At 44.8% G+C, this 248,588-nt stretch overlaps 2 protein-coding genes and 2 long non-coding RNA genes across 18 annotated transcripts; 2 read left to right on the top strand and 2 right to left on the bottom strand.

Moving 5' to 3' along the window:
* Positions 1-7,612: 7,612 nt before the first annotated feature.
* LOC121075663 lies at positions 7,613-33,028 on the top strand. The gene is made up of 3 exons (XR_005823089.1): positions 7,613-8,432; positions 25,886-25,970; positions 30,964-33,028. It is a non-coding gene; the product is annotated as an uncharacterized LOC121075663 (long non-coding RNA).
* Positions 33,029-35,238: 2,210 nt separating this feature from the next.
* Positions 35,239-155,979, top strand: SLC41A3 (solute carrier family 41 member 3). 14 transcript variants are annotated; one of them, XM_040569156.1, is made up of 13 exons: positions 35,239-35,302; positions 35,484-35,618; positions 65,043-65,155; positions 131,493-131,811; positions 142,388-142,495; positions 143,323-143,394; positions 144,200-144,344; positions 146,440-146,586; positions 149,180-149,324; positions 150,007-150,086; positions 151,845-151,979; positions 152,792-152,940; positions 155,054-155,979. In XM_040569156.1, exons 4-13 carry the CDS (start codon positions 131,521-131,523, stop codon positions 155,237-155,239), a joined length of 1,458 nt encoding a protein of 485 aa, XP_040425090.1. In that variant the 5' UTR covers positions 35,239-35,302; positions 35,484-35,618; positions 65,043-65,155; positions 131,493-131,520; the 3' UTR covers positions 155,240-155,979. The 14 variants fall into 14 exon arrangements, with proteins under 14 accessions (XP_040425090.1, XP_040425093.1, XP_040425089.1 ...); XM_040569154.1 differs by lacking the exons at positions 35,239-35,302; positions 35,484-35,618; positions 65,043-65,155 and adding exons at positions 130,426-130,501; positions 130,876-131,046; positions 131,215-131,329; XM_040569157.1 differs by lacking the exons at positions 35,239-35,302; positions 35,484-35,618; positions 65,043-65,155 and adding exons at positions 130,345-130,501; positions 130,876-131,329.
* Positions 155,980-161,304: 5,325 nt separating this feature from the next.
* Positions 161,305-200,506, bottom strand: CHST13 (carbohydrate sulfotransferase 13). 2 transcript variants are annotated; one of them, XM_040569167.1, is made up of 4 exons: positions 197,933-200,506; positions 196,228-196,316; positions 165,033-165,115; positions 161,305-162,580 (listed from the first exon to the last, which is right to left on the bottom strand). In XM_040569167.1, exons 1-4 carry the CDS (start codon positions 198,181-198,183, stop codon positions 161,735-161,737), a joined length of 1,269 nt encoding a protein of 422 aa, XP_040425101.1. In that variant the 5' UTR covers positions 198,184-200,506; the 3' UTR covers positions 161,305-161,734. The 2 variants fall into 2 exon arrangements, with proteins under 2 accessions (XP_040425101.1, XP_040425102.1); XM_040569168.1 differs by lacking the exons at positions 196,228-196,316; positions 197,933-200,506 and adding an exon at positions 185,654-185,876.
* Positions 200,507-200,633: 127 nt separating this feature from the next.
* On the bottom strand, positions 200,634-240,452 carry LOC121075662. The gene is made up of 13 exons (XR_005823088.1): positions 240,317-240,452; positions 239,951-240,097; positions 230,671-230,795; positions 229,901-230,204; positions 229,446-229,527; positions 220,220-220,341; positions 214,005-214,075; positions 211,882-211,965; positions 210,442-210,538; positions 208,062-208,084; positions 204,328-204,398; positions 203,555-203,704; positions 200,634-202,362 (listed from the first exon to the last, which is right to left on the bottom strand). It is a non-coding gene; the product is annotated as an uncharacterized LOC121075662 (long non-coding RNA).
* Positions 240,453-248,588: the final 8,136 nt, after the last annotated feature.

The following is a 248,588-nucleotide window of genomic DNA, read 5'->3' as shown; positions in this document are numbered from 1 at the left end:
AACTGACTATTAACCACAGGCAGGCTGTGGTTAATAAATTAGAGCAAGCAGGTTTTGAGGAAATTCAAGCTCTAGGGGCTAGCGTGAAGGAGGAGGGCTTCAGAGCCTGAGACTGTGATGGTGACTCGCTGTGTGACCCAGGGCAAAGGGCTCACTGCCATGTGCCTCAGTTCCTTGTCTTGTCAAACGGAGATAACAGTTCATCGTGGTGACACTGTGGGACTTGACTGCTGTGTGTGCGATCCTTGGATGGAAGGAGCCCACAGTAAGACCAGTCATGGGATTAGATTGTGAAAGAATGGCTCAGCACGGTGGAGGTCTTGGTGCCAAGGCGCTTCAGTTGGCTCTGCTGCGAATCCCACATCTGAAGGAGAGATGTGTGGGACCTGCGGTACAAAGCGTGCCTCAGGCCTGAGGAGAAGACACCGTGTCCTGCAACAACCATTGCTTCCCATGTGCAACAACACAGGCATGAACATGATAGTCTTGTGGTTTGCAAGCTGGGACATCTCTTGCAATATGATTTCGGGTGCTCGGCCTCCACTGGAAGAAGAAACCAGCAATGTTATTGGTGTCCGCTTCTGAGTCTCCATGGGAGCAATGGTGCAGCAGGTCCAGATCTGCTCCCAGCAAGAAACACACTGAGACTAATGGGCACTTGGGGATTAAAGCATCTCCCTGAAGTACAGCCACCAAAACAGGCCAGCTGATGAGCCATGGATCTCTAGACCTTTATTTTTCCCAGAGCACTCCTAGGAGCCTGGCAAGAGGACTGAGGGACTTAGCAGAGCAAGCTCTGGTCACTCTGTGGTGGTGTTACCTCCTGAGATGCAGCATGAAGACCAGAGTCCTAAGGACAGCTGCTTTAAGAGTTCTAATTGTATAGAAGCTTTAATTAGCAAACCTGCACCAAGAGGATCTCCGATTCCCTTCTGTTCTCACCCTATCGACATTATGCATTAAACAAGTTGCTTTATTTTAACCAGCATCTCAGTCTCCTCCCCATCTCCTTTGGAGTTCTGATATTGCTGTAACGTTGGGTAATTCACCCTGCAAGGTACTTGGAGCAGAAGTTATTTTTTTCTGCTAGAGGCAGTAGTTACAGCTGAAGTGGAGTAATGCAAAATACCCACTCTTGGAGCACAGCAGTACAGAAATCTTAAGATCTAAGCTATGTTTTAGCCTGGAATATTGTCCATGAAACACTTATTCTCTCTTTTTTTTTTTTTTTTCTCTTTTTCCTCTTCTAAGTACAGTTTCTGTGTGGTTTGTGTGTGTAGTTTTTTTCTTCTTTCTCTTTATTTTTTTTTTCCTGGTTTTAGATGCTTACCTGTAGGGAAATATAAGTTTATCTAAAGTTGCAACATCTTGCTCAGAAGAGCAGGGTCATATTTGCTGTGAAAGGAGAGTTAGTTCTGCATGAAAATTAATGGTATTTTCAGAGGTTTGTCACACACAAAAAAGTAGAAATTTCAAAAAAAAAAAAAAAACACGTTTTGGGTGTTTGTTTTACATGGAATTACTGGCCAGCCTAGGCTGGGCTGTAGGTCTTGCTAATTTATGAGAAAAAGGTGGCTTTGCCTTAAGCCTGGTTACTCTAGCCACCTGAAGATAAACATATATTTAAGTTCTTTGATGCTACATCTGTAGATAGGTTTATTATGTCTTTGCTTTGGCAACTCTGCACGGTAAAGCACAGCATGGCATCGTTATGCATATACCTAAGTCTCATTGACTTAAGACATCTCTAATTGGCTTTCTGAGGCATGAATGGACACATGTGCAACGTTACAGCCTTTGTATAATGACTGTGAGCCAGTCCCTAACGCTTGTGAGTGCTCTGTGTAATTCTGAATGGTTTTACTGCTGATATCTGGCTGTTTATAAACTCTTCATCAGAGCTATTGGTGGAGGAACAGTCATCTGGGAAGGTCATTCTCAAGGTAAGGACTAAGTGTAAGGAATGAGAGTGAAGTGACATTTCTGTAAGGTGACCTGACTTCTGTGACCTGCGGCTAATCAGAGGGCGGTGGAGTGATGTGTCCGAGACCACAGAGCAAAGCAGAGGGAAAGTGGGAACAGAACCAAGAAGTCCCAAATCTCCTTTGCCCCAGACAGTGGCACAGACTGCGTATCAATAGCAAACAGAAGGTTATAGAAGGCAAAGAGTGATAGGACGTGTAAGTGAGACATCAGATAAGCAAAGAAAGGTAAAGACGGGGCATGAGATAAAGTCGAGCTGCACTGATAGTGTCTGCTTTTGGAAAGGATGCCAAGGAGAGAGAAATGAGAGCTCGCTTGCTGGTACATTGTGCTTGGGACTCGCCCAGGCAAAGCTCCCTAAAAAGGGTCCTGCTCCCCGACCACATTACATGTTTGCAACAGTTCCCTGCTCCCTGCCCTCCCTGGGGGTTGTTTCCACTTAAATCCTTGTGCCAGGAGCCTTCTCCTTGTCTAAATGGCCACTATACATTTAATCCAAACAGCCAGGTGACTCCAGCACAAAGCCAGTGGCAGTAAGCCAGTGTTAATTATTACCCTGGGCCCCTTGGGTTATGTAAGCCTGGATGTGCTGTACCATGGGCACTTGGCTTGGACCTGCCCTCCCTGTCTGGGAGAAATACCAAGGACCTGCCAATGCACATAGAAAGCTGTTTGGAACCAGCTGGGATTTTCCTTCTCCCCTTCTGACAGCACCTATGAAACCCGTTATTCACTCGGCTCAGTGATTGCCATGCTGTGTTTTCTTGTTATTCAGAGACATTGCTCTTAAAGAATGAGTTGTGCAAAGTTCCCACTGACTTCAGTGCAAGCCAAGGACAGTGACTGCCATGGTTTACCCAGGGAAAAAAAATCCCAGCTAAGGCAGGAACCGCAGATCCCGGCAGGTCCTTGGCTTCCCTCAGTTGCTTCTTCTGGGACATCTGTGCTTTTGTGGCTATCAGTTTCTTATCCCACAGGTTTTAGTTTTATTCTAGCTTGCTGGGGGGAAGGGGGGTTGAGGGTGTGTGGTGTGTGAAAAATAGATATTGTAAAGAATCTTCTGGCCTTAACACCTAGCGTGTGTTTGCATGCAGCTGCAGAGATAGGACTTAGTGACTCTTCTAGTCCAATGTTCCTATATTGTAAGGTTTGTAGCTACTCAGTGCTCAGCATTTCCCAGGGCTAAGCTTTGATCTGCTCTGCCCGCTCCGCAGGTCTTCCTCCAGCTGGAGCTGGAGCACATCCTCCAGCTCTTGCTGCATTCCCTGCCCAAGTACCACTTTTCTAATGGTTTTGTGGTCAGGCTGACTCAAAGCCCATGTTAGTACTCGGTCTCCTACATTGCTACAGCTGGATGAACCTCTTGGCCCTTGGAGACATTGCTGTGGAGAGCTTTCATCAGCTCACCTGTCCTGCCCTATGGAGAGTGTATGCCTTGGCCAGCATCTTGCTGAGCCCCAGCTCTCTGTTGAAGCATCCTGCAGTGCAGAGCAACATCCAGCAGCGCTCTGGCCAGCAGGAGCAGAGGGCAGTGTTTGCATCTCTGCAGAGCCAAGTCGTTAGGTAAAATGGGAGTGAAATGCAGGGGTGACAAGTAACTGTTGGAGAAACCTGCTCTCGTCTTGCTTGCACTAGTTGACAGTAACTTCCTCTGCTCATGTTGGAATTGTAACTGTCCTGAAAGGCAGAGAAAATCAAGGTGAATGTGGCCTATAATTTCCTGGAAGGGAGCAGAGAGGGGAATGAAAACAGAAAGTGAAGCATGTTATGGTGTAACAGACCCCATTTGGTCTTTTTCCAGCATGAATAGGTGACAGGCTCATTGCACGCAGGAAGGGCTTTGCGTCTTGTGTAGGAGGAGGGTGGTCTCGGCCAGCAGCCAGCGGCAGTCAGAGTGCAGAGCCCTGGGGCAACTGCAGCTCCGTGGCAGGGATGGCACAGAGGGGAGTCCCTGGGCTGCGCCTTGGGCAGCTGGCAGGCATGGAGAGACAGGGTTGGGATCACTCGCTGTTGGTCCCCTGGGTCCTTCCTGCTATAAGGACACTCCCTTTGCTCTTCTGGACACTGTAGCTGATTCTTGGGGGGGCCTTGAGTGAGTCTTAGCACTTCCATAAGCAGAAATGTTATTTATCCATATGACGTGGATACCGGGAAACGCAATAATTACAAAACTCTCTGAGATCTTTAGTGGAAACATCTATCCAGGAATTGTTTTGCATGTGACTGAGGGTGGAGTCCTGCAGCCCACAGAAAGAAAGGTACAAAGAATCACTGTTCTGCATCTAAAAAAGCCTCTGGCACCTGCATCTCCTATTGACTCCAGCGGGCACCAGCTTGAGGCCTGCTAGTTATTACAATGTTATGGTTGCAAATGCAGAGATGGGGCTGTTGGGCTGAAAGGAGTCCAGGCATTCAGTACGCTCGCCTTCCATAAGTGAAAGAGTGACGTGAATGTTCAGGTTTGGCTGTTGACTGCTGGCTTTTTCTGAGACGACTATAAGTGGCAGCCAGGTAGTCTCTCACTTTTTGTTTCTCTGGTGTGTGTTGTTTTTCCATGGACAGCATGTCCTGGACCTTAGAGAGCTGGCTGGGGCTTGATTCATTCAGCCTGGCTGTCCCTGGTGGCAGATAATGCATCAGGGAGGGCAAAGAGCTTGGAAATTTTATTATGTCAGAGAGGCTGGAAAAACACCCGGATTGTGCTGAGGGCAGCAGCGCTTCTGCACGCGGGCTGATGGACAGGAGCTGGGGTTTGACCATATGGTGCTGCAGTTCTACGGGGCTGAGGTGGGATGTGAACGTCCTGGGGCAGGGCTGATGCGGGGAGCCCCTTGCTGTCAGTGAGATCTCTCTGCTTTAGCTGATGGGGGAACAGCCTCTGATGATGGAAAGGCAGATAGATGTCCGTCTCTTCTGGAAGTGGCAAGGGCTGCTGGGGAGGACCAGCTTTGGCTGGAAGGGACGAGGAGTGATCTGTCCTCTCCAGAAAAGCCAGTTAGTGATTTACAGCTGGCAAGTTGGCTGGTGAGCTCTTCCTCTCGCTCCCTAGGAATTAATGGCACAACTGGAGGGTGTTCATTTACCTGCCACTTGGGACCTTTAGTCTCCTCACAGCGTATTCCAACAACTGATAAATAAACACACATTAGTAACACATTTCTCTTCAAGGGAGAGTGGGTTTTCTTTGGCCACCAAAGCTCACAACAGCCCTTCTCAAGCACTGCCCAGCTGCCTGAGTGCGTGCCCCTTGCTCAGTATTGCTGGCAGTGCCTTGCGGATAGTCCAAGCTTCTGCATGAGATCAGAGGCACCCATGAAAGTTTAATGCGAATCAATCTGTGTCATGCCTCAGGAAATGATTAGCAAATTAGAATCAGTCCTGATGACTTCATGAGAGTTACCTGATACCCTGCCATGGATCCCTGGTGGCTGGAGGACCATGAATCCAGGGAGAGCTGGAGCTACCTCCCTCGTTTTGCTCCAGCAGTTGCATGCTAATCTCCATGGAACAAATTAGCTGTGCTAAATTAATAACAATATTTGGCACTTCACTAGCATCTCTCAGCTGAAGAGCAGAACGTGCTTCCCACTGGGGATTTAAGCCTTTCAAGCCCCCTGAAGAGTAGTTGTCACCTTCATTGCACAAAGGCAGAAAATGGATTTAAATGATTTGACTAGTATTTCTTGGGCAGCTTGTAGCAGAGCTGTACAGCAAACCCAAACACAACACTTCCTTCTCACAGGCCCAGATCTTCATCACATGATGTGATTTTGAGACATGTACACTGATATGTAGATGCAATTAACTGAAGCACACTGGGGGAGGAGTGGGGATGCATTTTAGCCCTCTGGATAGGCCTAAGATCTGTACTGTAGAAAGCCATGATGTCAAGCACAAGGGGTGACAAATGCGTTCATTTTGCTTATGTGGCATGAGTGACATTGGAGCAGGTATACTGTGGTCTCTGCGGCTGCTGCAGAACCCTGGGGAACAGGAGGGGACAGCTTGGCTGTATCTGCTCGTGGATTTTTGAGTCTTTGCAATGGCCCTAGGTGGCCTCTGTAGATGGGTTCATATTCGTCTTCTGTGGGGGCCCTCTTGGCTCCCACAGTAAGTGGCAAGAAGTTCAGCTTGATTTCCTTTTATTGCTGACTTTGTCACTCCATAAAGCACTTCTACACTGTTTAAAACTTCACCCTTATGGTGTGAAGCTGATTAGCACCCTCAGAGGATTCCTTGTGCTAAAATCCAATGTGCACCTTGCTGGATCTTCCTATTCATCTGCCTGCAACCTTTCCTTCCTTGACTTTGAAACTTTCTGCTTATCAGGAATCTCCTCAAACTCATTTGTTTTAAAGAAAATGACCAGTTGCTGATGCACTGTATGTGAGCTATCTATCTAGCTGTTATCTATTAACACAAACATTTTGGATTGTGTAAGAGTGCTCATTTTGAAAGTTGGTACAGAAGATCTAGTCCAATTTAATCTCTGCCGTTTATTCTGTTCTTTTATTCAACTTCTGCAACTAGATAATTTGTGTTGGAATTAATAAACTCTACTCTTTGTTGTGATAAGTGCTAATTATTGTTTTCAAGGCAGTTAATTGGATCAACAAATAACTAGTCACTAGCTAGAGAGATGTGCTGCTGAGAAACAGGTTTTTGCCTGCCTTGTTCATAGTGACTACTTAGGTACGTGTAATCCACCCAGAAACCTCATAAGTAGGGTCTCTGTGACATAGACGCAGTATATTTGTAGAGGCAGGCAGTTTAATCAGATGGTCAGGACAAAGAAAGCACAGTTAGGGCTGCTCAGAAAAAACAAACAAACAAACAAACAAACAAAAAACATAATTCAATTTCACTAGGAAATGCCAAAATTGTTCACCAGAAGATATGAGGGAGCATGAGAGAGAGCCGGACTGCTAATGTGGTGGCAGGCAGTTACTGGGGATGTTGGCTGTCCTGGTTCAGGTCCCAGAGCTACTGGGTTGGTCCCTCAAATTGGCTATATTGAAATGGTGCTCCTTTCTTGTTTTCTTGCCACTGAGGCTTCCCTTGTGAACTGAACATGTCTTGATTTTACCAGAAAAGCTCTATTGATAAGCTAATGTAAAAGACAAAAGTATGCAAAACTTCATAGCCTGCTGAGCGTTTTACTTAAGTGAGGTGTTGTTTGGGGACTTACTGAGGTCATGTAGCTATGCAGCGAGAGCAAGGAGTGCAATCCAGTGAAAGCACTTCTCTCAACTTTTGTCCTTGAGGAGCCCTTATGAGTCACATCTGTGTCCACACTAATGGAGGAGCCCTGGGACCATGGGTCACGAAGGTTAGTACAGGCAGTGGACGACTCTCCATAACCCCTTTGTCTCTACTCTCTGAGCTTCCTCTCTCCTGCCTGGTCAAGGTCTTCCACCAGTCAAAACTTCCCTGTCAAATAAGCTTCAGATTTTGTCTTTTTTTTTTTTTTTTTCTTTTTTCAGATATATATTTTGTCAAATGGGAATTTTCAGGAGAACTGTCTGGTTTTGTTCAAACCCCAGCAGCTATCTTTGAATTTGACTTTTCCCTCACTTTTCAGCAACCCCAGAAATATGATTTTTCATGACAAGGCCCTTTTCATATTCCAGGGCAAATGCAACACTGAAGAGATGTGAAGACTCAGCTAAAGTTTTTAGGGCCTTTAATTGGAGGCAGCCACAACACAGTGATAATTCTGACTAGTGTTGCAATGTGACAGCTAGCATCATGAGGGAAAAGAGAAAATATTGCAGAGAAAAGATGTTCAGATCCTCTAGGTCATATTCTCAGTCGTTTCTAAACTGTACCCTCCACCTTGCTTTGCTTTCTCTGGTCAGAGATATTGTTTAGGCAATGCAGTGGCTTTAACTCCCCTACGTTGTTAGACAGACACAGGGACACTGGTGGCCGCCTTGACAGAGGTGGAAACGTGATTTGCAGACCCGATGTCCTGCCTCGTGTTTGATCTGCGTGCCTGTGGCTGCCAGGTTGATAAGCAGAACACAGATTTGGAGCCTGTCCCATTCAGGCTCTGAGTGCAGAGACCAAGACAAAAAAAGGGTCTCACTCAAGGGAAGTCTCAGCTCTGTCAGCAAAGGCTAAAGTCTTACTGAATTTATCAGAGCCTTAGCTTCACCCTGTTTGTACTTGAGCACCTCCCTGCTCAGGGTTGATGACTTCAGGCTGGTCCCAGGTGGGATGTGTGATTCCCCCCAGGGCCTGGGGCTAATTAGAGACCTCAGCAGAGGGCACCTCCAGGCCCCTGTAAGGGGAGGAGCTCAGGGGCTGGGTGGGATGGTAATGGGGTGCTTATGGCTGGCCAGGGGTAATTATTTGGGTGCAGGCCCCTCCAAGACTACTCAAGGAAAGACTGCAGGGAGGAGCAGCTGGCCTGTGCAGAGACGTTTTGAGGAACGAGCTTTCAGCAGGTAATGTGCTGGGGAGGCCGTCACTGACACAGTTGAATCCCTTGAGGTTGTTTTTGAGGAAAAGAGGGTCCTTGCAGGGGTGAAAATGGCTTGAGGGTAAACACTGTTTTCTTGTGTTTGACCCCACACAGTGATGAACCGTGCTTGGCTGGGAGGAAGCTGAGGTGCTCTGACCAAGGTATCTGAACTCAGGGCCTGGGTTGAGCCTGGCCTAGCCCAGGGGGACGTAAGGTCGACCCCTGGCTCTATTCAGGTGGCCAGAACTAGGCTGCACCCTGAAGTGTGACTTAGCAGATCGTGTTCCTGTCTGGACGTGTGCTTGTTTCTCTTCTCCTGGCACAGAATTGAGGACTTCCTCCTGTTCCACTGTCATACTGTGAAAACAAACCTCTTCTCAACTCTTTATTTTCCTCCTCTCGGGATAGAGGAGGCTGTACGCTGAGCTTTAAAGGCAAGCATGTAGGCTGTTTTTGGGGAAGTGGGGAGGAGCAAATGCAATTTAGCCTCTGAGCTAGAGAGTTTCCTAGTGCAGGGCACAGTCCAGATTTTTCCACGTGTGGGCCTGAGCCCAGACATCACCCTGACAACATGCGGGAACATAAATACAAACAAAAATAACTTCCAGATGAGGGATGTATGCAATGTCTTGTTTTACTGGCATTTATGCTTGCTTATTTGGCTGAAGTCAACAATCAACTCTGCTTATTGCAGCAGGCTAGCAGGAGGATGCTAGGAACAGCAAAAATGCCAGTTCAGCTGAGCCCACATCCCTGGGGGACACGAAGCCCATGACAGTCATCTCAGGGAGGCTCCACGCAGTGGGCAGAGGGAGGCAGGGCCCAGGAACAGCCTTATCAGAGTGAAATCTTTTGGGAGACCCTCACCTGTAATAGCTGAGGAACTCTTTGGGCCCCATCTCGTGAGCCTCCTCTCATCTGACCACGTTCCTTCAGGTCCCCTCTTTTCAGGTTCATGTAGGACTGCACCCTCAGGAAGTGAGAGCAGTCCCCTGAGGACAGGAGGCTTTGCACTTTTTTTTTTTTTTTCTTTTTTTTTTTTCACTTTGCAAGTGATATTAGTGGGTTTTAAGGTGTATCTCAAACTCCTTTTTAAAGTCAGAAAATAAAAATTTGATGTCTTATGCTCACGCATATGTGTACGTACATAACTCTTTTTCTATATGTATCATTGCTTAGAGCAGTATATTTTTGTACTACCAGGACACTTAGACGTGATTCTGTACTGCAGCCCTTAGAAGAGATTCTGGTCTATCTAACCACTGAATTTCCTGTTGTATTATCCCCAGCAGTTCAGGGCAACATCATGGAAAACACCAGTTTAAAGCTGGTGAGAGGAAAAAAAAGGCTACCTGGTGCTGGGTGCCCTTGTGTGTACTTATCTTTTATTCTCTGGAAAAATTAGTCTGTGGCTGTAGCCTGGTTTTATTACAATAGCCAGTCCCTGATGTTGCTGCTTTGAGTCTAAGAGGTCTAAAAATAACTGAATAAATCACTCAAATGAGGCAGTAAGCAAATAGATTTGCCGACCTGTTTATTAATAAACACTTGCACCCGAATCTATATTTCTATATTAGAACATGGCTCTGCATCTCCTGTGGGTATAAAAAGAAAAACACCTGGCAAAGAGCGAGGGCAGTAAGGCAAGTACAAAGTTTCCACAGTAAACATATTTGTGTTTGCTGAGCAAGTGTTGCCTTAGGAAGGCAGGAGAGGCAAGCAGTGAGCGCTTGCTTGCAGAGCCTCGGATTACCAAGCACGGGGAGAGCTGACTCCGACAGCTGCAGGTCTGCAGATTGCAGCTAGATTGAAACATGGGCAGTGTTTTTGGGAGAAGGGACTCACAGGCATCCTTCCCAGCCTCTTTCAACGCCGACTGTGTGCATGCAAAGTCCAAGAGCACTTCCTCCTTGGAGTTTGGTTTCAGAAAACAGCCAGGGGATAGTGCAGTAGTGAAGCTGAGCTTTGGTGGGTTTGTTTGTTTATGATCTGGGGTTTACCACTTGGAGGGTTCCTCCTCAGGATGGCTCAGCATGTGTTCTAATCCTCACCCTTGTGGAAATATCTCTGCTGCCTTGCAGAGCAGTCCTTTCTCAGCATCAGCGTAGAGGTGACCCACAGTGAACCTTTTCTGGTGGGACCTGTGTTCGTTTACTGGCAGAACTGTAATGTGGGGGGAAAGGACAAAGGAGGCAGGGAGGAAGCTGAAAATGACTGTGCCTGGTGCAGGGTCTGGGGGGGGGCGGCTGCCCTGATGGTGAGTGTGGTATGCTTGCTGTAGGATGGGGTAGCTGGAGAAAAAAAAAAAAAAAAAAAAAAAACACAACTGGATGTGACCATCCTGATGGCTCCTCTTGCTTTCTCTTCACTGCTAGAAGCTGTGGTGTATGGCTGTCCCATTTGTGTTTCTGCCCCCTCACAAGGTCAGCTGGAACATGCTGAATGAGGGACAGAAGGATAGCAAAAAGCAAGCAAGGTAATATCTGACTGGGATGTGTTGAGATGTGTAGCAAATTTCAGGACTGTGTCTGGGTGTCTCAAGTCTTTATATGCAGTTTCCTAGCTCTGCAAGTGAGACCCAACAGCTCAAGCAAGGATGATACCTCCTTATAATTAAACAAATTGTTTTGCATTAGACTAAGACAAAATTTCCCATCAACTACCTCCAGCTGTAATGGTGCAAAGGTGATGACAAGCTTTCATCAAAGCATGATCTGAGCACATGACAGACAGCTGCACCTGGACCTGGCTCCTGTAATGTATTTATAGAGCTTTGGGTTCCCCTCTTTCACCAGCAGTGGCAATAAAGATTGTTTTTGTGAAACTGTTGGTCAATATTATTGTATTTCACAGCTTTATTTTACATGGTGATTTTCCTGACTGCAATGTGTTGTGTTAGCGGCTACTATCTGCAGTTGAGATCTGTCTGCAGTTCCCTCTTGGGAGAGGAGTATCTCCAGGTCAGACAGAACTTTTTTTTTTTTTTGAGCTAAGTTAGGGAGTAGGATGTAGAGAAGCATTTTTCCTTTTAATTTTCATTAAGAGCCGTGTCCAATAGGGATAGGTATAGTCAGAGACATATGGGACCTGGTCTGGGCAGATCAGAACTGCAGAAAATTGCTGAAAGCAGTGGTCTACAGAAGTCCTCCTTCAGTCTATGACTGCCAAAGATGTGTCGCTTTGATCCTGAAATAGGAGCTGACCAAGTGAGGTATCTCTGCAGCCTTCCTTGGAGTGTCCTTCCTCAGCTGGAGGGCAAGCATAAAGTAGCCTCAGCTAAGGGGTCCCTCCTGGCTGTTCACAGGTTTTCACTGATGAAAAGTTTCAGTTAATGTTGAAAGCTGGGAAAGGAGTAACCTGCCAGACATTTGAAAAAGCACTAAGGGAGGCTAGACATGTTGAAGCAATAGGAGGGGATGGGTTGCTTAATTTTGCCGCAGCAATCTCTTTCCATTTGGTTCTACTTGCTGGGCCCAAGGCAAAGCGTAACTCATCCCAGAACAGTTGTCCAAAGGACAGACTCTAATGAGGTTAAAAATGACTCACGCTCATTCTCATTAGCTCTTAAAATAATGTGTAATGCCACTAGTTTGTGGAAATCTTTAAGAAGAACATCCTTAGACGTGTTTCAAGTGACTGTCAGACCTAAAAGATCAGAGGAAGCAGCTCCCTGCCTGAGTATGGTGTTACATGATTTCTGGTAGGAAGCAGCTGTCGGAGCCTGTGCCATTGAGGATTTGGACGTTATTTGGGATACGTATGAAAATGTCAATGGTCTCATGGCTGCACAGCTATTTCTAAAGTAGCTCCACAAGGCAACCGCTAATACAAAGTGAGCTGCATGTTTTTAAACAAATAAGAGGATTTAGGTTAAACATTAACTTTTGGTCATTTCAGCTCTGATAGCTTTGGCCTTCAGGTTGATCATTTAATAAGCTCCTTCCTGTTGCTACAGCAACTGCAACCCTGGAACACCTTGATGTTCAAGTCAGCAAAAAAATAAAATAAAGCTTGTTCTGAAATTTGTTTAGGCTTCTATTGAAAAGTGTCTGTGCTCAGAGTCAATTGTTCAGACAAACAAGGCTTGGAAATGTACCGTGGGGTTTAATGCAATCCTTGCACAACCCCATCCCAATTCATCGGCTCTTGCGCACAGTTGAGAAAAAAAAAACTTGTATTTTTTTTGCCCTTCTGACATGCATTAAGCCATTCAGTGATGCTGTTTCAAGAAAGCAAACAGACTCGTTTGTTCTTCTTGCTGAGTTATCGTTGTACGCAATGTAATTCTGGCACAAGAAGAGGGCATGCACGTTCAATCTGCTGTGCACCAGTGAGTGAAGTGCGATGCAAACTGACTTTTAGAAGGACAGCTTTCATCTGCATCTCCTCCCAGCATGTGCTTGAATGCAGCACCATGCCAAATCTCAGCTGCCTTGCCTTCTGTCCCTTTCAAATACAACTTCTAGCAAGAAGGTCCTTTCTTCTTTGAGCCCTCCCAGATTTAAAGCATTTGAAACTTACCCTAAATGCTGATCTTATTTTACAAACAAGTTCTGGGATAGCTTCTCAGCTGGTGTAAATCAATACTGCCTTGTTAAATACACTGCAGCTGTGCCATTTAATGCCAGATGAGGTTTTGGCTAGTTGGTTTTGCAGCAGTAGAAACTTTTCAGTTCTCTTGCCTTCTATTAATTTTATTCTTAACACTGTGTTTGAGTTCCTCTCTCTAATTTTCAAGGACAACTATTGTTTCGTATTGCTATGTCTGGGCAATTGCATCTCCATCTCTGACATGTGCAGAGGTCCAGAGTTTAGAGGGGGAGCAGTATGCACTTTTCTTTCTAGGAAGAGTGCTCTCCCTGAGAGGTAGCAATATTTTAATGAGATGTGGGGTTAGCTGAGTGCTCATCAAAGCTGATGGTAAAGCTGTCTTTAGAGCACAGCCCTGAGGGCATCTTGTTTGAGTTGTATTTCACAATTGTTTTTAAATGTAAAGCTTTATGGCTTGATTTACAGTACAGCTGGCAGGAAATTTTTTTTCTTCCCTATCCTAAAGAACACTTGAAGCCTTCTAAAATAGTCCTGCTCCATGGTGAGATGAACTGACAGCTCCCAAACTGGAGGGCAGAAGCAGCCCACTGGAACTAGCTAAAGGTCCGGTCATTTGGATTCTTCTGGGGAAGCTTAGGCATACTTTAATCGGCAGTCTGAATCCAGGCAGCCTGAATCAGTCTCCCGTGTTGGGGTGGATGGCCTGGCCAACAGTGCTTTGCTGCTTCATGCTTTTACTTCCTGATCTGGTTCTGAAAAGTACACCCTGGACCTGAGATAACATTTTTCCTGAGCTGTCATTGTGAAAGCTATTCCCAGGAACTGTTTCAATTTCTGTGAGTCTGCATTTTCTGTCAAAATAACATTTTGTCAAAAACCTCCAGACTGTTTCTCATCCAAAGCCTGTTGAAGTCAATGAAAAACATTCCTCTTCAAGGGAATTTTAATTACTATTAAGTACATCAGAATAAAAGCATAATCACATTAGGAATTTGCTCTCTTGACAGAGGTCCATATTGATCTTTGTTTTTTTCTGCACTAATGAGAAGTAGGAATGGGGCTATCAGATAGGGGTCTGGACTTCCACTTGGTCTGAAGAAATGGGGTATGAGACGGGTTCATGCCTGCCAGAAAGCTTGTGTTCCCTTCCCTGCTGGAATAGTCAAGCAAGGATAGCCTGCTGCAAAGAACAGCCTTGGTCACACAGTAATATTGTGGTCAGATGTGTGTTAATATAAATCCATGCTGAATTTAAAAAAAAAAAAAAAAAGGGGCAAAACAAAAACAGTTCGTAAACCAGAAACATGGCCTTTTCTTCCTCCCTCGAAATTTTTGGCTGATAGAGCGTCATGGATCTTAAACATGTCTGGAAGATGTTCAAGAGACAACAGTTGCAACATCTTCGCTTAAGGAAGAAAAGTACATAATTAAAAACAAACGACAAAAGAGAAATGAAATCACCTCTCCACCTAACTTCTTCCACAGGCATGCATGTGTGTACACACACACACACACATTCACTCTCTCTTTCTCTCTCTCAAAATCTTGGTGAGCTATTAGCCTGGATGTTACTCAAGTCTTGGAGTGATCCAGTTCTCTTGGGAAGAAGAAGAAAGAAAAGCTGCCAACTTCATGCATCAAGTGGAACAATAATCCTGAGCTAAGAGAAAAGCTTCCAAGTCTTCAGATGGTGAATTATTTATCTGCTGACATAGAACAATACACACTTTGTAGTTGATGTACGAGATTTCCTATGTGCGTCGCATTAGAAAGCATGGGGGTGTGGAGTTGTATAACTTTACTCTTTTTTTTGATAGGGGAAACACCCGCTCCCTCCACGGCTTTAAAATCTATAATTAGCCACAAGGGAACCCGAATGTCTCCAGCAGCCCTTTCTGAGGTGTTTGGTTATGTTACTAGGACCAAAGGATGCTGTTGGCAAAAGTTGTTGGAGTCAAAGCCCCGGGATTATCTGCCAGCCCCCAGGGCTGGAGCATCCCAAAGGGCCCCAATCAGTGCACTGCAGTTGCTTTTTAATTTCTTCCTTTTTTTTCCTCCTCCTGCATTATTTTTTTTTCTCTGACTTTGAATCTGTCATAAGGATTTTGTCTTCAAGACTGCCTGTAAAATACCTCTCACCAGTGTGCTCTTGGGAGGGTAATGGAAACGTGGTTTGTGATTCAGCAGGGAATGCCACCTTAGAAAGTGAGCCTTCATCCCAGGATGGCCAAGCCTTGGCCCTGAAGGTGAGACCTGGCTGAAGGCAACTGCTGTTGGGATTTCATTGCCTGAAGCCCTGAGTGGCAAGAACGTGGCTCAGTTTACCTAGAAAACACCTGAACTATTGTGACTTAGTCAAAAACAACAACAACAAAAAAACACCTTATATAAATAGCACCAGTTATCACAGGGAAAAAGACTTTGTATCCTGTCACAAAGCTTTTGAGTCAGCTTTTAATTGCTTTAATCTTTATTGAAGGTAACATTCTTCTGTGGACCAGCTGCAGTACAGCCTGTGATCAGCAAACTGGTGCTGTGGTCCCCAGCATCCCTGAAGTAGGCAAGATGCTGCTGCTGCAAGAACTGCTGGAAATAAACCCCGGTACTGCCCTCGTGCAAAAAAGCACCCGCCCTGCATATTTACTGTGGATAATGTAAGGCCAGGTTATGGGCCATAAAAATACTTTGGAGTTATTCAGCAGCGTTAAACACAACCATCTCTTGGTGGAATAAGTGCACATAACTGCTAGATAGATGTCCTCTGGCTGGCCGGTGACGCTGCCTGCCCTCTGTGCTGGCTTTCTCAATGGAGAGGCCCAGGGCTGAAGAGAGCAGCTGGTTGTGGGGGTCAGGGTTGGGGCACGTTGTGTTGCCATTGCCCGTTTGGGAGATCAATATAGGACTTCAGCCTCCGCCACTTCAGCACCTTTCACTGGGACTATCCTCACTTGCGTTTAATGCGAAACAGGTCAGGTGTGTCCCAAGATCACAGTCTGGGGAGTATGAGTGTTTTGTCCAGGTTGCTCACGTGCGTTGATTCCTATTTGGATGCATTGTCTCTGCTCCTGGAAACTGTCTTTTGATGTGTAGCCCTCAAAGTAGGAGAGAATGGGGAAAAAAACAGGCATGGAGGAATGGAAAGAAGATGAGGATGCAATAGCTTCGTCTCAGGTCCTGCTGTAAAATAACTTCATGCATTGGTTTTCAGAGAGCTCAGTGACAAGCGCAAGGCATCTTTTAATTGAAATACTGCGGACGGGATGCCAAAAATAAACCATTTTTGTCTGTCCAAAGAAGCTACTGTCAACTTGTGAGGTGTCTTTCAGAACAGGACAAAGCTGCATTGAAGAGCAAGAAAACATGGTGTGGGGTTGTTTCCCCTCCCTGACCTAATGTGAAGACTGGTTCTCCTGGTGGTGAGGTGTCCAGGCTTTAAACAAGATAGGAGACCACTTCCAGTTATACTAATCAGGCCAAATGTCAACGAAGCTGATTTAAATCCATTCCCTCAAGCTCAGCTCCCTACCCGGGCTGTTGTTTTGCAAAGGAGTGTTGATTACGATTAGTGCTGATAATCACTTTTCTGATAGAGGTGTTATAAACCGCGGTTTTATCTTGTGGTATCAGCACCAGCAAAGGGAGAAACCACAGCCATGAAACTTTACACCACTTGCTGCATTCAGTCAACCAGCTTGGTGCAATAAAAGAGCTCACACAAATCTCCTTTCAGAGCCTTCCTTGTCTCAGGATCGCAAACACCTGCAAAACTCTCTGCAAATATCTAATCGCCACCTGTAATGTGACCAAACGGTGGCACCATTCCCAGCCTTCATCACCTTCACTGTCCTGGGCAGGGATTGCCAAAGTTGCTCTTTGCCTTCACTTTCTTTGAGCTTACGCAACTCTGCTGTTCAGCCTGTTGCAGAACAGCCTGGTGACTGATGAAATAGCTTGCAGAGATGACAGGACGGAGTGTAGGTCTTCTCACAGCACTCTTGGAGCAGAGCCACGTGTTGCTATGGGTTGGGGTCTGTCAGAAAGCTTCAGGCTTTTTGACCCACATGTTCGTGCTAAGCACAAGGTGATGATTGGATATTTGGAACAAGGAAAAACTCCGTGGACCTTGCAATGAATTTGGGTTTGTATCCAGAACTGATGTTCCTTCAAACCCTAGCATTTTCTGTCTTAAGACCTTCCTATTCTACAGGCTTGGGATCCCACCAGCACAAAGACATTTCGTGGTATATGTTCAGAGTAGCAATCAATGTGCCAAGTGTACATCAGGACTGGAGGTAACAAGGTCATTTGGCCTGCTGGCACCACTAAAACCCTCTTGACCCATAAAGCTGTGTATGCCCAGGTGCCCTTTATTCAAAGTGGGGGGCATTTGACACATGCCCTTGCCTGTGTTGTGTTGGTGGGGCCAGCTCTGCAGTGGGATGTCAGCAGGAGCTCAGCTGAAACCTGCCTCACCTGGGACCTTCTGTAAGCTCTAAGATAGGGAAATCAGCTCTTTATCTCCTTGGAGAGATGTGTCCTGGGTCTAAGAAGATAACTGCGTCAGAAATAGGGGTTTGTAAGAAGGGCTGAGATGCTTTTCTGGCTGTGCTTCAACCTCATTCAGTTAGTGACATTGCCACACAAGGAAAGTGGGCACAGACGTAGCTGAACCTGACATTACCTGTTGAGTTGGTCTTACCATTGCTCTGGGTCACTGTTTTATAAATACTTCATCAGCAGGTGCTTGCTGCAGGCTGCAGCATGTTGGAAGATGATCAGGCAGGAGCTTTGCCTTCAATAAAAGTATGAGAGAGAGAGGGGCTGCCTAGTTTGGTCCGCGTGCTGTTTTTAAACCTTTTTGGAGAGAGGCTCTTTTGCATTCATTTAAAATACGGTTAAACTGTTTGCAATGAAACAGTTGAGAGCTTGCAGCAAGATATCTGTACATCTGCCAAAAAGCAGGGATGCAGAGGGAGCGATGCAGCCTGGTGGCACGTCAGTGCTGACCCCCCTGTGCAGGAAGGGGCCACCATGGGGTGCTGCTCCCGGCAGACCTCACACCTTGCCCTGGAGCCGTGTGGGTTGTGGTGCTGAGTGGATCTGTTGAGGATGCCGTGGCAATGCCAGATGCCAGACAACTTCACTTCTCTGAGTCTGGAGGAGACTGTGTGCCTTCCTAGGTTGAGGTCTGGTGGGAATCCCGTTCCCAACCAGCATAAGAGCAAACAGATTTTGTGCCTCTGAGAGGCTGAGCTTTGGAAATTTCAGCCTTTAATTCTCACTGGTGTGTGTGCTGACGGCAAGTCCGTTCCTCCTGAGCAAGGCACTGCCCGGGGACAGCTGACAGGGTTCACTGAACTGGAAACTTGAACCTCTGTAACTCTTTTTGGACCCTGTATCTGCTTAGCAAGTCTTTCATTTTAACCAGTGCGCTCATGTGGCACAGTTTTAATCCTTCACTGCTTTTGAAGAACAGTCACTTAAAGTGAAATCTCGGCCTCAGAGGAGTCAGTGGAAATTTTGTCGCTGACTTTGGGCACTCCTCTGCCTTTTGCGTCCCCCCCTCAGGGTGCCGAGCGAGCAGAGGGGAGAGTGCTCGAGTATCTCAGGTCCCAAATGAAGCCAGGGGGCTGGGAGGAGGAAGTCAGGGCGCCCAGCTGTGCATTGAGCTGCCACTGCCGAGGGCCTCCTGCCAAGTCCTGGCTGAAGTGGGTAATATGTACTTTACATGCCCCATAGACACGGTCTCTCCTTGCTCAGTGTCGAGGCCATGACGTACCAAGCGCTTCTGTGAGAAAGAAAAATACGCCGGTAAATAGTGGCAGCCCTTAGCTCCAAACATGTCTCGGTTGGTTGCTCCTGTTTTCTTGTCCAAGGAGTGGTTCAGCTAAGGGAAAGGTGATTTGAAGCATTACCAGGGCATGGAAAACACCTATTAAAAGTGGAATGCTTTGAAATACTGGAAATGGCTCCCTTGTGCAAGAGTGGCTGTTTGCCTTGGCCACTGACCTGTCCTTAGCAATATTCTCTCCTCACAAAACTGTCCGAGAGCTCCAGAGTGATCCTTGACCTGGAGGGAGTTGGAGCTGGGTAAATGTCCTCCTCCCCACCAACCAAGGGGCTAGCTGGGAGAAACGGTGAACAACAAGAGCACCTTTGAACCCTCTGAAAATATCTAGAGAGATGGTGAACACTGAAGGAAGGGAGGGAAGGGAATAGGGCGCTTACTTTAAGTAATTCAAGTTTGAGTGTCAGGAGTAAAAGGCTTAAACTGAGCAATGGAAACCGTAGATTTAAATGTCAGGGTATATTTCCTAACAGGGATTTCTGTCAAGCTGTTGGATAATCCCAAAGGAAAATGGTGGAAATATCACACGTAGCTATTTCTCAAATTAGGTTTGGATAAAGGCAGCAGAGAATAGATTCTAGCAAAAAGCAGTTGAACTAGCTAATCTAGGAGTATTTTCCCATCTCTAAAGTGTGATTTATGCTATAAACACTGCCAGACCCTGCAAACTAATCTGTTGTGTTAAAAGTGACTCAAACATGATTGCTTATATTTTTATACCCCTCATGATCTTAAGCTTTTGGTTTGCCAGGAAGAGTTGGAGTATCCAGGACACACTTTACTGTGAATGGGTTTCATGGCCTATAATTACGAGGCAATAAATCCATACAAGTGGGAAACCTCTCAGCTCTTGTGCTGGATAATAGGAATGGACAGGAACTGACTTTTCTGGGGGGTTACGTTTTTGTGTGAACTTGGAAGGAATTGAAACACAAATGCTACTTTTGAAGGGCCAGTTAGGGCAGAGGCCACAAAGTTGTTCTTTACATTAACAGTAAAAAATGTATTTGCGCAGCTATTTCTTGGATGGAGGCTAGTGCAGCGACAGCTGGTTTTAATTATGCAAACAGATGCAATAGCTGAGCAATTACAACTTGATCACGGGCCCATGAGAAGCGAGGGGATCTTTAGCAGTCCGTGCTTAAACTACTCGTGTTGGGCAGGATCAGACCCCCAGGTGAGAAATCTTGCAGTCAGCCCAGTGGTTTGGGAAGTGGCTGGGAGTAAGACTTCTCCCATGGCAGGCTCCGTTCGTGCTCTGGCACATCGCGGTCTGACTTGGGGGTGGGTATGGGTCCTGGGGAACGCCCAGCTTGACTGTGGTTCATTGGCTCTGTTGGACTTTCTTCCTGCTTCCAGTGGCGTAAATGACAGGAAAATATGACTAGGAGCATCCCTGGGCAGTTCCCTGCCACCATTTGGGGGAGTTGGCAGCTGTATCTTGCCAGGGGAGTTTGCTACTGATCATCCCTGTAATTACTATCAGGGTAGTGGATTTATGAGAGACCTCAAAATAGGTTTCATATTACTACAGACACACTGCAAAGAGAGTCTCTTGCCCAAAAGAGTTTAAAATTTAAACTCAAATATGGAGCTATTGATCTGTGAGTGTTTTAGGCACAGAACACCAAGTACCCGAGGACAGCCAGGCTTACCACCCCACTGAAGGCAATGGGACTTCGATTGTCAGTGATGATATGAGTAGGGTTAAGCCTCTACGACTGGTATTTCTTTATTCAATGTCTTTAATTATTATTTTCCTCTCCCTGCACCTTAAAGGGGATGTACAGGCTATCAACAGGTAGGCCACAGCTTCATCTGCATATGAATGTATGTCTATATATGTATAGATATATACGTATGTATGTATAGATACATGTTATATATACTATACAGAATTTAAAAAGAGGTAAGTACAAGCTCCCAGCTGCCCAAGTGCAGCATTCTTAATATCATCAGTCACAGGGCTACACTGGAGCAAAGACCTAGCACTGCTGAGAAGGACAAATATGAACTTATCAGAGAAAAGACGTGCAATTCCTTGTGCATTCAAGGAATTGTGCGAAAACCCAGCCTTCAATGGTTTATTATAAAAAGCCATGGTTTCTGCAGGTGGTTCCCATCACTCCTTCTCCTCCTCTGCCCCAGGACAGAGCCTGTTCACTGTGTCCAGCTGAATTGAGAGGAAAGTCGTCTTCTGAGACAGTCCAGCCGTCAGGCTCTGGGTCTGACCCTGAAAATAGGAGTTCTGACCCAGATGAGGTTGGGCCTTGTTGCCTTCTCAATCTGTTTAATATCACTGACAACTCTGTAGGAGGATTGTTCCTGGCATGTGCGAGAGTACAGACAAAGCATTGCTCTGCTGATTAAAACATGTGCAAAGCAAGCTGTGTCAGGTGCTGCCCACCTGCCTCAGGGAAGTCTGCCCAGCCCGGATGGCCATCTGAGACCCTCTTCAACCCTTTATTAGAGATAAAGGAGGGTGGGAGACTTCAGAAAGTAGGCCTGTCCTGTTGCTTTTAAACACCACTTTGCAAAAGGCTGCCTCAAACTGTTCTTCCATGGACTGTAGTGTGGTGGTGATGCCCACCCAAAGCTCTCTGACATGGCAATGTCTGGCTTGGTTTCTCCATGACAGAAAATCATGCTGAAGTGGAGATCCTCAGGTTGGGTTGAGAAATGGTGACCTACCTGTTGGAGAAAAACATTCAATGCCCAGCCTGAGGGTAGGAGCCCGTGCCTTCTGCCATCTGGTTGGTAAAATTACAGCTGGGACCCAAATCAGCTAGGTTCCTTCCTTCCCACAGCTGGACCTGCCCCTGGGGAACATCCTGCCTGCATCTGGCTTGCAAGTGTCTCCCTTTCCTCCTCCTGTCCCCTCTGGTGCAGATCCTCAAATCCCTCCCTATGTGGCAGAGAAGGAGATGGGGGGATCTTACAGGGCTCCCCTTTAGAGCCGGCTGACATTGCATTGTCAGCCCTGTTCCTTCCGGTCCTGTTTTCTTTTCCACCTGCACCTCCACACTTCTATTAGTCTGCTCCCTCTACTTTTCCCATGAGCAAAACACAGCAGGAATTCAGTCTTGTTTTCCTTGTTGTGCTCCTGTTTAAGATCATTCCCTTATCACAAGTTCTTCCCCTACAGGTGTCCTCACAAATGATGTCTGAACTACTGCCCTAAGCTAGGAGGAAGTGTCCTTGTCTGTTTGGTAATGACTTCTGGCCATCCCAGAGCACGTGCAGGAGCTCTCTCAAAGAACCTGAAGATGTGCAGAAGTGAATAAATAGGAGGTGCTGAGCACCGTGTGGAATCAGACGTGGCAGGAAAGGGTATCATGAGAAAAGTCTAGGCTCCACATTTGGTTACTCCTCTGCCATATGGCCTTGGGCAGACCATTAACCTTCAGTCCTACCTGTCTGATGGGAATAACATGCAGCCAACTTCAAATTAGAGCGGAGACCTCTTAATCCTTCCAGAATTACACCCTTCCTATGCAAAGTCTGAGTTTTATTAAAGATATTAGACCAACCTTTACCTCATAGTGTTTGATCACATATATTTTTCCTTGGCTAGATGTCTTTTCGTTGCAATTCCTGCTGTGACTTTCCCAACACTGCCCTTTCTGTCAGTCTGTATATTTTTTTGGTTGGAACTGTAGATCTCTGGACAAGCAGTATCAAGTATTGTTTTGAATATTGAGCAATTAGACGATAGAAAGCTCTTCCACAGAAGCCAGTAAAATAGTCTCTGGTGCACACAGAGTTATCACAGCGCTTTGGTGCTCTGTTCCCTTTTGCTTTATTAACCCTGGCCCTGTGGGCATTGAGCAATGAGCCAAATGATATCTGTGCTGCACGTACAGTCCTTTCTGCTGGTCATTTCTACACAGAAAGACTGCAGGTCAGATTTCTGAAGCTGCGTACTTATACTTGCAAATATGTTTGCAACATTAACATAAAATAACTTGCAGATATCCCTGGTGTATGCACGACTATTTAGCCAAGAAACAGGCATGTGCTCGCACTGATGTGAATAGGAGCAATTTTCCTCTGTACAGTGGCTGTAGCTGCAGCAGGGATATTCTACCCCCTCTCTAACACCTTGTATCTGTAGTTATTTTTTTTGGATGGTTCATAAAGTGACTCTGAGGGAGATGATATGCCTCCTTTGTGTGAGATCTAGGGGATTTGTGCCTTTTTCATGCAAGCAAGCAGGATGTTTTCCAAAGAGGGACTCAGAGAATGATATGGAAAAGAACTGTCTGACAGGGTAGGGCACACATTCTCTGCTAGAAAAGCTTATTTCAGTATCACACAATGGGCTTTATTTTTACTTCTGCTGGCTTCTTTGGGGCTTTGTTGGCTACATGACAGCAACATGCGAACAATATGTTACTCATCGAAAGCTACCTGGCATGACTACCCAAAAAAAGAATAGAACAGTGAATAAATATGGCTCAGAGGGAAGTGACGACAGCACCCACATTTTCGAATAGGTTAATCTTTGTTTAAGTGGTGTTTTGATGAAGAAGGATTAAACGATGTGCTGGAAATGGCACAGTGTGACTAACGAGAGGATTCACAGTTATGTGATAGGAGAGGAAATATCAGACGGGATATAAGCCATCAGGCATCCACACACTGGTGGACTGTCAGGAAAACATTTTGTTGATTGGTACACGATACCACTGTTGGCTGTTTTTCTAATTTTCCTCTGAGATGTTTCAGCCCATTAGAACTATCTCCGGAGGATCCAGAGATGAAAATACGGACTCAGAAGTATCTTGTAGCAGCTCCAGGCTATGGCTGCATGAACAAGTTGGCCTGAGATGAGTTTGGGCTGATTTCTGGCCTGTCCGTTCCTCCCCAGTCACAGCCCAGCCGGCCACCTTGACACCACAGAGGACTGAAAGCATCTTCCTGGGTTTTCATGGGCAAAGAAGCACACTGACATTTACTGAAGGGTAGGAGCTGCACACAGGTAGATCTCTCTGGGATGGCAAACTCTTGATTTGTTGTTTGTGCTTGGACAGGAGGGGACAGAAGCAATGTCATAGCCCCACTGATTTGGTAGGGGAGCTGAATTTTCAGTTATATAATGAACAATGATGATGTGTTGCAATTCTATGCATATTTCCTCAAGAATTTTCCAGTCCTTTATTAGACCTTTTAGTCTGAGTACCACTAGTATTAGTGACATATAATAATAATTAGTTCTACTTTACAGAAAGTAGCACTGAAATAGAACAGTGACTTAGCAGGTGCCTAGCTCAGGGCTGGAATAAAACGAGCCCCCAGCAGCCCTCTAACCAAGAAGATATAGCACCATAGTCCATGAGATGAGTGAGTTTTCTTCTTTCCAATAGTTTCAGTACTTGAGCCGCTCCACTACTTGGTCTTGGTGTTTTCTGGGTTATAACAAAGGAGAGGACCCAGGAATGGTTCTGTGAATGGCTCTGGACAGAGGCTCCACATACAAGTAGAAAATATTGTTACAAGAAATTGTTTAGCTAAATACCATCAGACTGTTGTCTGCATCAACTGGTAAGGTAGGGTAAGTTTGCAGGTAGGCGATTTCCTTACTCTGTGGGACTGTGCTACACCCACGTCACTGTGCTGTGTTGTTAAAGTCACAGCTGTGTTGGTATTGCAAGACTTTGGGGACACCACAGAGTTTTACAGTCAAAGTCAGTAGAAAGACTGAGATAGCACCTGGCAGCCCAAACCAAGCCGTAGCACTAGTGCTCACACACAAAACAAACCACCTTTTCTTCCTGACAGAGATTTTGATCGTTGATTCCTATGGCACTGGATACAAAAAGAAAAATGCCTGTATCAGGAAAAATCCTTTGAGAGAGAGAAGAGGTCTCTATGCTCTGTTCACTTCAGTTGCAGTATTTCAAGACTTATCCAAAACCTAATGGATCAATGGGAATCCTTCCAGTGACTTCAGTGAGGTTTTTATAAGGCTGTAATTCATGGCCTGGTTGCTGCGATTGTGCATGTTCCTCTCGCAGTACCATTGAGGGCTGTGCCTCTGAAAAAGAATTAAGCAAACAGGGCTCCTCATCGACAGTTTGCATATGGCAACAAGTTTCCTCACTTGAGAAGGATTTAATAGCGAGGTTTGTCTCCAACTGTCTAAAAGTTTTCTGCAATAAGTGAAGGGAGCAAAAGCCATTTGTACCCCACTTACAGATGGGTTCCAGCTGTATTAGGTTTTAGGCTAATTTTCTGAGAAGAGGTAAATGTTTAACATTAAGGCTAAAAATGCCTTAGGATTAAGGAGCTGTTTGGAGTTAATGTGAATGTTTAGTAAGGGACTGCAAACTGTCTGATTCAGAGGAGAAAGAGCATGCCCTGGTGTAAAGGTTCAGGTTCCCCTGTGGTTATTTTCTTCCCTTTGGACAAGGGTCTCAGCAGCACGGCATACCAATCCACTTGCTACACCTGGTTCTCTGTTTCTTTTTTTCTCCCTGTGCTTTTTGAAGAATCTGTCCCGTCTGTTTTTTAACCATGCTGCTCATTTGCCCCCCAAATCCTCCCTTTGCTCTCCAGCATCCCCCCTAAGCCTCATTTCCCCACCAGCCACAAAGCCAGCTGTGTTCCTTAAAAGCCAGACAGGGTTTTAATAGCCAGTCAGCCAAGAGAGGCTGGTATTGCGTGGCAGCTCATGTACCTGCTTGCACCCACAAACAAGGCCCTGCAATCCCTGCCTCGTGCTAGAAAATAACTGGGTTTCAAACCACAGAGCTGCAGACACAAAGACAGGGCTGTGGTCAGGACAGGGCTGACTCTCTCTAGGCAGCATTTAGTGATGCAGGATATGAAAAAAAATAAAGATCACAGTACGTACTCTGTAAGAGTGTGTATATGTGTGTGTGTGTGTAAACCCAGAGCCACGCACATTCATAAACAAACCACAGAACACATTGCAATGCTTGAACATACTCCAGTGTGCCTATGGACATCTTGTTCTCTCCCTCTTTCTGTCCTTGAGGTATCAGGTTTCCTTGTTTACTCTCTGCCTCATTCAGGATCTGGAATTCCTAAAGAGAAGCAAAACACAATCATGTGACTGAAGACTCATTTCCAGGAAAAGCGGAAGAGGTTCTAGGAAAGGTCAGTGCTCACATTCTCACTTGCTCCCATCAAAAAGACAGGATGGAGGAGATAAAACTGGTGTGAAGTCCCTGATTCTTTGTCTCCGTGTTAAGCTCAGGGTCAGCTCTAAAGGAAAATTTAATGCTTAATCCAGAGTTTCTTAGTCCTTATGTGTTGTTTTTTTTTTCCCTTCTTTAATGGTTTATTCACACAGAACATGTCACACAGAAGCAGGATTGCTGCCTCCTGGGCTGTCAATTGTTCCAGTGGCTTTCCTATCTTCTGTAGGGTTATTTTTGCATGTGCTGCCACAAGTGGTCATGGCTCTGGCTGTGATATCACTAAAAAGACCACGTGGGACATCCAGGCGACATTGCTTATAGGGGACTCCACATTAATGTACTAATAGAAAAAAAAAAAAAAAAAAAAAAACAAACAAAAACAGCAGCCCCAGGTCCCATATACCAAGAGCATCAATGAGAACATTGTTAAAGCTCTTCTCATTTTGCAAGTGCAGAAGTGGTGAACCTTGATTGGGGTTACCTGGATGGGTAGGATCTGGGTGACTGGCCATGTGCTTCCAAAGGCTCTGTACTGTAGCAAGTCTGCAGCACTACATGTCCCAGGACCCTGGCATCTCTCTCCTTGTGATGGGGCCACTTTGGCTTCCTCAAGGAAGCCCTCTGCTTTTTTAGAGGCTGTAGTCATGGTTCCTGGCACACTCACAGTGTTGCTGGTTGTTGATAGGAAGGCATGTGATGGACACGTGCTGCTGAAACTTAACGCTGACATGCCTTGATCAGCAAAGATGATGATGGATATGGTGGAAGCAAGTGGTAGAAAATGCAATGGAAACTTCTAGTTACCTAGCCAATGGAAGACTGGAGGACAGGGCTCACAGGGTTGGATATTGGTAAAAGAAAGGTAAACAGATCCCTACAGTAGCTGTCAGGTGGCTGGCCCTGCCCCACAGGGCCATTTTGGCTATTGCTGCCATGGAGGAGGTGAGGATACTAGCTGTTCTTGGGAGCTACTGTTGAATCTCTCCTAGAGGCTGCAGCTTCCATCCCTCTGATCCTGATGGCAGCAGCAGGAGAAATTAGTTGAGCTTCCTTAGGTTCTCCATTTCTGCTTTGTGTGTTGGTCGTCCTACAAAATTTCCAAAAGAGCCTATGCCATTCCTTCTTAGGGTGTGTGGTTCTACTTTTGGCCATGCTGTTGTAAAGTGCCCAGCTGGGCTAAGAGCATGTTTTCCTTCATCCACCATTTTCTCCAAGTCCTATATGGCCTAGAAATCACTTTGTAATGTCAGAGACTGGTCTCTCCTCAACTGATGCCATGGCAGACTACCCTCAACTGGGTTTTGGGGCTGATAAATGAACCCCAGGGTGATGAAAGATAACTCATCTTGTTCTGATAACATTGTGGTTAACAGCAGAAATTCCAATTGTCTAGATTTTTGTGCTGTAACTTTGTGTCTTGGTGCTTTGTGGTGCTAATTTTTTTATTTTTTCTGGTCTAGCTCCAACAAAAGCATGTACAAGCATGCTTAAGTTTTAGCAAGAATCTTGCAAAGATTCTCATGTGCTTAAGTCCTGTCTTAGATCTAGGCTCAAACTCTCAGCCCCAGGCAGGCAGGACCAAGCCTGTAACAGTTCTCTATTACTGCACAAAGCTGCTGGAAAATCCATCTGTCTGGAGAGCTGCAGCAGGTCAAGGGTTTAAAACACTCCCCAGACATCCTTCACTTGTGTAACCAGCTCACATCTATACAGGCAGCCCGCACAAAGTCCCGTCGCGCTGTGTCAGTATTGCAAGGGTCAGTGGTGAAGTTGCAGGGGAGAGAAGTACTAACAAATCTGCAGTTAACACACTGCCGCTCCTTTGCTGTGAAGTGAGAGTGGTAGGTACTCTACACTCCAGTGACCGTTCCAACACAAATCGGTGTTAGATTATGGAGCAAATCCAAGACTTGGAGAAGCAATAAGGAAAATCAGTACCGTCTGCAGTCTTTGTTCATGAGGCACGCTAACTAGGTGTTATTCACGCAGGTGCCTGTAAAATCTGGAATGTGCTGCTATGTTCTGAAAAGAAAAATAATAGCCGTAGCATGGTAAATACCTACAGCACCTGATGTGGAAGCTCAGGAATTTCAGTAAATCCTGATTCACTGGCTGAAGTTCTAGACTGCAACTTAAAATTCACCATACGGCCTGAGATCAGGGCCTTAGCTCCTCTTGCTGATAGTGGTCAGTGGTGATTATTTGCAGGCAGAGAAGAAATGGGTATGGCTAAAGCCTGTACTTCCAGCTACAGCCAGCAGCAAATTGGGGACCTTCTAAGCCGCAAGTTACTTCAGGTTAATGCCAGAGATTGCCCATGGGCTGATCCTCTGTTTGAACACACTCATGCCTTTGGCCTACATAATGTCCTGCAGCAATCAGTTTTGTGGCTCCATGAGGCTCAGTGTGAGAGATATTTGTGTTTATTTTAAATGTATGTCATAGTATGCTGTTGTATGTAGCACTTTTGAATGTATTCCTTTGCCCATGCAACAACAGCAGTTAATTGTTCCCTGAGTTCAAGTCCCTTTTATCAATCAAGTTGTCTCACCACTGGGCTCTTGGTTACTCACAGAGGTGAGACCGTGAAGAGAAAGTCCTGGACCAGAGAAGCCCTATCCCAGAAGATACCTGACTGACTGCTATGTCAGAGTTTGCATTGAGTGGAGTGTTGGGTGCAGTCTGTTTGCTGACCAGCGGGCTGCCAGGCTGCAATTCCAGCTGGTTTGAATCAACAAGCCTGACTCTCATTTTCCTGAGATCTCATCAGAGCTGCTATCAGCTTGGATCCAACCTGGTGGATCAATGAAAGTTATGACGCTATATGGATTTGTTTTTCAGTGGCATTGATAAAAGAGTGTTGCAAGATCCTCATCTCAGACTCAGTCTGGCTAACTGAAGGTTGTGAAATTTCCAAAGACGACAAGGGGAAAAAAAGAGCAAAAAAGAAAAAAAAAAAAAAAAAAAACACCACTCTCCCCTGTGTTGCAACTCTGAGTGCAATCAATTGCAAACAATAATTCTCTCACTGGACACTCAGCTTCATTTTAGTTGGGTCCATGGAAAGTAATTTCTATATATATCAGCTAGATGTCTGACCTGAGGGTTGAAAAAAAAGAAATCTGGTTACAGAAATGTTGCAAATGCAAAATTCTGGCACTGCAGTCCAAGTTCTGCACTTGACTAATGTAGTTTGTCTCAAAATTGTGACCACGTTGAGCAATTGTACAGGGGAAGGGAAGAACTGAACCATTCTGAACAACATCTGTAAGCTAAAAACCAATAAGTGAGTTCCACTAGGAATGGAAATATTTGATTAATGAGCAACACTGAAGCGAAGATATTTGCTGTGAAACAGCTCCCAGATCTACACTGCTGCTTCAAAGCATTCCTCCTCATCTTGGACAACCATGGCTTTACCTGCTCTGTGGTGGATGAGAGGATCCAGTTCCCCTTGCTCAGCATTTCAGCTGCTCTCTGAAATGCTCACTTCTTCTGCTAGCCCACTAGCTGTGGGCTGGTGACTGCAACATGAAAGTGCTGTGTTTAATTGGATCTGATTCCCACAGCAAACTAATGAAGCATCTCTGGTATTAATGGTGACACTCCAACAGCTGACCATGACGTAAAGTCAGGAAGAGTCTGCTGAGTTTTCAGTAATGTTGGTTGGATTATGGCAGAGCAGAGAAGCCTAAGGTCTTTGTGAAGGTAATGTATAGGCAGTTCCTACCACAATGAGCCTGATCAGAGTTTAGCAGGACTTTCCCAAAACATTCCTTTAAGCCAATTCAGAGGAATGAGAGAAAGGGGAAGAATCAACACAATTTTCACGTGGGAGTTGAAGAAAACAACATAAAAGCTCTAGGAAATTTTACTCCAGCTTTTGCATTTGGCAGAATGGCTTCATGGTGGGATTTCAAGTGCTCAGAAATGCCCTGGGATACGGTCCAGAACAAAAAATAATCTAATCGAATCCAATCTCATCTAATCTAATTTCATTTCTCACTATTGTGAAATCAACACAAAAGCATCTGAGACATTTTTACTTCTTTTTAAATGCTGACCTTCTGCAGGATCAAGTCACACGTATTACTGCTATATAGACACTGTTCCTTGGCAGAATTATCATTTAACTGAACTGCACTATGTTGCAAGAGGAAATCCTTGTCAATGACAGCTATGGCCAGGAGAAGCCTTGTGAGTGTTTTTACTAGGATCGCCATAAAAACGATAGGAATATGCCACGCTATGACAGTTGTTATGTTTTGCCCACCGTGGAATTGCCAATGTGGGTGACCTTTCAGCAAGAGCAAAATATTGCAGTTTACTGATACCTCCATGGGTCTGATTTCAGTGACCTTCCACATGCATGCAAGGAAGAGTTAAGACAATCCTGCAACTGAATCTGAAAGAGCAGGTGTAAGGGTAGGTCAAAGCTCTTCATATCTTTTAATGCAGTAAATAATGTTGTATATGCAGTGTAACAACCACTTGAGGCAGTGCTTAACACTTTACTTTTCTATTTTTCCGTGACAAGTATCTTGATCGCTGGATTTCTATATTTGTAATTGATGTTACTTTTCATATCCAGAGTCCAATGTAATGACAAGAGAAAGTGGCGGTAATTTCTGACTCAACATTTTCATCAATAAAAAACTTTCCTAAAATGACTGATACTGCATTGGCCAGGGCAAAAGTCTGATCCCTTTGTACTTACTATATTGCTATATGTGACCCCGTACAATTTTATGATTTAATGCAAGGTGTATGAATAAAGGCATCAGCGTCTGACTTGTTTTTAGTGAACCACCTTGAAGTCCTCTGAAGGGAGGTGCAATCAGAGGGTGAAGTGTTAGTAATTCCTCTGGCTTTTTATGACTCCTGTTTTTGCAAAGCGTGATCATGTGCTGTTGTTTTGAACTTCACCCTGTGTTTGTTCTGTTTCGTAGATCTGCCTTTGTGATGAGCGCTCCCACAGTAATCAACCCTGAGGAAATTCATGTCTGGACTGATGAAGCTCAGTTTTATTCTCGGTTCCCCACTGAGAATATTGAAGGCTTTATTCCACCTGCATTTTTTTTTTTTCTAAACCCTTCCTAATTTAAAGGTCAGTGGATTAGTTCTGGCTGCTTTGCTGTCAACTGTTCCATGCCCTCTGCACATGATCTAGTACTTTTAGGATCTGAAAACCAAAACCACATGTGAAATTTGCCAGGTGGACTTTCTGTTGCTTGGTGTTTTGTGAACAGGGGCACACAGGGTGTGTGTTTAAATTCTGAGCTGGGTGTACTAAGCCTGGATTTCAGTGAACCAAGATGTTGTGCTGACACCATAGATATGGACTGATCCTTGATACTGGGTTTTGTTTTTCAAGCTGGATACAATACCAGGCCTGTGTTGAGCTATATCCATGCAGCGTGAGTACCTCTGTATTTTACCTTCTCATGTTTCCTGTTTTGTGTCCAAAAATGTCTTGGGATTGTCATCTTGCTGAAGGATACCCAAGGGCTTCTACTGAATTCAGCCTGTTTTCTCTTTTCCTTAATGAATTGTCACAGAATCGTATTTTATTCCCAGAAGGAGAATCCTTTAAACTCCCCATGTCAACTGTAGACTGTGCCCTGCATAGAGCAAAAACTGTCAGGCAGACAGGAGGAGGACTTAGGGTTGTGAAAATGGGCACTCAACACCAAGGATCTCAAGAAAACTCGGTGTTCCTACAGAAACAGAGCTAACCTGCTTCCACGCCAAAGCACTGAAGGCTGGCAGGGGCAGAAGCAGCCCATGTTTGGATGCATGAAGACTCCACATTATGAAAACCTCCCAAAAACAATACAAAAAGAAAAATAAAGTGTTTCAAAATTTGAGCCCAAAGGAAAAGCAAATTGACGTCTAACAAAAGACCGATTTTCTTCTCCCGTAGAGAGGTGTCTGCCACTTACTCGAGCTGGCAAGGCAGTGTCTCAAAGGGCAATTTAACCACGTTGCATAAGGCCTTGGCTGGGTGGCTGTAGAAATATAGGGCCTCTTATCTGAATGCTGGCCACAGCTGTTAGAGATCTTGAAGGAATTATCTCTGTGCCTGTCAAACATCTGCTTTGTAAGCAAACAAAGAAGCTGAAACACTAGCAGTGCGCACGACCCACTGCAGCTCATGGGGCAGAGCCAGGAGGCAGCAAACGGGAAACTTTTTCCCTGGCATCAGAAACCTGATGTTCCATGAGTGACTCCGATGGATGGATAGGCCTTCATTCCTCTGTGTTTTATAGACCTGTGCCTTGTCATTGAAAAATAGCCACTGTGGTCCAAGCACTGATCTCAGTGTCTTTGGTAAGCTATAAATCATCTACAGCTCTATGAATACTCTGGCATATAGCCTACAGAACTACATTTATTTTCTCTCTTACCACCCAGGAATTGTTTCATATAAATGTGGGTAGACCCAAAAGGTCTGATGCTAAAAATCGGGATATGCATTGGACGCCTTGACATTAAATATCTTCTTCCCTTCCTGTCTTCCCTCCCTTAGCCATCACTGCATTTTTCCTCCAAAATACATTCACAGTGTTTTGTCTTTGAACCAAGCTAGCTGCTTTCCCGTAGCTGTGATAGTTTCTCCATTACCAACACCCCCCCCCCCCCCCCCCCCCCAACACATAGTAAATACCCTTTGAGAGCCTGGCCACAGAGAGTGTGGGATTCTTGTATGCTATGTAACCAGAATACTCTGTATTCTTTTGTGTGTTTTTTATATTAACACCAGTCCCATAAAAACCTTCAATAACTGCATTGTTGTGTCTCCTTGCACGCATGCATGTGGGTCCAGATCTGGTCCAAGTGCAATGTGAACATTCAGTCTCCTGAAATATAGATGTTGTGGGAGAATCTAGCCCAGCTATGAGGACCAGCAACTGTGTGAGGATACTGATTTTGTATTTTGTCCATTCAAGACTTTCCTCCTTTGTTCTCTGTCAAAAAAGCACTTGCACTGTAGAGGAGGATGGTGACAGTATGAATGGATGAACAACCAGATGAATGAGCATGAAGGGTTGTCCTTTGTTATCTCTCATCTTTTCTCCTGGTAGAGACCTCTAGGTGTTCCTACAGCGTGTTCCTGAGATGTTTATTCACGTCTTTTTGAAAATATCTTAGTTCAAAGTGACGCAGCTTCACATTTTCTTTATATGTCTAATCAAATGCAAACAATTAAGATTGCCTAACTGAACTCTGTGCCAACAGGTAACTACAGTTCAAAGGGCTTTTTACTCAGTTAACAGGTTGGACAGCATTTTCTCCACACCCTTCAAACAAAGTTATGGTGTAACATCTTACAGGGCTTTCCTGTCAAAATCTCCAGTTCTAGCGTGAGCTCTCAGGCCAACTGCCTGAGGTGCTAGGTCATGAGGGACACCTCTGGGCTAAGGAGAAAATCAATGCATGTCATTTAATGTTCATACAGAAAATTGGGAGTGCAACCATTTCGTGCTTGATGCAAGACCACAAGGCTATTGCCGGTTCTGCATGTGTCAGCTGGACACTAGCAAAGCAGTATCACCTTGCAATGAAAACAATCCTATCAAGAACTACTGACAAATTTCCATTCCAGTTAAGTTGGTGCAATTTTTATCTCATTAGTCTCAATGACACTGGGCAGAGGAGGTGTTAATATAAAGGAAAATTGTTTTTATAGTTACAGCTTAACACCATAAAGCAGAGAGTGTTTTTTGTTCCAAGCTTTACCATAGATTTGGGTTGCTTAACAAACCTGTGCCGCAGGGCTTTTAATCTACAGTGCGAGCAGTTACATTTACCTGTGAAACTAAAATCATTGCTGCCTTCAAAGCGCTTTTCATGGACAGTGCTGGGGTATAAATACCATTGCAGCGTAGGTGGCTTGGACTTGTCATAGAGAGATCATCTCCAACTGTCTGCTCAGATGCTGTATTTTGAAGATTCACATAGTTAAGTTTGTGCTCATCGTTCATGTGGATAGTTGGATTTACTTTAGTGCAGGCTGGAGGTGGTATTTGGCTAGAACAGTGAGTGTCTCATTGTCTGAATGAAATCTGAATCTTCAAAGAAAGGAAAGCAGCAGGGAATGGACTTGGCCGAGGACTGACTGTGAGATATGAGGCTCTGCAACTCCCAGGTTCAAATCTAGTAAAGTTAATAGAGATCGCATGGCTTTCCTGCCATCTGGCAGCCAGTTGTGAGTTGCGTGCATTGTATTGGTGAGTTCTACTATCAAGTTACAGGACAAGTGACTTCATTAGCTTTAAGGACAAGCTGGGAACTGAGAAGGAAGCTGAATAAACCGTATCATCCTATGACATCCTAGGTTTGGTACTTAAGAATGATGAGTGAGAGGAATGAATAAAGTCTTAGTCTTACAGCTTCCTTTTTTTTGACAAAGGAGGAGAGACCTTAGAACAGATGAGCACCAAGTGTTCTTACTGGGAAATCAAGTAGGCTGAAATCTTCTATCGGCTATGTGGTCCTTTTCAAGACACTGGATGACTGTTGTGGTGTATCAGGAAAACTCACAGACCTAAACATACAACAACTTTTGTTTGGCTCAGAAGACAGGCTAACATTGTGTTTATCCAGCTTCCTTGCCTTTTTTTAAAAGGGTGATTTTTTTTTTTTTTGGCCTTCAAAGTCCAGGAATGCAAGGGAGTTGTAGAGGGGTGATTTGCCAGCATGGCCAGCGCACCTGCAGGAGCTAAAAATGTCCAATACCCCATGGGTGTGCAGTGGTGTTATAAAGCCTGTATCAATCTTGCAAATTTCAGGGTTTTTACCCCTGAGGAACCTGAACTAAGAGCCCTGACACAGCTCAGCTCTAGGTTCGTACCCTGTCATGGCTTTCACACCACCTCAGCTGCCATCACGCCTCAGCTGGTGGCCATTTTACAGCAGTTTAGGGCTTTTGTATGCTGTGAAACTACAAGCCCTGTGATTTCTGAAGCACGCTGCTAATTTAAAAACAGCTCTCAAGGCATGTTGTGGTCTACTAGGAGATTAAAGGGTTTTCCAAATTTCTGCCTACCCCACCTCATTTCTCAGGAGAGCTCTCATTTCTCCACAGGCTCTAGAGTCTGCTTGCAAACAAAACAAATGAGGGATCACTGTGCTTCTTTCAAGGGGGTGTTAATTCGTAGGTGAAACACTGGAAGGAATGTATTTTCCAGCAATTTCTTAGTTTTCCCTTTTCCTCAGCACAGCTGAAGAAGGAATTCACTGAAGGCCACCTGGAAGCGGTGAGGCTGGAGAGCTCAGCTGACACAGGTCAGGATCTCTGATGGGCTGAAAGTGCCCTGTGTAACTCAGGGAAGCCATTTTAGTTCATGGGCCTGCTTTTTGGCTGGAGGTGTTTGGGTTTGCGTGTGTGAAGTGCAGTTGTGTTAAAAGTTTTTTTTTTTTTTTTTTTTTTTTTTTTTTTTTTTTTTTTTTTTTGCTGTTGTTGCAGGAGTGAGAAGGCTGGCAGTTCTGGAGGTGGAAGAAGTGAAGCGCTTGTGTGTTCCCCATCCTCTGAGGGCACGTGAGGGGAGCCCTGCCCCAGCACAGCCTGCAGCACCACTTGGGGAAGCCTCCAGGGTAGCAGGTAAGCCTCTGCGTGCCCTGTGTCATTGCTTATTTGCACAGCGTAAATGCTGTAAAAACTCATGGTGTGTGTGGGGAGGAAGTGCTTCGCTATCTAGAGACTTGGGTGGACTGTAGGTGCATGGAGCTCCTGGCATGTATTTCTCTGATGTTTGGTTGCTTTCTTTTGCCTACATTTGCGTTATCCATCTTCATTTCTTATTTGTCACTGTCACCTGGAAGCTCGTAGCATCTCTGTCATTGCAACATCTCTTTTTAGGTAAGGGGATGTGTTTGTGTTGTTGGCTGTCTGGAACTGATGTATCAAAATGTTGGCTAATATAACTGAAGTCACGGGAGAGGCCTAACTGCAATGTGTGTGCATGTCTCTTGCTGCCTGAGCTCAGACCTGGAGCTGCTTTTGTTACTGCATATGGGGTTTATGCCTCTCTTCACGCTTTGTTTTGAGTTTGTAGTCACAGAAATGATTTGGCAGGTGGTGCTGATGTGGTTCTTGGTTATGAAGTTTCAGTGGAGGGCGGAGTGAGTGTTTCTGGGCATTTTCAGGTGGAACAGGGTGTCCCAGGCCAAGGCTGGAGTTTCTGATGTTGTGGAAAAAAGTCAGTGTTCTTGCATGAAACCAAGCAGTAAATCATGGGCAGTGTGTCAGGTTGAAACAAGAAAACAAGTAACAAACCCCCTTGTCACTCCTATTTCCTTAGTGCTAGCAAATAGGAACTAAATTGTGATTGTGCAACTGGGGAAACTGAGGCAGGGAGTGACTGAGACCACACGTGAAGCCATTGAAAGGCTTGGAGTGTCATCCAAGCATTCTGGGTGTGACTTGTTGTTTGAAATGATGATTCTTGGTGTCTCAGTTTGAGATCTGTAATAAAGTCTGGTGAATGTGTATGTTTTCCACTCCCACAGCCTCCTCTATCTGTATGTTGACTCCTGTCTATGAGGTGTACAGTGCACAACTTTGAACACTGCAGAAGTAAATTGTCCAGAATAACATTTGGTTTTGAGAAATCCTTACCTTGCATGCAAGTTCTTCCTCAAGTAAGAAAGATTAGCTATGGGAGATGGTTCCATCTACATATAAACTGAAGCTACAGTGTAACGGAGGGGAACATACTCATCTCTTGTCTGCTGTAGTGCATAGGTGAGAATGGGCTTCCACTGTGCATGATTTACCACTGTGCCTGGTTTATACAAAGGGTTTGTACAAGGAACAGCAGGTGTGGCTGCAAACCTGCTAGAATGTATTTTTCTCAGTGTGACTTGCACATGTTGAAATCAGGGTCTCATCAAGGAAGTCGCAGATAGGTCTTCGAGAGGGACAAAGAGAAGTTAAACCTTAGTGTGTTTGGCATGTGGGGGCTGGGAGCTCTAAAGGGAATATCCCAGAGGCATGTGGTGAGCAGTTTTGGTTTGGCACAGATAATGGGAGGCTGCATTCATAAAGGACTAAGTGTACAAGTTTATTAAAACACTAGTAGGCTGTTGTCTTCCTCCAGGATAAATCTCTTGTCTTCTTTCGTAACACTTCATAGAGCATGTTGAGACACAATTGAGAACACTGCAGTTCTGGTTTAGAAGCAAGGAGTGTTCCTGTGAATGGAAAGGCTGCATTTGAATTAATCGTGGGTGATTAGGCATTGAATGGCCTCTTCAGCTTTATAGATCTGAGGTCCCCAGCAATAGCTGATGTGAAAATGGTGTGTTGTGCATGACAGTAAAAGCTAGCATGTGTGGGCATGTGTGTAGCCTTGTTTATAGGCATGTATTTGACTTCTACTTTCCCAGCCTTGCAATTTCATACTTTGACCAGGTTATGTCTCACTGCTCTCTGCATGATCTCTTTCTCTTGTCCTCAGAAATATTTTTTGGGGGGAATTGCAAGGAACTACTGAGTTGTCAGGAATGTGTGTGCATGTAGAAGCAGTACTGGTAAAATCATAACCCAAAAGGGAAGGTTGAAATGCAGACTACTTGCGCTTGGTTTTCTGAGGGGAAAAAAAAAAAGGCATTAAAATAAAACTGCTACACCAACAACAAAGCAATGCACAGAAAAACACATTATTTCATTTTTCTTAACTCTTGTCTGGTTAACTTTTTTTTTTTTGGTTGATGAATAAAAGCAGAAAACACACTGAGCCGTTCCTTTTTGGCAGTGTCCCAACACGTTTCAGATGTAGGCCTGCCATTGATCTATTCAACCCTTTCTCTGGGGAGTTTCATGGTGAGCCTTAATTCCTAAAGGCTGTCTCTCTTTACACCTCTCCATGTGTTTGCTCATAGCAAGGGAGAAAAATCTTGTCAGATGTCTAAAAACTGACTTCAGAGTGGAGTAAAAGATGAGGTATCTTTTTGTTCTGCATTTGTATAGCCCGTGCTCAGCATGGGCTTATGACTGAGACTCTTGATTCATATATCAAAATGGGAAAACTAGTAAAATAAGCTGGTATCTGGTGCAGGCCAAATTCCTAAATGTGGTCAATGGGGAAAAAGCAGGGCTCTCCAAATGCCAAATAGACCATTTGTTGACATGTTATGCTAGGTATCTAGACTGGCAGTACAACTCAAATTGTGAAATTGTCTAAAATGTTGCATAGATAATAGTCTGGGATATGAAACTTCTAAGTTGTGATGAATCTGCAAAAAATCCTGCAGTGTAAGTTGCACTGTCTGGGAAGGCAGCGGTCGAACAAAATAACGATTCAACTGACTCCCCAAACCAGCCTACCAGTGAAGCTTGACATATTGCAGGGCCAGGCACTGCATTTGGTGAGAGTGATGCATTTGAAAAGATTGTCTTAGACTAGGACATTGTAGTCAACTGTCTTATTCATGTTCTTGAAAGGTACCTCTTGGCAAAATACCTTACTGAGATTGTCTTTAACATAGTGAGTTTTTATTATAATGATTCATATGAAAGAAGATGGATCCTTGACCCCTGCTGAATACTGGTTTGTATACTGATGACTCTTTAGAATGAATAGAATGTGGGGGTAATCAAAATTTAGCCCAGTTTGAGGTAGGTTGAAAGGAGGAGGTGTTCCTAAATGGATGCCATGCTGTTAATTGCTGAGCAGGTGCCTCCCAGACTGTGAGAAGTCTTTACAAAGCTGCCTCTGGGAGGCAAGATGCTGCTGAGCTGATTCTAGTCTGACAAATGGCTACAACACTTGCTTAAAGAGGCTGCTACAGTAATTCAGCTGAGATTAGCTATACTCTAGGTTTGTTTTTACCATCTGAATGCTTGTCCTTCCTAGTTCCAATTTGTGTGAGGGGCTTAATCCTTTTGCTGTGTTGTTGTAATATGTGCTATTTTGTACAAATACTATTTTTTTTAAGTGCCCCACGTGGGTGCAGATAGAACTGCAGCACTCTTAAGATGGTTGCTTTTTTCTCCTAAGGTGGAGAATCAAATTAAACTGGTCTTGCAGATCCATCTGCTGTGGTAGCTGCACTTTAACCAACAGACATTTCCCTGCAGGTTCTACTCCAATAGTGACCTTATTCTGCTGACTTCCCTATTGCGGAGTGAGATACTTCCCAGCTGATGGTGCAGTGAGAAGCCATGGTTGTGGGCCCATTCTACAGATGGGAGTGTCCTTACCCTAGTTTCCATAAATTGTGCGACAGAAACTGGGAGGTTTCTGTACTAAAATTAGGCACAGGCATGCTCAGAATTGGAGAGAACAGAAGCAGGATGTATCAGTGTGTGATTTCATTTGTAACTGTGTGTGTTCTTTGAATTTGTATTAGAAATGCATTCATTTTTCTGTATCTGCTTGGTAGACCTTTTTCAAGAAAGAAAAGGAAGAACAGAAGTGTTTTACTCCAGGATTGTGATGGTTGCTTTTGACAAGAGGTGGGATCAGTTTCTGATTTGACAGGGTCACTCCCTGTTATGTCTTACAGCATCTTGTTCAAGCATCTGTCAGTGTGTTGGGGATTTATGGGCACAGATCTTTAATGGCAACAAAATAAAGCTTGTAGTATCAGCAAAATACTGGTCTCTTGGAGACACCTTGGATGGCTAATTGAGGGGCCTCCCAAGGCCTGCCTGAAGGAAATGTTTAAAGGCAAGGAGGCAGTGTCGTTCTGCAGTGTGAGAGGCTTTGAAAAATAAGCATATGCTTGTCTTATGTAGGTGACAAACAGATTTCATGGGTGTAGAGAGACTGTATGCTCAGGGTCTATGCCCCAAAATGTTTTCTGGAGCTGCAAAAAGTACTGAAGGAAGTCTTGGGGAATCTGGGATAAAGCTGTGAGGAAGATGGGCTTTTAGTAGGGCTCTGTAGATTGGGAATTACGTAGATTTCTCCTGGTAGCACCATGGGACCTTTGTATTTGGGAGCTATTTTATTATATGGAGTCTTAAATTCTGGTGACTCATACCTCAAAAATAGCAGGAAAAGTTTTCCTTTTTTATATGCATTCTAATTCTTTTTATTTTTTCTTTCAATTTACTAGTGGCTGAAGTCTGCAATACCATAGTTGCAAGTATGACGGTCATCACCTGCTAGCTGTGGGCAGCGTGAGCTACACATTAGGTCTTCGTTGAGTCACTGGTGAGGGCTAATTGTGTATGCACAGGCTGATCCAGCCTGTGCTAAGGTTCAGATTTAAGAACTTTGAAATAATATTTGGATATGCCTGGCTATCTGTGCAGGCAATGAGGAACAGTTATAACTGCTCCTAAATTAGGAGCATGTGGTAGAGATCAGACCATGGCCTGTGAAGATGCATCTTCTCATCCATGCTTGTTGCCAGTGGACACCTATTTCAGCAGGAGTATCTCAGTGTAGCTCTGAGACTTTTTCAAAAATGCTGGTTTCCAGCAATTCCTGTTCCTGCTCTGAACTTCAACCTCATTCTGTGCTGAGACTGATAACTGTACTCTCAGTGGTGACTAATGAGTTGAGAGGTGATTATAGGCTTAGGCAGTATCCCCAAGCTGTGGGAAATCCTTTCTAATACAGTGGCACACTGAAGTGTGACACTTACTTGATAGGATGTGGTATAGCTCTTTGCTGTATGACTGGATTTGTTTGCTCATTTCCAGTCATACTGGACAAATTGTGTCCAGTATGTGGCAGTAATTGTGACACGGAGATGTACTGAAGGCTCCCTCCCTCCTTGGTTACTTGTGTGTTAATATGTGGCTGTTTCCATGGTTTTCTTGTGTGGCATTTATGGGAGGAATGTGGCACCTAGAGCTAGGAGACTTGTCATGTGTCACCATTCAGCAGGGCTTCAGCAGGGTCACTTGGCTGTGCAAGAAAATGTGCTGACTCTGCTCCCCATCTTCTGGAGCTGTGCGTGTGCATCTGCGTGTACTTGTGCCGCAGAAGCAGCCAAAGGCCCTTCCTACTCAGAGCGTCTGTCGTCATGTGTTTTAAATAATCTGAAACTAAAACAGGAGCATTCACTTTCCCTTCCTCTCCAGGAGCCCAGAATAGGCAGCAGAGTCTGCCTTAAAGACTTGCAAGATGATTGTGCAAGATGTTGGCAGTGAGAGCACGTGGCACGTGTCTCCGGAGCTGGGAAGCTGTTGTAGGAAGGAGGTAGGGGACCCTGTGCAGGACTGCAAAAGATGCCATCATAAAAGCCCAGCCTGTATTGCCAAATTGCAACTCCTGTGGTGATGGAGGTGAGTTCTTTTAGGAACCATGACCTTTGGATCCGCTTTCCTTATAGTGTGTTATGTCCAACCACGAGTCTACAAACTATGTACAGGAGTCATTTTCCCAAACAGAACACTTCTGTCTTCTAGTAACACATAAATATGAGGTAAACTAAGTAAGAAACAAACCATGATTAATGTAATGGCGACAACAGTAGGACAGATGGATGGTGGTGGGCCACTTCTCTGCAGGCCTGGGAATGCCAGCTTCTGGGTGGAAATGCACCCTGAGAAGGTGTGCAACTCACATCACTGGAGGCCGGTGAGCTGCCTGTGCTCATGCTTGCTCGTGAACTGCTGTGGAACCTCAGCTGCACTTTTGTGAATGTGTTGTCTCCATGATGCCTGTAGAGGAGTGATTGTTATTCATATAAACATCTTCCCTCTCAGGCAAACAAAGCCATTTGTGCCCAGACAAGTATTTGCAGCCCTCCGTTCTGGTAAATCATTTTTTAAAAAACATTGCCACTCAGCTGTGGAGAGGAAATAATGCCATCTGTGAACAAATAAAGGGCAGCAAACAGTCTGTGGTCTCCTCAGGCTAGAAACTGTTTGTTCAAAAGATTTAGCACTTACTATCAAGTAACAAAGATCCTCACGAAAGCATGGACTAGAAGATGATTGGTGTAGGGTGCTTGTTTTGTCTTGTCTTTTTTTATTGTTGTTGTTCCTAGCCTGCCTTTCCTGTACCCATTTGCTGCGTGCATGCTGTACCTGGCCCTTTACGTGCTGATCTCTAAAGACTGTTGCTCACAGAGTATGATTAAGTGGCTTGGACAAGCAAGAGCAGAGATCTCTTAAGGAAAGGCGAAAGCAGTTAAGAATTGCCCTTGATCTGTTGACTTTGTACCACCAGAGATGAGATTTTCTGATTCCTCCTTGTTATGGCACTGTCAGTAAAACATCAGATACCCATATTAGTTTACTTGGGCTGTGTATAACGCAAGACAACAACATCTTGACGAGATAGTCCAAGAAAGCTGCTCTTTCAGATCAGGAGATCAGGAAGGGGATAGCACAAACTGTTGCAGTCTGGACCATTGGAGCTGGCACATTTGTCACCTGAGTTTCTGTGTACAGATCTGCAGGTGGAGGAGTACCTCCGAGCGTGGTCTGTCTTCCAGTGCACTTGGTCTTCTATACGTATATACAAATACCTTATTTATAATCAAATATCTTCTGTCTTTTTCCCCAAATAAAATGGGGAAGTATCCTGCTATTGTGGCAAAGTCCAGCAAGACCTTCCCCCAAGCTGGCTCTCTCTTTCTCTCCTTGGCTGTTATCTATGCTATTTCTAGTGTGTCTGCGGAGATTTGTTAACAGAATTGGATTGTAATCCATTAGGTGCAACCCTTTGTATCACTAAGTGCTACTGAATTCTTTGCTAGGATGTACAGGCCTGTTTCAAATAATGGAAGACTGAGCTGAGATCAATATGGGAACAAATTTTTTATGGAGTTGGGTAGGTTGTACTTGAGATTTACTTGAGGAATAAAATGACAACACGTAACTTGGAGGTTGTTTAACCTGGGATTGGAAGAATTGTGTTGTCTTGAGTGGGAGCCAGGCTTTCTCAGAGGAGCTTGCTAGACTGTAACAGCAAGTTACAGTTCACCCCAGCAGCTCTGAAAGAATGCTTTGTTGTTGTTGTTTTTTTGATCAGCAAAACTAAGCCAAGGAATACCTGCTCTTCTACAGCTCGCTCTTGCTGGGTTGTGCCGAAGTGACAGTCTGTAGGGCCTGAGTGTAAATCTGATTACTACTGAATGAATTAGGCTAAAAAAGCCCTTTGGGGGTGGGTGGGAGGGAGACATCAGGCACAAAGGGCAGGACTGTCCTCAGCAACAAAGGCAGTTTAAGACAGTGTTTGTGTAACTCAGTGGCACATGAAGTGGTAATTCTGACACTTCACCTCATCTTGAAAATGTATGGTGTTTTATTCCAGGCAAAGAGTTGTTGTTATTTTTTTTTTTTTAAAGGCAAGTTCTTGTGGTGGAGTCTATGAAATTAATGAAAGCACCTGATGTCAAATGATAGAGGGATGTTTTTCTAGTGGCCATCTGAGTGCCGAACGCCAGAAGCTTCTCTGGCAACTTCAAAATTGGCGCTATTTGGGATCATGGGCTGGTAACTTACTTGGTAGCATCTGTCATTGATTATTCTTCACATTCTACGGGCTGTGAAGAACACGTTGCATAAAGGACATGGTCATTTATTGCCTGCATCAGGAGCTACATAGTAAGCTGCTGCTGGAATTAGAGTTGAGTACTTATGTACGGTGGTGTAGCGTGCTCTATGTATGGCAGATTACCTAACAGTCCTGCTTAGCAATACATGGTAGAGTAGTAAGATGCAAAGCAGTACATGATGAGACCATTCTACATAGTTTTAAAACCTCTTAAGCTGTGAGACAAAATGGTTACCTTACGTTTAGAGTGACCTGAGTCATCCTGAATAATGTTGACTACACACACAACCAGAACTGCAGTCTTAACTATAGAGGTTACTGCATCAGGACTTGCCCGTGGATACACTTGTCTGTGTGAGTAATTGCAGTGAAGTCTGTAACGCTTATTAAGAAGGTACAACTTCTGGGAACTGGGTCAGATCAGGCCTTGGTATCTTACTGTACGGTGCACTGTACAAGAACACTTTGTTCCATTACACGTGTACTTGTACTGATAGCTTTTAGTGCTGTAATAGCTGTGATTAGTGGCCGCTCTTCTCCCATACAAACATCTTTCCCATGTAGATTTTCTGGTAATTCTCCCGTTGATCTCCTGTTGGATGTTGGTTTTCCCAGAGCCTGAGAGGTTCTGCCGCTTCTGAGATGGGCAGATATGGGAAAACATGCTGCAAGAACGGCTTTGTGTCAGCGCAGTAGGAAAGTACCTCTGTCTATGACACAAAGGTCAAAACTTTTAATCTTTAGAATTAAACTGAGGTATTAATAAGCAACCAGAAGGTGGTAAAAGCTAATAGGAGAAAGTATGGTACAGATGAGGTTAGAAGCAATTAAAGCACTTGTTCATCTGCATAAAGGTCTGCTCTCAAGTTTTTAACGTTACAATCACCAGCAGCAGAATGAAATTGCATAACTAGTCCTGCCCCTGCTCAGGTATGCAGCCACCCTGATGTCCTTGTGACTGTGGGGTGTCCTGGCTCAGAAACCTCCTTCCCTCATTCTACTTGATGAAAACTCAGCCCTGCAGAAAGAGATGGCCACAGTGCTCCTTCAGTGCATTGTGGTTTCGTGTTCATCTCAAGCTCTGAAGGAATGTTTGTGCTAGGAGGTGAACCAGGAAGGTTCTTGTTATGTTGTGCTGTGTGTTATTTAACTTGTGACAACACTTACAGAGTTGTAACCCTGCTGAATTTTGGCTGAGGTGTGTGGCTGCATGCTCCAGCTTCCAGTGATTAGCATAGGCTCCAGCAGTGCTCCTTGCCTTTGATCCTAGCGTTCAGTCAGCGGCAGGTATATTTTTAAGTCTGAGGCCAGATTCTGCTTCTATGTGAAGCCCTGCAGCTTAGAATATCTCAGCTGATTATGTGAGTGCCTGAGACCAAAGCTGGTGTGTGTAGTGTGGTGAGCAATGCGGCTGGAGGAGCAACCAGCCCCTCCGAGAGGGCCAGATGTCGCTGTGACCTTGCTCGATTGCTATTGTATATAAAGTGGCTTTTGTCAGGCAAATTAATTCAAATGCTGACATGTAACCAACAGCTGAGAAATCACACCCAGTGTTTGCTTAACCTGTTGCTTTGGGGGTCTGTCTGTGTTATGTCACTCTTCTGAAGCAAATACTGTTAAGGTCAAATTGTTTAGCTCCTGGTTTCTGCTTGGTTATTTTGATCTATTTGCGGTTGTCATGAGGCTTGCTTCAGTGCTCCGTTCAATTTCTTTACTTCTAGCCAAAGTGAGATGTATGTGTCAGATGAGGAAAGTAAAGATGATAAAAGTGATATGAGAGCACATTAAGGGAGGAAGCAGATGACTTTCTGTTCTTCCTGTTGCGTGTGCAACTTCCCTGGGGTTACCCTGCCTAGTGCAGTTCAGGGGGGAGAGAAATGCTTAACTGTGCCAAAAGGCAGCTCCATGTGTGAGTCTGCATCGTGGCTGGCTGCTGTTCAGACTGCTGCAGCGTGCAGAGCCTTTGTAGCCACAGATAAGTAGGGCTTGCTCTACTGAACTGGTGTGCAAAGCACTTCAAAATGCAAAGTCTCTCTAATTGCTTGTAGTAATAGGTTGTGTATTGTGCCCTTTGCCCCTCTTTATTCTTTCTTTGATTCTTGGCTAATTCTAAAATTTAGCAAGTTACCTTTCTAGCTTCTTCTAATTTAGGAAACTAGTGAAGCAAAATGGCAAAATAGCTCACAAGTAGAAGTGCTACCTTACACAAATCCGGTCTTTCTGCCACGTTCTTTATTCTCTATTCCCATGTCTTGACTATGTATGTACTTCTAATTCCCCAGAGAGCCTCGATGCCTACTACCTTGCTTGTCTTCTTAGCAGGTAATGAAACAGACAAAGCTAGGATCCTGCCCTGATCTGATCAGGGAGATTGTGAAATGTTTAATAGCTGTTTATAGACTCTCTGAAAGGTGTTAGCATCCAGATAGAGGAAAAGGATTGATCAAGGAGCAGCCAAGATCAAGGCTATAACCTGGAGGAATCAGTTAAATTAAGCAATGGAAAATGAAGCATGGATATCAAGAAGTTGTTCCTGGCAGTTAACTCCTTGAGGTTGTCAGAATTTCCCAAGAGGTGAGATGGACTTGATTAAACTAGATGCATACCTAGGACCAGGTTACGAAGCCGGGATCTAAAAATAAGCTTTTCCAGAGTCTGGAAGTGCGTAAGTATAGGAGACTGGCTTAGATCTTTCTTCCAAACTAGACTCTTTCCCCCTCCAAGCAGCGTCTTTCCAGGGCTGTGTTGTTGGATGCAGTGGGCTGAGTGGCAGAGGGAAGAGGCTGTCCCGTTGAATGTCTATTTTGTCTTACTTCCCAAACCTGGTGTAATCCTAAAATGAGAGATCTTAAAAGTATCGGATGGTACTGAATGTTAAAACAGTGTTTCTGTGGACTCGAGGCTATTGTTATGCCATCTTTCTTGAGTAGCAAAGGCACACGAGCTCTTCCAAGATGAAGATGTGCAATGTGAACTTCCCAGCCAAACTAACTTCACGATAAACCAATATAGGCCCTTGCTGTATTTTTATATTTGCAATCAGTAACATAACAGCATGGCAGTTATGCAGAGATTTTAAACAAATCCAACTGCTTCCGTAACCAATACAGGAATCCATAGGCAGAAGTTGCCTGATTTCTGTGGGAAGCTGCTGCATTACACAATATTTGGTGGTGTCTTGGAGTACCAGGGGGTGGGAAAGAACTTGAACCCAAGATAGGACTGTACTCTCCTTCAAATGGCCATGTCCAGCCTGACTGCCATAGCAAAATCATCAGCTTGCTATTGAGATGTATCCGTGTACAATTCCCCTGTAGCCAGTGTTATCTCAGATGCCCAGCTCAGAGGCTCTATTTTTCTACGTGATACGATTTCACAGTAGGCTGCCTTGGAATAACAACCAGGCAAGTGGAAGTAGACTCAGAGCATCTTTTTCTAGCAAAGGGAGATGCTGACTGTTCCCTTTAGGATGTGACCTTAGAAAAGGAGACACTGAAGCCAGGTAAGAGGAACAAAGCATTGGATTCCTCAGTCCTCAAACCAGACTTGAAGCTGGCACAGTCCTCCGTGCTGTGTGGCCTTTACAAATGCATGTTTTGAGACATGGTCTCAGGCTGTCCCTGTGGGCTGGCAGGGCCCGCTGGAGGCTGCTGTGGTAGGGACTAGATGTCCCCCAGCTCCTAAACCTCTGCTCAGCTTCCCCCAGTAACACCTTATCTGTGTGTGAAGGCATGTTTTGATGGGTTTCAGGGTTTGCTTGTAAATGACAGGCCCACCACTGTCTGTGGCTATTGTTCTGTTTACTGCTGTTAACTCCTGTGTCTCCTTAGGCCAGGCCAGCTGTTTCTCAGCATCTGTGTGGTTTTGGGAACCAGAACAGAGTATGAGGGGAAAAAGCTGAAGTCACAGCAAGCCCAGAAACTTTGGGTACCCCGTGACTAGCCAGTTGCTCCAAGTGGACCCAAGCAGTTGACTTCTCTTCCTGCTCTTTCAATTGAGACTGGAACCGCTGTGTGTTTGCTCAAAGGCATGAGCAGTAATCACCTCCTAGGTTTCTTGATGGGGTGCCTATTCCAGGTATCACTGTCATTTGGGGTTGTTAGCTCCTTGTTGCTTAGCCAGTGGTATGGGTATGCCCCTGGAGCATAAGGGTTCCCCTTACCTGCTAGGGGAATGAAAAAGCAGAAGGATTTGCAGCAAATGCAGACAGCTTCCCAGAAGGGAAGGTGTTGAGAGCTATCAATTGTTTTCTTTAAATATTTTTAACAGTATCCGTTCCTGTTGTTCCCAAATCATGTGTCAAGCTATGATTCACCTTAAAGTGTGATCACTCTAAGCATAGTAACCCTGTGTTTCCTTTTGTTTCCTTTGGACGGCCTCAGGCTGACAGTTTTAAGAGATTGAATGCAAGTGTGAACTGTGTGGTATGTCTGATGTGACATGGGTCATGAACATGCTGGGGCTAAGCCCTGACCCTTGTGTTTTGTGAAAATACTGTGTCCTCTTCTTGCTTCCTGCTTTCACCCTTTGTAAACTCACCTCCTGGAAGATGCATCAAGAGTGGAAGGTAAGGAAGAAATGAGGCCATGAACCTCTTCTGCTAGTCTTGGAAGTGGGCGTTATATGTAGGGCAGAAGAGGTTATGTATGACATTGAATGTAGGTTCAGTGATAGCTGGTTGGATGCTGTATTGAATATGTGAATTAGAGTAATAATGGCTAATAAGAAAAATGTTGAAAGAGCTAAATAGTGAAGATTACACTGGTCTCAAGCGGCACACCACCTTGAGCAGTTCTGGTACTCTCCAGGGGACCAGGTAGTCATGATTGACCTCTTGCACATACCACAGAGCTACCGTTTTGGTGGTAAAGATGATTTTTAGATGTATTTTCTACTCTCCTGCTTCCCTACCACCCCAGTACTGCAAAGGTAGCTGTTACAGACCTAGAGCATCCCTTCTGTCTCTGTTCAGTTTTTATACCGTGGCAGATATTTATCCTTAGGCAGGAAGTGATGGGGTTAGCCCCTGCTGAGCTGTCAGATTAACAGAACGTATTCAGGAGAAATCTGCTTTATGCAGGAGTAGCTGTGAGAGGGAATGGGGGCAGAGAAAGGAAGGATGATTCAGGCCAGGCTCAGCTGCAGATACGGGGCTAAACAAAAAGGAGAAAGACAGGAAAGCACAGGACGGTAAGAAATATTCATGCCCCTTTAAACTTAAGAAGTTAAACTCTTTGTTTCTCTCTTGATCTGCCAATAGTCAGACTATGAGGAAATTAATGCTAAGTAAAAGGTTTAGAAAGATAGGCCTTGCTTGCTTTAGTATTGACAGGGTCCATAACCTCTGTAGCAGTTAAATTGCAGTCTAAGCACAACTTTCTCTTCCTCTTTTTTTTTAAAAAAAAAAAAAAAAGTTGTGAGCAGAGCCCCATGATTGGGAATAGTTTTAGTAACAGCAACCACCCAGAGAACATGTTTTAAAGGGTGAAGTAGAGCGGCTGCAGCATCGTCTGTTGTTGCCGCGTGCATGCTCATGCTGGCAGATGGTTCCTTTGGCTCTAGCTCAGAGGGAGGACTTGAAATCTCTGGGCACAGAGTTTGGTAAAGGGGAGTAAAAAATATTGGAGTAGCAGAAACAAAGTGAGGGCCAAAGTGAGGACAGTAGTTTTCTGATATGTGAAGCTGGCCTGAGGATGCAGTTTCAAATGTTGCCCTTGCATAGAAAGAAGTTGTGAAGAGGAGCAGAAAAAAGCCTCCTGTTGATAGTGGTACAACAGCCAGGGGCTGGGTGTTCCTGTGCTGTGCTCGCCTGTTCCTGGGGGCTTCGGGATGCAGGTCCTGCTTGTACCTGACCTGGGTAAACAATGGGACCCACAAAATTGGGGACAGATGGTGTTTTTTTTTTTTCTTTTTAAACATACATTAGGTATGTAGTGCACAAGCCCTTGCCAGTTGATAAATTCATATTCTTCAAAATAGTCCTCAAAATATCTCCCTTATTTAGGGCGTGGGGTCCTACTGAGTTGTTTTCTTGTGGATGCTGAGTGCCTGCTATGGCTGTCCTGTTCAGGCTGGCTTGTGTAGCTGAGCAGCTTGGGAAATGGGAGCACTTCATGCTGATGCTGACCTATCTAATGCTTGTGGATTCCCCTCATCTAGTTCATCTGGATGGACCATGGACATGGCAGCAGAACTGGGAAAGTGGAGGGGCCAGCTGTGGTGGAGGGAGGGTGCAGTGGCAATGTCTGTGGAACCATGGCTTGAATCTGAGCTCTCGTTTTTTAAGGTTCTGTTGACCTGAACAAAAAACTGAACCAAATCCAAAGCCTGTTACATGCTTTGAATAAGTTTGACAAGAAAACTGATGTTCTCTGGGAAGGACTGCTGGCCCTTGGGAGGGGTGTGTGTTTTATTTTCCAGTAATCTGGCTGGAAGTCACAGAACCCATAAGCAGATGGTTTTTTAATCTTTCTTATTCATAAAAAATTTCTTCACCAGAACTAAGCTGGACAATTCTACCTGAAGGTGAATTGGAACAGTGCTGAAAAGGCAACCATTCGGCTTCTTGTTATGAATTTACTCTGTAATTAATATAAAAGCACTTCCCCAGGCCTCAAGTGACAGCCAGGTTTGATGCAGGAAAGTGTTGGGTCTTGTCATGGCTGCTAGGTTCAACCTCTCAGATTTCTAAGGTGGGTATTATCAGGCTGTCACCATCTTCCCAGGATATTCAACTTGCTTGTCCCCTCTTTCCAGGAACAAGAAGGCCAGTGCTTTTGGCAGACTAGAGCTTTGGAGATGGCTTGTGTGAAATGAGAATCTCGTTTCCCCTATTAATTCCACTAGAGATGGTTGAAACCTTCTCCTTCGAGATGCACATCTAGCAATGTGGAACTTGGAGGAAGGCTTGCAGATGGCACAAGAAAGATCCTGATGGTGATTTGGGAATGTTTAACGTAGCCTGTAGGGCTAGAGTGCTCTCTGCTGTTGCATCGCATCTCAGAATAGTTGCAAAGAAGGAGTTGGCTGAGGTTTCAGTCCAGCTCTGGACAGTATGTTACTCTGCATGCTACTCTGGACAGTAGTCTAGCACAAAAAGAGGTATAGGAACTTAAAAGGCAAATTTTGTGGTGCAAAACCAAACAAGACTGTTTAGATGTCAGACAGCTGCATTCCTTTCATACTAGGCCCTGAGCAAGAGAAAAGAAGAAAATGACCATATCATTGTTTGGAGTATGGAAGCTGTTCACCTCCTCACCTTTCACCACAGCTGTATCTCTTTAAAGACAGCTTGGGGCTACTTTTAAGGTGATAATGATACTTTTCTGAACCCTCCTTTACTTTTGTCCTCTTCCTTCATGTCTAAGGGGCCTGCTTGCCACTCATAGGTCATTGTGAAAGCAGACTTTAACTTAGAGCTTCCTTCATCCTGAAATGAGTGTACTTGCTCTTGAGGAGGTGGAGTGAGTTATTCTGGCCACCTCAATTTTCATTCAGTTGACTTCCCACTTACTATAGGATGTGGAAAGAAAGATGGTTCTGTCCTGAGAAGTCAGGGAAAACATTTTGAGGATGTTGAAAGCTGCTGGATGCGGTATTGGAGAGTCCAATATTGACATTTCCTTTCTGGTTGTAAAAGTGGAATTTCCAGTAGTCTCTACAGGAACTGTTTATGTAAAGGCTGTATTAAGAGTTTTGAAACAAGCATGCATTTTGGCTATGACCTCATTATTGCCTTTTTTTTTTTTTTTAAGGCAATATCTTGAGCCTATCTTGGGAGGAATTGCAATGATGAGATCAGCAGATAAGGAGTTGAATGAAGGCTTGGAGCTCTCTCCATCTAGTCCCAGAGCCCTGGCCTGATTGTTGTTTGTATAATACCATTTTTAATTCCCCTCTATGTTTTCAGTTGATTTGAGTATTTTTTGCTTTTTCTTGTAAAAGCTGCCATAGAGGATTTTTGTTCTGTGTTAATGATCTGCTCTGTATTGCTTTAAAGGTAGAAGAATAATCCCTGCATGGGGAAGGCTTGCAAAAGCACTTTAGAAAGAATGTCGTGACATAGATGTACACAGACTATTATTATAAGCATAAAGAGTTTTAACTGATCTGTGCAGTATAAAGCTGACAGTTTTGTACAACATTTGACTGAGTCATGCACTGAGCAAGCTTAGAGACCGGACTCCTCACTGCGAGTGTCTAATATCTAATTTCCCTCGTGTATGTACTTTCATCAGGCCTGGAATTCTAGTCTTATCTGGACCTGTTCAGAACTTCAATCCCCCTCCTGCCCCGAGTCTAGTATGATACAGTTTTAAAAAATTTTTTTTAAATCATTATTACTAGGGTTTTATAACAGTCTCCATGTACAACTTTGATTACTAAACTGAATCCTAAATAACTTTTTTTTGAAGTGAAGGAAGAATTCTCTCTCTGCCATCTAAGCCTTAAACAGTGGCAGTTTGGAATGTAAGATAACTCTAAGGCTCTGGTCCCTTTTGCTGAAGTCCTGTAGAGAGAATGGTATTAAGGTAAATATATCTCAAGTAAGGGTTCCAAATTATTTTTTTTAATTATATTTGGGAGAAAATTGGATCTTCAAAACCGTGGCTGTAAATGAGAAGAGAATTTCCAATTCTATTTGCTCTCAAAGCAGAGGAAGCCCAAAGCATTATGCCATTCAAGGCTGCTCCTGCTATTGCTAGTCAGTAAAGTGCACAGTGATGCACTTGCTTGAGTAAGAATAAGTCCATTCTGATAGCTCTAAGTATAGTTTATAGTGAAGATTTAAGTTTGAAGCATCAGAAAAGGGAAGGAAATGCCACGTGACACATCAGTGTGTCCTATTAATCTGTGGATCTTTTTAAATAAAGGAATGTGTATTCTAAAAGTTACAGTTTCTTGGTACTATGATACCTTAACATTTTGAAGGAAATCTAAACTTAACTTTTTAATTTTTTCCCATAAAACAGGAAAGATGATGTTTCAGTTCCAAAGTACAGTGAAAAGTTTTTTTTTTTTTTCCCACAAAGTGTTAAATGTTGCATCCTGTGGCTTAGTTTTTGAACCATATGGGATTTAAAGGTATCGCAGGATTATGTTGTTCTCTATGAAAACAGCAAAACTAGACTCTCATTCTAAAGTGGAAGCTGGAACTTTTTGGTAATCACAAGACTGAGAACTGATCACAAGCTCCCCAAATGAAATCACAAGATTTGTAGTGCAGCAAGGGGACGCTTTTCCCTCCTTTCACAGCAGGATTCAAATATTTTATCTGCGTTCATATGAGATAAAGGACTTCCCAGAATGTAGCATAGCCTTCTATGATTCATAGTCCGTGGTGTAAAGATCCCAATTTGTCATAATCTCTGGAGGGGAAGAAACAAATAACTGAGTGAATCTTCCTTATGGTGATGGTCCCCTAAAATCAAAGGCAATGCCCAAAACAATGGGGTTGTGCCAACCATGAGCTCCACATCCCAGTCTTCTCCTTTCATGTTTGTCTGCAATGTTTAATCTTGACATAGTGCCAAGGATGATGTGAAAAGTCTTATATTAATAAACTGATGTGTAATAAATGCTTTGTATGGCTTATAAACTATGAAGCTGAGGGTCAGGCTTAATAATAATACAACAACCCAAGGACACGTTTAAATATTACTGGTAATAGTGTTCCTGTGAGAAATCCAGATGAGTGTATGACACTGATATTTTGATGGATGCAGTTTAGAAGTGAAAGGTGCTATGACTCCTGATGTATTGAGGTGCAAGTCCCTACAGTCTCTTGATGCCATTCTGCTTCCCCAGTAACGATGCTGCCTGACTAATCAGCAGATGTGGGAAGAAATTGGGCTTAAAGAAGCTCTGAACAGGGACAATTGTATTACTCATCAGGCAGGTCATGTTTAAGCCACTCTTGTTTTCTGTATTGAAAATGTTAAATGTATGTCACATAGTGGGAAGCTAATCTTGTTTCCTTAAACAGTATTTCTCAACAGAAAATAGCACTATATAAAAGAAACTTGCCTTTTGTGTTTTAAATGGAAGCGAGTGGGAAGTTGTGTTGTGGAATTTCATTGTTTTCTTTCTAAATATAATTTCTCATTTTGTTCTAAACATCCCCTCCCCTGAGAAAAGTATTTCTAGAGAAATAGGATCTCTATCTCCATTCAGCATTATGATATTATTGCTGCAATGAGTTTTGAAATTTTCCTTTGGAGTGGGGGAAGATTCTTTTGTTTAAAAAAAAAAAATAAATGCTTTTTTTTGCTCTGGATCCAGAAGCTGGTTTTGATCATTTGTAATGGACAACTCTTTCACACAAATCAATTTAAAAACCCTGTTTCTCATTGGAAAACATCTGGGAGAAGAGGAAGAGGGAGCTTGCTTTAATTATGGGATGAGCAAGGTTTTCATGAAATATAAAATTTCTTTATTAAAAATGAAATGAACCAGAAAAATACTAATGGAAGCAATTGATTAAAATAGTTTAGAAATGGAATTTTAACATCTAGAAAACTTTTCACAATTATTAGAGATGCAAAAACGTACACATTCTTCCCAGTACACAGTTTTGGACAGATGCCATGTGGTATTAAGAGCAAGCAGATACAGAAATCCATTCCTAGGGGACATCTGAGCCTGTTCAACAGGCACTAGTGCCTGTGTTTATATATGGCTTTCTAAATATTGTGTAAGCCATAATAAAATAAATGGCTGGGAAGAGAACAATTGTGTGTTTGACTGTAGCTATTGAAAGTAAGGGTATTCTGCGGGGTTTGCCCTCTTAAATATTTTTTTCCTCATTGCCCATGATCAAGTCACTTTCTTGTATATCCATGTTCAGGAATTCTGTGTATCGTACTGTGACCTGCTAGGTATACGGAGACTATCCACTTTGTTATAAAGTTTAACACTTCAGACTTCTCTCAGTTTGTATATTAGCATGTGATTCTTACTGAAATTCCTCCCCAAATAAGTAGATGGTTATTAAACAGTGTCAATGGAGTCTGACTTCCTGAACTTTTTTTTCCACTAGTTTCAGTGGTATTAAATGAAAGATTTAAGGCATGTTGAGATGGATGCCTATAAAAAAAAAAATACAGAAAGTGGGGGAGAAGGTACAGTCCATCATGAATACCTGTATATACCAGTTCAATTCCACAAGTTCTGTCTCTCTGGTGAGAAAGCACCATTCAGCATGCCAGCCTACAAGTAGCTGGACATCTTGGCTTGTGGTGTGGCTGTTTTCTAGTTAGAAGGAAACAAATGTGAATTCATTACAAAGCAAGAACCATTAGGAATTTATTTGAATAATAGGAGAAATCAGTCCAGCTGACAAAGTGCTAAAAAGCTTTTGGACAACTTGAAAACTGGAAGCCATAGCAATTGATGAGTCAACTACTGTGGTCACAGTTGATCAAAGAAATGAGGAGCCTTAACAATAACGAGACAGGTTGTTCTTGATACAAGTGGGCATAGTTTCCTCAACTGTGACTTCTGCCTGTTTAGCCTAGTCATTAGTGTGACACAACGGCTCAGTTATTCAGTTCTTGCTTGGTTTTACGGTTTCCAGTTGTTCTCTGCTACTGAGAGTTCCTTGGGTCCTGTTCACGTGGGTGCATGTGTGTATAAATTTGACCTACAAAGGCAAATCACTTGCCAATAAATCTACACCTGGATTCAGTCTGGAAGATGCTGACGTACAAGAACTCTCTGGTTCAGACTTTAATGAAGCTGGTGTAGTAGCAAGGATCAAAATGATGACTGTGCTTGTTGTACTTCTGAGATCATAGCATTAGGCTGGCTGCTAACAATCCTGTTAAGTCATTTGCTCCTTGAAGACTGAAGAGAAGGAGTCACTGCCCTTCATACACATCCGAATTGAAGACTCTGGTCACATTACAGGAAAAAGAAAGCTGGACCCCTTCCAATTTTTGGAAAAAAAAAAAAAAGGCTTATGAATCAAATGTTTATGTTCAGTCTTGTTTTCAATGGGCAACAGTTTGAACCAGTTCTTTGTTTACTGGAAAATATTTGTGTGCTTTCAGAGGCCATACGGAGCAACTGAAACTACAAGCAAATATTTTCCTCTTTCTTGCAGCTAAGTGCCTAATAAATCCCCATAAACATGAGCTGTGCTAAATGAGACAGCATAAATAGGCTTTATTAAGCCCATACTTAATTTATTCCAAAGCCACTTTGGCAACATCTGGCAGTGAGGAACAGCCTTAAAGTGAAAAAGTTGCTAGTGCTGATGTTGCAGCCACAGCTGTGTAAATGCACTTCAGTGTGAATGTGAGCTGTGCTAATGGTCTCAGGTAGGGCAACGGGGCTTGCTTCAGGGGTAGGAGATCCAGGAACTGCACTGAGCAGCAGATCACGTCTTTGAGCCAGAGGAGAAGTTAGAGGTTGCTGCTGCAGGTTGTCCGTCTCCTTCTGCAGCTGCTGGGACTAAGGAGTGGTAGAGGGCTTGGTGCTTCTGCCACTCGTTTCCTCCACACATCAAAACTGGCAGTCTGCCAGTGCTCCCTGCTGCTCTGGCATAGTTGGGGTTCCCTTCTTGGTCAGATCTGGATGCCTTCTGTTTCCATTTGAGCAGCTTAGCAAGTCCAGACTGGGAGCTGATGATGGGAAAGGAGGAACGTGAAGATGCATAGGAGGGGGGGAGTAGCTGGCAGCTTCTGCAGGGACATTGGTATGGAGAGGAGAGATGAATTTCCTGCAGCACAGGTCCCATATGCATAAGAAGCTTGAAACCTTGAGGTAATGGGGAAAAACTGAAGGAATAAAGCAAGAGAGAGACTGACTATAAATCTGATTCTTACGAAGGTTTCCCAGAATGCTTCCTCAGCTGACATTCCTTTAGGCTCCAGTCACCCCCTCCAGAATTCGTTACACCACGTGAGAAAATGAAATAGATGACCTCTCTCGTTCTTGGAGAGGCAAACTGAATGATGCTGTTGCTGCTGAGAAACTGTATGTTGGCTCTGAGAACTGGACTCTGATTTTAGACATTCCTGATTCAGACAGCAGCAGCTATCTCAGATCTGCCTTAGCACTTGACAGGACGGTCAGAATCCGATCATGACACTGTACCAGGATGGGTGATGCTAAGGAATGGGGATTATCATCTTTCCTCCTTCCACCATTGCTTTTTGCACTCTGTCTGGTACACTCATAGAGCGTGGCCCCTTTCCCTTGCTTCATTGGGATCCAAAGCTGTGCCCAGGTTTTTTTTATAGCCCATGTTTGTGAATCCAGACAAAGACTGATTAGTGGAGCGTGAGGGGAGGGAACTTGGCAAGTCTTTCACTTTTGCTCTTGAAAGAAGATCAGAGTAAGACAGATAACTACTTCATTTCATTCAGGGCTTTGACACTCAGTAGTCTGGGACCTAGCACAATATTTACTGGATAACGATAAAAGATGTCAGGAAGTTCTCATATATTGTGACCAAAACCTTCTCATCTTTCTGTATGCTTTCCATTTGTCCATCTTGACTAAATTGTCTTCACCCAGACACTGAAGCACGTGTCCAAGTTGATAAAAACAATCGTCATTGCTGAGGTCTTTGCTGAAGCTTTCTGCGTGGAAGAAAAGTTCCCTCTTCTTTCTCAGAAAGGTGTTTCCTACAGCTCAGAGTCAAGGCACACTGAAAATGCATGCATTTCTGCACACATTTCCAAGCAAAATATTATTAAATCTGTGGAACTTCTTTACGTCAGTTGGCATTTTTGTCACAATTACAGAATGTACTTTTAGACTGGCTGAAATGTGCACACAAGAATAAATAAAAAAACAACAAAACCAAAAACGTGCTCTTTAGTATGCAGACATGTAGGGAAAGAGTGTGGTAATGAATTTGGCTCTGTTTGTTGAGCCGGGGCCAAATTCTGATCTCAGTTACGCTGGCCTCAGCTGAGTTGCTCCAGATTTTCACCAGTCTGACTGAAGCCAAATTCTGTTATTTTGTCCTTCAGCATCTGACTGTTGGTATTAATAGTTTGGGGATGGAGGAGAGAAGTGCAAAAGTTTGCTCGAGTCCTGTCCTAAACACATGCTCTGAGGGTACTTTAGAAGTGAACCGTGCATGTTTTCAGTCACTGGTTACCTGGTGTAGCAGGCGAGGCGTTCCAAGGTTTTTTACATACTCTGTATCTGCATAGATACCACCTTTTGTGCAGAGAAGCACAAAAAGCTGGCTCCAACATCAGTGTATCCGTATCAGCTGAGTCCCATGCAAGCAGTTAAAGCTCGTCCCGAGCAGTCGGTTAGCTGCCTTATTATAGAGCACAGACGAGCACATCGCTGGGCAGTGTATGCTTGGGTACATTTAATAGCTTTGGTATATTTAATAGCTTTAATCTCCCTAGACGTGTGCAGCTCTTAGTTCTTTAGAACTGTTGTCTTCCAAGTGCAATATTTATCTGAAAAAATATCAAATGCAGTGAATGAGTCTAGCTCTTATTATGACTTTTTAAGGTACAGAATCTTTATCATATCCTATATGTAGGTTTATATATATACATTATATACTGTTTATGAGAGCAGTGGCTGAGCTGTTAGTCCAGAGTGGGTATTACCTCTGTTATTTTGCATGGGTACTGTACTTACACAAGGTAGCAGGAGAAAAATCACTGAAATCCTTAGGTGTACCTCTAGGTAAAGCATGATAGAATTTTTCTCAAGAGATGGGAACTCAATCATCTGTACAGTTATATTATAGGTATTGTCCCTGGCATGCTGTTGGCCATCTAACGCTCTTCCAAATGATTCTTTGGTCTGTTAGCACTCCTTGGCATCAGTCTGCAGAGGTGTGACCGGTCTGTTGCAACGAGTGAGTTAACGGTATGGCTGGGGGAGGTTCCTGTGCCAGTAATTCTCATTGCTAAAGAGCAGGCCCCTATGTGGGAAGAAAATGAGACCTTGTACTTTTAATATCCTCCATCTCTGCTTATGCTAGTAAATTAATCAAGAACACCTCTGATCAAGTCAGCGATATTTAAGTGTAAAACCAGTGTAGTATTAATAATCATAATTCCTGTGAGATGTGTTGTGTCCTTAAATTCCTTATTCAAAATTAAAGTTACTCAGCAAAAAGGGACTGGGAGGGAGGAAGCATTGCGCATACTGTACACATATTCTAAAACCATTTACATTTTCTATACACCTTAATTTTCGAGAGGAGGAAGAGATGAGAATTGGACAAGGTTGAAGACTGAAGTATGGACTAGAGGTTGGGGATGTTAATTAGAGGATTCGGCTGAGGGGAAGGGGAGGGGATGCAAATAAAATAGGTTGAAGAGGGCATTAATGCAACAGAAGAGTTGTCCATTTATATAGAAATAGGAGGAAAGAGGCTTAAATACTTGAGCTTGTCAAGTCTAGCACTTCATGATGGGCAAAGGGCAAGATTGAACTTCCAAAACCGTGGAAGAAAAAGGATGTTACATGCAGCGGTGTACATGTAGGAAGGATGACTCCAACTCTGAAATTGGGCTGAGTTCCAAATGCCAAGGATGGTGGCAATGTGGTCAGCTTTGGCAGAACTGGACAGTGGATTGGGCTCAAGGAAATGGCTAGGAGTTCAGTCTACTCCTCTGATTCCGCCTTGTGTGGAAAAAGTTGACAGTGGAACTGGGAAGGGAAACAAATGCAGGGCACAGTGGAGAAGAGTGACTTTTTGAATAATTTTTTGGTTTGAAACAAAGTGGGTGGCCGTGTTTCTAGGAGTTCTCTTCACTCTAGGTTTATGTGAAGATTGCCAGAAGATGAAGACATAAATCAGCGTCATGGATTGTCATGGGTACTCTTGCTACTTTCAGCGTGTTTTTTAAATTATGGGCAACACAAAGATGTGCTGACCAGCCCTTTTGTCAAACATCCATCTGTAGAATGTGTGTATCCTGACATTAGGAAGGTTATCTTCAGTACTTCCATTCGGTGTTATGTATACGTTACTGTAGCTGTTCTTGTGAAATGGAGCATATGCTTTACTGGAAATATTTGAGAGCATTACAAAGCAAAGAAATGTATCGTGAGAGTAATCGTGCTGTGGGCATGTGGTACAACTCTGTGCACCCCAGCAGGTTTGTCTAAATCCATAGCAACTTGGGTAACCTGGGCCATAGTTTGCCCTTGAGTGTGTGAAGAATTTGAACATAATGTCTGAGAAATTGTTTAAGGGATTGGTTATTCATAATACATCTAAAGAAAGAAGTACAGCAAAGTATGTCACTGAAACCTTTCTCTCCTTCGCTTTCACACCACAAATGTAAAACTAGGTTCAGTCTTATAGTATTTGTCCTCGTAAAAAGTTTTTAAACATAGGAATTAAAGGGATAATGTCAACAGGCAATAGTGTGCAAAAAGCAAACTACAAAGAGGCATAATGTTACTTGTTAAATGAATTTATTTACTTAAAAAGCTCATCATTACATAAGAAATGCCTAATGATAAATCTGATATATACAGAACTGAACCTTTGCTCAAAGGGAGCAGTACTAACTGAAGTCTGTTGGTGTGAGAGAAATATCCCCAGTCTCTTTCCACTTATATTGCGCTACTACTAACTTGTGTCCCCCCTTCCCTGAGTCTTCATTTTCCTTATTGTAGTCTATTCACTTCCATATGGTGGTTTTTTCTACTTGGCAAGCACTGCTGTTGGCTTTGATAGAGTCATCAGCTGTAAGAAAAGTTAGAGATGATACATCTGCAGGGCTTTTCATCTTCCCAAGCAGTCTGAGGACTGAACGGAGGGGGCTTCAGGGCTGAAAGTCGGAGTTCCCGTCGCCTGAGCAAAATCGCTGTCGTGGCACTGAGACGTGGGCACCAGGCAGCGTGCTCACGCTGCCCTATCAGCGGGTCATACAGGCTAAAGTAATGCTATCCAAAAGAATACCACTACAATCCTGGTGGCTTGCTCAGCTTAAGACTTCTGTTCAGTGGTTCAGGGCAGGTGACTGAGGCACAGACCTGGCTCCCTGTTTTGAGAGAAGCTGGGAGATGTGATTCAATGTGAGGGATTTTGATTTCTGATGGGGAGCTGCATCACCTCTGGACCCAGTTTGGCAAACTTGCATCTCATCCAGGCCCCTTCCTTATGCCTGTGGTGGTCAGCCACATCATCAGGGCCTTTGGCACAGTGGGGAGACACATAGGGGCTGTCGGGTGTAGCAGACCCAGTGTTATGGGACCCCACGTTCAGCGCTGTCCCTGATACTTGGCCAGAACTGGCACGTTTGCTTCCCTCCCTGCAGGGCTGTGGGTTGCTGAGTCCTGACCTGGTCTTCTAGAGGCAGGTGAGACTTGGCTGCAGTGAGGGTGCCCACTACAGATCCTAGTAGGGATGACAGCAAAATTGCAAGCATTTGATAGGCATCAGCGTAGATACCTGTGTACCTAGGGCTGTATTTGTAGAATGGGCTCAATTCCAGCATATTCTCATTGATTTTAGGGTATCAGGGTAAAGATACAGTTTGTGTTCCTTTCACGTTAGCTGCCCCTTTGTCACTCTTGTGTTGCTTCAGGTGTGCTCAGGCTCCATCTGTGGTGTCAGAAGACAGCTACATTGCTTGTCTGGTTTCTGTAGACCCATTATTTACTTTGGTTATTTGCATAATCTACAGGACTGGTAACAAGTTCTGATTGCAGTTGCCCTGGAATAGACCTGGCATGGTTCTGGTGGAGCAGTTGTTGTCCTGCCTCAGCCGTTCAGGTCAAGAAAGGTCCCTTCATCTGTAAGCAAGTATCAAACCAAAGGCAGAAGAACATGGGGAACTGTTTTTTTTAGAGTGAGGTCAGCCAGTGGAGTGGAAAATTCACGTGCAAAGATGGGATTTCTTATAACAAAGCTAGGGTATGGTGTTTAATTTATAAAGATCTCCAGATTAAGCTCAGACTAGAGCAGCATCTCCTTGTCTACACTGATAAAACTTGCACAGTTTTCCAAAGGAATCTTGTAATCCACATCCTGAACACAAGCTTGCATTGCTTTAGATGCAAACGTCAACTGCTGCATTATTTCACTGGTGTAAATGAAACCAGAATTAAACCAGGTGCTTGGGAACGCTGCCTGCAAAAAAAGAGTTTGAGCATCTTTCAGCCCTTCCTTTCCTTTCACCTACATTAAACAGCTGTGATTGTGTTTACATTCCAGGTTCTTAGATCAAGAGACTCTTTACTTTGGGATCGTGAATACACATGAAAGTGCATGAAAATCATGTTGATCTTCCCTATCCAAAATAAACAGTGGTGTATTTTTCCTTGATGATCACCCTGCCTTGTTCCTGAATGTATATACTTCCATAGCAGGTCATCAAGCTCCAGATAGGGAGCTGGCAAGTCCCCAAAGTGCAAAGACAGAGTGTCCTCTGTCCTTTAATGCTGCCTTCATGAGCATAGCAGAGCAGAGTTGTAGTAATTTCATTCTTGTTTTGAGAACACTGTTTATGCCATTTGTCTTGGAAATAAAGTACTAGCTTAAGAAGGGGAGGGTTTTGTCCCCATCTTATCTATAGCTGGTATCATGTAGCCTAGCAGGATTTCTGTTGTATCATGCTGGGCTGTAGCACCTGAAACAGGGCTTGAAGTTCTGGTTCTGTTACCCCACGTGCTGAGCTCTGTCTGCTCCATGACTTTTGAACTTTATCTCTGACTGCTGCTCCTTCTTCTCTTCTCCCTTTTACTGGTCTTGCTTATTTAAATTAAAAACACCTTAGGGCATGGATGGCCTCTTGCTCTGGAAGAAATTCTGTTACATAAATAATAAAACTGTATTTCATTTGATGCTGGAGCCTGGATTTTACCCTGCATGTCTATACAGTGCTTAACGAAATGAGACCTTGATCTCTGCTGGAGCCTGAAGGTGCTACTGAAATCATAACAACAAAGGAGATGAAATAAAAGCACGGGAAAGCAATTTCCTTTTGTATTTATTTTGTGCTGGGTGCCCATCTGTTTCTGCTGTGTTCTAGATCTCTTACCCTTCTGCACGGTATTTCCTCTTGAGCTCTTTCCAAGGCGCTGATTTTAGCTTTTACCGTGCCAACCTAAATGTGGAGATGAGTGAACTCATTACTGGGTTACACCTCACTACCTGAGTCTGCTTCTGCAAGCCATTATCCGCAGAGTACCAGCTCAGGCTGATGGCAGTAAGAGCGTTAGCCTGTGACATCCAGTGCCTGGAGGAACTGAAACTGATACTGCCACATAACGTGATAGTTCCCATCAAATACTAGGTGCTATACCAAGGGCATGCTATCGAGGCCTTCATTTGGTTGGGAAGATGAATAGTGAAGCTTTTTCTTTCTGCTGCTCTTCTTTTTATGCGTTTCCAAAACCGTTCTGTTTTTATGAGAGAGGTTCCTTACATTAAGGGTTTAATTTTCAAGAGTACCTCATTGCATCCTCGGTCTGAGCTGAGTCTTGGGGTTTAAGTATAGTTCCTATAAAAAACAGGCTTTGAGTTCGTTTAATATAACTCTAATGCTAAGAAAGAATTGGCAGTCTTGGGCAGTTCCACATAACTGACGGATCACGATGACATCAGTGGTGATGTATTTTGCAGTCTCTGCAGTTGAATCAGAAGTTTCCTTTCTTAGGTTCTTTCTGGAAGCAGTGCATTAGGTGGTTTTGCAGCAATGTACGTACTGGAAGAGGCAGGTTCTCTAGGTGCTGGCATTGGGGGACATCTCTAACTGGGTAGCCTTATAAATAAATGGTGCTTTCTTTGGCGTCCCTTGCAATGGAAAGTGTGGTGCCCAGGATGTTGCTGCTCTGCCTGAGCCACGTTCCTCCAAACGTCCTCTCGCTGCAGTAGCCGATGCAAGGCACTTCTGCCAAGTGTGCCTGTTCTCCAGAGCATCTCACATACTCATTTTCTTTGGCTTTAGCTGGAAGTTGCTCTTGAACTACCATCGTGCTGACTCGTACAGACAAACAGTCATGGCGCTAGTATCCAAAAGGAAATAGAAAAAAGCACTCTAGGAGAGCACGAAAGGGCAGAACCAGCCTAGCTGTTGGGATTCCGGCTGTTCCACTCCTCTTGTTTGTTAATTGATGCCCAGATTAGTAACAGGAGCTTTGGGGCTGTGACTTCAATCTCTGACATGGCTTTTTTAATGTTCTTCTGACTGCTCCAGCAGGCTTTCCTAGTGATTCCCTTTCATTCATTGGGGCTTTCACTAGAAATACCTGTTTGCAGCATTTGGGTGTCTTCAAATGTTGCTTTCAGCATATGCCTTTTTTACAAGTAAATGTTTCTAGTTAAAGGTGAAACGTATCCCTGTTAAGACTATCTAAATTTTTCATGTCTGCACCAAGTTAGTCAATTGACACTTTGAAGATTTAATTCAGTTGCTGGTTGGCTGGGATGCTAATTTAACATCAAACAGGTTTTTATGAAACCATTCCAACCGTTCCCAGTGTTAAAACGATCGTGTTTGATAGAATACTGACAACAGGTGTCCTGTTTTTGCCAGCAGTGATGTTAGACTGGCTGCCAACACGTAGTGTTTGCCAGCATACCACAAGTCTTATGCTGGGCTATTTTAAAACTGTATTCTGTAGAAGAGCTGGGACGCTTTAACGTACCTACTAAAGTGTAATGGAAACGACACATGACTAGAATATGCAAAGCTGTAAAGCATGGTTGGTATAGCCTGTGCTGTATGTAACATGCTACTGATTTGTAGGGAGAAAGCCTAATATGCCCACCCTTTTAGAACAAGTTGGTCAAGGTAGTTACTCCACCCAGAGCTATGCTTTACCAGATGCTTCAGAGCAAGGTGTAAAATCCTGTTAAATAATTACAGGTATCATTACCTAGAGAATTTTTCCTCTGAATTCCTGGTGGTTAAAGTTTGGCTTGTGTCCTGCAGCCTGAGGGTGGTTCTCTCATACCCTACTTAGTGTCACTGCGGATACTTTCTCATCTGTGGAACTGTTGAATCCTTCTCTCAGTCCTCTGATGTGCTTCCTTATATCTCGTACTACTTGTTTTACTTTTGTCTTGTACTTTGTATTGGGAGTGCAGGAAGGTGGCATCTCGCTGGTTGGAGGGAAGGGGATATATTTTGTCAAGGCAAAAGAGGTGTCTGCCATTTCTTCTTACTCATGTTCTTGGTTCGTCTTGTCCTTCTGTAATGACAGAAGGAAAGTAAGAGTGACCACGTGGAAATTTGCCCTAGTATAAGAATTAGCCAAAAGCTGCCACCATGAGCGTTTGCATTGTAGAGCTGATTTTAAAAGCCGTATTTAGATACTTAATGGGTTTCAGAGGATCACCTTTTCAAAGGAGAAGGGATTAATTGTATGGATGCCTGCAGGAAAAGCACTGAAAAAGCTGGGGAGTAGACACATCATTGTGCCATGCGTTCTGTTTTCTGTAACCTTTTTAGCAATGACTTACTTCCATAGAAAAGAAGAAACTTGAAAACACTGCAGATTTCCTTGTTGACCTAGAGGGTAGGCCAGAATGAGGGTATAAAAGGAATTATCAACCAGAACAGGTGTATTTCACAACTTTAGTGTATAATTGCTTTAATGTGTTTCTACAGCAGGTCTTATCAGCTGTGACTGGAGATTTTCACATGCTGTATAGATCAACGCTTATCAAACTGTCACCTTGCCTGTTCTCGCCAACTCCCTGTGTCCTACAGCCCATACCACAGTGAGTACAAATAAAGCGATGCCTCCTTGTTGGTGGAAGAGGCAAAGAGCTATGAAGACTGGAATCTAGTTTGTTCTATAGTTCAGTGAGACAAAATGTAACTTATTAATGAGCCTTCTTTGTCAGAATTGCAGATTTTTCTTGAAGGTTTGAAGTCTTGTACTTCTGGTTCGGAACTTGCATCAGTAGAGCAAAGGAGAATCTCAGTGTTTTAGCCAGAGAACTTGAAAAATGCAGTGTTTGTGTTCTTAAGCAGTTTTTATAGGTCAGATTTTCATTAATGCCATTAAGATGTCTAATCTCGTTTCAGCTGAGCATTCCTGTTGCAAAGTGTAATAATGCCAGAGGATTAGCCAAGCTGGGGTTAGCATTGCAACCTACAGGCATTAACTTTTTCAGTGCCAACGGCATCAACAGCAATAGGAGCTGTATCAGTGTGTGCCTTTGCTGGTGTGAGCTCATCTAATGCCACAGTGTGTGTAGAGCTCTCCGCTGGTTCGTAAACACCGCTGTGCTGCTTCACAGAGAACATGAATGCTAAACCTGGGAAGATACATCTTTCTATTTATTTCTGACCCCTAGCTAGGTGACTTATGGTGTAGATAGCTTTAGGCTATTCCTAGAACGACTTCTCAGCATGTGAGTTTTGTGTGTGTTTATAGCAAATAGATGTTGTGCTGTAAATTAGCTTCAGAAATGACAAAGTAAATTGTTCATTCATCCCTACGCAGCCACACTGCTTGTCCACGTAGGAGTCTTTAAAAGAAACTGGGTGCATGCTTTAAATTTTCAAGTAGCTCAAATAGTAATTGCGCTGTGGGTTACTGTTAGAATTACAATGACAGAGGCTAATTAAAAAGAATGCTATTGCCTTTTAGGAAGAAAAACAAGTTTAATTGGTAACATCCCAGACATGTTCTGCCAGAGTCTTCCTCTCATCTTTTCCTAACTGGTTTTGATTAATGTAATTTTAACAATAATTTCTCTGTGTAACTTGGCTTCTAAGATTCTTTCTGCCAAATTGCATTATTGTTCCCCACTTGATGGAACTGTTTACGAGTGTGTCATCTTCAGAATACTGTTGCGGGAAAGCACTTTACTGTTGCTACTACTTAATGTTCTTTCTTACTAGTTAGCTGATAATAAAAATTAAGAAAAACAAGGTAAGGAGCAAGAGCCATCTCTTCTGTGCATCTAGAAGTGTTTATCCAATACTGGAAGCAATTAGTTACACAGTACATACCCAGAATAACTGTATGCACTCTGTGATTTCTTCAGTATAAACCATTAGTTTAAAGCAAAACCTTGCAACCAAGTAGCAAGCTGTATACAGGCATGTGTTGGTATTACACGAGGAGTTTACTCCCATTTTTCCACTCCCATTCATTAGCTGCTTTGTTCTGATCCTGTAGCCCACCCTGATCTGTTCCAGGAGCTAAGTTCCTCTGGTTCATCCTTCCCTTGGTCCCTTATTTCCTGGAACTATCTTGAGATATGGATACGTAGCACCTAGAAAACAGTTGATCTGTTTTATTTGTTTGTTTTCTAAAAGGTTTATTTGCAGTGCAGATTATCAGCTACCATCATATTTTCATTTCTATACTGTTTATAGGGAGATAAGAAAATGGAGTGGTGGTGTTTGGGGGTACTGTGTTTTGACTTGTAGAGTGAGAAGGGTCTCACCCATGCCCTAGAACCTGCAGATCTTACCCTATATCTTATAGGCTCTGTTTTGTTCCCACTCAGCTTCAGGAGCGTGTCATGAATGGACTATGGCTAAACCACACTTTTTTTTTTTTTTTGGTCTTAATTCACCAGAACATCATCTTCAGCTGAGTTTAACTTGCTGTTGGGAAATGAATGAATGACCTTGGTTCAGTGAAGTCATGTGATATAGATGTTGTCTCTATATGTAAGGTGGGAAAACCCCAAATGTTGTGTAAACCTTCAGCAGCTTGTCATAGATGTCTGTGCTCATTGTATGCAACATGATGGGGTTTTGAGGGGAGGGGAAACAGCTGTCTCTTTCTTCTGGCTTCCAAAACTCCCACCAAAGTTTAGGTGGGATGCAGGCCCCTGTTAAGCTGGACATCAGGTGTTGTAGTGCTTGGGGCCAGCCCACCAAACGCATTGGCCAGCACCCATGCACAGAGGCTATGACTTCTTGGCACCTCAGCTGGACACAACTCAAGTGTGCAAGGCCCCGTCCGTGTCTCTTGGCCCTGGTGGTGGCCTTTACCCATGTAGCTCCTGCTGTGTGACGTCCTGAAAACAATGGGATGTAAAAGCCTCTGGTTGGCCTGTGCCCTGCAGTAGTCATTGCAAGAGAAACTGAGAAAGGTGACAGTGGTGTTCTGCTTACTGACTGAAAGCATGGAAATCTTTGCTGGTTAAACACAGTGCTTTGCAGGAGGTGTCTGTCAGACATCACAGGGCCCAGGTGAGCTTGTGTACTGTGTGCTGAGGGAGCTCAAAGAGGTCTTCAGGCAGTGGGGTGCTTCCTGGAGCTGCCATAAAAGCCAGAGGATCTCAGCTGCTGTGTTGTCCTTCAGTGAGACTGCGCTGTGCTTTTCCTTCACAGCTGGCCCCTCTTTGAGAAGGGCCCAGGTAGGGCCAAAGATTACTGTTATGCCTGGCTTTTTAGTTATGGGGTCAAATCAGAAGTCGTTCTTGGGGCTTTCTCACCCTTGAGTGTCCAGCAGGAGCTGGGCTTCAAGCCTCTGAATATTGGTTCTGAAACCTCTTGGATGAAGCGTGTGTATCTCTGTGCATCTCGAGGGAGCCAACTTCTTGTTCTGAAGCCCGCCTCGGCAGAGGGAAGGTCTGCGTTTCCAGTAATGAACCAGCGTAGCTCCAAATGAGTCCCTTGTGTAACTGACAGATAGGTGCAGAGCAGAGCTTGATTCAGCCTCTGAAAAGAAATAACAAAACTTTAAAAAAAAAATGCTTGAAGGCCCAACCATTTCAAACCCCAAATAAAATACTGATTAACAGTAAGCCTGCTCATATATATAACTCCGTATGACAGCTGGAGCAGAACTTCTTTTCCTAGTAGAGTCATTTTTTGCCTCAGCCTAATTCCCTTACTATTGGAGATTAACCTTCTGAGGACAGTGCGTGCATTTCAGTATTACCTCTGTTGGCAGCCTTTGAGATAACGTTAGCACTTTCCTAATCCGAGTTCAGAACTGAACCAAGCCCATAGATCCAAACTCTTCTGAACCTGGGGAGGGAGGGGAGGGCAGGAAGGAATCACAAGCAAATACAGAGTTTTCTGGCTCTTGGTTAGCACTAAAGATTACTGGGAACAAAATTATGCCTTCACTTACGGAAATATTATTTATATTCAGTTTTGGGCCTGCTTTGATATTGCATAACTCCCCAGGTTTCAGTGGGGCTCCACCAGCTGGGAATTTGGCATGTTTTACCTTATAGTGTGTTGTTTTTAATTTTCTTCCTTACGGTTCAGAGCAGTTTGAGCAGGGCATGAGAAGATTTGGGGCACGTGGGCTCTGTTCCTGGCAGCGTGGTGAGAGCATGCACATCTGGACACTACTCAGAGCTTGCATCTTCCCTGTCCGTACAATTTCCCTGTATAGCTCGTGTCAGGATGTGGAGGGAGTGAGGTGGTTGTAGTGGTAAGAGTTATTACCGTGATACTACCATGAGGTAGTTGCCTCGCTCTCTTGAGATCATTGTGTGGGTGCACAAGTAGAAAGGGATGTGTATGTGCATGGGAATGGTGGAGTCCATTGCCTGGTAAAGGTTTCTGCGGAGAAAGTAATGATTTTTTTGCAAATGGTTTTGTGCCCATGTCTCCAGCTTTTTAATCATTCTTGTTCTCCTACCATCCAGTATCACGTAGGGCCTTCTCTGAGAGACCTTCTTCCATGTATTTCAGCACTTCTCAGGACAATAGAGGTCAGGCTCTGAGAAAGACCTACAATGCAAACTTTCTCAGCTCACTGGGGATGTTTTTAGCTTCTCCTCCCCATGTCTCTAAAAACAGCCAAAAACAACACTGAGTCACTCCAAGCTTGCTCTTCCCCAAAGCATAAGCATGTTCCCCACCCACACCCAGAGATGTATTGCTGCAAGGAGCTGTAAGAAGGGGTGCGGGCTGGATGCTGAGCCCATTCCTGGTGGCCCTTGTGTATGGTTTTTGTAGCTCATGTTGCGTGGTTCTCTCCAGCTGAGGCGCAACATCTGCACAGGTGCTCCCTTATGCACTGCGGAGGCCATGGATGGAAAAGGAAAGAGTTGTAAAGACTTGGTTTTTAAGATGATTTGGCTCATTTTTGCCTGGACTGAGGAGTGCTCATGAGCAGCCCTGCTGGCTGGGTGTTGTGAGCAGCTGTGGTACATTGAGGGCCACATTAGAGCCTGGGAAGGATGTTTTTGGAGTGCTCTGCTGGGCAGAACTGGGCTGTTTGTGAATTAGTTGCCTTCACGCAAGTATAGGTTTAGAAGAAAACTGAAAGAAACCTTCATGTCACTGAAAGCACAAGGCTGTTAGTCACAGACTTCTGAATGTTTACAGGCTCCATTCCGCTCACTCATGGTATTTATGAAGTGACTTATAGGGACACAGTGGAAAAGTCTCATTCCCAGTTCATGTACATGGCATGGGATGACAAATGGGCTTGAAATGGTCCAGGGAGAAGGAGCAAGGTGGGATGTGCCCCAGCTGCCCTGCAGACAGCTTGGCTGAGGCCCCCTGCCAGGGGATGCCTGCTGCTGAGGACACCTGTGTTTGCACCTATTCCTGCATGTCAGGGCATACCCCAGCTGCCCCCAGCCCCCTTAAAGTCCTGTAATTCCTACCAAGTGGAGTCTCTGGGTGTCTCAGTTTGATTCAGTATTCAGTGGCACGTGATTTATGAGCTGTGCTCTCTGATTTATGATCTGTATGGCTGGCAAAGAAAGCAGGATCAGGCACTTGGCTGTTGTACAAACAGAGATGACACATAATATCCAAAGTAGAAGAACACAGGAAAGATAAAATTACACAGATTGTTGAAATACTGTCCTCAGCTGTGTTGCTCATGTTGGATGAGTAAAGCAAGAATAAGGGTTGTTGGGTTTTGTGAGAGTTGTTTTAACTCAGGTTTTTTTTCCTGTTTGTGCTTTGTTCAGTCCAGCCAGCAATGCTGGACTCTGTAGTGTAATTTGCAATTCTGGATTTGGGTATTAACATAGAACTGTTCTTTGGGTTTCTACCAACCGATGGAATTGCTTTATATTTTCCTTTCCCAAGCTCCAAATAAAACTTGCTTTTCTGACACACCAAAAAGCTTGTGCTTCTGACTTACTGGATGTTTTATTAGTTTCTTAACATTTTCCTGAATGTGTATTTGAAGAATTGCCTTTTTCATTCAGTACTTGTTAAACCTCAGCAACAGAGATTCAGCCATGGACTACGTGAGAGGAGCTACACCGGGGAGGAAAACTACAGAGTCAGGGTGTGTGCAGCCCTGTCCTGTGACAGCAGTACAAATTCAAAGTGATTTCACTGAAGCTTGTGTTGTAATTGAGAGTAGAACTCAACCTCTTTAATTTCAAAGTGAATAGCAAGCGGTTATAATCAATATCCTCCTGGACAGAGTTCAATCACATTTGATCAGCTGCTGAACAGTGTGGCAATCACTGTTCTTTGTTTAATCTTTTCATTGAATAACAAGTTCCTCTTCGGTATTTCAAAATTTGAGATTTCTGCTGAAGCAAACCACTTCTTTTTCCACTGCAATTAAACTCTGCTTTTAACGTGAAGTGCTTTCCTTTAAATGCCAGTGCGCACATCTGTGCGTGACAGAATTAACTTCGTCTGTTTTCTGCGATAACAGGATGAGGGATGCAGAGAGCTGATAGTGACCCAGCTCTAGTGCGTTAACGCCAGACCGAACTGTGATCACCAGGAGCTCTAAACCAACAGACTTTCTTCTGTGGAAGATGGACTTGCATGTTTTAGCCTGGCAGAAGGAGAGTCAGCTTTTGAGCATCTTGTAATGCTGAAGGTAGGGAGATACAAGCACATAACACCAGTATAGAAAGACTTTCACAATAGTAGGTTGAGGAACTCATGAGTTAAAGAAGCCTGTGGGACTACCACTAGCTTAACTTTATGCTGGGGAATGCGGTCCCCATCCCCAGTGTGATTCCTCAGAAAAGATGAGAAATCATATGTGTTTAATAGGGCAGAAGGCAAAGTGAAAGCCAGACTCTGGCAAGGTTCAGAAGTCGCAGGAGCTGGTGGCTGCCACCTTGCAGAGAGGTGTTGGCTGATGGTAATGTATTGTCTCCGAGAAAGGCTGAAATTCTCAGCTCTCAGATGCTGTCTGCCAGCATGCCTGTGTTGTCTATCAGCATCCCCACCCTCTAATTTTGGGAGGAAGACTGAAGTTTTTTGTGGCGCCCACAAAAGGTCACTGACCTGAGGTTTTGGTCTCTGCTGTGTCATCAGCTGGCATTTTGGCTGGTAACATTCATTCTCGGCTAGTTTAGTGTAAGTGGATCAAATACTTTAACACATCAGTGTAAAATTTTCCATTTCACTGCCTTTTCAGGAGATGAGTAGATATTGAACCAGATGAAATGAAGAGTGGGAAAATCTCCACTTCTCTTAAGACTGCTTTTTTTCCTTGCTGACAAAACACTGACTCCCCTCTACCCTGCTCACTGTTTCGCATTTGGTAGATGAGACCTGAACTTTCCCCCCAGGTTTAAAAGGAGGGAAAAAACCATGAAAACAAGCAGCAAAAAGCAAATGATAGAAAAAAACACAAACCCACACAGGAGAGAGAGGGAAAAAAACACCAAAACCAAAATCTTGGAGCAACTGTTTTAAACCATGTGATTTCTGGAATATGAAAGAATTAGTTCTTCAGGAACTAGCACTTCTGTCCCACAGACTTCCACTCCCCACCCCCCCCCCCCCCCCCCCCCCCCCCGGCTGTATTGACAGCAGCATATAATGTAGCTAAGGTCTGTGGCGACAATATTTTAGTCTTGTGCAATTATCTTGCCAGAGGCAAAGGATATTCTGGGAAATCAGCCAGGAGAAACTTACAATAAGCAGTGCAAGTGGTATAAATGTAAGAATAGGGTGGGATGCTTGGATGTGGAAACAGTCGGCCTGGGATTATGTTCAAATGCGTGGCAGCCTCGGAAAAGGAAGCTTGAGTTGAAGGTATTTATAAATGCCAGGTCTTGTGCAGACCCATCCTATTAATATTAAGAAGCTTGAGGGGAGGTAAAAGATAAACATTTTACTCTTGGGCCATGAAGACAGTTGGATCAACACTTGGGTACATACATCATCAATTTCCAAGTAAAAAGGATCTGGCTTTCTTCGATACTGTTCACATGACAGAGTAGCAAGCCAAGGCACTATAAAGCAAATGAGCAGGGAACACACGTACCAAAGCAGCCAGGATGTTCAATTTACTTATTAGTGTTCCTTTATTTCTGCTTTCTGTGCTGGAATGGAATGGAAGGCACAGAACCTTTGGCTCTGGCCAAGTCTTATCTTCATTGAACTTTGTTTTTTTTAAGCACATGCAGAGAAGATCCATTTCCAATGTGGTTGAGCTGATCTCTGCAAGCATGTAAGTGCATCGAGCCGGAAGTGAATGCAGCAACAATTTAGGAGATAAATAGGCTTAATTGTTTTAAATGTGTGTAAGTCTGGGTGTTGGAGGGAGCATGCATCTCTGCTAAGCAGGATGCCAGAGGATATATTTACTCACATCGAAAACAAGGCACTCAAAGTTGTTCTGCAAGTCCTCTGATGGAAAAAGCAGCTGAGGGAGAATGTCCAAGGAACAGAAGAAGAAAACAAACTCATGGAATCTGTACATTCCAGTCATAACATCCCCAAAAGGAAGGAAAAAGCTTGCTATTAAAAAAAATAAAAATAAAAAAATGGTGAAATAAGGCCATATGTTTCTCCATAACCACCAAATGCCTCAACTTAGTTCCTTCTTATGCCAAGTATGTTGAAGTAACCACACTGTGCTGTTTAAAAGCAAGCTTTCTCATTTAAGAGCTGTATGATGCTGAGGCCTCGTGTCTGCCTGGTGTGGCTGTTTAATTCAGTGCTCACTGGATGAGTAGAGGAGAAGCTGCGTGGAGCTGAAGATGGGGCTGGGACCGTTCTGCACCAGAGAGAGTAATCCTCAGATGAGGCAAGGCATTCGTCTACAGGTTGAGTTTGTATACTTAGCACTCCACCCAGTGTGGCCCCTTGGCTCTGCATCCAACGAAATTCCTCTCAAGCGTCAATGTCAAGCTCACCTTCCCACACGGTGCAAAACCTGTACCCACCCTCATGGCTTCCCCTTCCATCGCAGCATGCCCTGAGCAAGCACCCATCTGCTGGTCACAGCTCTACTGTCCCCAAAGCCAAAAGCCCCAAAGGGATGTTGGTGCTCACTGCTGTGTAAGCCAGTATCTGGGGTGTTGCTGGGAATATGCTGGATCCGGCCTTGCCTTTGTCTTCCTAACTGCAGGGTAATCTCTGTCTGTTGTCTCTGCTGTTGTTCATGTTCTTTTTTTAATTCCTGCTACTGGTTCCAGATCCTAAATGGACAGCATGTGCTGGATGGTCAGGAATTGCAGCCCACCCCGCAATTTGTGTGTCGAGCTGCAGTACTAGTGAAAGGAATTTGTTTCTTGAGGTGTACGAGGCTAGCGAAGTGAGCACCCAGACTTGGCAGGGATTTAGGAGCTGAAGTAAGCCCAATGTTGCTTTCTTTCTCCTTTTTGGTTACTTTGCAAGAATGGTAGGTTGTATAAGAAGTGCAACTCTGTTCCACAGGGTATAATGGTAGAAATGGATGAAGTTGTTTGGGAATTCATTGCTCCTGGGGAGTTCTTGAAGGTAGCATGTCTGCCTAACCCACTGACTACTCTAAGGCATTTCTGAGTGACAGTTGGAGTCTTTTAGCATGGGTAAAAAAAAGCCAGCAGGAAAGTGCATAAATAGCCTTGAACTCCACTATGCAAGTGCAACAGGTGCAGTGGAAGAATAAACCTGGTATCTTTCCAGCACCTAGTTAACGGTAAGCTGGCTCATGCTTCATCTAGATAAAGCTGACGCAGTCTGTTGGACTTGGAAGAGGCAAGTAGAAGATCAGGGGACGATGATATCTGTGCTCCAGACGAAGGGAGCATGCTGATCATTTAGGTCTGGATTTCAATTGCTTTCAGGAGGCCTCAACAGCTGGATATCAGCAGCAGCTGGATATCAGCAACAGCTGGATATCAGCATCTGGCCCATATTTTTGTGTCTGCTGGGGTTCTCCTCTTGCTCTGTTGTTGTCTTCATTAATGCTTTGAATGGTAAATGATGCAAAGCACATGAGCAGCAGAACCTCAGAAGCTGTTCTGACTTCAGAGCTTTCCAGTATTTCCAGTCTTAACTTAAAAACACTTCAGGATCTTTTCTCTCATTTCTGCACGTTTAATATAAGCAGAAGTATCCATGCTGAGAAACCTTGTATACAACCTCTTATATAGTGTTTTTCACCTAGGTTTCTGAAGCAATATGGTCTAAGCACTTGTCTTTGTGTGTCAGGCTTCCTCTTTCTGCCAGAACCTTTTGGTTGATTTCAGCTACGGTCAGCAGAGAGGTGGTAGTTTGTTGGCTTCTTACTTGCTTCAGAAAAGCAGGGAAGGAGGAAAGTCTGTAGCACCTCTGAAAAGGTGTCAGAGGTTGCATAAGAAGATATAAGAGATACTAGAGAAGTGTCATAAATGATTGAAGTGACACCGAGTGGTTGACCATCAGGATTCAGTGCTATAGAAAGCTGTGCATGACTTGTTCCAGAGGTTATGGAAGCATTTTTGCCAGACTCTTGAAAACATTGGTTTTCTTGGGTAGTCCATGCTTAGGTTTGGTTGCCTTCTGTAAAGTTTACCTTTTTTCACAGACACTCTTGTAAGGGTGAGTTTTGGGGAATATAGAGGGAACACGACTTAAGCTGATTAGTTAAAGAGATTTTGTGCCCCATGAGAGCTGTTTTACTGTGATTTGGAGGGATTTCTTTATAACATGAATCTCAAGGTATTTTTGTTTTGCCTTTTTTAACCTCCAATTGCTAGTTCAAAGATCCTTGGAGAGGTACCTAACAATCTGGAAAATACACCAGAACGAAACAAACTGAAAAGTGGAAAGGTTGCATGTTTCCTTAATATATGATGGAATAATGTTTCAGTTGCAATACAGATGATTTATTTACCACAGAGTAATTCTGTACCGATAATAAAAGCACGTTTCCACTTGGAACAACCCGTAGCTGTTTGCAGATCAAAACTGTTCATTCATGGAGTTCTGCATACAGTCCCTTGTCACTGTGTCTCATGGGTGAGCATCACCAGGCGCCAAATGCAATCAACACAAATTCTGCTCTTGATCACACTGGTATCAGCCTCATCCAGAGGAGAACTTGGCTTTTAAACCTTATGTCATGTTTTAAGAAAAATAATATTGACTCACACTATTTCAAAATTATTGTTTATAGCCAGCAAAATTTAAATCAAAACAGTCAGACACGTTTTCCTTTATGCTCATTGCTAAATAAGCCATGGAAAAGGTTTCTGTTTGCGGAACTGCTTTTTTTTCCCCCAAGATTGCTACATTTCACGCGTTCTAGTTCATCCCAAGATCATGGCATTGTTCTCTTCAAAGTGTCCTAGGCCATTAATCTCTCCCTATTGTTTCCATGTGCCCTCAAGATAGGTCAGCTGGAAATTGCATTGCTGGAGAATATTCTACTCTTGACAACACAAAAAAAAAAAAAAAAAAGGAGAAGGGGAGCCTCCAAATAATGTCGGTTCTTCATTCAGAGCATACAACTAAGTAAACCTACAAAGGTTGTGTTACTAAATCCTTTATCTTCGCAAGGCCAGGAGAGCATACTAGGCATCAGGCACCATGTTCAACAACAGCTCCTATTCTGCTGTTCAAGAAGTGAGTCTTTTCACATCACATTTCTATTCTGCTTTGTTTTTCTTCTTTGTCTTTAACTATCCACTAGGACCTGCTGTATTGGATATGACAGTTCACAATGTGTGTTTAAGGCTCGGTGACACACGGCGTGCTCTGTGTCCACAAAGGAGCTGTTATGGCAATCGAAGCATGTGAGCCGCTGCAGTGTTGCAGATCCATCAGTCTTTCCATTGTAACTCCTTCCCGCTCCTGGAGGATTTATAGGCGCGTTTTTGAGAGGGCTCCAGTAACTAAAAGAAAGATGTGTTTGTCTCTGCAGAAGTGCCGTATATGTGGCTATTTGTGTGTGTTTGTGGAAATGAAGCCCCATCAAACTTGTATGATGTAGTGGGTCTACTGGTAGATTTCCAAAATCTAGTCTTGAAGCACACGAATATATATATATATATATATATATATGTATTTTACATCTCTATTTACTGTTTCTGACTAATATAGTGGAGAAATTCAAGGAAGGACAATTTTCCTAAGTCACAATTCCTCATCTACAGCATGTATGCCCTATAGGACAGTAAGGCTTCATTTGGCTACTTTATGAATAAGTATGCAATAATGTCTTTCATGGTTCAGTTCTCTCTCTTTGTGTGAGATCTCTGCTTCATTCAAGGCACACGTTGGTTATACTCTGGGGCAGAGGGGCAGGAGTATGTTTTGAGCTGCAACAAGGCCCAGGGGTGCAGATGATACAAGAAGACGCCCTTAGAAGGCAGCCAAAGACGACCCAGCTGCACTGGGGTCTATGCCAGCCTTTGCCCCAAAAGGTCTCACTAGATTTCTTGAGGATGGTCATTAATGGTGTGTTCTTTACTTCGTGGGTTGATCAGTTCAAGTTGGTGGTGTTAGACTGGTGGTTACAGCCCCAAACTAAGTCCAGAGGAGCTGTAATTTTTATGCAGACAGCAATTTGGACGCTCCATCCGACAGATCTTTGGCTGGAAGCAGAGTGAGCTGTGCCCACATCCTGAACTGGCTTGGTGACATGTTGCTGTGTGACAGCAGGACTGAGCCAGTGCTAATAAACCCCGTCCTCTCTGCTGGGGCTGTGGCTTCTTAGAGTCAGGGGGCGAAGGGGCTCAGTGCAAAGGGTGTCAGCTGAGGACAAGTGCTCAAAGTCTACTGTTACCTGGTATAGGAAGAAAGGACACAGGCTCACTTCTGGGTTGCACGAGTGGCTTCCTGTGGAAGGAAGCTCTTGGTGGGGGAAAGTCCTGGAATGTGGAGTTCCCAAAAGGTGCTGGGTTCCAGCCGTTCTCTGCACACTGGGCTCCTGAGGAAGGGGTGTGTAGGACCGTGTGATAGCAAACCAGCTTCTTTTGTACGTGCACAAAGTGACCAAATCAGATTCACACAAACAACTTTGCCACCTCAGCATAAAGTTGCTTTGTTAATGCTGTCTAGGTGAGTGGGTTCTGTGTGCTTTTTATTACCAAATATAGCAGAAAGCTTGCGTTTTCTGTAGTCAGTGCAGCAGGTGTGTAACTGAAGGCGCTGCCTGCAGGGACTGGTCAAATGCCTACTCCCAGCACTGTTCAGTGGCAGCTGGAAAGGAAAAAGGAAGTCTTCTGAGGTGTGGCAGACAAATGTGACATTTCAAATTAGGAAGCCCAAAAAGCTGAGCCTGGGAGTGCTGGAGATGAGGGAGATTTCCCTTTCATTCTGTGTCAGAGGCCTGTCATTTGGGAGACTGAAGCCAGAGGTTAGGATGTGGAGCTGAGTTTGTGTAATTAAACTTTGTTTTAAAAAAAATAAATATATATATATAGAGAGAGAGATTTGGGGCCTTCATAGGTACTGATCTCCAGGAAACACCATAGTTACCTGCTGACTGGGAGCTGGCACAATCCGAAGAACTCCAAATTTCACTCAAACCGGAAAACTGTTGTACTATGAGGGGCATAGCAGAACACTGAGGCAGTCATGCCATATCTGCTTTACTCTTCTACGAACACTTTGCATTACAAAGTTTGATTTATGTTCTATGCAGAAATCCTCATTTGAATCCTAATCTAGCATCTATCCATGCAGCACTTGCTTGTTTGTAGATCTTTCTAGGAAGGATCAGTCTCATTTGGCCTCCAACAATCTGTCTTTGTTTGCAAAGTACTCCAGTCATCTGGATTTCAGCTGTTGCTCTTTTTTTTTTCTTCGAATTATTGGAGACATAGCTATCTCCAGAAAAGCAGAACTCATTGGCTGTACAGAGAGCCCATTGTGCTGTCCAATCAAAGAGAAACTGCCACCATGTAAAATAAAACGTGGCCTGGGGCAAGCCTGAATCTGGCGTATGCTGGTGCTTGCAAACTTGCTCTTGAACTTGAGGCGATGCAGCCCGTCCATCAGTTAATGGTGACCTAGGGTCAGCTTCATAACACGTTTTGAAGTAAGATAATAGGTACTTGAAGGATGGGGTGATAACATTTGTGACAAGGTACAGGCATTCCTTTATTGACTTTATTTTTGGGTGGGGGAAGTCCCTCTGTGTGCTGATAGAGTTCTAAAGAAATTAGTTAAAAAGGTAAAGCAATACATCTGATAAGGAACATCATTGCTTGTCTGCAGTAACTCGGTTATATAACTGGGAGAAAGAAGCTTCTGAGCTTTAGTCCTGGTAAAACTGGTTTGCCTAAATTGAAAAGTGAGAAATGAAGGGCAGCACTAAGCTGTTCTCTAACAGCGGAGCTGACAGACTGATACATCTGCTGACAAAACCACCAGCAAAACCGTGCGCACACACAGCCCTCATAGTGGAGGTGGTGTTCATGCACGCAAAGGCAAAATTGTAAGAGATGAAAGAATACAACCTGTTATTTATTTTTTTAATGTTCGGTATTTCACTCGTTGAGTGAAACGTTCTGTACCATTAGAAGAAAGGATGAATGCCTCTTACGAAGGAAAAGTCAGGTTTTGAGACAACTTATTCTTCCAGAGTGTCAAAGGGTCAAAGACCTTATGGTTAGCACATCTGTGGGCCCATAGGCAGATGTTTTCAAGAATAGTCGACCCAGCAGCCCCAAGGGCTCTTTCTGGTAGTGAGATGCAGAAAGTTTGGTATGTTGGTCACTTGGAGGTGGGGGGGGGAGAGTTAAAATAGGTCTGAGGCCCTGTTTGATTTTCCTTCAAAATGACTTCTGAAAAACAAGTGTTGTAACTGAAGGAAAATTAAAAAAAAAAAAAAAAAAAGAGAGCAAGACTTGAGTTTAGTCTTGGTTCATGGAAAAAAAATCTCTTCTCCTGTGCAGTGGTAAAATTTGGCGGATATGGAAGGTGCAAAATGGAGCTGTATAGGATCTCATAGTAGTTTCATCATGGAGCTCTGGGTTGCATATCTTCTGGTGTGCTGCTCTTTTCATGTGGAATAGGCTCATTTTTTGGGGGCCCCCTCAATTAGTGGCATTCAGAACTATGTCTGCAAAAATGCTACAGCCAACAGAATATATCTGTTCAGGCTCTTTTCCTGGAATGTCCCTAAACAAAAGCTAATTCCCTGGAGGGAAATGCTTTAGTGTCCTTTTGCTCGGAAGTCATCAGATTTCAGTCCGTTCTGAAACCCCATAATTGTAATAAAATGATTCTTTCCAGAAGATACTTGGGTTGTTTTCCACTCCGCTCAATGAGATCCATATTCCATGGAACTAACTGGAAGTGAACAGTTTGAAGATAAATGAATGTCATGTCATGAATGTGTTTTTACTTTGTCACGGGGAGACACTGGCCAATTAAATTCTGAAACAAGAGATTTTTTTTGCCACGCACAAAAAAATAATATGTTTTTTCTATGAAAAATAGCATTTTTTACCCCTGCTTTGGTTATTCCTACAGCAGCCTGAGGAATGAAAGGAAGTTATGGGTAGAACTTCAGTGTTATTTCCAGCAGAGACTTTTGAGAGTCCAAATTTCCCTCAGTTTTTCACAATTTAGCAACAGTTTGGATTCATTTAATAAGATGCTGGAGAAGCAGCTGGGCTTTAATGGCGTGCAAAGAAGTGAGAATAGTTCTTCAAATGAGATGGCAGTGTGGGTGTGTACGTGTGTGAACGCCTGGCTTCTAATCTGTGCGTCTCTGGAACTGGGATGGGGATTCAGGGCTGTTAGTTATAATACTCCTTGATAGTGTACTTAGGGGTCACTTCACAAGATGCTGTCCCTGTCATCTGAAAGAGAAAATGGAGAGCAGAGGTAGTACCTCTCTGGAGCCAGACAAATACCACTGTAAAATCTGGTTTGAGTCATAGGCTTCCTGTGGGCACTGAGAGGCAGCGAGCCTGGATGGAGAGTGTTGAAAGAGAGGGCTTTGTGTGAGAGTGCTGATACGTGGGAAACATTAGATTAAAGGGGAACGAGAAAACAAAACTGAGAAATCTGCCGACTGAACAAGGAAGAGAGAGTCCCCAAGGCAAGCTGTGGGCTTGCTCTGTGTTTGTCTTGAGCTGCGATGGGCGTCCGTGTAACTTGCTGAGACAAGTTGCCAGACTGGGGGGGAAATACAACTGCACTGGGAGCTGGACAGAGACTGGAAAACTGCATCTGATGACAAAGAGAGATGTGCTAATCGGTGGGAAGGGGCTCGGGGATGAGCTGTGGCTCCTAAGGCTCCTCTTGCTCATACCTGGCTTGACAGTTTAGTTTTTGCTCCAAGTGCTGCTCATGGCATTGAGAAGAAGAATGGAGAGGATGAGGAGACCTTGACCTGCCTTTCTGAACTCCAGGCGATGTTCAAGGACTTTCTGGATTCAAGGTCTGGAACCAATATTTAAGTTTAGCTCCAAGTGACCTACCCACCATACCTTTTTCCTGCACCCACAGTGGATTGCTGAGATGTGATTAATGCAAACACCTGTGTGGTAGCCAGAGTTTCTGAGGCCTCAATACGGAGGTGCAAGGATATAAACTGAAGTAAATTTAAAACAGTAAGATTAAATTCCCTGTTCTTCTTTCCTTATATACTAGAACTTTTGTATATTTGGCTTTCCTATTCCCCTTTGTCCTCACAGATCCAGACTTTGTAAGGCACCCTCAGGATGAGGACAACTCCCTATCCTGGGTTCAGTTCAGCCCACAATAAAAGTCCCAAAAGAGGTGGCTTTTTGTTCTGTTTCTTCTAACCTGACTCAGTCACGAATACTCAGAGTGACCACTTAATCAGAGGCTCCTTTGCGGTTTCAAAGGCTTCTCTTCCAGATTTAGCCTGTTTCCAAATAGTTTCCTACTCTTCTGTTCCTGGTACCGGATCATCTGCCAGCTTTGTCAGCCAGGATGAAATGTGGACAGTGGACTGAAGGTATTTTCATCCAAAACTTTCAAATAATTACAAAGTAATAAGTAGACAATTTTCTTCACCCTTGGAGAGTTAAGTTTTTACAGTTGTTGGCCAGGCTTTTTCATGCAACAAATTCAGAAAAGAAAAACAAGTTTTCTCATAATGAGGAAGGAGAGTATCTCTCTAGTTTTTGATGGATAACCGGTCTTGAATAAGAACTGTCTGACAGGCGTTCAGTTACAGCAGTTGTGTACAAGCAACACAATGTTCACTTTGTAACTCTACAAATCAGGACCCCGAAGAAACTCCTAACAGCTGCCCAGATTTCATTCGGCAGCAAAATTAGAAGATGAGGAAGTAATTTAATGGTAAATCCCTTTCTTAGCAGCTTGAGGGCTCCCTTTTGAATTGGATCCTGGAAATAGTTATTCTGGCCCTGGTAATGCTTAAAGATAGACTAAAATATAAGGAAATAAAAAGACAGGATTGAATTGAACTTAAATCTTAGATCCAAGCTCCCTGAATTTCAGGATTGCTTGGATTTGGACCTAAACTGTCTCGAATCCATTGCTGATGAGGAAACAAAAAAAATGGTCTTAACAACCAGCCAGTTACTCATGATAGAGAACAGCCCCTGTTTGTTAAACATCTGAGTTCCCAGTGCACTGAGAAGCCATTGTTACTTTACCTGAATTTATCCAATTTATTCAAATATAGTTTACATTACTGTGCACTGACTATTACCAGTGACTATTACCAGTGGTTCCCTATATACCTTAATAATTGCTTTTTTTTAAATATATAACTTTTATTGACTCATGGTCTGAAAGTGTTAAACCCATGAAGGATGTGGAGAAGGCTCTGCTGGGGTCCACCAGAGAGGTGTTTGCTGCTCTGGCTGGCAAAGCTATATCTGCATGCTTCACGGGTAAAAGTTACTGATTTCAGAAATGTCTGTTCACTTTCTCATCCTTAGTTTTCTTGCCTTGCCCTGAAGATCTACTCCAGTAAAATGGAACATCTTAGGGCTTACAAGTGTGAGGAGGTCAGAAAGGCATGTGTAAGACACTGCAGAGAAATAGGCTGGGAAGGAGAGGTAAGAATTTCCTTGCCATTCTGTGGGGAGTTGGACTTCAGAAGGAGGTGGTTAGAGGAGGTTTGGGCCCAGAAGTGCACTCAAAGTTAGAATCATTGTGTGAGTGATGTCCTGGAAACACAGAATTTTGAAGCTTGGGACCTCAAGGCTGTAATACTTCAAAAACTGTGTACCACTGGGCCAGTCATCTGCTTGCATCTGGAACTCAATTGACAGGGGTGGTGTTTGCTTTCCAGGTATGAGGCTCAGGGTATAGATCAGTGTTGGGCCAAAGAGGAGGACGAGGATATACACCCAAAATATAGCAGCTGCATCTCTTCTATTCTTAAATATATCCTAATTTTAAGAAGAAAAATGGCTGTGCTGAGGATGTGTTGATGGGGCTTACACCAGTGGGACATGCAGTTTATGTGAAAAGTGAGTCTGTTAGATGTAATGGATGATCTAGGGAGTGCAACGAATTGAAGGGGATGAATTCTGGCAACACAAAAAGTTTGCATCGGAGTTTTTTGCTTTCCTTGTGTTTTCAAACTTGTTCTCCATTTCTATTCACAAGACTGTTTAAATATGACATAAGAAAATTTCCACTTGTCACAGCTAATACCCATGTGTGGAATGGGCGCTGAGGACTGGGCCCAGACCTACTGGTAGATAATTAGGCACTTATAAGAAAGTGACTTTTTACCAACATTGGCAACTTCATTTTTATAATTGCCAGTTCGAGCTGCTGACACAGCAGAGCCTGGGAAACAATAAAACCATGTCTCCTCTTAGCAGGAAGGAGTGGTCCTGTTTTTATAGTGTATCTTAAATGGCCACTTTCAATTTCCTATGTGACTTAGGGGTGAGACCATAGTATGAATAATTGAGAGTTTGGGGGAAAAAAAAAAAAACAAGCTAGGAGGAGGAGGTGTCAGAGGTAGACAGGTGATGCATGAAAAGACTTAAATCCTGAAATTAAGCACAGGTACATTTAAATGAGAAATTTGGAAAAGCATATTGATTCTGTGATCAATTAAAAAATAGAGTTGTTTGCTAAGGAGATCACTGGGGGTTCGTCAGAGAAGTGTTCAAGTAGAAAAGATGAAACATTAAAATTTGCTTGAGGTAGCAAGATAACGAAGGGCATTAGGAGGAAGACCATTTCTCTGTTCACCTGCGTCCTCCTGGTCTGCCCTATAGGTGAAGAGAGATGTATTGCAAGTGCAGCATATATGAAATACATAAAAGGGAATACAATGCAAAGCATCTACAAGCTACCTGGAGAATTACCTGCCACCTCAGCCCATTTAGGGCTCATTCAAAGAAAGGACTAGAATTCATTTGTAGCTGTTGTCAATGCTTATGGAAGAGGATGCATGTACTACTCAGTGGGAGTGTGTGCTATTAGTGTCGGTATCCATGTCCATACAGAAGTTGACATGTTCTTGATGTTCATGATCTAATCTTGAGGAGGCATCTACCATCTCCAAGGACTCAAAGGCTTGCCCTTCTTTAAATGTGCTAACTAAACAAATAAGCCCATTTAGGTCTATCCTGGACTTACTTCAAATTTTGGGCCAGATTCTCTGCTAATGTAAATTGGCAGTATTCAACAACATCAGGATAACAGCAGCTGCAGATTTGACAGATCTCCCCAGTGACTGCTTGGGGTTGAATTCTGAGGCTGACAGATTGAGTGGTGACTCTTGTGCTCTTGGGCCGTTCTGTGAAGAGGTATTTTAAATTCTCCAATTCGTCATCTTCCCTAGATGAAAAAGTAAAGGCTGACTTTCAGCCAGGAGGTTGAATCTATGGCGCTTGTAAGCCAAAGGAAGAAAAAGAAAATGGGGGTGGAGAGAACAATCAAAACAGAGACCTGGTTAACGCAGAGAAAGCACACAAATTTTCAGTCTTCACTGTTATAAAATGTGTTTGCACAATGAACTTTTTTCACCAGTGTGCTCAAGAACACACAGCTGTTCACATCAACAAGATGTTAAAATCTGAAGGGCTGCTCCTGACAGGTACCGTATGCAGATGTAGGTGTATAGTGGAAAGCAGAGAAGAATCAGTCCTTTTCAGTTAAAATATTTTTTGCCCCAGATCATAGGAGTTGCCAGCGGGAGACTTGGTGCCAAATTCAGTAAGCCTCGCTAAGAATGTGATGACTGTACTCTTCAACCACTTACACTCCTGTAAATCAGCAACATCTGATTAAAGGACAATGAAGTTACTTCAGTATTAGCTCAGCTGAAATAAAAGGGTTAGAATATTATTTCAGTTTTCATGGGTATCATTTCTGCAAAGAAAATTCTGAAATAGATGATGCAAAAGAGGAAGACACTGTTATGGGCAAGGAAAGATGGTTGCAGTTTCTTTATTAATAACATCTTTTCTATTGTGAATGTGTTTTTAATTAATTAGCCTCAGTTAATCTTCAAGTACATTTTTATTATTAGAATGCATTTCAAAATTGTCCTGAATGCAATTTTGTTTGTATGTTTGGTTTGAGTCAGCAGTTTACAGTTTGTACAGAAGTAACATTTGCAATACCAAGTCCTAGAGGAATTTTTCAAGACAACAAGGTTATTTCATATGAGCAGTTAAAAAAATCAAAAAAATTACAAACATCTGTATTTTCTCAAGGGAGACATAGATTATTGCTTACAATGGTATGGGCTGGAATGTGCCTCTTTCAGCTGGATGAATCCATGTGCCCTTGCCAAGAAAGTTTTACATTTCCCTTTTTCCTCGGCTGCTGTATCCAGCCTTGGCACTCTATGTACTTATTATATTATTTCTTGGAGTTGCTGGTTCCAGCTTTGGCATTTACTGCATTTCTGTATTTGTCTCCCTATCCCTGTCTGACATCATTCAAGTGAGATCAGGGTGGGAAAAGAAACCACAATTTGGAGCATGTAGTCAGGTATAATAATAGGAATAAGAGCTTATATAGTGAGAAAAATGATAGACAGTTGGCCAGTTCTGAGCCAGATTGTTCTCCGGGAGTTTTGCCGTTGTTTTCAATGAGATCAGAGTTGGGCATTTGGCTGCGGTGAGAACTGGACCTGGGCCATGTGTTTTTTCACCCAGACCATCCCAAAACTCAGGAGTGTTTAAATCTGGCTTCCCCTTGGTGAGACCATGCAGTGCTTGGATGTACATGTGTGTGAGTTGATTATGAATGTGCCATGTAGGCAGAGCCCTGGGGTTATGTTCCCAAGCAGAACTTGCAAGAGGGATTGAGATTGTCTTTGTGCCATCTCCTTGCATCCTCTTTTTTTTCTTTTTTTTTTTTTTTAAAGACATGCCTGTCCCATGTAATGGCCAGAGTCAGTCTGGCTCACTGTGGTGTCTTTGCAAAGCTGTAAATGCCCAACTGTTATGTTTAAAAAAAAAAAAAAAAGAAAAAAAAAAGTTGGTACTTTATATATTTTCAGGAAGACAATTCTCTATTTGTGCTGATTTCTTGAAGCCTTCTGATGCATAGCTTGAGTTCAAAGAAAAGAGTCGAGACACAAGGCTATCCTGTTAGTCACTGCGGATTCAGAACAGTGTTCCTTAATGCAATAGTTATGCTTGGTCTTGGCCCTCTATAATCTCAATTTGATTTATTTAAACCACTGTGAAAAAATCTGGGAGGTTGGCAAGCTGAATTTCTTAATTCCCTGATTCATTTTCTTTATTTCTTTAATAAAGAAAATGAAAAGAAAACAAGCCTGAGAATTGATGTATGGCGTATACCACAGCCTCTTTGGATGGGTAACACGAATCTGTCACACGTGCCTCAGTTATAAATCACTCTACGCCATAGGGACATTAAGACTCTTAGTACAAATGTACGTGTTGGGAAATTGTTCTGCAAATGCTACATGTACGTGTTCAGTAGCTAATTTGCAATTCTGAAAAACTTGGCTTGTTTACATCTTCTCTAAAGTAACCCAGGGTGCCTGGTCCATGTTAGGAAATGGGCTGCTTTGCCAAATGAAGTTTGGGGGCGGTGGAAGAAAAAGAAAAAATGGAAAAAAGTAGTTAGGTAGTATTGTAGCACAAAATGTCCCAATCTGGTAACCTTTTTTTAATTTAATTTAATTTTGAATTTATTTTTAGCACTAATCATTTCAGAGAGATGTTTTTGTCTTTGAGGGTGGAGTGGGGAGTTCTCTACATGGATGGAGAGGCCATGTCCTGGCACTGCTTCGGTCCTTGGTTCAGGCCATGGGGAGAACATCATCTATTGGGCGTACAGCGTAGCTTCCTCTGCTCAGTCTCTAGAGGCAGACTGTTACAGGCCCAGCTCAAAGAAACTGGACTTCCAAATTGATTTATAGTGGCTAGTGATTTAAGCTCTAAAGATCTTGTTTTGATCCCTGCTATGTTTGTCAAAGTGAGTGTTTTACCAGTCTTTCCACCTAGGATTTATGTAGCAATGTCTGTCTCTGCACAGTTTGAATCTGCCTCCGGTCTGAAGCCCTGAATACTAAGCTTCATTTTTCTGTGATTTTTTTTTCCCACAAAATTAGAATTAAGTCAGATTTTCTTTGGGGGGGGAAGGGGGGGAGAAAATTTGTGAAGGTTTCCTTGCCCTGAGGGGCAAGAAACTAGTAGCCTTACCATCCCTGTGGACTAGCCAAAAGCCTGATTTCTTATTTTTGAAGGAACTGACAGAGCCAAAGGCCATCTCTCAGGGCAGACTTTCTGAGATATGAATTAATATTTGATTATCTGTTTTTAGTGTGGACATGGTTGAACATGCCATCTGGAAAGAAGAAGAGCATATATAATTATAAGGCAATATGTCTAGAAAAGGAATCCAAATTTGAGGATGCAATGAATGAATTAGTGGTTAATTCAAGTGCTTCTGAAGTATTTGGATGATACGATAGACTATTTTAAAAATGCTTTTGTCAAGTCATTGCTCTCTAGTTCTTTACCTGGAAACACAATACCAGCCAATAATAACAGTATGTTGCTTATACGGTACCTTTATGCTCAGCTAATGTGTCTGTAGGTTGATGGGTTCAACAAAACCCAAATCACAGTGAATTCAGAGGGCGTAAATAAATCTGTTGAGTTTAACCTCATGTGTGATTGCAGATGGGAAGGAAGCCAAGTTGCCATGTGAGTCCCGAAGACGTTTCATGGTTTTTAAATGCAACTCAAGCCATCTTTTCTGGTTTGTGGCTAAGCGAGGACTTCGTTGGTGGACCAGAGGTTTTAGATGTTGATGAGTTCAGCCAGCAAACAGTGCTTTACATGAGAAGGGCCCTGTTGTGTGGTCACAGATTTTCAAAAGTGGATCAGAGTTTTACTTGGCATAGCTTGAAGTTCGGGCCTGGCACGTCGGTAGGCTACACCAGTATGTAGTGGTTGCACTCCATAGCTGCACAGTGCGCAACAGGTTCTTGGAGGACAGGGTGCCGAGGCTGTTCTCCCCACCATACTGCTTGCTTTGGCCCAGGGACTCTGGACATTATGTACAGTATGATAAATTGCCTGTCTATTTGTGAAAGCTGCAGTTTCTTACAGAATTGAATAGCTTTCGAAGGAGGTGATAGGAAGACTTCTTATATTAAGCCTGGATGTTGTTGCCAGTCACAACACAGTAGGAGGAAGAAAAACTCTGAGGAAGAATTTTCCACAGGGAAAATGGGAGATATTAAGGGAAAAAAAATCTTTGGAAACACATTAGATTTCAGTGAGGCTTAAGCACTTCATCCAGTGATTTTTAAGCAATTTAGACACCAAAGACTTTGGAATAATCTTTAGCATGCTTTAACCTTGTGTGGTACACGTAGGTTGTAGAGTCTCCATAAGAAAATATTGTGTAGAATTGAATTAATTCCCTTTTTAGATGTGTAGTCATGAAGATTTAGTCTGATAATGGAAGCTTAATAGTATCCAAGCATGAATAATATGCAATTATACTTCTGCTGGATTATTTGTATCAAGGGACGATTTTAAGATTACAGTTCAGTGCCTATCATTATAAACAGTGAGCATGAGCTGTTGTTGTAATAATAAAATGATGATAGAGATTGTGGTTTCAGCAGAAAAGTGCTGAATTGTGGCAGGCAGTGTGGTTTCTGAAAGACAGACATGTCATAGGAGACCGGTGTCCCTTGTGTGAGCAAGCACACTTTCTCTCAATCTACTCAAATGCCTACATGTTAAAGAAAAAGAAAAGGCAGTTTGATTCCTGCCTGTGACCGTAAGGAACCAAATACAGATGACATTGAAATTAGTTTTTTTTCAGAATACCTATGATGCCCCCATGGGGGCCTATGCAAGGAGTCTGCCTTTAAACCAATGTAAAATGTTGAAGATGAGGGAGAATGGTGCTGATTTTGAGCAAAGCAGGAAGGGAACTAGCACGGGGGTCGTTGGATCAAGCTTTCTGCATGTCCTTGCCCACAGAGGCTGACCCCAGCTCTCTCCATATAGTCCCTGTTTGTGCCTATCCTAGCACCCGTAGTGACTTCAAATTGCTGATCATGCTGTTCACACCCAGTAAAACCCAGCTAAGCTCCGCTCCACGCCCCCTAGCGCTGCAGGATCTGGCCTCTCATCCTTCGTGCTCCCCACACCACCTCGCCCTGCTTACGCAAGCAGGCCAGCGAGCCAAGAGAAACCTCTGAACTCGCTGGCTGTGACAGCAGGCGGTGGCAGCCAGGTTTCTGCTGTCATCTCTCGGAGGCATCGGGCAGGCGGCAGAAGGCGCCAGGGTTCGGGCTCCCAGGGCCTGCCCTCTCCCCAAAGCCTCCTGTCGGGGGAGGCCGTGTTGGCACTGTAGGATTTGCCGCTTGGGGACCATGGTGGTGGGGATCAGGGTATATGCGTGTGTAATGCCCGTTCACAAGCTCGGGACTGGTCTGTCTCTCTTCTGAGCTGGTTATATCCCCAGGTTTTCTGTCATGCTGCAAGTCGCAATTAACAAATGCTTGTTTATACAGTGCTTGCTCTAGGCCCTTATTTGCCTAGCAAAGCGTAATGTGCAACATCTAAACAAAGAGAGCAATGTGGGCTAATTAATTCCTGATTTGGGGAATCAAAAGATAAATTCCTAAGTAAACTAAGTTTTCCTAAAACTGCATAACTCTTCCCACCTACTTTCTCTCCTCGTGCACTCCTCCCTGTGTACAATAAATAAAGCAGCCACCCGTGAAACACGCAGCTCAATTGAAAACATAATGTGCTCAATTGGGGTTTGGAGGAGCACCAAGGAATGATCTTCAGACCATACTGAGAAGCTTTCTGGACTCTATGGGAGCACTGCAGTGCCGCAGGCCACCGTGACCAGCATCCGCTGGGAGATGGTGCCTTGCTTGTCCTGTTGGCCAAGTGGGGGCCATTTGGGGTAGGGTTGCCTTCAGAGGTGAACTGGAGCCCTAAGACTCAGGTGTGCTGATCTCTGGTCTTCTGAGTGGAGAGGCTCCTTCAGCGGACAGTGCCAAGTATATAAATTGCTGTCTTCTGACTTTCCTTTCAGAGGGGTGAATGGATAGCTGTTGCCCTTAGCTGCCTTGGTGAGTACCTTCCCTCCATCACGGTCAGTTAAATAAAGCGTGCTACGCTGTAGTAGGAACCCAGGACAGGGGGTATGGTTGTTTCTGGCATGCACTATGTGTAGCATGTCTATAGCTGTCTGTGTCCATGCTCTGTAAGGAGATACCTGTAACACTAACCTCTGCTTGCAGCAACAGCCGACTCTGAGGCTTTTTGGGGAAGGATTTTGTCTGCCTGATGTTAGCCAGGGAATAGAGAGGTGGCTGGTAGCACCATGCGAGATATCTTTGGTGTGGAGTTGGGTGCACACCCTATCCCTCTGATGTACCCCCCAGTTCCCCTTAACTCTGTGCTTGAATATGGATTTGCATCCCCAAAGTATTTCTCCAGCTCTGAGAGGCTTACTGGGTGATCGTTGCTGGTGACTATGAGCTGACTGGGGACAGCTGTGCCTCCTGAGCCCTTTCCATTTGGTTTCTGTTGGGGTAAATCCTGAGGGCCTTTCTTCCAGTTTCAGTCAGACCCGTAATTGGAATTTCTCTTTCCAAGATGTGCTAATATCAATGTCACTGGAGGGTGTTCATTAGCTGAACACAAGATATTTACTGGGGCTGGTCCAGGGGTGGCTGGGAGGTTTTATGTGGGGGCTTAGAGAAGATAGTTGGGTTTTTAAAACTTGGGTTCAGTGGGAATATCACCTGTCAGCATCTGGCACGGTAAATTGCTGGGTCAGTTTGTTGACAAATGTTAATGAAAACTAGGAGTGGGACCAGAAGTGCCCCTGATCTACACCACTCAAAGCTGTATTTTTGTTTTCTTTTAGCATCAAGGGATAAACAGGCACAGCTAAAAAGCCATTCTGGAAAAAAATTTTGAAGTTTAAACACTTTCTTCCTACTCATGGGAGCTGAAAATTCAAGCTTACTGTAAACAACCTTGGAAAACATTTTACATTTCCAGAGTTTTGAGTCCAAACATTTCCATGAAGCAGTGACACAGTTCGAGGGTAACAACACACTTTGTTTCTTTTCTTTAGCATAATTTTTTTCTGAGAGTTGTACAAGTGTGTTTTTTTTTTTTTTTTTTAAATACTACTCTTGCTTTCTGGGACAAACATCTCCCTTCTCAGAGTAGATTTTGGTCAGAGGTGCGGAAAGGGAAATGTGTACTTCCTTAAATAAATATCTATATGCGTTTTTAGTATTTCGGGTATTTTATTTTTCAAGCAGAAAGTTGATTTTTTTTTTTTTTTATAACCATTGGTTAGTACTATGGAAAATGCACAGAGCTGTTTTGGCTGGATGGAGCAAAGCAGTGGGTTAAATTTTAGCACATTTAGCAGCACAGAGATCTCTCTTCTGTGAAAGACAGGATTGTATTATGTAACAGCCCGGCTGCCAAATACTTCTGCTGGCAGCAGTCAGCCTTCTATGCACCATTGACATCAAAACCTAATGAGGTTTGATCCAGAGGAGGGATTTGAAAGGACGTCTTGTTTTTCTTCAATCTTCACAAACTGAACTTGTTTAAAAAGGGGGAGAAAAAAAAAAAAGATACAGAGTCTTGTTTGATAAATGAGGAAAAACGGTGGTTTTTTCTCCGAAGTTTTCGCCGTTTATTGGTTTAACAGCTATTGCTCAGAACAAGTCATTTCTATTTACGGTGTTTATCATATCAGCAACCTTGTGTGATGGATCGAGGGGGCTGGAGGTCAGGTCCTCCCATGTTTTCCCTCCACGGGCGGCTTTCTGACAGCTTACCTTAGTATCTCCTGTGCCTAATATTTATACAGCATGCACATTCAGTAAACACAGGACCAAGCAAGCATCCCACTTTGTATACCATGCACAGTAAGTAAAATGCTTCAGAGAGGTAAGCGGCGACAAGAAACACAGGGCTGTAACGAGGTGGTGTACAGGGACACCCAGCTCCATGAAGGCTGCCACAGTGCTAGAAGCAACATAACACAATACTGTGCTATATTATTGTATAATAAAGCAGATCTTGCTAATGCACCCAAAACTGTAAGGAATATTCTGCTGGATAATAGCAAAGATTTATCTAGCCTGGCGTCCTGGTTGACAGCAACTGGCAAGGAAGGCTGAAAGAAAGAGATCAGGAGCAGGGCATGTGTTGAGTGGTCCTGTCCCTGGAGCAATGCTGACCTGCAGGTTAACCATCTCCTGAGATGGAGATTTCATAGATTGTGACTCGTCTGAATATGTTTAATACCCATTTAAGCTCTTATCATGTGGTCGTAAGCCTTCAGTTTGTTGCGTGGAAACCTTTCCTCTGGCTTGTTTCAAACCCATGTGGAAAACCTTTTCCTCTGGTTTGTTTCAAATATGCTCTCTGCTTACTTGGACCTAGGTTACTTTCTCCACATCATCTTATATAGTGACAGAGGAACATGCCAGCTCATGTGAATGCGGTGCAACCCTGGATCAGACGTCTCCCTGTCACATGTGTAGTGCAGGCTAGCTGGTATTGCATAATACAGCAAGATTTTAGCTTGCCTGGTCATCGTTATGTTTTAGGGGGGTTATCATGACAGAGCTGTGGTTAAGAATTTGAAGCAAGAATGAGGTGAGTTTACAGACATTTGTTAGGAGCAGCTTCCCATGATGTGTAGTGTACTTTGTTGCATGTGTAAAAAGGGAATGCGAAGCTTCTCATATGAAATAAATAGCAGAGTTGCCAACACTAGCAAAAATGAAGGCAGATATGAATGTATGCTTAGCATATTGAATGTTTTACACAAATACAGTGCTTGCCTCAGAAATGTATGAAAGATCATATCAACTTTGCCTTGCCCAGGAATTCACTATCCTTTGGTTCACTTACCAGCAGGGAAAGTATTGTAACCAGCAGTTTAATATCCCAAAAAATCCCTGAGCAAGTCAGTGGCAGAGCTGGGAGTACAGTTCAGGAACAATGTCTTTCACTTACATATTTAGTCTCCTGTCCGCATTTCTCTGGAGAAGTATTTCTGGTCACGGTGGTAGAGGTGTTAATGAAGTTGGCAGTTACTCTTGTATTTCTGCTTTCATCTTGAAAGTTTCAGGACTCTTGCCTGTTCAACAAGTCTTGTCAAAGCTGTTCAAGAAAAAAACTGCAGAGCCCAGGATTATCAGTACTTTTTTGTATTCGAGCTTCAGCTGCTGCCAAAGGTCTCTGGTGATGGTAGCATGTGTGTAAGGAACAGAAATGCACTGATTAAGTCCAATAAACTTGAGCGTCTGTGCGTGTTACCAAGTGTATGGGAGGGGAATGTGGATGATGAACAGCATTGCTGCGTGATGGGACTGCACTTTGCATGCAGGTCTCAGCATCCGCTTCTCTCCCCTAGAACAGCTCCCAGTGTGCCAGGGTCCTGAGCAGCTACAGAAAGCTGACTGCTTGTGAGGTAACATGTTAAAGGAATGAGATTTGTTTTTCCTCTCTTCTTTTCTCCCCCTACATTTTCCTTCCAAAGTCCCGGTGTGTTTCATGTCAGTATTGTGCCAACTAAAACATTACTGCTTTTAAAAATGGTATATGGTAAAAGTAGTCTGGTGTCACAAGATTGGAGATCTTTTCCCTAGGAAGGAGTCACTAAACCAAAAGCTTTTTGGTCTAGTGCTATAATGTACATAGACACTGGGCCATGCACTCAGAAAGATCCAAATAAGACCCTCAAGCCCTGACCCGAGTTAGATTTCTTGAAGTGCACAGATCTGAGTGCCTTTCAGAGAGCTGCAAGAAGAATAGGTAAAGTAGTGAAACAGTCTTCAGAAAGCAGCTCAGAAAAGGGGCTGCCCATAGAGCAGTTGAGTGATGGGGCCAAGAAACTGCTGAGTCCCTTGGAAAAGGCAGTGTGTGCAATCACGTCCATTTTGTTATCATATCAGTATCTATTTTGTTACCTTGATTAAGTTAGGGATAAGCGAGGGTTAGCAGATTATGCTTGTATATCCTGGAAATTGTGGGTGTAATGAATATATCCTGACTTTAACAGCCACGGCATTTGTAGGAATGGGTTGCTTTAACAACAGATATTGGAAAACCAAGCGCACAAGATCAAGTCTTTGTTTTCTTTGTCCCTTGAGCAAGCTGGCTGGGGACACATTTTTTATAACCCTCCTCATTTACAGATTGCATTCACGACAGAAAATCTTGGGCTAGGAAAGCATTTGTGCCCGGTTCGAAGTTTGCTTGGTTTTATGTGTGGGTTTGTACAGTCTCAAGGAATCCACACTTGAATTTTGAGTTCCACAAATAAACATCATACTGCTTCCCTAAGTACAACATCAGTAGGGCAGCAGAACAGCACACAGTCCTTTATGCCAATAATCTTACAAGCTTCCTGAGCAGAAGACAGCTAACCTGAGTTAATTGCCAGTACACCAAGGTATTGGAGCAGGAGAAATGCTCTGGCAGAGGCGTTGCAGTGATTCTCTCACTTGCATTAGTGGAGGGTCTACAACAAGCATGTGAATTTTAACTCCTGCAGCAGCGAATTCTGTCAAAAAGTAAAGAAAATCAGGTAGCTCTTCAAGCTTTTAAAGAGTACTTGTTTACTGACAGAATCAGTGCAAGACCATATGCTCACTGACAACAAAGAATAGAACTTTATCCCACAGCACATCAAGGCCAAAACTCACCTGTGTGAGAGAGAAGATTTTAGTGTGCTGGGAGCTGTAGTCCTCCAAAGGTGCTCAGTCTACAGAAAAAAGCACATATGAGGTATCCAGATACTAATTCTCGTCAGTGTCAAAACTAAGAACTCTCTAGAAAGGAAAGAGTTAACTTGGTTTTCGATGGAAAACTGCTTGTCTTGTCCAGTTGTTGGCACTTGTCAGTGGACGCAATCCATCAGGGGGACACGGTGCTGGCGTGGGGCTGGCATTTGTGATGGGACAGTGCACGTGGCCCTAGTTTTCTATAACACTTTTTTTGGAATGAATGGAATAATTTTGTAATTCAGCACGGACTTCTCAGTGAAAGTAGAAGTTGCTTAGAGGATGGACTAAGTAAAAACAGTGTTGTCTAAGAGCCTGTTTTAGTACCCCAATTTGGTGTGACTCCCATTGTTTGTGGAGGAGTTGCATTCATGTCAAAATATAGCGATGAGAGGATGAATCATGTTCTGGAATCTTTAATGCAGAAAAGAAAAACATGTAATTAAGTTGGAGTGATTTATAGTATGAACCCATTCCATCAGGGGCACATCTGAAGAAGTATGAAGGGTGTCCTCATATTTACAGTACATGAGCCAAAACCAGAGAGCGTGGTGTCCAAGTTGTTTTTCACAAACCAGGCATGACACCCTCTTCTTGACATCGCCTGACAACTAGACATTGTTAGTGGGTTATGTTATATATATTAAGGCAGGAAAATTGTTGGCATTTGCTTGATAATTCAGAAATGATGACATTTGTAAAGCCTTAACAATGCAGTTTTTAAGAGGTTATTTCAATACATGTATTGCAGCAGAGCACAAGAGGGGATATTCGCATAATGCCTTGGATGTGCTCAGACTTTTCTCAAATCTCTGTATTGATATGGCTACCACAGGCTTGGGAAAATGACAGAAAAGTGCCAGACTTGGCAAAGCCCAGAATACAGGTTTGGCTCCCAGTATGTGCAAGCTAGCTCTAGACAGTGCCTGATTTTGAAGCCAGGTGGTGTGCCCCAGTATTTCATCCTGTCCTTGTTCTGGGACCATGGTGAGTCCCAGAAGCCAAGGCAAACACAAAGCTAGCTTTTGCTGGGTTATGTTTGGCTGACATTTCCTGAAGGAAAGAGCTCAGGAAAATAAAAATTTAATATTTATTGGGCATCATAATAAAAATAGGAGTAATAGCAGCTCATTAAACAGAGCAGTTGCATTTCCCTCTTTTACTTCTGAGAGGCCAGTGGGAGAAACAAGCAAAGCAGTCTGTAGTGGGGAGAAGGTATTAATTCTCCCTGTATCTAGCAGAAAGCAACATTTTCTGCAAAACTACTTTGGGAAGAAACTATTTATTTTGTATTTAAAAGGCTGACTAGGTAGCCCAGATCACGTATAGCCAACCACTATCCTGCAGGAAACAAACAAACTTTCCATTAGTTCTGCTCTTTGGTGGTTTAAAATGGCCATGGATACAGCGTTGGAAATAGCTGGGAACATCTGGAAGGGACTGCATGTTCCACTAGCAAGACCATCTACCTAGACCTGGGGTACAGTGTACCAACCTGTCAGCTGGAATTTTCTGCCCGTTCTCTCAGTTGTGCCCTGTTTGCTTTTTTTGTGAGTTCGATGCTGTCAGTGTTTAGACTTACCTCTCTGAGCATTTTGGGTGGAAAAAAAAAAAAAAGATGGGGTTTGGATAATTAACCACTATTTTGCGGTATTTATTGCAATGTTGTCTCCTGTAGTGTTTGGCACAAAAAAAGGATTGGGAGCTAAATCCAGTAAAAGATGCGAATACCTATGTGTTGTGTAATTTTCCTTGTAGCTATTTAAATTCAGCATTAACAGCCCCAAAGGGGCAAAAACTAAGTAATTATCATTTCCTATGAGCTAACGTAAGGAATTCTGAACCGAGCATGGTGGTTTTCATGAATCTCACTCTTGTATGCGCACTCATCTAATGCAATATATAAGGACCTGTAAAGTCCCTAAAGGTGGGTAGTACACTGCTGGCCTTTGGGGCTGTGGGCAAAGAGTAGCAGGCAAATGAAGGCAGATACTACATCTGCAGGCTCCTCAGGCCCACCTTGCCTGTTGGATGACCCTGAAGATGGTAAAATGGGAAAGGGGACTTCTTCCACATCAGCAAAGGAGAAAAGAGGTGTGTGGGAATGTGTTGGATACCTGTAATGGTCACCTTGCTTTTTCTGTCTTCATCTCTAGGTTGGAAAACTTGGGGGTGATAAAATGTGGACGCAACCCCATTTTTCCTAAATAATTTGCAGAAGTTTGAGGAGGCCAAGAGGTTTTTTTACCAGAACTGGATTATTGTAGCCACAGCTTTTGGTACTAAGGCCATGAGGAGCCAGAGCTGCAGAACAGATCAGTGGATAGATAGCCTGTCCCTAAAGCCTTGGGACTTCATCCAAACAATGCAACCTCAATAGCATTGTCCTTCACTATCAACAAAACACTCTGCACCTGGTTCATGTGTTACTGATACCACAGGGCTTCCTACCTTACAGTACTTTGTGCCTGACACATATGGAGAAAGGAGCAGATGTGTACCATTTTCATAGACTCATAGAGTAACTATGGGTGGAGGAGACCTCTGGAGGTTTCTGGTCCAACTTCCTTCTCAAAGTAGTGTTAACTTCCAAGTCCACATAAACAGGTCTATCCAGGGAAGCATGAGAATTTAGTCCATCATATTTGATGGTATATTTGGGTACTTACTATAAATAATGTGTTCTAGCTTATTGTCTATACCTAGCATTTTATCCCAAAGTGATCTTCCATTTTGAGGTTCTGCTCAAAAAACAAAAGGTAATATCTTAATATTTAGCAAATGTAAGAATAGGCAGGATAGTAGAACTGCTTTCTGGCACTGTGTATTCCAAGAAGAATCACAAATTGATTAGGGAAGCTTTTTTAAAAAAATGATTCTGGGGATCTGCCTTTAGCCATGTTATGCATTTATTCTTGGAAAGGTTGCCGTGTTATGATGTTTTAGGTTAGACACACCAAAGTTAGAAGTTATACTTCCCTCAGCTTTATCTTCTGATCTTGAAATGAAATCTCAATGTATTTGTAGACTGGGGAAAAAGAAAGACCCAAACCCAGCAGCAACAAATTGTTCCCTTCATGATACAAGGATATACTTTTATTGGTTTATGGATTTGTTTCCCCCTTGTCACTTGGCTGCATTGCAGAGTCATAATCATTACCTTTTAACACCAGAATGAAGCAGATTTGCTCCGTATGTCTCATACTGTATGTTGCTCCATTATCTGCTCTAGCTGTGCCCATAGCCCTGTGACTCCCATGTCAATGCTGCAAGAGCCAGTAAATCGCAAGCTCTTGGCAATAAAAGCAACTATTCCCCCTGCAAATATTGCATTATATTCCCTGGCAAAAGAGAACATCTAATGGAGTACAGATGATGTGAATTAATCTCTGAATAAGTATTTAATTTGTTGGCCAAGATGTGATTGCCCTTTTTTTGTAGCATTCTCATAATGAACATAAAAAGATTACAAGATTTGTGAATGTAGTCAGTCCTGTGGAAGCTCTGGCAGCTGTCTCTGCTTTGACTTCATTTTTTTCCCCTTAGTAATTAAAAACACTTCTACATGTTCAGAACCCAACCATCATTATGGGCACTTCCAGAACAAGATGTGGGATTCAGAGCTCTGTAACCTCACTTAGCCCCTTCCAGCCAGAAAAGCTGAAGAAAGGTGAGATGAGACTTTGTTTGAAAAATTTATTTCTTGCACAGGTTATTAGAACTGAATATGTTGGTTTGTCTACAAGCACATGAGTTAAAACTATTGCTGTTGCTGAGATGCAGGACACTGAGATAGATCCCTCCTCTTGGGTAAACCCTGCTTTCATTAGGCTCAGCAAAGAGCACGCTGCAGTGGCCTACAATAAATCTTGACCCCAACCATTTCACTGTATAACATGGAGGAGAATAGATTTTGGTAATTACATAAAACTTTGGTTAAAACTACATAGAATACATTTGAATATTCACAAACTCGTTAGCAGAAGATGAGAGGAAGACCTTGTGACTTTCTGGACAACAGAAGGGTCTTGCACCAGGAGTGCATTTACATTATGACAGAGGAACTGGAAACGGGGAGGGATGAGAGAGATGAGTAGAAAATCCAGAAGGTTCTTTTGAACTGATCCTGGAAACAGTGGGGTATAGATAAGATATTGCAGGCAAGCTTGTCTTGGATCAGAGAAATCAGGGGGCTGGGGGACCTGGATCCTGCCAGCACTGCACTAGATTCTATCCTACAGCTTGTGGGGTCTCCGGTTCCTGATGCAGCTGAAGCTACGTGCCTGCTCTGACCAAGATGGGGCTAGCCCTCATCTCCACCTTCTGCATGGGGCAAGAAGCTGGGGAATTGCACTGGAGAGGTCGGTGCCATGGGCAGCTGGGGAGGATCCATGAATAGGGGACTTCCCCATCCTCTATGGCAAGAAGCAGTCGTGGCCTGAAGGAATGGAGATGCGGTCAAGGACTTAGTGTTTAAAAAAGGAGGTGGTGACAGGAAGATTTGCAAGCAACAGATGTGGAGAAGAAGGAGTTCAGGGTCAAGGAGGATGGTGCTGCTGGTTCAGGGGCAAAAAGGAAGCAGCTGGAGACGGGGTGGTGGGTGCTGGGCCACGTTCGAAAGTGGGCTTCTCAAATGGCTGTCACTCTTTTTGGCAGTTAGTGCATGTGGCAGGTTGGCACAGCTCAGAGCCATGTTTCCAGCCCCTGGGGCTCTTGGTTGCAGGGGAAGATTTTCTTCTCCAGCATATTTCTGCAGGGCTGGTGTTAGGAGGTGGGAAAATGTCATCTTGGGCTAAAGCCAAGGAGTGGAGGAAAGATAGCTGGGGTTTTATTTCTGGTCCCAACACAGGTGTAAGGTTTGCAGGAGTCATTTAACCTCCCATTTTCCTTAATATAGAAGAGAATAATAACCTCTTTTTATCTTGTAAGGATATTTTAAGGCTTAATTCCTTAGTGAAGCACATCTGAAGTAAAAATTGCTGGTGAGAGGTAGAAAACTGACAGCAATGCTCACACATCTGGGACTTTGTTAAAAGTATTTGACTGTTAACCCTTACCCCATAGGACATCCACATTTTGGCATCCATTCTCCTGTTTTACAATGTTTGTGCAAGTGTTGTTTGCTGTTTTCCCGGTTAAACTCATGTGACGAGGTCAGATGGCTTCTTGTCTGATACAGAGATGTCAGATCGACTTTGACAGCAAACTGCAGTGGGGCCCAACCACAAACATCAGATGCCCTGTTGTAATTTTCCCTAGTTTGTAGCAGAGTGCTCAGGGGTGATACAGCCAGGTCTAGATTCAGTGCAGTTCAGCTGATGGGTAACTGGGAACACTAGGAAAAAGAAGAGCAATTTCTTTATTGCAATTTGGGTAAAAATGTACCCATTCCTCCTGTGGCTCTCATATGTCACAAAAATTCCCAGAGCATATGCCGCATGATTTTCAAGGATGATGAACACTCACATTTCCTGGTGTCCAATGGAATCATGACATTAATTTATTTACTGACTGGCTGACTTCTAGCAAGAAAAGGGGAAGTGCAATGTGACTGTGAGTTTCGCAAATTGACATGATGCAGGAAAATCTTAAACATCTTGAAAATCTTTTTGTTAAAATTGCATTTTTCACGTTCATTAAGGTTCTCTTTGTTCTGCAGTGTGGGAGGGAGGAAAAAAACAAGGTCTTTCTTTTTTAATGTGCACTTTGCTTTGTGTACCTTAGGACGTTCACCATGTGGAGGAGCCATATAGATTGGCTAATCTGTCCCACGTGTGATAAAAGCGTCAAGTACCAGGTAGGATGGGGATACTTTTGTACTGATGGGCCGCTCTGCTCAGGAATAGTCAGTGTTCTCCTGGGCAGATAACCTCTATAGACAAGAGAGGAGAACCAAACTGAGCCAGAAGGAAGCATTTTTTTTTTTGTTATTTTATTCCTGTTATATGACTGGGAGAGAAAGGTGCGAAAATGATGCAATTTTATTGGGTTTGTTGGGTGTATGTGACAGAGCTGCACTGTAACCTAGTCTGCTGGCACCTGGCATTTAACTCAGCCATTGAACTGTACTCGTTCTCCCCTGAGCCTCAGAGGTGACTGATCATTTTAAATTATTCCTCAAACTGATTGATTGAATCCCATCTATATGGATCTATTTTGCTGTTAGGAGAGCTGCTGCGTGTTTCACTGGGATTCCCCCCATCTTCCCACCCCTGCCCCTGGGGTTTGCTGTGTGCAGTTTTGTATCCCGTAAGTTTTCCTTGAAAATTCAGATTCATTCACTTCCATGAATGCACGATTCACAGTGGAGCTGACACATTTCATTAAGCTCAGCACAGTGCGCAGAGGCTTGGCAAAGGGTCCCCCGGCTTTATTCAACCCAGACACACCGTGACCACAGCTGTCACAGGCTGTGTTGTAAAATTAGAAGAAAACCATAAAACAGAGTTGAGGGAAAGGAAAAAATTGTTCCTCTCTGGGGACAGCACTTTGAGTTGTGACAAAAGATTCTCAGAGCCCATCAGACGCACACAAAAGCTTTGTGCAGAACTCAGCTGGTTTCATTTTGCATGCTTGAACGTTATACCGTGGGTAGGTGCCACTGTATAAAGGATCCACCTTGTTCCTGCTGCAGCACAAAGTTGTGCTTTTAACCGGCTGTCCAGGGCACATAGCTGCTCGTGGAACAGTGTATCCTTTTAACCAGGCTGCAGGATTAAAAACAACCTGTAAAAACATTGCGTCTGCTCTGTTACATTAGGGAAGAGTGTTAAGAGTGGAGAGTTGTGCAGCTCTTTTTGTAAAGGGGCTAAAATCTATATTCACTAGATCTTGCTGAATCTGGGGTAGGTGGCCACACATACTGATTGTCCTCATTTTGCGGAGCTCTTTTTCCCCATGCTGTGAGGTAGCAGCACGTCGTGGCATTCTTCACCATACAGATGCATCTGAGCATGGGTTTTGGGGGGCTGTTATGGGGCCCCAACCCCAAGCACTGCAAAGCTATGGCCTCTCCTGTTGACTCTGCATAGACAATGTAGCAGGGTGGTTATCAGAGTGCTTTTCATGCATAGGATGATGGATCAGGAGAGGGGGATCTGGAATGCATGTGTTTGAGGCCTCCTTTTGGGGAAACATCCAGCAGGAATCAGCTGGTGTGTGAGGTTTGTGGTATCTGATTAAATATTTAGACTTGTTACGTGTTTGAATGTTAGGACTCTGTTGCATTTAAGGGATCCTTTGGAGGTACTGAAGGCTTTTCTGTGTTTTCTTTTGATGTCAGATGTCTGAAACAGGACTCCCCCAGGTAGTGGATATGAGGAAACTATGTCCTGAGTGAATTGTCCACAGTCAAAGAGCAAGTGAGTAAGAGAGCCGGGACAGAACTCCCATTTCTTGACTTTCAGTGTTGCAGCCTAACTACCAGGTGTCGTTTTTATTGTCACTATTTTAGATAATTGGATGATGTATAAATAGGTCATAGCTTTGGTAGAGAAATAATTGCAGACCTCAAGGCACTGATAGATGACTACTGTAGATGCTAACAAAATTAGTTAATCAACGGTGGTAAAATTATATCATCATCCAGTAAGTGAAGCATGAAACACCGCGACTGGAATCTGTTCCGCACCTGCTGTTTACCTTGACTCATGCCAATTTATAAAATGGGTTAAGCTATTTCCATTCTAGCATCATGTTCTCCATGTGGGAGAAAGCTTGCCTAATGAAATGCTTCCAAGTGAAAAATTGTGTTCCAAAGCTCATTAATCTCTTTCCTCTATGATAAGGAGATTATATGTCCGTGCTGAATCCTGACCCCTCTGGTGCAGAGGTGGTAGCAGAACTGTGTGCAATGTGGAAATGAAATACATGTTAGGTTCACATTTGTTTATATTTAAGGGCCGCACATAACCCTGGATAGAAGAACAGCTTCTTGAAGGCGTGAACTGGCAACTGCAGTGACTGTTCCGTGTGATGCTATCAGTTCCATTCATCCCTTGTAATTGGGTCAGTTTGTTGAAAAGCAGACAATGAAGCTGCTGAGGTGTGTCAGTACAGTAAAGGAAGGTTTCGGTCCAGGCCTGTTCTCAGTTGGACTTGGTGGTGTCAGGTCCCTGTTCTGTATGCTGACACAGCTCGAGTACTGGAGAAAGCCCCTGTGTGCTTCATGATCGCTCCGGCTGTGCTCTGGGGTGGATTTGGGCCTGGAAAAGACCAGGCAACCTGGTTTCAGTAGGTATACTGAAGTAGTAGGTATACTCTTTTTAAGCATAGTACAGATCCTTTGAGTCTGAGTTACAGCAGAAAATATCAGGCTAATCCAGCATGATACACTGCAGAGGAACAGATATGGCTTTTTACAATACACAGACAGAGATCCTACTAGCAGCATTGTTCTCTTCATAAATGGGTTGAAAAGGAACTCAGATATAGGGAAGCAGTAGGATGGTACCCAGATCCACAGACAGCGTTGTGAATGGGTGTGTGGGGTGACAACACGAGGAAAACTGAATTATGATCTTAGGGTTCTCAGTGCCTTATCCATAAGGAGGTGGTAGCATTCAGCATCTCAAAAGATTTAACCCAGGAAGGGATATCTGGCATTTTCCCTTATTTTTGTTGTGCTCCTATATATTTTTTATGACAATAAACAGGTACGGCCTTTCTATAAGCCATATAGCATGCTCGCACACAGAAATGCTTTTCCCTGAGGAGCTATGGGATTTCACCAGCACTTTTTTTTTCCCTTTTTCCAGCTGGGGATCTGAGGAACAAGGCTGTTTGTCAGGCAGCGTTTTGTCTGAAGTGGGATGTGACTGGCCTTCCCAATGAAGGGCTTTCAAATGGGCTGCCTGGGGGATCGTACAGCAAACTTGCCCTCTCTGCAGTAGTAAAAGAGCGGCTCTGATGTAGCTGGCCTAGCAAAGCAGATTTACAGAAGCAAAGGCCTCTCGAGGGAGCAAAGCCAGCTGGAGTGTCCTCTTGACTGAGCAAATCGTAAAGGGGGTCCTTATTCTGCTGGGAAGAAGTTGTGGGATTGGCTTTACTCTCAGCCTTTGGCAAGAGGGACGTGTCCGCAGCAGGGAGAGGGTTTTGTCCTGAAAGTCTGCATGGTATGGCTACACTCCTTCCTCAGCACAGGGCTTTCTTGGCTCTGGTTGGAGGGGCTAGGGAAGGCACAATTGAATTGAGAGCGATCCTACAATCACTTCACTAGCAACAGGAGCTCGAACAGGCCCCAGATCTGCGGAGGAAGGATGTACATTCATGCTACTTTTATTCTTTTGTCTGCCAGCGTCAGCTGAAAAGTACTTAGGCTTTGCATCTTACTGTCTGTTTGATGCTCTTTGTTTTTCCAGACAGGGGTTTGTATTGATTGAGAAATAATCAAGTGGTTCTTGTCATCCTCAGTCCTGCTATTAGGCATTTTAAGTGTGTGTATGCGGACAGAACTGCCTGCCTGATGTGTGCAGTGACTGTCACGTGTAGGTTCAGGCGTTTTGTTTGCAACTTCCAAAGCCTCTTCCCAAAATAGTTAGTAGATACATTTTTACCTTTTGATAGATCATTTTTTCCCTTTTTTGTAAGGTATTATTTGTAAAAAGAAGGAAAATGACTGATGCTGTTCCCTTGGGGTTTTTATATCCAGAATGACCCCTCACCAAATGATACTAATATACCAGACTGGGCAGCAAGGTTTGATCCTCAGAAATGTGATGGCTTAGGCCTTTTTAATTCAAATTCATGTCTCTGGAAATTCATTTAGCAAGAAAAGCTCGTATGGAAGCAACATCTTTAAGTATATGCAGTTCTTAAAACCTGGTTTTGAGGTTTTGAAGGGTAGTTTAGCTTTGGGAATTGACCGTCGGTGTAACAATAACCGTGTTTTCCATGGTAATGGCTGTTACTTTTCTTCAGTCCACAAAAAAAAAAACAAACAACCCACCACCAAAAATTGTAATTCTGTTGAGCAGGGATACTACAGAGTCAGTCTGGTACATGTGAACCAATTGATTTCTAAGAGACTTCAGAAATGGACTGCTTTCTGAAATAAGAATTATCACTAGCGTTAAAATTAGTGAAGATGAATTTCTGCTCTCAGTAAATCCAAGGTTTAAACATAGAGAATGACAGATAGCATTTCATTTACCAACTGACATCTTGGTAATAATCCCCCTGAATAAAAATCATGGACATAAAAGCATTTGCACAGATGTGTTGTACAAATAACGTACCTCTAGATGTGGAAATACCCCTGGTGCCCTCTAAGGCAAGAACCCAAATCAAGGTAGGACAAACGCGTGGAAAGCTGTGAGCTACATCTGTGGTTTAGCTGTGGGGTAACTTACCATCTCTGTACCTCAGTCTTCCCATCTGCAGTCTGTGAACAGTAACACCACGCTTCTCAAAACTGTTGGGAAAATTCACAGATGAGAGTTTATAAAATAATTTGAGGTCCTCTGGTAGCGGAGTGACATTTAAATTAGAGTCAGAACTGTACCAGATACTGTGTTCATGCATGGACCATGGCTTGATTCAGATGCTGTAGGTAAATCTAAATCCGTGCCATGGTCACTACGTCTGCAGAGAATGGCTGTTTTCCTTTTAATCTGCTGTTCTTCAATGGGTCTCCAGCCTTTTCTAGCCTGTCTTCGTGAAATGAATTTTCTCCATTCAAAAGCAGCAGTGTTTTATTTTTGTTTTAGCTGTGCTTGGGAATGCAGAGCAATTCAATCAAGAGGAAAATACACCATGAAAAGCTCTGAAAGCCCTGAGGTCAAGGATCTGAAGTTACCCACAATATTAATGACAAACCAGTGGCTGCGCCATGGCAACGGACAGAAGAATATGTGGCGTGGAAACCATAAGTAGTGTGGGGCTTTGAAAGAGCACAACCGGGAGAAAAATGGAAATTACATGATGTTCTCTCTGTTCTGTGCTAGGACAGCCATGTACAGTCTAATCCCTAATGTTGGCAAGTCCAAGATTTTCAAAAGGGCCCTGTAAGAGACGGAGAAAGGAGTTGGTTTTGCAATTAGGCTGCTGAAAAGTTTTATTTAAAAGGAGAAAGGTTTGGGCAGGAGAAAGTTAAATAAAAATGCTTTATAAAAAAAGAAAAAAAAAAAAAGGAAGGATGTTGGTGTTATGGGATCTCCATGCTTGGATTCTCCTCTGGGATCCCCTGCTTGGTCCAAGTGAGTCACTATGAAAAATCAAGTTGGTGTTTGACTTGATCAGAAACATGAACCTCAGCTCCTTTGTCAGAGCTGGGAATAGCAGCAGTAAGTTGGGCTGATTCAGAGGATGTTTGGGTTTCTTGTGAGGTGAAAGAATTGTTTGCAAAACCACCTGTAGATAGAGTAGCCTGCTACTATTTACTTTTACTAGAAGGCTGTGCTTCTGTGACCATCTCTGCTGGCTTGTGGTACAGGGGACAGTAAATGGAAGATGGGGAGGGCTGACCACTGCTCTTGCACAGCACTGCTAGGGGAGAGGTATCGAGGCAGGGAGAGTGGCAGCTTTCTGCTGCAGGGCCCAGAGAAAACTGCGGTTCTTATGGTCAGAAGTGTGACAACTGTATCAGAAAAAGCTGAATAACCTCCATAAGAGTGGTCCTGCTGTAGTCATGGCCCTACTGTCACCTTCATTCTGCTAGCAGGTGAGGCACTGATGAGATAACTCTCTTAAACATGGGACACTTTTACCTTGCAGAAACCTCCTCCTGCTGGCTGAGCAGTGTGGCACCTATGGTTAGTCTGCACCAATTTGTACTGCTCTGGTTCAGGCTTCCACAAACGTTTTTCTTTTGGCACCAGTGACCGCAAGTAGCTGACAGTGATGGAACTGGGCCGTACAAGCCACTGGTGATCCACATACCGTGACTTGGCTACCCCAATCTAGAGCAATTGTATTTTTGTTGTCATATTGCAAGGTGTGCCTGATCTCAGGTGGCACACAGCAGCATTATGGCTTGAAGTCAGTGCCAGCAGTTGCAACTTTGCATGTTATTCTTCACAAATGCCCTGTTTGCTCTTCTCTTTAGCTGCGTGAGCACTGCAGCCATATAGCCTTGCATAGAGCTTTGTATATGTGCGGGCTTTTTTTCCTTTTTTAAGCCATCCCCTACTTTTCAGAGCTCTGGTGTTATAGTTAGTGACTCAAAACCGGGTCATGCTAAACTGGATTGCTGAGCAGCCCATGGTTCTGTGCTGCTGTAAGAGCTGTTGCTGTAGTATTTGTTCTGTACCCTGGCTATCAGATGACCTAATTCTCTTGGTGAGAACAGGCAGTGCACTTGAGCAGGGAGAGATCTGAGGACAGCCCCGTGCAGGAATCTGCCCATTGAATCTGGTGGGTTAAAGGGACTGGCTTGCAACAAGTGAACGAGAACACAGAAAAGAAGCATATAAGGCCTGGGGGGAGGAGGAGAATGGTAGGAAAGTAGCTTGACCTGGAAATGGGAAAAAGCAACAGAGTAGGGTGGCATGATTTCGCAGAAGTTCATTAAACATCAGTAGCAGAGTGGGCAGGGGAAGGAAAACCACTGAAATCAGAGAAGAACATTAAAAAAAGAAAAAAAAGTTCCCTAGATAAAGGATAAAGGCAAGAACTGGAAGCAGTGAACTTTGCCGTTGCTGTAAATAAATGCTGCAGAGGATTGCTTAGCACCTAAAATATGCCCATAAGACCCTTTTGATGATAGGAAAGGCAGTAGCTCAGGAGGTATTGAATTCAGAACAGGAGCACTGTGCAGCTTCTGGGCACTCTGGTGGGCAGTCTCCTTTGAAGCACCCTTTGATTACTTGGGAAAAGCTGGGATTAAATGACAGAAGGGAACAGAAAGTTCAGCTGGGACACGTGGCTGAGAGATGTGACTGTGTTTTCCTCTGCCAGTTGGCATTTGTTGGGTACCTTTTAACTTCTTGTTTTAGTGTATTGTTCAGTGGCTACTCAGCTGACTTTGCTATTTACTTCGAACATGGAAGAGTTGCATCTTTGCATCTCTACTGCTTGTGGCTTTGCAGCTCCAGCGATTACAACAAACAGAAACAAGATGAAGCTGGCTCATCATTAGCACTATTATTTCCTGACGACATGCTGCTTTCCAAAATAATCTTATCTGTAGCAACTCAGTTAACTTTTAACCACCTCCTTCACGTGGATCCTCTTCTCCTTGTAACTAGTATAAATGTCTAACGTGGTTATGAATAGATAGAAATGGTGATGAAGAGTGAGTGCGAGAGCGATGGAGAAATGCACATGCTTGGATTAAGTGATCCCGAGTTCAGTTTCTGTGGCACTATTTGGTTGACTGGTGTCAGCAGGGCAGGGGTGTGCTCCAAGTTCCTTCCCATTTTCTACACCTGGCCAGGACTGGCAGCCCCAGACAGTGCCATGGTGGTTCTGCAGGAATCTGCCTTAGAATGAAGGAGCAGGACAAGACCAATGACCACGTTTGGGGCAGAAGAGAAGTGTTGTCTCTGCTGTATACTGATGGAGGAACCTGTGTTAGTTTTAGTTGTTGTTGCTCCCCAAAATTGGGAGAATTTGCTTCCAGGAGAATTTGCTACCATGCAGGGAGGCTGGGGACAGAGAGAGATGGAGAGGAGGAGCAGGGTCAGTCCATGCATGACTGTGATTGCCACGTTATTGAATGTGTCTAGCGTGATGGATGTCCTATCTGTTGGACATTCTGCTAATTCTCTCTCCAAGGGTTATAATTTTGCTGGTCAGACTAGGTATTGAAAACTCTGAGCAACTCTTCCCTACACAAACGGCCCAGATGTTTTGCACTTGGTCTATGGAGCTACAGAGCTGCCTTTCTGGCTGCTTTCTTCACTGTCCTCACTAATCCCTTGCTATCTCATAAGGTAGTTGTGTGGCTCTGGACCACAGCTGCCTCTTGAGTATAACTTCTCATGCACTTGCTGTGCCCCATAACCAGCAGTGGGGCCTGTGGGGCTCTGGGGACTTCAGATCTATCTGGAAGTAAACCAGGAGGGGGCTGAATTTGCTGTCGCTGCATGCACAGCCCAGTGCCAACACGTGTTAGAGCAGCGAGACCCCAGTGGAGCTGCTATCCTTGCCTGTGTGGTGTATTCCCAGGCTTGCAGAATTCATGGTGTGTCTTGTGAGCTTTGGCTGCCCAAGACTTTCAGTATGCAAAAGAAGGTTGGCCACTGCTCCTCCAGCTGTTCGTGAAGTGATACGTGTCAGTGGTAACCCTGCGTGTAATATCAGAAACAGCAGCCGCAGATGGAAAATCACCAAAGTGCAAGTCGTACTGACATGTTCAACGCCTGACATCAGATTCCTCGGAAAAGATCCTGAGGAATCTGGGAACCATGGCACATGATGGATTATTTCTGGTTTGGCCCTGTCTCCCCTGTGCAGCTTTATTTCTGTCAGTCTGTGCTTCTGACAGCTGGAGGGTTGTGGAAATGCAGCTCATCTCTTGCTGCCTTTACTATTCCTGCACTGCTAATAGGCTGGCGTAAGTCTGAGTGTGACACATGTGAATGTTTATCATATGTCCTAAGGTGACAAAGTCCTGGAGTACAGTCTGCTCTGTTCTTTCCAGCAAGGATGCAAAAAATAATCATGCATGGTGCTGAGAGCAGAAGATATGCTAGTACTCCCAGCCATTACATTCCGTCAGAGTTTGTGGGCAATTATGCACCCAGAAAAACAGCTTACCATGACTCGGAGAGAAGAGGCAGATTTAAAGCCCTTGCTGTCTTCTGATCCCTGGCAATAAAACATGCGAAGACTACATCCAACTCTTGCTAGCTTATCGGGGGGCATGCTCCTAGCTGTTCTGTCACGGTTTTTCCACTGACCCTCTTGTTGCAGAATCAGCTGTTGATGGTCTGCCCGGGCAGCGCTGGCAGGACTGCGAATTGCAGGGCACGGGGTCCCCTGGATGCCAAGCCCTCTGCATGGCTCTCAGCACTGTGCAGGTGTGGGGTGGGATGCAGGGAGCAATGCTGGTCCGTGTAATCACGAGCTTTGGGCCCAGCCTGTCAAACTCTGAGTGCTCCCAGGTCCATGGTGCTGCCGTGGCACTCAGGACGTTCAGTACCCGCTGCGCAGATCTGGCAAGATGCTTTTAGCCAGGCTGAGGTGGTCCTGCTTTGGTTGTGGGAGGGATGACCTAGGCGGCTTCTTTTCTTTCAGCCTGTTTCCAAAGGGCTTGAAGAACCCTACAGACTGCACAATGCTACAGCTTCCACCAAGTTCTTTATAGACGAGTTTCTCCCCCTAAGGATATCTACCAGTAGGAAAGAAAGAACCTGTCCCAAACCTCAACCTGAAGCACAGATACAAACAAAGCTAAGCCCGAGCAAAGCTGCTGGATAATTCCACATCCCATTCCACTGTCATGGGTCAAAAAACCAAGGCTGACACCAGGCTGGTAATGGCATTTCAACTCCAGGTGCAGGTTTTCTTCTGTAGTCTTGCGTTTATATGACCGCAGTGTGCTGGTGGGTGGACTCAGGCAGGCTGTGCAGCACTGTGTCACTGAGTAGTTAGTGCTGGTGTTGATATTAACTGCTCCATCCTCTTTAATAACATTATTAGGCAGACTAAAATGAGAGTAATTTACTTTAGGGCCTAGGCTCAGCCAAGGACTGAACCCCAGCTTTGAGCTCCTGCTGTGCAGCGTGGTGCTTTTCTAGCACAGATCCTGGGGAAATAGCGGTGCTGGTGGGAAGTGTGACTTTTCCTTGTGGATTGTTTGAATCCCATCACACAGGTAGCAGGAGCAGCGACAGCTTTGGTGGCCTCCTGCCTTGGAAAAGCAGGGGAGCTCACTGTTGGGACTGTTGTTTCCTGGGCACTGGGGCCAAATTTGTTCTGTTAGTGAATCTGCTCTCATAACACGAGTCCTTCTAGGTATGCAAAGGGGACAAAACGACCCATTAGCTCTTGCAACCGTTCCAAAAAAAGAGCAAAAGTCCTGTACTGCTTGTTCACAGCCTTCCTGGCGTTTGCACAGGGGAAGTCTAATGCCATTCCCCTGCCATATTGTTTCCCATGAGTATCTGCCAAAGAATGCCTGATGCAAAAATAAACCGTGGCAAGTGCTGTCTGTTTCCATTACTGTATGGGAATCAGTGGCTTATGTAACGTGCAGCGTGAAACCATTGCAGAGATCAAATATAAATATTGCTCTATTGTGGAATGTACTGGGAGCATAGTTGACATTTTTGTGGCTGATGAAAAATCAAAGCTCATTATCACTCCTGAGGTTTACCCTCTCTGTGCATTTGTGTGTGTGTCTTTCTATTTCTGTATATTAAAGGCTCTGGGTCAAACCCTGATATTCTGAGTCTATTTTTACTCAGTTGCTACTCAGGCAAAACTTCCATTGACACTAACTGGAAAGCTGCCTAAGTAAAGGGCTCTGAGGGAATTCAGAAGCTGGCTGTAACTCAGCTTCATTTTTTTTTACTTCTGAAATTCCCTTTCTTGAGGCTGTCTTAGTATCTTTAAGCTTGCATTAGCAAATCCTCGGCTGGTGCAAGTTGGCTTTGCAGTACTATAGCCAAACATTGATTTTTTTTTTATGTCACTTGGATCTTTTCTGCTTGCCATTTGGGATAAGTGTCCTGGGGGTCTGTCCTTCGTAGGACTTTCCCCATGGAATGGGATGGGGATATGTGGGTGAAGCCAGCAGATGGCAGCAGAGCTGTGCTGACTTGCAATGGCTATGGATCTGGCATGCAGAATATTTATCTTTTTTTTTTTTCTTTCTTTTTCTCCCTCATCATTGGAAACATTTGGAGTGTGCTGGCAGGAATTCAAACAAGTTGCCTCCAATCTCAAAGCCCTCCCTGCTGCTTTCCTCCTATCCTGCAGCTTCCGAGCTTGTTCTTCCTGAACCGGTGCCACTCCGTAGCACAAAGGCAGCAGGTTGGGATCTGGCATGGAAGGCCCCGTGTGAAAGACACCTGAGGAGTAACTGGCTCGGGGAGTGAAATATATCCAGTGGATGAAAGGAAAGGGTCCTCTGGTAGCACATTGAAAGTGGATGTCAGGTGGAACCTCTGAATGGGGGCAGACAGAAAGGAAGAATCACTTCTTTTTATCCTTAACTTGATTTTTAGTTTTTAGCCCTGCTAAAATCCTGCACTTGCTTCCTGGGAATGACTTGATGAGGAAGAACACAGGCGAGGCCGTCCTAGACAGATGGTGCTGCAAAAAAAGGGTGGCAGTGAGGAGTCGTGGAAAGAAATGGAGGAGTGGGTGTGAAAAGAGGACAGGGAGAGAGGGAGGATGTGTGACGCAGGCACGAGCAGGTCTGGGAGGAATGATGTAAAGCGGCCCCTGAAGTGAGCAGGGGAGCTTGTGGTACGGGAAAGTCGTGTCCACAAGAAGCAGCTTGTATAAGCTCCCAGGCGCTTCCTGGGTTCTGCAGTCGCACTGATGAGAGGTGCCAAGCTCCTTACCTGACACAGTGAAAGGCTTTGTTCTCTGCTTTCTGTCCACATCCTGAGCTCTGCTTTGCTGGTGCTACCAGTCAAACCAGGTTGGGAACTTGGGACCAACACCCACAATTGCTTTCTTACCATCCTCTGACCCACCTTGGGTTTTTACTGTTAGCTGTACCATCTGCTAGCTGTTCCTGGAGATAGTGGGTGAAGCTGTGCTCTGGGCCACAATGCTGGTCCTGGAAAATAAGCTGTGTTTTGATGAAAGCTATGTTTTGTTATTAGAAAAGTGGTGGTGGAAGAGTTACCAAGGGCTTATTTGCTGCCTCTGCAAAGGAGGGATTCCCAAATTGCACTGTGGCACTTGGTGGAAGCCACAGTCTTATTTGCTGGTAAATGTCAAACCTCTGAATCTCTCAAGAAAAGGGATATATCCCTGTTATGCTCCCAGACCCATTAATTGTGGCAGCAGAGAAATGATATCTTGCCAGTATGACCTTTAGGAGAAGGTGGTGAATAGGTTAGGAGGAAAACGGGTCGGCTGCTCTCAGTGACTGCATGTGGATAGCAGAAGGAGGACCGCTACACCCACTTAATGTTCTGCGGACTTAACACACTTCCAGTTTTACATGGTGCTCATTATCTGGCCAGACAGTTCATCCTAACAATTTTGTTTGTGTTGACCACTGTTTATTTAAATGCTAATGAAGTATAATTGAGCTTAAAAATACACCCTCTTTAAACCTCAACTTACCTTGACAATGCGAGTGGAACACGAAATTTCTCTTTTGTCAGTCAACCTTAGGGAGAGACTTCAGGTTTTTTACCCTCTGATACAACAGAATATCCTAACGGTTGGCCCAGGCAGCTGGTTCAGTTGCAAAAGATAAATTTGGCTTCAAATGCACTCCTGAACTTCTGGGGAGAACATGTTGCCTTTCTTGGGATATCTGCATACGCAGTAAAATGTAGAAATCCCTTGTCCTACAAGCCTTTTCTCAAGGTTGCTGATCAAGTGTTTAGCAAGCCAAGAGGGCTGAGTAATTTGGATAATTTAAATAAGGAGCCCCTCATGCTTCTCAGCTTCATTCATTACTATACTTAATATGTAATTACAGTTAGGTGAAATACCATTAGCCATTAATTCCCTGTTACTGATGAAAAATGGAATTGAGTTACCACTTGTAAGAGGCTTATTTCATGCTTTTTAGTGCCTCAGCCTACAGCAGAGCATCTCTGAAATAACTGTGGAGTAAGCAAAGCATGACTTTCCTAGAGCTGGGCTGGAGCTGTGAGCCAACCTGAACAATCAAGATTTAGGACTTTTGTTCAGGATTTTTGACATTACCTGCAGCTGAGCAGCTTTAGGGGCTTTTGCTGGTGGATGTTTCTTTCTGCTCCGTGGCTCAGGGAGGGAGAGGTGGGCACTCCATGCAGCGGAGAGCTGAGGTGTTTCATGTGGGATGATGTGCACATCGCAAAGTCTCTGTTGTAATCCTTGGCTTCCTCCCTTATCTTTCCAGGGTGTATCTGTGCAGATGGGAACAGGCAGAACCAAGTCCAGCTTCCCTGTTTCTGAGCTGGCCAGGCACAAGCTGGTTCTGGTCCAGGTGCCGTGGAAGTGCATTAGCAGAGTGCGGAGCCAGATCTAATACTCCCTGCCCTGTGGCACAGGTGGGTGAGGAGCGAGAGCAGCTCTCTGCTCATAGACACAGACACACCTAACCCCTTTGTGAGGCACAGAAGAGCCAGAGAAGGGATGTCCAGGAGCGTGGGCAGCCCAGGAGCCTGCCCAGAACCACCTCCGCTCTGTGTTTTTACTGCAGGGTTGCAGGTTTGGTGTGTGAAAGCACCAGCAAAAAGTTGTTGTCCAAAGTGAGAACTTTTGTTTCCCTTTAAGCTGTGGATAATTATGACCTACCTTAAGGTAGTGTTGTAAAGCTTCATTTCTTAATATTTGCTGTTTGGGATCTCAAAAGGCAGGTGTTAGACAGGAATGAGGTATGACTTGAGCTTCAAATCCTAACTTTCTTGCCCCTGAGGATCTCTAAGGGAAGACATGCTTTGTACTGTGGGGCAATGACCAGTTTCATTACCCACAAGGAGTGGCTTTGCCTTCTTAAGTTACCCTCTTAAAAGGGTAAAAAGTCATGTTGGACTGCATGGGAGAATCTTATTACTTGGTGCTAGAGCAAGAGACTCAATGTGTATGTATACACACAAGATGTACTTTACATTCAGGGTGAGGAGCCCCATAGAGCTCTTCCTTCAGTTTCCAGCAATTTTGTGTGTGCCTGGGAACTCTTGTTCCGTGTAATTTCTCAACAGAAATCATGACTCTGTCCACAGAGTTAATTATGATATATTTGACGTCTTATTAAAAAGCACAGCTGCAGGCCTAAATGTATACAGCAGGCTTCCTCCGAGTCTATCACTTTGCTCAACCCAACATTGCTGCAAGGTCACAGCTCTTCAGAAAGCCACATTAACTACAAACTGGCACTTATGCTGAATAAATTCACTTCATTCAATACTGTAAAAAAAAAAAAAAAAGTCATCAGTTATCTTCTCCTGATGAGGTGTACCTGATAACAGGCTTGTGACTGCCTCTTTGTTACTTCATGATCATCTTGCCTTTATTTTCTCTCCTTTCCATTCTGCAAGAGCATATGGGCCTCTTTGTTTTGAAAAGAGAGACTAGATCATGGGACTAAATAAAATGAATCATAGATTATTAAGTGTTAAAGCCAGAAGGGACCATTATGACCAAATCCTCTGACCTGCATAACACAGGCCAGAGAATCACATCCAAAAATTCCTGGAGCAAGTCCTCCATTTGTATGGGAGCTATGAGGATATTTGTTATAAGAATCTTAATTTAAATACCACAAATGATGGAGAAGTCTTTCTGATAATAGTAATTGCCTTGAAGCCATGACAACTCTCTGTCCCCAGCCAAAGTATGCAGGGCTCAACTATAATATGATCGTTTTACACTACAAACAGTTTTGGGAGGAGGAGGTCAAAGCAGAAAATAAACAGAGTTTCAAAGAGATGGCTATGAACTGACTGTAGCTCAAGAAATCAGTGAAAACTGCCCATTGAAAGGAGGGAAAGAAGATGGATTAAGCCAGAGTTTACTGAGGATATTTTAAGTCTTCTAAACCAGGCTCTGATATAGGTGGAATAGCTTCCTCTTGATCTTGAGGATTCTGTATTCTTGATCTTGATTCTGCATTTCTCTTTCCACCTAGTTTGATGCTCTGGACAAGAAGCTTCAGACTTGAAACAACCAGAGTGTAAGGTCCCGCAGTGCCTCTGCTCATAGCCTGCTTGCTTTGCAAAGTGCTCATTCCTCCCACAGACTGCTTGGAAGCCTGTTTTTTTCTGATAGCTCATTTACTGGGAGTGTAACCTGACCTTTAAAGGGTTCATGTTCAATTACTCCTGTGCCACTTTCTGGTCACAAAGCAAAGATCTCCAACAGCTGAGGAGGCAGTGCAGCTGATGAGGATGTTTACAGCCAAACCCCTTAGCAGAAGGGAAAAGAAACACTGGAGTTTCTCAGAAAGCCACAGGCAAATGAGTGAGCTCTTAAGGAGTATCCATTTGTCCCTCTCCGCCAACTTGCCTCTAGGTCATAACATCCTTTATAAGAAGTTTTATATTGTTTCCACTATTGGGATCTACCAATAATGGAGTCTTTAGGGCAAAATAAATATGATTATACCTGTCAACCCCACTGACTATCTTCGTATGCAGCTTGCAAGGTTATCACATAAATAACTGACACCATGGTTCATATCGTGCCATTGATTAGCTAGCTGCTGACTGAAACATCCACCCAGTGCTTTGAAGATGAAGTGCTGAATATTTATTGTCATCATCATACTTCTGGCTTTCAGTTCCATGGAGAAGGGCCAGCACTGAAGCTCCAGCTCCAACCACCCTAAACATGGGTGTTGTTTGGAAGCTGATCTACAATCGGGTTCCAAGTTTAGCAAATTTTTATCATGGAGTGAATAAAACCCCAGGTGTGACCATCCTGGGGGCAAATCCCTGGCCTCACTGGAATCAGTTGGACTATTGCCAGAGGCTGGAGTTAGAGCCAGGAGTGCATACTTGAGGTTCGAGATAGGATCGTATTTACAACTTGATCCTAACTCCTTACTTAAAGTTGGGCAGGAGGTGAGAGTGTTGTGAAGTTTGTACCCTTTCCTAAGGATTTTTGAGTAGAAGCAGCTAAATAAAAATGTTTTCTTCAGACTCTCTTAGCCTGGGGTTTGTTCCCAGGCAACGGCGAAAACTTGATGATCTGCCCCATCTCCTCCTCCTGTGGCATATATGTCCCCTGTATGGGATGTTGCCAGTGCAAGTGGTTTAGCATGTTAGCCCAGCATATCTAGAAACTTGGGATGAATTTTATTCTCTGAAAGATGTTTATCTCTGTAGACAGAAATGCACCTCTGAGAGCAGCCTTTCTGTGTTTTGGGAAAGTGTGAGATCAGATGAGGGTGGGACCCTTTAGCAGGGCTGCGTGAAGACCTCAGACAGAGCCAGTCTCAGTTCTCTCTGGCTGCAGCCAGCCTTATCCGGCAGAATTGTCCTCCTTGAGGACAAGTTAGGCTTTCTGTCTGAGGAGTCTTGAACTAAGGCAATATGTTTCTTCATGTTGATACGCAGAGGTTGCAGGCAGAAAGAAAAGGGCTGCTTCTTGCCTCCGCCACTGTTTCGCTTGCACCTGCGCTGCGGCCAAACATAGTGTGTCCCCTGTCAGCCACACAGACCTGCCAAAAACACACGCAGCTGCTGCCTGCTTGGGAAGGCTGAGAGCCGGAGCTGGGAGCCAGCCCTGCACCAGCTGCAGAGCAGCTGCTGCCCAGAGGCACTTCGTGCTCGAGCTGCCGTGCACTGCATCCCGTTGCGGTGCCACGATGCTCGCTGGGACTGCAGCTCTGGCTTTTGACATCCAGCTTGCCTTCTGCTGCGCTGAAACTCATTAATCCCTTTCCAACTCTGTACGCTGTTCCCAGTGTTTGTAGCTTCTGATGAATTCAGAGCTTGAGGATTAGTTTCTGTGGCCATTAGAGAAGAAGGAATGCACTGAAAAAGGAGTGTTTTAAGAAAGTGGCTGTAGTTCTGGAGAGGCTGGGCTGCCAGTAGTTACAGGTAGACGGAGAGCTTGCTCCTTCCTGGGCTGGGGCAGGGTGTTGGGCAGATTCTGGCAACCAAAACAGCTAGGGGACAAGGAAGAGTAAGTGATCTACGTTTTACTATGGCAAACTCTTCTACGCAGTGTCAGTATATCTCATTGCGTGATTTACTTTCCCTTGCTCTGAAGGGGGCTTTGGATTTAACATTGTGAGTGTGGGGAAACAAATGCTTACCCCTCGGATTTCAGTGTCTCCATGCACAATATCCATCGGCGTACGCAGTAGACCCAGTGAGCCAGAGGCACTTACTGTGCAAAGTTTAAGGATTAAGGTTTTAACTTGGCCTGAACAGATTTCCCCTGAGCAGCTCGTTGCTGTGGGGGTGACAGCACTGGAACAGGCTGCCCAGAGAGGCTGTAGAGTCTCCTACTCCAGATACATTAAAACCCGCCTGGATGCCATCCTGTGCATCGTGCTGTAGGTGACCCTGCTTGGCAAGGGGTAGGACCAGATGATCTCCAGAGGTCCCTTCCCACCTCAGCCGTTCTGTGATTCTGCCAGCCCTCCCAGTGTTGCTCTGAAATGGAAACCTCCCTGCACAGCTGCAGTGCGGAGATGAGTGGTTGTGCCAAAATAGTTGTTAACCAGATGGGAAGAAACCCAGATCCATCCACAGGCACAGGCTTTGCTGAACCCCAAAGGCATACGGCTGTTGTGGTCGCTGCACTCTGTGGTAAAAACCTAAAAAAATTGTATGAGCAGAGACGTCTGCAGTCAGAAAGGGCAGTGATGTTAGGCTTTGTTTACTGCTGAAGATTTTTTGCTAAGAGACACTTAGAGTAGGATTTGTATTGTCTGTTTACTGTCCTTTAAAATCCAGTTGAAGGTAGCAGTAGTCAGTGGAGAAAGATAAGCTCTTCAGCTGGGTACCATCTGAAGAGACATGTTTAAGATGCATGGAACAAATTGTCCCCTGAAGGTGCCTGACTCTTACCTGCCTAATGTTTAATGGGTTGGATCCAGCCTGTTTCCGTTGTGACATATTCAGACAGGCTTTAGACACTAGTCAAGTTATGCTGGTTTAATAGTGCTCACCACTCACGTTTTCCCTCTTATCTGTGAAAGGCAAAGATTTACGTAGCTGAGCTGATGCTCAGAAAACCAGAGGAGCTCAGTTGAGTGCCTGAGAATGAGAACTGCAGCTAACTGCAATTTATAAAGCACCTGAGGATGTATCTACAAGCATTGGTAGTTTGTTACTTTCAGAAGGTAACTAGTCAGTATTTCTCACAGTTAGTAAATTGTTGAGGGGGTGGGAACTCTGAAAGCTATTTCATCCATCCTCTGTTGTAGCTACATGCATGTAGGTGTTTGTGCTTTTACAGATCTCCACTATTGGAGACATGCTGCGTAAAGCTTCGTTGTTCTGTAGTTTGAAAGCTCTTCTTAAGGTGAAGCCCAGTTTCCCATGTCTTTTTGGGTGCTTGTTAGTGTTTCAATGTAGACAATTAGTGTATTAAAAAGCAACAAAATAAACCAAAAATTTCCCAAAAACATTGCAGGGGGTGAGAGAGGAGAAGGGAGGCCTGTAGTACATTTGAGCACATAGCTAAATTTTGGCAGCAGCAAGTTAATGGCTGTCTCTGATATTAAATTGTCTCTGATATAAATTGGAGGCTGCTCTGTCTGGGGAATTAAGGTTGAAGCATTTAGGTTTTTTAGGCTGGTCTGCTCGAACAAACTGCAAAAGACTTTTTAAGGGCTCACCCGGTTCAAGTTAACGAAATGTATTCAATCAGAATGATTTGATTGGAGAAAATAAGGGAGAATAGGGAGAACTTCAGCAAGATCTTTTTTACACCTGTAAAAGACATTTTTGTTTAGCTTTGTGACCTGGTATTTGTTCAGTTAGTGATAGTCCCCTGGTATTATAGAAAGGAAGTTGTTTTAATCCTCATTCGTGGCCAGAATTTTCTGTGAGGGTGCAAATTCCTCAAAAGCTCATTAAATTATTACCTTCATCCTCGACTGCATGCTGCAAAAACATTTCTCCCAGTCTTAATGTCACCGTCTGTTCAGGCTTATTATTACAGAGTAGATCACAAGACGTAATGCACTGCTAGCGCTGCTGCTGCGGGCTCCAAGCAGACCATCACAAATATGGAAAGTGCAGGGCCCATGTACCTATTATGGTTCTCATTACTCCGAACCACTTCACTGCCAGCTCCGAGTTTCCAGGCGGGGCAGGGCAGGGCAGGGCAGTGTCTGTTCCTGAGGTCCCTCTCTTGTGAATGCATTAAATGCCCGGGTGCTCAGCGGGTTGGCTCTCATTATTAGCCCAGACCTCTAAACAGAGAAGCCTGTTTGCCCGTCATTTCAAGGACTCTGTTTTGTGCTTAGCACACAGATACATAAATAGATCTTGCCTTAAGATATCAGAGCTGTTTTGGGTCCTATTTGTGGCAGAAGCGAGCTACTAATGGAATAAAAATCTATAAGTGCAATGTCTCATGTGTCTGCAGCTTTTTTCACCCAAGTGTTTCAGAAAGCTTTACCCCAGACCATGCTCAGTTGTTAATTGTAATTATCTCCATAGTATAAATGAGACGGAGACACAAGAGACTAAATTGCTGCTCAAACTAGCAGTGCATGGCATAAAGCTGGATGTAAGCTTTGGCTTGCCTTCTCCAAGCTTTCTTTCTCAAAGGCAAGACCGTGCTGCCTCTGAAGTGTGCAGACCTGCCAATATCCTTCTGGGTCATATCAAAGGTTTTGGTAAATAGATGAAATATCTATTTAGCATGCGTCATGTGCTACGACTTCTTATTCTTTCTGAATCCACGGGGCTTTGAATCTAATATAAACCACTCACTGCTAATAGAGGGAAGCAATAGCTCTGCTTATGGCCAGAGGCACAGAGAGGGTTGGATAAGACCGAGTGTACGGATTCCTGAAAAGCCAAGGCGTGTAATGGCTACTCTCAGCATGCTGGTATGAGACTCACAGGCAGCAGGTGGGCTGTATACCCATGGGCAGGCTCTGGACCAGCTCTTGCAAAACCAACACATGCACTTCTTGCATTCAGGAACTGAGTGTTTCCATGCACAAAATGAGAGGTGGCATGCAAGCAAGAACGGGCTGTCTTTTCCCCTTCTCCAGCCTGCCAGTGAAAAATCAGGATTTCCTAGTATGATACTTGTCTCTGTAGTAATGTTTTATATATATTTATGTATGTATATGTAATGTATATGTAATGTATGTGTATATGTATGCATGTATACATATACACACACTTGCATGCAGTCAGATTTTTAAACTACTTTGCTGTGGTTGCTATGTCAGGACAAGATCTCCTTGCATGGTGGTGAATACAAATGCTTGAAGTTAGAGTTTGAGCCTGGAAAGATGGTCCTCATTAAGAGGGAGAAAGGTCTGGACAAGAAGAGATCAGGGCGTAATGGAAGGTGATACAATCTAGTGGTTACAGCATTAAGGACAGCTGGTTTTCTGCTTGGAGTCTTCTGCTGGTATCTCTGTAGCTTTGCGTAAGCTAGCTAAAGTGTCTCGTGTCTCAGTTTCCTTCAACGTACCACAAGGGAAATGCAACCCGAGTTGTAAAGGGAGAGCTGTCTTTTTTTTTTTTTTTTTTTTTTTTTTAAGCCAAGGATCCCCGAAGTCTTTCACAAATAGAAAGTCAGGTTCAAAACAAGCTCAGCTGGTCTGGGTTGAAGGAAATGCACAGAAATAGTGCCCCCTGCTCCGGGAATGTACCCGTGTCTGGGACTGAATGTTACCACAGTGCTTTCTCACAGCCTGGCACAGCAGTTCAGAACAGGGTAGGGAGATCAGGCACTGCATACCTTTGAAGGAGGAGTCAAAATGCAGATTTGAAGAATGTAATTTACCCAGGCTGGAGCTAGGGGATAACAGCGTACTGCTCTTTATTCCTTCAGTCTGCACCCATGTTTGACAGCCTTCCTATTGTCGTGTTTTGTCCTTTCTGGTGGCAGAAGACTGATTCCAGAGATGGTGCCTTGTGCTTGTAGGGCTGCTCTACAAGCAGCTGTAGGTGAAGTGTATGCTGCATCCAGCTGTCCTTGCACGAGGGCACCACAGCTACTGGGTCGCCTGTCTGGATGTGTCTAGTGGCTTTCCAGCCATGGGAAGCACTCAGGCAAATGTGCTTTGAAGAGTGCATCCCCCAGCACAGCTGATGCAGCATTTCTAACCTTGCTGTTTGGATGGGAACATGCCCTTTAGTTTGGCTTCAAAAGGCAGAAGTGATCTTTCTAAAGTATCACAGGATAGGGGTTCCTGTGGTATCTAAGGCTAAGTACCCTGTGGTATCTAAGACACAGTTTCAAGGTTATATCCAAAACCAACTTTTATTTTTCAAAATTCAAATAGACTCAAAAAACCCTTGCAAGTTCTTGCCTTTCTTTCCAGAACTATATGGTTCTTAGCCTGGTTCTTTCAAAAGGTTGAAAATAAATCAGCTCCCCTCTAAAGAGTAAATAATCCTGCTATCTGACACTAGCTCTGTGTTGGATTAGACCTAGAAGGAAGGTAAGTGTAGTAGCACATACTCAAAAAGAACCCACCAAGTCCCAAAGCCCAACACTGCCAGGGTTAATCTGCCGGGAGCACTTTCTATTAAATATAGAAACCAGTTTTCCATCTCACAAGTTGGATATAAATAAATAATATATATATTTGAGGAGAGCCTGGCATGGCCCCAAATGAACCTGATCAGCCTGTATTGCAGAGCTGTCACAGAGAGCTGTAAGCCTCCTTACCACATTGTGAAAAAGCTGACAAGCTGTGGCTCAGTCACGGAGCAGGGACGCAGGTTTTTCCCCTTGCTTCTCTCTTCCTGTGGGTGATGTGCCAAGCTCTGAGCAGGGCTGCAGGGGCTAAGGATGAGCTCTGCTGGGACTGTTGTGTTTGTCCTCTTCTGCCTGTGGAGGAAAATAGCACTGATGGGGGAAAAAAAACAAAACAGCAGGAAGTTGGTGCTTGGTGTGTGGGAGAAAAGTCAGGACTGAAATAGAACTGAAAGTGCTGGAAAAAGTTGTTACTTGCAGTTTTCGCTGTGAGGAGAGTTTGTCAGATTGGGGCTTGCACAAATAAATGGTACTGCGAGCAAGAGTTTAGAGGTGATTAGGCCTTTGCCTGGGTAAGCCAGGGAAGGAGCACTTGGTAATTAATGTGGACAAACAAAAACTCAGGTTTTGAAGCATCCCATAATTTGAATGAGATTGAGTTTGGATCCAAACCTGCTTTTTTGGGTCTAATACCAGCAGAATTGGGACATTTATATAACTTTTTTTTTTCTTTTTTTTTTTTTTCTTTCTCCAGAATTCTACTTAACAAATAATCTGCTTGAGGAAGCCCATAAACTAGATGGAAGACATTACAGTATTGATCTATTATTTATATTCTACTAATACGTCTTCCCTGCTACCCAGCCCACAAATGGTTTCTGCCCGTAAGTAGTAAGTTACAACAATTCTGCACTCAGCAATAGCAACACATTGCTCCCCAGGTGACCAGGGGCTCACTGAGCAAAGAACGTAGTATTTGGGGGTGTTAGCAGAGGGGTACTGGTGTGTGGCTTTGGTTGTGTTGGAGTGGAGAGGAGAAAGGCCACATACGTGAGGGTAGAAACTGAACAGCGGCTTTTGGCTCCAGTAATAGGGACATAGGCAAATGGCAAAATCCTCCTCGTTCTGTTTCCCTCATCGCTGCCTTCTTACAGGGCACTAGCAAGGACACATCTCCTTGCACAGGGGGTATGCTGGGGACAAGTGGCTCTCTCACTAGCTGCACCAGGGGTCCTGTGGTTAGGGAAGCTGTAGCCACATTCCTCTCCAAGAAGGCTTCTGCTTGAGTTTGTGCTCTGATCCATCCCTGCCTGAGAAGTACAAGCATGCTATTAAGTCAATCTCAAAATCCATGGGATTGAGTTGAGCTTGGTGCCTCCCATGGCTTGCAAAAGGCCTAAATGCTGTTTTATGGGAGTTTTGTATTGGGGTGTCTGGGGGTTAAAATGCATTTGTGCAATAACTGTGTAGTTTGCACACACATTTGGTAAGTCTTGAGACAGGGTACACAAAACTGCATCTGCTTTGTTAGACAATGACGTTGAAAAGGTGCCCCTGAAAGCTTATGGCTATAACCGTCCTTTTAAAATGCTGCTTTTTGGTAACAAATGTGTCTGTGCTCAGTCTTCGTAATCCCATTCAAGCCCTGTGTTTTCTGTTAAGTCTTGGGCCAAGCCTGAGGCCATTTCTCATGGTGATCTCTGGAACACCTGTCAGGCAGGAGCTGGACTGAGACCAGCAATTCATTCCAGATGCAGCCAAGCAATCCTTAGCTTCTAATGACTCCTAGCCATTAATGCTCTGATAATTGGTAACTTTGCAGCGGAGGGGTTTCTTCGTTCCTTGACTAATTTCCTCTGCCATTCAGACCTGCCAAATCACTTTGTTTGCATACCCTGTTTTGCCAAACAATATTGTTTGGAGTCCCCAGACCCTTTCTCCACCAAGATGCAGCTTTTCAGACAGGAATGTTAGCTGCTGTTTGCAGCAGCAAACAGCTAAGAAGTCAAATGCAAAGATTCAGAACACAGATCAACAAAATCCAAGAATGAAATGGCTGCTTAAGGAAATATTCTAGCAAACCAGAAAGATGTTTCAGAATGATCATTTCTGAGTCACTTAATAAAATCACTTCAGCACAGCTGTGCCCTAAGGAATAACCATCTAGATTTAATTCCTCTTAAGTAAGAGCCATTTATCTGTGGGGAAAGGATGCTGGATGAGAGCTTTGTTCCTTTTCCTTGGGAGCAATGACTTGTCTCCAAATACATTTAGCAGTGCCAAACATTCTCTGCAGGACTGAGTGTTTTTGAAAGGTGGTTTATTTTAACAGTAACAAAAAATAAAATAAAAATACAGTAAAAGGATCACTACCTTACTTTAAGAAATCACTCCCAGGCAGAACTGAACGGTAGAGATGATGCTCCCTTTACCTACTTTTGGAGCTGCTCTATCCCAACAGAAAGATTTCTTACTGTCATCTCCCTCATACTCAAAGCACCTAAGAAATCAGAGATGAGATTTACCACTCACAGGGCTGTGTCCTGCATCAAGACAGTTTGGGTGTCACACATTCTTGAATGGTTCTGCAAATTATCTTGAAGTGGTCACTACAAACCAAGAACCACAGAAAGACTGAGTAGTGCCAGCTTTTGCCTAGTGTTCTGATGTGCACTACAGGGAATTGATATGAGTGCTCCGCGTAAATACAGCCATCTTGTTTCTTGGCGTAGATGCAGTTATGTTAAACTAAGCATGCTGAGATGGCTACGAGTACTCATTCATCATGATATCCTACTAATTTTCAGGGGTCAGGAACAATGTTCCTTTTTAATAGTTAAAATTGCATTAAGTGAACAGAGCATAGTTGGTTAGCACCATTAATGTTTGGGAGGTGATGTAGCCTGAGTAGCTGCCCCTTGGTAGATAGGAAAACTCTGTTTTTTCTTTTTCTTTCTTGTCTTACTCAGTAGCCTTAACTGTCAGTGGTGGTAAGAAATGGACCCTGCGGGAGCAGCAAATAACTGGGAAGTTCCAGGAGAATGGGAAGAAAGCTGCACTGTATGCCAGCATTTAAGAGAGCTGATGAAGTATCATTAGTCAAAATAATGGAAGAGCTTACAGGTGACTCATGAATGAAAATAATAGGGCAACCAGTAGCAGTGAAGGTTTATTTAAGAACCACAAATCCCTTTAAATTAGCCTAGTATCCAGTAGGGTTGACAGCTTACAGGCAGCAATCTATTGACTGGCTGACAGTGGCACTGTGATACACTGGTCTCCTGTCAAACATGCAACCACAGCACATTTCAGTTATGAAACCTCACAGAACAATGTGCTGGTCTCTAGAGGTCCAGAAGCGCTACAGTGGTCACTGGATTGATGGAGTCTTCTGCTGGCACAGAAAGGTTCGGTTTTATCCACATTCAGTGCTATTGCCCAATATTGAGCCCCATTCAGTAGTACGCTGTTTGGAAACTTTTGGGAGCTTATCTGCCTGCCTAAAGGTGGGGGACTTGAGGAGAACCGTAAGAAGAGAAAGGGTAATTTGGAAAAGAACTTAGTAATAAAGATGTGAGCGCATCCAGGGGCTAAAAGCTGAAGCCAGACAACTTCAGCCTCATAAAGCAATGTACACTGGATGAGTTCTTAACCCTTGTGGCTGATTCTCCACCATCACTGGCTGTTTTTATGTAGGTCAGGTACTTTTGTAACAGAAATGCTGCAGTTCTAAAGTTGTACCATGTCCGCTGAGTCACACAGGATAAGGCCAGTCCCTTCTGGCGTTCCCAGGAATCAGCCAAAGATGGACTGAAACCAGTGGGTTCTAGCCTGGGATCTGAGCCTTATGCTCAGGCTGCTGAGATTTGGGTTAAAAGTACTATACAACACATGCGTTACAGTGTACTTTTTCTTTTGATTTTCCCTCAGGAAGCTATCTGTGGAAAAACCACAAAAGATTTTGCTTCTTCCCAGGCATATGCAGTTGCCCACGTCTTAAGAGAGGAGATGATACATGAAACATTTCCTCTTGTCAAGCATTCCCTCCTGAGGCACAAGGTATGTCTTTCCTGAAGCGTCATGCAGAGCTATACCAGCTAATTCAGCCACGCGAAACAGTCTAGCAGCACAGGGCTTGGGAAAGGACAGATTCCATGATGCATGCGTCTGTTTCCCATGCTGTATTGCTCATGTTGACTGAGAAAGCCTAGCAATGTAAACATGCCTGGAGGTAGAAAACATACCCTTGGTCTCCTCTGACATTCTGCACTGGGAGCGTTCCCATTTTATGTTATCAGCTTCCATGGAAAGGGGCTGTTTGTGAGAATAACAGCCACGTGTGCTGAGGAACCTGGGTGTGCGTTCTTGGAATGAGGCAGCTGGATCCCATCCCTGACTCTCACTGGCATTTTCTGTTGTGTGGAGGCATTGGCACCACGAAATGTCAGGTCTCAAAATGGAAATGGCCTGACATTGTTTAGGACCTATTCCAGGAAATGCCTCTTGGATAGAAGCACTCTCTTGCTGCCCCTTCTCCGTGACGGCGTGAGGAGAAGTATCTAAAATAGGTCATTGTTATGCACGGAGAGGGCCCTGTTCCCTAAGCTCCCTTGGTTTCCAAGTAAACGAGCTTTGGAGGTAAGTTAGCAAAAGAGGCTGATTCATTAGCAGCAAGGGAAATCTGCGCATTGGAGGGGTGCCCAGCTGCCCAAAGGGATTTACGTAGTGACATGCTTCTCAAATCTTAACAGAACGAGCTGAGTGATACACATGCAGGCTTGAACTATATCACAATCACATGCTCGCTAGGCTCATTTTTTATCTCATGGATTTCTCTGGAGAGTATCAGTTGCTCCAGTCCCTCACAGGGTTTTAAAATTGTAAGGGAAGGAGTCACAGTGAGGTATCTTCTAATGTGAGAAAATTCTCTAGGTTTTCTTTTCCAGATTAGGTCACCTTGTAAGGCAATTCTGGATGGAGTTTGTCCCTGCAGTTACAGAGGCTGTAAATAACATGTGTTACAACATGTTTGATGGGATTTCATTGCGCCATCATTAGTCTATCTGAATATCATATCCTAAATTAATAACAAATTAATTTTATCTGCTGAAAGACCCCAACTGTCACACTCCTGTCCGGAATGAGATCATTTTGGGCAGTTATTTACTCGCAGAGGGAACAGAGCCAATGCATTCTTCTGGCTTTGTTACTGAGGGTAGGCTTGTGCTCCGAGATGCACAAGATCCCTTTGTCGAATTGTCTAGAGCACGGGAGGAGAATTCGGTCTTTTTGGAGCATCTTCCACCTCTTTGTTATGCATCAAGTGGAGGTGCCAGTTAGTACCAGTGATGAGACAGACACTCATCCACAAGATTAGAAACAGAAACCTGCAAACCGCTCTCGCAGAGGAGGCTGAGCAGCTGTCGGATTGTGAAGATCTCTGGCCCCTCCTGACCTGGGCCAGATTTGAACCATTGACCTAGAAGTGAAAAGCTTGAAATCCCTGCACAAGCTGTGCGATAAGTAGGACTTGCAGAGCTGCACGCTCTCATTCCACATTCAGTTGCTGCCATCTAATGGCAGACTGGGAGTAGAAGGGCATCATGCATTATAAATATCTTGTCCTTGGTAATCTAGTATGTGGGAGAACACGTGCAAATAGCTCTCCTCAGCTCCTGAGAGTGCCAGGCAAGCATGGTGGCTTAGGCTGGCTTTATTCTTCTGCAGAGTAGTTCAACAGGGGCCTGTAGCACTGCAGGTCAAGGTAAGAGGTGTCCCAGGGCACAAAAAGCAGGTCTTTGTGCTACATTCACTCTCCTACACTGGGTGATTTCTGTATATGAAACCTGAATGAAGGTCTGTAGGGTTGTTCTGAAGGGTTGTAAACTGGCTTAACGACTGTCCCAAGAACAGCAGTAGCTGCACGGTGGGTGCTTATGGCAAGGGAAGGTGAGGAGAGAAAGCAGGTAGGAGATGGCTCTCTTAATTTCTCGGAGTATTACTGCTGCTCAAAACATCTGTGCTTTAAACAGTTTAAAAAAAAAAAAAAGAGAGAAGGAGATGGAGACTGAAACTAAATTAACTGAGCTACCTGTAAATTACTGTGTGTGAAGGCTAGCATACCATAAAACTGACATCAAAACATACATAAAGGAAAAAAAAGCAAAGGAGGAGAGATGTCTCCTTCTCCCACCCACCCAACTCCAGGAAGTTCCTGCTGTGTTTTACATCTCTCAAACCCCAGATTTATAAGGCACTAAGCATATGTCATGTATTGGTTTTGTACTGCCTGTTTCTATCTGCACACCAACCTCCAAATGATACTTTTAACCCATAATAGCTAACAGTGTTTCACAGTGCAGAAAGGTTAGACTGAGCATTTCTTCATGCATCTCAGCTGTTGGGTGTCCAGAAGCATGTCCTATGGTGGGACGGCAGCCCAGTGTGCCATGGAGCAGTCACCAGCAGCCTTACTGCAGTGGTGACAAGGGACATTGCACAGCCTGGCAGTCACACTAAGTCTGTTGCTGGGGCTAACTGCATTGAAGTCATAAATCAAGCTTTATGGTTGAGAAATATCTTCAGTAGTCCCTAGTCATCAAAGAAATGCCATTTTATAACAGGAAACTGGGTAAAAAAACAAATGTCGTGTCTGGACAAAAGAGTGGAAAGAGCTGTAAAATTCTCCTCTGCTTGGCTGAAGGAATAGTTGTCGGAAATAAAGTCCAGGAGCAAAGCAACATGGAAGACAGGAGGGAAACTTATCTTCTTATTGCAGAAAAGTCTTTGTAAGCGCTATGGAGAAATAAGAACAAGTGCAATGAGTCCCCTAATGCCTTTGACACTGCTGATATCACTTGTACCTCTGTGAGAGCAGAGAGAAGTAGCACACGTGAATTGCAGCAGAGTGAGGAAGAAAATCATTTTAGCGTGAAGCTGCTCAGCTTCATGCCACTGAGCACTTCCCAGGCTGCAGTGAGCAGCTGAACTGTTCCTATCTGGGAGCTCACGGGCTCCTAGGTCACAGGAGCTCTGTTTGCAGTCAAGGTCCAGCAGCCGTTCCCTTGCGTCAAAGCCAGGGTGTATCTAAACACTGCTGCTGCGCTTCCAAGAAATGCAGTTCTGTGCTGCTGCTGAAAGACAGCCTTCTCAAGTACGTACCCAGTGGTGATGCACTGGAGATTTGAGGTTGGTACACGAGGACACGGTGCATGTGCCAAACAGTTACATCCGTTTTTGTACATAGGATGAGGTGTGGCAGGGTGCCGGGAACCCCTGTGCTAGCTGATGGTTGGATCCAGGTGGGAGATCCCTCAGCTGGAGCCGTTACCAAAATGCCCTTGTCAATCAGTTTCCCCAGGGAGATTTCTGCTTGCTCTGTAGATATTTTTCTTTGAAGCTCAGGGGTAAAGTGATAGCAGAATACATTTTTAACAGGTCTAAAAATGTCTTGGCAAGGTTGCAGGTTTTTGATAGATGTCCCTTCCCTTCTTATTTCCCATAGGAAAACGCTGTCTTCTGGCCATTCTCAGGGAAGCACTGGTTGCAAAGGGAAGACATAAAATTACACCAAGTGAGCTGAAATTTAAGCCTCGCTGTTACAGCAGTGACATTCAACAGTTAATGCGCACCCTCAACACGCAGCAGCTGCAGCATTTCGTTACTGTCACTTACAAAAACCTTCAGCTCCCTTCAGTGTACCCTGCTTTGAGCCCAGAGCTTGCAGGCCCAGAGGCACCATTTTGTCAGTAGGAGCCCTTTAGCATAGCGTCACACCTGAGAGACTTCAGCAGGATATAACATTGCTCTGGTACTGAGGTATGATTTAATATCCTTGATTGTTCTGGAAATTTGAGCTGCATGATTCAGGAGCCGTGCACGAGTACAGTTACTTCAGTGCGTAATGGGATTTATGTGCTCAAATGTGATGGATGCTGCAATTACATTTCTAACGTTGGTTCAGTAGGGGAGGGGGATGAAATCAAGTTTCTAGGAGTCTCGCTGTTGATTGCGGTGGAGGCGTTTGCACAGGAAGCTTGAAGTGAGAGATGTTGTAATGCCAAACTGGGGGGGGGGGGGGGGGGGGCAGGAAAAAACTGAAAATAGAGGAAAAGTCTTTCCTCAACTCCTAATTGCAGCCTCAGGTTTCTTCCTCCTGTGTTCAGGAGTTTTCACCCTTGCTGATAAGATCAGCCGGGGGTTCAAGCAGCCTGCTGGCTCGGGGAGCAGCAGCTCCTCCTGGGGAGCGCTTCCCTGCGGGGCTCACGTCCCGAGGGCGCTCCGGGAGCCCTCCGACCCCCTTCCCCCCAAGCCCTGTCCCCTTCTGCCTTCCGTGAGCCAGGCAGGGCCGTAGGACAGCCACCAACAACACGACCCGGGGGTTGCAGCAGCGCGGCCCCCCCCCCGCCTCACGCACGGCGCCGGGGCAGGCCCGGCGGCTGCCACTCAGGGCGCCGCGCCGCCTCCGAGCCGCCGGGGGCCGGACTCGAACCCGCGGCCGCCGCGCAGGGCGGTCTCGGCCCAGCCGTGGCGGGCGCCTCCCGCGGCCCTCTGAGGGCAGAGCCCCGGGCAGGGCGAGGAGCCGGTAAGCGACGGGAAGGAGACGGGGACACACACACAGGGGTTTCCTCCTCCTGTAGAGCGTGGTTTTAGGGTTGCCCAGCCTTCCTTCTTCCCTCCTCCGCCGCCCAGCTGCGGTTGGGGCCTCCCAGCGGTTTCCTTCCGCTGCCCAGATGTTGGGCGAGGAAGGGGATGGGTCGGGGCTGGGGTTTGGGCAGCAGGGTTTGGTCCTGCAAATGGTCAACAGCAGGCAGGCAGCGTTAACCTCGGTGGGTGCTGGCGGGAGGCGATGGGGAACGATCCAGGCAGGCAGGATGAGGAATGGTGATGTGAAGAAGTGAGACAAGAGGAGAGGAAAAGGGCGACTGGTAACAATTTTGCATGTTTATTTTTTCTCAGAGGATGCTGCTGGGGTCATGGCAGGTTCTCTGTAGGTAGGTGAGTCACATACTGCGTGCATGTGTGGCAAAGGAGGTGCCAGAGGAAGTGAAAGTGTTCAGATCGGATGGAAGATTAAAGAATTACCCTCTTATTGGGGAGCGATTGGCAGCTGGCTCTGTTACGCTAGGTGTGAGTTACACCTTTTGCTGGACTGCAGGATGCCAGGGTGTGAACTGCTCCTAGTCAGATCCTAAAAAGGGTTGGATTTTGTTGGGCTCCTCAGTTCTCATGACCCCCTTATGAGAACTGGTGGGTCCAGCATGCCGACTGCCTGCAGCACCCTCCGCATCCTTTCAGGCATCCCCAGAGTAGGAGTCAGGATGCACGACGAGCACTCCAGTGTGAACGCAGGCCTGGGAAGAGAGATGCAGTAATGGAAGGAGAGATTGGTTTGACACAATGCAAACTGAAGGTAAACTAAGCACCAGCATCTGAGTCTAGCAGAGCATCTAGGGTTTTGGGGGTAGGTGGTGGTTTGCCTTCAGGTTAATGGAGTGGAGTTGCCAGGGTCACCAGTCCCTGACCCACCCAGCACCTCCTTTCGTCATCTCACTGATTCTGACTTTGTTTTTCAGAAAAACTCCTTGATTCAAGAAAGCCACCATGAAAGGTGAGGAGGCTCGGCAGAGGAGAAAAGAGGGCAGAACTAGAAATGGAGAGCGATCCAGGCACAAAGCAAAGAGCAAGGGTAAACACAGAGAGAGCAGACTTGGCAGCCAGGAGGCAGAGGATGTCTCTCTGCCCACACAGCAGAAGCTGTTGGCTGAGGAGAAGGCATCCATGGCAAAGTCACGGGAAGAGTCAGCCATCGCGATTTGCCTGCAGGTGCTCCTGCCGTACCTCCTAGCTGGGTTTGGCATGGTCTTGGCAGGCATGGTTTTGGATTATGTTCAGGTAAGGGAAAGGAACTGATCTGATGTACCTGGTATGGGATAGGTGGGAAACTTCAGAAGCAGGGGATTTGCTCTGGGGTTAGCAAGTAAAGGAAAACGTGCAGCAGTTTTGCATACTAACATGTCCTTCCAAGGCAGGTATTGTATAGCTGCTTTTGTGAAGCTCTCAGTAGACAGCATATGGTGTTTCTGGCCCTTTTTCTGTTTTGGATGTAATAGACACCATGGTGCTGAAGAATTTGCAAAGGAGCTGAGCCATCTAAGTAGGAAGGTGCAGTCCTGTGCAGTGGTCTTAACGTGGTCCCAAGAGGAGGATGGCTGAGTTGCAGCCCCAAGGCCTGTGGTGGCATAGTGCTTTTCTGCAGTAGGTACAGCTGTATTGCTCCTGGCTCTGGATGTGGCTCTAAATAGCCCTGCATCCCCTGCAAAGAGCCGACCCAGCACTGCTAACACTTCATATATCCAGCCCAGCTCAGGCTGCGCCCCACATCCTTCTCTAAGGCCTTGTAGTAAATAACATAAGTCCTTGAGTCGTCAGTCTTCCAGTCTGACCTCTGTTTTTGTGACAGTCAGGACCAGACCTTGCCTCCCATGGCATAGCAATACAGAGCTTTAAAGCAGCAATGAACGCCTACTTTCAGATAGTTTAAAGCTGTAGTTAATTTACAGATTATAAATTGCTATGTCTTTGTACTCTAAGTGACTCTTATTGCCGTGTGCCTTTTAGTTAACCTGTGTTATTTAACTAGCTAGCTGTTGGGTCAGACTGCCCTGAGTTATCAGATACAGTGACACTGAAACTGCTGTGCTTGTATTGATATAACTTTCACAAATCTGGAGGTGTGTACTTTTGCTATTAGCCCCAGGCTGATCTCCCTAAGATAGAAGAGCTATAGAGGCTTCAGTGTAGGAACAGAGTATCCTTAATTGACCTTAGCATGTGCTCAATAGCCAGCAGAATGTCTGCTCCAGAAAATACCACTTCAAATCCAGAACCCCTTGTCAGACTACTTTTGTCTCATTAGACATTGTTCTGAGAGTCTTAAGCAGACACTTGACTTGCACAAGTTTGTGGTTTTCATTTTTATTTTTCAGAGTGTTCAGACCTGCTCGTTCCTATGGGTCTCTGAAATTAAATGCATGTTACTTCCCATAGTGAGGTATTAAAGTGAGAAATATATTGCAGATAGACTTACGATCTTGGAAGACTGTTTTTCTTTCAGTGTTTTTCCTTTAGAGTGTTGGTTTTTTTTTTTCTTTCTTTTTTTTTTTTCTAGGAAGTATTGGGCCACTAATTTAAACAGAATGTGAAACAAACCTCTTACTCTTCTGAAACCGCAAGTCTGGTTTCTGCTTTATGCAAATAAAGAGCTCACAAAGAACATTCACGTTAGTGCTTAGAGCCTGGGAAATGAAGCCATGCAACATCACATAAGAAAAATAGGCCTTTGGCAATTAGCAAAATGACTTTTCATGGGTAAGTGTGGACCACCTGAATGTGTCTAATTATGAAATCACTGCTGCTGGGAACTGCCCTTCCCTTAACCAGGCAGTCCTGCCCTCAGACCTGCTGCTGTTTCCATGGGGCAACAGGAGATTCTGCAAGACTTTGGGCCCCAGGCACTTGCAACTTGCTTTCAGCTCACCACTTACTCTCAGTCCCCCTCCCTTTCCTTTCCTAAAGTGGGGAACAGAGGAGCAAGGTAGGAAACAGCAATAATACACAGCTTGATCTGATGGAGAGCTAGCAGAGTCAGGAGTGACGGTGCTTCAACAACCAGGACGTAGGGTCCCCAAAAGGCATTGCCCTTTGAGGGCTCTGAGATGTTAGACTAGCACTGTCTGCTGCTACTGGTGCTGTGTTGTAAGAGTGCTCATTGTATCCTCGTCCCTTCTTTGCAGGGATGATAAGGTACGTTTGAAACTGCATTCCTTGGCACTTGCTGTCTTTCTGTCCATTTTTTGAACTGCAGCAGTAGATGGAAGCCCTAGATCAGGATGAGGGCTCCAACAAAGAGGCTGTTTCTGCTTTGGCTGCTCCAGGGCAATGCTACCTGTTGGCTAATTTATGAGAGTAGGGGTATTGGTGTATTTATGTGCAGAGAAGGGCAGCAGAGCACTCACCAGGTTTTGCCACGAAGAATGCTACAGCCATGAGGTGCATTTTTTTCCCCAACTAGTTATAATCTGTTTCCGGCTGCTTGGCAACGCTCTTCTTCTTCTCAGATGTGGTATGTCTCTTTGCCAACGAATACGATATATCTCTTTGCTAGGAAAATGTGACACATCTCTTTGCTGGCAATAATGGCATGAGACTTTATCAGAGACTCCTTAAATGCATAACAAAATGACCCAGTGTACACGCACAGGTGCCCTGAACCAATTACCTTTCTGTACACTGATTCATCGGTCGAAGGCTTTTTATGGTGCTTGCTTAGAAACAGAGAGAGCTGAAGCATGATAAACTTGTAACCCCTGCCAGGTTGAAGCTTTAGAACAGGATGTGTTGTTGCTGTGTTTTTAATGTCATTTGAGTCATTCAAGCTTATTGATATTTCCTTTACATTAATGTTGCTGCCTGTCAGCAGTCCTGTTGATGGATGTGGTGATATAAGGTATGCATGTTATCAGACCTTAAAAAGCGTGTAGCTGCTGCCCAGAGCTTGTCCTTTATTCTTTTTTGCTTGAAGCCTCTGAGTTTCTAACCAGAACTGCGCCTTCATGCCATCGCTGCCCAGTTCCTGGCTGGTATAAAGAGGTCAGATGATGTGTGGTTATTACAGGATTTTTATTAACCTCCCTCTTCCAGCTATTGTGGACTTTTTTCCAGTTAGATTAGCTGAAATATACTCCCTTTTTAGCTTTCAGCTAACCGGACTATTGTTAGGTGAAAGAGGTGGACATGTACACACCAAGCTATCTGGGAGTGGAGGAGGCTCTAGGGGCTGTCCCAAAATACTAACCTAGAAAGGACGGAGTTTCCCATTTTGTAGCTAGGGCTCTTGTTTTCCACCCTGCTGTGCTTGCAGAGAGATGCGTTGTGCCGCCTCAGCCCACTAGGCTTGGTACTTTGCTGTGTGTGATACCAGACCAAAAGAAATGCACCATCCAAATGGCTGAGAATGTCCTTAGTTCTCCGTTTATCTACAAGGCAGAAGTATGCCTTGTTCTGTCCAGCCTTGCTAATGCACGTAGCTGCAGGCTGGGAACCAAGTCACGGGGGCAGAGTCCACAAGCCATTAATCTTTACATCTCTTTGCAGAGAGCGTCAGGGAGGTTGATTAGTACAACAGGTATTAGTAAGTCAGTGCAGTTCAAACATTGAATTTGAACTGGATTGGGAAACTTGGATCTTTCATGCCTACCACTGAACGCTTTCTTTCACTCATTTCTTTCAGTAGGGCATAGCTGGGTTTGAACGTACGGTTGAATAGTGAAAAAGCCCGGCTGCCAACCTGCTAAGCCAATCCTATACACTTTCATCCTAAATTGAGTTTTTAAAGCCTTTTCACCCTCTGTTCTAGTTAGTTTTGCCCAAATTAATTATTGGAAAGGAGCCCCAGCAGAATACCCAGACTTCCCTCCCCTCGTGCTTGACTTTGAGCTGAGTAGTTCACTGCAGTCTTTATTGAGCAGGATAGAAATTCTTTGTATGTGGCTGTGATGCAGCTCTGGTTCTTGGGCTTGTGTCAGCTGTTTGACCAGGGAGACTTCGGGGTGAGACCCCCTCTCTAAGTGACGGTATCTTCCTGGGAGTATGCAGAAGCAGGGTGTTTTGCTCTAGGACAGGAAGGGAGACCAGCTCACGGCATGCCCTGGAAATATTCGTCCTTTCTCTCCTTTGCCTGTGGAGTAGCGAGATTACGGAGCTACCTTAAATAAGCTCTGGCTATGACTCTTATCTCGGCCTTTGCAAACTAGCAGAAAGTTGAAGTGATGACAGCAGATAAGGGTGTTCGCTTTTGAAGCTTATTGGCTGGTTCTCTAGTTTTTTTTTCCCCCTTGAAAGCCAGTCATTCAGAGGTATAGCTGGCACAGAGCGATCGTTACATCCTGTTGAGACCATGGAGGGGACGAGAGGGGCCAGGGTCTAGAAGGGCAGATCTTCTCTCACCAGCTGGCTTAACTGTCACTTGCCCGGGGATGGAAGCTGCATAATATAGTCAGCCGGCAGAAACGTCGACTCATGTTTTCCTTGACCTTTCTTCACCTTGGAGGAGAGCAAAACGGATCCTGGCTGTTAACTCCCCACCTCCTCGGCCTTGGGACAGCGAGAAAAGTTCAACGTTGCTTATGGTGGGAGTGAGGGAAGTGGGGCCGGCTCGCAGCAGGCTTATATATTAAACCATCGTATCAAAGGCAAGCCGCAGTCTGACAAGAAATGTAACCTGAGGAGAAAGGACACTAGTGCGTTTGAGCACGCTGAAGGATTCTTGCATGACCTGTCACTCTTTCAGTGCTGTAGCCTGAGCAGGTCTTACTGGTTTTTACCGAGCTGGTGGGAGCTGAATGGGGTGTGGGCTCGTTTCTATTCGTCCACGGACATCTCTACAATCTTCTTTTATCTTTTATAATTCCCCCCTGGATGTAACTCGGAGAAATAGTGTCCGTCGGGTTTGCTGCCACCTGGGCTCAACCCAGCTGAACCAATTTTGGAGGATACCCTTGCTGCAACCCTCTGGACGCGCTCCTAGGAGGAGGAGAAGATAAAACGATTTGGCATCGTTGTTGTAGTTTAAGGAAAAGCTTATTTCTTTTGACTTCAGAGTGAGCTACCAGGAGGATCTGTGTGATGACCTGATCTCCCTCCACTTGTGCTGCTGAGCATGGGGTAACGGTGTTCGACCATGGTGGTCACCCAGTTAGAACTGGAGCTGTGCTTTCATGGCCAGAAGCTGCGTGGTTTCACCTGCAAGTTGACTAGGTCAGCCAGTGGATTTCTCCCAGAGACCTCGTTCTCCATTGCTTCCCAGATTTTCGTGCCCTTCCTTCTGGCTGGCTTGGGCATGGTAGCTGCTGGCCTCTTGATGGATGTTGTTCAAGTAGGTACATGTGGTTAGGCAGCTTCAGTAGTGAGGGGGTGGGCTGCTTCACTGACCTTGAGTATTTGTGGTTTGCTGTGTTTAATGCGTGTGGTCCTGGTAGCCGGTCAGCCAAATGGCTGTGGGCTTTTCCTGTGCTAGAGAGATGCTGTCTGTCTTCTTAAGATCAGTGCATGGGCTCCTTGCGAAGTGGGACAGCAGCTTTCAGAGGGGCTGCCTGACGCCACTCTTGATGCTTTAGACTGGGTGCTCACTGTACTGCATCCAGCTAAACACTTTGGTGATGACTGCTATGAAGCAGCTGGGATCAGGCTGCAGTGTATTCCCCTGTTGCATGATATTCTTTCTTCAAAAACGTCTGATAAAGAGATCTAGGTCAGGGTTGTTACTAACTACCCGTTTCACTTGGAGGCAAGTTTATATGTTTTCAGTTCTTTGCAAACAACCTAATGTAATCTTTGGTCTAGAAGGTATTTAGATACTGTGATGAGACGCGTGCCAGCATGAAAAGATAAGCATTGCCTACAAACTTAGTGCTTCTTGGCCAGATTCTGAGGTGGGTGTAAATTTGGAGTAACTTCCATCGACTTCCAAGCAGTTGTGCTGGATTTACACCTTTGTGCCCACAGCCAGAATCTATCCCGTCTGTCTTTCCTTTGTACCAGTGGCACAAATAGAAATGCAAAATTTGATCTAGTTTGGGCATCTAATGCCAGTGGATTTACAAATCAAAAGGCTGGCAGAGTTTCCCAGGGATATATCCTGCAGTCTGAGCTCACTGGAGTACATTAGATTCTCTGGCATTCGTACCACAGCAGGATCTAAATATGGACACTTGAGTGTTTGGAAGGACAATACCTTGCTGTTTTTTTCTTGCAGTGGAAAAAACAAAGAAGGCAGCGAAGTTGAATAAAGGGGAATATGAGGAATATCAAAGAAGGGTTAACTGGAGTGCACAGCTGTTGCTATGCTGTGTTTGTTGTCTCCACCTTGTTGTGCAGCGCTCAGGCACAGACCTGTCTTGCAGCATTACAGAAGTTCTCAAACTACCCAAGATGTTATGTTAATATTTAGCAGTTATCTTTGGCCAGATACCTCCGAGAAGTATAAAGATATCATACGTACCCGTTCCGTACCCTTGGCAGGTGAATAGGGCTTTGTTTAAAACAAATCCAATGCACTTGCTGAGAAGCGGACTCTGTTAAAGAATGTGACTGTAGCAAAACTGATGGAAAACACAGTCCTTGTGTACCTACATTGCACGTGTCTTTTAAAATACCAGAGCACGGTCTACTTTGCTCACTTTGCAGTATTTGCTCACTAGACTCTTAGAAATGGGGTCATGCATGAAGCATAATAATAGGAAGTATATTTTTTGGTGAAGGTGTTTCCAACTATACTAAAATAGAAGCCATCAGCTCCCAGAGGAGGGAGCTAGTGCATTGAGAATCCCAGCCAGCATCGGGGAGATGTTATTGAGGTAAGCTGACATGATGTCAACAACCCTCTTTTTAAAAACAAAATCGGTAGTTGGAAAAATCCAGGGATTTTAGCCTTTAAGGATTCGGATTGTTTTTCTGTGCCTTTTTGTCTGTGAGCTGCTTATTTTCAGCTTTTTTTCCTGCAGCATGAGAACTAGAAACTCGGTGTCCTGTCCAACTAAAATCTGAGACTTGGTTTGCTTGCATGAGGCCATGTATTGTGAGACTCATGGTGGCAATCATGAGGGCTCACACTGCAGAGACTACATTTTTTTCTAGTCCAGGAGTCTGTGATTTGCCCTTTTTTCAGGGGATGATCTGACTGAGGAATGCTTTGGACGATGTGTAGTTGCTACAAAACATTCTTAGAAAACTCCAGGTCTACCTTTGACAGGGAGATGTGTGGACAAGCTCCAAGATGGTATCTAAAGCATACGTGTGAGTTTAATGGTGCTGCTTTGTTTTGTTACTTAGAAATACAGTGGCTCTGCTGGGAGTCTGACTGTTTCTATAATTTGCAGAGCTGATATTGTTATAAACTGTAGAGCCAAGTGGACAGTGCTTATTTGTGTCCATCAAACTTTACAGGACTTCAGCAATTTCTGATCCATCAAATCAAGAGAGATCTGTCCAGCCCAGTTGACATCAAACTCAAACTTGGGTCTCTCATACTGTAAAAGGATGCCCAAAGCAATAGCCATTTGCCTTTTTCTCTTCTTAGGAGCACAGATGATGGATGCAGCCTCTGTGAAGGACCAAGATCACTGCAAGGGTCTTTTCTTGCTGAACGATCCCGCTTCAGCCTCCACTCCAGTGAGCCCTGGCCGGCTGGTCGGTCTGGATTCCAGGCTGGCTGGCATTGCTGGGGAGGCACAAACCTTGTGGGACCCCGCCAGTGTCTGGCCCACTGTTTTACAGTAAGGTGAAGAATCAGGTTGAAGCTGGACGATCAGATTTCAAACCAGAGAGTTCAGAAGGAGAGCTTCCCTTTCATTCTCCCCTTCCACACCACTGCAACGTGACACAGTCCAAACAGAAGTCACAGACATAAGATATTTCTATCCTTTGTTGATAGAAGCCCATGGGATGATTAACATTGAAAGGGATTTTGAATTGGCTTGGGTTTTACAATCCAGGATCTTTTGATCTTTCTGTTGACTTGTTCAGGGCAATGGAAAACCTGTGAGGTTTCTTAGCTGCTGCTGTGGGAGGATGGAGGGGTAACAGAGGACGTGGCTGGGATTATGAGGACAGCACAGTGTGGGATGGTGCGGTTAGGCTGGAGCGGGAGACTCAGTCTCAGTACATCACAGCCTCTTTTCCCCTCTGGGACCCCATGAGCAGATCCAACTGCCATGGGGATCATAGGATCAGGTGGGCCAGCTGCAGTGGATCATAGGGTGTCCAAATTCTTCAGTGCCGTGCTTTGCGAGTTATGGCTCTAACTCCATTATGGGTGTGTGAAGTGGGGAAAAAAGTTACTTTCTCCCTCGGTTTCCTTGTGTGGATTTGATCTAGGCCAGTTTTCACCTCAGAGGACAGAGATGCCTGCTTGACTCCATCCAGCTGTCCTTGTTCTGGCAGCTCCTTGCCTGAACAGCCCTAACCCACCACATCCACCTGCTCCTTCTCCTGGCAGTCCTGCGTAGCAGTGGCACGGGGACCATCCATTTATTCTGCATTTCTGCAGTCTCTAACACAATGGAATCCTGACTGCTGTGGTATGAATTAGTGTGAATCTGTCCTCAGGCTCTTGGTGAGTCACTAATGAGACTCAAATGGAAGCAATTAAATCAGCTTTGTTTTTATTGGTACAGTTGTGTGATTTTTTTATTAGTTGTTCAAAGCTTTTCAGTGGAATTATATATAAGCCAGTGTCCCGAAAAAATCATACCTCACATGCTAAACCTTCCTTTATGATGGCTTGAGACCTGTAAAATCCATCATTAACGCAAGGATTGGAGCATACATTGATACAACAAAGTCCTATCTCCCAAAGGTGACCTACGTGTAAAATATAAACAGTTGAGTTTGTCTCTTTCTTCATAGTTATGTCTTTTTATGTGCAAAATGTGCAAGGTCTTACATACGAATGCCTGCACATTTGTGTATTTTAAATGGTTGGGCTTTTTTACATTGCGGCTAAGAGCTATTTTTTCTCCTCTTTCTTTTGAAGGTGTCAAAGATGGGTTTGGATCTTTTTTTATTCTTAATTAAAGAGATAGGAGAGAGGGCAATTTGAGTCTTTAAGAGATGTCCGCCCCTTTTCTCAGGTATTTAAGTTCCATGTTAACAAATCCAAACAAAATTGCAGTGTACCAAATAAGGTGACTCTTCTCGTGTTGTCTGTTACTTACTCACAGTAGGTAACTTTTAACATTTTGAAATGTGCCAGGTTCCAGATCAGCGGTGCCAGGAAATAAGCCTCCTCATATTGATAATAACGTTTTGCCTATTATCTGCACCCCTGAGGGGTGTCTTGCACCACGTGCTCGGGGCTGGCTCAACCCCTCTATCATTCATATTGACTCAGAAGGAAGCTGTTAAGTCTTCCCAGCAGACAGCCACACCACCGGCTTCCCACAGCTTCTCAGGGCACAGCCAGAGCAAAACACCGAGCCGTTACACCCTGTGTATGTTTCCCAACAGGCTGAATGGTGAATGTGTTGACATCTATTGAGCCTGTCTCACCTCCCGGATATTCAGGTTTACAAAATCCCAAGGGATGTGGAGAAGGTAGGCAGAGGTCTGTTCATATTTGTCCTCTAGCACAAGAATTCAGGACCACCATATGAAACTCACCAGTGACAAGTTCAGAATTAATGAAAGTTCACGTGATGTGTAGCTAAGCTGTGGAAATTTTTGCCCCAGGATGGCACATGGGCTGGAGGGGGTAGATTGCACGAGTACATGAAAGAGAAATCCTTCCAGCAGCGCTAAGTGCGCAGAAGCCCCTCCAGCTCGGGACCCTGTGGCAGATAATTGTAGGCTGGAAAATATACTGGAGAATTATCCTGTATGCTTGTCGTGTTTATGGGTGCTTATTTTATACATCTGAATTTGACCAGTGATAGAGGTAAGAATAAATTAGAAGGATCTTCAGTCACTGCAGCTGCTATTTTTTCTTGTATTCTGCTCTTAGATGTTAGGTTGGCTGATTTTACTTCACAGTGAGCTGCTCTGTTCTGCAGTTTCATTCTGATGTGAGCCTCTCTGGCTACAGCGTGACTTTGCAACATCCTTGTACGCACAGGGGGTAAATGAATTATATTGAAAGGCACCGCGTGGTAGATACACTAGAGAAGATGTGTGTTAATCAACAGAGTTTAAGGTTTCAGATCATCTCCAGCGTTGCAGCTGATTCAAGAACTTTGTATAGTTCAGCTTCAGAGGAGCAATGATAATGAAGATTCTGGCCCAGCAGTTCAGGCTTATGGGATATCTTAATTCAAAATCCTTTTTCCAGCTGTGCTGGGAGTGTGCTTGGTAACAGGAAGATTTAGGAACTGCCTGCGGAGAAGAGATACAAAAAAGTCTTTCAGTCCCACCACCAGTCTTAGATGCTTAGTTTGAGATTTGGTAAAGAAAGACAGGCATGACTTTTTGTTGTTAGATCATTTCCAGACCTTTGTGTTTGTTCTCATGAGTCTGGATAGCAACAGGAGTTCCTGTGTCTAGTGTCAGTATAGAGGATGGAGGGCGTGCTGCATTTCATTTGGCTTGTGAACCTTAATAATTTCTGATGGTGTTGGCTAATGCTAAAAGGTACATTTTAAGTTGTGACTTTCCAAAACCTGCTGCTGCCTTTAGGAAGGTTTCTACACTGTTAGGATAGTGCTTTGTTGTACATGAGATCAGAAAGTATCCTGCAAGCTAAAAATTGCTTATTTCACTCCCGAAGTGCAACCAGCCTCGGGCAGAATCTGCCCACGTGTGCCTAGAAGATACCTGTAGAGCAGGGGCCGAGTTGGGAACCTGCTCTGCTCTGAAGCAACAGCATTGCAGTGGTCAGCATCACAAACTGAGTTTTTTTCTTTTGTTTTCTCCCTTCTAGCACTGGGCTGTGTTTCAGACGATTACAGAAGTTTTTATCCTGGTTCCTGCCTTGGTTGGCCTGAAGGGTAATCTTGAGATGACGCTGGCATCCAGGCTGTCTACTGCTGTGAGTGTTAACAAGGCGGTGGTAGTGGGAGGGAAGGAGTTAGCAGGAGGCATCAAGAGATTCTGCTTTTATGTAACTACTCTGTGTATGAGACAAGCCAGTTTCTGCTAAGTAGAAATTAGCGGTGTGTGAGTGTTAAAATAATGCATTTGCCCTCATTTTATAAATGGAACAGAGAATTTCTGTCTGCTCTTTGAATGTGAATTAATCCCTGTGAGGCCAGTTGCTCCTATCTAGGGCCTGGTGACACATGAAGGAGACAGAGCCAGGGATCCAGAGCTATCAGCTTTGGGACTGGATTGCTTTTCTGCGGCTACTGACCCTTGAGAGAACCAGGGCTTCCCAGCAATTCCATCTTGGGGGGAGTAGCCTGAGGCTTCTTGGGACCTGCATTAGCTTTTGTTTCTCTGGATGTGATATCTCAGCAAGGTTTCCTATCTCCATAAGCAGTTCTGTTTGCTTTCAGCTGTTTGGGAGAAATTAGAGCTTAGCAGAGCAATTTAGGGGGCCAGAAAGAGGAAAAACAGTTTAATTTGTCCAGCGTATGGTCTGCATGAGATTTGGTGAATGTGCTCACTTGGTCTTAAGGTGGGTGCCCTACAATGCCTCTGCACTTCCTTGTGAGCTTCTGATGCCCCTGGGGTGCTGGTTGGGAGCACATTAGAGATGCCTCAAGAGGGGAGTGCAGGGAAGGCTGGGAGATGCTGACTTGTCCTTGTTTCTCTGGCTTTTAGTGGCCCCTTTCCCACAGGGGCCAGATGAAATTGCCTTCAGCAGCCACCTTTGCCACGGGGACAGGTTTTCAGGGTGTCTCTTTTGATTCCTAGGCTAACACTGGACAGATGGATGATGCTCAGAAGCAATGGAAAATGGCCACGTGCAATTTAGCCCTTATCCAGGTGAGTCACTCCAGCTGGGAGGGGCAAAAAGTCCTTTTCTCTTGTTATTCTGTAGTCTGACGGCATCTGTTCCCAGCAGTTCTGGATCCAGAGCTATTGATTCGGGGCAGATATTCTCAACAGAGCCAAGCAAAGCCTTGACCTCCAATAAAGCTCTGTGTAGCTCTGGAGCTTGTAGTTCATCAGCAAAACAGATCTAGACATACGTTGCCTTTGTGGACAAACAGAAGTAATGAAAGAAACTCCTTTTGCAGGGGGAGCTGCAGCACAGTCCCTGTTTCACAACAGCCCCCAGCTAAAGCCTGTCGTTTACAGGCAGAGTTTGGGAATCAGCCTGGGGCAGGAGGGGAGAGATGGGAGAAACAAACTCTTTCTGCTTGTTAAAATCCAGCAACTAGCCGAGAAGGTTGCACATGGCAAGGCTGAAGGGCTTGCAACATGTGTCTGTGTGCTTTCCCTTATCTCCTTCCACAGCGTTCAGCTTGGTAGGAGTGCTGTGTTGATGGGAAGCCCATTTTTGTGTTGACCGGGGCTATTCCTTCACTGATGGACTCAGTGTCCTTTGCTAAAGTGTTATCTGCCCTTTGCAGGCCTCCAGAGTTTTTCTCCAAACTTTGTCAGGAGTTTTTTTTTTAATGTAGCAGAGCCTTACAGGGATGCTGCTTAAATACACAAGCAATCAGCATCTCTGCAAGGGTTTGCTTTTTGCCCTCCTAGCTGTGCAGAAATGCTGCAGTCACATGGAGCCAGGACTGCCTGGGAGCAGATGTGGCTGATTGCTCACCAGCTGTCTTTTGGCCCCTAGGTCCAGGCCACCGTGGTTGGACTTCTGGCTGCCGTTGCTGCTGTGATCCTGGGAGCCATCTCCAAGGGCTCTGTGGAGCTGAGCCAGGCTGCTGTGCTGTGTGCCAGCAGCGTGACCACGGCCTTCATAGCTGCGCTTTCTCTTGGTGAGTTGTTTTAGTTCCTCCTCAGATTAAATGCGCAGTACTCAGGTGCAGAAAAACCTCTCCCCTCTGCCAGGGAGGCCCAGCTGAAATCCTTTTCGTTTGGCATGGGGATGAGGAGTGGAGGGAGCATTAGTCCCATGTCCACTGCTTCACTCCTGCTCCTCGTCCTTGCTTCTCTTCTCCCAGGATCTGCTGTTTGCTGGGCACTTGGCATCAACAGCAGCAATCAAAATGTCCCATGTTACCTGACTTCCACAAAAAATGCCACATATCATGGGTGGATGTATATGCAGACGCACACACTTTCTCCATTCAGCTTGGGTGACGTATTAGCCATCCACACTGTCCCTTTCGTAGGGGAGGATTAGCTGATGCCTTGCACAAAGCAGGGTATTGAGAGTCTGTTTGCTAGCAGACAACTCCAGGCCGTGCTCAAGATGGACACCAGAGGATTGGGGCTGTCCCTGTGCCTTACCCGCTCTGAGCCCTGGCTCTTCCCGTTTGCAAGGCAAACATGATGGGGTGGACAGGCAGGAGCTGCTCTGTGACAACTGAGGAGGAACATTTTGTAGGTCTGCCATGTGAGGGCAGCATGATACCCTGAATAGAGGGAGCTGGCAGAGTTGGATATAACAAGTTTTCTAAGTGAAAGGAACGAGTCGGAGCAACTGCATATCCTGAAGCTGGAGTCAAAGGGTGATCGTAGATGCCTTTGATGAAGAACATTACATGAGGCAGTTGTTAAAAGAAAAAAACAGGAGCCCAGCTTTCATTAAACTCTTCCCTTCAATCTCTCTGCTCAGTGTGATACAGAGAGGCTTTGCTGCTGCGCCATTGCAGGCTTTCAGCTAGCAGTAGTTTCTTCCCTGGGCATGGCCACAGCCGGCCTGTGTGGGTGTGCACGATGGGAAACTGGTATTTTTATGGCCAGGGAGGGAGGCAGCGGGAGCTGTTCTGTGGGGAGGGGAGTGTGGGTGTCTGGGAGGGCTTTGGTGGAGAATGCTACAATGTGAGGATGTGCTTTTGTATAAGGCACGTTGTATTGAGGAAAGTGGCATTTTTTAGGGGAGAGCTTATGCTCCTGTGCATGCTCAGCTTTTGTGGGCCTGTGCAAACAGACACAGAGGTTGTGAGCAGGAGCAAATCCTTTCCCAGGCTTCCTTTGGCGCATCCTGTCAGGTACAGGAGGATTTTGAAGAGATGTCATGTGTCTTGTCCCAAGGCTGCCCTTGGCAGTCACACAGCAGTGAAGGTTGGCCAGACGGAGTTTATGCCAGGGGGCCCTTCCACAGACCTGTGAGAGATCTGATGGCTGAGGATTCTCACGTGTTCATCAGGGCTTGGGATCTGTGCTAATTAACCTACTTGGGCAAGACAAACTTCTCTCCTTTCTGACAGTGTTGAAAAGCAGCTGAATTTTCCAGGTCCAGCTGAATTTCCCAGGTGCTTGGAGGTAGACGGGTGGTGTGAGCCACTTGCATAAAAACCCCATGGCTCTGGAGCTGCTCCCTGCACCATCCCTCACCATGTGCAAATTAAAGCAGCCCAAAGACTCTGGGCTGCAAGGGGTCTTTGTGATGGCTGGGCTGAAAAGCTAATTCAGGCTTTTGCTTACTGTGAGTAAGCTTGCTGCTCCTTGGTGGTTGAAACTCTCAGAAATTATGGTCTAATATGGAAAATATCTTTGTGCTGCAGAATCCAGAGTAGGAGATGGCACCAGGAGGCTGCCGCATGCCTGCTGTGTGCTTATCTATGAGTGTGCTTCGTGCCTGGTTCTGCTTCAAGGCAGCAAAGATTAGGCTGCTCAGGAGGGGAGCTTCTACATTTGGGCTGTCTGCTGGTATCTCCTTTGATCCCTGGAATCTGCTCGTGTGCCTTTGGGCCTTTGGTGAAGTTCATAAGGGCAGAGGCATGCCCTTCAGATTGGTGAAAGCAAGAGGACAAATTCCTGGGGATGTCAGCGGTGTGATTCCGCTATGGGTGATCTGCTGCGTGCTTTCCCCAGACCCTGCGTCCCTCTGGGAACCAAAATAGCAGCTCCAAGGTGAAACGCAGCAAGATGCTTCCTCTGATGCCTGCTCTGTGTCTTCTCTAGGTCTGGTGATGATTGGCGTGATCATTGGAGCAAGGAAAGTTGGGATCAATCCAGACAACATCGCCACACCCATAGCAGCAAGCCTTGGAGACTTGATAACCCTTTCCCTGCTGGCAGGAATCAGCAGTACCCTCTTCAAATACATAGGTAAGGTGTTTAGCAGGAATTTGCAGCTCAGCAAGAGATGAATCCTTGTTAAAGTATTGCAGGGCACTTGCACGTTTCTGGGATGCTTCAGAGTGGAGGCTGTTCATGAGGTGGGAAAACGACCACAAACGCTTTTTCCAGGCAGTCTTTTAGCCGCAAACTGGAAGGCAGAACCTAAGAAACGCAGCTAGTATGTCTCAAAGAAATGACCAACGTGTATCACATAGCTTTGGATAAGAAGGTTGATGTATGTGACACTGTTCCTGCATCTGTCATTAGTGCAGCATAACTACTTTCTGTGCATGGTTCATAGCAGGCCCCTCCTCACAAAGCTATTTCAGGGTTTTGGCATTTGTAAAGTATTCTCATGTCTTCTCATGTGGAGAGTAGTGGATGAACAAGATGATACTGTATTCTTGGAGTTAGGGAGATAGTGCTGCATTGTTTAATGCTCACGGGGCTCTGAGTAGGCGTTGTGGCTATGAGGTTAGCTGTGCTGCTGGTTGGCAAAGACTTGGGCACCTGTTGACATTGAAAAGCACAAAACATGTTGCAACTTGGTGGTATATGTTTGACTGTTGCTTGTAAAGTGCTCATCTATTTACCATTAGCGTAACCTAGAATAGGAACAGGAAAATAAAGAGATCCAGCAAGCTCAATACCATTTGAAACCTAAACTGTTGCTTCAGACTGTGAGCAGCAGTGAGAGCAGCTGTTCCCAGTTTGCATAACTCATTCCATGTGCCAGAAAGTGAGGGAGCACAGATTGCAGGGAGAGGCCCATGAATTGCTTCCATGCAGTTCTCCTTGGGCTTCAGAGGTGCATTTTTTATTAGGCTTTTTCCATGACGCCATCACACCTGCCTCTGTAGAGTTCATTTGCCTTTCAGTTGCTGTGCCTCTGATAACATCTCCAAGGGAACACATGGCAGAACAACATGATAGCCTCTGTGGTTGTGACTAGAGAAGCATCTGTGATGCTTTCAGAGTAGTTTAAATAGTTTCAGCCTCTTGATATGGATAATACTCACCGCACAGACACCTGATTGTTGAGAGCAGAAAGTGAGTCAGGTAAAAGGAAGGCACCATTGATGGCGGTTAAATAAATCCATTTCTCTCCCCAGTGTGTAGTAAGGGATAGAAGATGGATGTGACTTCTGGATCCTACCAAAATGTATCCTTCAAAAATACCAGTGGGTCTGTAAGTTTGGGGTACCATGTGCCTTCTGGTACAGTACCTTCTCTTTACAGAGAATACACTCTTTCGCCAATGAAGATTTTTGATTTTTTTAAAATCAACCTTTGACCTCCCCAGTCCGTAATGAAGATATGAACTGTGTCAAAGGGTTGCAGCTTGCTTAGGGGCTGTTCATGGTGTGGCAGAGTTGGTATGCAGAGACCTAAGTCCATTCATTCCAGCAGGAGTCTTTCTGTAGGCTTCGTAAGCTTTGATAGACACCAGTGCTGTGTGTATGCATCGTTTAAGAAGGAATTAATCACCCAAACAACGAGGATGGGGGTAGGAAATCCAGTACAGCAGCTAAGTCTGTCATACAACCCGCCTGTCCTAAAGGTGGGTAAGTGCCCTGACAAAACAGTGACTATTTACGCCCCAGAAGTGGTTGCATTTCAGTGTTGACTAAAGCCACATGTAAAGAGTGCATCCGTTTGTGTAAGTGCCCTTGATTCTGTGAAGATATCATCAAATCAATGCTATCTCATCCAGGTAGCCTGAGGCCCTGACAGTGTCATTTTGAAAAATGTGCACTTCGAGCCTGCAGTCTCCCAGATTACCTGCAAAGCCTGTGTTACAAACCACTGGCAATGGCCCCAGCACAGAGACCAGATGGAGAGCTTTGTCGAAGAAGTGTTTTTGTACCAGTAGGATTGGCATCATCCCCATCGCTTGAAGGTGTTTCTCATGGTTCTGAGTCATGTTTATTTTCTTTTAGTTTTGCATATACACTTATTTTTTAAAACCTTTGCTTCTAAAGGTCACTTCAAGGTTATGCCCCTACTGAACGGAAAAAGCACCTAGTGGAAACACATGTTAGCTAGCATGAAAGAAACCCTGGATCTTAACTGGCTAATACATGCAAGAGAGCATTTGTCCCTGTAGAGCAGGCCAGCTGCTCACTGAGCCTGCTAGCTTATCACAAAAAGTACCTATTACGTCTTGTTTTAGATGAAGGCATGAGGTGTCTGTCTTAAATCTGATGCAGCTTGCACATAGGAGAGTTCCCCCTCTTGCCCTGCTGTTTTATTTGTACCCTGAAGCTGGAAAGTTTGTAACTTTTGTCTTGCTTAGTTGGAGACAAAGTTGGAGGCTTGCACATCTTCAAATATTACTTGATTTGAGTCCTGCTGATTTTCAAATAGCATCCTCTAGCAGTGAGTTTCAGAGGTTAATTATGAATTTCTGTGGTGGAGTGAGGTGGTCATGTGGGGAATATCTTGGTTCATATGATTTTTCTGTTAACGTATCTCAGTCTGAGCCAGATCCCTGCTGCCTTTCTTCCAGACTTTATGCAATATAATTTTGGCAGCCCGGGAAGCCAGGGGCATTTAATTCAAGATTTCTTTTCTTTGCCAGATATGAAATACCTTTCTCCTCTGATCTGTGCTGTCTTCATTGTCATGATCCCACTCTGGGTTGCTATCGCCAAGCAAAGTCCTTCCCTTGCTGAAGTTCTGAAGTCTGGATGGCAGCCGGTCATTGTTGCAATGAGCATCAGCAGGTAAACCAAGAAACAACCCCCTCTAGCCCACAAATGTTTGTGTGTTACAAGGAGACCCTGTGCTTATTTAGAAAGCCACAGAAGGGGAATCTGGAAGGGAAAGCAGAAGGGTATCTCAACAGGCTGTGAGAAAGCAGATAGGGAGCTCACAAATGACTGGAAAAAGCAAGTCATTGTTTTAAGTCTCACTCCGTACATTCACGTACCACATGGGTGCGAGCCAGGAAACCAAAAAGGGAGATGATAACCGTCGCAAATAGTCAGACTTCAGCCTCATTTTTATCCAGCTGTAAACGACTCTGGTGAATGTAGGGCCAGGTAGTTCGTTCCCCTCTGAGCTCCATCATTCAGACCCCGCTGAGACAGAGTTTTGAAAACTGCTAAAACCAGTATAGAGGTTTATCAGAACTTTTGGCAAGGATGGTAAAGCTTCCCTGACTAGTATTCGTTTTGCTCAGAGGGGGTCCTTGCTGATCTTCTTAAGCCATTAACAAAAAATGCAAGGCTATCAGTGAAAACCGAGGTAAAAGGAGTAAACGTCTGCTATAGGGAACAGTCCAGCACTTGCAATGGGGAAGAAGCAATAACCTATCTCAGTGTGCTGTTTTCACAGCATAGGAGTTGTCCTGGGGAAGAGAGATTGATTCACCCTCTTTGCCTGTCCTTTTTTTTTTTTTTACAGCATTGGTGGACTCATCTTGGACAAAACTGTAACTGACCCAAAGTTTGAAGGCATGGCTGTTTTCACACCTGTGATTAATGGTAGGTTGGCCAGGGAGGTTATGTGCATGCTTTTATTTATTCCTTCTCTGTCTTCTCAAGGGTTATGCTGTCCACTGTTGTCCCTATGCAGGAGTCTCTTTTCAAGTCCCTGCTCCCATCACCAGTGGAAGTGAAGCCACTGGTCCCCATTACATCCCTACTTACTGGTATTTTGAAGCATCTCTGGTGCGAAATAACAGGCAGGGCTGAAACATACTGACAGAGTTGTTGGAAATGTTAACAACATCTGATGATTATCTGTGATAGCTATGCTGACACCTTCACTTTCATAACAACAGACCTACTAAGGATGTCACAATAAATCCATTTTTTGTCTCTCTTCACTCACTAATTTGAGCTGTGCAATCATCCCCTAAACAGATTGCTGATAAAGACTAATATATTATGTACACATATATATGTATACAAGATTATGTGTATAGATTATATATATATACATAAAAACATCTTTTGTGTGTATATTTATATTTGTAAGAAGCCTCACAATACTCTGTTATACACACACGAATATATCAATATAAACTGCTGGGGATCACTGAGAATCTACTGGGTTGTTTTTCTGCTCTTCTAATGTTCCTTGCAGACCAGGCCCATTCCAAGGGAAACCCATGTTCCTAGGGAAGGCTTGGCCTCATGCCACTGTCAAAGCATGGTGTCATCTTGAAATGTCAGAGGGTGTCATCCAGCTGTCACCTTGCTGGATCTGCATAAAGACAGCCGCCTTGGTGACAAACTCTTTCCAGCATGGTTAGCCAAAGTTCCCGATTAGGAAAGTCTATATGTCAACAGCCGTTTAGGTGAACAATGGCTGACCCAGACATCAGTCTCTGGGGGTGGGTGACTGTTTGGCAGAGCTCTGTGACTTTGCACAGGTAACTACCTTTGCATGTGCACGAGAATCCTGCAAAGAGTAGCAGTATGTGTTTCAGAAAGCTTCCGTGTTGAATGTGCTGCTCTGTGAGGGTGTTTTTGTTTTGGTTCCACTCCGGCAAATCTCACGTTTAATGATGGATTATTTCCTTCTTTAAGGCAGGGAAAACATGAGAAGCCTGTGCAATCCAGCTCAATGATACCTTTTCTGTGTCATTTCTACCCCGCACACACTCAGGATGGTGGAAGTTTGCTCCACAGATCATCAGCCCTCTATTTTCTGCTGGAAAATATAGCAGCTTTTTCATATTTGCTAGAATTAATCAGTCTGGAAGGAATTAATTTCCTTTTAATTGCCTAACATATTTGGGCTCTGATTCATTCTCATATGATTCCTTCTTTAACAAGTGTGTCAGATGCCTTCAGACAGACATATAATCACTCTCCATGATGTTTGTTGTCTTGTTCTCTGACTGAGTAAATCCAAGCAGTGGCCAAGAGCAGCAGCTGCCATTGCCTGCACTGCTTTCCCCAGGTATTGCTCACAGACTGCACCAAACCAGGTGCAATTACATCACCTTCAGAGGCACGTTGCATTTACTGCTGATGCTGGGAAGCCAGGGAGAACATTTCCAAAAAAGCAATGAGAAGGAGACCATCACTGGAGCCATCCTGATTTTTTAAGAGTTGTTCCTGCCAGGTGAATAGCACAGCTTCACCATGACATGTGGGATCAGATTTTCTCACCGCTGCTCCTAGAGAGCTTGTAAGTGAATGCAGATTGACCTGTCTTGGGCTAGGTTTGAGGCTGGTATTTCCTGCTGCAGCGAAGGTGGTGTACTGGTTTACTGTCTTTTGTCCTCATAGGTGTTGGAGGGAATCTGGTCGCCATCCAGGCCAGCCGTATTTCCACATTCCTGCATTTCTGGAGCATGCCTGGAGTTTTGCCATACAAGATGAGGCAGAATTGGCCCAACCCATGCACCACATTCTTCTCATCAGGTAGACCTTGAACTCTAGGTGTCCGTGTCTCAAGGCCCGTCATCACAGATAGCTCCTTTATCAAGCCCGGTTGGCGCGAAGGACTAGGTGGGTTTCAAAGGCAGAACTCCCTTTCTCCCTAGTGGGGAAGATCCTCAGACAGGCGAGCAACATCTTTGCAGTAGGCAGTTTGAAAAAAACCTTGTGTGTCTTTGCTCACTAACATGTAAAGAAACTGGTCTTCAGGGAACGCTAAAGAAAGTAACTGAAAAGGAATCTGAGATTTTATCTGATAGAAGGTGATTTTAACCATGGCCAGCCTAGAGCCATCACCTGTGGACAGGGGGCTGAATAGAGCGTTACCTTACTGCAAATCAGTAACTCCTCCACTTTCAGCAGTGGATAAACCTAAACATCATTAAAACTCAGTTTGGGTCTGTTGTCTTTTTAGACTGCAGGCTCACTCGATTTTCCCTGCTAGGATGCGAGTTACCGCTGGAGCAGACTAAAAGCTGGGAAAGTGGGTTGCAGCAAGACAGAGCAGAAGCAGTGGGAGGCAGAGAGCTGCTGAGAAGGAGTGTTTAGAAGATGTAGAGTGAGAGGATCAGCATGGAGCACGTCTTTGGCACAGTTTTCAGTGCCAGACAAAGCTGCTGGGCTGATACTGCAGATGCTCCAGATTGCTGCATGATCTAGAAAAGGCGTTAGCAATGTGTTTGGTGGGAGGGGACAGACCCAACTCTACGTACCAGCATTAAAATACACAACCATCTTCTGTTCTTTCCCCACTGTCTGCAGCCGCTGTGATCACTGTTTTTGTCTGTCCTCTGCAGAGGTGAATTCCAAGTCAGCCCGAGTCCTGTTCCTCCTGGTTATCCCAGGGCACCTTGTGTTCCTCTACACCATCCACCTGCTGCAAGGAGGCCACACATCTCTGTCCTTCACCTTTGTGATGTTTTATCTGACCGCTGCTTTGCTGCAGGTAAACCCCAGCTTTTCTTCCAAAAGGAACTTCTTGGATACCACAAAACCAAAACAGTCTCCAAGCTAGACAGGAGTCATGCTAAAGCTCCCAGCAGTGGCCCCCATTTCTGTTCATTTCAGGCGTCCTTCCTACCAAGCAAGCTCTATTTTCTACTCATCCAGTAATATTTCACCCTAATTGCCACCGTGCAGTTTCCCACAGAAGCACAACTGCCAGTAAGGACGAGGGAGGGATTAGAATGAGATGAGGAACAAATTACTGTCATCCACAGGGCTGCAGTAGGCAGACACATGTAGCATAGGTACCTCTCACTGTAGGTGGTACCTTTTTTTTTTTTTTTTCTACCATATTTGCTCCTTGAGTTTCTAAGCCTCAATTATTCCTACTGGTCATCCTAGTAAGGAGCAAGTGAAAGACTATGAGCCCCAGCCAGCAAGTTTCCCCACTCATTTTGGAAACCAATTTCATATATCATGATCCCTCTGGATGGGGCCGTATGAGTCAAGAGCGAAGGGAAAACCCAGGCCTGGGAAGCTCGTCGCTGAAAGTAAAGGTTTGGGGTCAGCAATGGGCAGTTCAACCAATTTGTTCTGCCTGTTCCCTTTCAGTGTTTTCACTGCCCTGTAAACTTTGTCGTCTCACTCAGAAATGCATGCATCTGTCACAAACTCACAGAGGCTCTGACTTCACTTGCCCTTTTAAATCAGTAATTCATTAGTTTGTAGGGCAAGGCAGCTGGCTTCTCACTTTGCCTTACAAGCAGCCTTGTGTCCACGGGTGAATTCCTTGCGTGTGTAAACAATCAGTTTTTCTTGACCTTTGCACAACCCGAAGCCCAGCACCACAGCCATAGTTGTAAAGGAAAATATTTATTCTTCTCTTTATGCGTCGAGGTAACTCCTCAACCAGAGCCAAGCATGAAAATACACTGAATAAATGACAGTGTAAAGAGCAGAATCCCAGCAACGCCACTGACCCCAAAAGACTCCCATGGAGCCCAGCAGAGGAGAATGTGCTCAGCCTGGTTCTTTCTTCTCCTCCATTACAATTTACAAAGAAAACCAGAAAGAATGAGAGGGGGAAGTTCGGTTCAGCTGGAGGAAGCCCAAAGAGAAAGATTAGGGGCCTAGAAAACATGACCTTAGAGGAACAATTGAATGGACTGGGGTTAGCTAGACTAAAGAAGAGAGGCTTGAGAAAAATCTGGTAATAGCCTTTAAACTACTGAGTTTCTGTGGGGAGGGACAGAATAACGTTTTCTCTGTGGTCACTAGGAATGAAACAAGAAATCCTGGGTTTCAAATGGAAAAAGACAGATTTATGTTAGACCTTGGAGAAAAGAAGAACAGTCAAAAAAAAAAAAAAAAAAGCCATGGGGCTGATTGCTTACAGTGTGGCATCTCCATCTTTGGGGGTGGTTTAGCATACATTTAAACACTGTCAGGAAAGATGGGGACATATTTCACCCTGCATTGAGGCAGAGGGATGGACTATATAAAACTCTCAAGTTTCTATCCAGCTTTAATTTCTGTGATTCTGCTGTTTAATTTGCTTCCTCCGTCTCCCTCTCCCTGCACCCAGCTTGCATTTTGCACCATTAGAAATGCTGCCTCTCTCTTTGGTTCCTGTTGTGCTGTGGTCCCCTATGGAGGGACTGCAGATGCAGAGTGCAAACTCTCCCTTCTTAATTCAATTAACTAGACGGTCTTTAATCTTTAAGAGAAATATTTTCTCCTCCATCTGTTTATCAGAAGCAGGAGCAAAATAGGAATTACAAGAAATCACAACAAAGATTTTAAAATTGTTGAGATGAAAAAAATAAATGTTTTTTTCTTTAACGTGTCAGTGCTGCTTGGGATAACTTTGATGTAAAAACTGCCTCAAACTCTAGTTGCCCACTGAGACTTTTAGGAGAAACAAAGTAGACGAGATTTGAATTTCTAATGGAAAGAAAAAGGATGAGGAGAAAAAAAATCTGGTTGCAAACTTACACATTGGGGCTGCCTGCATATCCGCAGCAACCCTGTTTCTGCTGAATTGAATGGGAGCTGAGGGAGGTTGTGTGTTACCTTCTTGCTGCATCACAGCAGGGCCTGTCTTGCCTCTCCAGGTGGGAATCCTGCTCTACGTGGCCGACCTAATTGTGCGCCTGATGTGGAGGAAGGCACTGGATCCAGATAATTTCTCTATCCCCTACCTCACTGCCCTGGGGGATCTCCTGGGCACTGGATTCCTCGCCGCCTGTTTCCGCCTGGCTTGGCTAGTCCACGGCGCAGACATGACCCTGGGGAACTGAGACGACATGCGCTGCTCCACATCACTCGTTCGACACGGTGCTTTCCTCCATGACAGTGGGGTGCTTGGCGATGAGCGCTGGGTCACCCGGCTGGGTTGGGCCTCCCCTGCTGCCCCCGCTGCCCTGCCTCTCCTCCCTGTCGTGCCTTACAGCTGGGCTCGCCCACCCGGAGGAATCAGCACCCACAGACTTGCGCCGTCGCATGTGAGTAAGTGGGGTTTAGGCAGTGCCTGCTGCTCACACCCGCACCCGGCCAACGTGGCACTAAGGAGCTTTTGGGCTATATTGTATTGAACGAACGTTTCGGTCGGCTTCAGGCCCTAGAACCAACACAGCCTGCAAGGCGGCTGCAAAGCCTGCTGAGATCGCTGATCCTGCAGGTCCGATCCTGCAGGTATCACAACATCTCTGTCCAGCTCTGACTTGCCATCCAGGAAAATACTGTATTCGCCCCCTTTCCCTGGAGGAGGAGAGCATCCAGGTCTTTAAACTCGTCTTCTCTCTGTCGCTCAGACGCTCAGGGTCTGACTCAGTGAGTGTCTCGCTGGCTTGTGCCCAGCAGGAGGTTATCTAGGGATACCACCTACCTAAGCCAGCAGCGTTGCTGTTGTCTGACCAACGAGCTGGATTGAGTGCATTTTGGGGGTGTAGGAGGGCTGGTTTTGTTTTTACGGTTTATGAAATGTCCAGTAGTTACAACGTTTATAGAAACACACACAAATAAAGTGGTTAAAAAAATGGAATGCTGTGGATTTGAGGATGTTTTTTCTTGCCATGGCTCTGCCTGCTAGGAGACAGTTGCCTTGTTTGAGGACCCTCCAGCTCTTCAACATCTGGATTTGAGCTGCACTGGGTGCCTGCTGGCCTGGGGCATTTTCTTTGCTCCAGGTGCTGCTGTGGGGCTGGGGTTCTGCACAGGGTTGACGGTGGCTGAGGGTCCCTAATGGCAAAAGCTGTTCATTGCTGGAAGACCAGGTGTGGGGAGAAGCACTCCCTGGACAAAACCAAGCTGTTGTTCCCCTCCTTTCCCAGCCTCCTCTTCCTTTTTTAGATTTGAAGGGTAAATAACCCCACACCAACTGAGCTGGGGAGCATGTGTGCACCAGCTTCGTGGTGGGGACGTGACAGCATTTGGGGCACCCTCTCCACCACCTTGGGCCTCTCTGTTTTATCTCTTGCTGCAGCCCAGGCACTGTCAGCCCTGAGCACCTGCGATAACTGCAGCAGCAGCGGAGGCTGTGGGGGCTTGCATGGAAAACAAAGCAAGCGTCTGATTGCCAGTCCCAGTTTGAGGGAGACGCACTAAAAGATACATACATATTTTAATAACTTGAGCTGAGCGTTTTATTTTGTGCACTTTTATTAGTGCCAGTTTCACACTGGCTTGAGCAGTCCTGGCAAATAACTCCTCCTGCCCCAGCACCAGCCTTTCTCTTCCCCACCTTGCTGCATGTCCCTCCTGCCTCAGAGAGGTGCTTTCCTGCGAGGTGGCCCAGTCACCTCCACCAGCATCAATTCCCAGAGCCCAACTCACGGCTGCTCCTCTGCCACACGGCTCCAACAAAGCCCTGGCATGGGTGCGTCCCTTATTCGGGGGATTTCTGGGCAGAGCTCGGCTTGTTGTGGTTGTAACTGTTGACGGAGGACACGAATGGGAACACGTAATAGAGGCCATCTGTGTCCTACGTGTGCTGCCCAGCCGGGACGGGTTGACCTGCACTGCACCTTGCCCGGGCCAGGCTTGGGCCCCCTGTCAAAGGAGGTGCTGGGGTGCGAGTGATGTCTGGGTGTCACGAGGATCCCCGAGAGACTCGCTGTCCTCGGAGGACCGCTCGGTGGGCAGCCAAGCATCAGCCTCCTGCCAGTGCACTTAGTGCAGGGAGCGCTTAAGACTGAAAATTGCTTCCAGGCTCAAGAGAAATGATATAACCAAAGGAAATGGTTTCAATAAAAGGATTTTTTTTTTTAATTCAGGGGCAGCGAAAGGCTAGCTCTTTGGCTATTCAGCCTGTTTACTCTTTTTCCTTCCTCCTTTTCTTTCGTTCCCTGCGCAAATGAGAAAGGGCTCTTGGTAACGAAGGCTATATGTAACCCAGCTGCTAGTTGCTCCCCAGTAAACTAAATTTCAGGTTCATGCCCATGTTTTGGAAGGTCTCTGAGGAAGGGTGCTGTGGTTGGGAGGAACTGGGTGCCTGTCCTGGTGCTGGGGTGGCCTTGGGGAGATCCTGGTGGTGCTGGGGAGGAAGGTTGGGTGTCCTTTGGCAGGCAAAGAAGGGTCTGTCACCTGCCGTAGGGTCTCGAGAAGAGCAGGGGTTTGCTTTCAGGGGCAGTCAAAGGATTTATCTGCCTCTCCCCAGCTTCCACACACTGCCTCCATCCTAGTACAGTATTTTTCCAGAAAAACTACTGTGTGTAAGACACTGCATCCTCACCAGGGACGAGTGAAGTGCCAGCCAGCAAACAAGCAAGCCTGAAAAGCCTCCTTCAAGCGAGACACCACTTCCAAGACATACTTGAAAACATTTTTTTCCCCTTCAATGGAGGTCTATTTAATCCTCCAGCTGGTAAACAACCCAATCTGCGGTGCACAGCGAGCTCGGGAAGGAAAGCTCCCCATCACTGAAGCTCGGTTGTGTTGCGCTGGATGGAAAAATGCGATGATTTCAGATGGGTCACCAGGGACAGGGCTGGCAGCTCCGCAGCACGAAGCATCCCAGCATGGGCAGCGCGCCTGCCGCATGCTGAAGGCCGGAGCAAGCTGTGAAGGTAGCGGTGTGCAGAGGACGGGGCCGGCTCTGTTAGCTGCTGAGCCACATTTGCCTGAAAGCTCAACATTGTGGGAAGGGAAAGGGCTCCTCTTGTATGGGGAGGGAGTCTCGTGTGTGCGTATGTGTGTAGGTATCATATATGCAGACACACACGTAAACACATAAATCAATGCCTATTAAATACTACAATCAGATACAAATATAATTGCTCTATTAAACATTATAGTATAATCACATATGCTAATTATTTTTGTAACAGATTTTATATACATACTTATTACATATGTATTAACATATAACTATTAAAATTATTTGCAATAACTCTATTATACATTATGATATAATCATTATTTACACTGCATATGTATGCATGTCCACACACACACATAAAAGTGATGCTGTTCTTATTTTCTCTTGCATCCCTGGGGCTTTGAGAGCTCCACAGCAGCTCCCAAGGATCACTTTGAACCCCAGGACCAAGCTGGCTCCCTTGGGGCTGCTTGTCCCCAAGCCCTGCAGCCTGTTTAAGGCCAGGGCTGGCCTGGGTGATCCTACTGAGCTCCTCGCTAAGCACTGCTGGGGAGTACTCGCTCCATCTATGAGAGAGGTACTCTGTGATCCAGGGGTCTGAATGCTGCTTCATATGGCAACAGATGTGGTGTGTTTTTGTTTTTTTTTTCTAAAAAAATATTTTTAATAGGCACTTGATGGGGAGGTGGAGGGGAAGGGAGGGTTTAAATAGAGTTTGCAAGGTTATTCCTTGCCCGAGGCCAAGCCGTGTGCAATTATTGCATCTCACTTGGATTTTTCCGTTTGTCTTCGGGCTCCCGTTGCTGAGCCGGGGTGACCTTGGCAGCACCGGCTGCTGCTGTCCCCCGGCCTCCTGCTTCTCCTGCCCCAACCCGCTGGGGCCACCAGGCTGGGTGAGGAGCTGCTTCTGGCTCCCTGCCTGCCAGCAGCCGAGCTTCTTTGTAACGATGTAGGTGGCTAATTGCAGCCATGCTCGCTCGGGCACCTCTGCTCCTTTCGGCAGGGTCATCACAGCTGGGAGGGCCCAGCGGTGTCACCTGGCTGTTGTAACACCTTGTGGTGTGTGGTCACACAGGTCGGCCACTGCGAACCCCAGTGTCACGGAGACCCTTCCATTTGGGACCCCAGTGGGGCTCCTGGCCTTCATCACCCGACCATTGTCTTCCTCCTGGATACTCTCCCTGCTCGCAGCAGCGGGGTCCCCTCAGGGTGGGGGGCGTGATGCTCAGCCCCCGTGCAGCCCCGTGCGTTTTGAGGTGCCACCACGTTCCCATCCTGAGGCAGAGGAGCAAACAGAAATCCAACTCCATTTTCGAGGTGGCCTCGATTCCCTTGATGCTTTCTCCACCGGCAAGAGGAAGGGATGCGGTGAAACAGCTGGAAAACAAAACAAAACAAAAAACAAAAACAAAAAACCAGTCTGGCAGGCCTGCAGTTGTGCCCTGCTGTCGCACGGTGTCCCCCAAGCTCCACGCCGGTCCCGGCCCGCGCCGCGGGGCTGCCCCGGGCTGCAGGCCGCAGGGTGGCCATGTTCTGGGGGCAGGCCGTGCTTCCGAAGGGTGGCTCTGGGCAGGGGGAAGGCCGAGGATCTGACCTGAATGTATTGGGTGGTGGTTGTTTGTTTTTTTTTTTTCCTAGAAAAAGCCCGAAGGTGGGTATGCCCAAATGTGTGACCCAAATGATGGCGTGTTGCTGGCTGCCTCTGCCACCACCTTCAAAACACCACCGTCGAACAAAGCTGTGTCAGACCCTCGTTGTCACACCAGAGATCCCAAAGGGGCTCCCAACCAGCCAGTCTGAACACCTGTGGGCAGCAAGAGACAGTCTGCGTGTCTGTCCTTGCTGCTGCCTGTCTGTCCTTGCCACTGTGTGCCCACCCTTGCTGCTCACCGTGCCATCAGCTTTTAAGAGCTACCTGCAAGGAACGGTATTTCGGAAAAGAAATCCATCTAAAAATCCATCCCTTTATGACTCTGCATCTGACTCCAAGTTATGATTCATGACCAAAAGCAAAGAAGAGCGCTTGTGGTGACTTGAACAATGATTTTTTTTTTTTTTTTCCCCCAAGCACAGGCAAGTGCTAACCGGGGAACGTGAGACTCCTGAGAAAACAGGAGGACGCCACTCCAAGCCTGAATGCTGCAGACGAAATTTGTTGCATCATATCAGCTGTTTCTGTGCTTTGACTTTCAGCCAGACAGAGAGATACTAAGGTAGCACGAGAAAGGCCGTTTCTGCAAGAGCTCCAACCCACGTTGGGAGAATCGGTCAGGCTGCCAGGATCACCAGCAATTTTATTTACTTTTCTTTTTCAGTGCTTTGCTAAACCCACTGTCCAAACAGCGTAACCAAGGAGGGAATGTCAGCAGAAAGGGACAGATCAGAGGCAAAGAGCAAAAAAGGTTAAGACGTAGCAGCCGAAAGTTGTTAGATGGAAACATTATTTTTTAAAACAGTCTGAGCACACTGGGGTTTTATAAAACCTCCCATTGTATTGCACTAATAAGTCAAGTGCTCGCAGCTGAGCCAGCAGACACACTCTACAGCAAATTCTATTACCGGCGTGTTTATTTACAAAGGCAGCCACTGAGCCAAAGCTAAACAGAAAAGAGGAAAGACTGAAATATGGTTTTAAAGAAATACAGCTCTTTGGACTGCTTGAATTTAAAGCCTTAGGACTGTGTCTGTCATTTTCTTTTGTGTCCTCCCCATTTCTTCTTCAAAAAAATGAATTGTCCAAAGCCAGCCAACCAGAGGGGAATTTTCCTCTAGGTGTCTCTGTCCCCATTTTTAATTCCCTATTTTTTTCTGATGCACACGCGCACACTCTCACAACTAAGCAGGCACACATAGACACGCTTCTTCTCCAGCCCTCCCAGTGCAGTATCACCTTTACCTCAACATTGCCCTCCCCTGACCCAGCACAGCGCTCCTCAAGGCCCTTCCCAACCCCAGTCTGCCCCAGTGCTGCTCCGAAGGATGATTTTCCTCCATCCCTGGTGCAACGCAGCCACCCCTGGCACCAGCCTCCGGCTGCGGGAGCCCATGCCAGCTGCAACATGCTCCTCTCTCTCTGTTCACAGTATTTTTCGCATCCCAGCCAAGACCACGTGAGGAGGAAGAACAAAAAAGCCCTCCAGGCTTTGTCAGAGAGAAACGCTGCTGCACTCCTTGGAGGTGGGGGGACAGTGTGGGAAGCTGGTGTGGAGGGAGAAGAACAAGGCAAAAAAAGGTGGGAGCAATTTGAAACAAATGGAAAAACTTACATTAAATTATTGCTTTATTTCTGGTCCTATGCAAGTCTCTGACACATGCCATCCTGTCCCCAAGTCCATGCCCAGTGAGGAGGAGAAAGACCCAAAGGGATCCTGCCCAAAAAAAGAGCCTTCCCAAAACTGGACATACAGAGGAGTTAAAAGTCCCCAGACAAGGCAAGCCCTCAAAGCCAGCAGCCTCCTGTCCCCCCACAACATCTCCTGTTGGAGATAAAAGGGAAGGAAAGCTCTGGCCCCAGTGTTTTGTGAGGCCTCCTCCTTCCAGACCCTGCCTGAATGAGGCATCAGGATGCGGAGCAGACCATAACGGGGAGGGCACGGCAAGAAGTGAACCAAGAGATGAGCTCAGGGTGGGAGGAGAGGATTTGTGGTAAAACGAGAGTTACCCAGCTCTCTCCCACCTCTCCCCCCCAGCCCCTGCCTCATCGGATGCGGAGGTAAGAGGGGATGGAGTAATTGAAGAGCAAGTAGTCCATTTTGTATAAATTAAAGAGCCTCCTCTGGTAGAAGGGGCTAATGTCCTGGAAGAACTGGGCCGTCATGTCATCCGTCGTCCTGGTGGTCTTGGATGAGGACGGGAACTTGACGCTTGTGTCGGCCCCCACCAGCTGGAGGATGTAGTTGGCATCTTCAACCAAGGTCTCGTACTTGCCCACCACGTCGTAGTGGACAATGCAGGGGTGGCAGAGCGAGTGCACCCGCTCCCAGTGCTCGTTGAAGGGCTCCTCCCGCTGCGTCCGTGGATCCAGCAGGTAGTAGACGAACTCCTCGAAGCGCACGTCGTCCCCGCGCTCCAGCGCCCTGTCGCTGGGCTCCTGCCGGTGCCGCCGGATGATCTTGGTCCCATAGCGCTTGTGGAAGGCCGTGTTGTAGCTGCGGGTGAACTTGTTGCGGTACGCCGAGACCAGGCGCTCAAAGGGCTCCCGCACGAAGATGAACTTGAGGTAGCTGCGCAGGCGGTGGTTGATCTCGGGGATGCTGTATTCGGAGAGGGTGCGCAGGTTGGACGAGACGTGGGCCTCGTTGGCGGGGATTTCCAAAGGGTCCCGGTACTTGCCTTGCCCCGTCAGGACCATCATCACCCGCTTCCAGTTAGTGCAGGCCACTTTGGGCACGTAGCAGTAGAGCAGCCCGTGCGTGTCATCCACCACCAAGTGCCGCAAGTCATCCGGCCGCAGGAGACGCCGCTTGCGGGTGTAACGGCTGCAGACGTTGCTCAACAGCTCGCGTCTCTGCTGGTGAACTGCCTGCAGCGATGACTGCTCCAACTGGGGAGGAAAAAAAAGCGATGGTCACCAGCTCACCCAAAATGACAGGAATCTACGTACAATGTCAGGCCCACAACTGTTCCCATCACTTCCCCTTCCCTGTTTTTTTGGAGGGGTCTTCCAAGGGATTTCCGTGGGCTTTTTGGGGACATTATTGACTTTGAACTCAACTTGCTTTGGTGTATTTAATGCTTGGATGTGCTGGGGGCAAAAGAGAGAACAACATGTAATGAGGAGCAAGATGAGGAGACAAATCAAGGGGTGAGAAAAGATCAGGAGTGCAGAAAGGGGCATGAAATGAGTCATGTTACAGCCTCTCCCCATGCTGGCTAATGAAGCTCTCTTACACCAGTCTGGGGACATTCATGGGCCCCAGCTGAAATCCCCCTGCAATCTGGGGGCGTGTCCTTTCCTGTCCAGGTTTTCGTCAGAAACTCCAAAAATGTCAATAAAACATCTGGGGAAGGAAGCCATTTCCAGGAACTCAGAAGAGGAAGTTGTCTCCTCCTCCTGCCTGCTTCCTCTGCCTTTTACAAGCCGAGGCTGGGAGATTTCATGCTCAGCCCCAAGGCCAGCTCTGGGAGCCTCCTAAAAGCCTCGTCTTGGCCACAGCCGCTAACGGTCTCACCATCCGTTTCTAACCCAGGGTGGCGCTGACCCCGTGGAGCCGTTGCTTTAATGCCACGCAATGACCCTGTGTTGCAAGACAACGGTGGCTTCCACTCTGGGTCATGCAGGTGTCACACAGCTCCACGGCGCTGTCCCTGCAGCCGGTGTGTCCCACTTGTGGCCACCACAAGATGAAGGGCAAAGGGCAGGCCACCTCCTTGGTGTCCCCATCCTCGCTGCTGACAGCTGTCATTGCTTTTGGGAGGCACCAGAGCGTGGGCAAGGCAGCGCTGCGTAGCTGGGGCTTTGTAAAGCTCCCGCCAGGAGCTGGGATGCTGAAGGAAACTGCCTGCACCGTGCGTGATCCAGCAGAGCCCTCACCTTCAGGGTGGCACTAACACCTGGGCAAAAAGCTCCTCCTGCAAAGGACGAGCCAACGGACTCTACCTGCCTCTGAGAGATGATTTTGGCACTGTTGGCAACTTGGATATGAGGAACATTGGATCTAGGGAGGCAATGATCATAGCTGAAGAGGTGTTTTCATGGTACAACTTGCTACAGAGCCAAACTTTTTGGAAGAAAATTCTCTTGCTGGGTTTTGCTTGGAGGCTGCCCTCCACCTTTTAAAAATGGAAATGCTTTTTGCAAGTGCTAAAAAAAAACCCAGACATTTAAAATGATCTGGTTTTTTTTTTCAGGTGTTTTTCCCTGCACTTGCATAATTCAAAACTATAGGGATGGATAGACAGACAGACAGACAGACAGACACTGTCTGCAGGCATGGCAACAAATAAATGTGACTACTTTTCAGCAGCCGCCCACTGGAATAAGTGCATGTCTTTCAGTTAATTCAGAGCAAAATTGCTCCCTTCTTTTCCTTCCTTTTAAAAGCCAGAGAAATTAAGCATCACTTTTAAGGAAATAACACCAGGACATTCCAGCAGGATTAGGGTATGCAGGCATCATGGCCAAAGAAGTCCGCATTTGCCATTTTCCCCAGAGCAAATGTAATTCGGCTGCTTATAGACGTGTAAGCACCACCCCAGGCTGGAACACAAAGCGTTGAGCATAGAAAGGGATATGGCTCTGCTGCAGCAGAGCCCCGCATGGGCAGGGACCCACCAAGCCCCTGCATCTCGGCAGGTACAGCTGGTGATGGAAAGGCCTGAAATGTCCCAGGATTATAAACCCGTCATGACCACAACCAGCTTTATATACATATATATATGTATATACATATACATCTGTGTCTATGCATGTATCGATATGCATATATATATCTTCCAACACAGAATCATAGACTATTATATATATCCATATATAATTATCCTATATTACATTATATTATAATATATTATATTATAATTATATTATATATAAGGGACATATTATATTATATTGGTTCTATTCTATTCTATTCTATTATATATAAGGAACATATTACATCACATTACATTATATTACATTACATTATATTAATTATCATACTATATTATATACAAGGGATCCACAAAGATCATCACAGAAGGAGCTATGAATGGTGAGCTCAGGAAGTCCAGCAATGATGCTCTTACCCTGCCATAATGGCCCAGAATTTCCTCTGACACCCCCAGATGGCAAAACCTCACAGGTTTCCCACCCAAGGGCCATAAGCAGGTTTTGAGCACCAATTACCCCCCAAAGTGGCACGGTCTTTTCTTTTGGACACAGGTAGAGGTTTGTGTGCGGGCCCTCGGGCAGCTGGCTATGGCGCAGTGCCTGTGTACTGGAGGGCTGGAAGAAGGGGTCAAAACCTGCCGTCCCCTCCTTCTTCACCCCCATTTCCCTCGCCCTGTCCCCTCACCTGGTCACTCTCGTACAGGGCCTGGAGCGGGCTGCGACCGGCCTTCCCCTGCCAGGCCGTCCTCATGGCCCCGTCTTCTGCAGCTGGAAAAGGAGCGAGAAAAATCAGAGGGGTCAGGGGCTGCTTCCTTCAACCCCTCTTTTGATGCCCAACCTGGCGGTGGGGGCCGTATCGGGATGTGGTGATGTAACCCACACAGAGATGAACCCATTTGGCTCTGGGGAAAGATGCTCAGCTACAGGGGAAGGTGGGGAAGATGAGCCAATGAGCCTTTTTTTTTTTCTCCATCACTGATACTGTTTTTCCATTGTCACTTCTAATTTTTAGCCAACCTGAATGGAGCAAATCCAATCTGTTTAATTCGGAGCCCGTTCTCAAATGCTAACAAGATGTTAAGTGGACTGCAGAGTCTTCACAGGCTGGATTTTAGTCAAAAGAAAGGGCTGATTTACATGAAATTAAAAACCACAGCCATCAGCACAAAATTTATGTGGTATGGGACTTTTCACTAATAATAACGATTGTCCCTCCCCCTTATTTTTCAACAGAGTACACAGTTAGGGTGCAAAAGGTCCAGAGATCCTTTAAACAAATGAAAGGCCATACATAAAGATAGCAGCTTGTTATGATTTCAAGAGCAACTGGGAAAAGCTGGCCCCATGTGCACGTGGGAAGTGCCGCGGCATGCCGGCTGCACTGGCCGGGACGCGCCGGGCTGGGAGTCTGCATTCCCAGGCTCAGTCACACAGTAATTAACAGGCAACTCGGTCACAAGTTTCACCCAGTTTTGTCTTATTTGCTATTTTTGATTTTTCCCCCCATCCAACCAGTGACATCCCCTTGAGCATCTGAAGATGCAGATGGCCACCTAAGCATCCTCGCTGCCGCCCCGCAGAGCGGCTGCTCTGATGCCGGAGGGCTATCTATGACAGCAGATATCTTTTTCATGTGCTTATATTTTGCCCAAATGAGAACTGCCCCAAAGTCACCCAGGTATAAGCTCAACATTACTCCTTCTTTGGGCTGTAACAGGGGGAAATGCCTGGCTGGCCTCACAAGATTTCATCACCAGCACATGGTCGCTTGCGTGTGCATGGGACGCGCCACTTCCCGTGGCACTGTACGGTGACTCAACGAGGTGCCGCTTCTTCCTCAACGCCCTGCACCAGTTACCCCACAGGAGGGGGAAAGGGCATCTCTGCTAACGAGAGATAAGCGCAAGACCCAATGTTCACAGCGCTGGGCTGGGACATTTGTCCCAGCAGGTCCCAGTTCACATTTTCCAGCTCAGCTATCTGCAAGCAGAAGGGAGCGAGATCAACCCTGAAAGCTGTGCTCGCCGCGCCTCCAGGCTGCCAGCAAAGGGCACTGAACTCCAGTCCCTTTCCCTGCTGGGGCTGACAAAATCCTGTTAGTTACTGGTGTGACCCTGCTGCAGGCTGCCTGCAAGCGCCCCGCACCGCAGGCACTGGGCCTGTGTTTAACAAAAGCAACCTGGGGGGCGGTGGTTTTTGAGGTTCACACGTGCATCACCCAGAGGCTTTCTCACAGGAGACATAAAATAAGCCCAGGATGGTTCAGGCTGACCTAAAGCTGCTGGAAACACATTATATGGGGTTACAGGAAAAAAAAAAGGGGAAAAAAAAAAAAAAAAGCAGGCTTGCTGCTCCCATGCAGATGGAGGTGCCCGGCAGTGCTGAGCACACACGGCATCTCAACAGCTTCTGCTCTCCCTGCCCAGGGCTGTTGCCAACCCCTTCGGAGCAGCGGGCGGCCCGCCGGCAGCTGGCACACGGCTCAGCTGCAGGGCATCTCCTCGCTCAGAGCCGTCTGTGCTGCATGCGGTGTCCCAAGGAGAAAGGGAAACTGTGCACGGCTCAGCACGACACCGTGTTGCCCTCCCAGTCCTTCCTGCTCAGCCCCAACTGGAACACAAAGCCCTCTTCCCCTGCTGGTCTGTCCCAACCAGCTCATCGTGCAATCCCATCCCGCAGTGTCTCCCCATCCTGTCCCCTACCTGCCGTCCCCATCCTGTCTGTCACCACCCAGTCCGGCAGGCAATGGCTCGCCTTAGAGCTCCGGGGATCCGCAGCTGGCTGGGCTGCACGGCTAGAGAGGAAACCTAGCGTGTAAGTGGGAGCTTGGGGAAAGGCTCGGCTCAGTCTGTGCCTGTTTCTTCTATCACGTTTGGGATGCAGCCTGGGCTACGAGGAAGTGGGATGAAGGGGGCAGATGCAAATGGCCCGTACGTGTCCTTTTTCTTCCACTCATTTATGCTGAGATGGAGTCAGCCACCCCATCCCCTGCACTGCTGGCTTACCCATCTTTGGGATGCTCCTGGGACTCCAAGCAGTTTGGGAAGGCCAAGGAGTACTGAAATGTATGGCAGTGTTGAGGCGGGAGGATCATCAGAGCAAATTAATAGTTCGTGCTGCATTTTGGCACCACAGCCCTGAGTACAGCAGGATCTTCCATCACGGGGGAGCTGCCAAGATCTTTGCACGCTGGCTTGCCTCCTGACTTTATAGCTTGTTATGAGGTTCCCAGATTCCCCCACATGTGATGGCAATCCTCAGAAATTTAGCATCACCATAATTGCATCCGTAAGCGGGGATGTCAGTTAGCCAAGGTACATCCAGTTTCTAAAGGGGAGAAAATGTCACTCCCTGGCGACACCAGGATCACCACTTGGGTAACAAATATGAAGACAGTGTATGTCCCTCATCCAAATCAAAATGTTTCTCACTGAGACAGGCAGAAGGAACTACCACATTTGCCCTTCGCATGCTCAAGGCATGGGAGTAGCAGTGATGTAGAGCAAGGGAGGGAAAGCCCCGTGCTAAAGCAGTTACATTGACCAGAAATCACTGAATGAGAAGAGCCCGAAAAGCTGCTCAGGCACATTTTGGAGCCTCCTGTACTACAAATGCTTTCAGTCTTTCATTCGGAGCTTGGAAAGACAACACGCTCCCTCCTTCCTTCCCTCTGCAGCCCAGAGTTTTGTGCTAGCCCATTGAAACCAAAGCAATTCTCTTGCAGCGGTGTGACATCAACACCGCAGCGGGATCTGGGCTTCAAATGACTTGCCAGCTCTCTTTGGAAAAGGGAATGGATTTTAAAGCTGTGACTATTTAGGTGTACGAGCTGATTATGAAGACAGTCACTCATGTGTGAGGTGAGGGAAAGACTGGCTCATGCCCATCCCAGGCTTCTGGAAGCACTAGCGAAGGAATTTGCTGCTTTGGCTGCAGAGACTTTTAATTACGGAAGGAGGTTCTCGGTGACCACAACAGCAAATCCAGGGCCTGAATTTAAGATCTTGGCGAGGAGACAGGATTCAGGCAGCGACAAGCCTGCTCCTCTGACATCAGCATTACCAAAGCTCTAGGAAAGAGCCTGAAGGAAGGAAAACAGTTGAAAATGTGGGTACAAAGCTGGAGAGGGGAATAAAATGCAAGATGGCAGTTACTGAGTGCAGCTTACACCCATGCAAGCCGAGCTGTCAATAAAATAAGCAGCTTCTGTAGATTGAGCATATGTGGTAGATAGTCACCCAGATACAAGTAAAGCATGAGATATGACCTGCCACAGGAAATAAGTACTTCTTCTAGAGAAGTTTAAAAGGGGAACTGTAAGGGACATGAGCAGCTGGAAAACAAGCGGTGCTTAAAGGGAAATACTGGGCAGAAGGTGGATTTCCAGCAAAACATCTCTAAGATTGACTTTGGGATCAATACTTCAGGAATGAGCCTGACATAAAAACAGAATGATACCGATGATGGACAAAGCACGGAGAATGGCTGCCATGGCAGGGAAAGACTGAAATACCAAACAGGGAAATTGAAGCTTTGTCCTGGACCAGGGGAGCAAGAAATACAACAGAATTTAATTTCACCACGCTGGAATTTAGCAGTTTCTGCTACTTGGCTGCTGGAAGTGGCAGGAGGTCCCAGATGCATTAGTTCAGGGCTATCAATTGCCAATGTGACAGTGATAAAAAAAGCAAATGAATTCCTGAAACGTATCAAGTGAGGTATTTGCCACAGGAGAAAAAAAAATAGAAGGAGCATGAATACTATTATCCACAGCATCGTCGACCTTCACTGGCAGCACTGACAGCTCTGCTCCCCTGGGACCAAGGCAGCTGCGGAGCTGTGGAGAAGGGCAGCGAGGTGACCGGGCTGTCCCCTGGCAGCCTGCAGGGGCTGGGATGGATGCTGCCCTGGGAGAGCACCAACGGAGAGGGACAGGAGGTGTTTCAGGTGCAGGACACCTTGATGCCCACCTGCTCAGGAGCCAAACTGCGCGAACAGGAGGTTTGGAAACCCCGGGGTGGTGGGATTCTGGATGGGAGGAATCGCAACTCCTTTTGGGGTGGAGGATGAGCTTTTAGGGATTTTGCAGGCTAGGCCCTGGAGCCACAAGGAGCCAAAAGATCCATTCGTCGTCTCCAATCCAAGATGTTGGAGAAGAGTGAAATCTGCAGATGTGGTGATCTCTGGCCCGGAGGAGTGAGGAGTGAGCACGTGTGCCTGCACGTGAGTACGCACCCAAGAGGCCCCAAAGAGTTAAACCTGGCCCTGCCACTATCGCCCCGCTCTGTCGCACAGCCCCAGCTTCGCTTCCTGTTGTGTCTATGCAAAACCTAAAAAAAGAGAAAAAATAATTGTGCTGCCTGGCCACCCGAAATGATCAGTCTGGGTGTTAATTACAGCCTGCAGCTCCCCACGGGGAAGCGGGAAAGGCGTGTGTTTGTGCTGCAGGGAGCTCTTGGGGCAGCCTTTTTTATACCATGGGGAAACAACACCCAGAGCTCCACAGCTTGAAGGGATCAGCTTAAAACCACTTGCTTCCAGTCATGCTGCCAGTCATTGGAAGAGCCAAAAATTAGGAGCTGGGTCTCCTTGTGTGGAGCTTTGCTGTTTCTGACCCCTCGCTGACATGTGACATGATGGGGCAGAGCAGGACCCCACTGCAACCCTACCGTCTGATTTAAGACAGGACATCGAGACAGCGTTATTCAAAGCCAAATCCTAGCTGCGGCCACTGACTGCTGAATCCGTCCAATTTTCGATTTTAACATCCAAGAGGAAAAAAGAAAAAAAAGTGAGAGAGGATGAAAATAGAGCTTGGCATCAGCAGTGGTAGATCCAGCAGTCTGAGCCCTGTTTTCCCTCCCAGTTTGATACCAAAGCCTGGGACACACAGCCTGTCTGAAGATGGACCAGGGCACAGAGGCCAAGAAATCGCACGTGGAAGCAGCAGCCGAGCCCCTGGGCAGCGGCCAGTCTGTGCTAAGAGCCCTGTCTGGAAGGATCAGAGCTATTGGAGCCAACAGGGCTGCAAAGAAGCAAAGCTTAGTTCTAGGAAGCTCAGCTCTGGCCTTTATATTTGGGCTTGTACTGATGGAGAACACATTTTCTCTATTTTCACCTAAGCACAAAGGCTGACTGTTGTTTTGTGCTTTTACTTATTTATTTTTTTCTTTTCTCAAAACGATGGTGATCTTAAACACCAAAATCCCAAATAAAGCTCCAGACCCACTGACCTGATGAGGGTTATAGCCACTGATGGAGACGATGACCAATCAAGTGACCCTCTGCTTTCGTGCGTGCTGCATTCAGCTGTGAAGTGTGGCCGTTCTGGTGCTCACATCCTTCTGCACCTTCAGAGCTAAGGGAGCACCTCTGGGAATTAAAACCCAAACCATTCCAATTTTTATTCCTACAGGGAGGTTTTGGATTGGGAACACCGATTTTTGGCTTCAGCAAAGAGGCTGAATCCTATCTGCTCAGCTGTCTGTGACCACTCAGTTTTACTGCAGCTAAAAAGCTGAGGATGTAGACAACGGAGGCTGAATTAAATAAAACACTAGAGAAGGAAGGAAAAAAATCTAACAGAGTCACATGTCTGACTTGTTTAAATGCACCCTTCAACACTGTGAATTCAGACACAACCACCTCTGCTGGTGTCACAGCTGGGCTTCATCCATGTCTTCGCCCCCAGGACCAGCTCATCAGCTCGCTGAACCACCCCAAAAACCTTAAGTCTGCTTGAGCATCTTCTCTGTTGAGGCTGAGGAGCCCACACGCCCCCGTCCCCCCATCACACTGCTGTCACATGGACGATACCTCCAGCAGGCTACATGGGTCCCTGTCTCTCATCATCTTGCTGCATCACTGGAAAAACGTGCATTCCCATGGCTCCCCAGGGAAAGGGGAACATCCCAAATACTCTGGATTTGGGGCACAAGACTTGAGGACACCTGACAGGAAACCTGGGGTGGATGGCGAATGCCAGAGACCTGGCTGAGGATGCGCAGGAGCATGGCAGATGTGGGCGATCATTTGTTCCCATCAGCACGGGACGAGCAAGCGACCCTCCTGCGCTGGCAGTCGCATGGATGTGGGCCACCGGTGTCCCCCTGATGCACCCCATGCAGCGTAGCCATGGGCAGGTCCCACATAACCCGGTGTATAACTCGTCCTGCCCTCTGTGCTGTGGGACAGCCTTGGGGAAGGCTGCCTGGCTCCACATGGCTCTGCCAGGGCAGAGGCGTAGCAGCAGCCGCCTGGCAGAGGCGTCTGTCTGGGCTCGCTCCTTAGGGAACGGGAATAATCATCCTTCTCCATCAGGCCTCTCCTGCCAGCTCCCCTCCCGTTTCCTGCAGCAGGGTGACAGCCGGCACGCCCAGCAGAGCAGGGCCTTCCCCTCGCTTGCTGCAGAGCATTTCCAGACATTACAGCAAAGCCAAGGGGCAGGATGCCACCGGGCTGAATATTTAGGACGGCTGGTGCAGCCTCTGAAAGCCTGGCGTGGGCTGCCCAGGCCCCACAGCTGCCTGCACCAGGTCCCAAATAACACCTATCCTTGTTGGGATGCCCAGTGGGAGCATTAGGAACAGGACCTCCAAGGGGAGCCCAACACCTGTAGTTGGTTGTACCCCTGCATAGGTCCTGGAGCAAGTCCCTCCCCAACAGCCAGCATATCAGAAGGGCTGGATTGAAGTCACCTTTGTGGTCATGCCTCCTTCAGCAGGTCAACAGTCAGGCACATCCCTGCGCCCCACAAAGCCACCATGTGGTTTGATTGCATCCCTCTGTGTCCCCAGCTGAGCCACAGCCCCCAGGTGCTGAGCACGGGACCTCCGCTGAGCTGAGGCTCAATGGTCAGTCTGAAACCATCGACCGCTGCCCTGAGTTTGTATAAGGCACTTCCCCACAGCACCCATACGACATGGTGGGCTTGAAAACATCGACCTGCTTGCTGTGTGGCTGAGCAACAGCTTATTGCAAATTCGGGATCAGCTGGTGCAAAATACCCTAATTTCAAGGTCCTGCTGAATAAACCTAGTATGGGATTGTGCCCAGAGCCATGCCAGTAAGGGCAGCCCAGCCTCCTAGGACCACTCACCATGGAAGGAGAAGCTTGGAAGATGCCCCAAGTGGAGGTTCATGTGGTCCTGATTTAAAGCTGTTTCATTCATCAAAAATGAAACCAACCGAGTGACTTGGCTGGATCAGACAGAACCGAATCCCAGCAGCGCGGGGATGCTTGAGAGCTTAGCTCAGGCTTTTTTACCACTGCTACGCATTTTCTACCATCCCCCCCCCCAGCCCTTTTGAAAGAGCCAAACCAAATAATTAACCCCCCCGCTCCCCTCGCCTCCCAGCACTTAGAAACTGCAAGAGGGCTGAACAGAGATTTGTTGCAAGGAGGTTACCCGCACAGCCAAGGGAAAAACCACGAATAAAAGCAACTTGGAGGAAAACAGCTCGGAGGCAAACCTGAGTGGGACAAGACAGGACGTGCACGTGAGGAGGTTTACACAGACAACAGCCCACATCCAACAGGCACGATGAGGTGCGGCAGGGAAAGACAAATCTCCTCTCCCATCAGCTCCAGCAAATAAACCTCCCCATGTTCCCATAAGGGTAAAGGTTTTGCAGCACCAGATGCACCTAAAAATGATGTTTTGGCCACTGTCATAAAATATCATTCCAGGGAAAGATGAGGGAAGAGTGCAGGGGTCCACCTGCAATGGTCCTCCGTCTTCCTCCTCCCCAGCAGCCAGCTAAAACACTCATCACCTCTGTGGAGCTGATGGAGAGGGCCCACTAAACCCTATAACTTCCCCTTTTTCCCCAAATGACACCTTCAGCTTTTTGCAAAGCTACCTAAGGCCAACTCCAAGCAGCCACAGGAAGCTTTTGAAGGGCAATGGGGCACCCTGTCCCCAGCAGCCATCTTCAGCCCACGTCTCTGCTGATGCCCCAGCATCTGAAAGTGCCCCAGCACCTTCCAGACAGGCTCCTTACAAGAGTTACTATGGGCAGTGACTCCTGAAGTGATGCTTGCCACTCCTGAGGCCACCTCGGGAGCTGCCCAGATGAACCAACCTCCTAGAAAAGAGGGAAAGGAGCTTTTTGCACTGTTACTAGGTGTGCATGACGTCCAAGATGTTTTCCTTTGGGAAGGAGACGGAAGGAAGTGTTGGGAGCAGTTCAGCCTGCTCTAGTCTGCAGGATTTAACCACTGCAGCCGGGACTTGGCATCTCCCTGGCACTAATGACAGCCTCCCTCTAGCCAAGAAACACACTGTGAAGTGTTTTACATGGGATAATTTGACAGACAGCGCCGCCTTTAACAGGAAAAATCAGTCACTCTCCTAGGGACCTGCCCTGCTGGCTGGAGGGCAAGAGAGGGGCACAAGGGGGTGTGATACCCCCAGGCAACGTTAACTCAGGACACGGAGGAAGGTCCTAAGTGATTCCCTATGGAAAGAGACGGATGGGAGAAGCCATGCACAGCGGTGAACACACGTCCTGCTCTTCTTCCAGCCAGCCAGGGACCGGCTGAGCCTGCCAGCAGCTGCATGTGGTGACCAGACCATCTGGGGGTGGATTGCATGGCCTCAGGGAGCTGCAGCAGGTCCAAAAGCCCAAGCACACCTGCCTCCACCTATGCGTGTGATCCCTGATGTCTGCGTGCACATTAGTGCCACCAGCACTAAATGCCACCAGACCTCAGGGGACATGGACTTTCACAGGGAAATGCCTCAGCCCGGCCTCTGCAGTGCTGTGACAACCTTTGTAGGGGCGGCAATGCCGCATTGCCGAGGAAGGACGGCACGTGCCTCCTGAATGGCCCTGCAGCTGGCCTGACCCCCTCCCAGCGGCAGCCTGCTGGTGGCTGTCCCCTCATCACCTTCGGCCACCCTTCAGTGGTTGATCTTCTGGCTCGGACGTGGCTCGTGATGGGAGGGGATGGGACGTGACACCAGGCATCCCTGGTCGGGACCGGTCGCCTGGTGTACGTGTGATGGTTCGTTCATTAGGGTGACAAGAGCTTGCCCAGTGTCCCCTCTCCCGTGCCCCAGTGACTGTGGTCTCCAGCTGGAGAACAATCAGAGAAGGAACAAAAAGTAAGCAGGGAGTCTGAATTAGGGCGCTGCTTTTCAATGGGTTCAACGGGACTAACACAATCCTAACAAGAGGGACCAGAGCCCAACGCTCAGCACTATTTGGATTTCTTCTGCAGTTAGCGCTGGGGCTTAGACACGACTCAGCATCAACGGGTGTGCAGCCAACGCTGTCCTCCGTCTGCGAGCCGTGGCTGCTCAGGCAGCTGCCACAAAAGCAGCGGGGAGATCTGAGGGGGTGTCAGCAGATGCTGGTGTTTTTTAAGCTGCTGCAAAAAAGAACATAAAATTCCTGATACGAGGTTGGGTTTGAAACTTCCTGTGCAGGAAGACTTCTACTGCACATCATATATGCTGGGCAGGAGAATAATTATGCTCTGTTTGTGTGTTTTACCTTTTTTTCCCCTAACAGGAGAAGGCCCAGCCTTTAACAACCAACTGCCTGGAGGTGACTCCCGAAAAGGCTTCAGCCAGTTGCCTCCTGTTTGGGCAGCGCTGGCCGTATCCAGGGCCACTGGTTCCAGCAGTGAATGTCATTCAGGGACCTGGCTGCTGGAGATGCTTTATAAACACCTGAGCATCACTGTCAATGCTCAAGATCCCAGGAGGTTTAGTTAGCATTGCCACCAGGAAGACAACTTTATAGCTGCATACAGAAGCTCCTTGTTTTCTATAAAGCCTCATGAAAGTGCTTTCCTCTCTTGACTCCTGCTCTCTTGTGCAGATTACTTTGCTTTTATGTTTCTGAAGGTAATTTGCTTTCATTTCTCGCTGAAGGTACCACTTGGATCGTCACAGCATCACCAGCTGCACCCAGGCACTGGGGCTGGCACAGCTGGCGCTTGGCTGCGTGGCTCTCTCCTCTTTGGAGACAGCGATGTCTCAAGCTCTGTTTTTCGAGGAAGGCTTTCTTATTCCAACTTAGTCAACTTGAGTCAAGGATCAGCCAAGGAAATGCTAATCAAGCGATGGAAAAGGGCGACAGCTATAGGATTAGCTCACAATAAATCACGCCGAGAAGGAAAGAAGGAATCCAGCTGCTTCAAGCAACCTGCCAAATGCCACACTGTCGTCAGCAGGGCTCAGAGCAGGACCAGAGCCAGCAGCAGCTTGTCTGGATGCTCTGTCCCGTTCAGCAGTTCCTCCTGAACCACGTGTCCCCTCGGTGGCAGCAGGAGGCTCGGGTCACCTGGTTCCAGGCTGAGGCAGATGTCAGCTAGGTTCAGGAGGAGGATCACGGGCACTGGAGGCAGGGGGATGTATTTCACTGGGGCGATGTGCCTAGCTCTCCACTGTCACAAGGAATGCAATTGACATCCTGATAGGAAACACAAAATGAACAGCATCCAGGAGGAATACGGCCTACATGCACAAATAAAATATCTGTACATAAGCACCACACAAGCCTCTGTTTTCAAACGGTTAATTCCTCCTACAAGCCAAGCTAGAAGCTTTCCAAGAGCAATTTCTCTTCCCCATTATGCCTGTTGCTCTCCTGGCCCCGGCTGGCTGCTTGCACGTATGATGCAAGCCCAAACTGCCAGCTTTTCCATTCCTCGTCAATAAAGCCTCTTTCCAGGCCGCTGCTCGGCAGGAATTGCAGCAGAAGAGCTTGTGCTGGCAATGCCAAGGCAGAAATCCCTGCTGGGACATGCAGGGGCTGGCTGGCAGCTGGCGGGGGTCTGGGTGCAGGGTGCCCTGGGCAAGGCTGGACGTGCTTAAAACCTGCCCGCAGGTAGGTCTGGTTTGGGCAAACATGGTTTGTGCCCTCTGCACACAGGCTTCCTACAAGTAAACAAGAAAAAGGAAGCCCCTCTAACGTTGCATGGCTCAGCAACTTGCCTGCTGCATGCGTTTCAAGATGTCTTGTCAGCTCCGTGCATCTGGAATTGATGAAGAGCTCAACAAGCACTTGGAAAAAAATGCGCACTCAGCAAATGCTTCCCATTGCACCACCTTGTGCACGGCCACTCCCGTCCCGGCTCTGCTCTGCGTGCTTGGCAGAAGCAGCTGAGGATCGGTGCCCTGTGAGCACTGTCCTGACAGTGGGACGCTGACCTGTGAAAATCACTGCCACGATGTATGGAGCAAGATGCACAGGCTTCACAACATGTATAAGAGGTGCATGAGCTTGCAGAGCAGGACAGGAGCTAATTATGGGCTGCTGCAGGATAGGGAGAAGTGTCTCTAGTGTGTAACTTCTCATCCTGTGATGAAAAGCTCCTTGTGCCCATTTCTGCTGCATTTAGTAGTGGGCATTGTCTGAGGCTACCGGAGAACCAGCCTATTTAATAGGGGATGCAAACATTTCCAGTGTCACTGCAGCACTGAGACACAACAGATCCATCATCACTGGCAGCAACTTGTCCAGGGGGCCGGTGGATCTATTTCCCTGTTGCCAGCCAGGCCCTGAGAGTGGCTGTTAGCAGCAGGTGCTCTGGAGACATCTCTTTCCTTTATGCAGGGTGTGAGCAAGGTCTAATGGAGACCTCAGGAGGAAGGGAACTGGTAGTCTTGCACCTCCACCCATCCACCAGCGGCCGTTCATGGGCAATCGAAGCACAACTCCTCTGGAGTCAGGCCAGCCTTGTTTCAGCCTCACGGTGCCTGCGTCTGCCGGCCCTATTAAGCTGAAGGGAAATCAATCTCTTCAGTGCTGCCAGGAGCAAACTTGGAAATGACCCAGCTGTGAATACGCCACCACTGCACCCTTGCCAGAAGGAACGGGCCGGCTCTGCAGATGTTTGCAGGACTGAACTTGCCACCTTCCCATGCCACGGAGAAACGTGACCATGTGGATTCACCCCATGGCCAGGGGAGGGGGCAGAGCTGCACGCCTGCATCACAACAGAAAATAGGAATTCCCGAGGAGCTTCTGACCTCCAATTAGTTTGTGCTAATTTCCCAGCTCCCTGCCTTGAAGGAAGCCCTCCGGAGCCCCAGAGATACCCACGCCCAGCGGATCCAAACAAACAGCACCTTTGAACCTCGTGTCAACACTGCCCTCCTTGCTGCAAGGTCACTACCCCATGGCAGCAAAGCAACATCTGGCTGGATCAGGTTTCATGTCGGTGACAAATCCCCACAAAAAGCCCCGTGCTCCCACAGACACCGTTCCACGGATGGCTCCAGCCCACCGCCGCTGCTCCCCCCTGCAGAAGGGCTAGAATTGCCAGGAGATGGAGGCCTGTTAGACAGTGGCACTTCCCAGGAGAAGAATAAGCTGTTGTGACACGAGGACTTGTGGCCGAGGTGTCCCTTTGTGCACAGAGATGGGATGGGGCCTGTGGGGCATGCCATGCCCTGTGTGCTGCCGTGCAGGGCCCAGACTTCGGCCAGAACATGGCTGCCATGCGCTCGCACCACAGGGAGAGCTGCCAAGTGGTTTATCTGCCACTTCAGCCACCGCAGAGACAGTGCCACCTTCAAAAGAGACTTTCCAGGGAGAAAGCAGCTTCCAATCCAGCTGAATAATGCTCCAAGGGACTCTTTGAAAATTAAGTCCCGTTCTGAAGAAGCTGGCTCTCATCGGCATCGGGCGCTTCTTCAGCACGGCTGCGCTCAGCCGCAGTTTGTGTACGTGGTCACGTACGTAACACAGCCGTCCCAGTATGACACCCGCCAGGGCGGTGTGATTTGCAGCATCTCCCAGCTGCATAAACAGTTTCACGACGGGACACCTGCCCCCAGGGCTCGGTGCCGGCCAAGCGGTGCTGCGAGGAACCTGAAGGCGTTTCTCCTTCGTTGCCCCAGGCCATTGGGGATGGTAACTGATAAGGTAGAGGGAAGGTAGAGGAAAGAGGGAGGCAAATAGGGTCTGAAGGAGCCAGGCTGGGCTCTCCACAGTGCTGGGAATGGTTGTAGAGCTGTAGCTGTAGTAAGCTCTTGCCACTGCATGGAAAAGGACCGGAGCAGAGCCTGCAACTGGGACAGCACAAGGAGGCAGACACTGCGCCCACAAGCTTTGCACCCTCCAAACCAAGTTCTCAGCCATTTTAAATGCTGAATGGTGATTTTCACTTCAGCGCAGAACTGCTGAAGGATGTGGGTTGTGTGGCCATGCTTTCCTGTACGGGGAGACGGTGCTGAGCCACCTCCGCTGCGGATGTAGCTGCTGAACGAGGGTGTCAGACCTGCAGCAGCAGCAACTGGCTGGGAGAGAAACTGCTTTGCTCTCCCAGGAAATACTGACTCCCATCGGTCCCCGCCCAAAAATGTAAAACAGTTTTATCTAATCAGAGCTCATCCAAGTATGAGGAGCTCCGGGGCTCAATGGGAAAAGCAGAAGCAGCCAGGCCAGCCAGCCCCTTCCTCTGCCCCGCTGCTGCAGCTCCCCTCTGGCTGGCTCCAGGCTGGGCACCTCCCTGCCCTGCAGCCCAAGGAAGGCTGGCCCCAGGACAGCTCGGAGAAATCTGCTCAGGGCCATCCCAGCAAGCTCGAGGGACATGGGTTTGTGCGATCCAAGCAGAGTTTGAATTCCTTCCCCGAGGCAAGGACGATCTTGTCTAGCTAGAAACAAAATTCAGGCTTGCGCAGATTTTTGTCTGTGAGTCTTCATAAGTTCAGAGCTGGAAAGTGCTACGAGGCAGGAAGCTTCAGGAAGCGTGTTCACCCAGCTGCCCCTATAAGAGCTGCTGCAGAAGGCCAGGTGAAAACAAAACCTGCCTGGGAGAGCTGCGTCCCTTGTACTAACCTGTCCCCAGCAAACCAGCAGAAAGACATCCCCAAATCCACGTCCTGCCAAGCTTCACGGGTCAGCTTCAAGCCAGATCTCTGATAGGGTGGCCGGGATCCAAACCCCAGGCCTGCGCTCGCCCAGCCTTTCCCCAGTTTTTCATAGAAAAAGGCCAGTTTTTAGGCAGCCACCCAGGGCGAGTCACAGCGATGCCTGGGGCTGGCGCTGAGACGTATTTGCTGACTGCAGGGGAGCATGTGCACGAGGCAGGGCAGTGTGTTTGCCTTTTGCAATCGCTGTCCTGTCTGCAGGGCTCGGGCCATCGGTCGGACAAAAAAGCACACTTCAGGGCAACACTGGGCTCTGCCAGTCAGCCCAGTGAGAGAAGCAGGGATTCTGGGGCTGTTACATGGCGGGGTGACCAGGTTCATCTGGCTACGAGGTCTCCTTGGCTTGGGGATCAGGTGCTGGTGGCTGCTGAAACCAACTGTGCTGCCTCCATAGATGTCCCAGCGCCACTGCAGCCCCCGTTTGCCCGCTGGCTGGCTCTCCAAGCCTCCAGACAGCACAGGGCTCACTGTGCACTTGGCACCAGGGAAGGTCAGGTATTGCTTCTGCGTGGATCCGAAACACACAAATCCACTTCTCACAGCATGTCCTTTGGCTCCCCTCTCCTTCCCTGTTCTCATACAGGCTGCGTGCTCTCTCAGAGCATCACGCTCTCCTTCCAACACAATAAACATAGCATTAGCTTTGCTCCCTGGCTCATTACAACTATGAGAGAAACAAAACCAAACCATATGCCCCAGTGCTACCTCCTATACTGGGAGATCTCCGTGAAGAACATGCAGGATGAGCAGTTTATCCAAGCAGTGGCCACCCAGCTCCTGGGGATGCAGAGCCACTCTTTATTCCACCTTTGCCCATGCTGGGCTTTGGTTGAGACTGAGATTTTGGCTTCGCAGGGTGGGGCAAAGGCAATTGGGAAAAGGAGAACGGGGCTGCAGAAGGGATGTTTGGGAGTTGATCCCTGTTTATCAGAGCTCTACAAGTGCATAGCTGACTGGAATTGCAAGGAGTGCAAACCTGCAGCAGAGAGAAAACTGGGCTGGTCAGAGCAAACCTTGACAGCCAGCAATGAAGCAAGGATCCCAGCATCTGGAGATGAGTGTCTGGAAAAGGGGACGTGCACTGGGCAGCGCCATGCGTGGGGTGCATGCGAAGTCAGGACCTAGACATGGCAATGTTCACCCCGGGCATTTTAGGCCACCAGAGCTACCGTATGAGATACCTCCTCCCTCCCAGACCTCTAATAGCCTCTAACTGCCTTTTAACAGGGGAAGTCTGGGGCATTCACCCAGCTGTGTCTCAAAGCCTGGATGTGTAATGTCCCCCGCTTGGCCCCACAGAGGTATTTGGGGAGTTAAGCTCTTCTTTGGGTACTCAGCTCCAAGGGGGAGTAATGGGAGTTAAGCACCTAATGCCTTTGTAGTTTCTTGGCTTCTAGCAAGCCCTGGGAAAGCCAGCTGTGTTTGCACTGGGATTAAGATGGAGGGCTTGTCATGCTCTCCATTCAGACACTGGCGGGGAAGCAGCTAAAGAAAGGAGCAGCAAGCCCCAGCACCCAGGGAGAGCTGCTCCCTGCAGGACTGGGGCTGCCCAGCCACCGGTGTCAGCAGCAATCTCTTCCCAGCATCGGTTCTGGGCACCACACGAGTGCTCATCTCCCACCTCGGACCTGACTGAGGATCACCAGAAGGTCCCACCTGCACCAACATGGAACGAGGTCCTCCTTCTCCCAGAAGCTGCTTCTGCACAGACCTATTTGCAGGATCAATGGGAGTGGGAACGAAGCACAAGGTGCAGGTGCAGGGTGCTCCTGGAGAGTGGCAGTGGGGCCAGGATGGCAAAGGGATGCGGGCCCAGCGAGGACTGCAGAGCCATCAAGGCATGAACCTCTCCTGCAGGCACAGAGTTAACTCCCGGCACGCCGAGCGCCCTCCTTCCCCGTCCCAAACCTCTTGCACGTATCAGAGATTCTCAGGAAACTGTACAGAGCCAAGACGGACAAGAAAAAACATTCCTCATGGAAGGGCTGGTGCTCGGGAGCAGATGGGCTTCATTACTGCTCTGCTTCCAGCACTGGACCGGGCTGATTTTTCCACCATCAGGGGTCATGGCTACGGCACTCCCCATCTTCAATCGTGGCAGACCCAGGGACCTTCCAGCCCGTGTTGCCCAACGCTGCTACTGACAAACGCCCTGCACTTTGAGCGCTGCGTCCATGCACCAGCTGCCTGTTGGAACTCACAGGAACCTGAGCCCGGCAAAACTGCCCCACGACGAAAGCAAACGAAACAGAAACACAGCAGAAAAACCAACACGATCTCAGAGGGCTTCTTAGATTTCACACCCCTGCCCACGCTTGCAGTGGTGGCCGGCGCGCAGGCAGCGCAGCCCTGCTTATCGGGAGGGCGCCCGCCCCTGACTTTGGCCGTGCCTGAATTTCAGCCTCAAAATACCTTTAAACAATGGGGAGGAACTGAGGTCTAAAATAGGCTCTTTCCTGTTCTAAAAAAAAAAAAAAATCCCTGGTTTGAAAAGCTCTGCTGATTTCTAAGTGTTTAAGTGGCTCCGTTCGGGCTAGGTGCATTTGTAGGCTCCGGCACCAGCACTCTGCAGGACCCCAGGCAAATCGCCTCTAATCTGTGCCCTGAAGGGACAAATCTGTAGGCGGAAGGACAGGGCTGACTGACAGCTCACACGAGCAACCACTCATCTTGGATGCATGGCTCGGAAAACGTGAAAGGCCAGATCTGCAAGGATCAGAAGGCCCAGATCTCAGAGGCAGAACTCAGTGCGTGTTAAAACCAGACACCTTCTGGCCCAGAAAAGCCATTCGGTGGTCACTTCAGGAAAGCCAGGCTTGGCTGACATGACCAAAGCCCCACAAAGCCAGCTCTCAGTGCAGGCGATGCCTGGGCTGGTAGCTGTCTGCCAGGCAGAGCTGAAAGGCCTCAAGTCTCCCCAGTTCCCAGTGCTCCCAGCTTCGGCATTATTTCACGTCCCACTGTTAACGCCGCTGTTTGGTGCAGAGCCATCCCACGTGCACGTGCCCCCGGGGGTTCCTCTTGCCACGTGCTTCATTGTTTGGTTTGGCAGGAGCAACCTGCGATGCTCGGTTGGGTGCCTCAGTGGAAGCAGAAGTGGATCAGATGGAGAGAGGGGCCTTGGTGCTTCCCTGCTCCCACACCTTTCTGGTTCCTCATCGAAAGGTTGGAGTGATATCACAGCATTGGTGCTACTACAATTGTGGTTCTGGTGTCTCGTTATGCATTAGTCAGCTCAGAAGCTAAGTAAGGCTAACCCGCAAAGCCCTGTGAAGTCCCACAACTCATGCTGACAGCAGGACGAGAAAGAACAAGGAGTGCAGAAGCCAGTGTTAATAAAGTGCTGCTAAAAAGAAGAAACAACAGCTGGATGCTGCAGTCGGACAGAACCAGAGAAGAAATAAAGTCACACTGAGGAGGTTTTTTCCTTCTTTCTTGCTGGAGAAGGTGATTCAGCACTGGAACAAGCTAGGAACAAAAGGAAGCGGGGAGCTCCCCATCCTGCAGGCTGCTGCTGGGTGAGGTCTGCCTGCGATGTCCCCCATCACCTCCAGCATGCACAAGCCACTGTACCTGACAGACCAAGCACCAGGTAAGAACAGAACAGCTGGTGCTCTTACGCATGGATCTCCTGAGGGCAGACTGAATGATCTCAGCTTCCCTCTTTGCCTCAGTGCAGTTCTCTCAGACCAGCAGCGACCAAAGCTTTGGTGCAGGCAAGGATCAGCAGCCTCCTGCAGTTACCATGGTCTAGACATTCTACAACTGGAGTCAGATGAAAGGATGGTCAGAGATCCATCCCCACTACTTGTTACCACCTCCTCTATGCAGAAAACATATGGCGTGTAGGTCAGTGTGGCCACTGCTAACGATACACCATCCCTGGAGGAGACAGCAGAGGAAAATCAACTCAGAAGAGGGACGGCAATAGTGCCAGGTGGGATCTCCTGTATGGCTGCGGGCTGACACCAGCACAACCAAGTCCCTCTGAGGGACCACACCGTGCCCAGTACCACGCTGAGACCACACAAGGTTTGCCCATGAATGGACCAGACCTGCCCACACCACCGCTCCAGGGGGAGCCTGGAGATGCCAGAAGACTGCTGCGGTTGAACCCTGTAACTACCCATTGTGGCGGTGCTTGTGAACTCCACCTGACAGTGTGCTCGGCACTAGCTTAATATTTCCCTGCAGTGCAGATATCCTGCCCTTGGCCACGTCTGTGAGTCTGGACTGCAGCAGCCGAAGGCCAAAAGGACAGACAGGTCACCACCGACCCCAAAGCCAACGGGGGACAGACTGTGGGCTGCCTCCAGGAGGTCCAGCGGGGGACTCTGCTGCTGACTCCAGTACAAACAGCCCAGCACCAAAATAACTGGCTCAGTGGCTATTTAGGAGCAGTTATTTCAGCACACGCTGGTGTGTGGGTGTTCCTGGTGCAGAACAAGACAGCCTTATTCCAGCACAGCCGCTGATTCAGTGCAAACCGCTCTGTGCGCACAACTGCGCGGATGGAATTAGAAGTGGGAAGTGCAAATGGAGTTAATTCCTGTTCCCCGAAATCAGTCCTTAGTTTCACCTCCCGGACTTAAAGGCTTCTGTTTATACCATCTTTGCTCCCATGTTGTACGCCTTGTCCTGGTCGCAGGATGGTTTCAACTCTCCGTGCTGTTAGCAAGGATTAATTCAGCACGTTACTTGAAATGGAGCATGGGCAGCGCAGGAAAGGCAACCTGCTGAATCCTGCAAAAGGTGGAGAAAAGGATCTGGCCGCTCCAGAGGGGAGCTCAAAGCACTGCTGCCTTTCCTAGCATTTTTCTTCATTACTATATAGAAACCAAATGACACCAGGCAACCAAGAACTCCAAATAACCTCAAGGCAACCATCACTTTAAAGATGACTTTTTTGCCTGCAAATTGTTTACTTATTATTGTAACTAGCAAATTCTAAAATTCAAGTAATTGGCTCAGTTTGCTTTCCTGTGGGCTAAAAGAAAAAGAAGCAATTTTTAGCTTATGTCTTTTCAGTATTTGGTAACGACCTTTCCTCTGCTAGTGTGAATTTTTCACGGAACTGAAGAGGGAAAATACTGTAATCTGAAAAATAACAAGGGAAAGAAATGGCATGAAAGTGTAGGCTGGACTCCGGGAAACAGTTACGTGGCAAGAAAATAACCAGATTTTACAGAACATGAATATCGCTTTAATTCACCTCTTTTGTGAACCTTATGGGACCAGTGTGCAAAGGGTATTCACCATCACAAACAGCCTCCAACGAGTCAAGCACCACTAGTTTGCACCAGTTTGGGATGCCTGCACCAGTCCCATCGCCACCAGCAGGACCCTTAAAAAATGCCCCTTGTCCTATAGCAAGGAAATCGCTTTGCAGCCTAGTGAAGGCATTTCCCAAAGCCTCAGCTGACCAGCCTGCGGCCAGCGCCTCTAAAGGGAGCGCTCCAGACAGGAAATCCCCCAAACCTGTCAGGAGATGCCATCGCCCTTACTGTCACCTGGTTTGCTCTGACCTGGTGGGAACCCCGTACGAAACTGCGTGGGGACCACGCAAGGCGTACAAGTTGAGGAAGCACAGCAAGTTCTGCTGACTCAGACCCGCAGAAGTCTCCTTTTGAAAGCCAGGCTCCCAGAAGAGCCACGTTACCCAGTCAAACACTGTCAAATAGAAAGTGACTCCAGCGTCCAACACAGTCCCCTCTGTTAGGAGCAGTGGAGGTTGGAGCCAGTTCGGTGCTGCACTGCTCACTGAATATTCCTGGCATTAAAATAAGACGGCACAGATTGTTTCTTTAAAAAAAAGTTACTGAGGAATAAAATACTGAGCGTGGTCCTCTGGGATTAGTGACTTCATTTGATAAACTTCACAAGCTATCCTAGGAACAACAAATGCTTGCCGAAACCTAACTCCTCTTCAATCTTACTCAGCAAACAAGTTAAGCTTTTTTTTTATGTTTAGGATAAAAACACATTAAAGTGATGGAGCAGCCCCTTTAAAAGGAAAATCGCATTTCATGTAGTCCACGCTGATAACATTCCACTAACATTTCAGTCAAATCAGTCTTCCCAATTTCCAGAACTAACTTTAAAGGCCCCATTGATGGATTGCTGCCGTAATCAAGAAAACATTAGTGCATTGTTAAAACGACAGGAATTACCCAATAACGTCTCTTAGGAAAGAGGAGCTAATTTCCCCAGAAGAGCAGGGAAATAACGAACCCTCCCAGCACAAAGCAGTTCATATTTTAGTTCTGCCCTTACCGCATCGTTCCCCGGCACGGGAGACAGTTCAACGGGAGGAGCCCGGATCCCCGGCTGCGGGGTGCGTATGGGGGGGGATACGGGGGTATATATGGTGGGGGTCCCCCCCCTAGAAAGCCACCGACCCCCGCAGCGAACCCACCTGGCTTGAGGCTGCTCTGCAAGTAGAAGACGCCCAGCACCAGCGAGCCGAGGCAGGCGGCCAGCGCCAGCCGCCGGGGCGCCCGGCTCCTCCGCATCCCTCCGCGGCGGCTCGGCGGAGCTGCTCAGCCCCCGGGCCCCCGGTGAGCCTCCGGCGAGCCCCGCACCGCCGCCTGCCCGCCCCGTCCCGTCCCGTCCCGTCCCGCTGCTCCGCCCCGCTCCGCGGCCGCGGCCGGGGCCGCCTCGCCCCGCCGCCAGCGGCAGGAAGTGCGAGCGGGGCCGCCCCGCCGGGGGAAGGGGGAGCTGCGCCCCCCGGGAGGGAGCCCCGGGGCTTCCGAGGTCCTCTCGGGGGTGGGGAAGGAGTCACTGATGTGCTGGCAAGGGGGTAGAGAAGGGGGGCCGGTGGCTTCTCGCGGCGTGTTCAGTAAGCATCGAAAAGTTTTGGGGACTTGAAATATGCCTCTTTTTTTGTGCACTTAAAATATCTCTTTTTTTGTGCACTTGAAACATATCTTTTTTGTTGTTTTGTGCGTATGTGTGTGGACTTAAATATGTCTTTTTTTGTGGACTTAAAATATACCTTTTTTGTGTGGACTTAAAATATATATATATTTTGTGCATTTAAAAAATATCTCTCTTTTATGCATTTAAAAAAACTTTTTGTGAACGTAAAATCTCTTTTTTTTTTTTTTGGACTTAAAATATATCTCTTTTATTTATTTATTTATTTTTATTGGGTAATCCCTCCTCCCGCAGACTTTAACTGAAAGCAATGAGGCTCATAAGTAATGTTAATGCAAGCAATAAAGCTATATAGAAGGGAATGTCCTTTCTCCTGATCTCTGTGTTTTTTTAAGGCAGGAGTGCAAAGCTCCTGGTTTGCCTAGGAGGACATGGAATTGAACTCAAGCTCTGAGACCCTGAATTATAAGTTGTGGCCAGTTCTGCCTCCACTGGAGATGCCCCGTTTCTCCCTCCCTGGGCCCCAGCAGTGACAGGAGAACAGCTGAGGCGTGCAGCAGTTTTCAGCACTGAGCCTGGCTCTCTCTGCTTTGCCAGGTTAATTGGAAGAACCAAGAAATGGGTATTTGCTGGAGACTGGCAGTGGCTCCTTCCCTGCCAGCCTATGGACACCCCACCGAAGGGTCAGCCTGCTCCCCATTCACGCTGTGCCTCACACCCTGGGCTCAGACCGTGGCTAGAGCTATTTACCACTATAACAGCAATACTGATGGTCCATAATAATGGCCAAAAGCTACTAATCACACCATATGGACGAAAATTATTTGTTAATGCTGAGGAAATGCACCTGACTAGCGGGCGAAAAGGCAGTGCTTTTTGCTTGCAGAAAGATGCTGTGCCTTTGGTGCAGTGCATGCTCGATTCCCCCCCTCCTCATTAGCAGCGCTCGTTACTGTCTTCTCAGCAGGTTTTCTCCAAATGCCTTGCTGTTTCCCAGGCTCTTGGTGCCACTGAGTGAGATTAACCCCAAGCTCTGGTCTGATAACCAAGCTGAATAGAAAGTTAACAGCAGCTAGTGTGAGCTGGAAACCCAGGAATTTGTTGAACTCCTCCCCAAGTCCTGGTTTTCAGACTACTGTGAAAAGGAGCCCTTCTTGGGCATATTTTGCTTTTGCACTCAAATTCTGGGGCCTGAATGCCACGGAAATAGTTTACTCTGGCCTCACTCTGGTGAGACCTCCATCTGCTGGTGGCCAGGCTCTGGTGCATGCTGCCTTTGCTGCCAGGGCCCCCACATCCGACCAGGCCTGCAAGGGTTTGGGCAGATTCCCAAGGAATTACACTGTTACGGTCTTCCTACCTTATCTGCACCATCCTTGTCATAACTGGGACCCACTACATTTTGCCCCAAAAGATGAGCAGGGGTCCCCGGTTCTGTTACTTTTGTGTGTTAACCAGGAAAGGCCAGTTCTGCTCGTATCACCATGCTGGAACACCTGCTTTGGTGAATCTTTAAAATCTACGGTCAGATTTGGCCAGTTCATACAAAGTAATTCTGATGCCTTGAGGAATCTTCTTGGCCTTAGGGGGACAGGGCAGGGAGTAAGCAATCAATCCCAAAGACACTGCACACCCTGGGGAATCCCCCTGATGTGGTGGGTGTGACAGCGTACAGTCCCTAGAGCTAAGCAGGTTCATACAGCTTGTCAGAAGAAAAAAGAAAAAAAGAAGAAAAAAAAAGTAAGGATTAGGATAGCGCAAATAGCATCTGGTCCTGAGTAATTACTATTGTAACCTTGCTAATTCCATAGCTTGCTGACCTTTCTGTTCCTGAACAAAACGCTAATCACTTCCCAGAGATCCTTTGGCAACTGTCTCATGGGAAGTCTCCCTGGAGACAAGGAAACTGAAAGCTGGTCCCGCTTCTCATCGTGAAACGCTGGCCTCTGTCAAAAGAGACGTCAAGAAATCAGTCATTTAACTTTCTAGTTGCCACGATTTAAAAAACAAAAATAAAAGAAGCAGCTGTTTTCTTTTAAAAGCACCAGTGGTGATGGGAACAGGCCAAATTACAGGCTCTGAGGACTACTCTGCCTGCAGTGCTTGCATCTACTGGAAGTGCTGTTGGTATGATGGAAAATCCCATCAACCATTTTATTCAGCAGTGGCAACTAGAGACCACGCTTGCCTTTCGTACCAGGCATTTATATTTCAGTAGTTTATATACTGTGACCAGCTGGGAACTTGTTCTCTGCTGATGTCTGATTTAGAGGCTTGCACGCAGGAGGAATGGGATTTACAGGTACACGGTGGAAAACCAATTGCCCTTGATCTTAGCACAGCGCTGGGAACTGCAGCTACTTCCGACAGCAAGAGCAACAAACCTGTCAGGCCTCCCACCAGCAGCACGAGGCTCCTGCTGTTGGCCTCTGCCCCGTGCTCTGCTGTTTCTTGCACTTCTCCAGCAGAAAGCCTCAGCCTCTCGCCTGGCTGCCCACAGCACTCCTGCAACTGGGCAGCTCTGTCTGCTGTCCCTGTAGCAGCTCACGTGGGGTGACATGAAGAGACAGGGATGCTGAGATCTTGCTCCTGGCTGAGGTGGGGGCCAGCTGAGGGCTTTTCTGCTCAGGGGAAGGCTGTGAAGCCCTGCAGCAAGCTGCCGCTGTGGTCCTGCCCACTGAGTGTCAGTGCACAGTGCTCGAGTCAATGCACAGCTTCTCTTGCATTGGATGGAAACATGCTTCATGGGGAGAAGATGGAGGGAAACAGGTTTTTTGTTGTGCCACATGGGTCACAGTGCGGCATGGTGATATTTAAGTCACTGTAGGATTAAAAGCACAGTCCTACCACTGAGTTTGGGATTAAAAACAAATTATGGTTGATATTCTCAAAAAAAACAACAACAAAACAACACAAAAAACACAGGTCCTTCTCACAAAGCCCAGGTCAGCTGCAGCCACACTGCTGTAACTTATGCCAGGACTGGGACATTCCTCTCAGTGTGACAACCATGCAGGTTGGGGCACCCATGGGCTCAAACACAGCAGGCGGTCCTGCCCTGAGCCTGCCCCTCCTGCACATTTACATCATGGTCCTCATAGTTGCCCAAGGCCCCTTGGCTGGATCAGCCTTCCCATTTTGGACACCCACTAGGGTTTCTCTGGTGGTGTGTTCATATTGAGTGAAGGGGAAAGTGTTAATTTCTAACCACACATCACAGTGCTTGAGAAAACAGCAGATAGCAGTGAACAAACCGATGGATAACCACGGGGAGTGAGCTCTGTTCCCAGCCCCGTGCTTTCTGTGCTTGCCGTGCAGCACCAGGTGCCCCATGTCCCTTCTGAGGTTTGGAAGCTGGAAGATGCAGTTCATACCACTGTTCAAATCCACCTGGCACTGCAGAGCAGGAGCAAACCATCAAATTTCATCAAGTGGCCCCAAAAGCTGGTTTAGAGACACGTGGAAGAGGGACTGGCACGTGTGAGCAGGATCGCCTCATCAGCTGCCAGAAAACAAGTTCTTCTCTCAGCACGGTGCCTCCCCAGTGGAAATGTCTGGGCTCAGACTGGTAAATAAAGATGCCACGTGCACACCAGCGTGTTTTGACTTGATAGTCTGATGACATTAGCGCTGGAGAGCATCCATGTACACAACAGCCAGGCAGCCTGCCGCTGGGAGCTGCTGTTAGCTTCTAGGAAAGCAGAGCATGCACACAAATCTCTTTGTTTCGAGTATCACAGCATCACAAACAAGATACCCCTGGTACTGAAGCCAAGGAACAGCTTTTGTTACACTGACAAACATCTAAACCCAGTAAAAGCCGCATGAACACACCACTGAGCTCCCTGAGCTCCCTCTCACTGCACTCACCAGTGTAGCATCCCAGTGCCTTCCAGTTGTGCACCGAGGAAAGTGACTGAGAGCTGGCCAAACTTTGTTTCAAAGCTCTGCATGTGTAGCTGGGGACATGCAAGGTGGGAAGTCTGCACGAGTGGGTGACACCGAACCTCACAGAAATTTGTTGTGACCTTGTTAGGGTGTTTGGGAGCCCAGTTCTTAACAGATGGAGGGCTGCCAAGTCTTTGGCTGCCACAAGCATTTTCGCAGAAACTCTTCATCTTTATCCCAACTGAGGGGCCAAGTCCAGGAGGTCTATATAACATAAATTTGATAAAAGGAAATTTGTTAACAGCATGTTTTATACCTTCACAATGGTTATAAAGCATTATGCTAAGCTGGGCTTTATTCACGTGGAAGTATGTGACTCAATAGCAGAGACAAGCCCAGCATCTCGGGAAGATAGTGGAGACCAAAGACTGCTGAGAAATTTCTATGAAAAGTCACATTTTTTTGACTTTGATGACTTTATCTATTTAAATCGACTTGTTCATGAGCATAACTCCAGGCCCAAATGATCTGGTCTTATGATCTGCAATTGCCAGCCAGCCAGCAGCCAAGATATAATGAGAAAGAGAGAGAGATGGCTGCTGGTTTAAGAATCTTGTCCAGAAAGCCCCCTTTCTTAGCACAGCAGCAATGAGCACATGATCATGATCTGGGGTGTTCCATTCCCCAGCTCCCTAGAGCTGAGTAAAGGCACTTCTGTCCCTGAGGGCACAGCGAGTGGATGTGCCCTGAGAGAGGTGCTCTTGGCCACATGCAGCAGCTCCGCAGCCTGGCAGGGCACAGTGTGCTGGAGAGTATGCTCTTCCCTGCACCACTCACGTTGCTGCTGTGCACACACCCATCTGAAGTGGCTCCAAAAAAAAAAGGGGAAAAAAAAACAAAAAGCAACACATGCAGTCCAAAGCCAGTCTGACCCTGTAAATAACAACATAAATTGCCATCAGTGGTCAGGGCAGTGCTATAAAAGTCTCCTCAACCACGGAATGAGCATGCTGAAAAAGTTCCCTTTCTCCTTAAAACCTTGTGTTACAGGAAGGAATGAAAGAAAGCCCTGCATGTCCTTGTCCTTCTCACATCAGGGAAGCTTGGGTAGGTCTTTCCATGGGGCTGCAGACAGCACCTGCAGCTCTCTGGGATGGAAGAGGAGGACTTATTTTGTGCCTGAGAACTCCTGTGTACCAAGCCATCCTTCCAGTTGTCAGTGTTGTACGTTAGTGTGCAGTATAACAGTGTTCAGTTACAGTGTGCTGCCTGCCTCCTTCCAGGGCTTACCTTCTCCCCTTCTCACCCCGTAGCCCTGTCAGCACAACCAGGCCATCTGGAAATACTGACTTTGCTGAGACTCCCTGCAACAGAGCAGACTGGTCTCAGAGGAAAAGGAGAAGGAAAGAAGGCAACAGAAGGGAGCAATGTTTCCAGTGACACCCGTGTGAATTAGGTACTGCCCTCACTGACCACAATTAGATGAGTCTTTAGGCTCCTAAATCTCGTAAGTACCACCGAAACATTCCCTCATGACTAAAAACAGAGTTTCTTGTTTACTAAAGGAGGAAAGATTAAAATAATCATCATAGTCCAAATAGTATTCGACAGGCCGTACCCTGCATATATGGCCACAAACTCAAGTCCATAATTGTTCCTGCAATTTTAAGCACAGAGGACTAATTGCATACACCTAGGCATGACAGGGCTGGTCAAATCCAATCTAAACAGCTTCAATTTCTTGGAAACCTGGCTGAAAAATCATATAAATATTCTTTGTCCAGCAATCCTTCATGACTCTGTTTTCGCTATTCTAAGAAGCCTGCGATACTATTTTTATTTAGACTAAAAATAATAAAGGCTACTTTCCAATCCTCTGGATGCCCTAATTGAATTATTTCTGCATTAATAAACTCTAGCACTGCTAAAATCAGACAGCCACCTACCCATAATGTCCAGGAGGCACAGTGTCTGCCTCCTCCAGAAACTCTATCCAGAGGTGTTTTTGCAAGAAGTTTAGCCCTGGAAAGTTCCCAAATCAGGTTAGTTGTAATTATGGAGAGGAGAAAGCGCATTCCAAGTCTCTGAGCCATCTCAGAGAAAGCGCAGCTGCCTGGTTCCTCTCTTTTATAAAGAAATCTTTCAGACAAGGACTTTGGTCCGGTGTTTGCACAGTCTGTTGTAGATAGGAGGGGACAGGGCACTGGATTTGAGCTGGAGCTCTTATTGCTACCACAACTAATGCAGAAGAAACAGCCCAACTACCCTCCCAGACCACAGCCCAGACAACTCATATCAAAGGATTGCAAGCAAAGCCTTAGCCTCTTCTTGCAAATACTGACTGTGGAGTGAGGACTCATGAGTTTCTGCATTGTGTTCCTAGAAACATCATCCAGTGAGTCCCAGGCTTAGTTCCCAAATGCTTTTAGGTGCAGCCTGGTGAGCATACACTGTCCAACCTACTCTGGGCAACCCCTGCGGCCGTACCGGTACCACCTACAAGATCACCTCTCATTTAAGCACAGGTGCTCTGGCTGCCTGAGTTACTGATGCTCTGCCTTGTTCAGGCCGTGGCCTGACTTCCTCTTGGAGCACTTTGCTCGTAATGTTAGCACTGCTGCAAATGTTAAATAGTCTGGCTGCTACCGAGTCTACGTATTATGGCAGCTAATTCTGTACTTGTTAAGCAGTCGCTGTATTTCCAGCTGGTTGCAGTGGGCTCTGCACTTTTCAGTGCAGCTAAAATAATCCACAGAAACACCCATAAGCCTGACCTTCTCTGAGGTTTGCTGTCACGAAGAGAGGGAGAGAGAGAGAAAAAGCTAATTCTTTTCTACAGATGTTCTCAGCACTACTGTGATTTCAGTAAAACCAGAGAGCGTTCAAGTGCCTCGCTTAGCTAAGGAAGTGAGCACAGTCAAATGCACTCCCCAGACCTTCCTTCCAACTAACAGTGCAACCAGTGTCATTGAAGAAAAAATTAGAGAGAGAGAAAAAAAAAAAGCAAATACTGGGGATTTTTTTTTCCTGTGATTTCTGTGGTTAAAGCTACAGCTAAAAGCAGCTGTAGCAGGTTACAGCAGAAACTGAATATGCTACTGTGTAGAGGCTTGATTCAGTGAACTGGGCAGTCTGAAAGGGAAATTGATTTGCAAACTTCAGAAATGGATTTAAACAAAACAAGATTCTCTCTTTCAATGGAGACATGCTCTTTTCTCAGAAAACACCAGGACACAGTACAGGACACCTCAGGCATATGTTGCAATGTTTAAAACCCGAAGCAATGAGAGCTGCACTGAAGCTCGCTCTGTTTTACTTCCATTTGGCATCCTGGAGCTAATGGAGTGGAGGAGCTCCAGCAAAGTGCTTCAGCCAGCCTCTCTGTGGCTTGTGCCCTGAAATGCCCCTGCCCAACAAATCAGTACTGCAGTCCTCTGTTCCTTCAGTGGCTTCTCCCAAATACGAGATGGGAGAGTAAATCCTCCCCCATCCTTCCAGTTTTGCAAGACTAGGAATACCTAATAGCTAATAAGGAAATGAAAGGCTGCTGCTCAAATTGCAGGGGTGGCAGAGAAGGACATGCTCTGAATGAAGTATAAACCCACACGGTACTGCAACACAGCTCTCATCCAAGCTTGTGAGGGGCATGGGGGCTGAGACCCCCAGTTCAAAGCTCCCCTTCGCACCATGAAGCTGGTTAGGTCCAGGGGCTGCTGCTGTGCCACAGAGCTGAATGGGGATCAAATCCCTCTGGTCTGGAAGGACCAGGCTGGTGTTGCTTTTTAAGGATGCCCACCACCCATGTGGAAGAGCGTCATGCTGCCCTGCAAAGTGGCTGTAACTGAACAGCAAAATAATCAAAGAGAGGGAACCATGATTATACATTTTCTAGAAATACGGCTGGCCCAGGATATAAACTCTTGCTCCATGCAAAGAAAAGATCAGGAATTGCGGAAAAAAATGTAATAAAGCTGTGTTATTCTGCCAGTTAATCCTCATCCACGCTGCAGTGCAGTATATATGGTTTTACTGTCCTCTCCTATTCTGCTCTCTTAGCTTTATTTCCCCTGGTAGTTGGTCTGTGGCCAACAAAACTATTCTTGTGGAGCCTGAGGGAGGCTCATGGTGCTAAAGCAGCCGGCCATGCAGTCAAGGCTAATGCTGGCTTTCCAGGACCTCCTCTCAAGATTTCCAAAGCTTAACAAAGTGGGCACAACTCCACGGATCTCGTGAGCCACTGTTTGACTAACCAGGAATTTATAGTTATGCAGTTGCTACAGCTTTAGCTAAAGGAGATATACTTTGCTAGTTAACATTTTCCAATGAAAGCTTAATTGGAGCATGCAGTAGCCAAGAAAAGAAAATCATTCTCAGCTGAAGTCTCTGAAATGTATTCTGCAGTCCGTCAGGACAAGTGCACATTTGAGACAAGCCTAACCCTAAATCCCACCCTTTGTGACCAAGGCTAGGAAGGGCAATGAATGACACAAAGCAAAATCTCCTCATTTTGAGCATAGTATCCCCAGTACCTGTCGTGGGTTCAAAGAAGTCAACTCCGTGTTGACATCTGAGAAAACAGTCAAGGAAAAGGAATCAATCAATAGCTACATGAAACCACTTCACGTGCTTTGTTAATGTGTTAAATAATAGCCGAATAAAGTAAGAATATGTAACAGCTGAGTGAAATATTAGACCATAGAGAAACACAGGGCAGTGCTAAAAGCATCAGTTTTTCCTGTGAAGAGAAGTGGTGGTATTTCTATACAGACTTGGCCAGCAAATCTTTCCATCCACTCCAGCTTTTCAAACAATTAATCTCATGGAAACCAGAGAGGGAAATCCTGCTGGGGAACCAAATGCTTTAAAAACAGTACTTTGGTGAAAGGTCCAATGGCAGTGAAAGCAAATGCACCTGACTTTCTGGGCTGCACTCAGAGAAACCTCCCTCTAGTTTCAGTGACAAATGGGAATATCTCTGCTCTCCAGTATCTAGCCTTTCTTGCCAGCTTTAAATCACATTAAGTGCAAAATGAGGGGGGGAGGATCTTTCCTTTACTTAGTCTCAGAGATCTGTTTTTCTTCTTGTCAAAAAAAACCCTTCCACCTGCCTGCTCTCAGGAATATTGGCTGCAAAATCCATCAGCAGCCTTTTACCTGAAGAAACCCACTTAGCACAAGCATTTCCAGCAGAACAGGGTCTGAACCTCCGGAATCAGAAGATGCAATTTCTAACAGTACAGGACCTGGTGCCAAATCAGCACCTGCATGATCTTACAACACGAGATGCTCTCTTACAGTGTCACCCAGTTCAGGGACAAGGACAGATTTGCAAGGGGTCAGCCCTGCCACACGGAGGGAAAAGGAAAGGAGACCTCACATGGGTTTGGTAAAGAAGGGCAGGGAAGAGACAGCAGTGAGCTGCCTGAATTGGATGATGGGACAGGAGTAGGGAAAGCAAGTTATCCAAGAGACAGACTGTAACAGAAGGCAAGGAAATGGACTGTGCTTTCGCCAGTTGTTTCATACAGGTGCTCGTATGCACAGCCCTGCCTGACGCCAGAAGGCACATCCCAGACACGACAAGTTTCGATCCAACACACGTTGGTGGCAGAATTTCTACTATAAAAAGGAGAAGAACCTCCACCACAGGCCAGTAAGTAGTCAGAACAACATTTGATAACACATTTCCTTCATCTTGGTCATCGAACAGCTGAAACACTGGCTGAAATTTAAAGCAAATTAATCAGCATGAAGCAGAAGGCCCTGGTTGGGAAGTTTCAAACCAAATAGCAGCAATTTGGCAAAACTGTAAGCAGCTGAAATGAGTTATTGCTGCTGGAAGTGCTGATCTATTTTAACAATAGGTGGTGTACCTGCATCACTTACTGTTTGCACAAAATCTGGTATTGCAACGACAAAGGTAGAAAACAAGGCTGGTAATCACTAGCACCTAAAGCAGCATAAGGAAGTCAGGGAAAGCAGCTTTTCTTTGGAGTCAAGAGGTGGTAATATCACCCTCTCTTGCAGTGGAAACACTGGTTGCTGAATTTAAATTTTCACAGATCAAAAGAAAAAAAGCCCTCCAGGTCATTTCTAATCCATGCAGTTAACTGAGCCCATGAATTCCGAGATCCTCTCAAACAGACAGCATCTCATTTCCTAATGTTTTTCAAAAAGCCTAATAAATGAATTGAATAAAGATGAAACAAGTAACATTTTCATTACCCATTCCAACACAGAAGCCAGGACTGGAAACATCGGGGCGACACCACTGGTTGAGTAGACAGGTGCTGTGGCATCTCTGCATTACAAACCTAAGGATGAAGTTATGGGTACATTATAGAAAATGTAAGCAGAGCTGTATAGGGGCCTGAAGTGGGAGAATGAGCTGATGGAAAGGAGCAGCACGCAGAAGGAGCGCACAGTGGGTGCACCAGCCTACAAGCTGGATTGACAGTTGTATAAAAAAAAGATTAGTATAATGACAGCATCCCAGGTTTTGAGTTTAAATTCTTCAGCCAGGTTCTAGAGGACTATTATAGCTATTACCTAACCATGACAGGTGAATTGCCAAAGCAATTTCAAACACAAAGAACCCTCAGGACCCACTGAGATGAATGCTCTTGCAGGGCCATGCCCTTTGGGATGAGACTTGTATTCACTGACATCAAGGAAAAGTGCAACAGTATGTGTCCTCCCCAAATTCCTCAGCAAAACAGCAGCAGAACCCAAAGGCCACATTCACTGACAAGCTCTGTTCCCAGTTACCATGCTGCACAAGTCCTTTGTAAAACCAATAGGGAAGCAGATGTGAATTCAGAGCTCTGCTCACACGTTCAGCAGGGCTTCCCACAGGCAGGAGGAAAGTCCAGTGGCCCACAGAAGTCAGCAGCTTTCTCCCCACACTTCTGCTCTGGATAGGGGGTACTTGATTCTTCCTGGCAAGCTCCAAAAGGGTTTTAGTGATTTGACTGTAAAATGCCTTGATTCAGAGGGACTGTGCTGCCAGACAAGTTAATGCCATGGGGAGCACAACACATTCACAGCTCTTTATGGCAAAAAGAACACAGCCAAGTGTACAATGAATCTTGAAAGCCTTGTAGGAGCCCCATAAATGTTTCCAAATGCTGATGAGGTGAGAACATGGAGCTCTGTGCCCTACCAGTAGCGGCAGGTTCCTTCCCACTTAACTACCCCTTTAACCAATTACACATTTGCTCCCATTTTAAGTCCTCTGTTGCTCATTTGTCTGTTGCAACATGGCCTTCTAATCCACACTATTCTCTTCCAAACACAGAAGCCCTGACCCCACAACAACTGAGCAGGGACAAAGCAGAAAGTAAACAGAACCATTACTAGAGAGGCATGAGAGGCTGTTCTCCTGGAGGCATGATCCTTGCATCGAGGTGAAGTGACTTGCACATGATTGCAAAATGCGTCAGTGGCAGAGCAAAATAGAGGATCGAGGTAACCTGTTTCCTAGCAGCTTACTCTAAAAACATACATCTGTGCTCCTACTAATTCCCATCTAGATAATTTCTTTGTAGGACATCAAGGCTTACTTACCAAACCAACCTCCTCCTACCTCCTGAGAAGGTTAGAGGTGCTTCAGTGCTGAAGGTCAGTCTCTGATGACAAACTTTTGGGAGCTGTGGTGTTGGCTTCTGTGGACACCTGCACAGCCTGCACCCTGTGAGGGCACCGGTGGTCCCATGTTGCAGGAAGACAAATGGGTTTAGAAGGCTTCTCCCCAAAGCACCCAGTGCAGTGACAGAGGATCCCTCCAAGGTGAAACCCATGGGGAAATTTCTGTGCTGTGGGCTCACACACTGCCATCAGAATCAGGAACAGCCTGGTCTTAACTTGTACTGAACACCCGTCCCATGTGAGTACCGTGGACCCGGAGGGTTTTTCTGACTGTTTGACTGACCTGCAACAGAGCCTGGAGAGGGGTAAGCAGTCCTCCCACAACACAAGGCATGGAAGGGAAGATGTGTGACTGCCTGGAAGCAGCCAGCAGGCAGCAGTTGCAGTCTCCAGGAGGTTTTCAGAAGACAGCAGATTTTGCTCTAAAGGAAAAGGAGAGAAAAAGCTGCAGGACTCTGTGACATCCACAGAAGTCAGGCATCTGGCTGAACCTATACAGGTACACGGGCATGTGATGGAAACACGGATCTGCATGGCTCTGAGGGACTGGAAAACATTCAGCCTTCTACTAAACTCTTTTTATGCACAGATTTATTTTATATGTTGAGGGTCTCTTACTGTTCAGGAGTATACAGAAGAGTTAATTTAATCTACTATGAAGTGCCACAGTGTGGTGTGAAGTGTTTCATACACAGACAGGATTAAAAGGTTTCACTGAATTGAAAAGCTGAGTTAATTTTGTTTGCATTCAAAAGGGTCAGAAAACAGAAGAATGGGAGGAAAATCTTCCATAGGGTGAAAGGAGATGGAAGCCAATGACAGTTAACTTACAGTCCCTTATGCTTTCTGGGTGTTAATGTTAAATCAGCTAGACTCCTGCCAAGTTACCTCCTCTAAGATACCTTTAAGAACTAATTTAATTTTTCCATTCACTTCAAGTTCCTGGACTTACACATCTCAGTGTAAGTTCACTTGAGATTAACTTCCAGAGTAAAGGGGAAAGCTGTTATTTTGCTTCAACTTGCCCAATAAATATTATATTTTCCATACAACAAAACATGAGTATACGTATGGAGCCCAGGTTTTTATCATTTTAGCAGTTTCTCCCTGGCACACACACAGTTTGAACCAAACCACCTCCCCCAGAGGTTTCATTCTCCATTGTAGCACACAGGCATTCTAGAGTAGAAATTAAATGTTGCAGACGAATTGGCTGAATTTCTAGAAAATCTGATGTTCTTTCTGGGGAGCATACCAAGCTTTCTCCCCATGCTGGGAATGCTTTAACCCCAAACCCGTACTTTTCCCAAGGATGCCCACTGCAGCAGGAGGCTGCTCTGGCTCAAGCTGTTCTATCAGGGCGCTCACGCCCAAACGTGTTCACGGTGCTGCTGACTGACACGGAACAATGCTGTTTCTAGTACAAAACAGCCTCTATCTGCAGAGAGCTGTTGCTGCTCTTTAAAGAGCAGCCAAGAGCAGAGCGTGCTCTCGCATCCCTCCGAGCGCCTGCATGCATCTGGAGGCACTGACGGCATGCCGAGCTGCCCAGTCTGCTCAGAGCCACCAAGGGGCATGTGCTCCCAAAACTATCCCCTGCATGTGTCCTTCTGTTTGTCCAATTCCACCCTTGGCCCTCGTGGGCATCGTAGCCCCACCCCAGCAAAAGGCAGCGCAGACAAACCCTCTCCTCATGTCGTTTAGAGGAAGGCACATACATCAAAGCCCTAATAACGAGGAGCACACTTCCCTCTTTGTGCGCGGGGAGCATCAACTGGAAAGGAGCCAAGCAATTACCGAGCCCTAGAACTACAAAAAGCATCGAACTCATTACCCAGAAGACTTACAAACCGAGCCTGAAAGAGATTATAAAACCCCATCCAAACAGGCACAAACAGCAAAGCACCCACCCCGCGGGAGGGAGAGGGTTCACACCCCCGCAGTGCTGGGCAGCGCTCTTGTAAACGCCAGGGCTCAAACGAATTCCTCTAACACCCCTCAAAACACGTGCTAGGCGGTCAGTCCCACCCCACCAAGAGATGCCTGGCTGAAATCACAGCAGTAAATCAGCATAGGACGGCTCCCTGGAGGTCATGGCTCTGCTGATGAAAAACCCGCTGACGGCCCGCCACGTCGTCGTGCGGATGGGCTTTGCTCACGTGCGGCGCCTGCAGTTGGCTTGTGACCTGGCTGAACATTTGCATAGCCTAAATATTCCAGGCATTTATTTCAAAATGCTCTTTTAAATCTTAGGAAGCGTGTGCTTTGGCTGTTTCATTGTCTCCTCCCTGCTGCGGTTACAGGGAAATGGATGACTGATAATTCTGTGATTCGGTGTGCAGATCCTCTGCTCCGGCTCGAGCAACACTTACCAATGGGTCACAGCTTTCCCAAGTATAACTGCTATTCAAGCTGACCCTACACATCACACTGGCATTTTCCTTTTTGGCTCTTTTCCCCCTTCTCTGGACTTGTGACAAGGAGGTCACTGACAGAGTGGGCTACGACAAGCCTAGAGCTGTGATTGACCATGTAAGATCACAAGATCTGTTTGTTACAACCCCTATAAGTAGGGGAAAGACATGGCTTTGAAGTAGAGAAGTTTTTTTTTCTTTTTTTTTTTTTTTTCTTGAGAACATCAAATCTCCCAGATCAGACAGGCCTTGCCCAAGGCATCGTTCCTAGAAAAAAAAGGATTGTTTTAGCTTTAACCTCAAACTGCACCCTGAGCCATGTCGGGCCATGGGTGCAGATGGATGTCAACTCCTCCGGCTGAATTTTCAGCTGGCCAGATGCAAGCCAGCTACAGGCCAGATGCTGCAGGGCTGCACGGGTCCGAGTAAAATCCCCTCCCCAACCTGCAGGGAAGGGTGCCCACATGTGGACGGGGCACATCTGCCTGGTACAAACCACCTGCTAACTAACACTCCTGCCTGGCCAGCTTGGAAAGCTTTACACATTTTTTTTTTTATTAATATATTTAAATACAGTTCTCTTGTAATTTCTACTTGCAACCACTTGGCTACCAAGTGAGTTGTGACTTCTAGTAAATTACTTGCAACATCATCCATCAATAGGAAACACCAAAAATTAAAAGCAGCAAAATTTGCAGGGGCGCTTGGTGCATCTGGCTGCCTGATGCCAACTGCAGAGGCGGCAGCTCACTCTTTGCCCTCTTGCCCTGATGCTAGGGATCTAACAAGGCAGCTGAGAAGCTCTGAATGCTATATGAAGCATGGTTTAATTAAAATAAAATATCCCAAGCACATTGCATGTATTGATTTATAACTCTCACCAGCGGTTGTTTTCATAAAGTAATTGCAGATGCTTGCTCTTGTGCTTGCAAAAAGAGTGGTCAAACCTTAGTCTGTCTCACTGAACAGTCTCTGCATCAAAGATCTCATGAGAGGTTTGGGCACTTTAAAAGGATCAGCAATTATCTGTGGCTCTGGCTTTGCATTTACTTTCCTTGCATATTCGTGCCAGCAATGTTTTAGCATTCTTATAACGGGAGGAAGCAGAATCTGACAGTGGGGGATACAGCTGAAGTGAAGCAGATGTCTTTTAAATTCGGAGCACATAGAGCATAGAAGCACTGACTGATCGAACACAAACCAGAAGTGAAACCAGAAAAGCCAAGAACTACAGAAAAAACAAAGCGCAAAACAAACTTATTTTAAAACTCTTCCCTTCTTTGAATACCTCATTGCATTGCCAAGTAGCACAGGTAAGGAATTTTCACTAAATTCAGTCTTACGTTAACCCTGTCCCTTGCATTATTACTTTTTGGCACATGGGACACCTCCGGGCCAAAACAAGTGATGTTGAAAGTACAACTGCCCCTTCCCTTTGGGAATGCAAGTTTTCTGATAGTTATATAAACACATTTGGATTTTTTTTTTTTTTTTTGGATATTCATCACATTAGCAATTATACTATTAATGGTGAGTCAGAGAACATTTTGCTGACATTTTAAAACACGCAACTTAAGGTCAGAACCTCCTAAACTTCGCAAAGCAAGCAGACCTGATGTGAAACAGCTTCATTCGCTCTGGTGGGACTGCTCTAATGAGCAAGGATTTGCAGCATGTGATCTTAGGTTGGTAACAGTATAGAGCTGCTTCCTTTTAATTGCAAGGCACTGGGCACATCCAGGCAAGAGCAAAATATACGGATAAAAGAACAGCTCTGGAGAAATAGCAGATAATTATAAAATGAAAAAGGGTGGAGTTTTTTGTTTTTTTTTTTTTCTTTTTCCTGGTTAACCTAGGAAACCTATTCAACCGAGGCAGCAACCAGTGATCGTTAGAAAAGTGCTGTGACACGCAAGCAGCCAAAAAAGCTCCGGTCCAGGCTTTTACAATAATCACAGACCCGAAGACAAACTTTCAACTTCTCTTGGAACAGCTCTCCCCTAAAAGCAGACCTGGAACATAACCCCCACACCAGAGGCTATCTTTGGTGCAGAAGCCCTTCTGGATAAACCAACGCAGGGAGTTTCTTGGCAGAGGAGAGGAGTTACTTATAACTCTGCTTTGGCTGTCGCACAGCACAGACAGAGGCAGGCAGGGAGGCTGGTCGAACTCGGCTGCTTCACTGTGCTGCAGCTCGCAGCACATTTTGCTGAAATTTTGATCTGTGTAGAGCAGACAACTTAGAGCAGACAACTGCCCCTTCTCCCACGCTTAACTCACATCTGGATTTGAGATAAAGCTAAAAAAAAAAAAGGAATACAATTCAACTTAAAACACAGCCTTTGTTTAGCATATGTGCCCAGTTGTTCAAATCATACAAAATAGTCGCTTTTACCTGATTTTGACAGAATGCCAAAATATCAGCCCCTGTGTTCTCAGGAAGCCTGTGGGCTCTTGTGCACCTTGGCCTGGCTGGTGGCTGCGTGGCAGAACCACACAGGTTTTGCACAGCTTTGCTTTTTGCCTGGGTACATTTCTATGAAAGCCGTTTCCCTGCCATAACCACAAAGGATGAGGTAGAGGAAAAAACTCAAAGGCCGTCAGTGAAACCGTTCTCGAATAAGGCAACATAAGCCTCACATAGAGGAGATTAAGCTTAATCTCTGAAAAGGGCCAGCAGAAAAGGCTGGTGGACTTCAAAATGAGCTGCAACAGCTGTGTTTTGGTTGGCCAACAACTGCTCTCCCTTTGGCTGCTGCTGGCTCTGCTCTTGTGAATAAGACAGATTATTAAAATACAGCATTTGGGCTCCTTTGTAGCACACTGCTGGGGCTGAAGGTGGTAACAAAGCTAAGCAGGGAGGTAACGAGATGCTCCTGCCACAGCAGAGCCAGCACCCATCGGGCAGTGCTGCCTGCAGGTCGAAGCGAGAGACACCATTTATTGGCTTCAAGACTGTCTTTATTTTTGTTTCAGAAACACCTTTTGATAGCAAAATGCATGCCCTTCTGTCTGTCTGGTTTAACCGCTGGGTTTAATTGGCCTTTTTTTTAGAGCATAATAGATAAATCAGCAAGACGTGGTGGAAGTCAGAATAAATTGAGCTCAAAAGCTTTTCATAACTTACTAGTCGCCACAGAAGGAGAGGAACTGCCCATTTTCCATGGTAATAAGCTTTGCCACCAACCTGAAGAGAAGCTTAAAATAATTAACAGTACCAAAAAAAGAAAGGGTGTGTATAGGAGTATCTGTGGAGCCACTCCACCCAGTATGATAGGAAAAAAATGAACTGGGTGGACCTGCATTCCAGTGGCAGCTCCAAATGACTGTGCTTTGTATTTCTGTGCCCGGAGATATACATTTCTTGCATGCGATCGCAAGCAATGAGGAAAAATAAGAGGCAGCTTGAAAAGCAAAGCAAGACAAAACAAAGCACTCAAGGAAAAAAAAAAATGAAAATAATTTGTTCGACAAGACAAAGAACAACTCACTGTGTGCGCTCAGGAGCGCTGGTTTTCATCTTTGCAGTAATTGTATCGTTTATTAGGCGATGTTTCCTGTGATGGTATTTAGAGTTATTGTGCAAGGATGTCATAACATCCCTGTTTATTAGATAACTTTGGGGATGTTGCTGTGGGAGACTATAAGAGAAAATAACGAGAGAAATTGTCTGAGTAAGATCAGGTGCTCTGCTTGAATACGAAGAGCACAATGCACAAAACAAGACGGGAAATAACCAAGTAGCAACCTTTTTTTTCTGCAGGTGTAAGATGCCTGGTATTCAGCTCTAACCTTATGACTAGGACATCTCTCAGACCGATGAGAATCAGGGAAAACTGGGTGCAAAACCCTTGGGTCCTGCTGCAAAGGAGGGAGCTGAAAGGAGAGATGTGGGTACAGAACAGCTGGGAAATCTGGAAAATTAGGAACCTTGAGGGGACAGAAAGATTTGTGCCACACACACAAAAGTATACTATGCTGTTAAGCTTTTCTTCTTCAGAGGAATTGCTCTAAACGATTTTCCTTCCCAGTGAAGGGTTTTGGAGTAAGGCTCCTCAGGACTGCTGCTGATGGCAGCCTGGGAACCACCAAGCGCTGTGTGTGCTGTTCCAGTGCGGGACTGGAGGTTAAGGTGAGACAAAACCCAAAATACAGAAGGTTAAGGTCAGACAAAACCCAAAATACAGAGGTATCATCGTCCATGCCCTGATTAGTCTGTCCTGGTGGGCTGGCCTCTGGCATAGCTTCAGGCAATGTGTTGTACCTTATTAGAGCTTTGTTAGTCCAGGTCTGGTCACTGTCACTTCTTCACTGGTTTGTTTCCTCAGAAAAGTCCTAGAAGGAAAGTCAGTGCCACTCACTCGGCCTTCATGATAAGAAATCAAAGAAACTTAAAAGAAAATGGAAGGTTCATTTTTGCTCAGAAAAATAATAATAATAAGTTGATATCAGTAGTACAGAAAGAAATATTCTAAGTATTCAATTTTGATTTCTGGAGTTAAATCAACTTGATTTCCTTTCCCTCAATAGGATGTTCCTTTGGTATTTAATATCTTTCCTCTGTTTTGGAATGTCAGTCTTGTTGTCGTCACTGAAAGAGATGTTAAGAGTTCTCAGAGACTGCACTCATGAATAAATGTTAAATTCATTCATTTCCTAAAAATCCATCATCTTGGCTGCACAATGCTACCCAAGGCAACGATGCTGCGAGTGGGCTGTGGGGCCTGCTCCCAGACTCTGCATGGCCCTGGAGCATCGCTGCTGCTGTCGGCTTTGTCAGCAGATCTCAGGGCAGTGGGATCAGCCACAAACCTCTCAGCAGCACTGTGATGTGCCTGGTGTGCCTTGAGGAGGAAGGGCCAAATCAAAGCCATGCTCGACAATGCATAAAGAATGTGGGTAACAACTGAACTGCAGGCTCACCTCATACCAAGCCTTTTTTTTTTTAAATGGTTCAGATGTTTGCATCTCTTGCTCTGCTGTGCTGTGTTTGTTGTCACCGTTGTATGCACAAGGCTGTCACTGCCTGAGTCAAGCAGAGCAAGGCTGGTCAGACTCGATGGAGGATGCGTCTGCAGGTCAGGCAGTGCACTCGGGATGCTCAGGAGGATAAAGGCTGCACACAGCTATGGCTTTACTGTGCAATTATTCTTGATAGCTGTGCCTGGTTTATGGATCTGGGAAGCTTTTTTCTTATTTAAAAAGTAAGCTTTATGGATCAGCAATAAAATGGTAAGGCGTGTCTTCACTCTGAGGTTTTTATTTACAGTAGTGATGAAGGAGAGAAAGAAAAACTTGGGTTTTAGCTCTTCAGAGTTTGGAGAGACTGCAGTTAGAAAAATCACCTTTTGACTTGTAAAAGGAGCACATTTGATCTGGGAATTGCTCAGACAGGAAAAATCAATATGGACTGGTATAATTTGTTATTTACACAAAGTCATTTTACTCTTGACTGCTAAAGGCCTTACACCTTTTATTAATAGACATTTTTCAAATAGATTGCACTGAAGACTCTAAAACCACACACAGCTCTTCTCTCCCTCTTGGCTGATGGTTGAAGTTTGGGGTTTAAGGAAGAGGTAAAGCAGCCAAGTGAATGAGGGGGACACCTGCAAGGCTGAGATCTGACCTGGGCACTGGTGACATTAACTCTGTAAACCAGTTTCTACACAGAGGCTTCAGCTGGGAACCTGCTTTCCAACAGAGCCTCTCTGGATCCCCGGCTGGGTGAAATCCCCCTCACCAGTGCAGCTCCAAGTGCAGGATCAAACCAGTGGGTGAATCATGGATGTCTGTCCCTACAAGCTTCATGTCAGATGAGGAAAGAGTAGGGGATATCTCATCTCTGTGAGCTGCAAGGCAAAGCTAGTTGGGAAAATTTTGTGCTCAACAGGAGAGATCTGAGACCAGCTGTCCAGCTCCTCTGTCCAGGTGGGTTTTTCCACAGCAGCATCACACCCCGTCCCACATAGCCCCACTCAGCAGAGCAAAAGAGAACACCATCCGGCTGCCTTCTGCAGCAGCATTTTAAAGCTGAAGGCGACCAGCATAACCATCCAGCTTTGTTCATGTGGAGAGAAGAAATTGCTCTTTGCTTTTTGCATGCTCGGTTTGTTCTGCACTGCAAATGAAAGCAGTTGTCTAAACTGACTCTGTCTTAATGCAGAACCAGATTATTTCCTTTTCTTCCATCTCCATCTGCTGCCTGCTTAGAGCTACCCAGGTTTACCATATTCAATGCCTGTGATCAATGCTTTCTGCAGGAGTATTTTTTTCTATCCTATTGCCACAGTGTCTTCAATATTCAACCAAAGGGACAAGGGCGGCATCCCAGTTTTGCAGCCATATGCTCCAGAGCCCTTTCACTGCAGTACAGAATTGCACCTCTCTGAAAGTGCAGGTGTCATTTGGGTTGAGGTGCTGTGCTTTCAGGATGGAGAACTGCACATGTGGATCCGAAGCCTCTTGGAGCAACACTGTCATAATAAAAATGAGCCTGGTTGCGACAGTTTCCATTATGGTAAAGCAGATGAGTTCTTATCTCCTTTTGTCAAAATTAAACACTTTTGCTTGGCCCAAAAAAGATAATTCCTCCATTTGAAATGCAGATCTGATATTTTGCTATTCAATTAAATTTCTCTGCCTTCTCAGATAGACTGCAATTGTTACTCAATTTCCTAACTGTGGCACTCTGAGGAGGGAGGAATATGCTCACCATTCTCCTCCCCGAGGCTGTATTTTGCATCTGCAAGAATCAACCTAGAAAAATATCTTACAGTGCCGCTCTCTTGTATTTGCTGTGCCACCTTCCCTGTGAATACAGTCCCTTCATTAAAATGAGCATATTACCCTCCATCCATTCCCTGTCACTTCCATGACCTCGGGAGGTCAGAAAGCCCACCTGGACAACATCATTCCTGTTTGAGAATGACTCCAGCGAGCAGAACATGGGAACATACACATACATGCTCATCCCTTAAAAAACAACCAAACCAAACAAACAAAAACCACAGCAAAACAGGATGTTTCATTTTACGTCAATCAGCCCTGAGAGCATCCTTTTAAGAGACCTTACCTTGGTGGATTGGTGAGAGTCTCTGACAGTAAAGGTCTTTCTGATTCACTTCCTTCACTTCAGATGTTCTTTGTTCCTTCTGTTTGCACTTTATCACACCCACACATGCTCCTATCACACATCCCCTCCTGGCCATCCTTTTAAGTCTATCATCTGGTTGCACTTCAGCAGCATTCAGGCTCCTTGCTCCAGCCACCCCTAGGAAGAAGGGAACTCCATCCCTCTCTGGGGAGCAGGAAACGAGCTGCTTCCCCTCAGCACGTCTGTGCCAGGGCACATTTCCTTGGGGAAACTTCCCACAGTTGGGAGGTGATTCTCTGTGTAGCAGCCCAAGTAGCACCACCTGACCTTATTGTGCAGTTCTTAAGCAGTGTTGAGCAACTAAGTGCATCAGGAATGCCAAGGCGTGAAGTAGTGCAGAGTTACAGGGGAGACATCTCAAACTGAGATGCAGAAGGGACAAGGGATTAGTTACAAAATCAAGATGGAAAGGAGTGATTTGGAAGCTTTACCCCTTCCCATAACTACAGATTCAGTGAAGCATTTTTTCTGCACTGCAGTCTTAGCCAGCAGCATATACAGAATAAGGATTGAAATATTTTGAAGTGCTGTCACAGTGTGAATGATTTTCTTTAGAGCATAAAATCAGATTGCAAAGTTATTTTCTGTCTGTGGCGACACAAGAAGAATGTGAATGTGATCAGATCTGGCCCTGGGCATAGAGGAGAGCAGAACTGGCCTTAGCCAGATTCTCTTTTTTTTTTTTTTTTTTTTCTTCAGAGTCCTACTAAGAAATACAAAATCCAAAAGAAATTCTGAATCTGGCTGGATGTCTCATAAGAGGAACAGGATTTCAGCATAGCTGAAACAGCATGACTTTGATTATTTGAAAACGCATGATTTAATCATTTCATTATGCATACCTTTTCACAGCAGGCGCCACAGCCTAAAACAGACAGAGACAAGCATTAGATGAAACAACATACTTTCTAGCTAGAGAGATTGGAATCAAAGAATTTAATCTCGCAAGGCACTGATATCCTTGCTGCCTTTAGACTTGGCTGCAAACAGCAGGTGAGCAGCACAGCGCAAATGGAGCCTTAGCGGAGCGCTCTACTCAAAAGTGACATCCTACAGCATGACTTTGGTTTCTGCCTTCCACAGGGCACACCTGCCCATGTCTCATCTCCCTACACACACACATCATGCTCGGAGTGCTGTCAGTGTCCTGACACCCACCCTTAGCCCAGGTTGCCCTGACCACCCCTAAGTCCCTGCCACGCATCCATCCTGCATCTGTCCAGGCTGAGGTCACCACGGGAGGCACCTGGGTCTCAGATCTGTCTGTGCAGCACCCAAGCAGCTCTCTACGCCATACAGTGCCCTCAGAACAGCGTCCTTGTCATGACTCAGATGGCTGCTCAGTAACAATGCACAACACCGTGGGCTGGTTAGCAGCAGGCGGTCCCATGGTTAGCGTGCGGGTACACGATTTTTCCCCACACAGAACCCTTGGTCTGCCCCTTTCTACAATGCCAGATGCTTTTCCTCTACTAGGAAATGGAAACAACCAGGGCCACAAACAAAGCTGACCAGCGGTTCGGCAGCACCCTGACATGGACATGCTCATGATGCTGCATTGTTTAGCGGGGACAGTGTCCAGAAGAACGTGGTCTGATTGCAGAACAGAGCCTGTGTTCACATCCCAGCCCTGACATCCTCCACTTGTTTTGCCAGAGCTAAACCAAATGGCCTCCAATTTCTAACAGAAATAAAAGAATGTATATGAAAATCCCATGTGAAGGAGTGCCCAGACATGAGCTTATGAAATATTTTCGCAGTGCTGGAAATGAACAGTTTGACCCATGACTTGCAAGATGAAGAAGGCCAGCCAGATTGTCCCTCTGGAGAGGGCACCTGGAGTATCCCCACGAAACAGCCCATGCTAATGGGCTTCAGCCAAGCTTGTGGAAACCCCCTCTGAGAAAGATCAACAGCTGCAAATTCAGTGTCTATACACCAACCCTCTGCAGGTATGAGAACCAGAGCAGTGGGAATAGCGATGCCACCCTCCCCCCACTAGAAAGGCGGCTGAGAACACCAACCAGTTTCCTACAGACCTAAGCTGGATTCACCCAGTGACCCAAGGAGGCAAAGCTCAGTCCCAGGCCCTAATACATGGGCTCATGGCCAATTAAAAGGTGTTCGAAGGGCAGCAGAGTGCCAGAGAGTGCTTTGATCTCACAGATCCCAGCCAGATGTGTAATAGCCGCTCAGGTGTTTGTGCAGGTATCAGTAACAGTCCATGCACATCAGACAGACAGCTTTCTTCCTGGGTTTGCTAACAGAAACAGCGGTTGCTCGCAAATCACAGAGAACAGAAATAATCCCTACCTTTTTAAACATCAAAAATTGTAAAGCTTCACAGCTGCACGGTTCTGAAATTGAATTGAATGACTTGACTTGCCAAAACCTGAGATCAGAGTTCCAGGTCTTTCATGCCACAGCTGAAAGTATCAATAGCGCTCAAAGAGGAGCACAGAGCTGCCTTTCAAACACCGACTGTGGCTTTAGAGGCACTATTGGGTCTTATCCTTCTAGCACAGTAGCCTCGATTCAAAGTGGGTGTGGGAGTAAAGCAAACTGTTTTTCAGCATGAACATTTTGTTATTTAAAGGACTGTTTTTTCTTTCTGAAGCTATATCTAAAGCCAGTTAAGGAATCTGTATTTCAATTAGTGTTTGAATTTAAAATATAAAGCATTTGAGTTTTTTAAGTAGGAGAGCAGTGGTGTATTTTCTCTGCAAGCAATGCAGCAATGATTCAAAAGCAATATTCTTGCAAGCACAGACTGGCTCATACAGAAAGGCTTTGGGGATGAAGCATTAAATTCCCAGAAATTGCTTTCCCCATTGATCGAAAGGGTCCCAGGCCTGCTGACTTCTGATGCTGTAGGACCACGTTGCTCAACCAGAACATCTCTCTGCTTAGACACAAATCTCTTGCCTTCACACGTTGCCCAAATACGTGAAATGTCTCAGCAGCTCAATGTCAATTATTTATTTATCCCTCTAATGCCCTTTTGAGTTCTGGCACTGTTACTTGCCTAACTTTTGCAGAAGAGAAAACCAAAGCATAGTAAATCTAAATAACCTGTTAGCTTCTATTTTACTTGTTGGTCATTGTTTTATTCATTACTGGTAAACAAAATTTCATTAACAGTGGAATAACTGATTCCAGCATTAAGATCAGAGGTGATTGTTTTTGCAAGCAAGAGGAAGAGGATGTTAGCTTTTTACTCACCACGCTCTCTCTTCAGTCAAGCTGAGCAGGAGAGTTCAGTTATGCTTAGAGAGGCATTTCCAGTCTCTCACAGACCAAGGAGACAACCTGTGGGACTCTAACGTGAAAGGAAAGACTAGATTTGTACATATGTATGCACATATATATTATATATAAACATACACACATATATACATATATCATATATTTATGTAGATAGATGGCTATATTTATGTTGATAGATGTAAATATGTAGAAACCATAACTGCTGTAAAATGAACTGTTTTCAAAGCACATCATTCTGGTCCTGAAAACCCTGGAATCTTTTTTCCAATGACAAATACATCCTCTTCCTGCCTATCCTGGACCTCAGCTGCAAAACGCAGAACCACTTTGTGTCATGGCAGAGAAAAGAAAAAGGAAAACAAAGCCAAGACAATGAAAAAAATTAAATCCCCTCTGCTAATGTTGCCAGCACTTTCTGAATGAACTCTGTTGTGTCTGTGTCTGATATTCACCTAAAAAGCAGCGCAGATAGTCCAAAAACTCAAGGCCCATTCAAAATGGTCTGATTATGTTGGCACCAAACCAGAAACAACCCAAACCCCTGAGCTGTGTGCCCTTCTGTCCAAACCTTCATTTCAATTTTCCTGATATCTGGTCATTGTATTCAGAATGCCCCAGGCAAGAAGCTGCACCCTAGTTTCCTGCACTTTTGCAGTGTTTGGAAAGCAGGATCCAAATTTAGCATCTTGAGCCCACTTAGACAGTGAATGACTTAAAGAAGAGGGAAAAAAAAAGGAAGAAAAAAAAGAGCAAACCTGCTGCTTATTTTACATTCTCGAGCTTCTTTGAATCTGTACAAATGCTAGGAACCAGCCAGACAACAGATGCATCAGGAAATTAGCTTGTCTCTTCCAAGAGCACACATTAAAATGAAGAAAGAGATGAAGATCAGGAGACCTGATGCCCTTCGGGGACTGTTGCTGGAAGCTTTGCCTTCAGGTGATAAAGGGGGAGGTGGTTAATCCAGGGCAGACACGGGCAGATAGCATTGCTGTACTTGTACCATTCTGTACAACATTAGTCCAGACAGGAGTCTATTAACAGTGTCTGATGGAAGCAATTGTATTATTTATTAAACTGACAAGATCAATTGGCTGCTTTGTACCAGTATAAAGAGAACTATTGTACTTTCATGTCCTTTTAAACACAGAGAATAAAGCGCTCCCCAGGGTGCTTTCATGGGCTGCCTTCGATTAAGAGTTCTTAGAACATTTGATATTGTCAGAGATCAGCTTGCCAGATCCCCAACTGGATTTGCAGCCCTTACAAAAGAAGGGAAGATGGTAGCAATTATAATTAAAAGTGAGCTGAGAAGGAAGGACCTTACCTGACTTAGAGGAGTGCTTTTACTCACTCTTCCCACAGACTAGGCTCTCAGACCTGAGGGAGACTGACCTGCTTTTATAGCACCAGCAGCAATGTCAGGAGTAGCGTCACGGCACTGGTAGCTGAAAATTGGATGTTAATTCTCTTCTTCACCTGGAAAACGTGGGGGGAGAGGAAGATGGCGGTTTCTAGGGCATGAGTAATTTTTAATAGGGCCTAATTCTGACAGGCCCTATTATTGTGTAAATTACCAGCAGGTTTTAAGATGAGCTGTGCAATGTGTCTCTATATTCTCAGGTGTGGGAGATGAGGGCAGGGGGAAGGCTTTTTCATGATGCCTCTGATTGATAAAGCACTTGGCTATTGTAGCACTCTCATTATTACCTTTCATCCCAGGAGCTGAGAGCAGCTCAGATGCAGCACAGAACATATGCCAGACACAAATATTTAGGAACCGGTGCCACTGTGTAGTTAAAGGCCTTTGACTCTACAGTTTCTTTCTCAATGGAAAAGCCCGAGTCCATTGCTATTTAGGACATGATGCTAACGAGGTGTGTTAACACAAAACTTTACCTGCAGGGTGTTTTGGGAAGTACATCCAGAGGATGCAATTTTATAAACTACACAATAAACAGTTTCAGTTAATTTGGAGTGGATAAATATGCTAACGTTGTGGCATACTTAATAAATCAGTAGCAATGCTCTCTCAGAGCAGATATTTATGGGCAGTTGTGGAATTTTCCAAAAATCTGAATGCCCCTTTTACTATGTGCTCCTAAACAGAGGTGTGCACTGACTGCACTGAAGCCAGGCGCCAGCTTGGAGGGGGGGAACAAATTTTTCACGGGTACCAAAGCAGGATTGTTGTTATTGTGTCATGATAAGCCACATATGTCTGTTTGTCACCCTAGAACTGAAACCTCAAATATTCATATTCAAATGCAGTTGTTTCCTTTTCAGTTGGATTTTGCCTGGTCCTTGCTATTAATACAGAAAATACATACATTTCATGCTGAAATCTGTGCAACCTAGTGTTCCCAGTTAATTGCTGCCCAAAACAGTTTCAGGACCAGAGGCAGATGACAGCCACATGACATTGGCTTCTGTTCAGTTCCCTGCTCTTCTTTATTCCCCAATTTCTTGCCTATGCTACTTGGGTGTGCAAACCTTTGCTAGCTCCAGGCCAGCCAGCTTCAGTTTTGAGAGAGATCTTAAAAAATATTCAAATTTTCTCGTATTTTACTTCTGAAACGTTAATCTGCAATCTGCTGCTGCTTTATCTCTGTTGAACCTAATAAATCCCAAAATTAGAGCTCAGCATCAGACCGTCCAACTCTTAGCATACCGACATAAACCAGCAAAGTCTGTGCCCCACCTTCCGGCTGCCGAACAGCACTGCACGAAAATCATCCGTCAAAGGCTCGGTCGTCAGGAAAATTAGTACCTTTAGGTATGCAGTGCCAATTGTTACGACTTGTCAAAATACTGCTCTTTCTTGGCTGGTGAAATAAAAGGTGGCTAAAAACATATTAAGAACAGCATCCTATGCACCCACAGTGGAGATCTGCAATGCAGAACGATGTGTATTGTTACCAAATTTAATGAATCTGTGGGCCTGTTTAATTTTACATTTTTTACAAGCTGATTTCCAAGGTGCCACAACATCACACCATGAACTCAGTGCTCACAAGCACAAGAGGAGACAAAGCTCAAATTTTCCTGCTGCAAAACCAGAATTCCCCTCCTAGGTTTGGGTACTTGATCCCGTCAGGAAGCTACATTGCTAAAGTGCTCTATAACTGCATTACTATTGCTAGATCATTCATTGTGACAAGGAGACAACAGGGAAGATATTGAACAGTGGAAAGAGATGGCAAGGAATTACCCGTAGAAATGAAAGGAAGGAAGAGCAAGGTAAATATTTGTGGCAAGGAAAGAGGACAAAGAACACAGGCAAGCACTCAGACTTGGCCATCACCAGTCACTGCCCATGTTCCCAGGCCTACAATTCCCCTAGATTTGAGGACAGTCAGTGCAAACAGGCACTGAAGTGCAGTCGACTACATAAGTTTTCTTGTTCACCTTTAAAGTATCTATCAAGAGATGATTTATTAGTTTTCTTACAAATTGCATTCAGAAAAAGAATCTGTAAGCCTACCATTTTATGTGTAAAATTGACAGAAAGAGCTGACCTTGCTTGCAGGAGTAGCCAAATGTGCTCAGAAGATGTTCCTGATGTCTTTAGCCATCCTGTGATCCTAGCCTGCACAGAAAAATAAGCATATTTCAGAGAAACAACTGTGTGAGGGTACAGCTTAGTTCACCCTGCTGTGGGTCATTAGAGTTTCAACACAGTGACAAATGTGTCACTCCCTGTAAGTTATAGTTACATCTTATAGGTAGATAACTCTGGAAAATACCCATCCAAGAATACAGCGGTCCATGGGGATCACAGGAACCTTCTGCTTATCACAAGCTTTTCTCAGGAGTCCCTCCGTTTCTGTTGTACTGTTCTGTTGCTGTTCTGTTGGTACAGACAATTTCAGGAAATCTGTAGGACTTGCTTTTGAGATATCAAAAAAATATCACATACAAACCCTATTCTTTTTAAGAGGCAAAACATCAAAGCTTTCAATGTCCTTTCCGATGTGGCTATATTCCAAAAGACACATCCTAGTAAAGCAGCTTAAGGTGAGTTTTTTGTTTTTTTATTCTATCATCACTCATGAGTTTTCTTTCACAACATCATTCTTTCATTGCCCAGCTGTAGTCTAAGAGCAGCAGGGTTTTTTTCCACCTCTTACACAAGAGCAATGGTGGCAAACTGAGAATACTTTCATGAAAAAACACCTCCATTTACAAAAGAAAGTGCCTGCGTCACTAAGGGAACTCTTGTTTGGGCATTTGTGTCTTTCTGGGACCAGTATTTCCTGGTATAGGAAACTTCCTGGATATAATCTTCTAAGCTGTAATTAACAGAAGACAAGTTAAAGCAGATATTGTATAATGATCTGACAGTGAGCATAGCAATGCTCTGCTTAACAGCTCAGGACATAGCTCTAAAGTATGTGTTTTATAGGATCATATTTAAATTACTAATTATTATAAATGAGAGCAAACAGAATCTCAGGGGTATACTTACCCCTCAGGGGTCCTCAAAAATCCAAATCTGTGTTGGGTTTTTATGTCTGCTTGTTGCAAACTCAAACACAAATGCATAGGAAAATATACCAAAGTCAAGTATTTTTTTTTGCAATCTTGATTTGCCTTCCATGACTCAGTGATTCTTGTTTGATCCCATTTTTCCCCACAGGATTTTTTCTTGCTTGTGGCACTAAATATGCTTTACAATATTCGGATGTTTGTCTCAATTTTTCAACAGGCCATCATTGTGCTTGACTATTTCCAATTTACCTCTGAATACAGAGAGCTTAACTTTCTTACTGTCCCTTCTGCCATGCTTACTCTACAATTTTTAGGACTCTTGTAGGAACTTATTAAAAGTACAAACCCCTGGGAATGCCCTGCCAACTCAGAACCTTACAGTGATGGAGAATACCTGTTTTTTCTGCACTGAACGCCTACCACAGAATACTTTTTTGTTCTTTTTCCAATGCTGCCAGGACAGGATCAATGAGAACTTATCACATGGCCAGTCTCTTGTGCTTAATTGTGTGCATATCGATGTGCACAGTCAGAAGAACTGAGCAAGCCTGGCTTCAGCTCTTGGGTATTGGATTTAGAAAACATTTTGAATACGGCTCTGATTTTCCTACTCTGTCAGCAAGGATCTCCAGTGTGTTCATGTTTCACAGGAGCAAGCCACAGAGAATGTGGACAATGTTCATGCTTAGTCTTCAGTCAAGTACTTTAATCTATCAGCAGGAAAATGCTTTCCCTTCCAGCAGGCCTCAGAAATCTCTCAAATATCAACTGAGCCATACAGTACCTTGTGCAAGTTTACACGGAAAAGCTGGGAGATGGGCAGGCAGAGGACAGCTCTGGGTGAAGTCAAAACAGCTGCAGGCACACGAAGGGAATTCAAGCCCCCAAAGAATTAACCATTAAAGTTAAATTGGATTTTGCCTCTGAATTCACAGACCAATGTAAATATATCATCACTAATAATGCGGACAGTAGACTCAAATTGGAATATCATCATTAAATAGCTGGGTTTTGTATGTTTGTTTGTTTTTGTTTTGAAATCTGTGCCTTACCCAAATAGAACTTTCTGCCTGCCAAAAGGGCTAGAAAAAACCAGGTTTTGCTCTTTCTCCACTTATAATTTTTTTTTTTCTTTTTCTTGGGGTCTTATGAGGTCTATCTCTTTCAGGGGATTTATTTTCAGTGTCAGGACCCAAAAAGTAAAAGCACATAAAGAGGGGCCATGAGCAGAAAGAAAAGCATGCCTTACCCTTGTTTCCTAAACCAACAGCCCGTGCCACGCCAAAGCCAGAAAGCATTGACTATAAACAAAAAGCACCTTCTCAGATTCCTGTAGTGAGTCTGGCTTTCAGTATCCTCTGACAGTGTGATGCTTCCTGCCAAAAGAGCCCTTGTGTAAGGAAAGCAGAAGCAGCAAGCTAAACTAAGCCGCAGAAAATGCTTTCTAGGCAATGATAGCATTACCCGATTTATTCATAGCTCTGCTGAAGTGCTGCCTATAAAACCCACTGCAGTGATTTATTCTGCTCTCATTTCAGCATTGTCAAGAACCCTGCCTTCCTGCTACAAATCTACCTCCCTTTGCTCACAGAATAACCCAAACAAATACAGAAACCTTTACACTAATAAATTCTACATTGCATTTAGGTATATAGATTAAACCTGATGTATATCTAAGCTACCTTCTGCAGCAGCAAATGCCCAAGCTGAGATAGTTCTGCCAGTAGATGTCACCAGGAGCAGAGAAAAGCACTGTGGCAGGTCCCAGCTGTCCCACCTGTGTGCCAAAAGGCACTGCGATGATCCGATGATCCGAAGGGAGGTTTGGGAAGGAACCTGAGTAGGAGGTTGCCAGCGCAAACATGATTCATCAGCATTTCTGCTTTCTGACCTCGTGGGTGCAGTGTTGGAGGAAGACACGCATGATGCACCGCTGCACTTTGTACAGCGATGCAAATTGGTTTCATGCAAACCTGTTCCTCAGGCCGAGCCTCCATACGTACATTTACTAAGGAAGAGCACAGGGAGATTCCAAGTTAGGAGTTCCCAAATCCCTGTCACCTGCAACCTTTGACCCCAGGGATTATTCAAATTGTCTGTCACAATCATTCCTTTGGATAAGGAAGAGGTAATCCCTGAACTGATTCTCCTCGCCCCTGCTGTGAGCAGAATCTAGGAACATGAAGAGGGCTTCTGATGGAGTGTTAATCAGGCTGTGTAGTGTAAGGATGGGATGTCAGGATGTTTAAAAATGAACATTCCTGTAAGAAGGATGTTTATTAAAAAAAAGAATCTGAATACCCTTGAAAAGCAACCCTCCCCCATTTCCTTCTTTCATTCCATCTCTGCACAAAAATGTCTCCCTCTTATCCAGCTTAGTTCTCCTAAGGGCAGGAGGGGAAGGGGGTGTAATTTTGCTGGGTTCTTTTGGTTTTCCTTAAAGGAGGTGATCCTTCATCAATATTCTCTTCCAGATGACCACATTCATTCTGGGACTTTTCCCAGATTTGGGTGTTTTGGCAGGAGAGAACACTAAGGCCTCTGCCACACACATTTCTAGAGCTGGTCTTGGCCAGAAAGTGTCAATGGGATTGCTTGGCATGGCCACGGCACTCAGAACTGTCAAGAAGTCTCAAAACACATCCAAACAAATTACTGTAAGTACCACGGTCTTCTCGGACTGATTAGTGACTTGGGCACTGAGGTCTAATAAATGAAGTGAGACTAAAATAGTTTCCATGTTACTGAAAGGGGAATTCTAGATCTAAAGACAGATGAAAGTTCTCTTGTGCAATGGGGAGAGAACACAATTATTTTTCCTTAGGCTGATTTCTAAAAAGGCAGAGGATGCACAGCCAGTACTGACTTCAGTTAGAGCTCTGGTTTCAGAGCATGTCTCCATGTGAAAAAAGAACTTGGTTGTAGCAAACATATATAAATGGCACAAGCTACTTGGGTACCAGCAAAGACAGTAGGGCTTCCCCAGGGTACGCCAGCTAAACCTCGCTCTCAGTATTCAGAGCATGAGAATAGTCTGTGATTTCCTGTACTTTAGCATGTGGGCCTAACACCCACCTAAAGCAAAGCACAGTAAAACAACAAACAAACCAACCAACCAACAACTAACTTTTTTTTTTTCTGCTTCTTCTCATTCCTGTATCCATCTACAATAAATCAGGTAACCCACCCTCTTCAGCAAAACCTCTGAGATGCTGAGAGAACAACAGACGTCCATCTTTTTGGGTATCTTCCTTAAGCTTTTGATTTCTGTAGGAGCTATGAAGTTCTCATTTTCTCCATGGTTGCAAAAAGGGACATTTCCTAGGGACAACCTAAGTGGTTCAAAATATCTTCATGTACAATACTATTTTCATATGGCAAAGAGACCACCATTCAACATAACCTAACTTTGTCTTCTTCCATTTGGAAAGCTGCTAATCCTCCCATAAAATCCTTGGTGAAACTAAATCCTTTACAGAGTTCTTTAAAAAGAGTAATGGCAAAATATCAGAGAACAGCAATAAGGGATTTGGGAGAAAGCGTTTCCCCTGTAGATTCACACACCACTTAGCAAGAACTACTTTTAGGCTGCACTTATGAGACTCCAGACCACATATTATCACCTGTATGATTCACATACCAAAAAAATAAAAATTAAAAAAAATATTTTTTCATCAGTGAGTGAAATTCAAATATGATGTGTTTAGATGAGATGCAAATGTTACACAAGAGAGAACAGCAGCTGTACTAAACAGTCTAAGGAATATAAGGTTGTGTTATGCTTTTTTTATATCAGAATAGGCAAAAAAAATCATACTGAAAATGCAAAGGTAAAACTCAAAGTTTACAAGCCAACTACTCTCTGGGAAACATGCATATTTCATCTTGTGTGTTGCTTTCATCCAAAGCATCCTTCTGAAAAAGTATGCTGAATCTTTTATTTTGCTAGATCTTACTTATTAGTATCTGGTACTATAAAAATGTGTATAAGAATTTTCTCCCATAATCCTTAGGATAAAAAAAAAAGAAAAAAAGATGAGAAGCTGAATAAAAGATCTGTGACAAGTGAAACCTCATAAGTGTAGTTGATCAAAAGACATTTTTTCCATGAAAGTTTCTCTTCATCAGAATTTAAGTTTCAATGGAAAAATTCAAATATGGATTTAGAAATAAAAACAAAAACAAAATACAAAAAAAACAAGGCCTATGGCAAATACAAAAATAAGCAAAGAATTTTCACAAAGAAAGCACCATTTACTTTTCCCATTTAGTTTTCTGAGTTAAATATGTGGAATGTACATGGAGCAGAGTAACTGCTAGTAACAAGCTAGCCAGAAGGAAAAAAGAGAATAAATAAACCACTGCTAGTGTGTCTAATATTTATAAGGAAATTCTCTTCAGAAACACAGCCTGCATCACTAATAAATTTCCTATTCAAAAGCTAGCTAGCTTGCACAGCCTAATTGATATATGCCATTTTTTTGTGTGTAATATGAAAGGTTCATTTTTCTTCAATGGGCAGCAATCTCTGCTTTGAAAGCAACACTATTTAGTAAAGCAGGATGTGAAATCTGCCAGTTTTTGACCAGAATAATAGCTGTTCTTGCAAAACTTGCATCCTGGCTCTAGATTTCACACAAGATTCCTTTCTTCTTTCTTTCCACTGCAGACATCAGCAGCAAAGTATTGCTCTTCAGTACATTTAGCACATGGTGGCAGGCTTAGCTGTGGGGATCAATTCTTCTTTGCTCTGAACTGATTCTCCTGTTTCTGAATGCAGCAGCTCATTCAGAATTCAATTCCTTGTATTTCACAGCAGCACAAGTTCACCCACACTTTTTACAGCTTCAAAAAGCAATTAGGCAAACTGAGGACAGAAAAATCCATCTGAGGTCCCAGTTCAAGCTCAAGCAGCAGCAATACTACAGTGCACAGGTTGCTAGGAAGTTGTACTAATGGACTGCCTGGTTTGCTTTCCCTGTTCTTTTAATTTCCTCTGATCTGGACACTGTAAGAGGCTATATGGACCTCTGGTCTGCCTCATCATGGCTTTCAGACATTACATTGCTATCCAGAGTAACCTTCCATATGGGAATCGATGTAAGACACCCCAGCAATAAGAGCTTTTTTTTCCATTTAAGATGGGTTTTCACAGAAGAATGAATGCAGTAAAGATATCAAAAGAGTAATATTCTATGAACATATTAAAAAGGTACATTATTAAGGCCAAAACCTCCCTCACCTTCGTGTGAATATGCTTGCAGAGTTCCAAATCCACGTCGCAGACTAAGATCTCCTTCCCCATTCCTGCTTTAGTTTTCCTCCAAATTCTGGTTATATTTTCCCTTTTCAGCAGCTCATTCACTGCAAAAGCAAGCAGAGGTTGGTTGGTTCTAGGTTCCCCACACTGAAGATCCCAGTGCTGTTATATATGAACAGCATCAGGGGATATAAACTGCTTCAGGGGGTAGTGTGAAGGAAAAACAAAGATATTTTTGAAATAAAAGACAAACCCAAAACATTTAAGTAAATATTAGAATTAGAGGGATTTTTTTTTTTCAAACTCATATTTGGATCTAAATGTCCAGACTTGCTTCTTCGCCTTTTGCACAGAATAATCTCCAAGTATGTATTTATTTATTATTAATGCATATTTAGGTTGGGCAGTTATTCCACTTCACAGGTCCTCTATATTATTGTGAAAAGCGGTTCTAATAGGCCAGTATTGAGAGATCTAAAAAGCAAGCTCATTGAGATTCAGGTTGTCCCATTTTTCTACCATGAATACATCTTGTTTGAATGCTGCTCACAGACGACATGGAGCAGTATATTTTGCAGATGATGGAAACAGACAAAAATCAGCTGAGGAAAAGGGAAGATCCAACAGCTTCCAGTGGGAAGGTTTCTACACACTCATCCTCCAGCTGTTGCCAACATTCAAGGAATATCTGTACACACTAGTGTGAAACTTAGGGCCTTACTGCACAGATAAGATATAGAGATCATTTTTAAAAGCTTCTAAGATACCTTCAAGAGCAGTCGGGATACAAGCACAGGGGTGTTATCAAGAAAGCTCTCAGCCAGCAAATTCTCCTAAATAGCCCAGAGCTTTATTGAACAGCTTGCACTGGAAGATCAAGGAATCAGGACGATCTATGAAGCAATCTTAATGCTGATTTAGTAATTGCCTGCGAATACAACTCATCCTCGACTAGATGAGACCCGGGGGACTGAAGTCCCGTCAGCTCCCCAAAATAGGTCGTGAATGCAGTTTTAAGTGATGCTGACACTGCGCGTGGATTCCTCTCCAGGGAATAATTTTTTGCCACATTGCCACAGGAAGAATCCATCACCTGGTAATTTTATTCCATTTGCAAAGCAGTGAGCAACTTCAGCAAACAGCAGCTAAATTAACCTTAGAAAAGCAAAGCCAGTCTCAGTTCAGTATGAGGCAGCATTTTACCATGGGGACTTAAACACCGTGGCTCCACGTACACAGAGAGCTGAGCTTTCTGACAAACTCAGATATGTGGCATCCTGAGCCAATATAGAGTCAACAGTTTGCCTAAAACTCAGGTTTCATGGGCTGAGCTCTGGCCCTTTGGGAATACTAAACTTAGGCTGAAATCTTACCATTTCCAACATAACGCGTGGATGCTAAAAGACTCGTTCCTGTTCAAGAATGTCTCCCAGACCTGCTGTAGTCACATGAAAGCATGCCCCAAATCCACAAGTACATGGATGGACTATTCTACCAGGCACTGAACTTGTCCTATAAATGCCCCAGTCTCCCCATTCACTTCCAGGGATTTTTCTGAACTCCGACACTTCTTTTGGTCTGCTCCCCTCTGGCTTTCTATCTATGGCCAAGCACTCTCTCTTCATCTACATATTCAAAGCGCAAAGCTAAAATTGCACAAACTAATCACTTCTAAAACTCCTTGTTGTGGATGTGTGAAGCATGCCTCCACTGAGAAACAGTAGACTGTGGTTCATTTCAGCAGCATGGGCAGACAAATCCGCTTAGTGTGTCCAGGGAAACTGGGGGCTGCCCTCCACAAAGAGCCCAGAGCACTTGCTGGAGGCGCAACGTGTCCCCTGGTGCCTATGCTGTGCTGGTGGTATATCTGCAGCCTCAATGCAATATGCAGGCAAGGGAGAAGACGACAGAACGTGCTCCATGTAAATTTAGCCAGCACGTCCTCATCTCTAATTACTTTAAGTGGTTGACAGGATATAATTGATGTGGAGACTTACTGTGTCTCCTGATACTGACATTTTTAGAGCTGTGCTTGCTGACTAGGAGAGAAAAAATGTTAGGAGTCCAAAATGACCTGCTATTTGCACGGGCTGGACGGATGCTCCATGTAGCAATAGGCTTGAAGACCAGAGGACAACCTGACACCTCCATGGCATGCCCGTAGGGGCACAGCCAGGCATAAATTGCCTAACACTGTATGCAAAAGTATCAAATATGCAGCAATTTAGAGTGGAAAATAGAACTTTCCTCAGTTCTGTGAGTGGACTTCAGATGTATTTTTGTAAAGTATAAAATGAGTGTTTAAAAAGTAGATCTTAAGCCTTTTAAATCAATATCCACACCTTCTTATCCACCCAACTACATAGCTGTGAGGCTGCCAGTACACTGCAGCCAGGCCAGGGGGCAAGGAGCATGCATCGACCGTATAGAACAGGCATGCCCATGCCCTAACCGTATTCCCAAATGCTCCAAAACCTTTGGCCTGGCATTATTTCTCTAAAATTTCTCAATATACTCCAGATTGGATCAAGATTAAACATATCAGCATGTTGGAATGAATTCTGGAGGTAGAGAGGAAGGGAAGCAAGGAACGTTTAAGGAGTTGCCTTCCATCCCTCTTCCCAGATAAAGCTGGAACGCTGAGTGGCCCAACCCACTTAATTGTATCTAACCCATGATACACACTCCCTTCACACATTTCTCAGGGAAACAAAAACAAACAGAAAACGGAGCATTCCAAATCAGTAAGAGAAACTCAGAATTTTGCTAAACAGGAAGCACCAGATCATTGTTATGATTTCAACTCAACCATTCATAAGAATCCAGTGAGCCAATTTTAGAAGCAGAAGAACCAACCAAAGGGCCTCAGAAGAGATCAAAAATCTGATGATGAACCTTGAACATCACATAACTTCAAGCATGAAAAATTAACCAATATAACTGATTATATTCAAAGTACATGTGGGTGGAATTTAAGTGGGTTATTAGCAACTTCAGTGCAGAAATCAGATTAAGCATGGGAGAAGCTCCAATGCGTGATTATCATGTGATAATTACTCAACATTTTGACAGAGCCCAAGGCTCCACTCAGCCCAGCCCTTGACAATGAGAAGGCATGAAACTACCACTTCTGTTCATCCTCGAGCTGTTCCTTTAGGGGAAGTCCATGAGCTTCTGCTGAAACCCCAGGGGACCAGAAGCAAGGTCCAGACCCCTGGAGAAGGCAACAGTAAATCAGCTGCAGTGCAAATCTGTTTTGATAACCTTTTGGAACCAGGTCACCACCAATCGTTCACATATAGGGAGTTCTTAGAGAAACCTGTCTGGTCCTGGCATCCATTTGATCTGCTCTTCATGCTGTTACCACAGCAACTGGTGCTTGAATGAAAATCTGTTAGCAAGCTGGATCTACAGACTGCCCCATCACATCACAAGGTAGCAAAAGTGGAAGCTTGAGGCAGGCCTGGGAGGCATTTATCTGCTTGTTTACTACATGGGTTTTCAGCTTTGTTTTCCATTTGTTCTTTTTCTTTTGACAGAATAAGCATCAGCACACCAATTTTTCTCTATCAAAAAGTACTCTGTAGGTCAATCACAGAAATGAAGTCTTTTTGTTTGGCCTGCTGTGCAGTCTAAATAGCTCAAAATTTTTGGTATTTGCATTAGGTTTCCATATCTCATGGAAATTGAACATTTATATTCTGTAAACACTACTGCTGAGAGATGTAACAGTAGCCACATACCTTTGCAGAAATAAAAATGCTTTACAAAATTATAAAAAAATCTAATTACATGTTCCCCAAGGGATTCAGATTTGTCTTGTTGAATTTGACCCAAATTTATTTAATATTTTAGGGAATGCAGACATGGTATTCCAGTTCCTTGCAGGATATTTTCATCTCTGGAAATGCAAATTCTGAGACGCACTTCATTTTGAGGAAGGGAGGGAAAGTGTGTTTACGTTAGAGAATATTACATGAACTGACGTAACCTGTGCTATTCTCCCAGTTGACTTACTGAACTGCTCTGGAATATGCTTTATTTCTGTCTCTGTGGCTGGGCAGAAACATTAGAACTAAATTTGAACTCTCAGTCTTTGTCCTGAGGAGCAGAACAAATGAAGAATAGCTTTGGCCCAGTACTCAAGCCACACCGAGATGCAACACCTAAGCATCATGCTTAACCCAAAGAGGGAAAGGTGAATTAGTGACTGTGGACAGGTGAGAGGGCGAGGGGATGCTGGGGTCAGCACTAGTCCACACTACCCACACCTTTAACTTTTGAAATCAATACTGAATTTTTCCAGTAGGAAAGGGGAAAGGTAACACAGCTATGCCTTTGATATTTTCCCCTATTACTCAAAGTCTAGAAGTGGGACTACCATTGTTTAAAATCTTCTGTGTCACAGGTATTATTTCTTTCAAAGACAGAAGTTGGGGGAGAGAGTGAGAGTCCAGCAGAGAAAGAAAAAAAAACCAAAGATTAAAGCATACCATTGTGAGAGGTGAGAATACATAAAATAACTAAGCCTGAAATCACAGAATGGTTGGGGTTGGAAGGGACCTCTGGACATAACCTGGTCCAACTCTCTGCTCCAGAAGAGCCACCTATAACTGCTTGCCCAGGACCATGTCTAGGTGGCTTTTGGAGACTTCCAAGGAGGCAGATCCCACAGCCTCTCTGGGCAGCCTGTGCCAGTGCTCACAGTTAAAAAAAAAAAGTTTCCCAATAGGAGGTTTAGGCAGAACCTCCCGTGTTTCAGCTTATGCCCATTGTCTCTTGACCTGTCAAAAACACAGCTAATTCATTGTGCAATTAAGCAATTTCCTTCTCATTCTCTTAATTCCTCTGGGTGACAATTTTCATTTCTCTGATTGCTTCATCATGACAAATACAGAACAGCTACTTCTAGCTTCTATTGTAATAAAGCCATATTTGGTAGAAAAAAGCTTATATCTGATTTGAAATACATAGGAAATGGGACCTGTATTTAAAGATAAAGATGAAGGACTGGAGAAGCATGTTTCAGTAAAACTACACTACTGCACAATTTGCCCACTAATTTCTTGCAATCAAAAGAACTAGAAAAAAAAATTTCATTCACACACAAAAATCTTCCCAAATCTTATTTTTACCACATGAATACATAAAACAAAAAAAAAACAAAAAAAACACAACCTATTAATTTCTTATGAATCAACTTAAATTTCTTCCCATTGGCTATTTGAAATTAGACACAAAAGCTGCATTAAGTAGATTTATGTCTTGGCAAAAGTCTTCAGAGGGACTTGTTTTGTTTTAAGGTTTCTGGTTCTTGATGTTAGGCTGGTGACCTCTGTCTCACCCAGTTTTTTCGCTGGCTGATCAGAGGTGAAAAGAGGAAGCTATTTAGAGCAATTGCCATAATTTACTCAATCAATAGCAGAACAGCTACCCATAAACATCTCTTGCACAAAGTTCCCTGTGAACACATTGGCATGCTTAGTAGCTAAGCTTTGCCTTCCGCAAGCACTCTTATGAAAAAACAACTAATCATTAGCACCAAATATAGTAGAAAACACATTTTTAAAGGCCAAGAAAGCTAAACTGACCTGGAAATTTTTATTACAGGAAGTGTTTGAGAATTGTTTTGTCCTTCTGAGAACACCGAGGTCAGAGGCCCAAGATATAAATTCTGCCCAAAGACAAGTCTGAGCCTTGCCTTCAGAATTTGATCTGAATTTTGAAAATACTAATTAGCAAAGCCTAATGTGGATCATCTCTGTGAAATGGATATATTGCAACTAGAAGAAACAACCCAGTAGGAAGATATGAGGCATGCACTATGCAAAGAAGCACAAATTCTGGGAGAAAATTAGAGACTTTTCATGACCCTTGTTGAAACAATCCCATAAAAGCAACTAAGGTTTTCACTGATCTCAGTCAGGTAAAAGCTATTGAAGTAACTAAGGAAGGAATTAAGTAATTAAGGAAGAAAACTCCAAACCTTAATTTGATACTTTACTTCTAGTGATTCATTTAATAATGTACGTATATATATTGAATATCTGATTTGGTAAAGCAACGTGCCTGTCATACCATGACTGTCGCTCTTCCTCAGCAGTAAATCACTACCTTGGTGAGGGCAGAGGACAATTATTCCCTTGTCTGCTAACAAGTACCATGTTTGTTCTCACCTTTCTCCAGTGACTTCACTTCATTTTTCCTTAGCTAGGTTAACAACAACATTCACAGCTCCTGTCTCCAGGCCAAGCAATTGTTTTAAGGGCTCCAAAGTCATTTGATTGCTGATGTTGACAGGAAGGCGAACATTTCTGAGCTGATCAGGGCTTTATTTTAAGACGTCTTGGTCCCTCTTACTTCCTCCCATCATACTGCCTAGAAAGACTGCCAATGGCTATGCTTACAAGACTCCCCGTTTCAAGCTCATACTAGCATTTCACAGGAAGGCTCCCAGGAAGTTTTGAGTTTGTTCCAGATTAGAGAGACCCAATCTTTCACATTGCAACCAATTCTAACAGAGGCAGGATCACAGTCTCAACTTCTTCCTGCACACTCCTGCTAAGATCATAGTGCCTTCCCTTCTCTCAAAGTCAGCTGCTGAGATAAACCATATGAATAAAAAACTCAGTCCTGCCTGCAGTGTACTGCGTGCTCGTATTCCAGATGAGTTCCTGTTACAATCCTGGTGGATGCCATTGTCTTACTCCAGATATTGATCTGGTGCAGCAAGAATAAGGCACGTAAACTTCTGGTCTGTATTAATGTGTACTGTAACTCTTGGCACCATATCAGCTGACATTGCTCTACACCATGTTTTAAATCAATTACCTGAAGTAATAATTGTTTGTTATCAGTATGGGGAATTTCGTAAATGAGACATACTTGATAAATCAATGCACAGATAAATCCAGACATCATAAAGTAATTTACATAAATTTACTAAAATGAGACTACTGGAATTATAATCTTTCAAATACACCAAACTAACATTACCATTTTTTGCAGCTTGCTATGTTAAATACATCTCTGTCCATTTTGATCTTTAGACCTTTGCTTCTGGTGAAATGATTAGGTATTACAATGAAACTAAGCTGTAAAACCGAGATTTATCTTTCTTTCAGTTTTATCTTAATAGAGCCAGTGAAATCAAAATATGAATTATGCTGCTATATCAGCCAAACAGTTTACGTGATGTACCTCTGCTCCTGCATATTTGAAATTTATTTATTTTTCAACAATAGGCTTCACTCCCCCACTCACTTGTAAACAAGAGCTACTGGAGCAGCACTGAGCCCAGTTCTGCTTTCTCACATGCTACATCTGTTTTCTTTTCTGTGAATTCATTGCTGGTTTACATCATCGTAAACTGGGTCAGAAACAACCCTAGCAAATGCTCATTCGAGCTAGTGAAACATATGAAGAGTGGCTGCAATGACAGAGCCATAATAATGCTTCTCACCTTTAGTCAATTAAATTTAGGCCACGCAGAACTGTAAGTGGAAAATTTTGGCAGAGTGACTGGCAAATCATGGCAGATCTAACAAAGCTAAAGTCATTTAAATTCATCTTCCCTGTGAACTTTAGTCCAAGGCTGTAAAAAACCCAACTGAATACCACAAAAACTCAAGCGAGGATCGCTGATACAGACACTTCCCGTTACCTCACGATGACTTGCAGAAAATCTGTCTTATCAATGTAAGACATTCATCCTCCGTGTTGCAATCACAGCTCACCTCACGGGAAAACAACCAACGTAGTAATGTGCATTTGCTAAACTTGTGTACCAAAGACAGATATTAGAGGAGCCCAAACATGTTTTCTTAAGCTACAGAAGAGGACAACTATTTCCACCGGAGGGGATAGGAGAATTTGGAATGTGCTTTTGGATATAGGAGTGCCCTTTGAGAACTATGGAATATATCTTCAAATGAAAACCATAAATTAAGCATAATTACTATTTCTGGCAGCTTGCATAAGAAAAATAGAGCATTTATCCTGTCACCCTGGCTCACAATCTCAGTGCAGTCTCAAGATTTCTGACTTGTGCTTTTGGCATGGCTGCACTGCTGCTATTATACACTTCCTTTTGATTTTCTCCACCATTTCTAAAAAGTACCTAATTTTCCTTCAAGATTTTGTGGCTAAAATGTTTGCCTGTCCTTTGGCTGTTACTGTTTTTGACTACTTCCCCAGCAACCCCAGAGCAGTCACCCTGCAAAAAGCAGTCACCTCCCCTCCCTGCCCAAACACCAGCTCAACCACAATCACAGCCACATTTTTCTCGCCTCCTCCCATCTTCAGCAGCAAATCCAGATTTTATGTCTCTGCCCTATGAAAGACACAAGGTATCTTTCCTTACATTTGTCCATATGCTCTGCCTCACAATTCCTGCCGTTTTGTCTATTCCCATCTCTCTGCAACCCCACCCCGCCTTGCCTTTTATTCAGCCAGGCCTACAAGCCAGATCCTTTCTGTAAAGGCCAGAAATGACTGCTTTGCAAAATCCGTCTCGCTGATTACATATCCAACATAGATTTATCTGTTAATACAGAACGTTCCAGACGGCAGGGGCTTTGCTTTTGTGCATTGCTCGGGATTTTGTCATTTAAAATGCTGCCGCTATCAGCAACGTTACAATGACAATGGCAACACTACTTTGCTGTGATTAGGAGGGACACAGGACAGCAGGGAACTGGGTTTAAACTCTTATTGAGTAAGAAAACAACAATGAAATAATTAGTCAAGTCTCTACTTACAGAGACCAACCAGGCTTCTAGAAACCCAAGTTCCAGTACAGATATCTGTACAAAGAAAATGGCATATAAAGGATGGTTGAGTTTGGCAAATGACCTGAGAGACGTAAATATGTCTGCATTGAAGCATGATGGTATTTTTTCTTTTGGTTTCTTGAAAATATTTTTGAATATTACAGCTGAAAGGCAGCGACATATATTACTGAACATATATATGTAATATATATTACATATATTATTTTCTGCTTAGAAAAGTAAGTACAAAAATAAATACTAAGCAAGATATTAAAAGCTGACAAGAAAACCTTTTCCAAAACAGTTTGCTGCAGTATTTCTACTATGAAATCAGTCTGGCAGAGAGCACAAAAACAAATATAGAATGTATTTAATTAGTGAATACATTTCTGGGAGCAGGTTTTCACAAAATGGCGTCTAAGGGAGAACAGACTCACCCTGACCCAGCCAAGTCTATGAACCAGCTCATCCCAGCAGACACTCAGCGGTGAACAGCACGGAAGAGAAAGGACATTGGAGCTGTTCAAAGCAAAAGGAACTCCTGTGGTGGCCTTGCTCAGTGGGAGAGTTTTCTCAGTTTTAACATATGAAATAAAAAATCAAAATCAAAACCTGTATGCAGAAGACACCTGAAACTTTTTTTTTTCAGAGCAATAACTTTTTTTTTCTTCCTCAGAAGGCAGGCAAGCTACTCTGCAAATAGAGATAGGCTCAGTTTACTCAGATTGGAGAAAAAGAGATTAATTTGACATTTCTGGTTTTAACACTACATTAGATGAAAGAGCAAAACAACCCAATGAACCACCACCAACAACAAAACCCACAAAATGACTTACTGACTTTTTTTTTCATAGTGTCTGATAGAACTTTAGATGCATTAATTGGCATTTACCTCTTGGGGTTCCTACAAGCAGGTTCCATTCAGTATTTCTGGGGGAGTAGGATGTACAAGATGCTCTGTAAACTTTCACCAGGCACAGGCCCCTCAGCAGGCATCAGCAAATGACCCTTAAATCCATCATTTAGAAGTTACCTGTTTTTCAGATCGCCAGCAGATTCTGTTGATAAAGCAATTTCCTCTGTGTATTGCTCTAGATTTTGACAGCATACTATAACACATTACAGAAGTTTTGGTTGTCATCTCTGCTTTGTATAAGCCTGCTATATTTGTTTTGCTGTTTGTTTCCAAGTATATCCTGTAAGGAGAAGAACAGTTAGAGAGGAAAACCCAGCAGGAATAATGATGCATAAGAAAGTGTGAGGGTGTTTTCTACCTCTTTAACAATGTATTGAGAGAAGAGACCAAAATCTAGTTCTTTAAAATAGGATAATTTTACCAGAACTTAGACAGCAAAATTTAAACATTTTAAACATTAAGTTTGTGTTTGTTATAAAGTTACATAGTTCATCAGTTTATCTCCCAAAGTCAAGATGTCTGTTGTTATAGTATCACTGAAGTGTTAAGTCAATAAATTTTAATATGGGCACATTTCTGACGAGCAAACATGGAATGCATTCAGTTTCTTTTACCTGCAGAAGCCCCACTTGAGTAGTGTAACTTTCAGATAATTTGTTAATTACCTCTTCAATACAAGCTGAAGCCATCTTTCCTTACGTAAAGATTGGTTATGTACTTAATTAAAAAAATAAGCTCCTACTAACATTCTTATCTGCCATTCTGGTGTTTCACAGCAGGTCTCAATCTCAGTGATCACCTTCAGTTCATATTTTATGAGCAATCACATAAGGAGTGTTATTATTTCCACGAGGACTGCAACTCACCAACACTGCAAAACATTTTGTAAAATAAGTACTGAAGATAATACTAAATATTATTCAAATCAGACATTGTCCATCATTGGAGCCTAATTCAGCAAGGATGATGAGATATACGAACAATTCTTAGAATTGAAAAGCATGTTCCAAGGAGACTTATTTGTAGTTTATTTCATGTAAGTTGTATCTAGACGGATAGAAAAAAATGCATTAATGTACAAGGAATTACCACTGCCAATATTGGTGAAGAAATAATGAAAAGATGATTGGCATAAATCATTCAGAAAGCTTAATACGCAATCCTCAAGCATATATTAAATTGACTGTCATTCCAGAGCTGAGACATACTAAGGTCAGACTTACGCTGGAACACTATTTCTTTCCATATTGTATTGTAAATAAAAAGTGGAATTCTCATCCCATGGGAAATTCCAACGTTTTGACATTTTTCAGCGCAAATAAAAAACATACCGAGTTGGAATAATTGAAACTCTTATATGCAATGGTATAGGAATATAAAAATAATGTAAATATCATAAAAGTTAAAATGAAAAGAATAAAATGCCAATATGAAAGATTTCAATATAGCCAGAAAGAAAGAGGGTAAAATTATTCATTTTGATATTTTCCCATCAAATTTAATCTAAATCAATGTATTCACTTAAGATGATTCATTTTTGATAAAACTGCATCATCTGATTATAAAATCATATATATTTTTTTTTCAGCTGGCTCTCATTATTGAAGATTGATCAGATTGTAAAAGTGCTGGGAAAAAAAATCCTTAAGAATTCAACTTTTATAAATTGATTATATTGAAAGCAATTTTGATTAAAGTTTTAAAACCAACAAGAACAAAAAGCAAATAATCACAGTAATTGTCAATCACGTTCAAAGAATGGGGCTGTAGAGCAGTTGTACAAAAGACAGCCAAGTGAATTGCTAACACAACTGCCTCTATTTCAACCGAAGTCCTGTCTCCCTCCTCTGCAGGGCCCGTGGTTCTACACCCTCAGAACTTTGGTTGCTTCCCTGCTGTAGTCCTGCGCTGAGGATTTAGAGCCTCTCTTCCACCCATTTGTCAGCACCCAATTTATTGTCTTGTCAAGGAAAATGTATGTTGGGGTGTCCAGCTTTTTTCTCACTGACTTTCTGCCTCCCTCTCTTTCAAATTTAGCTCCTACACCTTCTTTTATGGCCTTATATATCAGCTTGCTTCTCCCTTTCCATTCTCATTGTGATCCCTCTGTTCACTTTGCTTTTTAATCCTCCCTCACCTTCTTCTCTAGCTTTTCTGCTTTCTTACGAATATGCTACAGAATTTGTGTTGTCATAGACCAGAAAAATTTTCTTCTCTCCCCAGGAAAAATCTCCTAACTCACTGACCATTCTCTCATCCTACATTAAGTTTAAACACTTCAAGGCTCTTCAGGGAGAAAAAACAAACAAGCATACATTTTATGTAAACAGTAAGACTTCAGTAGTATTTAGAAAATAAAGAATAATGAGCAGAAAACTTTTCCTGCAGGGAAGGCAATTTAATTTTATACCGAGCTAATTAAGGGAACTCATGAAGATAAGGGATGCATTCTGTTCAGATGCTGCTATATTTCTTCTACAGCACATACTACTGATGTACATATACTGTACATCCATTCACCAGGTGCAGAGGGAGATAAAACCTTCAATTTTTCAATGTCCTTAGCTGATTTATTATAATGGTACTATCACAATTTTTTCCAATCTAGGAAAAATTACAGTAAAATTAGTATGCTATAACAGGTTATCCAGGATTTGTTAATAAAGCAATAAGAAGGACAAATGAAAGAAATCAGTGTAATGTACTTGCTTGGTAACAAACCTTTGATGCTATTGAGCATGAAGAAAGTCTGGCTTGGAAAACCAGTTAGCCTATTCACACATATTGACCTGTTCCCCATCTTATGCATCACTAAACTTCTTGCAGATGCTCAAGTGACTTACACCAAGCACTGCAGAGAGCAAAAATATGAACAATGTCCTGCATTTCCAATTTTGCAAGCAAAGAGAAGCACTTTACAACCTGACCCTTGGATGCCATGGCTCTAAGAATGGTTCCGTATACTTTCTTTTCTAGAGTTAGTAAATTTAACCTACCACAGGCTTATCCAAGAGTTATTTCTTCCTATATAGATAGTATTTCTCTAATCAAATATGCCTGATTCAGAAGTTCTCTCTCACGGAAGTTTTCTCCTCTCCTTAAGTCTATCTAATTACTCCTAGGTGGCCCTGCCTTGTTCCACCCTAAATAATTCCTGTTGGTATTTATATACTATAATTGTGGACATTTATCACTGGCAGTTCTCTAGGCAGTTTTGTGACTTGCATAGCAGAATGTAACTGGTGTTTAGTATTTGCTTTACTTTGTACATTTCCAAAGCACTAAACAACCATTCATTACCTGCATTTGGCAGCTGCCCAAAAAAACTTCAGCTTTTCAAGTTCTTGTGAGGATGGGGATGCTGTTAAAGTAGCATTCTCAGAGGGCTGGATGTACATTAACTTGTGCTGCAATTAAAGTGTTTTTGAATATTTTCAGGCAGCTGAGAGCCCCTGAAAGATGGTGGTGGAATTCCTCCCCCCGATGGGGGGAACCTTGCAGTGTTACGTGTCTCTGTGCCCTTTGAGGACAAGCTGGAAGGAACCAGACAGTTATGGTCAGCGTGACACTGAATCCAAATGAAGAAGGTGGGCTTGGAGGGTAGAGGTATCAGCTTTGGTTCTGTCACAGAACTACCTGGCTCCAATTAGAGCGAGCTCCAATCTACCTAGAAAACATTCAGCAAGAAAATTGATTGCTTACCACTACCTCAGGCAAACACCCCAGTTGCTTTTTCCTGCAGCCAGTTTTACTTTCATCCAAAACAATTATGAACCTAGAAACACTTGCAGCATGGCCACTGGTCATCTAGTAAGTGGGAAACATACAGAAAAACCTTCAGAAGAATTCTTCAGGTAATCAGTTTTAGAGGATGAGGTTGTCTGACAGCTTAAGATTTCCCATTTTGCAGAATTCGTGTAAATGCATTTTTTTTTGTTTGTTTTTGACTGAAACATCTCAGGGAAAAGTGGTTCTTCCCCTCTTATGTTAGTCATTAGAGAAGGCCATGGTTTCTAAACAGCTCTGGAGAAACAAGATAAAGCATAGATGGAGGGAGTTCAGTGACCTATCATTATTTTAGGTATTTTTTCCCATCGGTGCACCACCTAGTCCACCCTAGCTGGACGTAACCCAAGAGATTCAAGAGAGAACTAGCAGCAGGAAAATCCCCAGCCGAGAAGGCCAGGCAGTTATTTGTGTATCAGGGGTAGGCATGGACTTGGGAGACAAAATGCGAGCCCTGGCACACTCAGTGCTTAAAAACCAAACCAAACCAGTAAACAAAACCAATGCAACACACAAGAAGGCACAGAAGGAAAACAGAGGGCTGGGTAAATGCCTTAAACACTATTTGGCTTGATGTGTTTTTCTGGTTTCACGCTGCTCTCTTCTCATGTCTTGAATGAGGTGTTGTTACATATTATTACCAATAATGAGAATACACAACAACATTGCCACAGCACACCAGAGAGAGGAAAAAAATATAGAAGAAAATCTTCTCACTAGAACAAATGAGCTTAATAATCTGGCCATGATTAAGTTTATCCTTAATTACAGACGATTTTTAGCCATCAAAGCATAAGTATTTTTCTCCTAGGACAAGCAGCAGGGGCAATGAAGCTTTCATTGAAAGGAGTGGAAGTTGTTAACAAAAAGGATCTGTGAAACAGGGAGGATTTTCACCCATTCATGCTCTTTTATATTTGTTTGTTCCTTGAAAAAGGAAAGCTGATGAGGTCAATGCCTGGAAACAATAAAAGGCCAAGATGCCCAACTTGAGGAAAACTCAGATTCAAGCACCCAGTCTGAATGAGAAAGGGCAGAAATGTGAACCTGTGCTTCACACAGCCTAGATGAAATCTTGACCAAAGGGCCAGTGTGTTTCTGAGCACAAAATAATAACAATAAAAACAGAGAAAATCATCCTGGACTTCAGAATCTTTTCTGATACAAATTCCAACATAGCCAGTATGCTCCTAGAAAACATTTAAGTTTTGAGAAGTCTGCATCTCTCACTGACTGCTAATTTAGTTGAAAAATATTCACTTCACTCTAGTTAAAATCTTCTTAGTTCCACCTCAGTGTTTTAATTTTATGCTCTGCCACAAACTTCAGTACAATTTTTGGGCAGTCACTTCATTTCCTGCATATCCATTTTCTTGCTATGATGCTGCAATTTTCTCTCTCCATAAACTTTTCAGGGAAATGGAGTGTCTGTAATTGTGACTATAACTCATATCTTCATCCGCACGTCTCAGATTGCTACTACAATAAAGATCAGGAGCGCTCAGCACAAGAAAGAACACATTTGCTAATGCTTGGAGAAATCAGCACTGTTCAGTCTGAGTTCTTGGTTTGAATACTATGAAAACAGTTTCTGATACGCAGTGATCCCACAGGTTGCACAATGCGACTCCCAGTAGCTTCAGGATCCCAGCAGAGTCACACCCATCCATCCAGAGCCGAGGATAAGTCAGCAAAGTAATAACCTTCCCAGCACCTCTCTCATCATGAAGATAACTTACACGAACTTCAGCCGTGCATGCAGCCAAGCACGTGAGAACACCACGCACAGCATGAATATCTGTTCATCCCCTGAATCATAAACTGCTGGTCTTCAATAGCTACACAGTGCTGCAAAACTACTACATTATTCATTCAAAGCTATGGTGTAACTTGCTTTATTGATTCTGGATTTAATGCTGGCTCCAGCAGAGGGATGGGTCAGATAACAATTACTTAGGGCCCCACGGAGACCCCACAAAGCTAAGTTAAATAACGCAATGAGTCATTCAATGCACCTGCCCCTTAATCTCTGCCTGGGGCCACCACTAGTCTCACACTGGCTCTGGCAACAAAATAGAGATTATTACACCTCTGGGTGTATGAGTGTGTGCTATATGAGAGCATGTGTACAAGAAAGAAGAATGATCCTGTTTTTTTCCTATTGCTACACAGGTAGTTCCTTCATCATTCTCTGTGAGAAAATACTTAAATCAATGGTGTCTCTGAAGATGAAATTCATCGGCAGAGGCTTGTGCAGTACATTTTAAAATAAACAACTACTAAAAAGAAATGTCAGAAAAATGAAAAAGATCTGCCCTGTACTTGCACTCCACTTCTACATAGTCTTTTTAGTGAAAACAGATGATTTAATAACCTTTCCTTATAAACAGCAGTACAGCTCTTGCTGAACTCGGTTTGTATTTTGTAATTTCTCACATCCCATCACTACAGTCCTTAAGCAGCTTTCAGAGGCAGAGCCAACTCTGTTGCCCTCTAATACACCTTTACATACCTTCAAAGACTGATGGTGTTGCAGCATTGTTACTGAGGACAGAGTGTAAACTGGAGAGAGAACTGCCTCGATAAAAGTACAGCACAGAATTTGTCCAGCAGAATTTTCAATAGAGCCCGATGCACTACCAGCTGTACTGGCCAGACTTAACAAGCCATGCTGAACTACTGGGCTGACTTTGTAATGAATAAAACTAGCAGTTAAAATAGTTACTAACAACTAAAAACAGATCTCACTAACTGTGCATCAAAACAGAGCCACACTTTAACAACACCTTGTACTTAATCTACTTAGGAAGGCAGAACAAAACTTCTAAAATGCTACTCCAAGCCAGCTTTCACTTTATGCCACTTTACTCCTAAGGCAAAGTTACCAGTATTCACCCTAGATTTTTTCTGTTTGAGAAACTGTTTTATTTCTTTCCTTCTCAACATTCCCTAGGTTCACATTAGATTGTCATTTCTCAGCCACAGAAGGGTAGCAGCTTACTAAGATTCACTGAGGACACTTAGGCCATGAGAACTGTGACTCACCTCATCCTGCCTATCTTACATTAAAATGTTAGTCGAGAACTCCATACTCAGCAAGGATCTGGGACAGCCACCTAAGCAGGCTTCATTACTATAGCTGAATTGAGGAAAAAAATTTTTTTTTTCCAGGTTCTCAAACACAAATGAAAAGACTAACATTACAGAGCTAGCCAGGACAAGAAGAATGGAGACAGACTTCTCAATTCCTAATGTCTAGCATAAAACCCAGCCTATTCCTTATTCTGGTCAGATAATTTTGTAAATAATCTACAAACTGAAGTAATTCTACCTGGGAAGATTTAGTGAAATCCACAGGGTACACTGCTGACAAATGCAGCATTTGAGAAAGCAGGCCTTCCTGCCCTGGTTTGCTTTGGCAACAGCCTTAGAAAAGAGATGGAGTTTTGTTTAATTCTGATGGTTAATTAAAAGAAGTTCATACATTTGTTGAGTGCCTTGGGTTCCTTAGGAATGAAAACCGCAGTAGGAAGCGTCAGATCCTCCATAACACAGACTCTTCTCCACCCGCTCCATTGTGCTCCTGAGTGTGTCTCACCAAAGGATCAGAGCAACAGCTTCTTGAAGTGAAAACGGGACTTTGAGAGGCAGTGCTCTAGCTCCTGGTTTTCAGGTTTGATACCTTAAGCACAAGGTAGGCATTATGTATGGATTCAGGCACAAGTGACAGAGAAGGCCACCTTGCCATCCTCAGTCTTCCTGCGTGCTTCCAAATGTTTGCACGCCAAGGCACCCAGTCACCAGAGGCAAGCATCAACAAGGGCTAATTCAGACTGATCCTTGGCACTACAGATGAATGACACCTGTTAACTGGTGTACTGACACAGCTATCAGGAATGGGAACACAAAGCTACAACAGCACAGCTTCCTTTATAGGCAAGCCTCTGCTTCCACAGATAAGCTTCTTCTATAGCACAAGGCTCATGACAAAGGGATGCTAAAGCACTCAACTGATACGAGACTCAGTGCTTCCTTCACACCAGACAGGTTTGGGTAAGAAGTACAAGAACTTTCAGAGAAAGAGACTGGTAGCTGAAATTTTGCACCTCATAGAGCACATGTGTACAAGTAAGGCTTTTTTGGACAGAACTAGATCAGCAATGCAGTATTTCTTTTTGTTGTTGTTGAAGAGAAATGAAAATTTAATATGACAAAAAGAGACAGCAGAAACAGCAGTCTGTACTGGGTGATTGCTGTAACAATTTGGTCTACCTTTTATATCTTAAATGTAGTCCTTTTATGTTTTTCCTCTCAGAGGTACAAATGAGGTAGTGGAAATTGTCTGCATCACTTGGCAATTCCCTAGAGACACATTAGAAGAGCCTTTGGCAATTGACTCCACTGCAAAGCAAATGGAAGTATCATAGAGTCTCCGTATTATACAGGAACCACAATTTAGCAAGATTGGAATTATTTTGTTAAACAGAAAATCTGTCTGGCAATTCTACCTGTTTTAAAATTCGGTCATTATATGAAACAGCATTTTCTTTATTAATTAGAAGAGACAACATTTTAAGGGGTCTGAGGAGAAATAAGTATTGCTTTTTCATTTTTTCAGTTAACCTCATAGCTGTCCTATTTTCTCTCTCATCACTTGATTGTGAGAGATATAGTAAGCCTGAACTAAAATGAATATAAAACTAAGTGTTTGCTCAAGTAGTTGCACCAGATAAGACTACAGGTTGCCTGTGACTACAGCTTATGCAAATACATCTCTCTGATTAGCATGATTCCCACACATTTTTACTTTTCTTTGCCATTTGATGTATCTTGACATAACCGTAAACAAACTCTTTACACTACAGAGGGGCTGATCTACCAGTGAGGCTTCTAAACCCCACAGCAATCTATGTAAATAAACAATTACACAATCAATTCTCATTGCAGCACAAATCAACTACCAGCTCCTTAGCAGATGGAAAACTTAGGAAACAAAACATATGCTTCTGCTGAAAATGCAACGCTACTTATATGAGCTTTTTAAGTGCTGGATTTAAACTTGACGCATATTCAGAATGCAGCTAAAATCCCATTAAAATGGAAATGAGTCATCTGACTCTTATTCTTTTATCAAAACTTTCTCTCCAGTTTCTCTCATCTTCAGAGTGGTTACAATTCAGTATTTGCAGCTTCTTATTTAGTCCAGCAGAATAAGCAGTATTAGCGAAAGCTTATACCAACACATAAAAGCCTGGGTATTTTTTTTTTTATTAGTGTTGGGAAGGGGAACATAAGGCTATGACAGCACAGCTTCCTTTATAGCCATGTCACTGCTTTTACAGACTAGCTTCTTCCCTAACATGAGGTTCATAACAAAGGGATGTTAAAGCACTTGATCGAGGTAAGACTCTCAGCACTTCATTCGTCATAAGCAGGTTTGGGTAACAAGTACAAGGGCTTACAGAAAAGCAAGCAGCAGCAGCACAGAGCCAGCAACTCTGACTTTCCTGTTCAGGCACTAATTCACCCCCTTCAGCTTTATATTTATACATACCTGTTCCAGGTAGGATAAAGTGACTCTTGCATGTCTGGTCCGTGCCTTGCAGTAATTGCCAAAGAGCTGGGAAATTCCAAACCTTTCTCCTGTTCTGCCATACACTTCTTATGTTTTCAAAATTCTCACTTCTTTCTCCTGAGAAGCTTTTTCTAACCACTTTTTCATATTAAATACATAAATAAAATCAGTGGCAGAAGCAGGGCTTTTCAAGCACTGGAACAGGAAGGTTATGAATTCTCTCATCAACAGATGTCAAGACTAGACTGGCCAGATATCAAACATGATCATTTTCAGGATAGTTGTGTCTACCTTCAATGAAGTTGCACTAAATGAACTCCAGAAGACACTTTTTGTTTTGTTTTCTGTGGCTTTTCTAGTGCATTTTTTTAAATTATTTTTAAATTTTTCCCCTGTAGAAGCAAGAGGACTGATCCTGACTTTGTAACCAGAAACCATTCTCTGAATTCTCTAAGGCACCAATAATAGATACATCTGATTACCTACCTACACCCCCTATACACACACATCATAACATCTGATTTCAGCTAGAATTTTTTTTTTCTATCAAGAAATTCAGAAAAAAAGACAGCTGAACAGGACATATCAGGAACTAAAGGCAGAAGCTAGAACAAGCAGTGCTTTGAACAAGGTGTAGTCTGAAAGGGCAAAAGTAACACCTGTACCTTGCTGGGTAGGCTCTGATATCCCACAGAAATGGAAAGGAATTGTTCCACTGAGGTAATTGTAAAGAAGGTTGATGGTGGGCTGGAGCAAGGACACAGAGATCTATCACATCTTGCCTGGCTGTAGAGGAAATGCTTTAACCTTACCTATGAATACAGTAAAAAAAATAGCAAGGGAAAATTATGATGTAAAGTTGAATTATGATATAAAGTTGAAGTTTCATTAAAGGAAAAGGGCTATTTAAGTCTGTCATAGCAAGCTTCCATTCAACTAGTCCTCTTCTGAAGAATGGGCCGCCATTATTTTCAACGGAAGTCACCCAGCTTCACTGCATGTTACAAGCATGCTCCAACTGCCACACTTACATGGGTAGCAGCATATGCATCGCACAGGAAGTATTGGAAAGTATTCAGAACTTTCACACATTGATAGAAATGTTGTGGATGACAGAAGACCAAATCCAAGGGGCTGACGGCATGCTTCCTACAAGTAACAAGAGCCAGCTTTGTTGGTTGAGACCTTTCCCAGGCATTGCATTTCTTTGACAAGTCTACTACTCACCTCAAACTTCAGAGCTTTACCAAACCGCACCTATGTTAGCCTCTTTTCTGGAACAGGATGTTTCAGTATTTTGCAATTCTCATTAAATCCACAAGCCCATTGTCAGCTCCTAGCACTACTACTCTGCTGGATTTTCTGCCTGCATTATGCAGACTGGATCACTGACAAACCCAGAATGGATAAAAACTGTTCAAACACATGGAAGCTGCAGCTAGAACAGCAGCACAGCAAATTCTCCTTTAGCAAGTGCATCCAAAGTATTCTTTCATTGCAAAGGGACAGAGCACAGACCCAGCAAAGAAAATAATGAGTAAGAATCAAAGGTAGCTAACATCAGTTACAATAGACAGCAGATTCAATTGCAAATGATGTTTTTTTCCAAAGGAAACCACTTTTTCCTATAAAGAGGTTCTTGTGTCATTTTTAAATTCTAATGATTTGCTAAGAACTCAAGATCAAGGAAAAAGAGATCAATTATTTGCTACAGATTGCCACTGGAATCAGATGCAGCTGTGGTATGGACAGGGTGGTTACAATGACATGGCATTTTCCCCATCTCGTTAGTTAGAGATTATATTGCATTAGATGATATTAAGAGGGTGGAGAGAACTAGAGCCCTCCTAAGACAGTGATGTATTGTAGAGCTGGATGAGCTAATTTTAGACCATCCAAGCTGAGAAACTGGCAGCAATTTCTTTCAGAGAGCTCAGTTAAGACTAATTTACCTTGAATCATGTACCGAACTCATCCTGCAGATCACAAAAATGTAAAACTATCATGCACTTAGAGGATAAAAAGAAATACTGTACTAGTTTCTGCAGGTTACATAAAAATGCTTTTAGAAACTGTAATGCCAAGAGGACATGACTTGCATTTTCAGACTTATGAATGTTCTTCTAAAGTAATTAAAAATGACATGTCCTATTAAATCACTTATAACAGACTATAAGAAAGCATATGATGCAGAGGTTTCTTGAAAAAGCCAATTACGCAGTACAGCTCTGTACAAGGTCAAAGCTTCAAAGCAATTTTCAGATTTCATGAGTTACATATGCTTCAGAAAGGGAGTTTTTTTTTCCCTTTAAAAAAACTGCAAAGGAGATGCACTGCAAATAAGATACAAGCTTCTGTGCTTCATTTTATCATTCTGTTCTCAGTTAAAAGCCCATTGTGTATCTTAGCTCTGGAATAAACATTCACAAATGATTGAGAAGATCTTTTAATGGGGTAGATTCCTCTTTATACTCAACTTCTGCATAAGTAAAGCAGAGGTAATGATTGAATGATGGATAGCATGCAATTTTGGTATTGCATGTCTATTCTTACCAATGAACTCTACTGCTAGAATTCAGATACAAGACAAACCTCAAGTCTCTGCCATGTAGCTGCTTTAGTACTCTTACAAGACCACAGATTCCAACATTATGTATCATATAAAACAAGGTTTGTTATCTCTGTTTAGCACAATATTGTTTTGCTCTGCATACACTTAGTGAAAATGAACCCTAGAATTAGTCCTCCTTACGCAAACACAAAATTATTTCCCACATTTGAAACCGTACCAGTTTGAGAAAAGTATTAAACTTGGAAAGTTTAACAAGCCCCAAAGTTAACCTTCACACAATAAGCATAGATGATGGAGCATGGTAAGATTCTTCTCGAAAGGGACCTCCACCCTTTCACCTTGGTGATAGTCTGATATCAAACACTTAGTGGGGTCAGAGCAAGAAAAGCAGAAATAGCACCAAGATGTTCACCACCTTGTGAACAGAGAATTATCAAGTAGGGGTATCTCCCAACTTCAACACCAAATCTGACTGTGAGAGTTGAAAAGAGCGCTTTTATATTGCTACTGAGCAGGGAATACCCAGCACCTCAACCATTTCTCCGTTAAAGCTGAAATTCACAAGTACATTACATAAAACATTGTCCTTAAGGAATTACCTCCAGTTCCTTCAACTAAATATTTCATCTCCTCACCAACACCTGTAAAACATCTGCATTGTGTCCATTGATGTAATCTCACTACCCCCTTCAAAGATGAACAAAAATGAAGTATTTGGGTGGAAAAGGAGTTGTGTGACAGCCTTGATATGTCCATGACACATGCAACAAAGAGCTCGTAAAGAGCTCATTTTATTCCAGGGTTTTATTATTTTGAATGAAAATAACATCAAATCATACATTACGATTAATTTACAAGGAAGATAAAGAATACTTCCATCTCCCATTATTTTGCCGAGAACACCAATAGAGAACAGACACATCAATAGGAGAAAGAAAGAACTCATTGCTGTAATGACAAAAAAAATAGAAGGTGAAGTTGGCTTTTAACCAGAGGGCTTTTTAAAACTGTAAAGAAGTTTTAAATAAATGCTATGGTCTTGGGCATTTTATTTTTTAACAATGAAAAATCTTGCTTTCTCCTGGTAACAATCGCAACACAATCAGAGATTCTTGACATTTTTTCAGCGCTTAATGTTGGTTTTAACAGTAACAACCAAATGTTCCTGCTTATTAGAAGAAAGCCTGGACTGCCCAAAGTGCAAGTTTACCAGGAAGAGTCCCCCTCAGACATCTGAGAGGCATAAGTTTTTGGGAGAGATTTTTGGGAGATAACAGGCAATTAAAAACATTGACACCTTATTATAAGTAGGTGAGATAATTGAAAGATACAAACACATCTGAGTTAGGGCACGCCAAGTTCAACCGTGGAACAGCCAAGTATCTTCATTGCCTAAGCTTAGTAACTTGCTGTTGTCCCAGAAAATGAATCCTGGTGGTCCTTTCATCAAAACACTTCTGCAAGGTCAAATGTTAATATGTAAGGGTGAAGAATCTGACTTGCTTAGTAGCCAGAATTGAAGGAGATATTCTAGCATCATCCATATTCATAAGTAGTTAATAACATACATCCTTTTGGTTTGAAGTATTTATAGACTCACAGGAGCTTTGCTTCTGAAAAAATCAAAGGAAAGACAAAATGAGTGAGGAGAACCAACTCCAACACCTTCCCCTCTGCCCAGACCATCTTCAAATGCTGGAAGTTAATATCAAAGCTACAAGGTTAAAAAGGAGTAGTTAACAACTCAGTAAAAACTTTTGGATTATGATGATTTTAAAAAAAATCTTATTTATATTTTCTAAGATGCTTGACAAAGTTTTGATAGAGACGTCAGTTGACTGTTGTATTCCTACTGTGTTACAATTAGCATGTACACTACAGTGGAATATGTAAAAGAGCATTTTAAAAGTCTTCTTGATCCCCTTTCATAATGGCAACGGAGCTTGCTTCTATCTCTGTTAGTGATTTATACCATCTTCCCAAATTCCAACAAATGACTCATAGTACACTGCTACATGCTGAAATGACAACATGAAGAATAGCTGTGGTGCATAAAAGTGTCTGAGAATTATTACTTGGCCTTTGAAACCAAATACCCTAATCATCAAGAGTCCAATCCATGAGTCTCAGAAAGCCATAAAACTATTTTAAACACTCATTCTATGCTTCGAAGTGTAACATCTCAGGAATTTCCAAGGCAAGTCCATGAATTCCCTGAATATTTGTTAACATTCACTTCCCAAAGACATAAAACTTGGTCATATTTTAATGTATTTTAAACCTGGACATTTTTATGTATAAAAAAAGATAGCTTTGGATTGAGTACTGTCTGTTTAATACGTTGTTTGAGACTCTCAGCGTAACATTGGATAGATAAGGACTATTCTGGCACATTTAGCTGATTTGAAATCAGAATTTGTTTATGGCTTTTAGGACAGTCAGACAAAATTTCATCATGCTTTTCATTCACTTTTGCTGCCTTCTTTGTCCCCAGACTGTGGATGAGAAAAGCACACCCTTCCTTCATCTCGTGTTACCCTCATTTCTTCAACATGATGAACTAAATATGTTCCACTGAAGTTTGAAAAACTATGTTGTGAGAAACCTTAGATGAGTCACCTGACAAAGCACTTACACCGCTCTTTACCAGAGAAGTAATCCAAGTTTTACCCTTTTGTTCAGTTTGTTGGCCTCTGCTTTTGCAGAGATGCACATAGGTAAAGCCTTTATCATAAGATCAGAAACAGAACAGACAAAAACATTTATCCACTTGCAATGGAAAAATATACAAAGTTATATTCTTCATAAGGAGTCTAATTCTGCACTCCATCAGGATTTTTAAGGATATTTCATTATTTTCAGAAGTGTTTTCACATGGTCCTCCTTTCTGTATCAGTTTGGGACTGTGACATATGTTAATTCAGACTTATTACTATTGTAATAGCCACTGAAAAATACCCTTGTAAATTTGCTTACGCATTTTGGCTTTGTACATGAGATTCATTTCAGTGCACGCAAACGTATGGTTTGACAATGCATAGTTTGGAAACTGGGAAGATAGTAAACACCTGCTTTCCTTTGAGTGAGACTAAAAATAGCACCTGGTGTTATGATCTTGCAATCAAGTTAGACTAATTTATGAAATCCAGTCCCTCCACCCCTCCATGCCCTATGGCTTGAATGAGACCCACCAGACAAGAACAGGGCACTCCTTTAGAACGTGTTCTGCAGTACACTCTCTGCATGGATTGCTGAATCTCTGAGAAGAAACAGCTTGGGAAGAAAGATGATTTTTAAGGGCTATTTGATCTCACCAAAAACAAAACAACAACTGAGGATGAAGTAAGGCTCTGTGCAATAATCTGTGCTTAGCCCACTGGCATCCTGATTTTAGTGTAACACGAATTAGTGATAAAGAGCATTAGACTATCATTTAGTTTTGTTCCCCCAGCAAGTAAGAACTCCTCAAATTAAAGGTTATAGTCTTTCATGTTGTAATATTTAATGAATACATTTAAAGTATCATTATTCTAATAAAGGATGACTTCAGAAACCACAAGAATGAAAAAACAATTTACTCTAAGAATTATCTTGACATTTTAATATTTCACTTTGAAAATCATTAAGTTTTTAACTATATCTTACTATTTTTAGGGCTAGCCAGAAAAAAAATGTTTTAGGTCTTCAGAGTATTAACCATCTACTTACAGCACAGAAGCAATTAAAAAGCAGCAAGATGAACACTCCATAGCTTAGCTCACCAAGTCACCTCCATCAGAGGGAGCAGGGATGTGCAAATCCATGATGCTGCCTTCAGTAATACCGTGAAAAGGGCAACAGTGCTGATCACAGTCAGAGGTGAAGATGGCCTCTCTACTGCAGGTATATTACTCATTTCTTGACACAAAGGGCTTTAGAGGATAACCAGATTTCAATCAATTCTTCGCCTTTTTTCCCCTCCCTACTTCTATTTCCTTGAGCCATTAAATATCAGAAACAAAACAAACAAAGAACCAAAAACACACCCTAAAAATGATCCCAAGTAAAGCAATGTAACACATTTATAAGGCAATGCACAAGTGTGAGCAACTAATCCAGTTTACTCTTGTTGGGTTTAGAGATGACAATGCTTTTTATCACATTTTGTTACAAACAAAAATCATTAAAAACACATTATTGGTAAAAAATATGCAGAAACCCATTGTTTTTGAAGAGCAGGAAAAAAACACGAATACATAGGGAAAGTATGCTCAAGCTATACCCAGGAACTCACTTTCTCTTTAGAACTTTTAAATGTTGAGATGTATTAATTTCTCAATGTCTGACAAATAAAGCTGTCATTCCTACTTTACTGGAAGAAAGTAATGCAAAGCTCAAAAATCTTGCACAATTTTTATGAGCAATTTATGCTTGCTATCACATGCCACTAGAATTAATTGCAAAGATGGTTCAATCGCTGATTACAAGTACCAGCTCTTGAAATACTGAAGCAATGTGCAGAAGCTGTGATATTAAATGCAACTGTTCTGCCCTACTAATACTATTTAGTGGACAGTAGCAGGACAACAGGCAAAGTGCCAAGACAAAATCTAAAGTCAAAAGCATTAACTGCTTATTTGCACTTTGTATTAAAAACAGCAATTTAAGACAGAAGTGCTAACTCAAGTGTATTCTGAGTATGCTCCCTCTACTTTACTGCAATACCAATAAAGTAGAACTATCTGGATTAAGTTTTTACATAATTTCTTGTCTTATTTCTTTAGTTCCTCCCTCAGCTCTCCCTTTACTTAGGCCTTCAGATTTGCTCCTCAGGGTCATAGTGTTTTCTGTATTGAAAGTGCACAAGAATTCAGGCCAATCTAAATGGCGTTTAAGTGAAAGAAGGTCTTCAACAGAGGCTTAACCAAAATGTCTTAAAATAGTCCTCATCACAGGTTCCCTTTCCATTTTGCATAAGTGCCTTACTGAATTTTTCTATTAAACTGGCTATGCTCAATGGTCTGTTTTCAGGAACTACAGCAAAAGCAGCAAAAGACTTGAACAGCAACTGCACAGCTAAATCCCAAATGACAACTGTTTATAAAGAGTATGAGTCCTTCTATATTTGCATAACTAATCCTCTCTACCTTCTGTTCTATATATTCTAAAGACTTCACTGTATTCCCTCCCAAATTGGATTTTTTTTTTTAATTGATTTATGTATTGCTATTAACCTCCTTGCTATTACCTCCTGTTGTCTGTCGGCTTTGCCTAATAAACTTCCTAACCACAATCCAAAGGCTAATCGGTGAACAAAACTTGCTGTAGTTCAGCTTTGAAAAGATTGTTTATTTCACGGTTAAGATTTGCATAAAATCATAGAATACAAGAAGACAAATGCCAGTCAATAGGAGAGCAAGTTTTATGACCAGGATTATTATACTAGAAAAAGTGAAAAAGATAATACCATTCTTTATTAGTCTCCAAGCACTTGTTTATGTAGTCAATTGTCTTCTTAAATCTATCCCATTTTCATTTTGGGTAGAGGTATGTGCTAGCTGCATGAAAGAGTATCAGTATCCCCCTCTTGTTAATCTCTCCTCTTTCATACTGAGATCAGTAGAAAGAATTAGATGACTTTGGAGCCCATCATTTATTACCTCTAATCAGATCATCTTTGAGCCTTTGAAACTCTGAACTGGGCTTTCCGCTCTTAAAAGTAGTCAAAAGCTATTTAGCATCCAAAATTTCACCACAACATGAATGCTATCCATACCTTCTTGAAAATTCTACTTCCTCTCTTGAACAAAGTCAACACACTGCATAAACACATACCCTTAAGTACGGTCTCCCCGAGAAGTTCATTGTTGCTTCTATAAAACAGAATTAAGCAGTCAAACCCCAACATTTAACATTAACCTGATGCACTAACAAAATTCCAAACACACATCAGCAGCAGATTTTTAGTTCTTAAGCTTATCTGCAAATATTTATCTATGACATTATTCTTTCAGTTCCTCTGTTGATAACAGATCCCACAAACAGCCCAGAGTCCTTAGGTCTTTCAAGTCACCTGTCAGAAGTACTAAAATAGGGTTGAGTAGAAATGATAATTATTAGGCTTGGGTCCCAGAACAACCAGAGAGATCAGAGAAATAACATTTTCCCTTTTCTGATGGAAATGAATCACAGCAGCCGTAACATTGTCACAGAGAACAAGGTCAGAACACATAACCAAACTTCAGCTTGCATGTAGAGAACAAATTATTCCATTACAGGTTTAGCCAGTAAAGTGATTATTAAATTTAAGTGCTATATTTAAGAGATAATCATAATGAAATAGGTTCATGCACCATTATGTAACATTTGTTTCCTATAGGCCTCAAACACACTGGATGAGTATCATGCTACATGCTAAGTTTATAACAGCCCAGAAAGTGGGAATATATATTATGGCCTTAAGTTACAAACCTTTTTTTCGTAAGTTTGTTCTCTCCTTGCTAGTTCTTTTAGTAACATCACTAGCAACTGATCTGAGTTTTGTCTTCAAAAGCAATTAACCAGTAAATGTGAAACTGATGAGAACGGACCTTTTTCTCTAGCTGGTATCTCTTTTTCCCTTTTTGCTTACTTGTTTGCCACAGGTTTATCTTGTTCATGAAAAAGTTTTGGAAAATACATCAGTCTAAGACACCTTCAAAAGCTGTGTGCCCTATACTTCAGTAATAAGCAAGAGACACCTGAATATAGAC

This window comes from Cygnus olor, chromosome 10 (genome assembly GCF_009769625.2).
Source record: "Cygnus olor isolate bCygOlo1 chromosome 10, bCygOlo1.pri.v2, whole genome shotgun sequence".
NCBI lineage: Eukaryota > Metazoa > Chordata > Aves > Anseriformes > Anatidae > Cygnus > Cygnus olor.
This window is presented reverse-complemented; position numbering and strand designations above follow the sequence as displayed.

Bases quoted from the DNA above. Each gene is read 5' to 3' on its own strand.
- SLC41A3 (XM_040569156.1), top strand. From the start codon at position 131,521: ATGAAAGGTGAGGAGGCTCGGCAGAGGAGAAAAGAGGGCAGAACTAGA. The intron at 131,812-142,387 runs GTAAGGGAAAGG...TCTCCCTTCTAG, and splicing joins TGGTTTTGGATTATGTTCAG to CACTGGGCTGTGTTTCAGAC. The intron at 146,587-149,179 runs GTAAGGTGTTTA...TTTCTTTGCCAG, and splicing joins TACCCTCTTCAAATACATAG to ATATGAAATACCTTTCTCCT.
- CHST13 (XM_040569167.1), bottom strand. From the start codon at position 198,183: ATGCAGATCCGTGTTTCCATCACATGCCCGTGTACCTGTATAGGTTCA. The intron at 165,116-196,227 runs GTAATGAAAATG...CTCCTTTTCCAG, and splicing joins TGGCTTCTGTGTTGGAATGG to CTGCAGAAGACGGGGCCATG. The intron at 162,581-165,032 runs GTGAGGGGACAG...TTTCCTCCCCAG, and splicing joins CCCTGTACGAGAGTGACCAG to TTGGAGCAGTCATCGCTGCA.